Source organism: Ptychodera flava, chromosome 21 (assembly GCF_041260155.1).
Source record: "Ptychodera flava strain L36383 chromosome 21, AS_Pfla_20210202, whole genome shotgun sequence".
Lineage (NCBI taxonomy): Eukaryota > Metazoa > Hemichordata > Enteropneusta > Ptychoderidae > Ptychodera > Ptychodera flava.
This window is the reverse complement of record NC_091948.1, coordinates 15,061,242-15,312,985: the sequence shown is the minus strand read 5'-3', so window position 1 is coordinate 15,312,985 and position 251,744 is coordinate 15,061,242. Positions and strand designations below refer to the sequence as shown.

The window sequence follows — 251,744 nt, the reverse complement described above, 5'->3', positions numbered from 1 at the left end:
CAGATTCAGAGCTGGTGTTCTTGATTGCCATGCGAAACCTGGGGCACAACGTGTAGAGAATAAAGCCATTCTGAAAGCAATGTGAAGGGAAATAGCTTTAAGATTGATTGGTTTGCTCACAATCTAATGCAATGCTCACCACACCAAGAGGTGTTGATTTTGAAGAATCTTAGACTGTGTGTGCAGGTGTCAGGGAAATAAAAGTCCTCGTTTGACAAGAATTCAGATGGATCGCTGTCAGGATGGAGAACGAATGCACAATGAACAGAACTGTAAAACTCGGTAGATGTGCTATACTTAGATACAAGGCTTGGTTCGTTTGGTTTAGTTTGAAAGTGAAATTTATTGGTGTCACATGTATATTCTGTCTCGCAAAGATACATGAATTATAATTTTTTGTCCCAGAAATAAAAAAAATTTATATCTTACTTGGAAGCTTGAAATTTTATTTGTATTTGCTGTGCAGTAGTGATGCAGGAAACTATATATCAACATACTGATATATAGTTGAAAAGCCCAAGTCACATTACAAATGGAAAATCCTATGTTTTGTAAGTCTTTTCAAGTGATCAACAAGAGGTCAACACCAAAGTAGATACGGTTAATCTAAAAAATAGTGACAACATCACTGTTCGCTCCCATATAGTTATCAAAACAAGTCAACAATTGTATGAAACATGGACATACATATACAGACAGACTGACATATACAGACTGGCACAGAGTGATGAAATTGACCCCAAGTGTGCCTTGGCCCATGGAGAGTGATAAAGATATAACAAACAGCTGAATGTAATGATAAAATAGTTAAGTATAGGCCTATACAGGCACTGAGAGTGAATATGTTACAGCAATTTGATTAGTTTCTTTTCCTTTTCTACTTCTGTGATAATATTTAAGACAATCAATCTGCAAGGCAGTTTATGAATTGACAAATATGTTATCTTTTACAAGCACACAGTAAACTGTTCTTGATTTTTCATTTACGATATTTGACATAGACTGAAATACATGACATGCAATGTTTACACTTTGCCCACACACCAGATACATGGAGAAATTTCAACATACAATCATCAACTCAGAAACCCTACAGGAAAAAGTAAACATTGTTTTCTTCCAGAACAGCTGGTACATCCACATCTGGAACAACTTACAAACTTAACCAATTACACAAGGATGATGACACAAGAGATAAAGTTAAACTGTGGTGAACTTGACTATTCCTTTCAAATCCTTACCTAACTTGACATCTTAAACTAAAATACACTGCATGGTTAATTGTGCACAAAAATACATCGGGGTGGACCATTTGATAAGGGATGGTGTCTGGAAGATCGATGAGACCTGTACATTATCTTTTTTATCCGATCCATTGTACATTCTTTTTTCCCCACTCTCTCACCTTTTCTTTTTGTCAAACCTTCTCTGGCTGAATTTTTTTATTGGCATTTGTTAGGAATTTTTTCAAAATCTGCCAGGATTTTTTTGCCGCATTTCAACACCAAATACAGTTTACCATATCAAATGCTTACTAAATCACCACATTATATACTCTTAGTTCCAGTAGGTATAAAATTACCAAAAAAAATCTTAAAAATACAAAATGAAAGATATCCCAGTAAAACTGAAAGTTTCGCAAAGTTGCCCCCAAAATTCAAAATTCCGGATTTCAACTTAATTTCAATATATCTTATTAACAAAAACCCTAAGGACCGGTTTACTAAATATCAAAGCAATCAGACTGGTAAATTTTGAGAAACAAATTTTTTGACCAAAAATGAGAAAAATTGCCCCAAAAATACAAAATTGCAGATTTCATCCTAATTTTAAATATATCTAATCAACATAAACCCTAGGAACCTGTACACTAGATATCAAAGCTACCAGATCAGAAGTTTTTGGAGAAAAATTTTTTGACCAAAAAAGGCAAAAATTGCCCCAAAAATAAAAAAAATTGCCAGTTTCAACATACCTTCAATACATTATATTGAGATTAATCTTAGATACCTGTATACCAAATACATGTATCAAAGCTATCAAATCAGCAGTTTTTGGATTAAAAAAATTTTTATCAAAAATTGGGAAAATTGCCCCAAAATTACAAATATGACAATATCAATACAATTTGTACAAGCATGACTGAAGTCATTCTGAGGAACATGAATATTAAGTTTCATAGCATTCAGACGAGCGATTTCAGAAAACAAGATTTTTTGACTAAAAACGGAAAAAATACCCTAAAAATACAAACATGCAAATTTCATCCCAATTTTTGCACACATAATTTAGAATACCTAAAGAAATCTGCATACCAAGTTTCAACCAAATCTGACCAATGCTTACTGAGTTTTAGCCATTTGTAGGATTTTTCCTTTTTTCCCCCCCCTCATTTGCATATTTTTGGCACTGACATGTTCATTTGAACAAATTCACATCTCCACCCCTAGGTGCACCTTCACACCAAATACTAGGACAGTAGGTGCTACGGTTTAGGAGTTTTTGATTCGGACAGACTAACAGACATACATACATACTTACATACATACACACAGACGCCATTTTTCCACCTTATACGAATACCTTCCATTTGCATATATACATATGCATATATGGGAGATCTAAAAAAAATTACATATTGCAAAATCATGTGAAAAACAGAACTGGAACCAAAGTTTCATCACAGATTAGACCAACCTCGGTAGATACAGTATCAACCATATCTTGGAAAATGAGGAAGCGCAGGCATTTGACATTTATGTAATCTTCAATCAAACTCTGTTCTCTTCCATCTGATCATACCAGTTCTGTTACATTTGCAGTGAATGTAGTTTGATCATTTAATCGTGTGGATAAGCGTTCATCGTTATATCAAGATACTGTAGTTTCACCAAGTGCTGCCCTGCATGCTTATGGTATCATGCGTCCAACTCAAGGAGACACAACGTTTAATAAACGTGTTCACTTTCCTTCCAAAATATTAAGGACCAAGTTCTCCTGTTAACACCATCAATCTCGGTAGCGTTGTACGTATATTAAAATCCAAATCAACTGCTATTACTGGATGTAAGAGCTCAGCAATTGTCTCCCGTTCATGCAAGAGCTGTAACATTTCTTCTGGTGACGCTCTCTGGCCGGGGAACCGGTGCTTTCACATGTTTTCAGATAACTCTGTATCAAGTTGTATGATAGCTGAATATGACACTGTATACCCACAGCATGCTATGACTCAAGCACTCCCAGATGTTAATAATAGTCAGTCTTCTCTGTGATCTGGGTGTTGAGAAAAAGCATCAGAGTGAGATAATATAGAACAACACGTTGGTCTTGACAGCTTTTTAAAGAGTTGTGTGTTTTGCACAAAACGAGGGACATGTGACTGCCATTATAAGCACTGTGTGTCACGAATCACCCTGTGTAGAGAGTAATGAGAAAACCTTACAAAAAGGATAAAAATCAGACACTGGCCATGGCCTAGAGTGTGAGCCATGGAACTTTGCCAGTATCATATGCATGTTTTGCACTTGAGCCCCTGAATTAAAATCAACCTAGGTGAACCTCTAGACAGGGATAATAATAGGTTCACCTACTCAGTAACTGTAATGATGTGTACGATGTCTTTACCTGTATTGTTGATCCGTCTGCGAAAACACATCGTCTTACTCCACACCTCAAATCAAATGCCTGGGTGTTCAACTCCTAAGCACACTATGTATACATATGTAGTGTCCAGTGTTATTGTTTACAATTTGATTTACAGTCCAGACTAGAACTCATTTGCCAACAATAACATTGCACATAGTACAGAATAGGTTTTATCGGCATGGTTACTTCGTTTTATTTCGCCATAATTTGGGAAGACTAATAAAAACAAACTTGTTTTACAAAGCAAACACAATGACAATATTACAAAAATTTACTACTATTTTGCCGTTAATTTTCTTTACTACCTCTGTCAACATGCTGCATTTCAGAGTCTTTTCTATAAACAGCGCACATATTCCCATCATCTTCTCCAAGTCTTTCCACCTTACACTGACTTGTATCTTTTCACGTTGTGACTGTTTTCATCAAACGAAACACCTTTAAAATTACAATGATATCAGAGCTTCAGAAAATATGTATCTGGTAACCTATTTTCGTTGATCTGAAATAATATTTCTAATATCCTGTACATGTCATATCTAAAGATTTGTGTATGGTTCAAATTTTTATGGATTTTTTGTATCATTCCCCCATGCAGAAAGAAGAAAAAAGAACTGTCTGGTATTCCAGTGATGTCATAGAAGTCGGACCCTTTACAAAATCATTCCACCTTGCCATGATCGGTTGAAGTGCTGTTGTCATTGTGAGTCAGTCACAACGCCCCGATTTTAGATCTCTTTTTTTTTCTAACAAATTCAGAAACAGTCTTATACACTCCCTGGATTTGCTGAGTCATTACCAAGTCATCAATGACTTCACATCGTCAGAGTGCTAGCAAATTATCAAAAAAGTCTGATAATTATTGTTCCATTGGATATTGGGTGTGTGTTCAGTGTCAGGCTAAAAATACAGTCATCAGTGTGTTCAAGGCATAATCGCACAATTTTTCCCCAAAAAAATGGTACCAAATATTTATGCAGAAACTGAGGTGAGTGAAATAATTGTAAAATTTACCAATGAGAAAATGTTGAGTTATTCCGGTGAAATTTCTACGTCCATACAAGTTTTGCTGCTTAAATGGTAGTCTTATTACAAGCCATAATTCTCAATGACTTTGCCATTTTGTGTTGGTGCCATAATTGAATCTGAATTCACACTGGCAATACTGACTTGATAGGAAAGAAAATTATGCTGCTTCCCTGAGGAAACTAACCCTAGCAGGTATCAATACAGACCTATTTCCTCGGGGCTTTGGCCTACAGCGAGGTTTTATAATTTGTTGTAAATTAAATTCATAGAAATGTCAGGAATTTACAGCCCAGAACGGAATAGCCGTGTGACGACTTTCCTCTACGAGAGAGAAATTTTTCAGAATTTATAATACAGGAATATGCAGAAATGTCATTTTCCTTGAGCAGTTGGGTACAGAATCATCCAGTATAAGACGTGGCTGTGTACTGTTAGCTTTATAATGTCATAAAACAGATTAAACATAATTCAAGGCCTGCATGAAAGTTTTCTAAATGGATGCTGGAATCTTTTTGTATGTAAAATGTATTGATATGAAATACCTATGAAGGGCCCACATCACCACTTTACAATGATTCAACTAACTTACCCTTCTGCTCAGTGGACTTTTTTATCGTAACTTATTCCTCTAGGAATTCTTAGTTTTCCAAATGAATCGTTTCAATTTTGAATTTTTCAGATATGTTTAACAGTGTCAAGCACAGCCTTCCAAAGAATTATTTTTGAAAAAAAAAAAATGGAAAGAAAAGAAACAGATATTACTATGTATTTTGTTTATTAGAATGTTAAGCATATTGTCATTAAAAAGTATCTATGATTAAAATTTGAAATTTGTTTATTGTGTAACTTTTTAAATTGTTAGAAATCTTGTGGGACTTTTCTTCTTGTGCTGTTTATCAAGCATGAGTGTGTTCAGACTAGATCTTTATGTACCATTAGAATTCATCACAAATTATATTTTCTTCTGTGACGTTCAAATCATTACTAATCATAAATAATCATCTGCTATCTCTCTGCAGACAATTTTAGTATTTTGTCGGTTTTTACGGTTAGGAGCTTTGCTATGGATATTCCAGTGGGCCGTGTTTGAAGCTGTCCAGAGTTGAAAAATTGTGCAGAGTATTAGAGTAATCCAAGAAATTAATACAGCTTCTATTACTTTGCGAGGGATGCAGATTTATTTCAGTGGTGCATGTTACGTATCGTGGTCTGTGACTCAGAAACAGAAGAAATCCTTTCTGTGTCTTTCACACCACAATGCGTTTTACGAGTCCTTTCATGTCTTTCCTTATTCCTAACGGTATTTAAAGTGCCAGTCAATGTACACAAAAAACTGGCAATTTTATGCAATGATTCACCGCGCTTCGAGGGACAATAAACCAAGCAGAAAAGCTTCCTGTTCATTTGAAATTTCCTTTGCAGATTTACACAATGAAGTCCCATATCCATATTTCCTCATCGTAAAATCCCCCCTCATCCTTTCAGCAGGATATTTTTAGATCCAGAGAGCCACCAAGAAAGAGTGACCTTACCCCACCACATGGTGAAATTTCCTCTCTTACAGAGTAATATTTCAGCTATTCAGAATGCCTGTTATGACAGCTGCTTACATGCACATGAAAATATAGCGGCAACCGTTGAGAGTTTCAGATTTTTCACTCAGTAATATGTCAACTGGACTATCTCATATTGTCCATGCTTACCCAAGGGCCATTAGCAGTAACGCTTGGTGAAGTTTCTAGTATTTTTGTTCTGTCTGTTAAAAAAAGTTTCATGTACCCACATGGTGAAATTGCCACTCTGGGAGAGTAGTGTTTCTGCCTGTTATTCATTCTTCAGACAAGTTTCGCATTCTACTCATCAAGTCATGTCTAAATGTATGTTGTTCTACTTGTCAGCCTAGCCTGTGTGTGTTAACGTCCAACGTTTTTGTCGAATATTGAATTTTAATTGCAAGTAGAATTTTGACCGTCAGTAATAACACTGCATATTATGTACAGTGTTGTTTTGGCAGGGCCTATACTCTGTTTGTCAACATACTTGTGGGAGAAAGATAACAAAAAGTGCCTGTTTTCCTGAAAGAAAAGTAATGAAAATATTATCATATCAATAGTTACAGTTGTTGTCCCTTGAGAAAGTCATTTTCTGTTTTCATCTCGCATCACTGCCAATGTTCCCTGTAATTGAGATCATTGTCATCAACCTACATTCAGGTGATTGTTGATTTTAATAATGCATTCTGAAAAACACCAAACAGATGAGTTCTTTTTATGAGTCTTGTGTATTTCAATATTTAAAGGTTTTCATACCAAAATGTTCAAACGTCAGACAAACAAAGATCACTTACCTCTCTCAACCCCATTTTATAGTGTGAAGTTCTATTGATGCTATTTAAAAGAGATGGTTCATACCAATGTCAAACAAGGTCAAACAGTGCACTACATGAAAAAGTGACGAAGCAATTTGTGACACGCTTACACTATCAAAACACTCTGAATATTTAATGTTTTGCACTGTCATGAAAGAGAGTACACTTACTTGTAATTAACCACCTGGCATATTTTCATCTGTACGACAAGATGAAACAGTGGTTGCATTGGCTTTGGACAGTAAAATGCAATAATCTGAACTGCATGAAAATGAATGTTTCATAGTCTACTGAAAAATCATTCACCAAGTCAGGGCATAGGTCTTGATGCGCACCTGGGGGTTAAAACTGCTCGTTTGGTAAAGACACGTCAAAGTTTCCAGGGAAGGTTGACCAAAGTGTTGACCTTTGGTATCCATTAGGACATGTGAAACAACAAAAGGTCGTGTCAGTGTCAAGACAGAGGGAAAGGAGTCACCTCTGTGAAAAGAGGCAAGGTGATTTGACTCCAGTACTATACATTTGAAAGTTTAACCCTTTGAGTGCTGTAAATTTCCTACCAAAATTTTAGTGTAAAATTTTACCAACTTTTATGAATTTCTCTGTAATTTTTTGACAATTTTGGACGAGATGGACATCACTTTTCATTGGCTACAGTTTTTGATCAAAATTTTGGCAAAAATCTGAAAAAAATTAAGTGGGTTACTTTTTATAAAGGAGACAAAGTTGATTTTGGCACTCAAAGGGTTAATCATGAGCACTGAAAAACAAATCAATGTACCTGCCCACTCTTTACAACTTTTAACAGGAGTAGAGAGAGATTTGTAAATTAAAATTTAGAAGATATCACAGCATAAAAATGTGTCCAATATTTAATAGATACTGTGAAAAATTTGTCACCTATGCAGTGCCTCTGCATGCTTTAATGTCATCTACCAGGGAAATTTTACGACTATCAATGTGTACTGAATACTGTTCAGTTGTCAAATCAAAGACTTGGAATGTGAAAATTTTGGCATGGCACTGTCATCGTTTTTGAAGTTTAAGCAGTACGTCACTTTAAATACTCAAAATCAAGTGTGCAGGATGTGAAAGAGAATGGTTAAAAAAACAGTGAGATCAAGTAGCAATATGGATTCTACCCCAGTTCACTAAAAAAAAACAAGCAAGATTAATTTGGTATTGACTTTCTAATGCAATAGTATTGGTTTCAAATAGTGAGTCGTTTTGTTAATAGATGTACAGTCAGTTATTCATTCCATTGCCAGTTCAAGAGATAAAACAGGGAAGCCCGGGTTGCAGATGAAGTTGTGTACTTTCAGTGTTGCAGCCAGGACGTGCCCTTGCGACAATGTCCCCCAAATTGAATCTGTTGTCCCACATTCTGGCATACTGCGGGTCACCTCGGGTGCACTCACGGGTCGACTTTGTTGCGTGTAGTGTAAAAAGTAATATCTGATAATGACGATGACCTTTGTTTTGCATGATTATTTTGAGGCTTATATTTTAGTACTTGGAGCTGTGATTAGAAGTAATTAAAACACTGAAGCAGCACTTGCTATAATGCAGTCCCACTGAGCTCTCCGATTGGCGGCAGATTTGGTATACTAGCTGCTACAATTACTTGCCTGAAATTCTAGCATGAAATTCTAGTGAAGTGGTCCCAGTAGCTTGAATTTGGTGTGTTGAGTTTGGTTTTGAAACTATTTTTTTACAAAATAATACAAAATCGGATTAATAGCTGACAAATGTTGTTTCCAAAATCTGCAAAATGTCCCCAAAAATAAATGGTAGGGGACAGAGTGTTCCCAGGTTTAAAATTCTTGGCTGCAACACTGTACTCTGGGTCAGAAATAAGAACATCAGAAATACTCTGTATTGTCTGTTTTTGAACACAGCAGCTGTGACCTACTGACATAGATACAGCAAACCTGCTATAGTTAACAGTGATGGTTTGAATGTACCCCTTGTGTTATGGACTACAATAACACAGGATTCTGTTTTGTTGAAATTCTTGTAAATTGTATTTTCATTCATTGAGTAGAATTCAAATTACGTGTAGGGTTTACAAACTGTACGGAACCATGGCCGGTAAAGTAACCCTTTCATAAGAGGTCCCTGGTTCAGAACACTCTCCCATTATTCCATGTACAAGGATCCAACTTTTCCATAGAACACAGTGGACTTACACCAAAATTCAGTGATAATATGTCTTTTAATGATGTACTCAGTTTGACCTGATCAGAGAGTTACTATCAAAGTATTCTTTCAACACATGTTAAGGTTAATGCTATGGAAGTAGCTATGTTCTTGACAAAGACAAGATATTTCATTGTGGGAAATGACTTTTTATGTATGACAAATGACAGGTAACATCTCTTCCTGGGTGGTTGGCTACTCGTACTTCAGCGGGGTAGTAAATAATTTAATTTCTTAAAGATGGCTCAGCTTTCAAGTCTTACTTAATATGGTCCAATATCAATGTTGATGGTTTTCCTGTTATTTCTGATTTTTTTTATCCTATAATAATTGAGAGCGTTGTTATTGGCATGTGAATCATGGAATTTACAATGCTAGCAAAACTCAGACTTGGGCTTAAAAAAGTTTTCAAATGATTAAACAGCAATGTTTGTGATTAAATGACCTGATATGTCTGATTAAATAACCTGATTGCCTGCATGACCCGATTCAAGGCACGAGAAAGAGTGATCAAAATTGGTAACCTATGGTAAGCTCAACTTCCAATCAACTCCTACCGAAAGAAAAAACCTTCATATGCATGCTCTGCTGGGTCTGTGACACTGGGGTCAGATCACTTGAAATTATGCACAGACTCTTGGGTAATAACCTGTCAAAGACATATCCCTCTGGGTGGTCATGTATCCCTGTGAGTACATCAGAAATAGTACTAAGAAATTGAACAGTTCTTAAAAGTAGAATCCACCTGTCATTTGTTCAGTGGACTGGCTTCACTAAAAATCCATTTAATGAAATTTATAGCTCACTCACTATTTTTGTTTTGCTTTAGCAGTAGTGGTTTGACATGACAGGAGCTTCATTTGTTTGTTGAATGAGAGAATTACAGGCTGGCCTGGAGAATATTCTGAGCCTGCCGGGCTTGGGTACTTGTCGAAAATGAGGGCAAAGCGTGGATCCTCAGTGCAAAGCATAGCGTTGTGAAACTTCACATTTTGGAGACTTTGTTGCTTTCCAAGCGTCTCACCCAGAAGTTGCATATAAATATTATGAAACTTTGAAACCATGTTTTGTATAATTATCTGCACCACATTTGAACATTTCATATTATGTTTCATACTTACTTTTTCAATGCACTTGCACCCCCTGTTGGTTTACTGTGAGTTCATGAGTATGAGAATGGTGACCGCAATACCGCATATTAATTAGAAACAGTTTAAAGTTTCTGTAAAATGATATGTTGGCTATGATGATAAATTTTTGACAAGGACCAGCATTTAAGAATCCCGAGTCAGGATGCTTTGGGTGGGAAAAAAATGGTTTCTTGATGAAACCGAATATCCTAGCCTCTGGCCGATGTTCTGTATGTTGCCTAGTTTATCGGTCTTTGAACCTCTCATATTTGTAACACATAAGCAGCATTTGCTGGACCACAGTAAACATCCTGGTTGTCTTTTGTTTTGATTTGGAAAAGCTTTAAACATTCTATGAATAATGACAACTTCCAAACTATACCTGAGGTGAAATTGTGATGGATGACTTTAGGTGGGGGATGTTTGGGAGGAAAACCTGACCTATCCAAAAATTGTTGGATATTCAGTTATGGATGTGTCTATGTACATTGGACTTGGTCACAGATGTATAAAATCTGAAATCAGGATTTAGGGATACTGGTACAAAAAAAACAAGCTGTGCGCAGCTGATATTAAATTTTTGAAAAATGTGTCAGTTTCAAATGAAGAGTTCAAGTTGAAAAGCAATAGTCTTGGATATTGAACAAATAAAATTTAGAGATCTGTTGGTGTGGCCATGATTGGATGGATATCTCTCATGTACCTGTATCTGTACCTTTTGCAGACAACAATTACACACCATCCAAAGCTTCCAAAATTCCTTGTGTTTTCTATTGCAGACATGAAAAACCTAAAAGTTCAGATATATTTGTAGAATCCTCTAAACAGGTTGGACAGAGCCTCTTTGGCAGTCAATTCCAATGATCAAAATTATATCTGGGTGTATGTACACGGTACTGGGAATTTTTTCGTCACTGAAAAAAGAAATCTTTTAATAACGTCATGTTTAAATCCGTAAAGCCATTTGTTCCAGCTTCCTAAGAAGTTCCATTCACAAGAATTGATCAGAAGCATTCTGTCTTCACATTTTACTGCCCTAGAGCGTTTCCAAAATCCTGATTTGTGGCACGTAATAATCTATATTGAAATGTGAATCCACCAACATGCCAGCATGGTGCTGGTCGTTTCCAGTGTGGTCACACAGTCCAGAAATCCATCCTTCATAGTTTTTAAGCCATGACTGATCAGACATAGTGAAAAAAAAAACACGCCCCCTCTCTATTCACACCAGAAGGCATGTTCATTCCACTCTGCAGAAACTTTAAGCCTTTTTTTTACTTTCTGTCTCACCAAGAATACAGAAATAAAGCAATCAATTGCGAGGACTGAATCAACCCCACAAGGTGATAATTCCAAAGCCCATTGATTGCTTTGTAAATTCAGAGCTCCATGCGTGGTTATCTCCTCTGCCAGATCACCTTGATTGATGACTGCTAAAGCATACAGATGTAGCTGGGATCAATTCGAAAAGAGGCACTGAAAGACTCATTTCCGTACAGCACTTGATTTGAAAGTTCAATACCAGGCTCGTGTTTGTTTCTTCCAAATATTTTCATATTGACATGTTTGTCTCTCCAGGTTTGTTTTCAATTTGGCTTGTTGAATTTAAACCATGGTGATTGATTAAATTGTGTTGCGGTTGGATCCTGAATTACTAAAGCGTGACAGAAGATATTGAATCCATGAAACAAAATACCTCCCTCGTTCTCATTTATAGATTATTTTTCCGTGTACTTCAAAAGTTGTGCAAACAGGATTCAAAGACCGTTTAATATAATCGTCCATTCATTTGCTGTTTGCGTTTTATGTGAAATACTGGAACTTTCTGTATAAAGCTTTATTAGCTAATATATTTTTTGCAGTATTTTTGTTCTGACTGTAAAACTCAGTTTCTTGCTCCCTTCTCACCACACAAACGTCAAACCTGTCCATGCATGTCAAATGTTATTGTTGACAACTGAATTTTTAGTCCAGCCTAGAATTCATTTGCCAACAAAGACATTACATATTGTAAGTAGTATTGTAAGCTGTCAAGACTGATTGCTTTGTATATTTACATACATCAAGAAGAACAAGAAAATTATGTTTGTAATAGAGCAAAAATGACTTTACAGCCATTATCCCTTGAAAACAAAAGGCACAGAATGTGTGTATTACATACAAAGGGCATTATTTAATATTGTAGAGTTAAATAATCACTGTTAACTGCCAATTCTTTACCGTACACACAAAGTCATTCAGAGCCATTATGTGTAAAAGAACAAGATTTCTAATTCTTTTCAGCAAACAAGATTTTCCTTGAAATCCAGGGTCCCATGGATTCTATGTAATGTAAAAACTTTGTGGTCAAATGCACCTTGGGAACAGATATTCAGTCTCTCACTTTAATGATGCTTTTTTGGTCTACCACTTTTAGTGGCTCATATTGAAGCTCATGTTTTATCTAAAGTTTTGATCTACCTTTTTTTGTAAAATCAAAACTGGTAATTTTCCCTATAGTTAACACAGAGATGGCGGGCATTTGAGTTTCAATTATAGCATTTAGTTTCCATTGTACCAAAATTTGCATGGTGGCCCCAAATTTTATTCATGATTTTGAAAAAGAATGGTTTAAAGTTTAAATAGGGACAGTTTGAGCAGAAGTTCAGCCTTTGGATGTCGAGACACATACTTACTACCTTACTTTGACCTTTATTTCAAGACCTTTTTATCTGATATCTATGTCAATTATAGACAAATTTATATTTCATGTTCATTTCTTTCAAATGAAATGTTGAGGCAGATATCTCACTTTAGAAGTTAACTCCTTTGTTCCGACTTCACGTGTACCAAGTCTGTACATGACAATATGTGATGATGTGATTATTGATAAAGGTAGCTTTGTGCAGAGAACTGACCCAATATGGCCAACTGACAGTCTCTTTTGATAATTTGCAGCTATGTGAGAAGGTGAAATTAAAGTGGTTGGCTGAGGAAATTCTTATTCAGAACCACCAGTCTGATATGGAAAGCTTTCCATATTGTGTCTGCTTTATAGGAAGAACAGAAATTGTCTATCAAGAGCAAATGCTGCCATATGTTTGAAAATTGGCAAGGACTTTTATACTGAAGGGCATTACATTCGTAGCCATGGCTACATTCACTGCAGTTGATCCTGTTTTAAATGAATACAGAGCATGAAAGTAGGATTGTGTTGAGAATTTTGCGTGCATGTCACTGGCAGAGCAAGTGTTACTGTACACTCTGTGCTGCTACACTGACCAGTCCCTTTGTAAATTGGGTCTACAAGGTAAATGAACACAAATGGCATTCCAAATTTATCCAATGATTCCAAATATATCAGTTTGATTGAAAATCTGCTACTCAAATTGAACGTGATTGGTCAGGCAGGATACTCTGCACACAGGGATGTACAGAATTTGAAAGAATGGATATACTCTGATGGCTTGCAACCCTGGGTGAACCATCTAAGCATAAAACAGTCAAGTTGAAAGACGCAAGTATTGCGATGGATAGAATGAAGACAAACCACAGAGGGAACACTCCCATATGTCAAATCCACATCATAATTTTAATTATTTGTTTCAGAAATTTTATCAAAGTTCTGTCGTCTTTGGTTGTTTTGGAAATCAGACAAGGTCACTTTGTGAATATTTTTCATTCAAACCAGAGAAGTGCTTAAATATGGACTCATGAAATGTAGATTCCTTTCCAAGGTACCAGTATACACACATTGACAGGCCGTAACAAGTATAAAATTTGTTTCCCCGGGGATCTGTGAGTTGCTCCAAAAACAGACTGTTTCATGAGATGGTAGGCATATGGAAACACATCCTATGCATCACTAACTCATAGACCCTCAGGGAAACAAAGTTTGCTGTTAATACCTGATGTAGCCAGTCAATACGTATTTCATCTCAGCCAAATTTTCTCACTGTAAAGTGTAGAAATTTCCCCACTATCACTCATATTAGTTGCAGATGACACTGCTAATTACCCAGGTTACAGTTGACCAAACTGTTACCTATTTTGGCAACAGTTCCAGAACTCTTAACCAGATACAGACATGTACGTGAAAGCAACGTCTTATGACCACATGCCTATAAATTGATGAATCACCTAAGGTTTGGGATAGAATGTGTTGCGATATATTTCTCTTTCTCACAATTTCAGCAAGTTTTGAGGTTCTAACAAATTTACCAGATTTCTACAACATACATTAATTCAACAAAATAATGCTCAATTTAGAGAATACAGTTGCTACTGAGTATTGGACGAAAAGCAAAAAAAAAACAGTTTCTTGAAGTTTGACAGTGTGTTCTCTTACACGTTGAACTTCTTGCAAGCAGTAGTCACAGATTAGGATGTACATAATTTGGTAAGACTTATATTGTGTTGTGAATGATGTATTGACCAATTTATATAGGTGGCAAACTTGCTATATACCTTAATTAAAAAGTCAGTAAGGATTTTTCGATTTTCAAACATTTAATTATAAGGGGAAATCAATTTGCCACAACACAATTGTTGATTGAAATCAAATTTTTTGAGAAAATTTACTGATCAAAATTGTGTATGGTCTTAGCTAGTTTTGGTTCAAATGACGTCAGTGTGCATCCATCTGTTTATGGTATTGCCATTTTTAAAATTGAAAGACATAAAAGTCTTCGTACTGTAGAATGTCTCATTAAAAGTTTAACAATAGTTATGCCCGTAGTCCTAGTATCTTGAAAGAAAAACTTTCCATCTGCCTATGGCGTGAATATTCAACAAATAAGTAATCGTTTCAGAAATTTCTCAGTGAGTGATGTCATAATTTTACCTTCTTAGGCAAGGATGAGTCACAGAGGGGGTCGATTTAAGAATAAGCTTTTGAATACGGTACATTGCCATCACTGAGTCAAACCTTATCTCCTTATAGTCTCCCTGTCAAATCAATAAACATCGTTTCTCTCCTTAAATGCTGAAATATGCCAAATGATTCATGTCGTGCAAGTGTTAATCTGGCCTCCGGAACACTCCTTGAAATTCTGCTCCACTGTGCCAGATTCAGGCAAGACTGAAAAAAGAAGTCGTAGTAATTGGATTTGAGTTTTTTTGTTTGCGATGATTCATCCATTGTAACTTAGGACAAATCTGCTTGATTTGACACAGTAGGAGATGACATTGATCCAGTATAGTTCACCGTACTGACCAGTTCATATGATGTAATAGCACTGCAGCTTTGCTCCTAAAATAGATCTATCAAAGACTTCATCAGGTTCTTTCCAGTGTTTTCCTTTAAAAAATATTCCCAGAAGCAGATGTGAAATAGTTGGGAATTGTATGCTAATGGTAAGCATACTGTTGGTAATACAAAGAATTACAAGAAAGATCTGTGCAAAAAATCGACAATTTTTTCAGACATTTCTTAACAGATATAGTAGATTTCCTTTCCAGCTTTAGTCATTGTCAATATGGTTTGGTTGATAATAATGGCTTGTTTTCTTTGTTAGATTTTTTCAGCTAGCTCTTGTGTAACTTGTTATTTGCATTTCCAGTGTCCGGTGTAATTTGCTGCTCCTATTGTTTTAGTGAGCCCCTGCTTTAAAAGGGTTGCAACAAATAAATAAATAAATAATAACAGAGAAATCCACTGTGCCAGAATCTAGCTCTTACAATTTCATGGTTCTGCCAACCCCAAAGCTTTCATTTTGGGTTGCGGAGTGGCAAAATGACCAGCTGGATTCTAACCTCAAAATCCAATGGTTTTAGAGAAAAGATTGTTTGTAGAATTATCCCTCCATTTCTCCTTTCCAATTGATGTACCGGTAAGTCTAGGAAGGACATGGCCAAGCAATTTGTTTGGTTGCAAAAACAGCTTTGAGAAGTCAACTTTTTCTCCTCTGTATCACTAAAGTAAATTCTGTTTGTCCAGTTCTTCACCACTCCAATGTAAAATCTGAGAGTTTACCCTCCAGCACTGTACATCATGATACTTTTATGATGTACATGATATTTTTCATTGACATTTTTCCCACAGGCAATGAGAGAACATCACCGTCATCTGGCTCTCCCTATGTGAATGGTTGTGCAAGCTAAAAAACGGCAGAACAGAACGTGACCCGCTTTTTATGTGACACTTTGATTAGCTGTGGGCGTGATTTATCATTTAGCCTGTTTAGGACAGGGTGAAGCCACAATGGTACAATATCTAATCAATACAGGGTCACACTTGATGAATGATCTGCGCTGATCTGTAGCTGTCTGGGTGACCATAATGACATCCTAATATCTATCAATATTTTCCTGTAAAATTTACAATTCTACTGATGAGGCAGTTCAAACAGAGTTGAGATCAAATGTGTGAATCTTGTCTGATCTTCTATTCAACTTTTGTATTAGGGATATTTGAACATCAAAAGAACAAAGAAAAGTACTTTTACAATTTGTGTTCCGTACGTTTGTTCAGTATACATGTAGCCTCTTTTACTACCAATATATCAGTTCTTCTGTATTTTAAGACTTCTGAAGTCTTAGTGTTAATTTACATATTTTGATCTCATCTTCCATTTTTCAAGGATTTTTGGATCAGAAAGTGAAAGGAAATCAGTTAAATGTAATATTTGGTGCAAGTTTTGTATGAAGAGCACTTTAACTTCAATGTTTGGAGAATGAAATTTGAGAGTTCAGGTATTTATCATCAACCATGAACAAGAATTAAACCGTGCCAAGATGACTGACAGAAAGAGTATAGCAATGATATAATTGCATATAATTAACCAGTGATTTGTACTGACTATCACTTAAAATGAAGCCTATTTTTTTTAAATTTTTTTGAGTTCATTGCCACAGAAAATTTTTTTTAACATTCGTAAAAGGAACTATAATGATAGTGTAGGAATGCTGTGAAGTGACACAGTGTGGGAGGTCACTTCCATGACATTAGTGATGTACACTGAAATTGTACAGGAAATGTCACTTTTAAGCATTCAAACTTTAGATCATTATGACTGCAGGCTTTGTCGGTATGAGGAAATGTTCAGTTTAATAGTGGTCTGTAGTGTGAGCTTGGGGGAACATGTTAAGTAGCATTGGGGAAGCACCAACTTTGTTATGACAATCAGTATGACAGCTGTTTTATTGATCACCCCATTAATTGTCATACAGTCTATACAGTCTGTTCCTGTGCGGTATATATTTGAAGTTATCCATAACCGTCCATTCAGACATGGTTACCACAAACCCCTCACAGTATGTTCCAATTACGAGTACTTTCTTGGAAATTTCGCAAGGTATTCCTGTTAACAGGTAGATCGAAGGGCAGATGGTTGGACAGGAGAATATGTTTACATGTACTTGAAATTTTTTGCAAACAGCACCCTCGTGGCTGATGCAGACTGTCACAACAAAACACTAAAACTTTTGTTTTTATAATGAAGTGTGTACCACACACAAATTTCTAACCGCGCTGGCCCCATGTTTCACCATACTGCATGTACCTAAGATATCAACCGTAGAGTAGCCATAGAATTTCTCTTTGAAACCCAGGACTCTGTGCTTAAGTGCGGAATTCAAATAAAAGTACAGCGACCTTTTTTAAACCAGTAAACACAGAAACGGAGACAATTAGCAGAACTGAATGGTACATACTCACACCCACAGACCCAAGTATGCAGTCAAGCAAACAGATAAATACTTCATAGCTAGCAGCATGGACACTTCAATACTCCTTTGTTACCAATTTATTCTTAGTACACAACCCTTATGATACAATACAGTTAGGATATTGAAAAGATAATATTGTAGGCTGAAGTATAGCTTTCAGCGCATCGAATCTGTGCTCCATCTTCAATTTTACGTTTCACAATGAAGGCTTTTGATATTACTAAAAGCTAATATATATTACACAGTAACACATAAATGTTTACAAAATTTGGTATTCTTGTAAAAGATACATACTTACTGTTGACTGGAATTAATGCAAGGATAAACGTTCCAATATTGTCATTTTTGATAAAACAAAAATTGGTAAACTAGGAAATACTGCAGGAGAAGTAAAGACCAAATATTGAAAATTTCTGCAACGAACACAGTTCATGACCCTGAAATTGATACTTGCAAACCTTTGGTGATGCGGTGACTAATGAGAGAGTTTAATACCACTGAGAATTCAGAAATGATTGACCTAGACATGGTAGATGACCCTGTTTTGACTCCTGGAACTGATAGGTGGATAACCTATTGCATCGTGGGATGAAGTCAGTCTGACCTACAAAGCCCCATTGAATCATGGGATAAAAGATAAAAGATAAAATGCCCCTGGTAAACAAGGCGAATTTACAGTTAAATAGATGAAATAAAAAGCTGGGAAGATGGTACAGTAACTTTGAGTGTTCACTTTAATAATGTCATCTTGTTGCCACTTATAAAGTGGACAAAATTTGACAAAACGAGATGCATCGAACTATAAATTGTAATGTGTCATCTATTTGAAAATTAATCTTTTATTAAATTTCATGGAGAAGTCAAAAACAAATCTGAAATCTTCAAATGTTAAACATTTTTACATCAAGCATACATGTTCATGTTAGGTCTCCACAAAATTTGATACGAAAAAGAGACAAACATTCAAGTATGTCAGTTATTTCTCAGCTGTGTGGTGATCAATATAGGGAATTAACAAACAAAATACTCATACTCACCGCATATCCTAGCTAGAAGGTATACAGTTTAGTCATTCTTTGCAACCATGGCATCATGAACCGCTTGGAAACGAGAATCTATGGCTGCTGCCAATGTCGATGTGATCATTTCTTTCCAAGGAGACTTGGCAAAAAGACTTAAAAAGAAAGTTTACGAAGAAAGAAATTTTAAAAAAATTTTGAACTCTGCTGCCATTTTTTGTGATGACTGTGACAGCTGTTTGGGTTTAGCATTTATCATCCACTGTCAAAGATTCTCCATTTTCAACTGAATTCTGAATTTAAATAGGAGGATGAGTCATCATAAATTTGAATGAAAAGTTTGGTTGCTATGGAAACAAGTATACTTTCATGAAAAACGATGCACGCTTTAATACTCACTAGCATGTCAAAAATTATGACAGAAATAGGATATGTTTTGTCAATATTTCAAAGGGTATTCTCACTGTTATTGAATACTCTGTGACAGTTTATGGACACTTTGAATGTTGGTGAGGCAAACACTGGTTTATGATTTCACTGTTAGTCGGCAACTCTGTTCCAATGCCTCTCACGCCATAAAAATGAGAATCTATCTGACCTTTTGAAGGTCTTATTGACACTGGCTTGCATGTGTGGTGTGCAGACTGCCGTTAATGTGCCTCCCTGAGAAATCTCTTTTCTAAGCAGATCAGCCCGCATCAATAAATAAAAAAAAAATGGCTCATTGAATGGTCAAATCTGCACCGTTTAGGGTTGCCGAGCAAAGAGATGGTCTCTGCTTCAATGTCCTAATAAAAAAGACACATCCTAAAATGAAAAAAGTTCCTCATAAAACAGAAATGATTCTGTGCCAGTGGCAGTGCTGTGTTGTGTTGTGTTAAATCTTATTGAATGGAGGATAATGTTTTACGATTCTTAAACAAGATGTGGAGGCTTAGTCACTGAGATTTTTAGGTGAAATAAAATGCAATCTGCAGAGATCCGAACACTGTTATCAGCCATTTTCCACTTTATCACAGGGTCTTAAAGGTATACTGCCACCTGTTCCAATTTTGCCACAGTTACCATGGAAAGAGAAAATCTAACCAATCACAGATTTTAAGTGGGTGGTCGCATTTTAAAAACAGTGCCCTCGCATGGGCATTTTGAATACCAAGGAACGCCCCTTTGACCATATATGGGCATATTTAGATTACAGGTGACTATATACCTTTAAACCACATAGATTTGCTGACTAAATAGTAGTGTAAAGAAACAGTGGTAAGTTTTGGAGAACATTTGATATTATGGCGAGATTTTGTTGTGTGTCACAACACACTGCTGTGATCTGTATTCAGACAGGAAGGCTAATGGGAAACAAAAAACTGCAGATTTCAAACTATGGAGTGTAAACTTTGAGTAAGAATAAGTCTCTCACCTTTTTCCTTTTTTCTGGAAAGGATAAAAATCAATCTTTTACATTTGATATGTTCTTCTAATCTTTTTTTCATGTGAAGCTACCATATTACAACAAGTTCTGAGAAATTTGCTCGATATAAACTGTTTTGCCAACAGCCAAATGATATCCGGACATGAGATACCCAAGTCTGGCTTAACATCACACCAGCAAAAGGTTTTCCATTTCTGTAAATATCCTTTTAAGTCATCGAAAGTATGGATTTAGGGGTTTTTAATATGTGATGTTATTTTTATCATGATTGTGTTTTGGTAAGAGTAATTTTTGTGGTTCTCTTGTGTTTAAAAAAACCAGTTCAAAAGTACTGAGAGAGAGCTTGCTCTGTCAACCATCTACATGCTCATGTTTTTCTTTGGAAGTGCACTGAATCATTTGATCATGGAGGTTCTTGAACTGATTATTCCCAACAACTGACTTACAACTAATTTATCCTTTTAGCCACCCCATAGCCCCTTTTCCCTGCACACAGGTCCTGCAAACGCAGCCCCCGGTGAAGTCTGGTACGTCCAAAGTAGTGATGAGATAGTTGAAAGGTCACATATACTAATTCCATTTCAAAGTTTTAAAACTCATTAGATAGTTGCAGTAGAATATCGTTTGCTTTTCTTTTGGTGCGTAGATACATAAAGTATAGCCCAGGACACATCCACATAGCCATGTACGTTTCGTGGGTTCCATCAGACATGTTAAAAAAGATAGGCCATTTTAAGTTAGTAATATAAACATTCAAACATCAATATTTAACATCTCCAGCATGTATCACATGTACAACGATGGATCTTTACTTAAATATTCTTTTTTCCATCTGTCATCCTTCACAATGATTTGTCCTGAACTGAGAAATAGTTCATCAAACCATCCCTTATGTCAATGCACTCTCACATATTTTTCACATATATACCAGTACTACCATTATAATGATGCAATTACCACAGGTGGATCCCCGTTACACACAGTAGTGACCCGTCACACACAGTAGTGCTTCACACCTCATTCACTAAACTTTGTTCAAGTCTGTGACTATGTGAAAGGCAATCATTTCAGCAGGTTATTAGCCATTAATGATACTTTTTGTGGGAAACGCTTCCACTGAAATGATCGCAGTATGATCAGAACTAACGGTGTCTTTGCATCTGATCTTGCGGTGCATAATTGCACATGTGTAGAGTGAATACGATTGGCAGTAAGTTTCTCCCAGGTAACTAAATTAATTCACTATGTCTCAGTCAGGATCAAACATCTGGATTGCTCTTCTACGTCATTCACAAAGTTATTTTTTATTCACGAACTTGGAGCCAAGTCTATTCATTCATAGGCATTGCCTTAAGGTTCCAAGACAAGAAATCGACCTTTCAAAGCTAACGATTCTCTATTGGTTAATAAGCTCAGAACCCCCGTAAATTATATATTTTCCGAAAGCCTAGATATAGGGGAACATTTTTGTTACCATAGTGTCACCATTGTTTACATAACTATCACGTGATAGGTAATTTGCATAACCTTTCAAAAATCGGTTTTCCCTAATATGTTTTGTTTCAATGCTTTGAGATATGTGGCTGAAATTTGTGTGAGTGCAAGCTGTCCCAGGGATCTTTAAAATTGTGTCTCAGAATTTTTTTAAACTTTCTAAACAATTTTTATGCCAGAAAAACTTCCAGAGCAGCGAATTTAACCCTAGTTAATTTCTTTAAAATTGTGCTAAAAGAAACTAAGCAAGACATAAAAATCTGAAACACACTTTAGAATAGAAGAGCGTTGTGACATCTTGTATTTCAGCAAGTTTGAGTCAGATATTTTGAAGTATTGAGACAAAACATAGGGAAAACAGATTTTTGAAAGGTTATGCAAATTACCTGTCACGTGATAGTTATGTAAACAATGGTGATACTGTGATTACTAAAATCTTCCCCCATATCTAGGCTTTCAGAAAATGTATAATTTAGGGGGGTCTGAGCTTATTAACCACCAGAGAATTGTTAGATTAAAAAGGTCAATTTCTTGTCTTGGAACCTTAAGGTAGAATGTGCCTCGGGGACAAATATTCAGACTCTCAAACTGTTACAATTCTTTTCTGATCCACCACATGTGGAGGTTCATTTTAAAGCTGTTAAGGAAAGAAAAAACTTTTCACCAGCTGTAAATTTATGTTACTCCATAGAGTTAACACAGGGACAGTGGCTATTTCAAATTTCAAATATCGGAAAATCCATAGGTAATTTTTCTCTCTTGTACCAAATTTTTGCATAGAGATTTCTTATTTTTATTCTTAATTTTGAAAGAGAATGGTTGAAATATTCCTTGAGGAAAGTTTGAGCAAAAGTTTAAGTCTAAGCTCACTTTTGAGGCGCACACTACCTTAACAGCTATGATTTCTCATTGGAGAACCTCAATCCCATGTGTATCCCAAATCTGCACGTGCACTATAATCAGACCTTTCCTCTTGACATTCCCAGAAGTAGCAGGTCATTCAACATATATCTGTCCTCATGACACATCAGTCAATACACAAAAGAGTGACAAGTTTTGTAACTGTGACAGATTGTACTCTGCTTTGTACTCCTGTCAACACTTTGACATGTATACAGGCTTGTAAATTTTGGAATTATTTCCACAAATGTGACAGAATCAAATATCTAATTCTTGTTCAAATGAAATATGTATAATCCCTATGTTTGCACCTTTGTTCTGTTTATTCTATTAAGCCATAAAGAATTATTTATCACAAAAAACGCTCTTAGGGCAGCATGTGGTAGATGAACGCTGAATTTTTTTTCCTCAAGTAATGTCACTGACATAGGGATGATGAATGTCAAAAAGGTACACCTGAAGGTTACTGGACCCACCTTTTCTTATGGAAAAAGACGTTATCTTAGGGGGCCCTCCCACAGCTTACAGCTACAGGACCCCTTTGATTGTGTTCATTTGTAATGACTGTTCAGTTTAGGCCCAGTGTACTGCAGTCTTGCTGTCAAATATCGTATACTTAATGCTGAGCTCTGCAGTTTACTCAAGCAGCTGTTGGTTCATTAAATATATATATATCAGGAAAAAAAAACAGAAACTGTGTCTCCGGCACTAGTTCTCTCTCTCAGGCTGATGGTAATTATTCATAAGTGTCAAGTCTTTGGTAATTTTTTTCGCTATGGCTCCTTCACATATTAGAAATGAAGATGCCAGTGAACAATGAAACAAACCACCTATTAAGTACAAAATCAACCCTGATTTCCATCTGCAGAAAAGAGAACTTAGGAAATTAATAGATCTAGATATGGCAACTGCTTTATCATCTCCAAAAGTGTTTACCTATATATAGGACTGGGACATCCTGAAAATGTTTTCCAGACAAAAAACTGGCCCCCACACCACATGTACCTATTAGGTCCTTCAATATCATACATCTTTTGTGCTGTACACAATAAACACCAAGAAACATACACAATGGACTATTTGCAGTATTAAGTATGTGGAGCTGTACAGCATATAGTACATTATTATACACCTACTGCCGTAACCTATGGGAGTTTGACCGTCCAATAACGCTCCGTATTTTGTGTAGTACGTGGAGTCCCGAATACAGGAGACGCGCCTGTTTGACCTTTGACCTAGCGATTATCGGATGTAAACAAACTATTTTACGTTGAGTTAAAGACATAATAACAACTTCCACCAAAATGTATTCGTAGTATGAGGTTTAAAACCCGCTAAACACAAAACTCAGTCTAAATGCAATTGATTTTTATTTAAAAAAACTAATTAAATTGAAAACATTCAGCAAAGTTTGCTTGTACTGCACTGAAAATTAATTGGCTTTGTGCCATCGCAAGGGACTTGTACTACGGAGCAGTAGGTGAATTTCGCGGGCGTTCCACTCATATCGCGCTTGCTGCATTCCTCAAAATTTACCATAGAATTAGTTTATACGGACGATTAATGGAGGGAGGTGTATAATAATAGGGTTATACACAAAATACAGCCCATTAACATTTGTATCTTCAAGGATGAATTATTTATAACAGACAGCATCTTTACCTAAACTTGTCCAAACATCCTATTCTGATTTACCATACATCTCTACTCAGAGTGAAAAAAAAATTCAATGTCTTGGAAATGTTATTTGATTTGCAGGATTATTACCTTTAGGGATTTGCATGCATCATTGTTTCAGCTTTCTGATTTGATCAAATATGCCATAAAACTTAAATGAAATATTTTAGATTTCAACTTGAAAGAGGGCCCAGTAATAGGTATCATGTGACTACAAACTTGCGACAACTCAAGTACATGACCTTCCAAGACACTTAAGGTCCTGCACACAATAAGCTAAATGGCATTTCTCAATTGGCCTACATTGTAGCTCAGTAAAGACAGACAAACAAATGATTTTGATGGACTGTCTTTTTGTGGCTCAGGTGTACATGAGGAACACAATCAATTGTATCTGAACCGATGATGATTGTGTTATCATGTCTGGTGCAAAACCTCATATTCCTCATCATCTCCTGCTAATGCCTGCCAACTGTGTTGAATTTTCATGAAAAGTTTAATTGGCTCAAAAAATTTAACCATTTTTTTTCAATTTTTCCCCATTATTTGTTTTTCCTTTTGTGGTTGGTAGTCTTGAGGTGCTGGAATTCTCTTCATTTGCATGGTAACTATGTGGAATCACAGCATGCTAGCAAATACAAGTTTTTGAAATATCATCCAAAGATCTTCAGGCAAGTTTATAATAATAAATTCCAAGAGTGTAATTGTAGAACTTGTGCTCATATATTTTCAGTGGAAGTCATGAAATATCCATGTCCTAAATATATTTGAGAACCTTCATGGAGTCATTACTAGCCCAGGGTTAAAATATTTCATTATTTTGTGATACTGACCAAAATTGGCAGAGCTGGCTTTGCATTTCTGAGCTAAAGATTTTTCTGGGATCAATTTCTCTGTAAAGAGGTAGATGACATTGGCCTTTTGTCCTTTGTGACCTTTACCTCATAATAAATATATCATGGTCTTGGGTCATTTTTGTGTAACTATGGCAACATGGTTTTCAAATCCCATGACAGGAAAAGAATCAATGTGGTGCTTTTAAAATGACGAAATTTTTGAAATTGAGTCATTATATCTGAAAATAGTTTGCTTGAGGTATTGAGTTGTGGGGTACGTAAAACAGCTTTGGATGAGTATTACAGCCCTACACTATTATCACAATCTTGAGGCAGGGACCAGTCACTCATCCACAATCATTAATGAGTTTATTTTGCCTGGAAGTCTGCTATTCAGGTGTGATATTAATACGAAACCATTCAGTTGGAGTTTTCAACTTTTCATTGCATTGAAATTCATCGGCAGACTACATAATAGACATCGCAACACGGATATTTAACATTTTTTACACATTTCCCTGATGAAGTGTTGAGTATACAAGATGACAGCTTACAAGCCATAACTCATTAGAGTATTTTATACCAACAAAAAGTAAATGCAAACTGTATCAGTCAACCATGAATGAAAGAACCCATCGCAAAGCAAATGGATATGTATATACAGCAACAATTTATATTGCTAATGAAGACAACAGTCAGGCAACGAGGGGGAAAGACTCTCAACTGGCATATTTTATTTTCTGAACAGCGGGATGTTTTACCACAGTCCCAGCAAGAAAGATTTGTGTTCACTGCATGAACATAATGTGTGGGATGTTTAAATATCATAAATTTTGAGTCTACTTCCCACAATCAAAACAAACATCATATGTTGCATGCTGTGAAACTATAAAGCTGCCATGATGAATGGCTAATTAAACATCATTTTAAAAAAAATCTGTGATATATTTATGATTTATTAAATTGAAGCAGACAGTAAATTGAATTGTTGCAAAATGTCTTCCAGAAATTTGGATATTTTTTACATAAATTGTAGTTGAGAGTCACTCCACCACATCTACTCTGCTCAAAAACACAGGCAGCGAGCCATTGAGAGACAGCGCAGTTCTTGTTTAACATCCTTGAGACCAAAAATACTGTGAATTTCTCACACAGTTTAATTAGAGACGGTAAAAGAAGATTACGTCATAAAATGTGTGAGATAACAAATGTCAATAAATATTTATGAAAGATATTGTGTGAGAGATGATAAATGGCTATTAGATGGAAGTGGATGATTGTATGCATGGTGCTGACATTCATTTTCCTTTATAGGGAAAGGGTACCAAACTGCTGGTCTGCACAAATATGAATACTCTGACGGGTAACAGATTTTTCCTGATTGGCTATTTATTTTTCATAAGCGTTTTACTGCAATGCAGGACATAAACGGGCAGTTAACACAAGAACATTTTTTTTAAAAGCTGATTGCAGTCATGCACAGATGGTTTCCATGGAGTTTGTTTTCCCCGTTGTGATTCAGCGAGCGGTGAGTCACACCATGGAGGTACGAGAAGACCATGGTCACACTGGAGCTGTGAACGCACACACAGTGTTGATTGCACTCACTGGACACCAGGGTCTACAAAATTTCAACCCAGAAACGAGTGGTTTGTTTGTCTCCGTTGGCAAAAACAGAGGTGAATCATCTCGAATCTCTTCTTTTCCAACAAACCATAAAACTACACTGTTCATGGGACTGAATAAAATGATGATTCTATCGAATGACTCAGCAGGTCTTAGACCAGATGATTGAGAAATCAATCGGTAGAATAATTGGAGAAAAGATTTCTCAAAAAAAAGGCTCACAGAGTCGATAACTTGGATTGTGTACAATTATCCAACGAGAGTAAATGAATTTGCCCATATTTTTCTCTGAGAAAAGCATTGATTTAATTAAAGAACGGTTTTATGCTTCAGCGATAAGCTCTATAAAATCATGTGCCTATGTTTGCAGAGGGCATTCTTATACAGGTATTGTTGTTATCTTAATTACCCAATATCTTTGGCAATTACCTGAGTCTAGTGTTATGCAAATGTTGACTCATGTTATCATGGCCCTGTTAAGTAATTATAGTTCAAAGTGTATGTGCATACAGTTTCCATGGTGAGTGATCAGACAGACATGTGATATGTCAAGGTTCCGAATTCTGATCCAATGGGAAGGCTTACAGTTATCACCTCATCACAGGGCCATTATAAATGATGACCTTTGACCTGGATATCAAGTTTGATTGATATCTTACATACAGTAGAGTGTGGATGATGGGTCAAAAGGCATGGCATTGGGTTATATAAGGTAATGATAATAATAACATGATGTGTGATATATAATTTTCAATGTACTGGTAGACTGAGGCAACTCCATGTGTTAAACCACAGTCCCTCCAATCACGTGGAGGGACTGTGATTATTGAAATCAAGCCTGGGAATCAAACCTTGTCTATTTTTCTCTCCCTTCCCTAAACTTTATTTTTCATTTTATCAAAAATAACACCTGAATTTCACGGCTTTTTTCTCATTGTCTTTGGATCATAGCAACCAAAAACAGTATAAGAAATATCAAGTCTCATTTGATCTACACATACCCTATTAGGGCTAATTGTTACAGAAGATTAACTTTTTTTTTCATTTTGGCCTGTCAAGATGACTTGACTGGTACACTACATGGTAAAAATTGGCATTTCCAGAAGACTGTTCTGGGACCAATTTTTGCACCAAACTCTTTATTCAGAAGGGGATTCCAAAATAGAATGGAGAAAACAAATTAATAAGCTGGACATTATATCTCTCATTATTTTGGCTTTGAACGGAAGGAGTTGAAAATATACAATTTTATGGTTCATGCTCAGGAATTGCTCTGTTGGCATGCAATTAATTTAATTCAAAATTACAGTAATTAATTTAATCACGAATGAAGTAATTTGTCAATAAGCGATGTCATCATCATTCAAATGACCTCAATCTTCACGATACATATTAAAGTGATGAAACATTTATTATATATATTGTTTATAAGATATTGTATAACAAGCCCATCATGATATTATCCAAATGGAAAGACACATCTATATTCTTAACTTGGTCAATAAAGGATAGCTTCTGTCTTTATAGTTGTAGGTATACAGTACTGTGCAGATCTCACATGTTTGCAGGGTTCAATATTTTATGGGAAAACAATACTTCACCCTTAAAATCACTCATGGCCATTGTTTCTTTGAATCAACAATTATTTTTCTAACGGTCTATTTTCTCACATAATCTTGTTTCTGAAATAGCAGTGAATACTTCAAACCTAAAAAATGCATGGCTCTTTTAGAATATTGCTCATGAGTTCTGTTGAATATTCATCTAAGGATCCGTCCAATAAGCAGTGTAAGATAATGTGCCTTTGTGTGGCGCAACAATAGCATTGTACATGGTTTGAACAACTCCATCATTAGGACTTTGCCCTGTTACTTCCGATTATTTTTTCAAATCTGATAAAGCGTTATTGGAAGTTGTGAGTTTAGCTCTTTGTTCATTGATAAGAGCTGATAAGAAGTGACCATTATATCAATGGAGTGGTGACACACCAGGAAATAGCCATTTACACTTTGCAAGATCCATCCAAGGACAACCACAGAACAAATCTCAATTAATGCCACCATCACATTGTTGTTGTTGTTGTTGTTGTTTTTCCCCTTTGTTCATTTTTGGTGAAATTTTTCTGTTATATTTTTTATAAAATGGCCCATTTTATATTTTTCAGACTTAAAACTTGATATAGAACACAAAAAAATGTGGTTTGGCTCACGATGACAATCATTTTATCCATAAATTGCTGCAGCAGTGATATCAAAAAACATATATCCCCTGGTGTTTTACAATTATAGCAAAAACTGTTCACTTTGCCATTCCGTTTTACTTATCACAGCACCTATAATGAAGGCTCAGAGGTGGAAAAATAATTCCTGTGGTTTTATATAAATACAGCAAGTTGATGGAAATCTTCATACAAGGTCCACAACGTGTATTTTTGTCCCATGACATATCACTTGCTAGTTCTGTGTGATCACAAAATGTACAAAATATGTATACTTCGTATTTTTTGTTGTACTATAGTAGAATGTATGTATATTTTTTGGATTTTTGATACATCCTACCTGCTTAAAACAACTTACCATGCCATTTTCATATTTCTGTATCATTATATTTCAAATATGACTTACAGTTCTTTTTAACAAGCAGTAAATTGGCAATATCACAGACAACTTCCCCAAAATTATGTTTTCAGGACTTAACACTTGTGAAAAACTGATTCATACCTGAAATGCACGGAATTTGCATACCCAGTATATCATATCAGACGTATTATCATTTAATTAATATTATATCAGATTTACCACAATTAAACAATTCCAATCAAAACAATACTTGTTTTATCAAGGCACTGCAAGTTTTCTATTGTAAAGATCGAAATCTCAATACAACACTATAAAATATTTAGAAATAAAATGAAAATGTCAGTTTGATTATAAGACATAATGATTTTATTTAAAATTTTTCAAGGAAACTCAATTAGTACAGGTAAGAACAATTTTTTTTATTTTCAAACTAAGGAGATCTTGCATGTATCCTAATTTGAAAATAGTGCGTCTTCAGAAAAAGTGTTTCATTAACATTACTCACCATGACAACGAGAAAGGATATCAAAAGGTAACTATTTAGTTTTCCATTCTCTATGTGATGGCTCTGTTGAATATGTAGATCTTTGTGATAGGATTAGAAAGACTATGGATGCAAATGGGTGTTCGGAAATCAGCGGGAAAATTTATCAATAGGGTAAATCAGCAGCAGCAAATGGACACATGATTGTGAAACAACGTAATCGTCACTTACAGCTAAATTGGTTTTAATATCGGCAGTGCCAATATTAGCTCTACCCCAAACCATCAATATTTTAATGAACAGCGGACAGCAAGGAGTAAAAAGTATGAATAAGTCGAAGGCAAATTGTCAGAAAATTGCTGATAAATGACGTTTGGGTCCATTACAGCATTGTAGGTAATTGGATAACATCGGTAGAGTGGATCAAATAAAAAGGAAAGTGATTCCATTTTTCATCAAGTTCCCTGGATTTTTTTTGGAGCAGGAATATGAAAAATGACAGGTTACAAACCATTGCCATTTCAATGTAGCGCTCTTCAATCATACATGGAGAATTTCCATTTCCCAGAGAGTATTTTCTGCCTCTGTAAATTAGATTAAATTAGCAAGAGAAATGTTTCTAAAATTTGGACAGTTTGAAAGGAAAAAAGTACAATACAGGGATTGACTGTATGTAGCCAATGTGTGCAGTGCAAGTTTATCAGCTCATTCTGTCATACCAAAAGCAAGACTTTTAAATATGATGAGAACGTCAGATGAAAGAAAATCATATATTTTCCAGGTACCTTATAAAATGTTCTCTACCTGTCAACAAGTATTGCCATGTTACTTTTTTATGTTTAGCTCATATTTGGTTTTATATATAAATACCAAAAAGAGCTTATATGATGAGTCTGAGTGGCGTCTGTATGTCTGTATATTTGTGGGTATGTGCGGATGTATGCATGTCCGTCACACACAAAGGCCCCCATACCGCCAAAGCTACCGTCTCAGTATTTGGTGTACAGGTAGATGTAGGGGTTGAGATGTGAATTTGTTCAAATGAACACATCAGTGTCAAAAATGTGCGAATGAGGTAAGAAAAAGGGAAATTCTGCAAATGTTCAGGAGTGGTGGCATGCCAGCATGCTACTCCACTGATCCTGAGTCATTTCCTGTCATTGCTTATGAACTGTTACATATTAACAGACCTGCTCAAACTAAGGGATGGACCATTAGATCTTGGGAGGGGGTGGTCACAATGAAATTGTGAACATTTATATTAGCTCATATTTGGTTTTATATATAAATACCAAAAAGAGCTTATATGATGAGTCTGAGTGGCGTCTGTATGTCTGTATATTTGTGGGTATGTGCGGATGTATGTCCGTCACACACAAAGGCTCCCATACCGCCAAAGCTACCGTCTCAGTATTTGGTGTACAGGTAGATGTAGGGGTTGGAGATGTGAATTTGATCAAATGAACACATCAGTGTCAATAATGTGCAAATGAGGTAAGAAAAAGCAAAATCCTGAAACAGGCTTGAAACAGGCTTATATACTCCACTGACTTGAATCATTTCCTGTCATTGTTTATGAACTGTTACATATTAACAGATCTGCTCAAACCATAGACAGTAGAGGGGAGGAAGACCGTCAGTAGAGGGGAGGAAGACCGTCTATGGTCAAACTAAGGGGGGCTAGCTGCCTTTCTGCTATGCATGTTGCTAAAGTTGACCTCCAGTACCTAAAGTTTCAGACCTTAATTACTTTTGTCATTCTTGTTTTTCTGGTTTAAATATTTCTTGTTGTTTTTCTGGTTGTACTGTGCAGAAATCATTGTCATAACATCAACGTAGAATTTTCCTGCACTGAACAGATAGAAACAACATTTATTGTTGATCTTTGGTACCCATACTGATATTTACCAATTCCGATCAAATTTGAGCGACACCGCATAATTGCGGTATTTTTTTGAATAGCTGGTTGCCGCTCGCAATATAGTTTGATAACTTTTATTCGTGAAGCAAATACTGATAAATTACTGTACTCCCCAAAGTTGAAGCTTTGATTTCCATAGGTAAAGTATATAGTTTTGGAATGTGATCTGGAAATGTCCAGGGAGATGTGGAATTCATGAAAATAATTGGCAAAGAAGAGCAGTATCTCCAGTGCAGTTGATAATTTTTTGTAAAATAAACTTGAAAAAGTTAAACCCATATGAATTGGCATTACCGTCTCTATAAATAATACATTTTTAAATTGAAAGAGATAAAAAAAAATGAATAAAAATGAACAAAAAATTACAAAATTTTTGTTCACTAATTTTGAATTTTCAGCAAATTTTTCATAGGCATGATCGTAGTCGTGCATCATATCCTTGAAACCGTCATCATGACAAAATACGGAACAGTATGTAGTTTTCTGAATATGCTAGCAGTATATCCAGATTGAAAGCAGACAGACGCTGTCTGACATCGAACGGATATAACCATGTCTTTAATACTAAACTCTCATGTGATATTGCAGAATCATAGACCCTGAATTTTCCCGACATGCCACAATTACGGCCAATTCTCCCTGCCATGTCAATTACTTTCCCCGATCAATGGTGAATCACATGGCCAAAATGATCATTTGACAGGAAAATCAGCTCTGTCATTGTCGGAGACTGAGAAAGGATTCTGTCTGAAGGGTTTATTTGTGGAGAACATCTGTATTATGTCGAGCATTAAAATTTATGATGTCGGCTGCATGCTCTATAGAATGAAAAATGGTTTATGGCTATATATCATGCTTTAGACTTAATTTTTTTTTGTGTAACCCTTAACATGTCCATGAGTTTTGAACGTTCCCATTGCTTTCAGCATGATTGGGTTTTTACTGGGACATGGCGTACGTTAAACCCAACGAATAGTGCCGTCCTTGTGTCCTTCAAACTTTAAATCAGGCATCAGATGGTAAAGCTTCACCATATACAGTGCAGGTGAATATTCTCATAGCAATTCAGATATGCAGAAAAGTCACGGTGTTTCTCTGAAAGGCATGAGGACGTTTAGAAATTCAGTTGTAAAATTTTGAAAAGTGTTGTCAGTATGTTTGTTTAATGATCATCTTTCCATCGCTCGTGGCTGAAAAAAAATACAGGCAGCAAACAAAATGTTACCATCTCTAACCATTTCTTCCCCATCATTTTCACATTGTAATTCCAAGTTTGTGCAGATTTTTATGGGAATCGGCCAGCCAGAGGAGCTGTGTATGTGTTTGCTTTTATACGAGCCTTGGCTACCAGGCTCCACTGGCTCTGGAGAGATAGATTTTCTTCATCGATAAGCGACTCCAGTAAAACCGATAAACATACATTTGTGGAAGATGCATGGCTCCACAGAGAATGATTAAAATCATGGGTTTGTGTCTAGATCAGTGTCTCGTACTGCACTTATGTCTTGCGTGTTTGCTTATGGCTGTTGGCAATGTGCTCATGTCTACGGGGTTCAATTACAACAGGTAGTCATCAACTAGCAACAGCCCACATAATCTTCAAGGTCACACACTGACAAGGTGTATAATTGTTTGCTGAGTGTGTACCAAAGATATATCCATGAGTTTCATAGGTAGGATTTCAAGTTTGCCATATTTCTCCTGTCTCTTATCTTCAATTTCCTATTTTCAATTTTACGCAGACAACCAATGTAAAGAATACAAAATAAATCAAAATATGATATTATAGCAATGATAAGAAATAATTGTGATGACTGTAACTCCAATTCAAAAACTAAAATCAACAATTGATGATGATTCACCCTCCTTAACCCTTTCACCACCATGGTTTGTCCCAAATCCATTGTTTTCTATGGTAAAGTTGGACCTGTACACAGGGAACTGGGGGTGAAAGGGTTAAGGCCTTCAAAGGATTTTTCCCCTGCCTAGCTGTAATTTTTACTGATTTTCTTTCACAATTTTTGTTTTGTGTATACTTGAGACTTACTCCCAAAAGCATATTCAAACATCTACTATTTAGCAAAATTGTCAACACAGTGGCTATATTTGTAGAATGCATTGTTATTGTTTGAATTCTAGTCAGGACCAGATTAATTCACTTTTCGACAATAACGCTGCAGTCCACACATGTACAGGCTGAGTTGACAAGCTGAATACTTTCTCAACATGATCTACGAGAGTAGAACAAGAAACTGTGGTTGACATTAAAAACAAAAATTGTCAAAAAACTCATCAAGATTTGCAGTTACTAGCCCTTTAATGTAAATTCACTGATCACAACTGAACGTCATCCACTGGCAACCACTGCTACTTCTTACTGATTGCCAGTTGTTATGTCTTCTACAGACAGATGTTACAACTCACGATCATCACCCGGCAACAATGCATATTCTTCTCCAAGGTTGCCAGCCACATGCATTGGCTTGTCCACCCACAGAGATCTAACAATTCAACGTCACTAAGTGGCAACATTAAAATCTGAGTGTGCTGATTCCACAGCTTTAAACCTTGAATGCACACGTGCATTCAGTTTGTTCATATAGTCTGTGGCAGTTGTATCCCCATTGGAAAATTTGAATGAAAGTCACCAAAACCTGGCTAAGAACATAATATTTGAATACACTACATTAAACAGATGATCTTGCAGCTTGCGATGAAGTATTTTAAAAATTCCCCCAAGTTTATACATTTTAAAATTTTATAAATGCTATCAGTAATATACAACAAGATACCGGTAGTTAACCCTTTGAGTGCCAAAGTCAAGTTTGTCACCTTTACAAAATATACCCCAGTCAAATTTTCTCAGATTTTTGCCAAAATTTTTATTCAAAACTGTAGCTAATTAAATGTAATGTCCATTTGCTCCAAAATTATCTAAACAAATACAAAAAAGTCATAAAAATTGGTAAAATGTTGCACTAAAATTTTGACGGAAAAATTACATCGCTTAAACTCTGATTGGAAATGTGTGAACTATACATATACACATACACTGGGTGGTAAAGTTGGACCAAGATAACAGGTAAGACCACCATCGATAAATCTCATGCTTCTTCAAAGCAGCCATTATCTTTGGTGTAGATTTTTTTCTACGCTTTATAGTGCAATGAAGCATGCTAAAAGCTGTGCTTCACAAGAATGTTATGAGATCTATTGTATGTGGATAGGCCTACTGAAGATTTTCATTGGACAATGGTATACCAAAATATTTTAAACCATCGTCCACTTTTTTGTGTGTGCCTGAGACCCCAATCCAGATCTGGTATTTCAAATCTATGAAGCTATATAATGACAATTGGAACGTGTAAGCTGACAATGAAGCTTAATATGTGCATGTATACAAAGTTCACGTACTTCAGCTGCGGTGCTTCAGGCTTGACCACACAAGGTTCATGTTCTCTCGACTGAAATTTTTTCTGAGTAAATTCCGACAACTTGTAATTAACGGCTACGTGCAGTATAAAATCTCTACATTGTGATGGTCTTGATTATATGTAAGAGAAACACAGGATCAAAACATGTAACATATTTCAGTTCATCTGAGTAAAAACAACTGAATCTTTTGTTTTATTAAAATCCACATTAAATTATCTAGTACATTCCAACCTTTACGGTACAGGAAACCACCCTTGACTTTTTTGTGATGTTTTATTTTTAAAATTCCTCTGTTGCTGACCAAGCCCTCGGGAACCTTTGGTCCAAATCCAATTGAGTCACATTCTGTCTGTTACTTCCAATTTGTACTTCATCATAATCACTGAGTGTTTTGCCTTTATTGATCACATCTGTCCTTCCCATCAATAGATGACCCACAATGACCAGTTTCATATCTGACCGCAGCCTCTATGGCTAAGAAAAGTTATCCGTAAAATTATTCTTAATCTCTATAGTTTTCATGATATTGTTTGCAATCTAAAGGGAGAAAACTCGTAACATGCATATCAGCTGCAATTGCAAGTATGGTATGGACAACAAAAGTACCCGGCAGTTTTAATATCACAACTTCTCCTTGAGGATAATATTTTACTACACTGCTTTGTGACTCATCAAGCTAAGATGGTCATTATATACATGTGCCTAATAACATGTGACTTTTAAATCATAAAGTTAGCATTTGTTATTTCCTGAAAATGTTGAGGATGCACTTCTCTGACATCAAAAAAAGCAAAAATCAATCAAACCTTAAATAAAATGTGGTCAAATTTTTTTTTAACATTGATACAAACTAAGCAATAGTGATAACATATACCTCTTCATACCTTCTTGGCAAGTCATCATTGGGCTCAGCTGATGTCATTCACTCGTGAGAACAATTTTTTGCTCATAAAATTTCATCAGCACGATCAAATGATAACACTAAATAGAAAAGAATAGAATCCTCACTCATCATTAGAAATATTATCACGTTCCTCATAAAGTCACTTGAATTATTCAAGGGTCTGTTTTCTTTTTGATGATAAAAATTGATGAATAGAATTGGCAACATTTCAAAACTTTGCCCATGTGACACAATCTCAAGGACTGAACGACAGGATATATTGGAATTAAATTTCAGCAGTTGAAATGTTTTCCCTAGCTTTATTTTACAGTCATTCAACAGGCTAGGAAATGACGAAATCATCATCAAATGTATTTACTTCTAATACTTGAAGCCTTTGAGTGCCAAAGTCAATTTTTGTCGCTTATTACAGTAAATTTTTTCCAGATGTTTGGTAAAATTTTGATAAAAAACTGTAGCCAATGAAATGTGGTGTCCATTTAGTCTAAAATTATCAAAAAATTACAGAAAATTTTAAGAAAATCAGTAAAATGTTGCACTAAAATTTTGGTGGGAAAAATTAGACCGTTCAAAGGGTTAATTAGAAAGATGGGACTGTATCAACTGTGCCGTCACTTTAATGTTCAAATGTCATAAGTATTTTACATCAAAGGAATTCAGGTGATGCATTTGTTTTAATGTTCTTATAGAGTGGTGGTAAACAACAAAATCTGTAAAACAGTATTATAAATAAATTTGTAAACAAACAATAAACAAACAAGTAATTTGAATAAAATAATAAAGAAAGAAACAAAAAATTGAATTCTCGTTGGCATCATACAAAACCAGTCTGGCTGTAATCTTGCAGATGTTGCGAGTGCCCACAAATATGAAATTAAAATTTCGATAACTTCACAATATTAATATTAATTTTGTACAGATTGAAATGTTTAAAGTATTACCATTTTAGACTGAGCATTGCAGAGAGAACTAATTTTCAGACTGTAATTGATGAACAGTAAACACTGCACAAAATCCCCCGGCATTGATGTAAACATCAAACTTTCAGATCATTTTCCCGATATCCATAATTTAATGGACTGTCTCTGGAAAATAAATTAATGAAGCAATCAATCAAAAAAAAAAGTTGGTCTCTCGCGTTATTCCTTACTTATTCATAGCCATAACGAGACAGCAAAACAAAGACAACGTTTGTCCATTAAAAATACATCGTTAAGTCTCGGAATTTGCCAGAACTAATGAGCAACACATAGGACTCAGCTGTCTGTATATCTAGATCTATTCCGACTAGAGATTACCTGCCAAATTAAAGATTAATCCATGAATGACACTGTGGAGAAGTACAGTTGCATAGTATATGCCTGTACTTGTTCCGTCAAACTGCTGTAAAAATTCCTTCTGAAAAGCCACACCTAATTAATAGCCGCATACCAGCTTTGGGACACTTATGTACCGGAGTCTGTACAATTCAAATCTGTAGTGTCACGAATGCATCAGCCAATGATGAAGGCTGTATGTTAAATTCTTGGGATGGACATTTTGCTGCTCAAAATGTTTACCCACATAAACATGTCTTATAATACGAATTTTAAGGTTCTAGTGGCAGCTAATATGGTTTGAGAGATATAGTGACAACATCAAATAAGACAAAATAACTAATAAATGCAGATGAAGCACACATTGATGTCCCTGGCAAACTTTTTACCATTCAGTTAAGGTAGTTTGACTGACAGTGACTGCAATTTGCTGATCAAGATTTACCTTGACATGAAAATAAATAAATTTATTAACTGGTATAGAGTGTGTATTTCATTATTCAGTGTTTTGGGGAGGAGTTACTCTCTGTGAGAGAATAGAGCTTGAAAATAAAATAGAATAAACTTCAATGAGGTCAATTTCAATCCTCAGAGAAATGCCTCTTTTGTTTGCAGTGCATTGATACCACTAAAGCTCTAAAAACCTGTCAAGTCATATAGCTTAAATTCCTCACTTGGTGTGATGCAATGGCATAATGATACAAAAACTGTCAGAGTATGTTAAGTAGCATCAGTGTAAAGTAAATACCAGAGTATCGTGGATTATGTTCAGGTGCTGTACGTACGGTGGAGTGACAAATTTGCTCTCCAGTAAGTCAGAATAAAAAAGTTAGAAACGCAACACTTATATTCACTCTTATACTGTGTGACTGCAACCTTTTCATTTTCTAACACATCTAACGACCATAACATAACATGGTAGATTGAAAATGATAACGTAATTAAAATTCATAGAAAATTTATATCTTTGAAGAACTATAAACGTTTTTTTCAAATCGATTTGCATGCTACACATGGCTAAGCAGTTGATAGACTGAACACATCTTTGGCACATTTCTGGTTCAGCAGAAGAGGAAGGGTCAAGTGGTACCTTTCACCACAATACTTTGGCATCTGACCCTATTGTTTCAAATTAGAATGGTTTACTCCACATACATGGGATTTAGGGGTGAAAGGTTTAAAGTAGGGTTACATCCGCTCTTCAATGTTTGGTTTGCGAGTTGATCCAACAGGTGGTTCTAGTCAAACAGGTATTTCGTTGTCAATAATGAGAATCATAAAATTCATCTGGTTATTTTTTTTCTTACATATTTAATTTAATCCATCAAGGTTATGATGGCACAGTATATCACTAGAAAAAAAATCACAATTATATTCGCAATCTTTTTTCCCAAGGATATAATTTTGTTGACACACGTAGTATGGCATTGTATTAAAGTTTAATGATGCCATAAAACTGTTGCAAAAACTCTCCTCTCAGTCATCATGAATTGATTTTTTTATGATTCTGATGGATTCTGCAAGGATTTTGTCAAGACTTTGGAAGGACCTGCTAAAGATGTTGTAAAGACTGTTAAGATCTGGTCGGATCTCCTCAAGACTTTGTAAAGATCCTAAGAAAGTATATATTGCATCATTCCCATGGATCCCTATCGATTGTGAGAAACATACATTTTAAGTTTATTGTGGGTGATTATGTGCTCGTAAAACCTTCTGATGCAATACTTTATTGCATTTTTCACATCCTATATTTCAAATTGTAAATTGTAATGTTGTAAAACTATCACAGAAGTAAGTAAAGTTGCTCATCAATTCATACAGTGTAATTGGTTTTATATCATATTATTTTATAAATGGGCACTGTACAGACCATCGACTGTCAATTTACCTGAGAGTGGTGTGTTTAATTTGAAATCCTTATAAAAACTGTTTGGGGAGTGAGAAGTTTTTGTACATTGGTTGTTCTCTGTGGAAGTCTGGATCGGATGGACTGTGATATATAGCGAGGCACCAAATTTCAGTGGAGCACCTGTTTATTGTTTATCTTGTTAAAAATTCCTCATGAATTTCAAGTTGGTAAATGAGATTACCCATGTATATGTATACATCATTTAGATAGTATTTTTACATTTATTTTTGTTTGACCTGTATATAAAATCAAGAAAATAATGCAGTAATATACAAGTCTTTAATGATCGACATCAGCTATTTGTGCACAATATCACCCAACAATCCAAAAAAACTCTTCGCCAACATGAAACATATTGTGTATTGTGCCATATGTTGTCAATTACGGTAAGGTAGGGAAATCTGGCCAGAATTTGACCCTCCCTAAAATGCCAGTTTTTCTCATTTCAACTCTATAGGAACAACATTATGTTTCACAACTTAACAGTGAACTAGTTTACAACATATCATGCAGGGTTTACGTCATGGATGGTTATAGTTGTGAGATCATTAATTACAAACAATTGAATGCAAGTGATACGAGAATATTCAATTTGTAAAATGTTTTTCTTTCTGGCATTCATTACTTGCTGTCATTATTATTTTCTTAATTCATTTCATTGTGTCATTTGTCAATGTCTCTCAGTTGTTTTTAAAGGGTCAATACTCTCCCTTCAGATCTCAGCCCCCCTCTCTGTTTCTCTGTCTCTGTCTGTCTCTCTCTCTTATTCTAAATGTGAATACAATCAACTAATTTTCAACCACAAAATAACTTTGCACAACACAGATACAACTACCAGCGACAAGAGTTCCTTCAGTTTGAGACAAAACCAGACATCCATTGTGAATATAGAATTTCAGCTCAAGCTTCAATAGCGTTCATGCCATCGGTAATTTACACTAAACAGATGACACCCTGTCTAAAATCAGCAAGGTGTTTGACTGTAAGATGTACATTCCATTGAGATTTAGAAGTTATACTGCAGCCCTTGGTGAAGTCGTTCAAAATAACCCTACCTTATTTAGCTTGATGAATTCAATTTCCTCATTAATGGCAAAATGGAATTATGATATGCCCAAAGATACCTAGATGTGATTGATGTGGGCTTGTTTGTGGATTATATGTAAATGAAAATATGCAAATTATGCAGATAAACAGCTTACCTTATTTGTCATTTGTGGAATATGAAATGAAATGAATATTGATTTTTCCTGCCCTTGTTTTATGAATATCATTATTCCAGGGCTACAGTTGCAAGGTTGACCAGGGTCCCATACAAAATATACTATGATCAGTTAAAAGCTTCAACACATGATTGTTGCAGGTTACTTGTTGCTACAGAAATACAGATCATTGCAATAAAATGAATACAAATGTTCTCACCTCTATACAGATTTATTTATGCATAAAACACATCTATATATAAATTATCTTCTAAATAAAAAACTTTGGAGATACAGGTAAATTTTACCAACCATGTATAGTTAGACCAAAATTAGTTCATGTTTCCTAGAATGCTAGAAATAGAGTGAATAACTTGGTAACTTTGTTTACTTTTACTTCATGTGTCTGCAAAATCTGAATCTGAATCTGAATCCCAAGGATTGACCACACCCATGAAATGTATGTTCCTTATTTCCTATAATTATTAAACACTGTCAAAAGACCTTCAAGTCAATTCATTCCATTTACATTTTTTATTTGTATACCTGGACATCCACATCAAACACATTTTTTCATCAAAATGCCATCACGAGTGAGATATTTAATCAAGGGAACTATCTTTTCAGAAAGCAAAGCACAAACCTTTTAAGGCTTTCCAAAACAAGACATTCTAGAGAATATTCATGAAGACTGTCTGCAAACTCAGCCAGAAAAGCGTCCATTTACAATGAAATTTCCCCCTTTTTTGGATCCACGTACTGAATCAGGGTAAACACTTACTTCCTGAGCTTTTTTTTTTTTTAATCTCTTTTGTTCTCCCTTGCGAAAAACTTTATAGAAATTCTATTGAAATTGTTAAGAAAATTCGATACAAATTTGATAAAATTTCTGTAGAAATTTTTTTCAACGTTTGGAGAATTTAATTGAGTTTTGGCCCCTTTTACTATCAAAATTCAACAATTTCTATAGACTTCTATGGAGCTTCTATTGAATCTTACAGAACTTTTATGAAACTTAAACACAGTTTTCTATAGCCTTCTATACTGTTTCTATAGAATCTAGACAAGGTCAATGACTGTTTGAATCAGAAAAATGAGGCAATTATTTGTACATTCACAAAGCTGTGTTTGTAACGTTATTGGAAAGGTCCCCATGGCCTATATTTTTATACCAGCAGGTAAACCTGAATACTGTACCTGTGAAAGTCATATTCTTGCTGAACACATGATAAAAATTCAAATTTTGCTTTCATCCTTGATGTAAATACAGCAAATTATGATAACAATAGAATACATACTATTATACCTTGAATATTGTTATGTTATCATAAAATTGACAAGGTGGATAATGACTATCATAGCTTTGATTATATCATATATCAGACACATAGTAATATGCATTTTTCTTACAGAAGGAAAAATACTAGTATGTATCAGATAAAAAAATAAAATTAAATTAAATAAAAAATTAACAACTGAATACAAGTCAAAAGATGATTTTTCATATGAATATAAAATTTGAAGCCAAAATTGCAGCTGTCCAGGAAATACAAATTTCATTTATCAATGCTTGTCAACCAATCATCCAAAAATGGTTTTGCGAATGCAAAAAGAGAGAAGTTTACAATGATTTATATGAAATCACAGTTTTATTGCATTAATGGAATCAGAGAAAGCATTCAATTAATGGTGATAACCATTAATATTTATTCTACCATGCCATCATTTATTTATTTTCACAAAGATGAACCACTTTATGTTCATTCAGTTGTTTCAATGAACTTGTTCTGTGAAATTACATGACTCCATGAATATGCAGGTAAATTAAAAATAATGCAAGGTTATTTAAATATAAATTCTATATTTCCATATTGTTATCCATATTTTCTGAAAACCATAAATGCGACTGGTGCGACAGTAGTCTAATAATGTGCTGATTTTATTTCTAGTGATGGAAATAAATGATTTATTGCCATTGTGTGTATGTTTTAATAGCTGGTACATTTTACAGCCATGACTGTCGATTTCAGATGACAACAGAAAAGTGTGAGTGCATATTTTTTAACAGTTTATGAAATCTGCCAGCATTTCTTGCATTATCAATGATTATATAATGGGTGAAAACGCAGCTGGTTGAGAAACCACACGGTATACTCTCATTTTCAGTGACCCAGATTCCCTCTGCCAGGCCCTTTGGTATAATTCAGTGTAATTGTAAAAGGAGTGCAATTTTGAATTGAAAAGTCCGACACAGATGAATTGCTTTTTTCCAAGGTTCAAATGAGTGTAAAAATAATCATACAAAGTTCTATATTTGTGAATCAATTATGAATTCATGTGCCCCCTACCTTTTAATCAAAATTTAAATGACCACAGCAACTATATACAGATCCATTCCAAAATAGTGGGCAGAAAACCTCAACTGTGATGAGCAAATCTTTTATTAAAATCATACCCCATAAAAAGCAGAAAGATGCATTATGTTCATAAAATAACAAGTGAGACAGCAGCAGCATATTATCCTAGTCATTTCAGAAGGCTAATTGGAAGAAACCATACAAATTTCAACTGGTATATGTCTGCTGGCTGTACCATTTGAAGTATGAACCCTACTACAAAGAGATATTGTTTTATTCAATCAACATTTTGATATGCACTGTTTACCCACTGTCTGCCCACTTGTTGAATGCAAGGAAAAACAGAACTTGTCTCTGTGTACAGATAGAAAACAAAGACATTGCAAGGTCACAATGACATATATATATACACATACTCAATCCATATTTGCACGTACAGTATCAAAAGTCGCGGCTGTTTGTTCAATTGAATGTATAAATAGATTTCTAAAGGCTCCATGGGGGAATATGAATTGGGAACATGCTATAACTTACTGTTTGTGCTTAAGGTAGAACGCGCCTCGTGGACAAATATTCTGACTCAATTTTTTACAATTTGTTCATTATCCAACACATCACTCGTGAGGGCTCATTTTAAAGCTCTTACAATATGAAAAACTTTCACTTAGTTTTTTGAAAATTGGAAATCTTATTTTTCCCCACAGAGTCAACACAGAGATGGTGGCTATTTTGAATTTCAAATATCGGTAAATGTTAGTTAATTTCTTTCTGTAGTACCAAACTGTGCACAGTGACCCCTAATTTTTTTATTGTATTCTTATTGTTGATTTGGAAGAGAATAGTTGAAGGTTTCATTTAAGAAAGTTTGAGCAAAAGATTAAGTCTTTCACTTTCGAGGATACTACCTTAATGTTGATATCAATGTAATTCCATTCAGTTCACCATACCAGTATAACTGTTACTTCTATGTTCTAGCAAGCCTTGAAAAATTATCCACAACAATTTCCCTTAATAACTCTATTTTTTCTCATCAATTTCCATTCAACTGGATACAAAATTCAATCTTACTGCATAAAAAAATGATTATTATTTTGTTGTAGTTTCTTTTGCTTCATAATCTCTTCTATTCATGCATTTAATTGCCCTGTATCCACTGGTTCTCTGTCAAAATACATACACAAAAAATGGCACGAGTTAATTTATATGAAATGTGATATATTAAATAAAATATTAAAAACTATATTTCTGAAACTTAAGAACAGAAATTTTTTACAAAGTTTTCATACCAATACCATCACAATTTATTTGAGCTTGTCTCAAGAAACATTGCGTGATGGGAATCATTTGAAGGCATTATTAAACTCTGCTGTACAGGAGGTACGCGTGCTACTTGAAGAAATTTGATCACAACCATAAAGTTATTTGAAACGGCACATGCTTGAGAATATCCCAAGCAACAGCTAGGTGGACAGAGAAGTCAGCACGTATAGAAATACAAGTAATACCTGCCACCTGGCAACACTTGTTGTACATTAACACATTAAATTAAAACACCCTCAAATCCTGACCGATGGAAAACAGATTACAAAGAAAAAACAAAGGGTAAAGGCTATAAAAGTAGATCCTCATGTGTGAAAAGCTCAGTGGATGGACAGCACGAGCTTACAATCATTATTCACCACCAGGCAACGGAGTTTAGTCTGCTTCCTAAAATAACAATGATCACGGCACAGGTGATTGATGAATGCTTTCATGTGTTTCCGAAGTGCCGTGATTCCAAAAGGGTTCACCTATTCGCAGTCACGCTCAGTGAACTTGTTGTCAATGCTTAACAGAGTGTTAATGTTGGTGTGCAAGCAAGACCAAGTATTAAACAAGAAAGCTTTGAATATAAAGCCCTTGAACCATACTGAATTTTTGCCTACCAATTTGAGAACTTTGTGTTGTCAGCATATTTATAGAACACTGATTTCATAAAAAGTAAATTTTCAATGGTCTTTTTTTAATATTTGATGGAGGAAAAAGAATGGATCTGTCAAGAAACCTGATGGTTACACACTGTTCAAAAATTTTACCTCTGAAGTGAAATTTGCCAAATATTTAATACTTTGCGAAAACCTATCGTCTCAACAGAAAAATGACCGTCTTGTCTCTTTTGACTTTGTGACGGTTTGATATCATACATCCGTTTGACAAATAGGCTGACGGAACTGGAAGTATGACCCTCCTTGCCAACTGTGTCCTTCACTACGGCTACATAGTTTTGTTTGTGTACTTGGCAAAGACAAACAAATCATCCACCAGTTGTTTTTACCTTCACCTGAGCGGCAAGGCAAATCAAGTCTGCCATCGTTGTGAAAGGTCACAGTCATAAAACCAGAAAGATTAGTGCAATTTGAAGGAAACTATAAACTATTTGTGCGACAAACTTTGAGATGTCAGTGGTCAATGGCCATGCAGGCATGTGGTATAATTTTCTCTGGCATAAAAAAATGTTGTGTTTCCTAAGCATGCCCTCAAAAAATGTGATCAGTTGATTGGAATTTTTTTATTTTTTGTTTTTAATGGGGTTTGAATAAAAAAAAAATAGCAATATTTGGCAAAGTCATGTGAGCTTTTCTAAAATGTAAAAAACGTTTAAGGTTGAAGGGTTTTTAATAGAGTACATGTATACACATTCTTTTTATTTGGCCGTAGGGGTACATGACTCATATTTTTAGCTATATGTATATATCTCTATATATCTATCTATCTATAGCTTTCTATCTATCAATAGATACATAAATAGATAGATCAATATAGAGAGAAAAGTCAAGCGGTACCAGCAATCACACCGTTCTTCACTTCAAATTAAAACTACAAGTTTTCTATTTTGATGTTTTCAAAGGTTTAATCCCAGTTCATCATGGTTAAAAGTGGAATAAAGGAACAAAGCACACATATCATGAAAACACTGACAGTTTTAGGAAAATTGAAATAGAAAGATATTCATGCACACTGGAATTTACCATTGTGGGCAATAAAAATGTCTGCACATGTCAACCCTCAGAGTGGAAATGACATCCAGTTAAGATGAAGCACTATGGGAAATGCTGAATTCACACACACACACACACACACACTCTCTCTCTTTCTCTCTTTCTCTCTCTCTCTCTCTCTCTCTCTCTTTCTCTCTATATATAGATATAGGGTAAAAATGACGGTCAGAGTTGATAACAAGTATGGTAAAAATTGATGGTATTTGAGGTACTGAGCACTGTTTTACACAGTAAAGATTTCTGGACTTTAATATATATATATATATATATATATATATATATATATATATATATATATATATATATATATATATATATATATATATATATATATATATATATATATATATATATATTTAATTCTCTGGATGCAGATATATATATATATATATATATATATATATATATATATATATATATATATATAATATATATATGTGTGTGTGTGTGTGTGTGTGTGTGTATAATGCTCTGGATGCTGATATATAAATATGTATATATATATATATATATATATATATATATATATATATATATTATATATATATATATATATATATATATATATATATAATGTATGTATGTATATATATATTTATTTATTTATTTATTTATTTATTTCATTCTCTGGATGTAGATCTCTGAGTTACCACCAAAAACATTTCATTTTTGAAATATTGTTATATGGCTTAAATGTCACACTGCTTTATATGTTATTGCTTCAGTGCTGATGAAATTTCGAATTCATCCCAAACATTCAGGGTTGAAATAAAAATTATGCCCATCTGATAAACACCATGGATTGACAATTAACATATTGATTGATGCTTTAATAAGGCTGGTAATATTACATGTACAACCCTGACTTTGAATGGTATACCAGCACTTGTGTGTGTCCCCGACCAGAGTATTGAAACCGCAGTGATCTTCACTCGAGGGAATATGATCAATGTCAGTGTCAATATAGTCCTTGATATGGATACCGTGACGTCCAAGTAGAATATCCATCAAAATCCATTAATAAAAAGATCATAGAGACTTGAAGAGACCATCAGTCAGATATGATCTAAGACACTATGCTGATACCATATACACATACAGCCGTTCAATTTGCCTCAAAGTTGTCATATAGTTTTGTTGATCACCATTTTTGGTCAATTGTAGTTTGTCATCATGTAGTTTGACAAAAATGTGCCTCTATACATTTGTTTTAACCTGCACGCTTTATCCTCCAGTGTACTACAAACTACAGTGTGGCCGAGAGAGAATTGCATTTCATTTGGACATTGTATTTATATCCTGAAATAGTGTATATTATAATACATATACATACATAAACGAAATGGCATTGACTATGATGATTAAAAAACAAAAGAATCAAGGTCATGAAAATCTATCCTTCATGGTCATATCTCACCAATGATTGTGGGTGATTGTCTTTAAAATGATAAAAAATTCATAATTTCTTATGAGCATTAAACTCATTATATCTAAGATCATTCTGAAATCAATAAACCACAACACAACTGTGTTTGGACAAGGATTTTATTGTGATGGTAATTGAATCTTTGAAAATAGCCATAAATATCAGCCATTCCTAGGTGATTTTTCTTTAATAGTGGCAAAATTGTATATTTTTACTTGTATTTTTCTTTTGGGTCATATCGTTTGAAGGGAATGTCGGTGTTTGGTGACAGTGTATGCTGTTGATCTGATTGGATGAAGCTACAGTGAGGATCATCCCAGCTGGACCTATAGTTGCCTATATGTTATGTTTAGTTTTTTATGCAGCATACACAAGTTGTGTGGATGACTCAAGTCATCTCTGATTACAAACAGGGGCATACATTGCAACGTGAATAAATCTTTTCTTGAAACACATAAATTCTGATACACTTGATCATGTCCTAATTAAGTGAAGAAACACAACAGTCAAGAATGAATTTTCTTTATGGACTCTTTGTAAACTTTTATAGTCTCTCACTTTGTCTAGCAGACACTGAGGCTACAGGCCACACTAATGCTCAATTTTCATGATTTAACAGCCTTTCCAGTTTTCTTCTATGTCCCCTGTCTCACATTTAAGGTAGAACGTGCCTCGGGGACAGATATTCGGACTCTCAAACTTTTACAAGTCTTTTCTGATATACCACTTGTGTGGGTTCATTTTAAAGCTCTTAGTGTAAGAAAACTTTTTACTGGCTTAGTTTTTTGAAGTTTGAAAATTTCATTTTTCTCCATGGAGTTAACACAGGGATGGCTGCCACTTCGAATTTTAAATATCTGTAATACTTAGTTTAATATTTGTTTCTCTAGTACTAAAATTTGTATGATGATCCCCAATTTTTATTCTTGCATGATTTTGAAAGAGAATGATTGAAAGATTCCTTGAGGAAAGTTTGAGCAAAATTTTAAGTCTTTGACTTTCAATGTGCATACTACCTTAAGGTTAAAACTTGAATTACTTTACAAGAGACTGTTTCACTGACCATATACTCTAACAACAACTGTTTGCACACTGTTATTCTTATGGAATAATTACTCCAGTGGAATATTGTTGTTCTGATGTGTTTCTGACGATATTTTTCAAAAAGTCTGACATGCCAGCACGCGTGTACCCACTGACACATTTAACTTGTGACTTCTTTCAGTCAATGTAGGATTTATCTGAAATCTCCTTAGGTAAGCTCTATATCAGTAAAGTTTTCTTGCGAAGGAGAAGACTTTCTTGAGACTCTGTGGCGTGACAATCTCATGCAACCTAGCTGGCACACTGATATTTCTTAGGTCCTGACTCTTGGTTCCAGTCTCACACTGTGACAGCTGTTCATTCTGGACAAGTGTTTGCACTATAATCAAACTTAAGGATGTAAAAAATCATGGCAACTTTACCTCAGGGAGTGAATAGCAAACAAGTAAACAAATAAAAGAAACAGACAGAGGACGACAAGAAATACGTGAACAAATTACAAAAGAGACAATCAGATAGACTAGTATATGTACAGACAAAAGATAAAAAAGAAATGAAAACTTATGAAAAGGTAACAAACAAATAAACAAACAAGTATACAACCTGACTGTCAAGAACAAAGTTACAAGGACCATTTCACAGTAAGGTTATTAGAAGTGTATGATGCAACCCATTAATTGCTCTTCTATAAATATTCATTGTGTATTTATTCAGTCAAACTACCGTCCAGAAAATGAATTGTGAGTTTTTATGATTTCAATGTAAATGTTGCTGCCTGATGGTCACATGGTTAAATTTCAAATTGCTTAGTCAATTCCATTTATATGTGTCATATGTTGAGAATCAATGTGTAATAATTCACCTGACTGTCCAATGTGACTTTGTACTTTTTACCACAATTTAAAATTTATCACAGATACATAAATACACGACAAAACTTATGAAAAATAAAGACATCATCTTTATATTATTTGTTTACTGATCTATTGATTCTAATCCGTAGTCTTCAAGAAGAAAAGTTCCATCGGTCAAAGTCCTCATGACAGTTATTGAAATGGGAGGCAACTTACAGAGAGCCCTCAGGAGGCCTACTTGAGAGAGGAAATCACAGAACTCAGTATAAAAGTTTTACTAGTTTTCTCCTATGTCACTCAAATCAACTTCCCCCTGATAATTACTATTACACTTATGATTGCAGATTTTTAGTTTCAAACACTGCAAAACTGAAAGACGCTTGAAACGGCAGTTTTTTCATAAAGGGAGGCAAGGTGGTTTATATCAGCTGCCAAAGAGGAACCACTCCAACGGCAGAAAGAAAATGGGAAGCGAGCCTCTGATTGAATAATACATGAGAAACAGAACTTGGTTGCAAAACAGATCTACAGCAAAACTTATCTATATTTTTCCGTGGTCATATAGGCAAACAATAATTGAGGCGATAAATTAATTTCAAACTCTGAAAGGTCAAATCTGGTCATTTAAATGGGCAAACAGATTCAGGCAAGTTGCCATTCTTTTTACCAATATCAGAGGGAAGGTCGTTACAAATTAATATACGCTTTATGTTGCAGACATCTTAGGCTCAATTTAGTAGAGACAAGATTCCTCCAAATAATCCATTATGAATCCGGTTACAGTGAACCCATGTACATAGTGGTAGTTTATGTCTGTTTATTGAGTTGGAAATTTTACTGTTTGAAAGGGAAATGAACTTTTTTGTTTGGGGCAATATTTCTCTTTATGGCCTTTCTATTGCCTGATACAGTAGTATTGCCCAGATATCGACTATTACAGCATGTTTCCATGGAAATGGAATGACAAACTTTCATGAAACTGGGAGACAGACATTGATTTAAAAGTGGAAAACTTACAAAATACCTGTAATATTTGGAAGTAATATCAGATTAACACTTGAGCATGAAAGTCAATTTTTGTCTCTTTTATAAAAAATACCCAAGTGAATTTTTTTCTGAGTTTTGATGAAGTTTTGATGAAAATTTTAGCCAATCATGAAATGGGATATCCTTTTGGTCCAAAATTATCATAAAGCTTACAGAAAAATTCATAAAAATTGGTAAAATGTTGCACTGAAATTTTGGTGGGAAAAAATTACAAGCACTCAAAGGGTTAATTTGAATTCTTGAATGTGATGAACTTTGACCTCTGGTCAATTTTAATGAGCGGCAATTGCAATGAATAACCTCCTGTTAGAGTTTTTCTTATCTAGAATCTCAATCATGGAATATGTTTTGACTCTGAGACGTGTTTGCTGAACACACCGCCATTGTGCTGATGTGGTTGGGGAACAGATCTTACAGTCATAATTAGGAATGATCACCAGCAATTTGGTTTCAAGTGTTTGTGATAGTTCTCTATCTGTGAGTTCAGTACATAGAGACCAACAAGAGCTTGATTAGACCCGATAGCACAGTCAAGGAAGTTCAAAAAAGTTATATGAGTCAGGTGAGAATGACACACTGCCACAGTGGACCACTTCAGGTAGTTGAGTATGCGACCTTCACCCTTGGACCATTCCATTTTAGTCTAACCCTTTTGTCTTCTAGGGTGTGGTTGGATCGATAATGTGAGAATCAGGGGTGACAAGGATAAAATATGCCACTACAGGTAAAGTATTTCAAATGTTTACATAGCTGTAGTATATCATGATAACAGAATTCTACAGTGATTTTTGTTTTATCAAGTGACCATGGAAGAAATATTCGCGATGCATGTTAAGTTTTCAGATGTTTCTATAGCAGTAAATATGTAAAACGTTTTTAATAATTTATCAGTAGAGAAACTGATGAACATCCAAGATATAATTGCTAGTTTTCTGTGAAAGATTTTTATCTGTCATCTTAAAAAAATGTTAGTGCAGACATGAATTATAAATTTAGACTCCTTCTGGTAACTCGCACTACATTTCAGCCATTCCAGTGGACATATTTTGTTTCATTTCATGCTGGAAAACATACAGGACTCTTGCCTATATCAGTTTTGGTAATATGAAAAAGGGATGCCGATTTTGTTTCTTTGTTTATTTCTTATTTGAAATGTACATGAAACACACATGCGTTAAACTCTGGGCATTTCTTTGACTTGAGAAAATTTTATAAATTACAACATTTAACACAAAGAGTTTAGGAATCTTAAAACTTGGAGGACACTATGAGATAAAAAGTTCTCTCAATGTTGGTTTTAATCAAAATAAATGAACTTGAAAAACAATGTAAAAATACATACAAATAAAAAGAATGATTAATTCTTTTTGTCTAACGTATGTTCTCATATTTACCATTGAAAAGTGCCAAACAAGTCTCATTTGTTTAAATTCAGCTGTTAATCTGTTCACAATAGATATAAACCTTGTTATGATGACACTTCAAATCCATTTCATGTCATCTTTTTATCCACTTCAATGCTATCTTTTTTTCAATGTCAAAAATACACGTTGTCATTTTCAATGTCATCTCTGCCTATTATGCTGCATTTTTCATGATCAAGGATCATTCAATAATAGAATTTCGCCTGTCAGTCTGTTGACAGATCAATTTGATAACCAGGAAGCTGGGACTGAACAACGATTGACATTTCAAAAATTGTAGGAGTAAAACATCTGTCTGATTGATGCAATAAATTGTATTCGTCTTTCTTATCTCTGGAATTGATATTAAAATACCATGGAATATTATATTTAATAATGAATCTTTGTTTATCATGATTTTAAGTTTTCACCAGGGAATGGTTTTGGAATGAGAAAATTGACACTTTTTTTTAGCTGTTCAGAAAATTTGTTACTCTACTTCACCACCACACTTCATTATAAGTCTGATATTTCTAATGTTAAAAGTTTGCAAATGTGTTAGGGAAAGGTATGAAGGGTCAAAGGTGAAAATTTTGACACACATGTGAGGAAAGGGGGATGTTAGGGAAAGAAACTGAGGTAAAGCAGCAAAATGTGCCAAGAATATTTTCTCTCCAATTTTTGCCAGTTTTTCACTCTGTCTCATTACACTTTTTGCCATTTCAGGTCATGTTTCTGAACTCTCGTAAAGATTTTGTGTCGTCCATTTCAACATCACGGAATGCTCATCCTTGTTATTCAAAGCTGTGTCAGACAAGATTTATCGTTGATACACTGGTTGCATGTGGCAGACCACTGGAGTTAACTGGTTGACTCTTTCCTGCTGGAATTCCACATTATTTTAAATCTGGGTAAAAATGTACGGTGTGAAATTTTTCAGTGCAAATATTTTTTCAATAAGCACCCAATATTGTTTCAGTCACTATACAAAAATAGTAACCTGAAATATTTGATAAAAACTGTTCAAAAATAATCTCATTTTTGATTATTCAAAACACCAGGGAAGAATGTCCTTCAAATATCGAGAAGGAAAAACAATAATCATGATACTCAGAGCAAAGAGATGAAATTACAAAGAGGTGGGTTTCAAAAGATGCATGTTTATAAACTGATATTTGAAATGTCAGGAGTTACACAATACACACTGGCTGGTAGGAGAGCATTCCATGAAGCAGGACAAGTGATAGTAGCTGAAGCATTATAACTACGATTTCTTTATCTACACCCCACACAGTTACCTATTTTCAGAGTTTATCAATGTAGTTTTCCAAATTTTTCTTTGTACTTTATGTCATTTTGGATGAATTCACAGGAGGAGAAAATTTGCAATTTTTGAGGAAGAGAATGGAGAGATAGATTGAACAGAAACTGCAGAAGGCATTACATTTTGAGAAATCAAATCAAAACTTAAAACATTTTCCACATTATCAAATATTACAAATTCATCATAAAACTACTTGACTGCCACAGCTGGATTGACTAATGTCATGACACACAATCAGCAGGTTTTATTTGGAAAAAAAGTTATGCAAATTAATGCCACCATTCAAGATTATTTGAATGGAAGTCATAATAACATAAATACTAAGTGATGTTGACTGATCTGGTTCTATTTACCTTGTCAACAATTATGGTAGAGCCAAATGCATCATGGGTAACTTTCGAGTGAAGAGTGTATATATCAGTGGTGGTGTTGAATGATTGAATACCCTTGACCCAGAGTCCTGTAAGCAGGTCGGCAATCCAGAAAGTTAATTGCTCATTTCACTGTCGTAAAATATCAAAACTAGGTCTTGAGGGAAGATGGAGACACAGCAGAAATCAAACGTGGACAAAGAATGTACACAGCATATCAAATTAAGTTAACACACAAAAATCTAGTTGATGCTCGACTTGCACACCTTAACATCCACATGACTCTTTGATCTGTGCTTGAGGAAGTAGAAACCAGGAAATGGTTTCAGGAAATATGCACCATTGAAAGGTATTGCATATACCAATCAAGGTCGAGGTATGGTGACCTTTAACCCCAGCGCCACATATCTCCATCACATACCTGTCACAGTGGATCTCCCAACCTCTTATCTATTGAAAGAAACAAATACATTGAAAAGATATCCTATTTTACATAGGCTGCAAAAGTCTTTGACATACAGTTGGTAATCATACCTACAATCACTGTCAAAATGGAATTCCTTAGGTTTGGAATGATGGTTGTGACAATCATGAACATGGAAAAAAGTACTGGTTAGAAACCATGCAAAACCACAGCAGGTCTACATATTGGTAGGGTTGTATTAGCACCTGGTACCAATCATATATATAAATATATATATATATATATATATATATATATATATATATATATATATATATATATATATATATATATATATATATATATATATATATATATATATATATATATATAGATATATATATAGTATAGATATAGATAGATAAGATAGATAGATAGATAGATATAGATATATATGTATGTATGTGTGTGCAATTATATATATATTATATATATATATATATATATATATATATATATATATATATATATATATATATATATATATATATATATATATATATATATATATATATATATATATATATATATATATATATATATATATATATATATATAATATATATAGTTGTGTGTGTGTGTGTGTGTGTGTGTGTGTCCAGGACGGGAGAGGAGCACGAATACCTGCATCCTGCTTTTGGTATAATGTCAATACAGAATGTCATCAAAATTTCAACAGAAAATTGTAAACCGACTTTAAGCTTGAGAGAAATAAAAATCTAGTAACCTGACCAATACCCAATAAAAATAAAAATTACTGAGACAAGTCTTTTTTGTCTTTTATACAAAAACTGCAAGCTTTGCCATTTTCAGCTATTTTCACCCAACGACCGACTTTGAGAAAATTGGCTGAACTTAAATTGTTATATATATTGTTACAGGATATAAAATGATTAACACAGTTTGGATTCATCTATTGCGAGAGGTTTAATGAGAAGTGCAGTCAACTTATGCAAATATCAATTGAAACAACACATGATGAAATTTCTGGTTTAGAGTTTAATGAATTATTATCTCTGTTGATATCCTGTTCTGATTCAGTGTGATAAGTTTGATTGTAAAGGTTGATATTAAACAGTTGTTGATAATGCATACCGTGTATGGGAGATGGTGCTGCCCATAACATGACAACCTCATTGCTCAAAATCTACTGTTATCTGACGTAAAATTTATCAGAAACCTTAATAGAAATTTTTGAAATGGTAAAAGGGAAAATTACTAGTATGTACCTTTGATTAAACACATGTTAACATTTGAAATCGCTCTGTGAAATCCACAAAAAACCATCGTTGTGGAATTTTCCCATCAGTCCGACACTCACAAGCCCCTGGATTAGCCCCAGCTGTGGCTCTATGTTGATGTATGACCGAAATTGCAAAAAACATTAAATACCACGGAAAATTCAAATATTACATCATTTGATTGAGAAACAGTTTGAATGATGTCAGAAAACTGAAAGTGCTCTTAATAATGACTCTTATTAATCAGATAAAACCAAGGCGTTAAATTTGTTTATTTTCTTCCTATTCCTGAGCCTCTTTCTCTACAACAAGTTCAACTTCACAAAATATAAAATAATTCTGTAATAAGTAAACCGCAATAGCTGTGATGAAAGAGTAAAATGGCCAAACTTCTACTTGAACACCGTGTTTAATGCTTTCATCCCTATTTTCACTGTGTATTACCGGTAGTTCAGCAACTCTATTCAAAACAATAGGGGGGGTACCAATTGGTACCAGTGAAAGAGTCAGAACCAAACTATCTGGAAAAATTGTTTAATTCTTATCACCAGTAAAAATTACATCAAATGAATGATCCCATGGATTTTCATGCCCAATCCTACATTTTCTGGTTTTATACCTTCTTAACAATTTTTTTTTTACGTTCTAATTCATGTTCACACCCATCATTTGTCTTGTAAGCATTGTGCACGGATGTGTGAGGTGCATTGTTGGCGTTGACAATTGTATTGTATTATACAGCGATTCAATTGTCAACAATAACAATGCAGCTAACGGGTGTACAGCGTGCACTCAAAAGATGAGCAATGGGCCGTTCCAAATTCTGTGGGGGTAGACCAAGAAACATTGCTGATACATACAGGACGAGACTGTTGAAGTTGAAGAGTATATTTCACTGGCTATTTGATGAAATTGAAGTACTGGCTTCAGAGGGACCACGTGCACTCTCGATGAATGTACTTTGTGTTTTTATCCGTTGAAGACACAAGAGAATTTATGATAATTTTTTTAATAAATAATGAAAATGATTCCCAAGGAACAGAATGACAGTAATTCCTGCTGAAGGAAACAAGTAATTTTGTTCATCTTTCCAGACTGTATACTATCTTAGATAACTGTTGTTACCATGAAAACAAAAAAGCTTTGATTAGAAAACTGGACGGAAAAAAAGGGGGATTGTGGACATTTGAATTCATTCGTTCTGGTTCTCTGTGCCTTTGGAGTGAAGTCAATACAGTACATCTATTTTGCAAATCTCAACAAAGCTTCCTGTGGTTTATCAAATATTGATTTGAAGGCTTGATGAGGCCATTCACCTCATGGGGATTGGAATAATGACAGTTTTCTACCAGGTAAATGGCTGTTCCTGAAGAAACCTGAGGATATAGTGAAAAGGAAAACGCTAAAATATGCAGCAGTGAGCCGTCTGTCCACACAAGTGACTTGGCTAATAAATATTTGTTTATAAATTTACAAAATGTCCAAATTTTTTATAAATTCTCACTGAATTAATAAAAATTTCACATTTGATACAATACTTTCAAATTTGAGATACGTGACATTGAAGTACGCAACAGTTGCTTCAGGGAATTTATAACGTCAGCAACAAAGGTTTTTGTGAATTTATAACCAAGCTGATCATTACAGAACACTTATCCTGGGTGTACCGATGTATGACTGCTGGCTGTGATGTAACAAATGAGTAAAGAAAGGTTTGAAAAAGATTTTGGACTCAAATATTATTCAAAAACATAAAGTTTCACATCCAACAATTGAGGTGTACCATGAAGACAACAGAAAAAATTCTCTGAGATAAAACTCATCTTTTAAATATTACTTGTATTATCACATTTGAACAGATTTCTTAACTGTCTCGTAAACTGAGGAGAACTTTCAGAAATCCGAGAATTGATGTTGTTCAAAACTTTCTGACTTTTGGTTTATGTAGCAAACCACTAAACTCTTCGATGTGGGGTACGTAACATGGGACTAAAAAGATTGCAGAATACTGCATTAAACAACACAAACTTGCTTTATACTCATGTATGCCAGCCAACATTAGAAACTCTACGGATTGAAACCACAGTGGTCTTGCCTGGAAATTCAAGACATAAAATATTCCAAAGAACGGTCACGGTTTATCCTGGTACACCATTGTCTGGCTAGTTGTGAAAATATGTATGTGGTACCCAAATAATTGTCTTACGGCTTGTAAAAAAATGCATTGTCCAAAGGTCTATCGTACCAGGTCAATGAATGAAAAAAAATTGTACAGTGCAGCATGGAGCTTGAAACGAATCCATTTCTAGCTCCATGGGTGCAGACAGCAGATAATCTGAGAAATACTGAGTATTTTCTCATGCTCATACCAGTGTGTGTATTTCACTCAATAGTATGATTTCATGTTTTGAGAGTCTGTGTAAAGTCTTTGAGAAAAGAAGGCACCCACATCTCCTTGAATGGATGAATAGAGAGGATGCCATCATGAAATGATTGACAAATATACTTACCTTGTAGACCCTTTCACGACGTAGTGCTGGATTATGGGCTGTAAATTGACCGTAATTTGCACCCATACACTCAATACGTCTACATCCATGCACTATGGGTACCAACCTTGACAAGCTGTGTGTCTGAGCTTGTCAACTGAGCTGATTTGAAAACTGTGTTTTTGCATAACACTCAGATTTCACCTTTGCTCATGAAAGGCATGTGGTGTCATGATTTCAGGTATTACAGCACTGAAACGCCTCAAAAAAAATGACCTACTTCGTTGGGCTCATCATGATAAAAATGCAATTTCTCAGTTCCAGTGTCACAGCTTTCAATATACCTGAACATAACAACACATTAGCAATTTCAATTGACAATCACAAAAGGTAGAAGAAAACTATTATTAGAGTATTTGTCACGTAATCGATTGTGATCTAATCACTGACATGTCAGAGACAAAAGAAAGAAGAACAACTGCTCCAGAAACAAGGCCAATTATACCCAAGGTCGGTGAACCTCTCTACTGATTTAAGTCGTGGGTGACTATAATATTTGTATCAACACATTCTATAAAACATGAGAAACTCATAAATCCTATATTTCATGGCTTCATGGTGTATACATAAAGAGGAACCTGCATCTTACATGGAACGACAGTGACATTGAACTTAGATTTTTTGAACATGATATCTTGTAAAATCTGTTGTAAACATTTCTTTTGAAAACTATTGGAGCTTTTACTGGAGAGTCTGGTTAATCTTTGTGTCCATGGTATTTCAAAAAGATAGTGCATGACTGGCTGCAATTTCTGGTTATTGTTCTTGTCACACACACACACACAAACAATCTTTATATTGTGTCCCATACAAATGTGTCTGATCCGTATTCTCCGACTTGATTTGGCCACTATATCAACTGGGGAGAAAATGCCAAGCAAAGTAGTGACTATGTTAAATACAATCATATACTTGAAACAGTCAAACATGTGACTTACGATACGGTTTTCACCTCTGCTAAGCTTCGGCCATACATTGGTCCCGCTGATGTACTTGTTTATAGATTTTTTTTGCGATGAACATTTGCTAAACTTACATGCTCTGAATTTTCACATTATCATTTGTCGTCTGACAGCAAACTCATTTTCACTGATTGTGAACAAGTTAGAATTCGTTTTCTCCTTCACATGTAAACGAGAGTTGCTGGGTTGCCAGGTTAACTTTTCAAGTTACATCATAAACTATTAACCCTTTGAGCGCCAAAGTCAATTTTTGTCGCCTTTATAAAATGTAACCCAGTCAAATTTTTTTCAGTTTTTTGCCAAAATTTTGATGAAAAACTGTAGTCAATGAAATGTAAAACCCGCTTGGTCCAAAATTATCAAAAAAATTTCCTGAAAAATTCATAAAAACTGATAAAATGATGCACTTAAATTTTGGCGGGAAAAATTACAGCACTCAAAGGGTTAAAGATGTAACAGAAGACTGGCATCACCTTATCGCCCAGGAAAGAATTCGACAGCAACGCAGGGAATCGTTACATAAATTAACATATATCCATTTATCTATGCATAATATTCCACTGTAAAAAATCTAAAAATATTTGCCATTTTTTTGGTGATGAATTCAAATGTGCAATTTGTCCAATACATTAGATTTGCACGTTCAAGTATGCCATAAAAAAACTTAAGAAGAGAGAAAAGAGGACAAATACTACAAAACAACCAGACATGATGACAATAACATGATGAGAATTTAAACCTTGGTAAACTTGTCATGTTTTGTATGCAGGCACTCTATATAGATTCCTGCAAAGTAGAAAGCTTTTTTCCCTGTCGATGATATCATGTAGTATGGTAATTTGGAAAATATACACAACTGGAAATTACATGCACAGATGAGAGTTTATATACTGTGCTCAATTCTGCTTACAGTTGTGATAATGCAATGATATTTGCTGTTTAAATGCAACTACAGTGTATATTTTCATGTTTTGCTTTGTTTAGGGCAGAACCCCAGTAAACCAGGGCTCCCCATGGTTAGTTGGAATATAAATATAATTGTCCGGGGATTCCCAAACCAAATACCCAAACCTTAGCAAAAACAGTGAATACAAACAATGTCAAATGTGATAATTCTTCTGACTTCATCAGAGTGTACTGGATATGGTCACTTCTAAAAAAATACAGGAAAGACGGAAGGTTGGCGATGAACTCTCATGGCGAAATCAGGAGTCACAACTATGCAAAACTGAAAACACATCCCATAGGGTTTCCAAATATCAACTTCCATCTCGTAGTCATCCAATGTACACACAGCAGTTCATGTTCCAATCTCTGTCCATCATTCAATATTTCTTTCATGGGCTAGAGGAACCGTTTTTTTTGTGTGTGTAAGAAAGTCTATCATCTTAACTCGATTCATCCTGGCATGTCTATGCCAGCCAACACGAAAATTTCAACAATGCTCTTTATCATCAGTATATAATCAATGTGAAGGTATACAGTACATTATACAAACACGTCTGGGATTCGGACCAATACTGAAACAACACAGCTATAATGCTCACTGTGAATTTAATACCTGTGACGGGAAAGTAAAGACACTCCACTGGACCAGAAATATGTATTTTCATGTCCTTGTGACAAGAACCTTCCAATTCAATTGAATAGAATAGGGTGAATATTTGTGGATAAAAAAATATCAGAACCACTAAACAGGAATCCCACCACAATAGAATCACATTTACCTTTGTGGAATACATAATGTTGTCATTGAGAAAGGTTGTTAGCCTTGACTAGTTTCTACCTGGCTGAATGATTTTATAACCTTCACCTGTGCATAATGGGGACAGGACCTCTCTTCCTAGCTGTTGGCATCTAGTTAATGACATACATATTAACTAATATGGTCCATTGTCCCTAGAAACAGGAAGTTATTTTTGTTGGGTAGAGGGGGGTTAGACAATGACATCCAGTGAAGTGTTACAATACTTCTGTCCCTCTTTGTTAAGAAACTGCCATGTTTTGTTAAAAAGAATTTTTGAAATTTTTGAAAAAAATATTGAAACTGTATTTTGTTAAAAGGATTTTTGAAAAAAAAAATCGTTCAGGGTATGAAACAGTTTTGGCAGTTTTTGAATTGTACCAATGAGATGTTCTGGTACAGCAGAAAATTACAATTTCTCTTCAAAGCTGTCATAAATGACCTTGTTCTCATTTGGGGAATTCTGGGTATAATACTGTTGTCACAAGTACCTTAGTAACACATTTGCTGATAAAATTAATCTGACTTCTTAGAAATTATGAAAACGCAGTGACTATTAATGAAGCATTTTGTTGTTTGCATTCTACGGTACCAGGTTGAGTCACAGAATTTTTCAACTAATTGCCCATCTCAAGTCAGAGTATCAGGCCATGAGGCTATCAACATTCGTTGAGCTTTCGTCTGTACACCAGGTTTTGTAGAACTTTATCCAAGGACCAAGTGTTGAGCTGTTCTAGAAATTACACCACAAGAATGTTGGTCAAACTTTTATGACATGCTTGCAGGTTCAACTTCCAACTGAGAGGGTTTTAAAATGTGTGGTCTTACAGTTTCCTGGGTAAAAGAGCTCTCAAGACAAAATATTGGAAAGGACACCAGTTTCTATCAAATTGTGGTGAATGGTCATTCCAACATTGTGTGATAACAGTCTATGACACAAACCCATCTGAAATTGTTTTCAGGTGTTCAGCAAGTGTGATTTCAAGTCACGTGTGTTACATTAGAGATTTGCTTCAACCAGAGACAGACTCGAGTCTCACGCAATGCTTAGAATGCTGGGTCACACTAGCAGTAGACTGCACTAATTGTAAGTTGAAGGCCAACCATTTGATTTAGTACCTTGCTAGTGTGCCAGGCTCTACCTGGTCAGAATACTTAATAAGCAGAAAGGAGGGCCGAATGCGAACTACGTTTACACACGTTCAGTAATTGTTGCAAGCACAGCAGCTGAGGTCTTGTCTCTGGCGATTTAAAAGCTGATCTCTCCTAAATACAAGTATGCATGACAACGCACATTGGAATTCCAATATGGACCACTCAGCGTGTAACATAAATACCAAATTGAGACACCACCTATATCCTTGAAATCTGATAATATTGTGATCATTTGGATTTTTTAAGGGCAAGAGACGAGTGTTGTCCACTTACTCTTCAGACTCAGAAGGGATATAGTCTAACAGCAGCCAGGAATGTCAAGTAAAAGATGTCTGACATGTCTGGAGAATTAAAGAACAACGACAAAAGGCTAGAAAACCAACAGATAAACTCGAGCTTTTCGTCAGTTCATTAGAATTCAGTTCACATCCGCATGTTCTCTGATTCACATCTTTAGCAAAGTATGTGCACTCCACGGTTGGCCCTAGCCAATCTGCTTTAAATTCAAACATTCAGACTCCTCTGCCCTAAACCTGACAGGTTTTTCATCGGAAATTCTCCCCGAGCAGAGGTTGTGAATCAAAGCTAAGTGCTAAAAGCTGCAATCTGGTGAAAGGCGAACACAAAGTGAAGGGGGGGGGGGGGAATTTGACATGAGCAAATCACATGGTTGGTCAAATTGCAGTCAGTCTCAATTTTTTTTTCAAATTGACTAAAACATAGTAACATGGGTTTGATCAGAGATGGTGGTTTATTGCAATAAGGACATTGACGTGTGAGTACAGACACTTATATTGACAAAACTTCATTGGCGTAGAATATAACAAAGCTGGTTTTGTTGTTGTGAAAGGTCATTCAGAATTTCAGCACACCTTTTGTATGTACTTGTTTAAACTTACATGACAAAACTTGGACTGCTCTCAAAACAATCATTAAAATGCATGACCTTGAGGTCACTTGTTCCCTTATAAAGGTAGAGGACTTCAAACATGAGGAACATATTTTGTAAGACACATCAGATGTACAGTTACCGGTAAAATTTTAACAAAATTTACAGATATATGTTGTCTAGTCAGCGCATACAAATCCAATCAGTTGATATTCCAACAATGTCAACACCAAACCCTTTTTTATCAGGTTTTTTTTTGACAAAGGGAAGTCAGTCAGAGTCCACATTGAAAACATGATTGAATGTCAGTCCAATAATGATAGAACAAAAGGGCAAATCACTCCTCTAATTGGAACATGTATTATAAAACCAATGAAATTGCCCAGTCCCATCCAAGGGCTATGCATTTTGATTCTGAACAGTGAGTAGTTCATCCTTATGACTGCTGGTGACAGTAAAAGGCAAGCTTAATTTCCATAAGAAAGGCAATAGTTTATGGCCAGACAACAGTGGTCATTTCATCTATTGTGGCCATGCTATTCAATCCAAGGCTGTTGTTATTCAAAATAATATTGCCTGGGGTCAAAATTACTGATGAATTCCTCCTTCAAAATAACTATGTTACTTTTTATCTCTTGAATAAGATTCACGTTTGAGCACCTTTAAATAGCTATTACACAAACTGCCTTGATATGCTTTCACTTCAATAATTTGAAACATCAACGTTCACTTGTATAGGCTAATGTAAAACTTCAAATTTTGGGTCATCCGAGTGGGTAAAAACAAACTGCAAATTTGTGTTTGACTTGGCAAAGTCAACCAGACTACCACATATCACAACATTAAAGTTTTTCACACCCGTTACAACTTCCATTTGTGCCTGAATAATCAAAATGAATCCTAATTGAATCCTGACATGAAGATCAATTGGCCCTGTATAATTCTGGCCACTGAACAAAAAACACACCTGCACCAAGGGGATTTAACACAATATGCACATGAATGCCCCAGACTAACAGATGAAGTGTTATGCAACAGTGATTAAGAAGCCTCATTTGCATGACGTTTCTGCTCACAGCAACACTCATTTGTCTGAAGGATAAAAGTATTTTTCAGCATCATTTTGTATTGTTGTAAATAAAAGGCCTACTGGCCTCTTGAAAAGGACTGTACTGTTTTCAGTGTGAGAATGCAAAAAAAATTAGGTGATAATACATGTGAAACTTGAAGTTCAACATTTTCATTGAAATATGACAGGGATAACAAGAAAACAATCTGCTCATGATTTAGCGATGGGGAATACCAACTTCTGACACAGATTATGATTTTATAAATAAATGCGAGGGTTCATCATACACCGTGGGGATTTCAAAGAGTTAATTTATCACAATTTTGTCTTTGAACAGAAATGGAAGTATTCACAAAATTGATGTTACTGAATTTGTGTGTATTGCTAGTTTTCGGTTCCACACTTGACATTAAACTTGGAATGGCCCTGATAGGCAAAATATTTAATCTGCACGCACTCCCATGCAAGTCTTTACTGGTACACCAGTATATGAAATCCTTCACATTACTGTTCCCAATCAATAGTGGTTGAAAGTTCATCTTTGTGTTTGAGTTGCATAATTGATGGGTTTCTGTCAGACAATGCAATTATCAAAATTAAAATTGCAAAGATGAGCTGACAAAGTATGCTTTGGGAACTGAATTGCTCAAAAAAAAGCTCTGTAATTACAAGATATAGAGAATTTTTACAACTGCTGAAAGATTTTAAATGAGCATATTCACTAGATATAGTATTATCACAGAACAAATTTCAATGCTCAACATCTCTCTTAGTTCAGGAATAAATCTTTAATGCTTGTCATAATGAGAATATCAAGCAGGTGCATTACACAGATACAAGGATGGAAAAAGTTCTGCCAGCAGATATTAGTAATACTTTGAATACTCACAAAAACTGTATAATTAGTGAAGTTTTATCCCTTGATATTAACAGTGTGGAGAAAAACTGTATAGTTCTTTATATAAACATACAACTTTTAATAAATCAAAAAATGTAAATACTGAATATTTGGTTTATTACATGGTACTGATTGGCTTGGTATGCAGCGACACCATGTCAACTGCTGATTTGAAAGGAATTAGTATTCAAAGTCCGTCACTCAGAATAAGTCCATCAATACTGCTACACGAGCCTGTACAATTCACTCAATAAAGGCAGATGCAATGGCAATGTAATGCAAAGTATGGTGATATGTCATGCCAGAGTACACAAGCTGTGCAATTTAAGTGACCTTTGCAATAGTTCAGCCTCATACATTTGAAACTTTTCAACATGGCTATTAGAATTTTTCGGGCAGCTCAAAAAATGCACAACTTGCTCTAAGGCATGCATGACACCATGGTATTTTTGGTACAAAATAAAACAACAAAGGACATATATAAACAAGACATTCACAGAACATGGCACCTAGAAAATGTTAAAACACTACACTTTTAAAAACTTAATGTAGAAGAACTTTTACTTTAATGACAGAAAAATAAAACTTTAATAACAATTCCATAATTCTCAAGTCTCAGCAAATATAATAATATTAGTATATCTGGCCATTTCTGGTAACAGGCCAAAAAAATAAAAAATATTTGCATTTGTATTAAACTTTGTTCAACAGTATATTTTTGGTCATGTCTCACACCTACATATACATAAACTGTTTGTAAATAATATATTAAAAATAAGTAAATTCTAACTATAGTGCAACGGAATTACCATATAGTCAGTCGCTATTTATACAAATAATATATATGTTAGAACAAGAAATGCATCATTTATTTCAAAAATTCCTTTTTTTTCAATTATTTTAATTAAATTCCCACTTTGGGCAACATCATTTTTAATTCAACAATATAGAATAAAATAAGTCTATTTATATTTTTGGACTATAAAATATTTGCTGGGTAAAATATACTTTTTAAAACCAAATTTCAATTATATTTCAATACTTTATATCCATATCCCAAAATGAAAAAAATTGTCATAATTTGTGATAATTCATAAATGCAACTAACCATCTGATGCAGATTGCAAGCCTTTCTAAATAAAGCTCTGAACCCAGCGACGTTGAAAAATCCAAATTAAATTAGACTCTTATTCATGTAAACATCTTAGTATGAAATAGATTTCTTATGTTCAAAGAATAAAATATTTTTGTAGTTAAAGTTATAATATTCTTGTGTAAGTTATAGGCATATCCATTCATTTTTAAGTCAAAATTCTCGTATTCCTTTTAAATTTGAATATTTTTATGGGTTTTGAATGTATAGTTTTTATGCAAATGCTAAGTTTTTACTAAGAAAATATACGAATTGCCTGAGTGATAGTCTGGTGGCAGACGGGGCACTCGGGATCAGACTTCTCCATCAAACGATTGGCACACTCCATACAGAATAGGTTGTGACCACAGGGTACAAGAGCGGCTATGATTTCACGGTCATAACACATAAAACACTCTTTCTCCTTCTTAGGACGCTGCATAGAACCAGTGGAGTTAGTAGGGCTAGTTGAGGCAGAAGTGCTGCTTGACCCAGAAGAGGTAGTTGTTGGGAAACTATTGATGATTGGTGAAAATGACGATGTCATGTTGGACAGCCCTCCACTGAGGGGGTCACTATGGATACGGCGAGCTGGTGGATGCTCTCCTGGATTGCCCACTGATGGCCCCTCTAGTGTAGAGGCAGATGAGATGCTGCTGCTACGACGTGGTATGGATGTGGCAGTGGTAGCTGGCACATTATACATGGTATTGCGACCAAGACCCCACATATTTGCAGACAATGGAGAATCATAGCTGCTCACATCGATGCCTAAGTCTGGTGAGACTTGCGATGCAGAGTTGAACAATGAATATCCATTAGTTGTGGTGGTGCTAGTGGTGGTTGCAGTATTGGTGATGAACGGGTCGGCATTGGGATTGAACTCACTTATCTTTGGATTGAACTCTCTGATTTTCGTAGTACCATTGGAATTGGCAAAACTGAAGATATCACTTGCTGTGTGAATGCCATTTGAAGAAGCATGTTGATTTTGCAAGAAGTTATTGCTATTTCCATAGGAGTTGCGGGCAGAGCTACCTGTGTACAGAGAGCTACCCATGTCACCGCCTCCATTCATAGAACCTACAACCGTGTCCGTGCCATTGCTGGCGAAATCGTTGTCGTCGGCAGTGGAGTCGATCAAGCCGCCAGTGCGCATAGCTATGTGGCTTTCTATTTCTTCTCGAGCTCTTTCAACGTTTTCCGGCAAACCGGTGACTTCGAAAACGGGCTCTTTCTCTCGGCTCGGGGTGACGATGTACGTGTGCGTTTGTTGTTGGATCCGCTTAATGGTAGCTCCCTTAGGGCCAACGACTAGCCCAACTACGCGATACGGCACGCGAACCTGTATGGTTGTCATACCTGGCGTATTCGGACCTGGTGGACCGGGAGCAAGCGAACTGGCGTTGTTTTTGCGACTAGCACGAATTTGACTAAAGTGTTCCGCGGCGGAGAGAATCTCTCGTCGGGCCATTGCAACATCTTCTTTCCGGCCTGTTACCACAAACACTGGCTCTTCTCCACGCACTGGGGTCTTGATGTAAGTGTTAGTTTTCGCCCGCAGAGCCTTAATTTTGCACCCTGCAGTATAATCGAAAGAAACGGGCATTAAGAAATTTAAGTTACCCTTTTAGTCGGAACGGCAGTTGTGATATTTCACTTATTAAATACAAAACAAGTTATGGGATGAGTCAGCTGCAAACATAGCGCGAACGCTGCATATTACATGTATTACTAAAAGCCATTGTGAGTACATGACGACACAGCGTAGCGAGCTTGTTCGCACTGAACATGGCCGAACAAAAACTAACACTCAACTCTGTTGAAAATCAGTCAAACTTCAATGAAACTACACCTACCTTGTCTTCCTACGATTTCAGCAACATGCTCCGAACTGGGTACCGGCACGCATTCAGTCATGTTAACGCTTTTCTTCAACCTGTCGTCGAAAGCAGACCTATCGTCTTCGTTGCCGTCGTGGAGAGTCAACACGGAGTTCAAATCGAGAGCAAGTAAGGCTTGCTGGTCTTCTAGCCCTGGCCCATTCCGCTCCATTTCAGGGAAAAGTGAACTAGGCATGATTGGGAAAAGGGACAGGAGTACAAAAACTGGGTAAATATATAAAAATAAAGGTAAATTTTGTAGAGGTTTTCTTTGAGTTATTGGGCGAAGAACAGGCCGTGCTATACCGTGCGCGGCAAAACCGCTCACTGCCTCACTAAAGCAAAATCTAACTGCACTACAGTCAAAATGTGCTCGTGACGTCACAGCTCAATGAACCATTTCAAACTACACCTTACAAAATGTCTGATTGGCCACATTCGCGTCCAAGAAGTGTTGGCAAAGTGTAGTACCTTGAAAGCTGAGGGAGCCAAGACAACAGAGCCAAATTGCCACACGTCTGCATGGGAATGGTAGCCATCTTGAACTGCCGAAAAGTTGTCCGAAACACAAATTGTGCGAAAAAAATGCCACCTGATAAAAAATACCCGGTACTCCAAGCAGCGAATCATACTGCTCGACACAAAATAATATTGGCAATCCACGGCCACAAACTGGGATGCCTGTTCTGGATCACGTGGTTATTACACACGTTTGTGATTGGTCTGTATCATTGCCAAGGTGTGTCTAATTTTGGCGGGGCCGACTAGCATGACAAATCTGAATTTTGTCTAACGAAATTTGACCAGCACCCTGAAGAACGCATTGGTCTTGTTACATTCCTCCTTGGATACGCCACATATCCCCTGCGCTTAGAGTCAGCTGTTTTGTATGGGGAAGCTGTGGTGATTCCGACTAAAGGTTTATGAAACTGTGTAGTTATAAATGTACGTGACGCAACTGAGTATCTAAGAGATGTTTACTCTCGCTCAACCACACCTAAAAACTGATTGCGTAGCGCTAGCGAACATGTTATCCGGCCTTGGACTCGAAACTCATCAAAACGTCGATGTTAAAGTGATGTGCATGTGTTTTAGGTTGCGCTCAAAAGCTGTAATTTTCAGTTTCACCAATATCATTTTATAGAACCGTTTTTTTTTTTGTTTTATGATTCAGGCGAGGACAGATACCACATCATGGCGGGGGATTACTTCACGTATGATGAATTCTTGTTGTGTGTTTGTTTCTATTTATAGGTGTATCGTGAGGCACTGTTTTAATTCATTAGATTATGAAAAGGTTTTCAAAATCTTTGAGCAATTTTTTCGCAGTGTTTCTTCCCTCGAGACTACAAGGCAGTTCCACCAGAACTGATAAAATTTAAAAATATGCAGTTTCCTCGTCTGCGATGCGGTCAGAACTCGCACCTTTGCAATATATATGCATATGATTGTAGGTCGGGAGAAGTGCTTACTTGCGCCGCGACACGAAATTCAAGCAACGCCGCGCCATACAGCGATCGCTCTGACAAATCGTGTTGACCTCGAGGTTACCATGATGCCATTGATTATGGTGCACAAGTTGGCAGATACGGACTCTTCTACATAAAACAAGTAAGAATTGGCTGTTGTAATCCAGAAAGACTACATATGCGCAAATGTACCAGTTACAACGCAACTGTTAGCGGTACTGTACCATGACACCACAGATGGCGGTACGTAGCCTATTTGTTGCGCACGTAATGTGAATATTATGAGTCTGGTTGATCATAACGTACAGCGGTTCCAACATCCTCAATCATGAGGAGGTTATGTATCGGTCGCGCTACCCTTCGAGTCCAGAGCGACGACAGGCCTGCCTGCTTCGCGCCAGGATTAGCGCTGTTGTGAACATTTTATATAACTATTAATAGAGTGTACGGACTACTACCTAGGACTAATTATAACACTAGCTAGTCGCTGTAGATACGACGTGGTACTACCGCGCCCGGTACGGTTCGCTGTGCCTGTAGTTTGCACGTCCTTCATACTCTCAGTCGACCGACGATGTCGTATTGCGCGTAATCAAGGCCGAAATTCTGATCCGCATTGGACAACGTAAGACCTCCCATTATTTTAACAACTCTCGAACACACGTTTTATAAAAGTCGAAGTCGCATCTAACAACATTCGACAGAATTTTGGCCTTGATCACCTGCCGTGAAGCCATACTGTTGATCAACTGGACTATCAACGTATGCCTTGTACTCTTTTGTTTTTGTTTTGGCCAAGAAGTAGGGCAATATTCTGCCACAGTTAGTGGAGGGACTGTGATTCTAAATGTGTCCCCGTTGTTACAGCACGGGCTACATGTATTTCGTCCGTTCCTCGCTCAATCTCCACGACCGTCTGGGCGGCCACGGAGGTAAAGTCTCTTTTTCACCTACATCATCCATGAGGAGGCGAACGGCGGGAGTTTCGGTTCTGAACCGATCAGCAGACTTACAGTGTACTAAGCTAACGCGCCGTAGTGTGCAAATGTCGCCCATTATGTTCGCTCTATTGCAGTGAGCGCAAAATATTTTGGTATAATGATACAGTTGCATGTTGTCATAGAACAAACAGGGAAGCCATGCAGCGATGATTTCGTTGGTTGAATGAAGTCCCCCCGACATGGGACATGTACATGTGGGACAGCCCACGTGCCATGATACCGGTAGGTGCAGGGGTGCCTGATATTTTACCTATTGTGTGCACACATGCAGTTTGATTGGACCAGTTTGAATAGAAAAGCACTGTCCAGAAGAGGGAATTTTCCATTATCCAACTGGGACAAACATTAACCAAAAAGAAATGAGCAGCCATGTTGTCATGGAAACAGCGGCTGTTCTCGTTACCAACTATCTGGTATGCTCACAGCCATGCAAAGCTATGCACCACATAAATAAACATGAAGGTGAGGAGTCCGGACTTGCTCACATTTGTGTGAACTTCACATGTGATGGCATGGCTCAAGTCACACAATGCTTTATTTTACGGCACAGGAATGAATAAACTTTTGTGTTAATTTTTCTGATCAATAGGATCAATTCAACTCAATACAGCCATTTGAACATCAATTGAAGTCGTGTCATGCTGTCCATTTGTGTAGGAGTTCTGCTGCGAACAGGCCAACACATGTCAGCTCTGTCATTCAGATGTTTTCCTTACAAATTATGTAACTTTATTTCCTATTCCCATTTTGAAATTTTCACTTCAGTACTCAAACAAAAGAAATCTCCGGGAATAAAAAAAATACAGGCTAAAGCAATGAACTGTTCAGGCTCCAGTATCTATGAATGATTAAGATCCTAAGTATTTTTATTACAGATGTTTTACTCGTGTTCCTTCAAAGATTGTTCCAAGTTCAAATGGAATAGTTCTGAGTAATTCACCAGTAAAAAATATTTGTTATAGGATAAAAGCAAGGACAAATTTTGACATGGTTACCATAAAAAATAAATAGATGAATTTTTAAAATGTTGAAAGGTATCTGAAATTTGGGACTTTTCAAACTCATCGTATTGCTTGTAGGTCACATGTTTGATTTTCTGGCATTAGTTATTGCAAAATCTTTAAGTTAAAACAGCTGTGACGTTGAAGGATATGTACTGGGGAGTTGTAGCATAGGCCCCCCCCCCCATCCATTTTTGGAGGGTCTATGGTTGCACAGGCGCTTATACCGTCGCTACGCGAAGCCGACCTGTATACTGGAGGAGAAAACGGTATACAGGTCGGCTTCGCATAGCGACGGTATAAGCGCCTGTGTATGGTTGTAGTCTTACTGGCTGTAAAGATGTCATTGGTCTTTTGAAATGAATGGAGTGTCTGTGTGTTAAAACACATGTTAGGTCAAAGCCATGTACCTAAGAGTTAACAATCGGATGTTTACCTGGGTATCAATGAAATGTATCCCAATCTCATTTTCAGACATGTGACCTGTTGTTAGAAACCATCTTGCATATTGAGAATAGTATTGTGTTGTTTTTATATATTGTTCTGAGTTTCCCTCATATTTAATACTATTGCTTTTATAGAACTGCATTGTTGAGAGAAAAATCATTTTTAAAAACCCCAGACTCTCCTCACCTTTGATTTACAAGAAAGTCTCCACAAATATTTGTTTTGTGGAAGCCTGGCTTGTTATTCAGCAAATGTGTGGACACCTCTGTCGCTATGGATGCATTCGGCATCATCCAATGATGGACAAGTCTTTGATCATGGAGTAACTTCTGATGATTTACAACAGGCACTTTCTCTTCCATTGATTGCTGCCCATAATTAAATCAAAAGGTGATTTGATAAATTGCACATACAAAAATGCATGTGCAATTTTTAAGTTATATATGCGAGCAGTGGCTATTTTATTGGCAGGAAGAATATATTTTATACGGTAAATAGACAATAAATGAAATTTCCCGTCGTGCTGACTGTATCTCACAAAAAGTACTACTACTCATCCCTATACCTTGAAAGTATCCACCTAATGTGAATCATACGACACAGGATTTCTTGCACCTATTTTGCCAAAGTCGTGTTGATTTTATTATGGAGCATTACATCTGAAGCACAAACATAAAACTCAATCTTCATGTCCCTGGCATGCTGCCAAGTCTGACATGGGTGTAGCTATTGTTTGCTGATTCAATGTACTGTCCCAGTGTACTTTTGCCACACTGACAAATAATTTGTTTTACCCCTCAATCAATAAAATTTTCCTGTGATCGTTATAAATATTTGGCAGGTTTTTCTATTAAAAGCCGTGCAAAACGATTAAATTTTATTTCTGTTCATATTATGATGAGTAATATTTTTAACTCTTAATAATTAATGAGTGAATTCAGTTCATTTGCTCACCATCAAACTCTAATAAATTCTGTTAGAATGTGTTATGCCGGATTATGTAAGTGAAATATGCTCCTATAAATGTAATATACACACTTTGCAAATCATGGACAAAAAGGTTGCCATAATACACTTTCAGTGGCCATAAATCAACTTCAGATTTAAAGAAAAACCATGGGACCATGTATGGTGTGTCCTTGGAGTTTATGGCAGTTAAATGATTTCCATGGCAACAGCTGGTGACCATGTTGAGCCTGAGTCAATATCCTTTTTTCCGTGTAGAGATTCAATCATGATAGGTGTGCTCTGCCATCAGACAATGGAGTGTTTCAGGGATTTCGTGTTATCTATTCCAATAGCTTGTGTCATAGATACAAAAATGCATGAAAAAATTCTGTGCACATTATTTCAGTGATTCAAGCATTGGTGAGAATTTCTACAAAGTCAAATTTTATGATAGGATATTTCTTTTGAAATTATCACTGATAGTATTTCACATGCCATATGACTCACACTGTATAGTTTTTATGTTTTTTGGACTTTGAGATGAACAACTACAAAAATCATCAGAAATTTTTTTTTCCTGTCAGTGACTGAATCATGCTGAGAGAACTTCAATGAAAATGCCTAACAACAGTGTCATGGTATGTGATTGCATGCGGTGTGGTAGCAGACAATGTGCTTTTAAGAGGATCTTGTGTGTGTATGACAATTCATATTTTTTGTTTTTGTTTTTGAAAGCAATCAAATATTACTGCAATGACTGTACAAGCACCATAAATAACACACTGAATGTGACAATTAATCTTTGTATGCAATAGTTTACTTGGATTTGCCTTTTCTCTCCAATTCTAAAACAAAATGGGCCCCTGACACAGACGCTTAGTCATTCAAAATCTTACAATTCAGGTACTGAGATCATTTTGGAACTTTTTATTCAAATCAATTTTTTGCCATCATTTTTTTCCAAAATGGAACATTAAATTTTTTACAGTTTTAATACAAATTGGAAGCCGTTATTAATTTCAAAATGATTAAAATTTTAGGTATTTTGCTTCTCTAAAGGGAAAGTATACCCCGGAATTTTATTCTTGATCTGGAAGGAAAATACCTGGGTAAATTGTGCCTTGGGGACAGATATTCAGACTCTCATGTTTCCACGGTAATTTTCTGGTCTACTGCTTATGGGGGCTCATTTTAAAGTTCTTGGAGAAATTAAAAATTTCACAATCTTAGATTTCTTCAAAAATCAAAAATTCTATTTTTCCCCATAAGGTTAACAAGAAATGGTGGCCATTATGAATTTCAAACAATTTTGTTACCTGTAATATATTTCTCAAGTATCAAACTTTACTGAGTTTTATTCTTGATTTGGTAGAAGAACGTTTGAAAGTTTTATCAAGGAAAATTTGAGCAAAAGTTTTAGTCTCACTCATCTTGTCCCAGGAAGACATAGGACTCAAGGTTTCTGAACAAAAATTGAATCGAGGGGAATTTTTTTTTTGCCGGTGGTAATTTTCAGGGGCTTTTCAAATGGCCTGTGGTCAGTTTGCATAGATTTAATCATCATGCCTCTATCAGGGTACATGTGATCCCGAAATTTCTATCAGGGTACACGTGATCCCTAAATTTTACACTGTGTGTAGGAGGACATCCTTTGCACCTCTTTATCACCTCCTTCCGAGGCACACAGACTGGCTGTTTTCAATACCATGACAAAAACATCGAGGGGGTGGCTGCATTTCAATGGCACAGGGGCGACATAAAAAAACCACTGCTGATGTGCATTTAACGGGAGTTCGCAATACAGACCAACAACAAAAAGAGAAATTGGCAGCAGTTTGTGTACTGAAAACTATTGGCACACTACAAAGATTCAATTGATGTCAAAGACCCAGCACCAGACAGTGGGTGCTGCGTGTATACACTTTTCTCATACACGAGACACTTTTGAGACTGCCAATTGGAACGATAATATTTTGTATGCATAACTGGTTTTCGACAAAAGACTCCTGCAAAGAAAAGCAAATGAAAAAAAATGACTGCTTCAATCATTACCCGATCTGATTCTGAATTTACTGTTCAAAGCATGTCGACTGCACTGTGCTTGCTATGTTTTATTCTAATATGACACATAAATGCTATAAACTCTGCTTCATTTTTTATGGTATGGTAATATCTATATTTAGCCCTTTATCAAATGACAGGGCTTTTCCCAATCTTTTGAATCAAATTTGGTAACTGTGATTAATGACTGCAGTTTCATCTATTTAAGGTTCCCCACTTCCCACTCCCCCCCCCCCCCCCCCCCCCCCAGTATGAACATAGTTGTCAAGAGCTGGGTCCATGAGATTTGATTAGCACCATGAGGTGTACATATACCGCTGGCACAGGTATAAATTTCTAGAAAATTATAACTGCGGTTTTCATTTTTTCAATTGAACATTTTCATTAAATGGCAGCTCAGTTTTCAGAAGTGCTGATACACGCTTCAAAGCAAATACCAGGAGCTTGAAGTTTAGTTTGCTCAGAGTCTTTTCAAGATTTCAGTGTACAAAGGGTCGTCCCTTTCACAATATAAGAAACGCAGAGATGGGAACAGTGTGAGTAAACACAGTCAAGCACAGACAGGGGTGTTCAGACCTTTTCTTGTCAAAGCGCTGTCCATGAGTATTGAGCACCACCGTAATACTTGAACAAACATGTCTGTCTCTCTTTTTTTTATTACCTGCGTAGAGTGAATTACAATTCATCTCCATGTATCCAGGTGCCACAGATACATTTAAAGTTGTTACTAACATTATAGTACCAGAAGATGATGCACATTAGCTGGTTATTTTTAATATACCCCTTGTGGATGAAGCTTTATGCATGAAATATTACCCTGTCACCGTGCACACTCTCCGGTCTGTGTTTGGCTGTCATGGTGAGTTATTACTGAAATGTACCAACCTGCTATCACCTTGACAGCATGTTGATTTCATTTCAAAATTGAGATGTAATTGCTTTGGCAATATTCCAACACTTTTTCATAATAATTACCTCATCATCTAGATCTTACAGCTCTTGTGCCAGGTTTTATAACGATAACTGTGTGTATATATATATATATATATACATACACACACACACACACACACACACACACACTCACACACATATGTATATGTACACAGATTCTGTTCACTTTTCCGTGATGACAGCATGTGCTTGAGGCAAATTTCACTTCTTGGCCATTTCCTATAGTTGACTTGTCTACAAAAGAAGGAATAAAGAAGTCTGAATGTAGTTTTTTTGGTTAAAAAATATCTCTGAGTCCGTATTTGTTGATCAAATGCTTTTTTGTGATTTTTTTCAACATTTGGTAAACTTTTCAGTCCTTTGTCAACTGAGTCTCATGTTGAAAACTAGGCTGCCGCGAGATCTTAAGATCCTGAAGGAGAAATTAAGTGAAAAAACATGTGTGTGCATGCTGCAGAAAGAGGAAATAATTACTCTCATGTAGAAAGGAAAGCCAGGATTGAGCTTTTCATGTACAAGCATGTCAAGAGCAGTAATAGAATAAAAACAGTACGTTATTTACACCCGCTGTAAAAAGTGTGTCAATGAGACCAAATTTCACTTTGTGCAAACTTAAATCAATCACTTAGCAACTACATGATCATTATGTCCTTTCTGTTAGATTGATTTGAACTACCGGTAACAAGTTGCTTTATTCTGTGCTTTCAGACCAAGTTCCGTACAAGCAAACCCCCAAACACTGCATGGTTGTCCATTTGACCATTTTTTTTTTATATTAATGATCACATGTTTCCTTTTTGGAGCTGCCTGTCCAACAAAGTTCAAACTGTCTGCACTGAGATAGATATCAACCTTAAGTTTCAATAAGTACTTTGGATGACCAGCCTTTTGAAATTATCCCTTTTCACTATTGTACCACTTCGACTCACTCTATAATACCAATGAAATAATGCCTCACTAGAAGTACAAGACATAATTATGTTTTTCAAACAATTTGAATCCCAGTCTCCCAGGAGGAATGCAGGAGGAGGAACAGTGTTTGTTCCTTTTGTCATTCAAACCTAGACACTCATCACCCTTGTATTGCCTCCTCTCCTTGCTTCCACTAAAGTGTAAACTTTGCCTCTCATGGATAATACTCCACCAGCTCAGACATGTTTGCGTTTTATTGTCTACGCTTGTTCAGCGGCCCAAGAACAAGACACAAAAAAACTAGGGTATTGAGGTTGTGATAACATACTTTCCCCGCCAACAAACAATGTCGTACATGTCTGGAGACTTATAAGTACATATAAAATCCACCTTTACAGTGTCAGTGCTACAGATCCTACAGCCAGATGACAATGCGACATCATCACATTTATTTTTTACTTTTTTTTCTCTTCTCTTGAAATATTTATATACCCTCTTTATTTCTCTTGCTCTTGCAACTTCAAAACGCATTCATTTCAAGTTTGTGACAAATGTACGTAGATTTCTCTCTTCAGACACACTGTACGGTTGTTCCATCTCAATACAACACAGAGCAGTGCCCCGCTTACGACCATACTTTCACATAATCTCTTTTTAGCAGCATAGCTGTAATTTTCATTTGTCATATATAGAGTTGTGGCATGTAACAAGTTTTTGTTATTGCATTTATCGAAGTGAGCATTGGTAAAATACCTATACGGTGTCTCCCTTGTGGAGGTATGTGGACATGCAAACAAATTTGAATTTGTGGTCCTAAAAAGTCTCTTCATAAGTTATACATGCAGTATTGCCAGCACACATTTGGTACTGTATCAAATAAAATACTCATTATGATATGTGTTCCACTTGTTATAGTTTCAGTATTATAGATGTTGGAATACAGGCAAAGTTGGAATATACATGTAAATTTATCAGTAAAATCTACCTCAGGCGCTGATCATCAGAATACTTTTAATGTACTGTCAATGATAAGTCTTGATGGTGGCTTTTCAGAAATGTGTGCAATAGTCTCATTATTTCACACAATTTTAACATTCATCTTCAGCATTGATGTTGAGATATAATGGACTAATTCAAATAATAGATCAACTGCAGCAAAGGAAACAAGAAAACATTTTAGATGCTTATTTTTCTCGACAATCTGGCATTGTTCTGCAGGGGTTTAAAGTTAAAATATCAAATATTGTGAACAAAGGAGTTAATGTACCATCCATCAACTCAACAGACAATTCTAAAAGCCTAATTGTTTGTTCCCAGTACATATTAGTATTGCTTTAAAATCTCTTTATAAGTTGTTCAAATGGCCAAACAGACACGATTGCGGAATTTTTTCTTTCAGTTTTATGTTTTCCTCAAAAGTCTCTGTATGAGTTATGTAAATGGGCAAACAGGAAGAATTGTGGTTTGTTCAATTCAGAATTTGTAATTTTAAATTTGACACTTCGGAATGAACAGCTTTTGATGCTCACAGTGTTCACGTCATTTAATATGTCATAACTTTGAGCCCTGGAGGAATTCTGCAAAGTCCTCTGTTATCTCCTGCATACAAGTTACAATGACTCCACTCTGCTAAAAATATCTCGGCAATTAGTACAGGTGATATTGCTTCTCAATTCAAGAAAATATTAAACTCTCAGTTGAATTGAAAGTGTGGCTCAAACTTTCAGTTCAGAATTTTTAATACATCTCGCCATAAATTCTTTGTTGACAAATCTGTGAAGCTCATAGCCTGACAAAAGCCTTGAATTGTATAATTATTAGAATCATACGTGTGAGAATAGTAGCTTGGTAAAGGCATTAAATGGCAAATTTTTAAGTGATGAATGGCTGAACTCTATTGAGAAAAATGTCGCTGAAATATATGGTACACTTTGGTAAATAAATTTTGTCACACAAAAAGTAATACTAAATTATAAAAAATCCTGAATCAACTTTAGACATGTTGGGTTCATGTAGGCTGCCGAATTCACCATTCCTCAACTCTGTTGATACATTCAGGATGGTGCTACTCTGAAATTTATGTTTGGATGAAAATGAATGTAAGTCTCTAAATCTTTAATAACTCGGCTGAATGATATTAGGTACAGGCAAACAATAGAGCTCATGATATCCAGGTATAGGTACATCTGATATTGCACTGAGATCACGCATTGATGCCAATTGCAGAAATCTCATCAAATTTCATGAATTGATCAAATCAGTCGGCATAATAAATCCATGAACGATGACCTGTACCATCTCACAGCTTCAAATCATCAAGCTCTCTGGAAAGTGGTGACTTTTTAATATCCTGGTAGGTCACGTGACCTCGTTGCCCGGTATATCTACCGTCTCTACATTTCTCATGGTGCTTCAATGTTATGATCTATTAGTTGGACAAACACGGACATTGAATTCATATGGCAAATCCAACAGTTGAATTTTCCACAAATATATAAATAAATAAATAAATAAATACACAAATAAATAAGTTAATGAGTTAATTAACTGATTAATGCATGTTTATAGCTAAATATATAATGATGGAAATTGTGTTTAAATTTTAAAAAATAATGTATTGAGTACTTGGGATGTCTGTTCATATTGCTTTGAGATTGTGCATGAAAATCCAGGCTCTATTATATATAAATATATATATATATATATATATATATATATATATATATATATATATATATATATATATATATATATATATATATATATATATATATATATATATATATATATATATATATATATATATATATATATATATATATATATATATATATATATACATGAAAATTTTTCAGCTTGCAGAAAAACCACGTGATTGAACATTCTGGAATTTTTTCATAAAACTCTCACATATTTTAATATCAGCATAATACACATCAAGGACAAGACAGACATTTGCTGCTGTAATAAGTGAATGAAATAGCATGCGCTTACATTTTATTTTTGCTATTTTTTTTTGCAAATTCCTGAAATTGCTGTCATGCAATAAAAATGGCAATTTTGGAAATTGTTTGGTCATCATGGTGAAGCATTACATGGCACTGCCCTCATGAAAGCGGATTCCCTGAAAATATTACTGTGAAGTCGATAAATTTTGGCAGCATTTGTCATGATTAATTTAGATTTAATGAGAAAATACGCGTTCTGGAACATATGTTCCCGACAGTTTTGGATTTGGTGTCTCAAGTAGGGTGCAGAATTATATTTTTGATAATTTTGTTAAAGTGTAAGAGGCAGTTGTCTGTGACGGAGCTGCCAGTAGTGTTACACTTGAGAATATCCACACTACTAGGGTGTCAGGGTCAGCTCTGTTGAGGTCGTCTTCCTGTATGGAAACCGCCAGGCTGTGCAAAATGACTCTTCCCTGGCCACATCAGGTGTTATGATTAGTTCTGTTGAGCTAGCTCTGGACTGAAGCCCGTAATATTCCACTTCAATAACGAAAAAAATCTTGAATGAACAGGTAAGGGCGACAAAAAATCAATACTGATAAATAACACACAATTTCTTATGCACACTAATAGCAATCTGAATGAAACGCAAAATCAATATATTCTTTAAACAGACCAGGGGAAAAAATGAACCTATGGAAAAGTAACACTGCAGGCAAATTGAAGTTTTGTTGTATTTATGAAAACTGTCTAGAATACCAGTAAGCTATAATGGAGACGTTAAAAAAAAATCTTCACAAATCAAATTGAGCAGGCCTCACAGTCTATTACCGAGAGACGTCTAATATAGCTATATATTGAGGCTCCCCACTACCCTATAACTCACTCATATGTGCAGACCAGCATAGTGTTGCGTTCCATTGATTTTACCCACATTGCCGTCTTTTGTGAATCAAACCCACTTCCAATTCAAATACATGCATGGCCTCCTGTAGAAATCAAGCAACCGTACTCCTTTTTTGATTGTAGCTGGCATTTTATTACAATTTGAAAACTTTCATCTCGCCAGTGCAATTATTTGCGGCGAAAATGACAGTTTAATTGCTGCAGTCAAACCATTGAGGGGGAATAATTGCCGTTTTGTCCAGAATTTTCTAATTTCCTGATTTTCTGAGTATTGTGAGGGTAAATTTTTAATGGCAGAAATGGCAGAAATTTTTAATGGCAAAAATTTTGGCGTGAAAATTCCATCTCGACATCATTGGATTAAAAGCCAGGGTATGCAACTCTAAATACATTCTATTTTTTACGATCATTGATATTACCCTTTGTGCCCAACATGAGAGCTAAAAAGTCACAAATGTTTACTTCTGTATTACAATTTCAAACCCAAAATGTTTAGCTGCAGATTTTTCTCGTTGCATTTTATCTGTTTCTACATGTATTCGCAAGCTCCATGTGATGACAGTAGGCAAATTATGCTGTGAACGAAGTCTGTCGCCAGGAATTTGTTGCCAGAAACTTACCAAACTCATGATCATATTTCAATCCAAGCAGGGATTTTTTTTCACCGTGTAATGTTGTTGAAGTATTACAATCCAATACCTAATAAAGATATACTCTTTCACAGAGGGCTTTTAACACAAATCACATCGCTCTAGATCTCCTACGCTCTCGCTGCCTGCGATACTGAATGAATAACAAACTTTGATGGTCACATTAGCGGACCAATCAATAGGGCTTAGAAATCCAACACCATGTGTCTGCATGCGCAACTGAATTCAAGTTGCATGAGAGCTGATTTGCATATGAATAGACCTTTGGGTCAGTCTCCGAAAAACCAGCATAAAATGGGAATTAAGTTATAAAGGACACTATTTCCGCGTGATCCCTTGTGAACACATGCAGATTAATTGCAAAGCCAACACCTTTGTCATTTGATAAATTTGGTACCCAAATGTGATTCAGAACTCTATATCTAATAATGCCACTGGCTCAAAAGATTCTCCAAATAATTATTCCCTCATCGCAGAATCTTACGTGGCCCCATTATTCTCTTCTTCTTTGCATGGATAAACATTGGTCAGATTTCACCATAAAATTCCATAATGCAATAATGATAACTCTACATTCAGCATTCAGGGACTTGTAATCTTTCCATTGGTTATCACTCAAAGTTTATCAGCTAGTCTTCCCCCAGTAGGACTTTCATTCCCTAAGACCTGTCAGTCAAAAAATAGCATTTCTAACAACCTCTGCATGTACACTGGCTCACCCAGTTGAATAAACTGAGCAGTGGGAAAGCTTCAGTTCTTCTTTCTAAAATACCATAAAAAATGGAAAGATAGTTTGCCAAAACTTCTGTAGAGAACACTTGCAAATATTTAATGCCATGGCTATTATGATGAGCCTTCCCTTCAGAATTTAAGCATGCAGATTAAGATACAAACTGGAATAGTCTGATAAACTGCAGCTAGCATTGCCCGCCATTTCTGAGATCGAGAACACACCAAAAATAATTTTTCTTTGAAGTAACAGGAGATGACCCATGCTTTTCTCCCAACCCTGTGGGTACCCAGGGTCTGCAATATCAATTAATCAACACCCCTTCGTTAAATGGTCTAGTCTGAAACTTACAGGGGAGTGCTAATAGGAATACGATAGAGCTGTTCTGCATTTAGAAATATTTTTTTGTTTTTTGTTTTTTAAACTGATATCTTTCTTGAACAAAGATTCTCCATTTCCATTCTTGTACACGTAGACATCAGTACAGTCCTGGAGTAAAGTCCCTGACTTTGAAATCACTCCAGGTGCAGTGCCGGTTTGTCCATAATTTTCCCGCCACGTTTTTCTGCAAAGCTAATAAAACTAACAATAAAGTGTCCTTGATGGTCTTTCTCAACCCCACGTGGTCAATTTTGACTCCAAAAAAAGACTCTCTATTTGTTCATTCAAGTTTGTGACAGTTCCCTCCCCCTACCCAGGGATATGCAGGCCCCCTACCCAGGGACATGCAGGCAAGTGGCAAAGCCACTACGAAGAAAAAAGACCAAGCCGGCTTATTTCCACATTCAATTTTGAGGTGACCGGGGAACATATGGCAGTTGAAAATGATGTCACCCTTTCACTCTTGATTTTCCCGCCAATTCCCGCCCAACACAAAAGAACAGGGACGACTCTCAGGGCCCATTATACACTGTCAATGGGGCAGTTGTCAAAACAGTTTTACACAAGTTTATTTGGTTTTCTTCTTTCACTGGATTTACTTTTGTTTGGGAATTGGTGAAGTTTTAATAGAGTTTTAATTATCTGCCAAGCGTAAATTTTCAACAGCTCAAGTGTCGTTGATTGACATACCCCAGATAACTCACAGCCGCCAGAGTTTCGTTGAAAGTGTATTTATACTGCCCTTCAAAAAATACTGACCATGTTAAGGTGGACCAGTTGCTTATTTAATTCCACTTATTCAGTGACTGAATAACTATATAGCCTTTTCTTCAATTCCAAATTTTGATGCAAATCCAAGGGCAAGATAAATATAATTTCCATGGCTATTGATATGCCCCAAGGAATATGTGGGACATCAGCAATTTTTTATCAAGGTTTTATGCAAAAATTATGGGTTCATTCACTGCACTAGACTGTTGTCACAGTTGGGTCCCAAATGAATAGGCCTTCGATAGAATATTCTTCAGATTACGATCATGAAGTTATGAGCATGGGACATTTACTGTGACCATAAAATTCTGATTTTTGTACTGAATATTAAGATAGTATCATATGGCAAATGAGCTTTTGGGAGGTGTATAAAAATGCTCCTGAATAATCTTGAAGGCAAATTCTGTGAACCTTTTTCCAGAGTACTGTCCTGATGGTATAGAGAATTTTTTCCAGAACCGAAAGAATCGAAAATATAGTCTCTTTTCAAGCAATAATACAGCTTAAAATACCATAGTGGCACTGTATCAGACTTCGATGAAGTTTTGTAGGAAAGGTTGACAGCAATAGCTGCAACATTTTCAGAATACAAAATTATGCAGACACCAAATTAAGCTCTTTACTTTAATAAATTTAGAATCAGCAAAATCAAACTCATCTTTTTTCATACGGTACTTTCGTTTCACAATACAAATTTATGGTTTTATCATGATAAGTAGGTGTAATGTAACCATGACAACTGTTTGTTTAGGTGAACATGAAATATTCCTGATAATTGCCAGAATGCAGAAATGAATTTTTTCATTTAGAACTTTCCGGAGTTGAAGAAATATTGAATGCGTTCTCACTGTAAAAGAATCAGTGACTTAGTGAATGAATGGAGTTCCAAAAGCGGGAAAAGTCTGAGGTCAGTTTTTGTTCGTAGTTTGTCTAGTCTTCACTGGTTGCCAAGTGGGTAAAATACCAGCATGCACACTTTGATATACAGGTAGGCGTAGGTGCACCAGTAATGTTTGCTCTTTGTACTCTGTAATCTGCGATGTACTTTGGTCAACAATAATGAACTAAAGAGGTTATCACATTTCACCATAGATTCCGTCATACCCACTAAGAAGTCTGTAGAATCACCCTTTCATAGAAACATCGGCAACTGCGTCAGTGGCGATTCACTTCAATATGTACGCCCTGTTATTAATAAAGCTCTTCGGTCAAACAGATTGAGGGTGTGTCAAAAAGTTAGCAGTCTTGGTCTACAAGTGTGTGACACTCTGTTGCCGTCCAACTTGTTTGAGTGTGTGGGCTGTCTGCAAATACCACTCTGTTGCTATCTCAAATGTAGACGGTGTCTGTGCCATGGTTGTTTCACAGTCAGATATGACATGTAAACTGACATTTAAAAAACCTAAGAGGCCTATGCATAGATCCGGGCCTAAATCCAATTCCCAAGACCATAGTGGCTTATCCTTCAAATTCCATCATCCTCCCTGTATCCTGTCCCTTGAGAACTTTGCCTGTGAAAACCTCATTCTGTGTAACACATCACACCAATGGAATTCCTTCCTTTTGTCTTGTGTTATTGTTTTACACGAAGTTTTCACATCAAACTCAGATGATTGTTCAATTCTGACTTTGTTTTGTTGCTATTATTTTCCTTTTTCACTGTGACGGGAGTGCAATTATTTTAATTGGCCCTATCAATACAAATGCAGCACTCGTCAATTATTATTCTAATATCATAATATTATGCATGCTTGGTATAACTCTCGTCCTGAATTGTGTTTCATATCATGAGAACATTATTTCACGGGAACATTTGTTAATTTCACCTCACCCTTCTACATTTGAAATTTTTTTTTGACTCCGACCAAAATCTTAAAAAGCTTTTTTCAACCATTTCTTGTGTCATAATGTTCCTTAACAATTTCTGAAAAACCAAGGGATGATGCAATTCTAACAGCACCAATGGCTTTCCTCCTCAAAATATGAGAATTTCAAATTAAAAAAATACTGAGTTCACTTGAATATCTATACTTATCCACTATGATTATTGCATACCATCTCCCAATCTCCACTGGTTTGAAAACAATATTCCACAGAAAGCAAACCACTTTAAAGTTACATTGCAAATAGTTATTGATTGATAGATGGGATGAACATCCGTCTACCAATTCAGACATAATTTTCCTAGAGAGATTCGTCATGATTGTAGGAATCGTACTGAGTTTGTCTTTCATTGATTTTTTTTCAGATGCAAATACCAGCCCCTGTGGACACGATGTCGGTGAAATCATGTTTATCTGTAAAATGCTGGATGGATGGCTGGCGGAAAATTATTGATTTTTTTCTTAGTTATGTAAACTGTGGGAAGTCTGTCGACAATACACACGTTGTGTGTTATTATCATTGTAGGTTAATGAACTAACATATATTTTCAGAGACTAATAAAATTTATGCAATTAATTACATCAGATAAAAATTCACACTGAACATTGCAATCGCTGATGAAAAGCATGTGCTTGAAAAACAGAGAATAGTCCTGACAGGAAGGTTTCAATTTTAACCAAATTATTAAAAGACACATCTTTCTTTTTTTTTCCCACATATAAAATGATCTGACAGTTCAAGTCAAAAGGGTTGCTGTTCTACAAATGTATTTCAGAAATGACTCTGGAATTTTTGATAACCAGGGTTGGAACATTAAATACAAATCCATCGGTATTAAGTTGCAAATTTGAATCCCTGATATTCAAGAGAAGACTAAAATAGAAATTCGTGGCATGAAGTATTTCAGCCAACTCCAACCCAATACACATGAATAGATCAGTTTGTCTGCTATCGATTAAACTCAAATGAAGAAAAAAAAACAGCTGTGGGCAGAATTAGGAGAAAGTAAAGAAAAGAAAACAAGAACTGGAATTCTGCTTGTGTAATCTTGTTGGAATACACAGAGAAGGGGACAGTGCCTGTGGCCATGTGACAAGTGACCTCAGCTCTAAGGTAGAATTCTAATTGTTATATCACCTCATACTGGATGCAGATACGAACCACAGAAAATAGAATGAAACACTTTCGTGTTTTTGTCATTTCATCCCCGAGGCCCCCCCAACATTTTACAATTTTTAGGCTAGCATGTCACACACGGTACATCTTTAACACCCCTTTGACTTTCTAGAATTTCAAATAAGTAATTTCTGAATCAAGGTTGATTCCGCTGATCAGTGGAAGGAGGGGGTAACCTTGAGCCACTATTATGTCAAGACCTATTAAAGAGCTGTATCGTGAATGGTGAAACCGTTACAGCTGGAATAAACAGTGTTACTGTAGTCAAATGGTTACATCTAAGCTATTAAACACAGTGTGCCAATGAGGACTGTTTTCTGAAAATGTACAGCATTTTGAAGCGTTTAGGAACATGGCCATTTAACTGACTTGTGTAATTTCTGCCCACACAAAATACAAAGTTGTGTAATTTTGAAAGACATTTATCATGGTGCTTTTTTCATTCAAGAAGATCAGTCATCAAGGTAATTTTAGTTGCATATTTATTTATAAAAAAATTTATATATTACAATTTACTGTAACTAGAAAGTGGCTTGCATATTCATGAATATTTATAAGTGTAAAGCAAACGAAAGAGTTGTCATAGTAATCATGCAGGAGCAAATCCTTGACCATGATATGTATATCATAGTTTTTTTTACTTGACAAAAAAATGTAGCTGAAATAATTTTAAAGCATTTTTTCTCCTCAAACAATATCAGATTTAGTGACTCAGTACACGGTCACTCCATTCTCTTTTGGAGTGACCGTGCTCAGTGTCAACTGTTTTGCCAACTCTGATGAAAATTCAAGAAGCTAGGGGTTCTATCTGGACGCAAGTGCAGCATAGGATGTGAGTGAGCTGATGGGACGGAACCAAGAATGTATTACCAAGCCTCATCATATTTGAGTTTTACAGAATTCACAACTGTCTTTACCAGTAAAATTACTTTACAAATTTTTCATGAAGGAAAGAATTATCACAATTATACCCTGTCAGCAGGTTGAAGCAATATTTATCCTGCCAATTTGGTGCTATATTGTTCCATTCATACTGCACTTCCAACTATAGAGTTAAGGGCTCAATGATATTCTCTTTATAATTTTTTTCATGGACAGATAGATGCTGCACTCATATAACAGGACAGGAAATAATTCTAAAGAGTTGAAATAACACATAATTTATTGTATCATACACTGTTTTTACAATATGTGTATAATACATTAAAATTGCAATTTCCAAATGTGTTTTTTTCCTAAAACTTTAACCATGTGTTTGCAAAGCCTGACATCGCTCACAGTTTAAACTGAATTTTTGAAAAGTTAGTTTGAATCAAAAAGGATCACATCAGAATTGAAAAATTGTCATGCAAGAGACTATCTGATAAATTATTCAGAACTTTGCTGATTGCGACGCAAATCTCACTACTAAGTCTTTTCAAATAACCCCAGACAGTGGAGAAACAAACTCACGAAGTATGAATATATGTCTTCCAATCCACTTGATGCACAGATGTGAATTTTTTCCAATCTTGATATATTAAAGATTCTGCTAGATATACGTGCTTTGTGTGCCATCAGCTTTATTTTGAAATTATTTTATTCATGTATAAAGGCTTTTTTTACTGAAAAGCATGAAAATTTTGACGCAACAGATGCAAAATATAAAGGTGATGGTTTCATCATAGCAACATTTGATGAAATGGCCCAATTCGATAGTGAACCACAATTCTGTTAAAAAAAATTGGAGGACCAACAGCCATGAAAATTGTGGTTGTTAAACTGTGGTTTCCAAAAATTTAGACAGAGAGCTCACAAAGCCAAATTCTCCATCACACAACTGTAGTATCAGAATGAAATTGAGTCTCATCATCATTTTTATTAAATTCGCGGTCAACTGACTTCTGCAGGCAATTAATCATCCCCTTGTCGAAAGCACATTTTGGATATTAAAATAGCAAACAATTTAGTTGAAATACAAAAAGGAATGACCTCTGACAAAAAGTCAATACAGAAGGAATTTTACTTGGACAATGTGCACATTTGTGTATCACTTTATCAAGGACTTTCGGAAAAGGAAAATGGAAATCGAGGGTGGTAGTGGAAGAGGATGTTACAGTTTTGGAGATGGAGAAGCCTCCTGCAAAGCAAAGGACGTTTCTGAAGTAGAAATTTACATATTAGTGTCACTAAGATATGTGGAAGGGTGAACAATTCTTGTCTGCCTTGAGACAAAGCGGGAACAAGTCATTTTAAATTGACAATAATGGGCAGGGATAAGGAGACAAAGAGAGTGTACAAGTGGGCCAATGCAGCATTATTTTGTACTCTTGTGTTATCTAAATGCTGTTACCGCAGTGCTAGCTCAAGGCGTGAATATCTATCTGTACGCCAACAATATGCAGGGTAGGTTTCAATCTTGTTTGAATTTGACTGACAACGGGATTAAGATAATCTGAAAATCATGGTCCTCAGCTTGGACCTAAGCACAGCTGACTCTGGTCACATGAGATTATAAACACTTTTCACGGGCACACAAATTACAATGCTCTTTTGTCGAACATGTGGCGGTAGAAAGAATAATGACAGGGGGGAAACAAATTGAAAACAGTTTATTTTAAAGTAATATCTCATTTTAGATTCAGTGTGACAGCACTTGTGGTGTTCGTTGCAGATCTAACATCAAAAACCAAATGGAATGTGAGTTCCAAACTGTTTCATTAATTTTGCGTTTGTATAGATGTCAAATTGTCATAACGTACAAAATTCAAAATCAATAGCCAATAATTTGCACCTATAATATTTTTTCAGAGGACGCGTAAGCTCCCTATTATGCATGTATCAAACTGCAATACTCTTGTTGCTTTTATCCATTTGCACAATAGGGCAGCTTTCTTTGTGTTGAAAGCTCGTTTTGTGCAGCAGGTATTACGCATTGTTTCCGATCCTGTTTTTCTGAAAAGAGCTTCACATCTAATGCATTAGTGCCAGGGTTGTCACCGAGTTAATCTACACTTTTTTCATGGAATTTCTTTCCGAGTGAGACACTCAGTCAGTTTACATCAGCTTACGGCTGATGTCCACTCTGCATGTATCTTTGATAAATTTTAACTGGGTATTTGAAAAAACTGCTATCAAGATAGGAGCTTAAGGGCATCTCATTAAATGTTACGGAAAAGAGTAAAGATATGTAGGGGGCAGAGAGATGGCAACAGATCAGAAGTTAACATGTTCTCACGCTATAAGATAAGAAGAAGACAAATTTGGAAATCAAAATTTTGAGATACCAGAATACAAAATTTATGTGCAGCAGTGGAAAATATTTTTTAATTTTTTTAGGGAGGAGGAGGGGCAGGGTCACTGTCATTACTAGGGTATATTGAACGGACTAGTATTGCCTGGCACTTCCAAATTACAGCAGATGGATGCTACCATACTGTTGCCAGCACATTTGAAAAATTTTACCAGGGTACAAAATTCAATGAAACTGTTTTGTAATTAGAATAGCACAATCATATATAAAAGCGACAATCACCTCATTGTTCTTCTTACACAACAAGGGAAGTCATCCGATAGAAAACTTGCATTTTTATTTGCATTTAAATATGAGCTAAGAAATTTATGTTATGCAATATTTGCACTCAAGCGATAAAATATATATCTATTTATGACAAAATCTATACATGACTCGTTGGGAATTTTGACAAGCTGCAAACTGATATGTTGCTACAAAATAAAATATGTTTGTTATATTTTATCTCCAAGTTCATAGTTCTCACGATTTGCAAAGCAATCCGCAAACAAACAGATTATCAAGAACTTCTCTGCAGTTTTAGTACCATACCCTAAAACTTAAGTTTTGGGGTACCGTACTGAAACTACAGAAAGAGAGAAGTTCTAGACTTAATGACAGATGACATCAGCAACATAGTGGCTTTAAGATATGAAGTTTACAGATATAGCTAACACGCATTACATTCACAACACTGTATGGTAACACATTTGAAGAATAAATATTGAAGGGGAAAGAAACTTAAATTTTCCATTGAAATTCATTGGAAGAATATTTCAAGAATAAATTGCAATATCACTGCAACATTTCACGTTTGTAGCAGCGCAGGACCCCAGGTTCTAAAAACCAGTCTGGGAAACCGATTTGAAAACTTTGCGTACTCCATTGAGATTAACATCATTATATCAGCCTTGATGAAGACCTATCACATCACCAATATCTACAGTAATATTATCCATCACAACGTGCAGGCTAATTAATTGAATGACAGATGCTTTCTGGTACAGATCCCGGGTCTTCAAATCCCCTGGATGCTGTCATGTGTGGGCTTCCACTCATTGAAATTAGAAAGTGTCACTTTTGTTGAGAACCGTGCGTTGCGGCACAGTTGGCGAGGAATATCATGTCACCACTTCAGCGATAATTAATGAGGTTTGATTGGCCAATGGGTGGCCATGCAATCCTGACAAGGCGATTCGTTATTCTAGTTTCCCCGTTTAGGCCGAGAGGGACCAGGAAGAGTTACTTCACCTGTCACCGCCATGGTATAGCCCAAACTTACTGTGGTCAATGGTGATTGTGGACCTGTTTATGGGGAATTGGGGGTGAGCAGGCTGAATCAAAGGGAGTGAACGAATTTCAATAGCCGCTGAGACATTTATTAAAAGAAATCTTTAATGGGCAATTCATGCAGGTTAGTTATTTTGGGATGCACTGATGACAACCAGCCTGTGTGTCATCAGAATCTTCTCTGCAAGCAGTGACCAATCCTGTAGAGCGAATGAGTGCCCTTTTTTTCTGTGTGGTACTACAGTAGAATGATTAATGATCCATTTATTACTTTCTATGACCAATAAAAGCATGGAAAAACTTCCGACTGAGCTTTTTTTCCCCTTTCCTTGAACCTACCTGCCAGTGTAAGGTACACACACACATATAGCAATTTCTCTATTTGTAAATATTTGACTACTTTGAGTGTTCTTTAGTTTTTGCAAACATTCAACATTTGGTTTTTGAGTTGCCATTATGCCAAGAATAGATTTTCATACAGAATATATGTACATTTCACACAGACAATTCAACAAGATATTATCAAGTTAATAGAAATGTTTTTCCTGAAATTTGGCAATTTAGGCCTTAATTTGAATGTCTCAGTACAGATTTGAGTGTCGTGATATTTGTAATAATGAAGTTATTAAACTTTGTCTTGCCACATTTCAAGTCTAAAGGATCCAAAGGTTCACAATGTTGCAAAAACCACCGAAACAATCTATACTTACATTAAAACTTTCAAGAAATCATGCATTTTTGGAAATGAATTTTTGAATTTGGGTAATAACCACTAGATTTGAAGGAGCGAGTTAACAATTTTGTATAAAATATTCACATAATTGAACACTGAAAATGTATGCAATTCCAGCAAAAAATTGCATACCATACCCACTTCGAAACATGTAACATATTATGGAAGGTGAGAAATAAATTTTGCATATCTTTTTCCTTCACATCCTCCCCTCAGGATCAAATGGTTCAGCCCTGGCTATCTGTTTCATTTATTCTCCTCATGAGGCCAACCTAAACGCTGACAACAATGGGGGCCAGAGCAAAGTACGCTGGTATCATGTGGTTTTGGGTAGAATTGAAACTGACTTTTCTGTCCTATAAGTGTAACCTAAACAAATACAGTATCTGATAGATTTTGACAGCAGCGAAACATAAATTCTTTAATTGACAGTCATTAAAACCAAAACTAAAAAGAATGTTTTGGCTACTGGCGACTATCTGTCACAACACTAATATTGTGCGCCATGGCGTCACGTAAATCCAGACAATTGTTGCCAACAGCGGTAAATATATGGATAAAACTCATGACAAATGAAAATGCGATTCATAAATATTTGCAGCAAAAATAATAAAGCCCTTGGGGCCACTCCTGCAATAGACTTCACACATTGATCTGCATGTCATTAATTCTTTGTCATATTTTATAATAATGCATTTACTTTTGACCACATAAAATGTTTTTAATCAGTAATTTTACAGTACGCAGTCCTAAATACAGTAGGTTGTTTTTTCAGTTTTGTTTGAAAATTCCATCTGACAGAGGTTAAAGCTCTCTCTGTCATTTCTGTCAGCCGTACGATTTCATTATAAAACAGTTTCTTACAATTTCATAATGCCCCTCAATTCACCAATATCAATAGCTGTCATATTTGAATAAATTTCAGAGTCTCTTTACAGACCTGATGTGGCAGTGAAGTCTAACGCAATTATACCAATAACATATTCATGAATGACACTTTTTGTTTGACTTGTTTGATGTGATAGAGTTGTGCGGCAAAACATTTCCGATTCACCCAAATTAAAAAGTTATTTAAGTTTGATTACCATATAGAAATTTTAATGTAAAGAATTTACTTGAGGGGAAAAAATGTTTAAATACTATTGTGCTATTATCATGGGCACCATTTGTACTGATATATGTAATTTTCAAAATTTCACACTTTTATTATTGCATATTGATGAGAAAACTGACATCACATGAAATCAACGCTCTTCATTTTTTTAATTGTTGAGAAGTCAATGGTAATTTGTACCCCTGATTCAATCATATTAATATAATTCTTGACAGTGATCAAAGCCTTCTGATCTTGTTCTCTAAATCCAACCTTACACCCCCATTGCACAATGAATGGTTCCAATCTTACCATGAAATGCAGTGCAAGTTGAACCATGGGATGACATTCAAAGAGGATGTTGACAGACACTGCTAATATTGAAACTAAGTTGTCTTTTACTGTTCTTCTGGGAAAGGCTGAAACTTTAATCTTGTGAATCACATTGCTTCCTGACATTTGATAATAGTTAAGAAACATTTGGAAAAGTCATCCAGGGTCGGAGACAAACACCAAAACATGTATTGGTGATCATTACACATATAAATTTCAAAATCCAGATAACATGTAATGTCATGAAAGAAATATCACACACGTCTGAAGTCTGCCTACATTTTGCCATCCATTTTTTCATATAATTATATATATATATATATATTATAATATATATATATATATATATATATATATATATATATATATATATATATGTGTGTGTGTGTGTGTGTGTGTGTGTGTGTGTGTGTGTGGTGTGTGTGTGTGTGTGTGTGTGTGTACACACACGCACATACACACACACCCACGTCAAAGAAAAAAGTTTTGATTATTGATTTTGAAAATTTAGAAAAACTTGACTTACATGTACATGCAATAACCACTTCAGATCTTTTCAATTTTCAAGCTGAGTCCATAGTTCTCATGAACATCTCTGAATTTCATTAATAATTCATTTATTATCATTATTGGAGCGGATTATGTAGGCAAGACATGCTCTAAAACATGAGAGCTTTGTGTGTGAAATCCCATCTCAGAATGCGAGACGCACGCATGCCTCAATGGAAAGATAATTTCACTCGTCACGCCATGGCATTCCCCTGGCAACCTGTCAACCATTTTTCTCAGGGAGACAATGTTTCTTTTCTTTCTCTACAAGTTAATATCGCAGATTAGATTTGCTTTACAATTCAATAGAATTGTCTCAGGGCATCATGGCTCAACAAGTGCCTGATATCTCTCTTTGTAATTTGTCTTCCTGAAACGGCAGTTTCTGACAGTTTGTCTGATGCAGAGCGATGGAGCACCGGGAAGGGTTGACATCTAAGAATATATCTTCCTAATTACCCTGTTGTAATTACCAACATTAATCAGACTGAAATGTTTTCATTCCAAACGACACAAACTCTTTTATTCTCACTGAAAGGAACACAATTGAAATTTGTCAAAGTGTAATGAAAAGAAAACGAAAACAACATGATGAACTAAATACACAGAACATAGCACATAAATTTAATGACTTTATTGTTTTCATATCTGACACTTACGTTTATGCAAAATACAACCTGAATTTCCATAGGTACACCAGTTTACTTGCAAGTAAACTTTTGTTTTTGCATGCAAATATTTGACACAATAATTTTGTGAAAATGTTTTTAAAAAATATATATATATGTCAAGTGCAAGTATGCATGTACAAACAAAAATTTTTAAACTACATAACAAAACATTTCTTGGTATTTTCTGCTGAATGAGTTTATGGTAACCATGGCAGCCTGTATGAAGAATGATTGACATCTTTCACGGCAGACTACATAGGGACTCCCTTTCACCAACTCGAGCATAACATGATAAGACTTATCTAGATAATACAAGCACTACAGTAAAATCCCTGATTTAGTTTAGCAGACAAACCAATAAAAGTCTTGCACATTATCTCCCTTGATGAAGAATATCGAAAAAAAAGGCTGTCTCATTTGATAAGTTGACATGAATATGAGAAAGATGATTATTAAGTTATCATTACAATCAACCACAAAAGAATTAAAACTATGTAACAGCTAAACTGTTGTTCGTTGTATAAAAAAATACTATTCTGAATTGCTAACGTAAATTCTTTGGACACACAGACTGATAGAGGTCATGCTTAGGACATTGTATTTTGGGATGGCTACTCTCCGATGACAAAAGTTAATTACACCAGCGAAACTTCAGGCAGACGGCAGTCACTCAATCGTATGGTCTTCAAAATGTGGACACTGTAGTATTTGTGAAACATTTAGCACAAATGCAGTCATGAATACTTTGAAATGAGTGTCGCTTGCTCTTTGAGAGGAGATGAAGACTGAACGATGGAAAATTATTATTTGACACCCGAAGAAAAACTGCCTTTGTTCAAATGAAAATGATGTAGGCTTTATAATGCGTAGGGATCATTCAAAAACTCTTATCAATTAGATTTAATTACCCACATTAGGAAAATTGTTTTTCAAAATGGCACATATACTTCATATAGTTGTCATTTATATGTCAAACATATTACAATACCATACATGTCTCTTATTCAATCCTTTTGTTTTCTTTATTCAATCAGAACAATTTATAATCATTAATTTGACAGGCAATTTTTGACATTGTGACACAAACTATGATCAAACTGACTTGTAACAACAGAAGGAGCTGTTTTTTTTTTCAAATGTACTGAGAGAGAAATTAAGAAATTCCATGATTGATGCTGATTAATCAGAAGAACTCTGAATTGCCTCCTGCTGTTTCAAGTCAGATGAAGGACGTATAGAGTTATCAGTCACTTTTACAGAAAATGTTTGTCTTTTTTTCTGAAACTTTAGACTGATCGTTTGGCTTGCTTTATAATTTTGTTTTTCGTGAAGAAGGAAACTGACTACAATTCTTAGATAAACTTGGAGCAATGTTTGCACAGGGAATAACGCCAAGTTGCCTTCTCTTTAGGTAGGAAAAATTCTTTAACCCTTTTAGTGCTGTAGTTTTTCCTGCCAAAATTTTAGTGCAACATTTTACAGATTTTTATTAATTTTTCTGTAATTTTTTTGATAATTTTGGGCCAAATGGACATCACATCTCATTGGCTGCAGTTTTTAATCAAAACATCTAAAAAAATTGACACGAGTGTATTTTATAAAAAGCGACAAAAATTGACTTCGGCGGTCAAAGGGTTAAAGCTAAAACATAAAATAGTTTGTCTCCAGCAGCCACTAATTCTCACATACAAAATGGTCTAGTTACAATTTATTATGTTGATTTTTAACTTTGTGGCTTCGAATTATTTCTTGACCTCAATGATGGACAGCTACAGCAGCCTGGGCTTGGATTCTAGTAGCGGAAGGTGATACATTCATGCAGATCAAGTTTTGTTGCAATAGCATAGAAGAGGGTGAGAAAGACGGGCATGCAAATTTGGTACAGGCATGCATGTTTTACGTCAATTTTGGGAGGAAAACTTGGGTGTGTAAATTTATCGTTTGCAGTTTTGTGGGAAAGCTAGGCACTGCATGTTTAAAGGGCAACTTTTTTTTGAAAAAACAAAGGCAAACTGTGAGGAGCACAAAATTGTAATTGTATCCTGCTTATTATACACACACAACACCGGGCAGTCTGTAAAGTGTTTTGCCCCAATATTTGTTTTCATCAGAAATGGTGCAGCCGACCATATAAATTCATCATATTTTTGCCTATAAAAATACATTTTACCAAAACAAGTCCTCTAAACTTTAAATGATCACTGTTTAATTGTTCAAGCGGGTTGCCGGGTATGCACACACTCTGTTTCAGCATGCAGAGGACATGCCGACCAACTGAGTCACCAGCTATAGGTGCTGGCAGCATTTCAGCTAATGGTCAATTATTGCCAAGCTAGGGGGCTTTATAAAACACTCAGGATGAAAACAGGCCTTCGACGATGACACGTCTCAGTTTCTGTACAAAATAGCGACACATAACTCCTTCCTATTCTGTGAACTTTTCAACCCGTATTCTCTGCTTCCCAACACTTTCTATATTTTACTCTGGCAGTGTTGAGTTTCCCCATTGTAAAATCATGAAAAATATAGCCAACTACGTCCCCTTAATATCAAAACCTAAGGAACACAAGAACATCGCCATATTAGCACAAGAGAACTGCTGTGCATCGCAGTCGTCATGACAGCATGATGGATGAACACTCTCTATATCCTGTAGCAACTATGCACAATTTATTATTCCGCAAGAAAAAAATAACAAAAAATCCATGCATAGAGGTGAAAAGTACATAGCTTGGTTGCACAACAGGGATAAAACACTGAATTAGTGAAAATACACACTGACGCTCTTCTAGTTTATCTGGTTCCTCATGGATATGTATATTTGGGTTGCCTTGGCAACCAGCATCACCTGAGAGACTCAGCCATTCAGCATAAATTTCCATGGCTGCTGGTCATCAATCCCGAAACAGAGACAGCTTGGAGAATGGGAAAGGCATAAGACTTCCTTGTTTGTCTGGTAATATAAAATATTGTCCATTCACTCCACTCCGTGCCCTTGTGTTCAGCTGCATACATTATCGCGTCCCTGTGTTTCTCCGCATGTGTCAGGGTCATCTGCAATTAGAGCCACGCCATAGTAGTTAATTAATTGAATGAGTCGAGGGAATTACTCTTCATTTCCCAACCTCCCTCCCATCTCAGCGTTTGCTTAATTAAGAGACTCAGTTGACGGCGCAAAGGGACATCTCACTAATTAAAATTGCATGATGTGCATTCATTAGTGGAACATATTTCCCTTTAAAGAGAATTTTATCACCGAAAAACTGACTAGATGATCCGCCCTGCATGATGCCCCTCTTTTAGTGACGGTTATTTTTAGCACAGCAGATCAAACACCGATATTCTACTCGCCTTTCTTTTCTGTCTGAAATTAAACCAATGAACAGCCAGACAAAAGTGACAGCGCAGGATGAATTGATGGCCACAAAGCCCCATGCCGAACCAACTTTGCAGCACTCCACATACATGTATGCATGTCTCTTGAATGCAGGCTGAAAAAAGCTCCTTTGAAAGAACATAATCATGTCAGGCCGGAACGTTGGCACCATGGAATTGAAATTCATGAAATCCTTATTTCCGTGGCTGCCAGTTTAATACACATTTCAGAATTCACTGGACGTGGCTGATTATAGCAACGAGCTCAGTGGAGCTAGGGAAGAAAAACCATAGCATATTACAGCACAATAGCACTTGGCCCTCAGACAACTCTCAGTTCATCAGGGATGAAATTTATGCGGATTTGGTCAACAAAACAAGATATCATCTGACAATCTCAGGAAAATACAAACTTCTCAACACCAGTACATTGAAACCTCAGAATCTCTTTCTATTTTCAATGGGCCTGCATCAAATTCTTTATTCCACAAATCTCCTGTTAAATTCCAAATGACATGCAAGTCTACGTTTGTCATAGCTATCCATGCCCTGTCTAGATTATGCCTGCCTTGTGAAAGGGGACAAGCTTTAAACCTTGAATGTAAAATCAAGACAGTTTTTGAAAGAAACTAAACAGACAAGGAGCTTTGGGAAATGCATCTAATCTGTACATAGTAAGTGATGAATTTACAGGTTGTGGGAAACATTGCCATGGTTTTCTTTGATAAAGTACTCAGAGTCGAGTCTTCATGTTCTCCAGGGGTACTTCATGTGATCATCTTGTACTGACAGCTTGTCTTCTTACAGTTCTTTTAAAATTCATTTGAATGCATGTTTATTTATCCGGCAGCCACAAGTTGACAGGGACAACTCTACCATTGCAAATTCAATAGTGGCGTATAAAATTGAAACGCTTGTATAGGCCCCTGGGAATTAATGAATCATGTAGAATTTGTCATTTAGTTTACAGATGGATACTGCAAGACTGTCTTGAGTGACAGTTCTGTGAAAAGACCAAAACTTATTTTTCTGTATTAAAGATAGATTAAAGACTTTTGTGGTCTTTCTTCAGTTGCTTATTCAATATTTGTGTTTTGCACATGGAATTTGAAAGAGAAACGAAAGAATCTTTAGGCTGTCTGAATTTTCGAGGGACAGCATGATGAAGGAATGGGATTAAAAGCATCTTTTTGTTTCAGATTTAGTTTTTGATTTAAATTTTGTGGGAAAATCATTTTGTATATGATGAGCAAAACACGTTTGCAGAACACTGTCCATTTTATTTATTCTTTTGTTTTTCAAAACAGGCCAGGAAGCAAGAAAAAGATGTTGAAACAATTTGGATGTAGATTTACACAATAAAGATTGATGAATTCAAAGCAGGTAGTTTTTTTCCCCCAGTTTGGCAATGAATTATGGGACAGTCAACCTCATCCGCTGATATGGTGATGCAGACGGACTGCACATCCTGAGGGCCAATGAATTATCCATGGTATGAAATCTTCCGTACCGAGAAGGGACAACAGCACAGACCCGATAAGATGAATTGTAGAGCTTTAGTGAAGTGTGCATGTGTCAGTGTCGATATTTCGTTTCCTGACCTTCCACGGCAGGGACAACCTTGCCATTGTGAACCAAGGGATCAAACCACAATAAATTTTTAGGGGTGTCATGTGCAAACTTGACGGATGTTTAATGCTCATTTAATAGATATCCTGTTACTCTCATATTACACACTTATAAAATAATAAATCAAAATAAATTTTACATTGTGAGAATGTGCGCTTTACTGTTTAATAAATATCTTGATTTTCAAAATTTTATGCTTTTCACAACATGTTACTGCCGTCAATCGTATTACATTTTCAATGTTATGGGTAAGACCACAATAAAAGCAGGAAGGGCAAGGTTAATATTCACCTGTCAACAGCCCGTCAGATCTCTGACTTTTAGCCATATCATCTTTGGATGTGTACCACCAAGTTTAATCTAGCCTTGAGTTTCAGATGAATCCAGTTGTTTAGTATCGCTGCAAATTTTAACTTAACAACCAATTAGCATTGAAGCTAATTCCACATTCAGCTGTAGTGTGACTTAAAATTTAACAATTTATCCCTTGGCCAAGTTTGAGTGCTCTAAATTTTCCCTCACCAAAATTTTTGTGTATAAGTTTTCCAATTTTTAGGACTTTTTCTGTAATTTTTAAAATTTTTCTGTAATTTTTAAAATTTTTTGATGATTTTGGACCAATTGGCCATAACTTTTTATTGGCTACAGTTTTTGATCAATAGTACAGGGGAAATCTGAACAAAAATTGTCTGGAACTGAAACAAAATGTCTGTGTTACATTTTATAGAGGCGACAAAAATTGACTTCTGCAATAAAAGGCTTAAATATTGCAGAGTGCTAGTTTTGAGCTCTATTCCTCAAAAATAAATACAATTTCAATTTCAAAATAAGTTGCAATGTTTGGATAATTTTGATATATCAAAAAATTCCGTTCAAATTCAGAGTTCTGTTGAGAAGTATATGGTATATTCAAGGAAATAGAATTTGATGGTGGAAATAGTAACTTCATTTAGCAGTGGGTCTGATCAGCTGAATTTGAAAAGCTGTGAACTGTATCAGCTTTGAAGTTGGAAGATGAATTTCTGTAGAACTTTCCTGAAATTTTGTTCAATATTCCAAATAAAGGGAGATATTGTACAGATGCTATATGCATGGCTGTCAAGTTTTAGTAAAGAGACACTGCATGTTAATGATGACAAGGATGAACTTCAACTTGTGAATTAGAAATTACAGAATGGCAGTATTAAATTTTGTGCAATTCATTGACTGGTTGAGCAAAGAATTAAAGGGCAATATGCAAGGATCCAATTTAAAAAAAATAGTTTTCCACATCAGGCCTGTCATGGTCTTATCAGAAACGACTGTAATTAACAAAATCTAATTTGGGCTTTGCACTATTTTTCCTTCACTGAAGCTAAATGTTAATATCCTCTGCACGGAAATCACTGACACATCACCTCAGAGTGCTGTGGTTGGAGCTTAATACACACTACAAAAAACAGTGAATGACTAGTACGTCAGTCAAAAGCCAAACGATAAAAGATCCATCAGATACCTAAATATGCATTGTCATCTTACAATCAATAAATCGCCAATTGATTGATATTTAATCTTTGTTTGATTTGGAAAGAATATCCCCGGTTAAAACTTTGATGGATGGTCTTTGTAATTATAAAAAACGCCCATCCAATGACTTCAAAGCATAAAGACCTGCGTCTGCTTTCAACACAGTCATATTTTTCTGTGTATTTTTAGAAGCTGAGTCATTGTTGGGGTTGTGAAATATTGAGCGATGAAAAGTTGGTGGGCTAAAAGCATCCACAGATGTACGCACGCATACTTCCTTGTCAAAACTGCACAATATGCAATGAAAGGAAAACACTCATCATTTTAGAATGTTGACTTCAAAATTTTTGAATGGCCACCAAGAATGCTTTCTCAAGTTTTCTTTTTCTGAGATTTGCAACAGATTTGTCCACATTTTCTACAAAAATTCCTATTTTTCCTGAGTACCTTTGATTATCATGAATTTTTTAAAAAATCTCTGGCTTTGCAACATACTTGTCTACAATATCCATAAAAATTAATTAATTAATTAATTAATTAATTAACATCTACAAAAGCTTTAGAAATTTTCATTCCCATCAAGAGATAAAAAAAGCAGTGAATTTATATTTTAAGTATGTTCTACAGAACTATTTTTGTACTACTGTCCATAAACACTGCTTGAAACCATCCCATATTTCTTATGTGCGAAATTTCTGTGGACTGATATTGCCGAGACCAGCAATGAAAATATATGGCGTGATTGGAACCTGATCTAGAAATATGATGCATCTTGGGTGCAGATACATGAACAGATGAAATAAAACATGCCAACAGCGCAGGAAATTATGGCTCTGTCTGAATGCAGCCTAGAATTAACCAGTAATAAATTCAAAACCTGTATTTAGCGGTGTCACTGACTGAGAGTTGACGCTATAGTTCAAAACGTTACGTGACTCAACCGTGTTTCAAAATTACATCTCTTCTTATCTGTGCCCACAGTCCTGAATTAAAAAGATTAATTTCCTAAATTACAAACTGTGTCCTCAAATCCCCTTTTCCAATCAAAATTTGAACGCAGTAAAACAAATTGAAGTCTAGCAGATTCACATAAACTTACAGTAAATATTCAATTTTGACAACATCCAGTGGTGAACAATACAATGAATCACTTTCAAATCATAGTATTTGTTACATGAATAAGAAAATACTAATATTTGGCACTGATGGAATCTCCTTTGTCTTTGTTTTTGTAGGAACCTGACAAACTGTCCTGTTTCAAGGTTAGCACAAACTCCCCTATCAGATGACAAACAGAGGAAAATTAATATATTTTCTTTTGAGATAATATAACAGTTGTTGATTTAGGAAAGTGTACTCATTATTAGTTGCTGGTGTTTCATCATGTATTTTTGCTTTCTGTTCAAACATTGTGCATAAATTATAGTTTGTATGAAAAGATGTGGGGTTAGGAAATATTTTGAGAAATAGATGATGACAACCAGGTGTAGGTAGGTAAAGACAAAATGGAATACGCATCTGGGAAAAGTGTATTAGATGAAATGTTTTTCAGCTAGCTTGCTCAATCTGTGAGAACTGTTGACAATTTCTCAATGTACACAATGAACAGGTCTCCTCAAGCAATTACGATAAAATTATCACTGAAAATGAATGAAAGTTATATGAAAAGATTTAATCAGACAAGGAAATTTTTGGAATGTTAACAATTCAAATTTTATTTAAGTCTGCGTACAGGGTTTTATATCACAGTAAAATGGCCTCTCTTTGGTGACTAGTATTAAGAAGTTTTTGTTAGGCTAAAATTCATGAATGGGTTTGACTGAAAAATTAATGTGGAGAGTCATCTTCAACTTCCCATACAAATCAATGCATAGCCAGCTGACATACACTACAGTGTTCTAGCTGCAAGCACTTCCAACATACTGGAGGGCTAGCAGTTGCACCGTTCACAGCGACACACCTGTTGCCTGTTTTCTATTCTTACACTTATTGTCCTTCGGTTGCAAATTAATACTCCCTGATTAAAAGCAGATCTATTGACACTCTGGCTGATGAAGGGAAACAAGCGTTCCAATTTATCATAGTGAAAATATTCACGGACTATGCAAAAAGCCAAATAAATGCCTCAGTTTGACTTTTTGGTACCACAAACGCATTTGAATTGCAAATAGAATCAAAATCAAATAAGATAATCTGATTCTGTAGTGAAGGGAATCAAAAATTAAATAATTTTAATCTGATACAGACAGCAAATCCAGCAGCATATGCAACTTGTTGCAGTAGATTGACAAGATTGATTTGGAAAAAATTTTTCAAAAAATTACGAATACGTCTACCAGCAAGCCTGCTAGGTTCAAACTTCTACTTTCTGCGAACAAGCCAAATTGCTGAGATAAAACGTTATGTCAAACGATGGAAAAATACCTACATGAAGGCTTTGGCTGCTAGCAATAATAGAAGGACAAAGTGTAAAAAATTCAAATGTGTATACATACATGAGGTCTCTGCTACCCCAACCCCCATGTCAAGAATGAATTCACTGTATGTACATGTAAAACGATGAGACTGATTGCGGGATTCCGGAATCACTTCTCAGACATGAAATTCCCTCATTAGGCTGGCTTGCAGGATTTGAGATGAATACATGCAATTCCAGCCCAGTCATTTTTTATGATACAGCTAAATCCCAATGCAAGGCAAAGTTCACCCTGTCATTCCTCTGACCCCTATTACCTAATGTATGCACTCAACCACACCATTAGGACACAATAGGACTGAACCAATCAGTTGTGGGGGTTGACTTGTGGTTGAAACTGGTGACATTGACAGAAACCAGTGCTTATGAAGACACATTATGAGTACAAATTAACTGTTATCAAAATGAATGAAGACGAAAAGTCCTTATCTTTGCTATTTGATAAAAGGAATCAACTTTTTATGAGGTCTTTTTGCTTTCTGCAAGTCCTCAAAACACCCTTTTTCAATACAATTTTCTCTCAAAGAAAGGCACTCAACATTACAATACTTTAAAGTAATGGCAAGTCTTCATCCATGATCCACACTGTAACACTAAAAGACTATTATCTTAATCTGAATCCTGATGTCTTCATCGGCAACACGCCATATCGCTTATCTTTCATATCATTGCCAGCGGAATGAAAACCCGATGATGTACACTGTGATTTTCCAGGAATGATCAATCCATAGCAACATCATTAACATCAACATCATTCCTTTCACTGAGAAATAAATCTTCCTCAAGCAATGTTTTGCGGCAAACAGACAGAAACCCTGGGTTACGTTTCCACGAATTCTTTGGATGGAAAACCACAAAATAAAACATTATAAACACATTTTTAGTGTTCTTTTTTCCAAGTCAAAAAACCATGACGTTCATTAGAAACTTTAATTTACAGTATGTTAAACTTCGCTGTATTTAATAATTTACCCTGCATCGATTGCAGATTATCTCTCTCATGAATTATCTGTGGTTCCAGGAATTCTCTTTAAGTACAAATAAATAATATACCTACAATAGGATGTGCCTTTTTCCATCATGCAAACCGTGCGCTTACACAAAAGAAGTCTAATACTTATCTCCCAGAAACACAGAGGGACATCAAATTTTTGTTGAAATCAAATATTTATCAAAGATGTATTGATAAAACATTTACAATTAATTGATTAAATTAATTGATTTTTGCATACTGCATTTGATGTATTTATTTATTTATTTATTTTTTCATCTATTTGTACAACATGATTTATTCTTTCACAAACACATCAGGCATGTTACGGCAGATGTAGCTGGCATTCAATTTATCTTGAACCTTGATGTGTACAAGCAGTGTTGGTATAATCTTATGAACCTGTCATGCCGATCGACCAAATACACTGACAAAATCAGTGAAACTACCCATAAAACCAATTCATAATCAGCCTTTGGTACGGCCTTTATTTGTTTTAAATGAAGTTTGCAACCAACAGTTTGGCTTTTAGGAGTGGAAGCCCTGGCGCAAAATGCAAAGATTTCTTCTTTGTCTCTCTTCCTTTGCATTTGTAGAAAGACAGCCATTGTATAAAGTACACTTTTGGCTCAGACAAAAATATTCACGTAAATCACTGCTATGTACTCTGATGTAATTTCTATCTTAAAAATCGGCAAGAGAGAGCATTTTGCTGAAAAATCTCCACTCAAGCAATTTAGACAGTGTTTGTCATAGTCCACTTACTATCTGTTTGGTGCTCAGTAAAACAGTAACACTCCTTACATCATCTCACAAAATGTGTGCTGTAAACAAAAAATGCACTGAAATTCCTGTCCTGACACAAACCACTTCTTGGATATTTCTCAGAAAGAGATTTTCATAGGATATTAATGACAAATGGGCACTTTGTTATCTGAAAAGAAATTAAGATAGAAATCATATCTCATTTTTTTTATCTGCATATCTACAAGTTTCACAATTTGTAAAGGTTTTTCTGATATCTTCCCCAGATTTGTAGCCTGATTATCGAAAGAAATCATCTGATGAATAATTAATACAGGATGAGTGTTTAAAACATGGTGATTTTAACGTTGAAAATCAATGAAATTGATTTTTTCCTAGTCTTATTCCACATCCCCATGCAGGTCTGTGGAAAGCCGGACATTGCTATTACCGAGACCCTGTTTCCATAGCAACAAGATGATGCTTAGGAAAGCCAACCAGTTCGCGCACTCACTGATGACAAGACTTTGAGGAGCAGACAGTAATCACAATATTGAATTCATTTCTCTAAGCACGGCTCCACTTATGTCAATAACATGTTCAATTGGCTCCATGGCAACCAATTATGTAAATTTCATGGCACTATAACTCAGTAATGTTTGCAACATATGTTGTTTAATGCACTTGCTCAAGTAAAGATTTTCAACTGAGCGGCGCAATTAATCTTCATTGAGGGCCGAACAATTTTTTCTCATCTGCCAACTTGAACCATGGCCGACTTTTCTCAATTACATAAGGGAGTAAATTTATAGCGTAATCAAATATCAATGATGTATTTTTTTGAAGGTCTGACTCAGTGTAAAAGATGGAGATTCTCTGTGCAGCATCTTGTTTATTGGGTCATTCGAAGTTCAAATGATAAAAGAAAACCAAATTCCTCCTTGATGCATTAATTTTTGTCACACAGTAAATTGTCATTGCAAGCTTTGTTCTCTTGACACAGTCATGGCAATGAAGGTGAGACTCAGTGAGAAACGTGCTTGCTTGTTGACAGACATACATTGATTTGTACCTGTGTGATCACACTGTGATCAACGAGGCTGAGTGAGAGTCGTCTTTATTGTAGAAAAGTACTTGGAGAGAGAGAGAGAGAGAGAGAGAGAGAGAGAGAGAGAGAGAGAGAGAGAGCGAGCCTGAAATACAGACTGGCAGATCTATAAATGAACATGGAAACAACAGGTAGATGGGGTATGGGCCATAAGATCTTGTGAGGGGGTTTGTACGAAGGCTGGCATACAAATATATTTTCATGTTCAGACAACAGAAATTTTTATTTTGTATTAACACATTTTTTCCCTGAATTTTCAATCATTTTTTTAGTCAATTTTCATGTCAATTTTTTTACAAAATCAGTAAAAAAAGGCTGCAAAATGTTTACGTTTGTTCTGCAGATTTCCTGTTTTTTGAAAGTCAACGTGTTTGTCTCATGATCAAATGGTCCATCCCTAAAAAAGTGAGAGAGTCTCAGAGATAGACAGTGGCAGACTGACAGCATTATGTGTGATTATTTAGCAATTGTTAGAAAAATAGTTCAGCAGTTGAAAAGAAAAGTGGATGAGCAGACAAATTGAGATACAAATAGATTTTGAAGGTGTGATTGTGGGAAAGGATAGTCACTTTGATGGATGTACAGTGACTCGGATGGTTGATAATGTTATGAACCAAGAGGCATGCAGAGATTTTTTTTGATAATACCAAATATACAAACATTTGACAATTTTCTGTGTGCACATTAAGTCTTCAAGAGAGTTTGTGTACTAGATTGGAAATGTTAAAGCAATGAAAAGCTCTTTATATCGTAAGTTTGAAACTCTCGATCATTTTAAGATTTCATTTTAACATTATACTTAGCATGTGTGTGCCATTACACCAATACCACATAGCTATCTCTGCACTAATGTTCAATATTTCATGATATTGTGCCAATAATATGTACTTTTGGCTTTCTATGTCATCAATCTCATTTATCACATCTGATGCCTGAACTACCCTTTTGCCGATGTTATTTTTAAGGTAGAATGCATCTCAGGGACAGAGAACCTTTACAATTCTTTTCTGATCTACAGCTTGTTGGGGCTCCTTTTAAACTTCTTTGTATAAGAGATATGGATTGACATCTGGGAGTATGGTTGATATAAAAAGTTATGATATGCTGAGTAGAAATACTATGATGGCTGATGAACAAATTGTTCTGGGGCTGTGGAGACAAATGTGCAACAAAAATGGTAGCAACAAAGAAATAATTTGGTGGAGGTTGATGGCATAAAAAGCAGCATTTCTGACATTGTATCAGGGTCAGTCACATTTATAGAAACCATATAAATGGAAGATGCCATCCTCTTTCTTATTTGTTTAAAAAATAAAAATACGCTTGTGGTTGTCAGCTGAGCCTGCCAAGCACTGAAACCAAATCTATAGTATCTGAGTAAACCTATAATGGATTTGAATTGTTTTGAGAAAGAATATTTCTAGGCACACTGTCTTCTCTATTCTGGACAGACTGTTCTAATTTTAAACTGCAAAAAAAAAAGTATTTTAACCAGAGACCGTTGAATTGCCATGAGCGTTGTGAAATTGCTTGGAAATGTCACACATACACGCATACAGTCTCAGACAGTAAATTCTTGACAACCTGTTAACATCCAGGAGCCTCAGGGGTTATTTATAACATTCCCAGGTATTCATCTTGTATCAATTATTAGATTCTATCCTGCAATGGGTATTGTCTTTGATCCATTCAAAATCTTGCCAAATGTCAACCGTTGTATTCTTTATAAGGCTCAAGATACATACCTGTCAAAACATTATTGATTATTAATATTGAAATATTATATACTATGATGTATATGAGATCCGATTGTTTCTTTGCCCTTTTCCGATATTTGCTGGTTAACATCTGGCATTTGTCTAAGGATTAGTATCTGGCTTTTGGAGTGAGGAGCTTTTTGCCTGCATCCGAGATGACTACGAGGTAAATGATTTTTGTAAACAAGGACTATAGGGCGACTTGGCAGATGTTAGCATGTCAGGAGTTAGGTTATTCCTGCATGCAAACTTTTTTAGCTTGGGGAAATTGATTATGAAAGGCAAATCTGGGATGGAACCGGAAGAGATAAGGGTAACACTACTGAAAGATAACATGAAATTTGCAAAGGGTTCAAGATAGTTGAAAGATGCAATTTTCCCTAATTTTTGATTTTACATGTATGAACGGTGATAAGACTGCCCTTATGGAAAAAAGTGCAGCAATTTTAAGGCAATTACACATAAAAATGGGAGAATCAAAGAAACTAGAAAGCATTTGCAAGCAAAAGCGAAGTTCCAGAGACCAGAGCAGCGGAAGAAACAAGACAATGTGTGACAAAGATAGCTGCAGAATGAAAGAGTGCTTTAGATTTTAATATTCAGGGCTAATAGCAGTAAACACCTAGCCCTGCGTACGATGCTGATGTGTTCCGCTACAGCTAATCGCCCCGCTCACCACAGAGCGGGGTGATTAGCTGTAGCGGAACACACAGCGCAGGGCTAAGTAAACACCATAATACAACTAAAAGCAAGGCAGTCCGGGGAATTACAGTACACAGATTACAAATGCCTACATGTACGGTAAAAACGCAACAGATACATACGGGGGCGACAACGCACGGAAATGTTTATCAGACGACATTCTCGCGAGCCAGAGCAATAATTTTCGCTCAGCTGACCTACGCAAAAATCAATCGCTTGACGGGTAGCGCTGAGTTGTTGCCGTAAAGAGGCGTGTCATTTACGACGATGATCAGACGAGTGTGATTTACGACGATGATCAGACGAGAGGAAACATCGGACCTAGGCCGTTGAAATTGAGCCACATGCATTTGATTAAAAGCACAGACTAAAACAATTTTCATTGCTATGTCGCTGTTTTCACAAGATACTGACCGTTTGATCTTGGAAAGTTGAGTTGCTTTTACGTGCAGCCAACGCATGCCGGTGCGTGACAGACAGTACGTTCACTATGAATGCCTAGCTCTGCATGGCAGGGCTGTCGGGCAGTTTCTCCGCCAAAACAGCCGATTTTGAGTCCAAATTTTGCATTGATCATCGTTTTCGAGCACACCCACCTCGCCTAGGTACACGATGTGCTCAGCCGCGCTTGTAAACTTGGGGAAAGGCTAATTTTCTCTCTCAGTGCGAGCGAAGCGATAGATACGCGGCCATTGTTAATGTCATTCAACCCATTCGGGCGAAACAGTATAGCGCCACGTACGGCGAGTATTTAGAGAAAAATAAAATCAAAAAGCAACAAAAAACAAAGCGAAAGAAAGCTAGAATTATTAATAACTGAACGCAATATGATAGTTGAGCAATGCAAAATAAAAAATAAATAAATAAACAAACAAGAAATGCCCGTAAAACCCGTCCGAGCTGAGCGATGACGTCATAGGCGTGTCGCAATGCATTCTGGGTAATTGAGGTAAAATTTGTGTATAGCATGTTCTATGGTAGTAAAACCGGAAATAGAGAAAGAAAGAAAGAAAGAAAGATAGAAAGAAAGAAAGAAAAGAAAGAAAGAAAGAAAGAAAGAAAGAAAGAAAGAAAGAAAGAAGGAAAGTGAGCAAAACTAACAGTTCCAGAGCTGGTCTCTGGAACTAATGACCAGGTACTTTGTTTGATAGTGGGATATTTTGTGCTGCGAACTATGGTAGCAGCTTGTTTTTATGGTTATTGTACTTAAACTGTGATAAATAACTTATCACAGGTTGCAACTTTCAGCAGTTTGGAGATGTAATTACCTCATACTGCTCACTTAACTTTACAAAACCATCATTCATAGGCCACCACTGAAAGTTGCAAAGATATACGTTGGCAATCATTTGCTTTATGTTTTCATGTATATTTCATATGCTACAAATGACCAATGAAGTGCACGGGATTAGCTGTCTATTTGCATACAGTTTTAATATGGATATCTACTTATTGTGAAGAATGCATTGCTGGGAGTAAACTTGGGTATGAAATATTTGTGAGTTGATATATAGATCTGATGAATTAATTTACACTCAGAGGCTATATTAAATACTCAATGGGAATGTTTGAGATGATGTGTAAAACGAGCTGAGTCGGGTCCTAATGGTTGCCAGTAAACATGCAGCGATGCAACATTTGCGAGTTCTTAAATATGTTTGCTTTACATAAAGCCTGACATAAAGTGTGCTGTCACAAATGTGTTTGAATTGTGGATTATTATAAGCATCGGTGCTATGGCGCAGGATGAGATCTTGTATGCACAAATGATATGTATGGGCTATTTTAAGGGATGCCATAGATTTTAAGCGGATCCATGGGGCTACAGCTGGATGATGTTCAAACGGTGTGTGGGTTCATTGACGGGGACTTTGTATGGCATTGAGGAACGTGGATAATGTTTCTTGTGCATGCAACAGGGTTCTTCATGGGTGGAATGGGTCTGTTTGAACGAAGGAATGGCTTGAGTGGATGAATTCATACATGATATGTGTAAACAGAAGATATACTGATCCTCCTTATATTTGAACAAAGGATGGGCTTAAGTAGGCGTCATGGGTTTATTTAAACAGAGGATGGAATAATGGGCTTTAGTGATAAATACTGTTGGAGAGGGGATTCCTTATATGTACACAGATTGATTCATTGTTGAAAAAGCTTGTCTGGGAGAATGGTAACAATCATGGAGGTAATTAGTTCCCTGACGGACATGTCAAATAAATTGCCAGGTTTAGCCATCGATTTCTCTACACCATTACTGGTATCATTCTGTCATGGCAAATGCAAGTTTTAAAGCATCATATTTCAGTATGCACACTGAAGGTACCTATACCCAGATCATGAACTGGTTGTACCACAGCTCAGTTGTCATTGAGTGATGTTTACTCTAGCTGTCACTCCAATTTCACTCTACCGACATCCAAATTTGCCGTACTTGTATATCTCTTTTTGTAAAATGTAGGTTTTACCGACGTTTGATGATGGATGAGTGAGGGATGATCCATTTGATCTTGGGGAGGGATGGTCCAAGTGCTGACATTATCTTTTATTGACAATATTTTTTTTTGAGTCTGTATGGCATGCATTTATACTTTTTTCAAGATTTCTACACTTTTGACAGTAGTGCAGTTATAAACAAGCAAAATTGCAAAACAAAATTTTAAAACAATTTTTACTTTGCAGATTTTGGACCGCCCTCAAAAAGATCTAGTAAGCCATGGCCAATCCCTAACCAGTCCTTCCTTTATAGCCAACGAGAGGACGTGATGACAAAGCAGACAGTGAATATTTGACAGAAAGATGGACACATTGTCTCTATTGCTGGAGATAACATTGTGATCTTTCAGTTTTACAAGTCGCTGTAAGTAGTGAAACATTTAATGGAACATGGAAAACATTTATATACTGTTGTAGAATATACTTTGAGGCCTGACGTCTTTCACTGAAAGTGTTGAAAAGATGGAAAGAGGTGTTTATAAGCTGAGTGACCTCTTGGAACACTGACTGACCTAGGGTGGCAGTATTTTAAGTAAAGAGCCAAAAGGTGGCACACTCTGTTTATTTGAAAATGAAAACATCAGGGTCCCAATCTAATCCAGTGTCTGATATGCACTGCTATAGTGTATAACCATGCACCGTGGGTGTCTAACAAACACTAAGTACATACAGCCCTTTGGACGAAAATCAAATGAAACACAAGGGAGTACTTGTGTATACATCTTGGTGGATATTTCAAATTGACTTAAAACAAGTACATCACAGCATATTTATTAATGAGTTAAAGTGATGGAATCTGACCGAGGGAGCTAGCATAAACTGATGTACAATCAGCTAGTTCATGTTCCATGCTTGTTCTGTCAAACCCATCACAAAAAAAAAAACAAATCAAGTTTAAAACCTTGTTTAAAAGTTTAAAAGGAACCAATAATGTCTTGCTGAAATGCTGTTTGCCATATTAAAGCACCAGGCCGCAATGGCAACCAGACATGGTTTCATGACAAGTAGAATATACTCATTGTATATAGATGGCCTACAGTAGGTTTCTTACGAGATAGTCTAACGTTACTCCCGGCAAGATGGACAGTATTTACAATGTTTAACCCTTTCACAATCATGGTTTGTCTTAAATCCACTGTTTTCTATGGTAAAATTGGACCTGTATACAGGGAACTGGGGGTGAAAGGGTTAATACTGGCTGTGATATACTTCTATACATGCATATAGTCACTCAAAAAGTTTTTGTGTCAGTTCAGCTACTCCAACTTGTGTAATACATATATTGTACAACAAATATTAGATGGAGATGTAATTCCATGATGAACTCTGCCGGTTCTCAGACACTTCAAAATAATGAGCTGATGCAAAATGGTTGCTATGTGACACTTAATGTGTCAGCAAAAATTGAGCAATAAATAAAATTCACATTTTTACATGCTGTAAACTTTCCCAAGTATGTCAAGAGGGCATGGTGGGTAAGTGGAGTATGTGGTAATGTGTTGGCATGGGAACTGATCAGGCAATCTTCAGGCCCTCCTGACCAGTCCATAGTTTTTAACTTTTAACACAGGACATACTAGTGCTTCCTTAAGTGGAGTTTGCAGGATAAATGTTTTCATCATGTCGATCAACATTTTGATGTTTCAAGTAGATCAAGGTATACATATGCTAAATTGAAAAGAGTATGGCATCACATTCTCCAGCATTAATTAGGCTGTAAATTAGTCTAGAACCATTGCTCAACGGTATATGCTATGCTTCAGTCAAAACCTATGGTATTAAACCAAGGACAGCCAGGTCCTAGACTAGCTGTAAATTAACTTCTATCACGTTAACCTATTACATTTGATAGGTGTCGTGAGTATCTGTCAAGAACCATGGTAAAACATATGGCTTTCACAAAAGGAGCAATATAAAAAGGATGATTTAAGGGAACAAATGTTAGCCAGAAACCAAACAAACAGCTTTTACACCTAAAGGCTATGTGAATGCCATCATGTGGTGGACATCACTTCTAGGTCACAGAATTATTTTGACTTTGAAATACCGGGCCTTAGCTCAACAGTCGTTTTGTCTTGCTTCTATGATATTCAGAAATGGTACTGTATGATAACTTTATTGGATGGATATGATACAAATGTTGGAATACAATATTTTGTGTGATGAACAAAGTAAATTGTATAGATCAGCATCTCTGATGAAGAACAGCTGGCAATAAAAATCATCCAAATATTGAATCAAAATGAGTGTTCAGATATACTTTTTCAAACTTGCTAATAAAGTTCACCTTTAAACATTGCACTTTTCTCATATAACCACACCAGTATTTCACTTCCTACTTTGACGGAAACACAAACAAGCAGAGCAGATCTTGAAGTGAAATGTAAATGCAAGAAATGCATCATCACTGAAACTACAAATCAATGTTGTCAACACAGTCAACTGACAGAATATGGATGAGTTTATTCATGTCCTAATAAGAATTTCAAAGTTGAACATCAATTTTCAAGAGGAAAACAAAATTTTAACTTTTTTATGTCTGAAACACTCACTGAACTTATTAGAATTAGGAATGCAACTTCAAACTTCTAACCCATGGTTACAAAATTTTAACTGTCAGCCCTGTTCACAATAAAACCATTATTTATGCTAAACTTATATTCCAAAAAATTCTCAAATATTGTGCATTGCAACTCTATTTAGGCAATTGGAAGGTAATTTCTGGTCAACTGTAAAATGACACATATTTTGGATCACAAATTAGCTTGTTTATCAATTTTTTCTGGATTAGGAAAAGTTTGCAACAAATATGGAAACATGTGATTTGTTATGGATCCAAACAATTCATCCTAAGGTGATGATGTAGATTGAAATCAATTGAGCAAACATGCTGCAACCCTAAGAACAGATCTTTAGTCAAAAGATACAGTGATACTCTTCTTCAACCCCCTCGTTCAACCTAATACCTTGCCTATACAATTTACATTTGACCTAGTTAATGCCCTGCGGTGGCCTTCAAAGTGGGTCAACAGTGTCTCTTCTCGGTACAGACACTTTAAAACACTGGTTTCATATGGCAGCTATTTACTTCTGTATTTAACTCCGCCTTGAAATATCGCCAGTACATCAGCTGGGGCAATTTGACAGGAACAGGCGTCGGCTCAAGCATAAGTCAAAATTTACCATGCAGTATCTGAAATAAATTGCACCAGCGGTTTGTATTTTTACATTCATTAATACTTGATCTATTTGCTAATAGCATATGGTGTGGCGCTTGGTACCACACAATAAATACATCTGCTTGCGGTGAAAAACATGAAGCATGACCAAATGACTCAGTTTGTCTGTCGGGGAGCTCACCTGACCATGCATTGTTGAAAAGAATACGATCCATGATGATAGAGATCGGTACAGAAGAGACTCTGGTTGCATGTCATAATACGTACACAAGGTACACACACATCTATGAATGTTTTCAAAGTACCTGCATATTAATAAGGTTGAAAGTTTTATAAGCACTTGCCATATGATCTGGTATAAAATTAAACACATTTGGGTGACCCTTGAAACATTCATTTATATACAGATGCAAAATGAGACTTAAGTGGGGAAAATTGATCAGATCGGCTCATCAACAATACAGTTTCAACACTATTTATTGTTTCATTGGGGAATGAAAGGGTACAGAAGTTTTGTCATCTGTTGCTTATTATATACATACACACCGATGTTTTATTGATATAGTGAAATGGCAGACGCTATAGATTGAAATATTAATCACGTATTAATGCCTCTCCCATGCTCCAGGCCCATGCTGCCAAAATTGCTATTTTGGTCCGAGTCAACAAAAGAACGGTGACCTTCAGGAGCTGTTCAAGTGAAACAAGGAAACAGAACCCATAGGCATACCAATTATTTCAGCGGCGTCAAGCCAGGCAACCGGCAGAGCAACAATCAAGTGGCATATACAGAAAACAGGCTGCCATGACCACTTATGCGGACTATTTCAGGCATGAAAATGCGGCAGGCAATAACATTGGAATTGAAAAAATTCAAAAGAGGCGGAATGCGGCCAGTACGTGACCGTAATTGTCTATAAACTGCTCACATGCAAGGTCTGAGCTCAGAAAGCCATCCGTATGCACCAATCAGAATGTCTTGTTTTCTGTAGTATTATGCATGCAATACCAGGGTAAAATATCTTTGAGGGTTCATCAGCAAATTTCATTATTTGTGTCATACCAATCTTGGCTGACATGGAAATTATACAAAATTTAATTCATACTTGGAAGTATTAACCACATATATCTTTTGTGACAACTTATGATTTATTCAAAGTTTTGCCTGTACTGTGAGGAAGTTAACCACAAATAGTCTGAATGCCATTGATTCACGTCTTGTTGTGTGAAAACCATTTTTTAACTGTGAGCCACTTGCTTCAGATAACTATTAGGTTTGCACAGGTGTTCTAAGAAGGAAGTCTTTTGATAATGTTTTACAGTCAGTGAAGTACTTCATTAATCTCCCCAGGATTGGTAGACAAACACGTCTATTGGAAGAATATGAGGTGATATACCATTTTTGTTTATTCGCTATGAAATATAAGCGTATTCTGCAAACAAAATTACTTAGTTGTTTTGGTCAAGAGTTGTAAAAAACACAGTTCTTCATTGTATAAATTTATACTGAACTAATGTGGACAAGCAAATAAAAGTGGTAAGGTCTTTCCCTTTTACGTGAGGCAGAACTTGACATAGTGTGTAATAAATTTTATCAATTTGAAAGTCTTTCCAATTGTGTGTTAAATGTACAAATTTCACCCAGCGACTGCCATGATTTGGAACGAAAAAGCACTAGTATGTGAACAACACCAACAAAATAAACCTATATAAGTCTACCTCTAGAGATACTATAAACAAGCAAAAGATGGAAATGGTGATTCCTCTTCTAAGACTTGAATCCAATCCACCCCTCATCAGATTATAATATAACTATTATAATTTTTTTTACTAATTTGAAGTTTCTACCATATCAGGGTCATTATAAAATGGTCACTTCACCTTGGAACAACTACTCCTGTACTACAGGACACTGTGGCAGCAAACAGTTTCCAATACTGTCAGTGGACTGTACTTTAATTTTCTTTATCTGTTTCCATGAGTGGAGATGACCCCTTGTTTGATAAGACACCGAAGCATCCAATATTAAACTTAGTCATCGAGACTGCGGGCATATTGACACATGCGACTCCCCTGGATTAAAAACACAAATGTGTAATTAATTGATGAAAATGAGACATTAGCTAAATAGACTAGGTGAGGCGTGAATGATAAGATCCCATTTCACAGCACAGTATGATTACAAAGAGTTTATAATTCAACCATGATGCATAATTCAGACAGTCCATTTGTGCATTTGGGCCAAATCTACCATAAAGAATGCAAATTTTAATGTTATTTATCGATTCCTCGAACCTTCATAAAAAGTAGATGCAATACGGAGTATTCCCTTGGCAAACACAAAACAGGATTGAAATCTGGGTAGTTTTATAGAAAAATTCAAATACTTAAATAAACATAACTTTTCTGCCCTTTTTAATAGTACGTCAAAAAAATAAAATTGCATATTTACAGCATTTCACATGTTACACACACACATATATTATAAGTTAGATCCTAGCAAATGTTGACTTTATAAGCACTCCCTGTGTACAAATTCATATTTACACAAAATCTGTTTGATCGTCACATTCATAATGTATTGGTACATTTAGTGAAAACCAGACAGACTTACACAAAAAGGTTTATGCCAGTGCTGCAGAATTGGGATGTATTAAATCATGAACATATACAAAATAGAAAGGAGAGACCCTTTACAATGAAAACGTATCAATCTAAAATACTTTCATTTGCAATCTTGTCACTTAGGGTGAATTTTCCATGCCCATGACATGAGGAGAAACACTATTAATTTTTCATGTGGCCGCACACTTAAAGGGGCTAATGACCTTGAAAATGGCATAGACCATTCTTCTGCTAGGATGCATTTCAATTGATAGCCATCCCGTAATATTTATATGTCAGCATGCCATTTGCCATTCCAGCACACTGTGGTAAAATTTCACTTTCTCAACATTTTGCTTCAACAGCTGTGCACGCCAAAGTACTTGTAGCCTTGTACTGGCTGAGGCAATGTCTTTCTCATTCACCTTTATGATCTACATGTGTGGTGCACTTGACCCTTTTGAGCGCCACAGTCAATTTTTCTTGCCTTTATAAAATATACCCCTGTCAATTTTTTCAGATTTTTGCAAAAATTTTGGTAAAAAACTGTAGCTGATGAAATGTGATGTCCATTGGTCCAAAATTATCAAAAATATTGCAGAAAAATTTCATAAAAATTGGTAAAATGTTGCAGTAAAATTTTGGCGGGAAAAATTACAGCACTCAAAGGGTTAAAATGACATACTCAAGAAGCATACCAGGCCCTTTTTTAAGGACAAGCTTGTCATCGGTCAAATGTATGGCAGTTTAACAATCTGACCAAATCTTTAGCTCTGGTTACAGTATACACTCAGTGATGTTTGCACAGTGTCGTGTTCGGGGATGATTCCTGCCGAGTGCTACACCTCGGTTTGATCCCCACTTAAATTTTAAAACCCACTAAGTTAATTTTCCACTCAAAAGAATATCTGTCATCACTCTAAGTATTTCTTTTAACGCCTGCAGGTAATGCGATGTCTGGGTCGAGTGACAGCAGGTGTAACTTGAGACAAGAGGCAGTAACAATTTATCGGATGCAGGTTCACAGCAAGGCGCTGCATGTCTGCATTTGAACATGGCATCTGATCTGTGCACTGAACCGTGATGCGTCCCCAAGTCCTGAAACAGGCAAGGGAATGCATGTACATTCATAGCAATGTAACAATGTCAACTCAGTGAGCCAAAGAAGCAAATAAGTTCAGATCACTGAACCACGAGACGGTTACATACATCATGAACACCACATGATTTCTGTAACTAGGAGGGGGAAAGTATTCAATTGAGTTTTTTTTTTTTTTTCCTGACTGACTATAAAATGGTACATTTGTGGTCTCCTATATTATTATTTGTGTGATAATTGATGTATTTACTGAGAAAAACTAGTACACTAGCATAAAGAATTGTAACATTTTAAGGAAAATACCCAATAAAAAAAAAAGTGGTACATTTGTCAAGAGCTGCCAAACCTCTTCTACATTACCTTTCTATCACAGACATAGACTATGTGGATGATATGCTCAGTTGCTGGAGTTAAAATGGATAGAATTTTTACATCTCGATTTTTGTACAGCTGAGTCAATATTGTTCCAATGGCATGACTGATGCTACAGCCTGGGACTGATAAATGCAATGTACAGGTAAAATTCTGAATGATCTATTTTTCTACAGTGACTGTAAAACTGCCATTTTTAAAGATGAATTGATGCAGATGTTTAATTAAGAAGGTTTTATGATTTAATTACTAAAATTACTGTTTTGGTTAACCTTTGAAAAGCATTGCTCTGCAAATTTCATAATTGAAAATTAAAAAACACACTATTTTTCATTTTCAATTTTTCTGGAACTACTTAAACAGCATCTCTTTGTTAACTCTATTGGAAAAAATAAAATTTCTTTTTTCAATAAACTCAGATGGTGAAAATTTTTCTTTACTCCAACAGCTTTGAAATGAGCCCCAACAAGCGGTAGATCAGAAAATAATTGTAGAAATTTTAGAGTCCGAAGATTTGTCCCCGAGGCGCGTTCTACCTTAAATAAATGGTAATTACCATTTGCCTTATTTCCTTACCATTTCCCCCTACATTAAAACACTGAGTGAATTGTCCATTTTGCATTCTCCGGCAATCTGTCACTTGCAGGCAAAATGGGGAAAGTGGATAGTATTCTGAATTCTCTGACTGAAATTGTATCTAGAGGTATTAAGCCTAAGTGTCACCCTGCTACGGTCGTTCAGATGTACATGGCTGTCACAAAGCTATCAGTCATCATTATAATCCCAGACATACATGCACTTCACCTTTCACTCTGGTGAATACAAGACCGGCAACTCTTCCGCTTTGATGTCAATGATCAGTGATTCATTTGGGGTCACTTAAGGGGTCAGATCGCGTCCTCACTTTGGTCAGATATTCAGGGTCACTTAAAGGGTCATTTCCAAAGGTGGATGTCTGGGGCCACTCTATATACATTGTATAAATAGCCTTCTGATTGCTGTATAAAAAGAGCAATCAGAGGGGCATACATGAAATGAGTTGAGCGCCTGTGGATACAACAACTTTTATCGCAGAGAAAATTTGTTACTGTTGAACTCAGAGTACAATATATTGATTGCTACATCACATGTTTGATCAGTGCCGTTTTTCAAGCTGTAGACAATACTGCTATTTGTGCATATTATATCACTTAAGAGTTCAAAAGTGCACTGTACTCACCACAGTGATTCAGCTTGTATGTGTTGATATTTTTGTAAGTGTAGTTAATTTTGCTAGTTTTATGTATCATTTGTGATCTTAACAAATAAATAAATACAAAGCAACGTTCAATACATCAGAAGTTAATTCAGTCAACACGTCCAGTCTATTTGGCTTACCAGACACTGTTTTATGTGAAAACAAGCGACCTAACGGCCGATATAGCTCCGCTGTGTTTATGTAGAGAATAACTATTTTTTACACATGTTGATGAAGAAGATGGAAATCTTTGATAGCTCAATGCAGTGGCCAGAAAAAAGTGGCTAAAATAAGTTGCAAAAATACACAATTGAAGATTCCATCATACTTTGAATATATCACATCAGATCATCCCTAAGAACATGTCAACCAAAGCTATCTGATGAGTAGTTTTTTGAGAATAAAATTTTCTGACCAAAATGGCAACAGTTACCCCCAAAAATAAAAATTGCAGATTTCATCATAATTTCAAGAGATCAAATTTAGTTCATAACTTCATCTATAGAAACCTGTATACCAAATTTCAAAGCTGTTAGACCAGTACTTTTTGAGAAAAACATTTTTTGACCAAAAATGGGAAAACTTGCCCCAAAATTCAAAATTGCAGATTTCATCATTATTTCAATAAATATCATTTAGTTCATCTATAGAAACCTGTATACCAAATTTTAAAGCTATCAGATGAGTAGTTTTGGAAATACACATGTTTTGACCAAAAATGGCATAAATTGCCCCCAAAATACAAAATTACAGATTTCATCAGAAATTCAATATATATTACTTAGCTCCTCTGTAGAAACCTGTATACCAAATTTCAAAGCTATCAGACCAGTACTTTTTGAAAAACACATTTTTTGACCAAAAATGGCAAAAATTGCCTTAAAAATACAAATATGCAAATTTCACCATGATTTGAAGAAATCTGACTGAAGTCACCCTAAGTAAACTGCATATCAAATTTCAAAGCAATCGGACAAGCGGTTTCAGAGAAGAAGATTTTTTTACCAAAAACACCAAAAATTGCCCCAAAAATACAAATCTGCAAATTTCACCACGATTTGAACAAACTTTAAGTGTGGTCACCCCAAGTGAACTGTATATAAAATTTCAAAGCAACTGAACTTGCGGTTTCAGAGGAGAAGGCAATTGTTGACAGACGACGACGAAGGACGATGACGGACGATGACGACGGACGTCGACGGAAAATCAACCTATTTGATAAGCTCCGCGTCCCTGACAGCGGAGCTTAAAATATATTACTGAAGATGCACAGGGAATTATGTAATGTTATAAAATGTGGACAGGGATTGATATACTCATCTACAGCCAACACAATATAGGAAGACCACTTGAAATAAACCCTGCATTTGTACAGGGACATATTATGTTTTTCAGGGATACTTTATTGCGTGCTGTCTTCAAATAAAGATCCAGGAATCTAGGACAGAACCATTATCACTCTAAAACACATTGTACCGAATTATGGAAATTAAATGTTTCAACCAAGCAAGCTATTGAACAACTCTCTGATCCGTTTCTTTGTATTTTGTAGTATCCAAATATACTTCATCTTTGGTGCAAAACGTATGAAAAATACAGACCTTTGTCATTGCACTGCCAAAAGTCTGGACATTTATTCTAAACTGTGATGTTGATGTACAAAGTTTACAAAACTGCATATTCTGAATAGATCAAGGCGTGTTGCCGTGTGTATCACCTCGCAACCCTTCTGGGTGTATGTTTTTATTTTAATCTCTCACCTGCTTCTGTCTACGATTCTTAAAATTTAATATTTTCATCAGAGGAGAGTTATAAAGCTTGAGGATGCGGCTTTGACGGGTTACGACCCGATGCAGTAGATTTATTTTTTTCTTCAAAGCTGGATTAAAATATGATGAATGATTGATTTAAGACATGTTACTTCGCTTGCTACAGGCTGATGAGTGCAAACTTGCTGAAGATTAAGAATTTTTTATTTCTGGCCCTTCTGAAGCCAAAGTCTGAGCTGTGATATAGCCTGGAGATCACAGGATATTTTCTAAACCAAAAGACAGACTCTTTGATATTAATCCCTCAACTTCATTTGTTATCGGTCTGAGACAAGCAGACAACTATGTACACGAGCAAGTGCACTGTACTTTTTTTTTCTGGAGGGGGATGGGGGATTACTTCAAAGAAAATATCAAATCTTTATTCATTGTTTCTGTCCTACATGTTTTATTTTCCCATTCCAATGACTGATCAGGGATTCTGCTCCTTAAGAGCTCACAAGAAAGACGTACTATTACATGGCGATTTTCTAATGAGCCAGGGTACCCAGAACTACCCATGTTGTTATACAGACATATCTGGCTCTGAATAAGTAGGCCACACTTCATTTTTCTCTAGGTCTATGCTTCATCAGTTTGAATTGTGTGTTTTATATACAGCTTTTGTGCACAAACCTTTCAAGGATAAAAGTCACCGTTTTTTGGTGTGTTTGAACATTATGAAATACCTCACAGTTAGACATGAACTCAAATCATATTGATCGTGAGTGATATGATGAACAAACCTTTCAAGGATAAAAGTCACCGATTTTAGGTGTTTTTGAACATTATGAAATATCTCACAGTGAGACACGAACTCAAATCATTATTGATTTCAAACATGTCATGTAAATTCCCTTGTCAATGTTTATTTAACATTGAGGCTTTCAATTTGTTATTCACATTAAGCTCATTTGCATATATTTTTGGTTGATATCATTTTCATTTTCCTCCTATGTTCTGACTGTTAACTTGCTTAAAAGTGTTTTTTAAACCACTTTCAATTATTTTAATGCTCTGAACAATTTTTAACATGTTTGTGGTGTAAGATAATTCAAAGACAGCCAGTTGTTGTCTTGGTTTGACTTTATGTTTAAAGGAAATATATTGAAATTTAATTTGTGAGGATCAATGGAACAGCAAGTTTAAACACGTATATAATTGTCTTCAACTTTTAAATTCCTTTTGCCCTATTACACATGTAGCTTTCTCGCTTCCAGACTATAATATGCCTTCATTCTCATTGAGTGATAAATTCAAGTGATAGCTAAGGAAGTTAAATTTGCATCTGCTCAACACCGACAAGAAAAACTCTCTGGACTAGTCTTTCTTTAGGGCATGTTGAGACAGAGTTAATTTTTCTTTCAGTGTAAGACACGAAACTAGCAACTTGATCTGCCAGACTTTGTAATGCACTCCAAAGCCAGCTCAAGATAGCTGAAAACGGTTTTCTCTCCATCCTGAAATATTCATAACATTCTCTGGAAATTGCTTTGTGAGATCAAACATGGAACACAATACAGCGGTTGATCTTGACGAGCTTGAAGGCCAGAGATCACTCTTTGACCCGGCTGTTGGGTGAAATCATGAGTGGTTGAAGTGTTGTCACCATGGCAACCTGTAACAACATGCCAAATTAGTCATCCAGACATGAAAAGAAGAGTTCTGTCCTGTGTGATCTCATGTCTGGTTTGAATTCTGCTCCTTCATCCCTGATGAGCCAGTCACTTATATTTGCTTTACATTGGCATACCTTTAAATGTCGTTAATTCCAACAAGAAAATTTGAACCTCAGATAGTTGATAAGGTAGTGACAAGGTCACCATCAGTGAAACAATTCTTGCAGGGTGTTTTTTTAATTTTTAATATCCCTATTAAGTTCATCTTTGCCATAAACTTCACGTCAGACCACTAGAATAATTTTGCATCAATATCAAAATGTTCAAATGGGCAAAGTCATTTCCTGGGCTTGAAAAATATCAAGGTTTGAGACCTTTGTACTTTTTGTCTGGTACACTAGCAGATTACATGGAAGCTATGAGACCAAAATCCAAATCAACTTCCCCCTTTAAGATGCTTTTAAATTAAAAAAGTTGCAGTTGCCACATGTACCATCTCTGTGCTACAGCGCATTAAAAAATTTGTAATCACATTAATGCTGTGAAATTTCAGACATGGCGATATTTCAAATAATTTCAATTTAAGGACAGAGCTGTTTTATCATATTTATATAAATTTCAGTTTGGCTCATAGGGTATTTCTCTGATTCTCCAAACTTGCAATGATTATACACTTCCAATTCTTCATCAAAACATTCACTTTTTGTTTTTTCTTATTACCTACTACATATGACCTTCACAGTTTCTTAGATGTAGATCCTACAGCTGCTTACCATTTTTGGAATTGTCGGGATTATTTTGTACAATCCAAAATGTACCGTGGCACAAATATGAGCCTATCCACAGCTTGTCTGATCAATTCCCTAGCCGGAGTATTTTTGCCTTCGGAGATTTTTGGCTTTCGCCTGTACTTCGGCCAAAAATCTCCAAAGGCAAAAATACTAAGGGACTAGATTACAGCTTGTCTATCACAGCTACTATGTGAGCTAGTTGTGTTGCATGGAAGTACACCACCAATTATGTGGCATAGAGGTATACTGTTAGGCTAAAACTTTCACAACCTGTGTCATTTGTTTGGCATGATCAAGGTATACTGTTGGGCCTAAAAAGAACACGAGTTTGTTTCTCCTAAATCTACAATAGCTGCACCAGAGTTTGTGAATGATTGTGTATTTCTGGTTTTTGCACTCAATTTGATCGATGTCAAATATAATTAGGTATTTGATAGAAATTCCCCAAGAAGTAGCATGAATATACTAACTGATCCAATTACAGCCAATGGTGAGTTTTAGCTGTTGTTGTCTTTGGCAATTATTCTCATCAGCCAAATGCATATGCTTAGCCTGATACACCTGTTTTGTTCTTCACGAACATCAAGCATATTTACCCGCCGGCGAGTGACAACGGCCCATTTTACACAGCACAAATGCAGGCAGGGCAATGCACCGTCAATGGTAGTACGGTTATATATTATTAGGGGTTACGTATTGGTTTGAAACAATCAATTCTTTAAGAGAGATTGAATCACACACAAAAATAACCCATTCCAATTACTGAGCTGGTAGTCCAACTATTTTTAAAAATGTTATTTGTGTATTCAAATTTTACCCTGTTGGGTTCCAACTGAAAATCCCATGAGAAACAGATTACATATATACATGATATATACAATGAACTAAATATGGTGTATTTAATAATAGCAGCTATGTGGTGATGTAATTGAGGGTAGCAGATACCTGAATAGCAAGGAAATTAATACCTCCTTCAATGCATATTGATCTTTTGATATAGTTATCATATATACTGATTATTGATATCAGACACTGGTGTAATAAAAAATTTCGCATTTTGTACAGTCTGCTGCAGACTCAATGACTGAAATACATCATCACAGTGTTTTAATAATTGAGTTTGCAGTGTTTCATCCGGGATATAGGGAGGTTTTCCCCTTTACCAGAAAATTTAGGGGGATTTCACCATTTCATGTTTTCTACTTGTATCTCTAAGGTGTAACTGGCACCATTTCATGGGGGACTTTGACAAATTACTAGGGGGTGCCAACATGTCAACAGAGGGGAATCCCCCCCATCCCCCTCTCTAGATGAAACATGGTTTTTGCATCAAAGCTGTGGTACCATCAGATACTGTGGTTTATAAGTTTGAACTGTGTATAGGTTGATGTGCCTCTGGAATTGTCCTGTCACACAGACTGAAAAACTTTTCACAACTTCTCTGCGTGAAATCTAATACTGTAAATGCTAACAAGGAATCCTTGATACTCATTCACTGTTTGTATGGAAACCAAGTCTTGATTTCTCCTGGAAACTGTTTCATGTCTTTTGATTGCTGGATACATATTGTGGTATTGAGCACTTTCTTTCCCTCAGAAGATACCAATTGATAATCAGTAATGTTTGTTTATATATAGTGTACAAAACATCTTTCTGGACCCAAGTTTATATGTATAAGCCAAGTATTTTTGCTTATGTTCAAAGAGTCAATGGTATTAAAACAACAACAAAATTTCCATTCATTGTCTCTGACATACGGTAATGTGAGGGACTTACTAGGATCCCAATATGTCTGGGGAATCGTAAAATTTACTGGTTACAATTTACCACCCTTCACTGCATCACCCTCAGTTCAGCATTATTATGGCAAACTGGATCTTTCCATTTCAAAGTGGGGGTGGACAGGTTGACATTCCACTTCCACCCACGAGTCTCTGTCATCATGGTTCTACAAAAGCTCTGACATAAACCTACAATTTCCAGCTCAGGAATAAGCAAATCATACATTAATAGACTTTTTTCTCCATACTGTTTAATCATATACCATTACAAACATATATGATATGAACCACAGGCGCTTGGAGTTGCCAGTGTGGTATACGTATGATATGAACCACAGGTGCTTGGAGTTGCCAGTGTGGTATACGTAGAAAGTCTTTCTTTTGAAAACTCCACTCTGACACTCCACGCACCTGTGTACTGGACAACCACATTGGCAAATTCGCCTGTCCCAGCAAAATATAGAGAGGACTTCCCGACCTTGTAGCACTGGATTGCCTTACACATGAAGCCCCATAGTCATTGAGTGCATGCAAACACGACTTCTCCACTTAAAAGTAACATGGACCGAATTGCTACCCTAAAGACATCTGAAAATCTATGGCCATCATCAGAACAACAATACTCACATCTTAAATCTAAGACTTTAAAGCCCCTATCCCATTTAAAAGCCTTCTCAAGAAGTCTTGAATCAAAGTATACAATACACTTTGATAGCTCCTGCATGCTTTGTGCCTTAGAGCTTGTCTGTCTCTAACAGTGACCAGTGAATGACCTCGGGGTAGGTCAAACACTGTCTGCGACCTCTGACCTTGCTATTTTTAGACAAGGAGATCTGCTTTTCTGCCAAGTCTATTCATGATGTTGGACGATTGAGTTACACTGTAGGCGGGTTGCCTGACACCTGCTTCAGTTGAGTGGAGTGGTTGCAAGCTTGCTGAGCAATATGAAATTTTTGAGCAATAAAATGACAACTGATGAAAATATAGGGAGGAGAAAAATCAGTCGTCCAGGAATAAAGACAAACCACAAGTGGCCCATCCTTTATTTTGCTTTGTGGATAAGACGAGACTGTTCTAGGAATACAATTCTGAATGCCTAATGGATGAAAGAGTTTAAAAGATATGTTGAATTGATATACATCAACAAATAAAAAGTGTGATTTGAGACATTGTGTGAGCTCCAGCATGGCAAGAAAAAAGACATAAAATTGATAGCATGTGCTGAAAAATTCCATCCAAGCACACTGGAAAAGACATCCATGATGGGGGCATGTCTGGAATCAGGCCAGAATGTAGACGCAATGGAAATGGAATTGTGGTGAGCAAACAAGACGGTGTTATTTGTTCACTGGAATACGGTTATGCTGGAATGATATGAACTGGGGAGTTAATATGCTTACAAACACCAAATCAGCCTGCTCTAGACAAATTAATTTGATCTCGTTGGTGATTGATTGGGGAAGATTAAAAAAATACATATTTTGAATAATTACTTGAACAAGTAATCATGACATCCTTCCTTTAGAGTTTACGATCTAGATGTCTTTTTGAAATGCCCGACAAGATTCAAGTGGAAGTCCCCTGACCTGTTGTGGGTCATGAACTATATTAACACAAAGTGTATGGCTCAAACACTTGTTAATGGTTTAAAATTGTGACAAGCAACCTCTTTATTTTCATCTGTGACAAATAAACATGTTGAAAATGCTACTTTTATATGAATTTATGATGTATGAAAGTTTTCAATATTTATAGCCTATCAAAATATCAACTCATAAGAGAGTAAGAATCGTATGAACAACAGACCATTTGCATATTTAATTATGCAAACAGGAGGAAAAAATGATCTTGTCAAAACTAGTTATATATTTTGAAAATTTACCTCCTAACGTTTTCATCACTTGTTTAAAATATTTTGGCTGTTGAAAACCACACACTAAAATATAGCATCAGTAACACTTTGCTCACATTTTGTAAGATGTGGCAGGCCTGAGTGAGTTTATCTAAAATGTTTGGCATTTTTTGGACCAAAAACAGCGAAAATTGTCCCAAAAATACAGTATTGCAGATTTTGTCACAATTTGAACAAACTGATATAAATCATCCCTAAGAACCTTCAAGTCAAATTTCAAAGCAATTGCACCAGCAATTTAAGAGAACATTTTTTGACGTCATGAAAAAAAGATAAAGATACTCCAAAACACAAACATGCAAAGTTCACCACAATTTGAATAAACTAAACTAAGATTTAATACCCATAGGAACATACATAATAAGTTTTGAAGCAATCCAACAAGCAGTTTCAGAGAAGATGTTTTTTTTGACCAAAAATGGGAAAAATTGTCCCAAAATAAAAATATGAAAATTTCACCACAATTTGGACAAACCTAAGACAGGTCAACCCTAGGATCATGCACACCAAGTTTCAAAACAATTAGACAAGCGGTTTCAATTGCCTCCAAAATAGAAATATGAAAATTTCACCACAATTAGAATAAATCTAACTGAAGTCATCTTTAACCTGTATACCATCTTTCAAACATTGAAAGTTTCATTTTTAAGAATTTTTCTGCTGATTTTGTTCAAAAAATCTTATTCAAAACTGCTTATCAAACATCTTTGAATCTTTTTATGCAAGTCCCCAGTGATGATACAGTTTAGATATGTGCAAATTATGATGAAATCTACAGTGTGTATAAGATTTGTGCAGGACCGGCAAAGTTGGATTGTAGAATTTCAACCATTTTCATGCATATTTAAGCTTGTGTTGTAAATTATATAGGAGCGACAGAGTCATTGATGCAATTGCAAAAAACTCAAAGACATTTACCGAATACCCATTTTCATCACAAATTTTCTTTCAGTTTATCCATCTGAGGAACTCATGAAAGGGTGCAAAAAGTTCACTCTGTTATCACGGCACCGCTTTATCAGAGAGAGATGTCTAGATCTTTCCATTCTGAATTATGCTCTGAAAACAGCGTCAATTTCCCACCATAACTGTAAAATAACTAGGTTACCCTGAGTATTTAATTCACTTAGCCCCTGGGCAATTCCATTAAAAAATTTTCCAAGGCTTGCAAGTAATATGCCACCGTGGATTTCCCATGATGCTTTGCATACAACTCACCCCCACACACTCACATCTGACAGAACCCCAAGCTGAAGTGTCATGCTGACACATTGATAGTAGTTGTTCTGACCACCAAAAGTCTCTCATTTCGTAATTATTTTTACTGTCCACGTTTATCATGATAGCTTTTAATATCAGGTTTAGTGTTTTGCAATAATTGTTCTTACCCCGATGTAGGGAAGGATATTTGAGACACAATGCCTGGTACAGAATCAACTTGATATTTTACAAAACAAACACTGACATTGAAAACAAAGAGACAAATTATGCGAGCCAAAGATGAACAGATTATAACTAAATAAAAGAACTACCGGTAATGCAACAAATAACCAAATAAATGCAAAATTCTATATTTTGTCATTGCAGATTAAGTGTTCAGCATTTGATTGAACTAATTTGAAAGCAGTTCTTTCTCAAGAAAATGTCAGTAGAATTTTTCAGTGGACAAGAATTGGGATACACAACTAAAATCCACACCTAATTATTACAAAGCCACCAGTCACACATGCTGAAGTAACTGCTGCAATTGTATCCATTAAACTTTGTCTGTTTTCTGTAATCTTTCTGACAGACATTGAATCAGAACCCCAAAGATGGAAAAAAGTCAAAAAAGGAAAAAGGCAAACGAAAAAGCAAACTTCTTCATGACTTGGTCTCCATACGGTTAAAAAAGTCCAACCAGGAAACATTCATGAAATCCACTGTTTCACAAAAGAAAGAGCATACAAAATGCCATAATCTAAACAGATATATTCTTATTTTTTTTTGTTTCAAATCTACATTGTGGCACTGATAATTTTATTTTCCATCGTGCATGCCAATCAATAGTTTTATCAAGTGCATAAAAAGACTCATTGTGTTACAACCAAATTGAAGAGTACTTTGATCCACATATCATTAATCTTACATTTATCTCTTTCCATTCTGCTCTGCATCCTTTCTCATCATACTCTGATGCATCACATTCATATCGCCTTTATTGCATTATTGTCGTGTTTATTTCATTACCATCTTATTCTCTCGCGTTTCATTTTTAATGTCTGGTGATTCTTCTTCAAGCGAGTCAATTCATTTTGTTTGTCGTGTCCTCTGTTTCAAAAGATGTATGATGTTTTTAGCACTCTCCATTCTTATTGTGTTTCACAATAATCTCATGCATCACATTCTACCAGGTTTTTAAAAAAGTTTTGGATATTATATTTTGCTGTTATAAATACAATTATCAATAATTCATTTCTCAATTCCATTTTGATCAGGACTTATTACTTCTATTGATAATTTCTATGTTTTTTTTAGTTATAAAATGGTCATTAAGAATTACTGTATAAATTTTTAAAATCTATAAATTTTTTCAATAGTGCATGTCTTTGTACTGTTTAGTTCTAAGAAAGCATTAAACAGGGTTTATTTTCATTAACAAATTCGCCACTGGAGTTATAGTACAGTAGTACCCTGTCATGCACCTATGCTGTACTTTTTGTAGGGCCACTATACCAACGAAAACAACTGGGTCCTACCGTACAGCTGAGGGATGAAGGAGGACTCAAGCAAAAGTGGAAATCCTGAGGCTGCTGACAAAAATACGTGGTCACATCACTGGGACCGAGAAAATATTCCAGGGTTGTGTAGTTTCAACCAGGGTTAATCAAGGACACAACGACTGCATACCATATTCCATATAATATCTGCTGGGTGGTATATGAGTGTGTACACAGTGTGTGCATTGAACAATGGCTCTCTGCAAAAATGCAGGTACACATAATGGACTATGTCACCATTGGCAACGTGTTGCTATTGTCAGCATAACCAGTAGATTTATCACAGAGACGGCCAGTGCAACATCCAGCAATATATTATAGTAATATAATGCAGCGCACTTGTTTGCTTATATTTACATCTGCCGACAAAAATGGTTGATGGCCATTGAATTAACAAATGGTCCATTTATATCTTTTTTTTGATACTTTGTGCAACAGAAGTGTTTAATGTAGAACTGTCTAGGGTATTACCGGTACTACAGCTGTACAAGTGGACATAAGTGACATTGGAATATAAAGAAGAAATGAACATAATGTACACTAGTTTGCATACCTGGTGAATTTCTTTGTTTATTATCCCACCCTTTCATCTCTAAACGTTTGGTTTGACCCAGTGTTGTCCATTGTTTTGCTAAACTCTACCATTCTGAGATGGGGATGACAGCTTGGCCTACAGTTTCAGTCCTGATAATCACATCGAACAGAGCACCCTTTTGTATGTCGTTGTAAAGCTGACGGCTGATCTGGTATAGAAATATCTAAACATGTTTTTTCTTGTCCTCAACCTGAAAATAAAGAGTAGAAAGGGATTTTGAACAGTGAATTATCGTTTTCAGATCTGTTTCATTACTCATATTTAAAAGCAGTGCAACAGGTTGCTCTGTGGTCGTTAGGGGGTTGCGTGAAAGTGATTACTGCGGTGCTGTCAAAGCACTGCACAGTTGGTGCGGTCATTTGATGTCTAGAACGAGAATACTTTGTATGAGGGTACATCAGTCTTAATGGGAGTACCACCATCTGTTGGACGAACTGGTTTTCTAATTCCGTCCTCTTATACTGACAGCGATTATTGCTATTCTGTCAACTTGGTGTTTTTGTTGTGAATTTTTCATTTTCAAAGAGTGATAGAGATTAATGTTTGGGCATGCCCCATGCCAAATCTATGATGCTGCAGCAATAAAGCTTGTAACTGCATTAAAAATTGCTAGTTTGCCCATATATTTCAAACTTAGCTTCAAAACTAGACCTTTCCAGGACAGGAAATAAACATATCTTTCAAAAGCAACAATTAATTTATGTTATAATCATAGCATAAGAAGGACAGAAAAGAAAAAAAAATGTAAATATTGACTCATTCTCATCAGTGACAAATGTATCAAATTTTCCTTAGAGGTCATGGGTCAAGAATTTACCACAGGAACACAGTGACCTTTAACCCCTCTGTCAATGACATCTCAATATTCCCTGCTGTCTGTTTTGACATTGATGTGCTAATTCAAGCAGCCTTTAATTTAGTTGCAAGATTAAAATTTTCGTCACTTGAATACATTTTCTATTTTTAATCGCCAATATTACCTTAATAATACGGACAATGCTAGATTCCAAATAAGGTAATCTTTTGGACAGCTGACAAGTATAGTTGCGGCACACTGGGCTATCATCTGTACAACATACCAGGTACCTGCAAACTGGTTATTAGACCTTTTAAGCCTGAGAACTTTGTTTTTATAGCATCCCTAACTTAACAACTTTATGCAGGTTTGTTCATTTTGACACTGCAGTTGAAAGTTGCAATATTGGTGAGATGTGGGTCATCAGAGTCTTAACTGCTAATATTGATCGCGACAAATTGTGTTTCAAAAAATAAATTCAGTTGAACACACAAGAATATACCATCGTACCGGCCACACCTAAAACCAGGCAACCGAATCTGTGGCATACATATATGCATGAAAAAACCCTTTCACTCTCCAAAAGGTCGCTTAACCTACATGTCATGCAGAATGCTCCCAACAAGACATGTACCTGCTGGCTAACAGCCAATTAGGAACCACAATTACATGGTCTGAACAGAAGACAATTTTCTGGTGCAAGTATTCTTCTATCGATACATTTATCCACACACTGAAAATAATAATATCTCCCACAATACACTGATATCACTCTGAGCATAAACCCGTCTGATACATGTCCCCAAAGACGCTTGATTCAACTCTATTTTTGCAACTGTTTAGCAAGTGATCGTTCCAGCACAGGAAGTTTTCACATTCAGACTCATGGAGGTGTCAATTATTTGTCTACCATCCGCGAACTGAAATAAAGCAAAGTGCACAACAGTTGGCAGAAGGTCATACAAGGTCACTGAATGACCTCTCGGAGGTTGGTGTAACAGCACCTGTACCTTAATTGTAAACAGTCCTGGCTGATTATATAACATATAATAAAGCTGAGTGTGTTTTACTGTGGAGGAATCATTCATCCTGACAAAAAACATAAAAATTCTCTAAAAACCGAAACACTAGATTGTCTGTCATACACTCTTCCCTTATTCTTTCTAATGTATAGAAAGAATCACTGAATAGTTTTTTGTTTTTCATTTTTTTGGTCTTTTAAAATTTTTTTTATAATTTATAGACAGCATGCACATGATGTGGGGCATTAATTTTCATGAAAACAGCCTTGAACCACCGTACTGGTAGAATTTCATTATTTTCAATTGCAAACGATGGATCTTTTTACAAGAAATAGGGATGAACAGCTTAAAACAACAGCTGAAGTTTTCACAAATCAGTCGATTTTGTCAGACGTTTCCATTAATCAGTTCTAAATAACGTCTGGCGAAATTTTCTGGCAGTCTTTTTTGGTGAAAACTTCTGTAGTAGTCCTAATTTTTTGTTGTTAAAACACTTTTGAATTTTCATCAAAGTTGCAGTACGCAGCAACCTTAAATTTCTCTGTAATTTAATTGCTAATTCAAATCACATCTCTATATCGTCTTTCCATTCTATTTACACATTCAATGCTGCCATGTAAACCTCAGCACAACCCATTCAGATCGCTGGCGCTGTCTGTCTGTGTTTTGCACGATCTCATGCAGTTGCCATGGCAACGGCGTGTCGCTTTTAATGGCTGGCTGTACCGTTGATGGGGCAAGGGTTGTCACTTTGTCACAGGATTCTATAGAGACAAGATCTGCTTTTGGACACAGGAATTCAAAGAATTTTTTCTCTGTTATTGACACAAGCACATAATATACAACTAGGTGGATGTTAATCTTTGTCGTATCATCCCAGGGTTCAAAACACCAAGCCTGGCAGATGCCCACAATAGTTTTGAGAATAATTGACCTAAAGCTATAAAACTTACAAGTTCTCAGATGCTATTAAAAGAACATTTGGCATGTTAAACAAAAAATGAAGCTCGTATGTATATATGGAGACAGTGGTGATGACACATACAGACCATATATTGAATTCTGTTGTTAGGATCAGGTTTTATTCAGTTTGTATGCAGATAATGTGATTTTCAATAATATTTTGCATCAATTTTCATGAATTTACAAGATGCAAACTTCCTGTTCAACGGATCCAATGTTTCTCGTGACTTGGCATGACATCTAAAGCAGGCCTCAAAACGTACGAAGACACGGGCAGTTTTCAGAACAAAACATACATCTATCTTGTTCAGGCATTGACTAGAAGCTATTGTTAAGCTCGGAATCCGATGATGTGCTGATGTAAAATTAAACAAGAATTCTCTCTCCCTCGGCACAAGTCTTTCAATTTTACTAGACAGTGGATGGCAAGGAGAGTGACAACTACAGACAAATTCCTTTCAAAGCAGTGCATTAAAGCCGTAAAATTATCTTGCATTTCATGGCTTTGTAGACCTGAGTATCACCCTGAAAAGACATCAATCTTTAATTTGGAATCAACACAACTTTGGCATGTAAAAAAGAGTCATCAAAGGTTTTCTTACACAAGTTCAAGTGATTTGGGACTGTTGACAACCTGGACAGCTATGAAATTGGAATTTACATACACACAAAACATTTTCAAAGTGGATTTTTGTGGCCTTTGTCAATCAAGACACGGTAACACTTGGGTGATTAATTTTTTAAAACCACTAGAAAAGTAACAATACAGTCTATATAAGAATGTCCAAAAGAAAACTTTTTCTCTCCCTCCCTGTTGATGGAAGCCTCATTATTCTAATACTGTGATAAGTTCCATGTTAAAAGATTGAAAAAGCCCCTTGGGTGGTCAAATAGAACTGTACAGATACATTTTCCTATTACCAAATAGATGATGGATAGCATGAGGAAATATCTGACCTTTACTTTGCAAAAACTGAGTATAAAAGTTAATTGGTATCTTATGTATCCTGCCAAAAGTATGAACTAAACAAGTGACCAAACAGCTGATAGAGCTCCACAATATTATGTAGAGAATAACTATTTGTGGCACATGTGTTGATGATGGTGGAAGTCTTTGATAGTTCACTTCATGGTTGCCTGACAAAAAATGGCAAAAAATAGCTGCAAAAATACACAATTGAAGATTTCATTATTATTTTAACATATCATATTAAGATCATCCCTAGAAACAAGTCTACCAATTATCACAGATATCAGACGAGTAGTTTCAAGAAACATATTTTTTGACCAAAAATGGCAAAAAATGTCCCAAAAATACAAAATTGCAGATTTCTTCATAATTTAAATATATTACATTTTGATCATCCCTATGAATCTGTATACAAAATATCATAGCTATCAGACATGTTTGACCAAAAATGACAAAAATTGCCTTAAAAATTTGAACAAATCTGAAATAGGGCATCTTTAGGGACCTATATCCCAATTATCAAAGCTGTCTGATTTGAAGAAGTTTTGAAGAAGACTTTTAAGACTTTTTGATCAAAAATAATAAAAGTGCCTTTAAAATACGAATTTGCATATTTCATCACAATTTGAAGACATCTGTACACCAAATATTAAAGCTGTTGGACCAGCCGTTAAGGAGAAGAAGATTTTGCCAAAAAATAGCAAAATTAGGATCAAAAATATAAATTTTCATATTTCTGCATAATTTAAACAAATCTGATTAAGGTCATCACTAGGGACCTGTACTCCATATATTAAAGGAATCGGACCAGCCATTTCAAAGCAGTAGCTTTGAATGTAAAAAGTTGATGGACGCCAGATGACACTACATATCCACCTATTAGATATGCTCTGCTTCGCTGACAGCGGAGCTAAAAAGCCATCGTATGCCTGGAGAAATTTTTTGTACTTTCCATGGGGGACACCTTTAACAGAGGAAAGAATTTCTTTCTAGCTGTCTGAATAATTTTATCAAAAATTTAAGGAAAAATTTTCTTGCTTATTGAATTATGGTATAACCTGCAAGAAGTTGTACATTTTGTGGTCACTGCACTATTTAAAGGTTGACTTTGCAGCAGAAGTGGGTCAAAATAACATTTCTACGATTTACAGTCGATAGTCTAGGATTAAAACCCTTCCAATGGGAACAAAAAACATCAATTAAGATCTTCTTTTAGTGATAAAAATGACAGATACACACTTTTGCACTGACTCACAAACACTGATTATGAACATGGATCACACTAAAGGCAAGCAAACTGTCAATTAAGATTTCGTTGAAAGATATTAACATTTCACTCGCAATCTCTCCCCTTTCTTAGATTTATCTGCTTTGCTGAGAAGGTTGCTCATCATCAGTGTTAAAATAAGTCACCCAAGGCTCTTTTAAAACACGCAGCCAGGATTTTCAAATCAGAATGGTGACGTTTGGCAGGCTCATTTTGAGAGTTTCTTTTCATCTTTTCAAAGGATGTGAAGACTTTTTTTGAATTGAATTCAACTAAGCCCACTGCATTGAAAGTGTTTTGAGTCATATGCAGGTTAAAAACTACAACCACATTCTCCTCAGAGCAGTCCACTATGCATTCAAATCTTTTCACATAGGGATTCATAATTACAGGAAATGCAACTTTCGCACTTCCCTAGCGACAAGCTGTAAGCTTCATCCTCACTGGTCAGTTGTGACCTCCATGACCTCACCGATTTCAAATTCAAGCATCAAAAGTTCACCCAATGGGCACATTTAAAGCACATACATTTTCAGAATTCAGAGCTATAGGTATTATATTATTCAGTAAGAAAACAATATCACCTCTTCATGCATTATTGCAAATTTAAATTTTTTTCAAAAAACATTTTTGACTGTGAACAAATTACAAAACTTTGACGACAATTTGCTGAATTGGTACTGAAGTGCAGAATTGAAACATCACTGCCACACAGAACATGTGTTTCAGGCAGTAGTAGCTATAGTACTAGAGCTTTCAATTTCTGAAAACAGTTGTAAAATACCTTCCACAAACTTGCTTTTATATATATCACTCTTGAGTTAAAATACTTAATCATTTATTTATTTTTACTCATTTATTCACAGGAATATTCATAATGTCTGAAAAGATTATTAACAGAAATGTTCTTTACATGGTAAAATAATACATTTGGCCAGACCTATTTGACTAAAGTTTCTTCTAAATCTTATTAATTTTCATGTTTCCTGGTGATTTTTTTTTCATACACTTTTATCGTTTTTTTAAATAAAATACAAGCTAATAGTCATGGTGATGATAAAATATGAGGACACTTCCATCTTTGCTATCAGATCAATCAACTGCTAAATTACCGCACAACCTTTCGTTGTACTTTTCAATGTGATAACGTTTGGCTGTACTTTTCACAGCCATGAATAATTTTGAAAATGGAGAATGAAAAAAGGAGAATGAATGCCAAATCCCCCTTGATGGTTTCGGTGAGATAGAAATTTGATGACTGTCTGTTATTCGATGCCAGGATGCCCAGACACCATAGCTTATGGTGACAGTGAATTAGCGATACACGTAAGGTGATTTTCACAGCATATAGCATTTTTGACAAATCACCATTAGCCTGCGACATTAAACCATCATGTTGTCTCTTCCCCAGCTTGGATGGATACTATCAAACTTCTTGATAATGCGGTGTCTAGATCTAGAGTCGGGGGGCAACTCTGATCCTTTCAAAGATGAAGGTAGGATAAATTTCCCACTACACTGAACTATGAAGAAACTTGTGAGTACACCAGATTTTAGCCTAGAATCTACATTATTTTCAGAGTCTGAAAAACTGTTCTTTTGGATATATAGAAACAGAAAACAGATTCTAGACAAAAAACAGTTAAGATAATTTAGTGAGTAATTTTTCTATATGTGCTTTCCCACTTATGATAACAAATAAAGAAATCGAAAAAAAATACATGATGTAAGAAACTATTAAAATGGAGTTTTCAAGTCAGGTACATCATAGGAGACCAATTTTTACATAATGTAGAAGCTCATTTTAGTTGTCCACAATTTAATCTTTATTGCAGTCATTTATAAAATCAAACTAAAGATATGGAAAGTATGTCACCAAGTTTTTTACACTGTTTCTATGGAACATGTTTGTTGGGGGAGGAGCGGGAGGTGAATTTATGGCAGTTAGCCTGGAAAATTATGGCCCTGTGAACATGAAACCATAAACATGATAGAGGAATCCTTGTGTTGGCAATGGTGAAATTTGAATGATGGTTTAATGATATCAGCATCTCGGGGAAAAGGAAAAAGCATCTAATATTATTAAAGTTTGCGTTCTTTGAAGATAAGTTTTGTTACTTGTTTTGAAAAAAAATGCCACACTATCTTTGCCATTTGGGAAAGATGACACCTATTGTGTAGTTGTCCTCCTTCTGTAGTACTTCTGAAAAATTCCAACAATGATGAAAACATTTTCAGCATGTAGTCTTTCTCTGGTGGAATCACTAGAATCTGATCAGTCATTACTTGTCTGTGGCATTTGCAGAGCCACAAACAGACATGCTAGATTCTAGACTTGAATATCATACACAACATGAATATCTTAAGAGGTTGAACAAGTACACTGAAATTAAAATATTGTAAGTTCAACAGGAATTTTTATTATTTCTTATTTGTTTATAGAGCTTTTGCTATTATAATCAAATCCAAATGATGTGGAATTAATCAAACATAGAGTTTAGACAAGTGTTGTTCTTCAGTAAAAACAGGCAAGATCTGCAAAAAACATTGCTGCAGTTGACAATATATCAAATCTTTAAATTCTATGAAAAAGTGTGTCACATCTTGTTATAGTGCTGTGAAGGCATGGCAGGGAATGTGATTAAAGACAAATTTAATTTGTAAATTCACACCCTGTGGAATGTTAACCTTCATGTAATTGTATTTTTTATGTCGTTGGACCGTTACAAGGGAATAATGAGGGTATATGATAAAAAGTAATCTTAAAAAAAAAATAAGTTAATCCTATCACCACCTTTTTACACTTTGGTCCATCACAATCTTAATCCTCTGAAGGAAGTTGAAGATACATAGGCTAAAGCACAGATATTTAGTTTGCTTCTACTGTCAGTGGCTGGAGGGCTAAAGAGTTGACAATCCACCATAAAATTTCTCTTTTAATATCATAGATCCAGGAGTCTCATGCCAAGGCCTATAACAAAACAAAATCCTATCAAACCGTTATAAAAATAGGGAATTCTATTAGTATATTTAAACAGGTTGGTAGGGTACATCAGTATCACTTTTACTGAACTGTCAAAAATGTTGTTGTGAAATTATGTAGACGGGTAGAGTCCTCTACAAGTTCTATTATGTCATTAAGCTTTAATAATATCAACTTTTATCAAGACTTTATCGATCAATTTGACATCCAGAAAGTGAAAACATTGCTACCTTGGGTCAGAGTTAGGCTTCAGCGAGAAACAAGTCACTGAGAAGGGATTTCAAACGTCCTTCAGCTTAATATCCTTGGTTCTAAAAAAAACCACATATGACTGCAAGCTAAGGAAAGATGCATGGTGTATACACTGGATGTAACACCAGATACAGACTGTCTTTCACAGGCACATGGCAGATGAGAAAGTGAGGAAAGGCTGGCAGCCACAATATGTGATGTATTGAACTCCTTTGAAAGGTAAGCTGGATTGGATTTAAAGATCAAAATTAGGAATACGATGCAGCAAAGAAAAAACACACTCATGCACTTCCAGCATGACTAAACCTAAGTATGACCAATATGTGTAACTATGAAGTCTGATCAAATTCAATGCATTCAACTTTTGACAAATGGCCTAATTCCGGAAATTTGTTATATATGCAAATGAGCATATTATGACATGATATACTCATTAAACTCTCAAATCTAAGTGTAATGGATGTACCTTAGATGTCCGATCAAACTCAGTTCATTCAGTTTTGATACACATCTATAACAAAAATGATAGAAAGTCACATACGAAAATGAGCTAATAGCAAGCACGTCATACTCTCCAAACATTCAGCATATTAACTGTATCTATTTCAGTATGACAAATGCAACTTTAAAGCTTGTCTATTTACTTATGCTGCATGGCCTATTTACAGAAATATGCAAATGAGCTATTTATCAGAATGTTGTGTCATCAAACTTTGAGCACAACCAAACCTAAGTATGATCAATGAATATCAGAATTCCAGTCGATATAATTACATTGACTTTTGAATAGAATTTCATTAAATATGTAAATGAGCTAATTATCAGAATGTTGTGCTTATCAATCTGTCAGCATTGAATTCTATATATGACACAATGCACATAATTCACTGAATGTGCAACTAAAATCTGTAAGCCACGCCTACCAAACTATTATCACAGTAAAGTTACCCTAGAAGTTGAACAGTTTGAGTTTCTGCAGTTTCTGCAGTGCAACGCAATGCTTGAGATAAAGTCCACTGCCATATCACTCGATAATTGTGCAAATTACCATCAATTATGAAGACTATACCCACCTAAATCTAATGAAGTCTAGTTCTTCCCATAATCCTATGTACTAAACAGCATTACATTCTGACCAACGTCTTTTATACGAAAAAAGTAAACAAAATCTGTCTGAAGATGGATGATGAATGGATGAACAGGTGAACATACACACATACAGCGTGATACACACACACACACATACACACATATACAGATATGCACATTGTGGCATCATTGGACACCATTTTGGTCTCCGGCCAACGGTGGCCAAAAGTGATGTTTTAGGTTTTGCCACAGCTGGTGTACTTAAAATTCTCAGTTGAAGGGGGCTCAGGTGATGACGAGTGAGGCAGAAAATACTCACACTTCCTGAGAGACGTGATCAGCTGATATGTTTGGAGGGAAAGAAGTGCAGTCTCACTGCTGGGAATGTATATATGCAATGACCTGTCTTTAGAAATTTTTTGTTTCCGAAATTAAAGTGACCTAATGTTCAAGAAACTTCTCAGAGAAGATTAATTAGATTTAGCTTTTCCGGGTAATGCCTTGGGAACTAGATTTTTGTCGGCTTGTACATCATAGGGTTTTTTAAGGTGGGACAAACAGGATAACTGGACTTAAAAACATTGAATTATAATGTATGGTGCATTTCAGCCATCAAATGGTTCATTCACCAGTGTAAACAGAATTATGATGTGTTAAAATTCACAGCTGATTGTTATAATGAATTTTTTACCATTTTGAGATGTCCTTCGAATGATTTAATTTTGCTGATACAGTGAAAAGTGAAAAGGTGCTTGAAGTCATATAATTAAAAATGCATTGAAAAAAAATTCAGTAGAGTTCAATTTGCAAGCTTGTCAAAGGTATGGCCATATGAAAGTAAATATGCAAAAATGCAACACTCTTGGTAAACAATTTGAACAAACACAAAAAGGGTGAGCTGAAAGTGTAATTATCAAAAGAAACGTTTAGCACTTATAGAATTATGTATCACCAAGAATGACATAAATTTTACTACTTTGTAGGAGGGGCAAAGGAAAAAAAACTCTGTTTAACAGTTCCTGATGATCTATTCCTCCTATTCTCAAAAATCTCTTAAATGATGTTATTAAAGACAATGGCATTTGAATAACCATATAAGCTTGCTTAGAAGAATTCAGCATGCTAGCAAAGACATTGGCATTAAACCATTTTAGATGGCTTTGATAAATTCGCCATGCTTTCAAAGACAATGGCATTTAACCATTATTAGATGGCTTAGATGACTTCACCATGCTGGCAAAAACAATGGCATTTAACTACTAGATGGCTTAAATGCATTCATCATGCTAGCAAAGACAATGAATTTAACCCATGTTAGATGGCATAGATGAATTCAGCATGCTTGCAAAGACAATGGCATTTTACCATTATTAGATGGTTTAGATGAATTTACCATCAGAAAACATTTCCTTTGCAATGTTGACAAGCCTAGCCTGCAAGAAAGTCTCTCAAGTGAATGTCTCTGAACTACACATATTTTTTTGTGAGAGGGATGGGGATATTCTCAAAAGATCAGAATACTTATGCCAATTGCAAAATCAAAAGTACCTCTATCTTTCCTTGGCAGAACCATCACAAATGGTTGACACCTAATTTTTGCTCAGCCTGCCATAATTTCAATTGCATCACGAAGCATGACCACTATCCAGGTACATCTACTCTTAATAGCAAATAACATTAATAGCAAATGGCAGGCAGGCAAGCAGGCTATTTTGAGAAAACTATTTGGTGATTTAAAGTCTGTATATTCAATCCATTAACTAATACTGCAATATGCCACAGGTATTTATTCTTAAAATAACAGTTATAACAATTTGTAAACACTAAAAAGATAAAATAGAGTCACTGAATAGTCAGAATACCATGTAAAATTTATCTTCGTTCTTTCCTCAAATAATCTAGATCTTTATAACAGGAAGAGTTTGGCAAAACTCTGTAAACAGAAGTGGTTGCATTTATGAAGAAATTAGGCTAGAGAGATTGAATCAGTAATTTTGATTGGATTTCATGGTTAGAGATGTATGAATTACTTAAAATTAATAACGTTTTGAAAAATAATCATGAAATGCTGAAAAAGTCTTGCAGTTTGGTAACATACTATCACTGAACAATATGCAACTGTTCTTGACCATGTGTTTTTATAGTGTCATACAACAACATATCTTTGCAATAATATAAAGTTATTCACAAAATATCGGAATTTATGTCAGAGTACATCTTGCAGCGGAGGTATTGTCCGAGATGCACAATACCAAAGCGTACAATGTACGAGGACATAAACCCAGTATTTTGTGAATAATGTTATTACTATACACCTTTTTAAGTCCAATTTTACTAGGAAAAAGTAAAAATTAACATGTTTTTGGGATACTCGTCCCTCACTGCACTGGGTGATCGCAAGCAAACTGGCAATGTGCTCAGCGCATCTGCTAAGTGTACAGAACAAAATTTCAGCCTGCAGTGCAATGCAAGTGGTAGAAATTGTAGGTCAGCAGCATAATTTCACTCAAATTCACAGGTTTTGGTGATAGACCACTACGAACTTCGAGAAGTAGTGAATGTTTAGAAGTATATTTTTTGCTAAAAATTTAAAATCATCTCTCACTTTTCCCACCTTGATGCGAAGGTATTTTGAGGTCAGAGGTCAAATAGCGTACAATAACACTGAAAGTTATTGGACTCGTCCTCTGATACCGAAACTTAATGGATGACGAAATACTATAGGTTACAGAAGCATGTGTATAATAATATTTACTACACTTGTCATGGGTCAAAAGACCTGACTTTTTATAGCTGCTCTATTACACCTTTCCTGTGGGTTAATCTACTCATGCTTGTAGTTCTAGTTTGGATGATCATGCGATTAAGTTCCATTTTACCTCTGCAGTCATAGATCATCACCTACATTCCTTCCACACTTTCTCCAATGATTTTCCCCCTCTTTTGTTACATGTATATCTTTGCTATTTTTTTCATATCTCAGAGTTCATTTATAAGTTGCCGGGAGAAACCTATCATTTGCAAATCTTCACATTTTTGGGGCAGTACTTTCTCTTGAAAATGCCACATCACCTATGTATAGAAGTTTAAAAAAATAGTTCACATACTTGGCTAGGGATTATCACTTGCACTGAATAACATGAACATGAAAAGGTAATTGGTACAACTAAAAATAGCTATTGCCTGTGGTAACCAGGCTTGATATAGCACTGATCACTATCGTAGGCTTATTCGTATATATGGTATTGTATCCATGATAAAATTTTCCACATTTTTTTGTCAGTGAAAACAATATTGGCTGTCACTGGTAGAGATGTGGACAGACTTATCTGTTTGGTATCTGTGTTTAATTTTGCAGCCTTGTTCAATTTTTTGTCATTGTCATATGATTTTCATGATTGTGCACATGCAAGTCCATTTTGTTAAAAATTGGGGCAAAACATTTATTTGTGCATATCAATAATGGCACAGAAGTGTGATTTGCAATCCATCTAATTTAAAATGGTGTGTCGATGCCTCAGATAGTTATTGTGTCCTATGCATGTCAATCTGTCAATACAAACGTGTGACAGCACTTTCACTGAGAAATGTAGGTTTCAACAGGATAATCAAAGTCAGATGGCCTAGATGATGTTTAAACAAACATTTTTTTCCTGGAAATGAGTAGGGTGTGGCAGTTGCATTTGGAATGCTTGGAGAGTCGGCTTGGATGGGCAATGGAATTGCAGTTGGGGGGATTTAATGTAGCAGGGGAGGGTGCAAAATAAAATAGGAAATGGCATGTGCTCTTTGATGACTGTTGAGGAAAGGGAAAGTAGACTCATAAAACAATTTAGAAAAGATCTGTATTTCTGCCGTAAGTATTCATGAATGTAAGGATCTCCTATGTTTGCATTTAAAACTGAGTACATTGAAGAAAATGTTTTTCCTGAAAAATCCTGCCACTGAAAAACAACAACTTTTAAGTTTATTCCACTTTTTCTACAAACTTTCCAGCTTGTAATAATTAATTGACTGACCTTGACCAACCGTCTGCCATTTCATCCAAAAGTTTATTTTTTCATGTCACAATGGTTACATTTACAAACACACAGTAGCAAGGTCATAGAAACCGAGAACCACACACCGCTGCAGCATGTGCACATGAGGACTTCTTTACAGATACCAACAACAGTAAATTTTGTCTTTTCTTTTCTCCCAGGAGTTAAAACCTAGCTGTCATGGTTCTGTATGGATTATCAGACATATGTCACCATTTGGTTATACCCACTACATCCAAACCTAAAACACCATTTTGTACCGGAATGCAATGCATGCTTTTACAAAAAGCAACAACTGCTTGCAATATGTGTTGTCATGTTTTTCTGCCCAGGCATTAAATTCACATGCGGACATCTTTAAATGGATATAAAGATACAGTCTACTCTGACATACATCGTGCACCAGGTGTATGTTGTGTGGAATTAGGACTTTTTTAATTTTCAAGTTCTTGCTTTGCACAAGTATCAAATGGTGCAAAACACAATCATCAAGTAAAATTGGAGCTTCTCCGTAAGATTTTAGAATAATTGCTTTTCATCACACATCATCTGCACTAGCAAATATGCTAATCTTTGCAGCAATCTAAAAAAAATCCTAAAAATCATTTCTGCCGCAGAAATGTGAAAATGAAAAAATTGAACCAAAAGATTACGATTTGTAAAGTTTTGTTTACGTAAAACTTAAAAAGTTTTGTTTACATTACAGATGTACTAGTATTGTAAAGATCTAGATTAACATCTTTAATGACTCAGATTACAGGCTGGTGCATTACATGGTCTGTCACATTAATTTTATTTATAACTCATTTTAAAGGAAAACAACCTTGAAATAGCAACTTGATGGCTTCAGTTAATATATTTTGGAAAAAAATAATGAAAAAATAACAGATTTATAAAAGTCATACTTTGACAGTGTATAGCATGTGTCATCTAAAAATTGCCTTCATATTTCAATTCATGAACAGGAAATCAAATATCCCTCAAGTTCCCATTTGTGAAATGTTTTTCTCACCAAGTGTTGTATAATAAGATTGGTTTTGCAACCTGCAGACATGCAGGTTTTAACAACCAGGAATTTATGTATATTGTAATGACATTAGAGCTGTGATCTTTTCAAAATGAACACACTGTAAGCTTATAGTCTGCGTTTTTGTGTTTAAAAAAGGAATCCACCTGGTATACACCAAAAATGACCCATTAAAATGACTGCTAACAGAAACTAGTACACCTGATATCAACTCTATTTAAATACATGATATACTGCTGTGTATTATCAGTGTTTGTGGATCTGCAACCTGAAAGCCAGACTGTGTGCAGTTCATATCACAAACAGCTGACGGAGTGCTGGAAATTACAGATTGAGATTTTTTTCCTGTTTGAGATTGGGTTTTGTTCCAGTGACCTTGGATTGGGAGAAAATGACTGGGAGTATGAAAGCATCTGTTGCAATGAAGACTGATATAGATGTATCTATTGCTGGCCTGAATGTCTGTTGTCATCTATTGCTAGCCTGGATGTCTTTTGTCATCCTGTTGGTTGCATTGTCCAGATATGCTGTGAGGGCATCATCATCATCATCATCATCATCATCATCATCATCATCATCATTTTCCCATCATCTGCAGCTTGTTACTAGTAACGCTGGAATTTAACATCGCCTGTTTTGCAACTTTTGCAAGAGCCAAGCAAAACAGTTTATGTTGGGTGTTTATCAAAATTGTTAAAAGCGAAATTGTTATTGTTGGAAATCTAAAAGTCAACAATAGATGCATGTTGTTATAGTCATAAAACCAACTCATACAAATTGTTGTTTGCACACATAATATTATTTTTACAAATTATTTTTTTTGTGAATCTAGTCTACGACCAAATGTTGAAAGAAGCACTGATGTTATTGTCACAGATATGAAGAAAAACAAAACGTCCCAAACTGGATGTAAATTATATACCTGTGTCTGCACAAAAGATTACTGTCAAAAGCTGACAAATGGGATGACGTAAAATAAATAAGCACATACAGGTAGATTAATTTTGGACCACATGGGAAGCAAGGCATACAGGTATTATTTCATTTTCATAACTAATTATTTTATTGAGGCCACATAGCTCAATAATGCTGTTAATAATTTTTCTGAGTTCAAAGGACGATGTCCTGAGCTTTAACTCCCATGATGCATGATAATAATAAGGTTTTGATTGATAGGTTGCTTTCTACTCGTAATATGTGAAGGACAGAGAACTTTTTGATGAAATTAACGTAGAGTACACCTCAGGGACAGATATTCAGACTCCCAAATTTTTAGAATATTTTTCTGGGATATATCGCTTTTGGGAGCTCATTTTGAAGCTAGTGAAGTGATTAAACTTTTCTCTGCCTTATTTTTGTAAAAATTGAAGATTTCATTTATCCAGATAGTGTTATTAAAAACATGGCCATTATGGACAGCAGCCATTTTGAATTTCAAAAGCCGGTAAATATAGCCAATTTTTTAGTTCCAAATTTTGCAGGGTGACCCCCGGTTTTTATTCTTTATTTGAAAGGGAATAATTAAGAGTTTCCTTCAGAAAATTTGGGGGAAAAGTTTAAGGTGCGTACTACCTTAAGCTCAACCTTGCCATTGCAACAACAGTTGACATCTTGCTTTTACATTCTGGTGTTCAAAAACAGCCATTGTGAAAAAAAAGTTCAAAAGCTCCATAATATGTAACTTTGTAACTTTCCATTAATTTTTGTTCTCATAGCATCACATTGAAATGCTTAGTGTTCCACTTGTTGTCAGGGACTGGGAACATGAGTGCAATGTTCCATTGTTGACAACTGTATCCTAGTGTCCACCAGAATTTGTTTGTCAACAATAATTCTCCATGTCATAAGGGATGCATTTTGTTATTTCAACATACTTTTGGGAGAAGAACTAGAAAAACATACCGTACCGCCATTTGAAAAAAAGTAATGAAAATTACCAAAAGTTTGTCAGAGACAATGTACACATCAGTATCACAAAGACCAAGAAGAATATTCCAGAATTCTCTCAGACACATTTGGGTGTTCAGATATTGGAATAGGTTATTTTTTTCCTTGCATACTGCGTAAAATTGATTCGGAATCATTCAAAGCCTGCAGTCTCGATCATCCCTGCCCACCATGTGTAAGGAGTACAAGTCAAGTTTTGTAGGACTTAGAGCATAAAATTTTGTTACTCATCAAAGATGATTAAGCTGTGTTCTGCGTTACTTGGAATAGACATAACTTTTTTGTTCAGTAGTGATTTTGTCGTCGTTCCAATTTGTCCCCCTCAGTACTTCAAGGCTGGCACTTTAAATTAAAGACAGCGTCTGTTCAATCTCACACAGGTCATATAGCAGTGCAGTCGGACGGTTGATCATGTTGATGGACATCAGATGCCCATCAGCCAGCTTGCAGCTACTTTGTTTCACAGACTTCCAAGATGATTGTTTGATTACACAATCAAGAAGAGTTCCCTGTTCTGACATGACTTCCACGTACTGCTTATATGAATGCTTTGATGAAGAACAGAGTGAATGTGGTACTGCACAAGATGATAAATTGAACTCAGAGCATTTGCCACGGCCTCTCCTGCTGTGCTGTAAGAAAACCTGGAATACTACTTGGATATTCTTCAGTGTATGAACACCTACAACGCAACCTTTTCGAAAATTTGGTGACCATTCTGTTCCCGCCAACTTGAAATTGAAATTTGATGAAAGTTTACTTCATTCTATTAACCCTTTGAGTGCAAAAGTCGATTTTTGTGCCTTTATTAAAATATAACGCCAACAATATCTTTCATATGTAGACAATTTTTTTCTGATTTTCCCCAAATTTTGGTCAAAAAGTATAGCCCATGAAAATTTATGTCCCTTTAGCCAAAAATCAGGGAAAAGATTACAGAAAAATTCATACAAAATTGGTAAAATGTTGCCCTGTTATTTTTTGGGAAAAATTACAGACCTCAAAGGGTTAAAGAAGTTTCAACAAATTTAAAATTTATCACTTCCAACATAAATGGATGCACATCATTTGGGCAAAATGTGCTTGCACAGGCCCCATTACATCCTTGTACTTAAGCTTGGCATGCATCTGGGTCTTTCAGACCTTGATCCAGGTGACCTTCATGTATACATGAAGAATCTTTGATATATTCCTATCTCTGTGTAAAATCTTGTTTTATTTGTTGTAATCCTGTGGGACTTCTGATGGCAAATGCTGACGTTACTTTCTGTGATCCCCACCTTCTTTTCCGATTCCACATCTTTCTAGCCTAGATCGGTGCCCGATTCTTTCACATACACTTCATATGTGTGATGTCATTTCATTCTGAGACGATGCAGAAAAACAAGTCCCAATATTAAAGACCAATACCATAACGATTTTTCTTTGAGTGGTTCTCAAAATTCCAGATCTGGTTTTTAGATAAAGGGCACTTTGAGAGAATTGCGTGTCATTACCTTTCAATATTGCAACGTATCCCTTGCTGGGCAACTTTCATATTTATTGTTTCACTGCTCACAGATAAGCGGTGAGGATTCATTGCATGGACGACTCGACAATTGTCATGGTGGATTCCCAGAATGCCCTACTGTATATCCACACGATGCGGCCTGTACATTTTTCCGAGGTACCAGACTAGGTTTTGTGCATTATGTTACAGTGTTATTAAGAAAATACTCCAAATTTTCAGTGAGAGAATTGTTTAGGATCATTCTTTGTTTCATACACTGATAAATAAAATACAATATGTATATTCTTAGTAGTTTAAACTTATTGGGTTCAAAAGGAGGTAAAACGAAAAGAGTGAGCCTGCTACCAGTGACCGTGACGCCAGTAAAAATCATGAGTGTTGCACATGATTGAAATAAAATTCAGGCTGTTGAATGGTACTATTTTATGAACAATTTTACAATTCAATTTTTCAAATCCAACATTACTGGATAATATGGACTCTTTTCACTATATTCAGTTTGGCAAGTCAAGCTTTACAAGCGTCACCTTTGGCACAGAAGCAAAATGTACAGAATCAAATGGATGTAACTGAATTTTTCAGTTTTCAAACACATTTTGTCCTTCTGTTTGGTGTGCAAAATAAGCAACAGCCACCATCTGATTATATTACTCAGTCTTTTTTCCATGTGCAAACATGCATTTTAAAAACATTTTTAATTTCAGAGGAAGGCGAAATCCATTCAGACTTCATTTCTCTCTGTTTTAAGTCAGCTTCTTCCAGAAAAAATTTTGAAAAACAACAGCTTACATTAAGAACAAATCACAGATATATCAGTTTTCTTTGTAATGGACGAGTACTGGCGTGACAAATCTACTGATATTAAACTACAATATAAATATTAGGATAGATGGTGAAACATGATTTATTATTCAAAGCATGATGTATAACGCAGATAAATAAAATTAGCATCTCTGTCAGACGATGCACTATGATCTATAAAATTGCCTTCACTATCACGTACCATTATGGAGTCTGATGGGAATGGTTTGTATTACATATACAAACTGAGGAATTCAGTAAAGCTGATGCAGGCAACATAGAAATCTCTTTGAAGCTGTCATATTTTGACCTTTTTTTACTTTATGTGCATAGTTTGATACATCTAAATTTCCTGCAGTTCAAAATTTGTTGTCAGGCTACTTTTTTGGTCATTGTGACTGTAACAATTATAACTTCCTTTGATTTCTTGCTCACACAGAATAAAAGTATGAGCAGATAGTGTACACTTTGAAACAAAATTGTCCCTGCTTGTTTAACACTGTAAACACCTTGTATTCACATAGATGACACTCAGAGTAGTGATGGAAAGTGTTTGTCATTGCATCTGTGTTTCTCATTCAACATCTATACCAGTAATTTGATATAAAAGTGACTTTATGATAATCCCATCATAAACTTTACAGACTCATTGTACTTTGGTTACCCATGCATTAGATTCTATGGTAATGCTGTTTTTTTTTCATTCAATACTCCAATGTCCCTTCTAGGTATACGCAGTAGCAGAATGAATTAACCATGAACCCTGGAAATTCTCTCTGTGTGCATGTATTCTCAGATGGCTTAATTCCGAGACACTCCCTCAAACATCTATGCTCAACAAGCCGCCAAAACTTTAAATGAATGACTTTGGGAGAAAGTGTCGGTCAACTTTTTATACACAGCATTGAGAACACCTGTATCTGCAAGCAATACAGTTTAGATGATATTAAAAACGGTGACAAAAGTATTGCAACACGTACAACAATGTCGCCATACCTGAGCCCTGATAATTTCCCAGCAAAACTCATATATCATGGTCTTGGATGAAAAAAGGGCCCTGAATTGAATGCTACAGAAATCAATACAAATCAAGTGATGAAATTTATGCAATGGAGGTATGAAATTACACCTAGAAAGCAATAAACGGACCTATTGAATCTACCTCAACAAAAGCCAGACGTGTCGTCTTCCTGTACCTCCATACATGAAGTTTCTGGATTTTTAATTACTTTGGCAGTTTCACCGAGATGATTTGGTTCAATCATACGACCCATACATATTTTATGATTTACTATCTATGAAAATGAATATTTCATGGTAGAATCAATTCCAGGCAGCATTGGCTGGAAAAGGTTGCGGATATTAGAGCCCGGAGCAAGGTATTTTATTACAAAAATAGGGACTAGATCGCCAACGGACAAGACTTCGTTAATATCACTCTAATGAAGTTATACTGTGTACTTTTCTGACCAAAGTTTTGTTGGGGGGGGGGGGGGACATTTGTAATGGCTGATACAAAACTAATTAAAAGCAGATAACTGGCATGTAAATCTGTTTTCAGTGTGATCTGGCTTTCAAGGAAATACCCATCCAACATATTCAGTACCTCGCTGAAAAATTGATAAAATTCCATGCACACACTTTTGGCAGAATTGAATGTGGAAGATTATGGATAAGATGCTCCATTGACATGCGCTTCCCCATGATGAAACATGGCTGCAAGGTATTTTTCTTAAGACAACATTATCTTCAGTCAAGTTTAATATTTTGTGGAAGAGTTATTATCCTTTTATCAATGATGAAGCTTGCTTCACGTTAGTAATTATACACAGTAGAGGCTCACTATATGAAACAATGTTGAGGTAGAATGCGCCTCAGGGTCATATATTTACAGACCACATTTTTACGATACTTTTTCTGGTCTAACACTTGGAGTGGCTCATTTTGAAGTCCATGGAGTAAATAAAGTTTCAGTCTTATTTTTTTTGAAAATCGAAAAAATTTGATTTTTCCCTATTGAGTTAACACATGGATGGCAGCCATTTTGAATTTCAAATATTGGTAATTTTAAGGTATTTTGTGTCTTTAGTGCCAAATTTTGCCTGGTGATCCCGGTTTCATTCTTGAATTGGAGAGGGAAAGTTTTAAAGTTTCATTGACGAAAATTTGAGCAAAAGTTTAAGTGTTTGAATTTTGAAGCATACTACCTTGATGAATACAAGGCAGGCATGTAAAACTGAATTCCCCGCAACATTCTAAAAATCCAAAATTTCTATTAAAGCCATGATATAGGCAAACTATTAACAGTATTATCAGATATTATAACAATGTGTTCATTGAAGCATCATACTTATGATATTATTCAATAAAGATTGGGGTTTTACAGATGACTGCTCGACTTCAAGTATCCATTGTCTTGTTGAAACAATTCTTGCGTTTTTAAGACATTTTATTTGTATGTTTTCTGAATAGAAAACCTAACAAAATTGAGGGCATGATTAGAAGCCATAAATTATCAACTATTCAACCATCATTGGCAGGACAGTGTGTAATACTAGTGAGACAACCTTTCCTTTGATGAGCAAGTAGGGGTAGCAAAGAAAGTATGTCAACACAATAAATCATTTCCCATTTTCACCAAAAGAGGGCAGCAATTAGTACGCAGCCATAAACTATATGCTGCAACAAAAATAATTATTAAAGAAGACTGAGAAAATATTTTATTTGTTTCATGCGAAAAATGAAGCAACACAGAAAATTCTTCACAACTTGCATGCACAATTTATTGCAGACATGCATGGTCAAGAGCGTTGGAGATAAAAATGACAGGGGAATATACCCTGGGAACATACATCGATTCCGCCACGCTTTTTTGAGCACTGCACATGACATTGGTTGACCTGAGCACTCAAAGGGTTTGGAGGGCAACCCCCTTGAAGGGCAAGATGCAAAACTTTTTTTCTGGTGACATTTGCATAAAACTGTTCATTCCAACCAGTAGAGAGAAAATATATATCTTTAGGATATGAGAATGCTGATATTCCCCGGGGCCTAGTCATTGCATGAAGAAAATAATGCTGGGGTAAATTTACTGGAATGGGATGCTAGTCTAAGCCAGTCTGACAGGTCTCATCAGAGCTGAAAAGCCCAACCCGGAGACGTCGGTGGCTGGTGTGTTCTATGATCCACTGGGGAGCAGCAGGAAATTGAGACGCTCAAGTAATTGAAGTCCTTATCAGGCAAATAGAGTTTCATTCAAGGTGTGTGTGAATTATTAAAGCCTTGGATGTTATTGATACCTGGCCAACTCCATGGGATCAAATGTGGGACTCCATGGCAAAAGTTTACTTGTGCGTCATTGATATTCTGTTATATGCTTTCATTTTGACGGATGTAGATGTGTCATATTGTCCAGTCAGATGAAATGTAAGAGCTGTGTTTTCGTCAGCCTTTTTGTCAACCATTTTTGAATATGAAGAGAAAGTCTCATGCAAGCATGATTTCCAGATCATGTGATCTATTCAGTGCCGTGAGAATTGATTCCCATGGTGTAAGCAATTTAAATTAATAAGCCTATGCGGAAACTGTCAGTGGTTCCTTTTTATTACGTGTGTAATATTCTGTAAGATTACCCATTTTGTGCGATAATTCGTGAAACTTGGTAAGATCATAGGGTAAAGACTTTGGTTATTTATTGGGTCATGCTGATGATATGAGAAGACAGCTCATTTCTGCAGGTTGATCTTCTCCAGGGAACAGGTACATTAAAGATTACACAACAGTTAAAAAACATATCAAAAGAAATACTATATTTTTATGTCTTTAAGAACTATAATCATGTCTTTTTAAGGTGAACAGAAGGTTATGATGGCACACTGTGCCATTAATAACCCACACTTAATTTTCCATTGGCGGGTTATAACAGAGCAAACACTGATGATGATGCCATAAAAGTGCTGTAATTCATTCAATGATGTGAGGTCAAAGGTCACATGGCATAGTCTGGATTCCTGGGGCATGGCAATGATATTATCACATCTACTGGTCTGCCAAAAGATCTATTGATTTGAACATGCTGAGCGGGAGATGTCCAGGGATATACCCATCTGTGGTTTTGTTGTTGAGTTCGTGTAAAGTGTCTGGCACATGTGCAAACTGTCAAATACTTGCCATTGTGATGGCAGTTACAGAGGCTGTTAAACAGTACAGACTTGGAAAATAATGAAAAAATAAAAGTAAGACTTTATCACTCTCGTAAAAGTCGTAAATTTCCGAAGAGTACTGATGAACTATGATGAGGCCAAGATACAATCAAACTTCATAAGGAGGCAACATAAAGTCTCTCTGAAGCAACCTTTCAATGAGCTTCTTACAACTGGGTGTGGTCAGACAGCAACAACCCTTTGATGAGCTGAATTCTATACAATGAGACTTGGTATAGTCAGAAGGCAACATGATCGTTACTGTACCCCAAACAATAATCCAATTTATCAATCCCAATTAATCAGAAATTTTACTTTTTTTATATGATCAGAAAGGAAACTATGAATTTAATTTGCAGTCTGATTCAAACCAATATGAAAAGCAGTGACACCAGAGACTAAAATTCCCATTATTAAACTAAAATTTGCGGGAAAGGATTTGATGTACAAACAGGAGTGCCTGTGTACCTTGAGGCACTACGTAGGAATGGAATTTATGCCGGTATAATGACAATAAATCCAATTTCAGTGAAACTACATGGGGGGGGGGAAATCAGGTCTGCCAGGGAATGACAGCACCATTGCAATGCATCAGAGGTAATCTCACAAACAGGGCAACATTTTCCAAAGCTACATGTTAATATTAACCTGAATGATACTTTGAGCACAAACATAGAAAAAATACCGCAATTATACGGTGTCGCTCAAATTTGATCAGAATTGGTACATACCAAAGATCAACACTAAGTGTTATATCTATCTGTTCAGTGCAGGAAAATTATACGTTGATGTTATGACAATTTCTGCACAGTACAACCAGAAAAACAACAAGAAATATTTAAACCAGAAAATTAAAATGACAAAAGTAAATAAGGTCTGAAACTTTAGGTGCTGAAGGTCAACTTTAGCAACATGCATAGCAGAGAATCTTTCTACCATGGATGTACAAAAATAGACATCCATGGTTTCAGCAGATCTGTTAATATGTCACAGTTCATAAACAATGACAGGAAATGACCAATTAGCTGTTTCAGTTACTGCTACCACTCCCAAACATACTAGGTACCCTGCATACAAATAGGTTAAAGGTCAAAATCCTCTTATTCAGATGTGTGGGCTGATTCAGTTCACTGCCACCACTCCTGCACACTTGCAGTATTACCCTTTTTCTTACCTCATTTGCACATTTTTGACACTTATGTGTTTATTTGAACAAATTCACATCTCAACCCCTACATCTACCTGTACACCAAATACTGAGACGGTTACTATAGCTTTGGCGGTATGGGAGCCTTTGTGTGTGACGGATATACATCTGCACATACATACCCACAAATATACAGACATACAGACGCCACTCAGACTCATCATATAAGCTCTTTTTGGTATTTATATATAAAACCAAATATGAGCTAAAAAGGGAAAAAACTACTCTAAAAATCTTATTTTAAAATCACCTATTTCTAAAAAATAAAATGTCTGTCAGCCGAGTATTTTTAGAAAGCACGGTGCATCTTGACTTCAGGGTAGTTACTAAACTAGGAGTGTGTGTCCTTGCAGCCAATTTGTCAGCCACCACAGACTCCAAAGGGCTCTCTTTGATCCAGGAAAATATCATTTACACATATTGGTACAGGACTGATTTAAAAATTTCTTGAAATTCTGAAACTGTCCATTCACGATGGTTCTCTTGATTCTTTAATAGAGTTCAGTATTTTCTCCTTTTCCATTTTTCTTAATCCAAAGAGTCATAAAATCTTACAAGTTTGGAAGGCACATTTTCAATGAGTTTAGTTGTGGGTCTAATGGTTATAGAATTACGAGAATAATGACATACGTTGGTGGATATCGACATAAGCCATTGAAAGGATGAAACAAAACATTTAGACGATGGTAACATTAAAATAAAGTAAAATTTGATGAAGTAAAATAAGTTTGAACAAAAATATTCTGGTACATTTTGACAACAGACATGGCATTGTTGTATCAGTTGTCCAGAATCTGGCCCGGTGTTCGGTTAATTTTGCAAAACTAGAGTTACAAACCTTGCTTAAGTCAAAGATTAATATTAAAGAGACATTCTATACTGGTGAATATGGTAATGTCACGATGCTACTATGGGAGAGATAAGAATGCAAACAGTACCAATTGGCCTGTCTCATGTATTTGGAGATCTTCACTGTGGGAAATGGAATTGGGTGATTTTTGCTTAGTGAGTTTGTGATCAGGGTTTGGAATGTGAATACCGACTACTATAGTACGATAAGAAACGGCAATGACAGGGCGTAATGCTTTATTCACACAGAATGTTATATCGTATGTACATTGGCAGAGCTTAGGTGCTGAACAGTTTTAAATACACCAGCTTCAGAGTTTTTTTTGCAAAATCAAAATATTTTGCAGTTTGAGATGTGAAATAGATACAGAGAATCTTACATTAAAAGGCTGGTGACCACCTGTTCATCATATTTCTATGACCTGTGATGCTGCAGTTTCAATAGTTTGCGAAAGTGCAAAAGAATTGAAATATTTGATGACAAATGCTGGTAGAATTTGCATCTTTCAATCAAAACAAAAAAGCAATCATGAGGGGTAGGGTCAAAAATTGCAGAAAATTGCAGGTTCTCAGTTGAATTTGAGAGAAAAATACCTGAACCTTTTTAGATAATGCTTTAAATAAACCAACAGAACATTTATCAATTCCTGCAACAGAGGAAATAGCTCGAGTGAGCTATACAGTGCCTACAATATCCAGGCCATCTCGATAGAAAACAGAAGATGAGTTTCAACTGTTTCTACTCTACATCCCTTCATTAATTCAGTGACCTACTGACCTCCCTATCTTAATTTTCATGTAAGATATTAATATTTTACCTGGAAGCAAAATCACAATGAAAAAGAGATCAATGTACATGCAGTGGTATTCTGCATGTAAATACACACATAGCAGGATATTAGGTACAGTATCGAATTTTTTATTCATTATTACCCTACAGCTTAGACACAATCTGCATTGTATTAATAATATTCTTCAGTCATGAAAAAACATAGGGCCAAAGTCCCTGAAGCTACTATAGACATGGATACAAAATTAAGTATTTCCTGACTGTATGAAATTATCTCACTTAGGTCATCCTAGGGACATGTAAACCAAATATTAAAGCTGTCTGACCAGCGGTTTTGAAAAAACAAGCGACTCAACAGTTGACAGCGCTCTGCTGTGTTATGTAGAGAATAACCTTTTGTGACACATGTATTGATGAAGAAGGTGGATATCTTTGATAGCTCATTTCAGGATGGCCTGACCAAAAATGGAAAAAAATTCTGTAAAAATACAGATTTGCATATTTCATCAGACTATATTAGTCTATAACAGCAAATAAACAAGAGTTAATTACATTCTAATTAAAGTAAACAAGACTTGCTTAAATCAAGATTTACGTCATAAAAAAACAGCATATCTGTCAGGTTAAAAAGAATCTTGAGCTTGTTATCTTTTAATATCAGTATTTTCATCCTACTAACCAAGCACATTTTAACTTTCAAATTAACATTGTAAGTAAGTTCTGTTGAATAAGCTGAGACTGTACGTACTCAGAGAAAGCACACTGAAGAGACAAATCTTTGAAACTTAAGAAGTTCAAGGTCATCAAAAGCATTATAAGGAATCATGTTACACTTTCATTGCACTGTTTACACAGATTGCATAATTGCTATAAATAGCACGAGGAATCTTTCAGCCAAGCTTTACCATAAAAACCCTATCACTTTGACCACTCTTTTAATTGACCACTCTATTTTTTTCCTCAAAAAGTAATCTTATTTTATCCTTACCAAGTCAACCATAAATGGAAATTAGAACTTTCTCTATCTCTATTTATTTGACCACCCTATCATGACAAACTATTATGAGCAATTTCTTTTAGATAACATAAATGGTCGTTCAGAATATATCAGTTGGGATTCAGGAAAGTTGCCTTTACATGTTTTAATCCTCAATTCACGATGAACTGTCGAAAAAAGTTGAACTTTCTGATAATTCCACACTAAAATTATTTTGGCTTTGATGATTTCCTAATTAATTCAATTATTTAAAATTATATTAACTATTTTTTTCTGGGTTAATTGATAGGGTTTATACAGTACAAGAATTACAAACAATGTAAGTCAAACTTTGACCAAAAATGACAAAAAAATTCCTTAAAAATACACATTCGCATTTTTCATCACAATTTGGACAAATCTAAGTTGGGTTATCCCGAGGGACCTGTATACCAAATAACAAAGCTGTCTGACCAGCGGTTATGAAGAAGAAGATTTTTTACCAAAAACACCTTTTTTGGCATTAATTTGCCTATTTTCAACAATATCAAAGAATTAAAAAAAAAAGTTTCTCAAAATCATATTTTTCATCTACTCAACAAATATCAAATCAGTAAGTACTGCGGTTCTAAAGATATTTGAGTGGACGGACGCCTCACAAACGGACATACATACATACATACATACATACATACATACATACATACATACATACATACAGACTGACGACGGACGCCGGACGGATACCCATCCCAATAGCTTCTATAGACTGTAGTCTATAGTAGCTAAAAATGAAATCTTTATTTTGATTCCAGTATGATTTGTAAGTTTTACAGCAGAAATATTCTATTGTCAGGGTCAAAAATCAAATTTTGATTTTATTTTGTTAATTTCTCTTTTTTTCTCCTTTCCTTGCATTACAACATTTGCTTCATGGCAAGCGAAGCTTCCATCTCTTTAAAATCATGTAAGAAAGGAAAGGAAACACAGAAATGGCTTCAACAGCAGCCCATGCTGCATTCCAGCTTCAGGGACCCCTGTCAAATCCCATTACTTTTTCATAAATCTGTACGCACACAGTCATCCATTTCAGCGTGTCTACTTTCACTTCACAGAATAATGTCCGTCTTTGTGAAAGTTGGGGGCTCTCCTGCCGGTGATTGCATGCATTTGTGCCACTAATACAATTATACAGCATCACACCATTGAATTTCTGTACACATGACTGCAAATTAATGAAACTACATTAAAGAACTTGCAGCTTACTCAAGTAATTTTTTCAGTGTTAATGAAATTTGCAGAAAAAGTTTTAATATAAAACAAACAAGATACAGTTGTCAAAATATCTGGATGCCGTGCACCCATTCTATTTAAAATGGTGTTGAAATATCCTAGCACAGACAAATCTTTGACATGATTTCTACAGGATACTCAGTTGATGGTTTAGGAAAATGCAAACAATAATTTTACATTTTCCCCCTTAAACTAACAGAGTGAATTGTTGTATAACATATGATAGATGGCGCTGTCCCTGGAGAAGATATCATTAAACCCTTCATTTTATGGAACCCATCACTGTGATATGTGAAGTTGACTGCTTAAATGGAATGTTCACCCCATTTCTTAAACCAATACGCACTCAATCAAATTCCTGCTAGCATGGAATGATCGGAGAGTTTTAATTTAAAAATTACGGTATTATTTTAAATTATGCATGCTGAAATACACATGCATGTTACCACAGTAAATAAAGTAAAAACTAGTTTTTCCTTGAAAAGTACTGTTTTCAAGATTCCAATCATGAGATTTGATCAGGACTCTCAAACAAACTAATTTACTGAAAAATGTTATTATTACGACCTAAATATAACGATTAAAATTACACTGTTTCATAGAAGAGTAGCAAATTGAGTAGATTTGGCAGTGTTTTACTTGAATACAATGCTACTGTGACTTTCACCATGCTATATCTTGAAATCACGATTTCACTGCATCTAGGTGACTGCGAGTGTTATCTGATTTGTTTCCATGGATACACAGTATTAATGCTATCACCATCCTTTGGAAGGAATATTTTTTCTTTTGGAAAGAATGTTTGTTGAAGATCTGTATTGAACCTGCAAATGTATACTGTGGCACAAATACAATTCTCTGAGCTGTAAAAGACATTCAAAACATACAAAAGGGATAATGGAAAAATCTGTGCTTTGAATACGTTACCAAATATTAAACAAACAGTCCACAGCAATTCCTCTTGTGTCAATGACTTTTAGCTAATTTAATTTTGTGGCTAGGACTCATACAGTATAATAGCCTTAAAAAAATCAAAACTACCGATTCAGCCAGCAGATATATCAGATATCAATATTAATTCCTGTGGATGAATTTCATCAGTATTTTGACGACACTGAAATTCCATAAATTTTGCTTAGTTCTCCTTTCAAGGCAAACATAAATACATTTATATACAACATTTTAGTCAAAGGGTTTTTGTTAGAGTTGGTGGGTTGTTACCAGGGGACTGAAGTTATTAACTGGGGTTCTGTTGGCGCATTATGACCCAGACTATCATTAAAGGGAACAGTACAAATTTTATAATCGTGGTTTCCTGAACACTCGTCTAGTTTTCCTAAACTGTTGAATATACACATTGTCACTTATACACACCTATATGTAAACCCAACATGCATATGTATACACATGCATGCACAGACTTGTGCATCGATACTTGCATACATCAACCTTCTTGCATAATTTTTTCCTTGTTACGGTCATTATTTTCATTACTGTGTAGAAATTGAATGCATGCACTTCCATCGATACAAGACAAATATTATCACACAGATTCTAACACAAATACATTATGTCATATGATCATTACACACGCAACCACAATACAGTCACACAACACTCAAATACAGGTTATGCCTAAATACATCTACAGATCAACTTTACAAGATTCAGGTCGCATTTTTTAGTTGCAATATTTCATAGCTTTGCTTCAGGAGAACACTTAACATTATGAAATATTTAATGAAAAGCGCCCAGGCAAAGTAATCCTGTCGCTTATGATTTCACTGATATCCGCCCAATATCTGACAGGATGATCAATACATGTAATCCACACATTTTCATTTCATGAAATTCTGCCGAAAGTTATACATATTTCCTTTAAATCTTTTTTTTTTTTGATGGGCTGCAATTCTGATTTGTAAAAGGTCACCCCTGGTTGAGCTTTTAATTTCAGAAATCCATTATAATGTGGAATATTTGTACAACTTTTCTTGGAAACTGGATTGAAAAAAAAACAACCCATAAGTTATGCTGTTATGAAATATCAACACATGGAGGGGTTATTAAAATGGGAGCATGGAATTTGTGTAAGCTTTTTACATCTGTGTGCTGATCAGAATTCTAATAAGCCTTGCTTACTGCTCATAGAAAATAGGATTACCGTACATATTGAGTGATTTTTTTTTATCATTCAGATGCTTTCTGATTGTTAACAATATGCTAACAGAAGAGTGTGCATTTAAGACTTTAATGGAAAGCTAACGTCTGGTAATACATAAATCATTTTTACGAAACATCTTTGAGGCTCTGGCCAGAGAAACATCGTATCTTTTTCAACATTACCAAAACTGTTACCATGCAACATTACCAAAACTGTTACCATTACTGGCTGAATATCTGAATTGTTGGAGATATTCAGATTGTATAAAAAATACAAGTTTATTTAATTTTTTTATTCAAATGTGAAGAATTGCAGCACACAATTTTCTTTTTGATTTAAATGAAAGCAAAAACCAATAAATGAGCTGAACTGTTATTGAAAAAAACAGCAAGATTTCCTGATTAAAATACATGTAATCCTAAGCCACTACATGGACATCTTATTTTGCCCTTGGCTTTCATCCATTTTTTACAGCATGACTGTTGAGTTTAATGTGATTAAATTTTTGCTATCCATAACATGAATGACAGCAACACCTAGAGGTAATGGTCCATAAGATTTTTTCTCCAATGAAAGGTCATTGGATTGTAAACCTTTTCAAAAAATCTCGTAAACCTTGAGTTTGCCTCAGAAAGTCTCAGAGGAGATATTTTGTATGCAGGAATGGCAAGAGTTATATGGTACAAGGTCTTTTTACAAAGTACACTTACGCAAACATTCTCAGTGATTTCAAGTACAGAGGAGGTAAGCTGTTGAATATACCTCTTAAATTTCCAGAAACACGACAAACAGAATTTTGATTTTGGTCTTCCTTCATAAATTTTACTCAGTCCCCCTGCCTATGTTTCTCTCTGTCTGTCTGTTTCACTGTTTGACCCCCTCTCTCTCTCTCTCTCTCTCTCCCCCTCCCTCCCTCCCTCCCTCCCCCCCTCTCTCTCTCTCTCTCTCTCTCAATAAATCTAAATTTAATTTAGAGATTTCATTCAAGTTGATGATGTATCATGTATATCATCTTCGAAGGGGAATATTTGCCATGAAAACTATAGAATGCTAGGAATATTCAACATACAATTCTGTTGTTCATAGGGGTTTGAAAAAATAACCTTTGAATCAATGTTACACATTGCCTGCTGGAGTTTACTGTACATCCAGGTTTAGAACTTAAAAAGATTCTCTGTAATGTATCAACTGAGTTCAAAGTGATACAGAACAAGTGCTTTCATAATTATGTACTTGAAGCAAATCAATGAATGATTTTTATTGCTGAAAAGTTCAAGGGGAAAATAAAAGAGGCAAACGGTTTGCTTTGTCCAGATGTATATAACCACTGAACATGTTCATTTTGATTAACATTCATCATTAGGAAGCAAATAAAAAAAATCACTACATTGTACATCAGAAATATTAAAGAAATGTTATATGAAGGTCGATTGACATGAATTTTGACCCCCAAAATCCAATTAATGAAATCTGTGGGATTGCTGAATATATTACAGTGAGGCTCAAATAATTACTAAGTATAGACGAGCATTTCTGATAGTATTACATAATAATATGAGTTGCAATTTGATGGTTCCCTGAAGGTAATCTCTGAATGTGCCTGACAACTAGTGTCAACTTTGCCATTATTTTGAAATATGTCTTAATCTATACATGTATGTCTTAGTCTGTGAGGTTCGTTTGGAAATGAAGAAATATATCAAAGTTTTCAAGGATGCCCATAAGTTCTGTTCTGCTAATACGTCTGAAAGTTTCAAGTATCTACTCCGAGATGTATTGTAATGGGTAGCTCCATGTGATTTTCAAACTGCAGATGTGAGTTGATAAACTTGATGACTTACACACTCAAACTGACGTACATGCCACCTATTTCTGCTACTGCCTGAATAATGACAATTTTTTTTTCCACAAATACTAAAGACATGTGATATACACGTATAGATAATTCAAACTTAAAGTGTTCATGTATGTTGCTAAAATGCTTTGCAAATCACCATGCTCTGTGAATAAACAGCAGGACAGTACTTTACAGATTGGCACTGACTGTGATGTTTTTATATTTTCATGGGTGTTTGTTTAAACATGATGGGAGTGTGATACAACCGACAACTTTGAAATAAAATAAAGTACTTGAAGTATGGCAGCGACACCAGCTGCTTGAACTATCCAGGGATGAAAGTGCATGAATATGAGCCACTGTATTTTACTGATTTGTTAATGATTTATGCAAACAGGAAAACTTCACAAGAAATGCACAGAATAGCATTAGACCTTCAATGGAACAAATACCAGTGGATGTGTTTCCGGCAATGTTGACTGTAAGTGTCAGACTTGTAGACACGTGAACTCGGGAAAATCACCTTAATTGGACAAAATGTGACAGCAAAGCAGTGATTAATTACTTCAAGAAACAAAATTTGGAAAAGCAGTATTTGGTCTACTGCAGAAATGTAATGCAATCTACTATGAGCACTAGTTACAAGGTTCAAACCTTGACAAGTCTTAAGGTCATTGACCTCAACACCACAAACTGACAACAGTAATGGGGGTGGTGTTTCGTATGTGACACCGGTCTCCCCATCTCGATTTCCAATGCGGTAACAGTAGCCGACACATCCACTTGCCCTGGGCACACTGCTGTATATCCCTCAGAGAGCTGTGGGTAATTTACCGTATAAATCAACATGAAACAGAGTACTAACAAAATTTTGGCCCAGCCAATCCGATTTTAGATGTGGCCTGTCAAATGTTTGCAATAATCAGGTATCATTGCCAGGCCTGAGGTGTGTTTACTCATGCATCAAACCCACTGTACCACACCATTTTCTTGATCCGACTAATCAGAAAACAGGCAGGGGCTATTTGAGAATTGAACTTTGTAAATGCGAGGGGTTAACTCTTAATCACAAGAAAGACATGGCAACAGATCTGATTAGAAGACCTTGCCGTCAATGGCCATGATTGCATTAGATCACTCTGAAATCTACACACTACCTTTTATTGTAATTCAAACGTTGCATTGTGGCAGCCAATCAAATCGCTCGCTCAGGCAGGATCCATTCATTGATTCTGGTCAGCATGACATAATTTACCTTTAATTGATGTTGTCAGATGAAGAGATGTCCAGATAGTTTGATTTACCTCGGTTGATGTGTCTGAGTCACTAAAATGTTCTCGTCGGAGACAAAGTCCGACACATTGATATCATATTGTGCTGTATTTTTTACTAGTACGTCGATAATTTCACACTGTAAAGTTGCCAGTATAATGATTACGTCTCTTATCATCCACTGACTGCAAAATTAGAAAATTATTCCGCATCTGAAGTTTGCAAGTCCAGCAATCTTTCATTTGCACAGAAGTTTTTACCTGAATGCTGCAATCTTAACAGTGGACTTTAAGCCTAGGAATTGGACATCGTAGTTTTTGATCGACTGATATGAGCAACTCAGAGAGAAGTATCACCTCCTTACCCTTCAAATTGATTTCATTGAATCATGAGCCATTTTGGATTATTTTCCCATCAATCAGAAGAAACCACTTTGTCTGCTAGTGATTACCTGGTCTCCCTCAAATACAAGCCGGTAGAGAGGGACTTTTCTGATTCTCAGACTCAGATCTCAGACTTCCATTTAGACCCTCAGATCTTGGATCTAATATCGATAATTAGTTATGTTCAATCTTTACCAGTTGTGAACTGCAATTAAGTGTGAAATATGTGATATAAAAGACGGTTTCAAATTTGAGAGATTTACTTGTCAGAATAGCCACAGTCTTCATCAATCACCGGAGGTCAAGATGGCCTGATCATGCACATCTCCATGTATGGTCTATAGAGGGTGTATACTGTTGCAGGCCTCTGGCACGTGAATACCTTGACTCTCTTGCAGCCCCTTGCTGGAGCTGGCTACATACTGTGGCTAATGTAGCCGGCAAGAGAGTATTACTTTTCATTTTGAAGTACTACGGATGAAACAAGGTCGCCCTCCACAAAAGGGACCATGGTCGAAGTTTGTAAGTTCCGGATTCACAGATGGAAATGACCATTTGTTTGAATTTCGAATATATGCAATGCCTTTCAGTATCAAAATATGTTTCTTTTTTATTTTAAGTCACCAATTTTTGCACATGACAGTTTGAGAATTCTGAGATTTTAATTTTTAATGTGAGCCAGTGAGGTATGTCAAGTTTCTGAGATCTAAAATCTGACTCTGAATCTGAGTCTGAATCTGAAAAGTCTCGTCTACCAATACAACCCAAACCAACTGGTTGGCAACCTGACAATGCCAGCACAGAGGATGCATATTACAATCACTCGGATTATTTGATGAACTCTTTAAATTTTTTGTTTTTCATAATGTCACTGTTTCTTTACTTTCGAAAATCACGTAACATCTCTATTTTTCCTAAAAGGAAAAACACTGTCTTTGAAATTTGTCACATTCACATCATGTTAATTTCAATTCAACAATTACCTTCCTGCCAAAAATTGAAAAAACAAACACCTTTACTTAATAGTGGTTTTATTTACTGGAGAAAACACCAGAATTAATCAAAACATGGGTTGTTGACTTAGAAAATCTTCTGTCATTTGCAGACAGAGGAAAAGTTTAATGTGTTGGTAATTGATGTTTTTCTTTCGAGATCCCCTGTAGATTTCATTGCAACCATGGTTAATTGAAACAAACGATGATGTCCATCCTGTCAAGCTTTGATGCGCTACATGGAAACAGCCAATCGCGTATTGGCATACAAAAAAAATGTTCAAAATGACCAGGTTACCATGGGAATGACCAATCAGATTTCCTCTTTCAACTTGACATATACTATGGTTGATGAGTGTACTTTGATTGACATGTGGCAGAAATCCCTGGCATTAGGATGGCTTTAAGTCTCTTTTCAATAAATTAGCTAAAGTCGAGATGAGAACAGTGAATTTTTTGATGAATATATGTTTAAAATGCAAAACACGGAGTAGGTTTCAAAAATATTGAGATATTAGTTTGCAATTTAATCATTGGGTGTCCCTTAAGAGCAGATATCAGCAGGCAGAGTTAGAGCACAGATGCTTGGGAAAATCAGTTTAGACATCAACCTGAGAAAATAACAATGAAATACAGAGTAGCTAGATTAGAATCCTTGTACAGACCATTGTAATTTTAGTGCGCATTTAGAGCGTAACGCACACACAACAGATCCCTGGTGACCACTCTGGAAAAAAAATATTGAAATTAACATCATAAATCTTTCATCAAAATACACTGATCGCTGACATATATGCAGGAGAAGCACGACGGAATTCTCATGTATGGGAACTGACATCTATCACACAGAATTTCCTTTTAGAAAGCTAATAAAGTTGGTTGCAGCACAATCATTGACTGTAATCTTTTGAGTCACAGAGTTATTGTCAGTGTACATTGGGGTTGTTTAACATTGTTTGAACTCTCCAAGTGCTTTGAATGTTAATACTCCATTTTAATCCTGGAAAATATATCTCACTTTCCGTGATTGGGTCGGAAAAGCTGAAGAGCGGGTATGCTGGTTGGTTTGACAGAGAACTGACGAAAGCGACATCAGACAAAATGAACATGCATTTCCCGGATATGACATCAGAGGCGGCTATACCAGGAACAAAGTAATTCCACAGTGTGCTGGAAGGGACATTTGAAATTAAAAGGCACTGGACTGGTGACGACCTTTTAAGTAGACTATTTCTGATGGCTGGAGTGGCTGTATGAGGAAACAGCCCATCATGAGTATTGTGAAAAATGAGGCCTGTTTCCCAGACTCTCTTTCTTTGAGGCTGGCATAGGTTGATATACGCTAGTTGGGGTACAAAGGTGCCGTTAATGTTCATGTGTTTTTAGGACATAATGAGCAGTGTACCAAATCTGACGCTCCTTGTAATAAACCTGCAGAGTTCTAAATTAGCTAACGTGACTATACCCCGGCGTCTGAAATTTGACCTTGAGATTCAAACTTAATGACAAAAACAAAAAATCTTTCAAATTTACTCTGGTTGAACAGCTTTTCTTTCATTTACGAATAACCAAAAAGAATTAATATTTCCTTTTCAACGTTACCATATTTGCGACCTTGACGGTATGTAAAACCTTAAACTGAGATATTCTCCAGCGAAATTTCTCAAAACTTAATAAAATCGACCATGCACAAAATTGCTTTGTCTGCTCATTAATCAGCTGATGAGGTATACATTTTGCGGTTTTGCCTATATACTTATCAATCATGCAAAAACTGCACAATGGGCACTTTCATGAAATGAGTAAATTTATTGACAATAGGGGTAAATTGGTACGAGTACTTTGCAGCCAAGTACACTGTCAGGTAATGTTTATTCAAGTCAAAATCAAATTACAGGATATAACTGTACAGAAACCACCAGCTGAGGTAAATGTCGAAGGCAATACCCATAATGCAATGCGGCTCATGGCTTCAAATAATGTGTTTGTTCTGTAATACAGCACACACTGCCTTTGGGCGCAATTTTGAAGCATGCCAAAACATTTGGTAGCCACCTGGCTATGGCTTACACTTTCCTGATGCTGACTCTGCTGGTCAATGCTATGCTAGAAAAGCAACAAAACATTTTGAGCCCCTTGGAAATTTTCACAGATGGAAAAATAGAAATCAGAGCATATATCATTAAACATGTCAATATGACAGGGAGGCTAAATAATTACCAAACCAACGACAGTTTGAAAAAATATGACTAAAGATTGCCAAAATCGGGATGTGTATGCATAGGACATTGGAAACCCATTCAGCTTAATGCTATGCCATGATGATGTTCTTAAAGTCACTAAGTTGGTGCAAAATAATAGTCAGATGTGAGAAGTTTGATGAAAACTGGAGAAAAGTGGGTTAACATTGTCTCTCCATGTTTGTTTTAATGCTTACCTAGGGGGTCTTCAGAGAAAAAATACCCTCCAGATAATGTTAATTTCTGATGATTCGATGTGATTGCAGTGCACAGCAGAATTCTTGCCAAGAATTTTATCAATCTACACTGGTTTGGCTACAGCTCACTGCAGCACCATGTGGCGGTGTCTTTCTGTTGACGCAGCTGTTGCGAGGACAACTCTCACCAGGGATGAGTTTAAGCAAAGGTGCATATTGATATTGAAAGATGCGTTCCAGGATTGTGAAAATATTTTCACTCCAACAAATCAATGAAGAATGCCAAAGGGGAGTGAAAAAGATGGAATTTGTCAAGGAAGAGAAGTTATTGATAGTCTTGAAATGTGTCAATCATAGAAAGCAAACAGCCGAGCAGTAAATTGTTGTCAGTTGGACATTGCTATCTTGTGTACCGAACATCATGCCACATACTCTATCATTCTTAAATCATGTTTTTAATGGAGCAATTGGTTGAATTTTCGAATTAGCAATCTATAGCAAATTATGGGACATGAAAAAAGCGACTTCAATCTGCGTCTACAAATATTTTTCAGTTTCGACCTGTACACTTGTACACTTTCACTGAATATATTGGGCTGTACCCTTCCAAAGTATAACGTCAAATGCAAGCATGCTTGTTATGGTCAATTCACTTGGCGACTCATCACATGCTTGGACCATGTGGTAACGCTACAATTTCAGTCGTCAACCAGTGAAATCAGATGGCTGTTCAGTCGTCAAAGGCTACAACTGACATAATCGTACGTGGTACCTCTCATTTAGAGAGAGGAGACGTACCAGTTGTAACACCACACAGAAGTTAAACTAATCACTTGCTTTAAAAGTCAGAGTCTGTTAATATTGGAAACATCTGCAGCATGAACTCTCTTGGCAATCAACAGTTTGATGATTATCACTCAGTCTTATATGTCACATGATCATCTCTTTTCATACACAGATCATTCAAATTGTTTCTTCTAGATCATCACTTTGGGAACATTTTGTCTTTTTAGTGATTTGGTTTTCAGACAAAACTAGAAAAAATATTTGAAAATGCAAATTTACCTGTGATTTCTGACAGCAATACGCGTGGATTGAGGTGTTTTTATGAACTCAGGCATTTTGACCGATAGTGCTTGATAAAACAAACAACAGTTGCATGTTTGTCAATGTCCATGAACATTCCTATGCATGTACTCGGTGATATAGAAAATAGCCAGTTTAACAGCGATGTTGATTATGCATTCTGTAATTTCATGTTTTTTTGAGGGAGAGAGTAACGCTTGCTCTTGTTTTTCTCACTGGCATTTCAGCAGATGATGAGATCTCAGAGTTGTACTAATAGATGTCATTAAGGAGTCCTGAGACACAGCGTACACATGTATGGGGAGTTTGTTCATGGAAGCATGATGTGCAATCAAATGCTACACTCCAGACAGGGTCAACTGAAAAGGAGGGCATAGTTGAACTGTACATTTACTGTTTGTCATACGATCGAGGATGAAGCTATAGATCCATGTGATTTCCAAACAAGTCTCTTGTGGAAGGTAGCTAAAATTGCATGTGTGTCCCCATGGGTAGGCAATGTGACGTCCTGCTTCGCTTGTCTATATGCCCAGTCATATTTGAAGAGATGAAGGTAGAGATATAGAGCTCCGGCTGGGATATATCATGCACCTAGTCTGTAAGGCTTTTTAATCTTTCAGAATATCAGAACATGCATAATTCACTGGTGAATGTCGTCGAACAAACAGCAAATTACGACTTTCATTTTTGTCCCCACAGATATCATCGCCTCATCATTTTAACGCAAGCGTGTCGTTCATTTTCATGAAAGCCCCACGGCACGCGATTGTGAAATGCGACATGGATGGAGCATGCAGCCTGGGGCATGCCCGAAATAAACAACTGACTGTTAGAGCAGATGTCAGGGTCAGAGTTCATCCCTTGGAACACACTTAGACAGCTGCCTGGGGGTAGAGGGTCAAATAGAGGTCAGCCAAGTCAAGCGCATACAGTTGTTTTTTTTTCCCAATGTGTGATGTGATGTCGTTGCAAATTTCTTCTGTCTACATTCTGTCTGCCTTAACTGATGTCATTCGTTGACTGATGAGTTGGGGCACTTATTTGCCCGACCAATCTGCAGGGTATTGGGACGTTGTGGTTGCGATAATGCGGCTTTTAGGCCATCTGAGCTACCAGTAGATCCATCTCCATTTAAATCAAATAACAAGACTAAACAGATTTGATGTGACACTGCCGGGTTTATCCATGTGGTATCCCAATTACAGACAAGAATCCTGGACTTTCAACAGCCACTTACATGCTGGTTTTTTTATTTTTGATTTTGCATGGCATCGTCGCAACATTCGGCATGCGAGAAGCATGCAATTACATAGCAACACTTGATTACAATAATTGATGTACAAGAAGTTACAAGCATACAAAAAAAAACTGGCAGATATTGTTATTAGCTTTTAATGATGCACAGTAAGAGTATTACAGGATGTAGGGAAGACTTATATGTTGTGGAGAAAATTAGGTAAACAAAATGTTCCAAGAAGGAAGTGAAGGATGAGCTGAAAGAATTGGGATGTACGTACTACCTTAAAAGTGGACAAACCTGACCTTTGAAAAAAAGTTAGCCCAAGCAGATGAGGTATATAAAAAATACTCAAAAACAATAACTTTAACAATATGAACAGAAAGAATTTGACAAACGATTACATAAAACTTTCCTGTGATGTGATCAAACAAAAGAAATCTGTCGGACTTTATAAACATTAATAGCTTTCTTGAAAGACAATTGCAGATGAATGGTTGACATAGTGCATATACATCTTCCATTGTTGAGATACTTCTCAAGTCTTCATGGCATGGAAACTGCATGTGAACAGACCATTACACTTAATTGAAATTTTGACAAATTATTTATCTATTTTAATTTATTTTTTTCATCCTTTTTAAATAGTGTGCTCAAAAGAGAAAACCTTGAGTTCCATCTGGTGAAAATTTATCACAACCTAAAGCAAAGATCTGCGCTTAATATGGAATCTGAAGCCAGTACATGCCCCTGTAGACAAGAAAGCTGTTTTTCTTGCCTGCTGCCAGTGGTTAATTTCTGTCTTGTAATTGAAAAGTGGATTTGACTGTGATTTGTGCATGTAGGCATCAGGGAATGACAGAAATTGGATTTGGAATCAACACATCTCAGAGTTTGACTTGACTTTCAACTCTCACCAATTCTTGATCCGCAGGGGGTCATGTCCTGTCCACGACCCTTTGAACTATGGTGTGCAAAGTATTATCTGATGAGACTCAACTGCCACACAAATGTACAACCCCTCTGTAATACAACGATTGAATAATATTTCTCCTGGTAGTGTGCAGTATTACCGAGCAGCTTGCCTGTGATATGCACTTTAACAAAACAACTCAGAGCTGTATGAGATGCTATAATATATGCGTTGAATAAAACTGGGCTTGTTGGAAAAATATAAAACCTCTGCAAAATGGCTTCTCTCAACATCACATATTGACACCTTTTCAAACCTGCAGTTATGTCAAATTCCACTTTTTTCAGTATACGGAATTGACCCCAAGTATATGTAAACTGGGAAGAAGTGTTGGTGTTTGAGGGAACTTGAAAACTCACCTAGGAAGATACCCATTACTGCATTGAATTATGGGAAATCATTCGCAAACACCATATAATCAGTTGTGAATATATATTCATAAGATGGATTGAGCGATATTAATGTAGTGATGAAAAATGAGTTTTGTTTCAGTTTAGTGTAGTTGGTCTTTGGAGAAGAAAATAATACATTGGCTTCTGCACAGTTCTAGCCAAATGACAAGAAGAATCTTTTGAATGATGTTGACATCAGGAAAAGCATTGAAAAATATTATCATATGCCAATTAGGATTGTTAAATTTCTGTGTTCTTTTATACACTTGTTCTTTTTTTCACTGCTGTCCATGAATTCTAGGTATCATCTGGCAAGATGGTTGCTGTCATATAAGAAGCAACTAGCTGGCACTTTACTGCAATAGTGAGGATGTACAGAAGCATGGCAGGCAGCTCTGGTATTTAAGCCGTCTGCTCTGGATCAAACGCACAATGCAAACAGACTCTGCAGAAGCCCAGGTGCTATATTGTGTATTCAATATAAAGATTGATGAAATTCTGATGAAATTCTATCTCCAGAAATGTGCGCGCACAAATACCATGGGTCCAGATCTGGTGTCAAATAATATTTGAAATCAGATACTGCAGGTGTAGTAGAAAAACATGCATGGGAAATATTTATGAAACCTTATACATGGACAGGTAGGCGTATTTCTTTATATGCAATTTGCGGAAGCCACAGTGTTCCAGATATTGTACAGTTTCTCCATATAATGTGAACGACTTGGTATTCATTGAAGTATGCAAGCAAGCAATGAACAAGATCCATACAAGGGTCTTACATGAAACTTTCAGCAAGTGCATTGTACTTGGCAATTCATTTTCTTGTTAAACTGAGTTTCCTGTTTTCAGTACAGTAAACGGCCGGCAGGTATATACAGTGACAAAAACAACTACGCATGCAAAAGTGCAGGCACTGCTCTAGCTGCCATATTCATGACCGCGCATACTCAACTGTGTGGAAATTTTATATCAATGTTACAAGTATCGGTAATTTGTGGTCTGAAGTGATAAAATGAGTCTCTTTACTCCAATACGAATACCGTACTTCAAGACTTTCTCTGTTCTACTCTCTTGACAATGTATGTCCGTGGTTATAGTATTACTGGCTGTTTGTAAGGTCTATACGGTTAATGCATACAAATGAGCTCTTAGATGAAGAAAAGGAAAGCTATCAGTAATACGAACACATATGCATGTACATACTCATAACACACTATATATGAAGAGAGAGAGAGAGAGAGAGAGAGAGAGAGAGAGAGAGAGAGAGAGAGAGAGAGAGAGAGAGGGAGACAGACAGACAGACAGACAGACAGACAGACAGACAGACAGACAGACAGCATAAATTTGTAATTATTATTTTCTCGGTCTTCAAAGTTGATTATGAACTATTAAACACTCATAAACTCAGACTACAGATAAATAGGCTCATCTCTAAATTCCATTTAACTATCTGTTTTCAGTGGCCATGGCAACAAAAGAAGAAGTGGTGGTGTGTCTAACAAACTGGCTCAAAGATTTAAAGTGCTAATTTGAAAAATTACTCTTAGTTGTGTATCACTAATGTCTTTTGGCCAAAACTGTCCCTCAGATCATCCTACAGTACCTCAGCTATTTTTTCATGTAGAAACATGTTTGGGGAACAAGACAGAATTACGAAGACACAACGGAATTTCACAGACTAGTTTATACAATCGGGCTGTAAGCGAATGACGTCTGTGTTCTCTCATTAATATGCAAAAGTTAACATTTGTCCGCAAATTTAGATAACAGTTTTGGAAACTACGCATGCAAGAATGACTAAAATAGTACAACTTAATTAATAGGCAACTGCCATTGTTACGATTAACACTGAAAAGACATATTAATGGCTCAGACTACAAGCTGCAGCAAAAGCCATGCATATACAACACTGACAAAACTTGTCTGCATTTCAAGCAGTGGTGTATGATGTCGCATGCATACAGCTATATTTAGTAAGAAACCTGTAACCACGAACAGTGCTATTACTATGCACCCGGTGAAACACTGCCCTCAGAGGAGTGGGTAGTATGAAACCAAGAATAAGTTTTTTATGGCAGAGATGGCTCAGGGTCATCTGACTATAGCCTACCACCTGAGACACATGAAGAGGAACAGACAGGGGCTGAAATGAACTGGGCACACTGATAAAATCTAAATATAAAACTGATTTGTGGCAAAAGTAACAATATGCCAGACTGATATTGAAATCTGAATCATCAAACAGTGACCTTTGAAAGATGAGGACATGTTTTTTGTCTCTCGGGGAAAGTTGAAACTATGTAGTCTGCATTCCCTTTGGAAATAAAAAGTAACTGCTAGAGTTTAAGAGACTGCAATGGCATGTAAAATCACCTGCCTGTATCATACTTTGAGAAAGAATCAAAAGATATCATGAGCAATGATGAGCTGATCTGAATTGTACAAGTTTGCTTGGAGGTCAGAGGTCACAAAGATGGCTTATGTGTCAAGATTTACAGTAATGGAAGAGATGGTACAAAGAATGAGAGAGAGAGAGAGAGAGAGAGAGAGAGAGAGAGAGAGAGAGAGAGTCTCAGAGAGAGAGAGAGAGAGTCTCTGAGACTCTCTCTCTCTCTCTCTCTCTCTCTCTCTCTCTCTCTCTCTCTCTCTCTCTCTCTCTTGTTCAAACTGCATGAATTCAGATACTGTATTAACAAATAACAGCATAACGTATTGGAACTATATGTCTAACTAAAGCAAAGTTGGAAAGATTCTGACATTTAAACAGTAGCTAGAGTTTCATGATTATTCACACTGATAGGTGGTAGCAAAGATTTTTAACATTAATCATGAGAAAAGCATCAGAATTGTTTAGGATGATATGACAGTATCAAGATTTGTACCAGTCTTTTTTACACTTTGGTACTTTTACTGTCGCTCAGCTGTTTTCATGAAAATCAGAAAGTTCACTACGATGAAATTCTACTGTTGTGGAGTCAACATATCTCAAAAATGTTGTTATTGAAAATTCTCCGCAGTACATCTCCATGGAAGCCGTGAATTCTTCCGCAGCAAAAACCATGAAATGCTAATTTTAGCAAAAAAAAAAGACCTCAGTGATATTGAATTTTCTGGCTGGTGACTCAATGCAACAACACTGTCTGTAAAGTTTTAATAAAAAGGATTGAGGACTGTGAACCCTGGGAAAAGAATGAACAGATTGATTTATTTCAGCTTGGTTAAACTTCATACATGCTTTAGTGATCATCAGGGCACCGACGCACCAGGGACATCCATACACAATGAGCTGATCAGAGTATATTGTGTCTCTCTGGACATTTGATCTGTTGCAAAAATTTCGTCCCCCTGCCTGAAGATGTTTACAAAATCCTAGCCGCTATCATCTCACAGACTGCTGTCCTCATCAAATTTCAGCGGAGTTGAGATGTCGGAATTTGTGGTACGCCTGGCATGATCGCAATGATGAACAGTATGCAGTCAAGAAGTACTGTGTGTGACTCACTGTACAAATTGTCCGAATTTTCTGCCCAGACGACAGACCAATATGCAGTGTCATCAACTTTTTCACTTTGTCCGGTTGATAAACTTTTGAGGGCACAGACCGTACCTGACGCAGTGTCAACTCACACACTACTCATGGGAGACCAGAAATAATGATAATAGCCATCAGACAATAACAAATGATATGACAATGTGATGACAGACAACACAATAGATTTTATCTTGGTACAGTACACTGAATAAATAAATGCCTCCATACTTTTATACAGTTAATAGAGTAACTGTCACCTTACTTAATTGTAAAGTTAATAAAGTAACTTGATGCCTTTCATCCCGTTTCTTGTGTCAATTTTTAGAAATCATTGAAAAGAAATTCAGCATCAACCAAATATGATATTGATAAGGGATTTGTCAGTTTCTTCAGCTTAAGGGGTCAGTAAATTTGTGGGGGGTCACCACTTTTTTTAATATTTGGCGTAAAGGGGGGCGTTTCACCTTACTTTTTTGCTACTTCCATGAGGAGAATAAGCTACGGTCCAGCAATCTACTAACTACCCCTGATCTGATAACGCCACCTCCCACACTGGGGAAACTGATCTGTTCCTGAAAGAGTGATAATATGTACTTTATACCTGTCTGTCACATTTACAGTACACAGCTCGGTTCCGGATTTGTGACTCAAAATAGCAGACAATATCCACATGTCCCGTATCTAAACAGCCTATTTAGGGGCAGAAAAGATATCCCTCTGTACAAATATTTCTTAGGACTGTTTCATCATCGTCAACCTGTAGCTTCTTTGTAACGATAGCTGGAGACATGACGTTATGATTTTTGTATGGTATCGTGGTGCAGAAATAAAGCCCTGGTTTGCGGACAGTAATTGATTTAATGTCAAAATGTATGTATAATGTTGAACATTTATTTAGATTTTCAGGTAATATGTACATTGAACATAAATGTTTACACCTCTGTCCCATAGAATGATATTTTCATATCGTCTCCTTCATCATTTAAACAGTACTGATTCGATGTTGCAATGCAAAACTTTCAAACCTGAGGATAATACTTCGAATTTACCAGTATTTGAAATCAAAGTGGCCATCTTTATCTTTATTTACTCCCAACATAAAAGATAATTTTTTAATATTAAAAATGATGATGATGTGAAATTTTCTAGTCCAGAACCTTCAAGTGCTGACAAGCATAGACCTGTACGACAGATGGGGTAAAAAAATCTTCTCCTTCATCACCCCCTAATTTAATGTAAACAGGTCTACTCTAACCATTGATAACAATAGGTTTGGGCTAAACCATGATGGTGAAAAGGTTAATGATGGATACTCCAATAACAATCAAATGAGCGGTATTAAAAGAAGATAGATTTCCCTCTGCATATCTATAAAAACAAAATGGAGAAAGACAGTACGAAGACAAGAAGATTGAGAGGTATGCCATGAAACCCATGCTCCATTCCATGTTGATTGACAGAGCTAACTGTTGCTCTGATGGCATGGAACCTGCTCTGGTTGGGATGTGATCGGATCAGACTGGCATCTTCCTGAATCTAGATTCTCTGCTGTCAAAAGCAGTTTTGTCCGGTCTGCAGACACAGCAGCAAAAAAAGCTAGGCAGATTTACTGATCAGTATGGAAAACACAAAAATGGCCGAGATAATCTCAATATCTGGAACAGAGGATGATCACTTTAATGAGATAAACGCTACTTAGATGATGATCAGATGTCACTACTTGTTCTGGCAATGGTTATCAAACTCCATTTTCTGACCACGATTCACACTTTACCTTGTAAATGTCCTCCTTACAAAGAACCCAGATTTCTGTTTCTCAGATAAAGTGGCCTGAAATTGCTATAATAGGAAAAATATACGGATACAATCATTGTAAACAAAAAGTGGTGAGGATAGCCGCAATTTATAATAATTATATCGGTATGTGATATTTTTTCTATAATAACAATTTCGGGCCACTTTATCAGAGATAAAGAAATTTGCGTTCTTTGTATTAAAGGAGGACATTTACACAGTAAAGCATGAATCGTAGTCAGAAAATGGAGTTTGACAACCATGTAAGAACAAACAGTAACATGTAATCATCATCAAAGAATGATGGTGTAAGGCATCTTTGAATTTCTTCTTCCCTGGCTAATTTTACAAGTACACTTGATCTATCTTTTTACTGCTCTCTGCGGAACAATTACGGCCGGGTGATAGACAGAATGGACGGCAAACGGTCAGAGATATCACATTTCCAAATTGAAAGATTCCTTTACAAGTCAGAGGGTAAGACCCTAGCAATTACATTGGAGGGTACTATAAGAAACCTGGCTTGAGGACTTGGGGCCTAATCTCTCAGTTGGTGAAGATAGTCAAAGTTTGACGCTGATTAGTTTGCCATGGGTGAAAAGTCTGGCAGCAGTCAAAATGCGACGGGATGATAATACTGAGGAACCCTCCTATCTGGATGAGTTTTAATCATAGTAACCTACAATTAGACAAGAAGTCTACTTCATATTCTTCTGTTCTGAACTTCTAGATTATTCTCCATTACGAACCTTCTGAAAACCTATTCGCTATGTTTGTTGCCGTTCAATTTGAAATCCGGCCTCCTTGACATAGGGGACAAGACTTTGGCAATTGATTTCCACATTCAAGTGCTGCTTATGAAAACAGGCAAGTTCCATAGGAAATTAGCCAAGGAAACGTGTCACAAAAGCGTGATCGGCTAGCAGAAATCTTCTCTGTAAAACCATAGACCCTCGTTTTTTCACGAGGGTCTGTGGTAAAACTACGGCAGCGAGACAAGTTACAAACTGGGAGTACGATGAATAATGGGACTCTTCGATAGAGTCTGCGATAATCTTGTCCCATCTTGCTTTGCTTTGCGAACCATGAAGTGTATTCTTTGTTCTATTTTTAGGAAACGCAGCGTCTGTCAAAGTCATCACACACTGAGACTGATTTACAGCTTCTTATAACTGTTTCTACTGCCATACCATCGTCTTCTTTTTTGCGTTTGGATGAGTGTGAGTGTGTGTCGTTAATCGGGACTAAAAATTTCAACATAAATTATTCATTGCAGTTGGGGGCGATAAATTTCAAGTCAATTGAGGATACAGACTCGGTGTCTATGCTGCAGGGGACACAATGACTTCACAATGAACCACGTACAAGTCTAGAGCTAATACGCTCAACGGTTGGAATTATAATTACCGTACAGTTTATCCATCATAAGATATTAATTACATTTTCCCTCCTCTAGCCGTTCATTTCCTCCCGGTTCATTTTGTCGCTAATTCCGCAAATTTCCTCTCTCTGTTTGCAATTCTGTAGTTTTGGAAATATGAGAAATTCCATGAATATGAATTAAGTGTTTGTCCTGTTGTGTAACTTTCTGCGTGATAGCCATCAGTAATGTTATTTTTTAATTTATTTCCTTGATTAAATTTAGTTGCTTGTGGACCGCAAAACGCATCCCTGACAGAAAATTCCCCTGTGGGAGCAATGAATATTTAGTTTGAAGGGTGAAATTTTTTTAATTTCTACTTTAATACAGAGGTATTCAACAATTATGTGGAAGTGGATCTGATATTCTGGGGGAACAAAGAACTTGGACGGCGAAAAGAAAATCACCCCTCTTTTGCAGTATAGTGGTCTAACAATGCCAGTGCCGTTCATGTACAACAACAGGACCAAATGAAAAGATAGGGTGAGATGGTCAGGTTTATTGGTCAATTTACTGGCAAAATTTTCTTTTTGAAAAATTAATTATGCAATACTGTGCACATCTGGTGAAGGAAACGGTTCAAGGATAATTAGGGCTCTGAGGTCAGACAAGGACAAGGTCACTCCTGGTCGGACAACAAGGATATTGTCAGTGGGGACACTTGTGTGGTCGAATATTTACAGCAGTGACAGGTAGTTGTGGTGTAAACAAGGCTATTAGGGAGACAGATGGTAAAGTCATCATTATTTTTGAACAAATTCCAATTTCTCTTGATGACGGCTGTGAGTAGGCTCTTTACGCGGATGATAAAACACAGCATGCGTTGTATATTACTTGTTGTCAGGTCCCCGTCTTGTCCTGTCATTTTCTAATGGCAACTTGTCATGAGCACTTACACGACGTGACTAGTTGCAATCCGTTTGGTCTATGTGGTAGATAATCAAGTTTCCATTTTTTCTTCGTGATGAAAATTATCCAGTTTTATTTTTATGACGCTGGTGCAAATTTTGAGCTTGCAATCCTGTCATATATAAGCTGCCTCATGCAGGTGGTTAATGTCAGCATTGGTATATTACATGACAGAAGTATTTCAGGAACGGCACGGAAGTTGAGGGGTGGAAGTTCACTGAAATGCATCTTGTTTGAGGACAAAAGTGGGCAGAATACTTGAAAGCAAGGGACGGGCAAAAAAAAGAGGGCGTGTTAGTTGGAAATTTGATAACTTCACCCTTTAACTAGCAGACTTTTGTATGTGCTGATTGTCTTTATAGGTTGAATGGACCTTTTTACTGGGAAATGGGGAGGAGAGGGTAAAAAAGTGGGTATCATTTTTATGAAAGTGACAACTAAGAGAGCGTTTGTATGAGTGTCAAACCTGTCAATAGAGGAAATAGATCTAATGTTCATTGTGCAGCTAAAATGCTGCTTTTTATTAATAATGTCAAATAATGGTGAATGAACCATTTAACGTGGTGTGAGTGCCACTCATACTCATACCAAGAAAACAACCAAATTTCAACAGATAACACAGAAGATACATTGGGTAACTGAGGTATGCACAATGTATTGAAAAAGTACGATAAAATAGACAATGCCAAAATCTGATTTTTAATATTAAAAGTACTAAGCTTTCTTGTGTGTGTAAGTATTAAGTACCCTATCCTTGTGCAGTATCAGTTTAGATCTATTAAAAATACCCTTAGAACAGTACTGGATTCTAGAACAAATGAAATCTTGGGGAATATGACCACTCTGGTAGTTTTGAACATTTCAAAATTTCGCCTCTTGGTGGCACCCTAATTTCACTTGACAGCCAGTGGAAGATATAGTGACAAGGTGACCTTTCCTGTATGATTTGACCTAGCCTGACCTTACAGTCAAAGTTAGCCGGCTCCTACACACATACAAGGACAAAAATACAAGATCCTTACACCTTGGCGAATCAGTATTCAGTGAGCAAACTAGAAATTCTTCTGCCGGTGTTGGTTTGGTCTTCTTGAGAATGACATATGGCCCGGGCAACATCTACTACAAAAAGATGTGTTGTGAATAGTAACAACCACATGTGAATAAAAAAAATTTTTACACGTTGACAAACTTTCCATTCATGCAATTTTATTTATTTTTTGCTGAGATGTGCGAGTCATATCTGGTTTTTGCCAAAATAAAACATGCAGCTGACAAAAGCAATGCCCAAACAATTGACGGGTTATAATACACATAATGAAACAAAAAGTCCATTTACATAATATTTTCCTGAAATTTATAATTATTCCAATTTAACACCACTGAAAGACAGTTAATGACATAAATTCATTAAGACATACTGGTCAATTTTAATACCTTATTCATGCAAAAACTGGCTCTTGAAATTCTTCGATCAAAATCCCACAAGATTTTTGTTATAGATACAACATGATTCTTGTTTCTTCTTTTTTCACATTATGTAATTGTTTGTTTATTGAGACCATCATCGAGACATTTTAGCTTTGGACAGAAATGAGAAAACATAAAAGACGGAGAAAAAACCCACTACGCCATAGTGACCCGTTTTCAAAGTTTTTCAAAATAGCATGCACTCCACAATGAATATTTCTTCTCACTGGCAAATCCTAGAGCGGAAAATTCCTTTGGTACAGATGCAACGATTTGTCAATTTAAATTCATCGGCTATTTTCTCTCTTTCCTTTTCCAGTGAGAGAATCCTGTTTTCTTTCATCCCCGCTGGATATTCACATTATACAATGCATTCAACATCCAAAATTGGACTCAGTGGTTGAATGGCTGACGCCTGTAACCGAATATCATCGATTCCAAAAAAACTTTATTGCTTGATGTGTTTGTTGTCTTCACTACATTGCATGCATTCTCCGTGTGCAGCCGGAGGGGAAAAAGACCATCAAATCCTGGGAATAATTACCTGAAAGTACAAGATAATGTCATTTAGATTGTTGGCAATCCAGATGGATTGTTTCCTGAAACATTTTCTGCATGCGGAATCATTTCCATCCATGGGAATCGGCCCTAAGCCGGTGGAAGCGAGGCACATCCCTTCACAAAGCCAGCGCTCTCTACACCGGGATACCAGATGACAATCTCAGCGGTCTCATCATGATTTTTTTAAAAACCCATGCCGATATGAAAATAAAAAAAAGAAACAGGTAATGTGCGATGGAATATTCAACGGAAACAGCTGCAAGGAGGAAGAGTTTGGTTTGAGATATGAATTATAAATTAGGGATACGAGTGAATCCTGACAAGATGCACAGCTGGATTTTCTACTTCTAATTTCTTAGCAAATCCTCCGAGGGGTAACGCGGCATTCCCACGGTGCTGTCCACCATTCAACCAACACTGATAAAAAGTATCCGGGGAATCGTTGCAAATTCAGATCACACGCTGACACAGCTTGTATGGTCAAACATAAATATTTTAACAAGAAGAAAGAAATGCACTGATCAGGCATTCGGCAAAAACAAACCTAAAATACTGATGTTTTAATGCAAGGGCAGTGGGGGTATGAGTAAACAAACAAGAAGTGGCCCTCTGAATTTAGGTAACTTGAATTTTCAAAGTAAAGTTTTTATATAATTTTACTTCAATATGCATCATAATTACTTCGCAGGAAATTACTGATATTTTCTGCTCTGCTACAGCTACTTTGAGTGTATCTATGACAAGATTTTTTGGAATAGAGACCAATTTTGATGTAATTTTTACCTTCTGTTAGCCATTAGTTATTTCATTTGAAAATATGCACATTAATCTTACACTACTGCTTTATGTTTCCTCTGAATACGACAAGATTTTCTACGCCAAGATTGTTAGATAATTTGAATTTTGCATTTTCTGGGCAAACAAAATGGACAGAATTTTAAACAGAACTACATGTAGGTGCTGCTGTTCTACATGTAACACTTATCATCAGATTGAGATCCTGTGGGTCTTGACAAAAGTACAAGTCGATAACAACTCTGAATCCAGCATCAATACACAGTTGATGTAGCTTGACGGAAGGACGGTGTGTTCTATCTTTTTCTGATTGACCAGAGTCTGTACTGATGGCCTTGGAAGAGATCAGCCTTTTTGATTAGAATCGCCCATCTGTGATAGTGAACTTGGCATTGATGGATTTCTCATTTCACCTTCGGAATGAAAATACAGGAAAACCTACACAGACTTGACTGAAGTTATTCTAGATCGGGGTTAAGCAGCGACAGTGGGAAAAATTGACAAATGTATTATTACAGGCTGTGTAGTTCCTTTATTCAAATTGGAAATGCTATTTGACACTTTTATGCAACTTCTCTGTTTTGAGACGGTTGAGCTTGGAATGGATGAAAACATTCCAATCGTACACAACTGAACCCTCCTGAATATCGACTCAAGAACCGTAGATTTGCTAATCTGTGGATTTTCACGCCAATCCTCAGAAACACACCAAATGCCCATGGGCACAGCGCACCATTTCATTCCAACTCAACAAAAGAGGCTCCTCCGCTCACAGTGTAAAATCTACTTGGGTTGAAAACACTACTGTGAGAGAGAAACAATTTAATCAGTAGCCTTGAAGAACTGCAGGTGTATGTATGTCTGGAGAGCAAAATTATTGTCTCATTGGCATGCTTATCTTAATACTAGTGTATGACACTCAAAATCAGGTTTTATATTTTGTCTGTTTGTCTTTCAGATGACAGTAGAATTGCAGCTTGGAGTCAACTTCCATGCCACGCTGTCCAAAACGGACATTTCACAATCACCTCAACAGTGATAAATTTGATATTCTTGTTTTTTTTAATTCCAGCAAAGAACTAACATAATGCAAAGGGGAAACAAGAATATAATGCAGGAAATAAAATCCAGTTTTTTTTGAAAACTGAATGGCTATATATCATAAAATATCTTTACTTTTTCTCCAACAGCTTGCAAGGAATAGCTCTTGAACTCTTATACAATGAAAATTGAAATGACTAAAGGATCCATTTTTTCCATTTTGTGATGAAATTTATTCCTGATGCCTGTTATTCAATAAACGATTTCAATAACCAGATATGAACTGAAAATGCTCACGTGTTTCATACAGTTATGTGTAAATTTGAACCTTTGCCACATGTTTGCAACTTCATTGAAAGTATTATGATCAACATAATGAACAATAATCACCGCCGAATAATTCTCAAAGGTCATGAAGTATACAAATATGTAATTAGCTGAAATAAAAATATTAAAGTTCTTTGACTGCTGTCATTGTATCACTATTTTATATAGCAAGTGTAATTACCGTTGGCCAAGTCCTTCAAGCCATATATGCCGAGCTGTGAAAGCTCATTAGATATGCAAATTGTAAATTAGCTGACATGAAAATGTGAAATGACTTTCGATATTGTTTTAACCAGGTATAATCATCAATGTTGTCATGTTTTGCCAACTTTGATCAAGTAAATCCCAGTATATATCCCTAATAAGCAAAGTTCATTAAATATGTAAATTAGGAATTGACTTAAGTAAAAATGCTTAATGATTGTCAATAATGTTGTATCATGGTATCTGCAATATATGTAGCAAGTTTTGTCAACTTTGGTCAAGTCAATTCAGATATATATCTCTAATTAGGAAAGTTCATTAAACATGCAAATTAGGAATTGGCTGAAGAGAAAATGCTTAATGACTTTCAATAATATTGTATTACAGTGTCTGAAATGTACATAGCAAGTAACATCAATTTTGATCAAGTCAATTCAGATGAATATCCCTAAGTAAGAAAATTCATTTAATATGCAAATAAGGAATTGGCTGAAGTAAAAATGTCTTTTGACTTTCAATAATGTTATATCACAGTATCTTTGATGTATATAGCAAGTTTCAATGACTAAAATCAAGTTAAATTGTATTGCTAAGTTATCCCTATATACCAAAAATCAGACCTCTAGCTCTATTGGCTGGCTCAGAATTAGATATGCACATAATTAATTAAAACAGGATGTGATGTCATAAGGTCTCCTATCATACCAAATATGAAGGGTGTAGCACTTGGGTTTACTTAGTGATGGCCATATATGTATATTTGAGGTCAAAGGTCATCGGGGTCACATGACATTTTGTCAAAAAAATTGTATTGCTAAGTTATCCCTATATACCAAAAATCAGACCTCTAGCTCTATTGGCTGGCTCAGAATTAGATATGCGCATAATTAATGAGGTACAAGATGTGATGTCATAAGGTTTCCCATCATAACAAACATGAAGGGTGTAGCACTTGTGGTTACTTAGTTATGGCCATATATGTATATTTGAGGTCAAAGGTCATCGGGATCACATGACATTTTGTCAAAAAAATTGTATTGCTAAGTTATACCTATATACCAAAAATCAGACCTCTAGCTCTATTGGCTGGCTCAGAATTAGATATGTGCATAATTAATAAGGTACAGGATGTGATGTCATAAGGTCTCCCATCATACCAAATATGAAGGGTGTAGCACTTGTGGTTACTTAGTTATGGCCATATATGTATATTTGAGGTCAAAGGTCATCGGGGTCACATGACATTTTGTCAAAAAAATGGTATTGCTAAGTTATCCCTATATACCAAAAATCAGACCTCTAGCTCTATTGGCTGGCTCAGAATTAGATATGTGCATAATTAATAAGGTACAGGATGTGATGTCATAAGGTCTCCCATCATACCAAATATGAAGGGTGTAGCACTTGTGGTTACTTAGTTATGGCCATATATGTATATTTGAGGTCAAAGGTCATCGGGGTCACATGACATTTTGTCAAAAAAATGGTATTGCTAAGTTATCCCTATACCAAAAATCAGACCTCTAGCTCTATTGGCTGGCTCAGAATTAGATATGCGCATAATTAATGAGGTACAGGATGTGATGTCATAAGGTCTCCCATCATACTAAATATGAAGGGTGTAGCACTTGTGGTTACTGAGTTATGGCCATATATGTATATTTGAGGTCAAAGGTCATCGAGATCACATGACATTTTGTCAAAAAATTTGTATTGCTAAGTATCCCTATATACCAAAAATCAGACCTCCAGCTCTATTGGCTAGCTCAGAATTAGAAATGCACATAATAAATGAGTTGCAGGAAGATGCTAAGGTCAAAGGTCAAGTGGAATCCCCAAAATTGTGGAGAGCAATTTGGTCCCCTACTGGCCATCGTCCAATAGACGCTGGCTGTCTTGGACTTTAACATAGGCCAGAATAAGCCATTGCCATAGCTTAGCTGCATAGGTATAGGGGAGGTCAAAGGTCATAGAAAAATCAGAAAAATAATACTTTAAAAATCTTCTTCTCAAAATTGGCAATACCTGTGACTTTGATATTTGGCATGAAGGAGCAAAGCTATATTAGGTCTAACCAGGATTAGGTTGGTAGCGGGTCGAGTTGACTGGGGTCGAGTTGGTTAGGGGTCGAGATGTCCAGAAACCATGGTCATCATGCTTCCCATAGACTACTATGTATCACAAAAATTAAAACTGTGATAACTTCATTAATATGCAAGCCACGCCCACCAAAACCTTTTCAGTTCTAGCCATTTGAATTCTGAAGATGTCTACCAAATTTGACTGAAATAAGTTCAGCTGTTTTTGAGATAATGGGGATACAGACACATAGACAGACACACACACACACAGACATGGCTAAACCATATGCTCACGTGTGTGAACACGTGAGCAAAAAAGAATTTTTTTAAAAATTAAGAAATTTGCATAAAAAAATAAGAGATAACAAAGGAAAATTACTATATGTAGTCCTCATATTGAGTCATGACTTACTAAAATTTATACCAGAATTAACAATAAACTTGAGTTTGCTATCATTGAGACCTTGGCAGTTTCCGCTGGCATGATCATATTTGCTGATGTTTGCATGTATTCAAAGTATAACACTTTCGCTACCAAATCTTGGAACAACCCATTATTTTGTAAGGTACAGTTGGGCCTCTGAAGAGGGACATCCAGTACTACGTTGTGAATGGCTGGCAACATGAATTGTCACCACTATTAAACATTATGGAGTGTTACTTTGATTCTCTGCTGCCTTTCACGGCGGAGGGTGTGTTGAAAATATTTGTATAATTTTTATAAAGGCCCTGCAGTGTGATGTACATGTATTACAAATGCAGAAAAATACATAAGACACAAACAATACACACACACACACACACACACCACACACACATACACACACACACACACACACACACACACACACACACACACACACACACACACACTACCCCCGCCATCACCACAAAGATGACTATAACTGCCTAACAGGTTGTGGGGACTCACATACACAGACACACTGATATATATACACCACCGACTACTATTACACTTCCACCTGGTTAAGGTTTGTCAAATCCAAATGTCTATGACCTAAAAGTTGGATCTCTCTATACACAGAACTGGGAGGGAAAGACTCAACCCTTCAACCACCTCCATGGTTTGAACCAATTTCATTGTTTTCTAGATCTATGGTAAAGTTGGACCTCTACAGAGGGAAATGGGGAGAAAGATTTAAATCTCCACCATTTGGTCTATGAAAGAAATCCATGGTGCTCAGAGTGACATACCAAAAACTATGATGCCAGTTCAATATCACATAAAGAAGGCACAACCAGAAAATTCTAGGCCCTTTTAGTTCCCAATTTACTGAAGAAACCATACACATGTAGTCAGCACTAATTTCCTTTTTAAAATCAGGTGAGGCCGGGAAATATTAACACAACGACTGTGGGTGAAAAAAGTTCAGATGAAGAACTGAAATAGCAGTCTGTGGTGAATGAAATTAGAAAAATCAAGAACAAGACAGGAGAGGAGAAATAGAAATCAAAAACAGAAAAGGAAGAGAAATATCCAAGTGACACTACACCTACAGTACACAGGATGTGAATGTACTTTTCCTATAAACAGGACTTGTGTGTGTATACATGTATTTCAGGATTAGAAAACGAGACTCCAATGATAGGTAACACAAATCAGTAGTCTCTTGAAGATTTGACTGATAAATAACAGGTCATCAAATGTTTACGACTTTCTAAATGTCAGCCTCTTGAGACACCTGCAAATCCTTTTCAAATCCCCAAAACAAAATGTATTCTGCTGTCCACAGATTTAAGGATGCCTAGCCAGGCCATTTGCTTTCAAAGTCTGTTCTGTAGGTGTGTCCTTTTAACAAGAGGTTCTGTTCATATAAGATTTACTCGTTGCAGTGAGATACTTTCAGATGGCAAGTACGTCCATCATCAAAAATGAATGAAGTTGCAAATGTCTGACATTTAATTTTCTCGGTATTTTTTTGGAAAGATTTTCACTTGGTTGGGGTGCCTTTCTCATCCGACTGAAGGGCAAGACATATCATTTTTATGAAACTTTTGCCATGAAAAAAACTTCATCCAGTGGAAGTGGAATGCTGTACATTAGAGAAAAAAAAATAGCCATTTTAATGTCAAAGATCAGTACTTCTACTGACCCTAGTGTAGCTTTGAATTCACATTTGACCTGCATTATCAAACATTTTAATCCTTTCAGTTCAGCTCAATGTATGTTTAATGCTTTCCTTTACCCTAATACTCAATGACCATATACGTTTTACAAAACCTGTGGGTCTTCCCTGCTCAAAGCTATCACCAGGGAGGGAACTTAACAACTTCAAACCAAGCGAGAACCTGCGATCTTGTACTGGAGTGTCTGTCTCTATGAAAACAGAGAAGCAAGACTGACTAATAATCTAAATGAGACAGATGTTTAAATTTCTTTCCTGAAAACTGGTTTCCATAGAAGGTAGTTTAAGCTTTTAATCATACTTGCGAAAACAAAATGTATTTCAGGTGAGGCTGGAAAATATTGACACAACGTCTGCGAGTGAAAAAGAGTTCAGATGAAGTACTGAAACAGCAGTCTGTGGCCAATGAAAATAAATCTTATATGAACAGAACCTCTTGTTAAGGGACACACCTACAGAATGGACTTTGAAAGCAAATGGCCTGGCTAGGCATCCTTAAATCTGTGAACAGCAGAATACATTTTGTTTTGAGACAAAAAATAGTGAATAGTGGGATAATAATATTAAATTTGATTAAAAGTTATAAAACAAAGCCTGACAAAAATGTCTGGTTTTTTTACACCACTCAGTGGAACATTCGGTCATGGTAAAATACTGTCACTTCTTATTCAGCCAAGGCATTCCTATTTTTAGAATGTTTACACCATAGAGTAGATCAATGTAGGTGTTTAAGACTTTCACCACAATGCAACACATATATTTTTCATAGACGCCTTCCAGAACCGAAAATGATTTGCAGTAATCCCAGAGAACTCCTTGGAGACAGAGTGTTAAAAAACCACAGTGGTCTGACGATGTGGATTCCGTTCATTTGAATGTTACCTACTTGGGGGGAAAATGGCATATTTCCAGGGAAAGCGATCAAATCCTGTCGCACGCTTTGATTTATTTGTTTCTTGATGTGACATTTTGCAAAAGGCGCCACACCAAGTGGTAAGCCGACACACTTCTTCATCACCATTGGCAAAATTTGAAGGTTAAAAAAGAGCTTATGTCCTGATTTGCAAGGAAAATACCATCGGCAGCGGCTTTGGGAGACTTTAAAAAGATTCAGGAAACCTGAAACACAACAGCTCTACTTTTCTCGGTCACCCGTGTGTTTTTTTGAAGAAGGAAAACAAAGTGTAGACAGACACAAGATACATGCACACACACATACAAACACACATGCATGCACACATACAAACACAACACAACACCCCACACACCCACACACACACACACACACACACACACACACACACACACACACACACACACACACACAGTGTGACCGCAGAAGGTTAAAAACTATCTCTACCACTATACAGATGCAGTTGCACTGTACGAGGTGTTGATTTACAGCCTGCACTTTTCCACCATTTATACACAGTGAAAAGAGATGTTCAGTACAAAAGGACATACAAACATGCACGGATTGTGCAAATCATGTCTGCCATTCTGACTGAGCCATCAATCATCTGAATCGGAAACAACACAAGACAAAGGAAACTCTGTCACCGGCTGAATTTCCGTCATGTTTTACACAAGTGTTAAGATTATCTATTTTTCAGAAGCCTGATATCTAATGGGGCAGCGATGAAGTGCAAAGGTGTCGGGGAATTCACTCACACCCTGAGAAGAGTGTATGTGTGTTCTGCAATGAATCATCCCTGAGAGCCTTTCACACCTGCTAAAAAGACAAAACATAAAATACATCACTCTACGCTGCGCTACTTCAGATTTCTATTGAAAATTCACAACATTCTGCGGTAACTGATATGTTATCTTTTTTAAAGTATTCGTGTTAACACTCAATCAATTTTAGACATGTTTGGTGATTTCTTTCATTTCTCCCAAGCAGGAAGTTGTCCTATCTAAATGTCAGGGCTCAAAATAAATGCTTATTTGAGGTTGAACGAGTAGATTACCATTTCCATACCATACTGAAATCAGTAGTCCAGAAAGTATCTAGTGGTCCGCTGTAGATCATGCCATATTGCCGACTTTGAACGCTATTTTTAGTTTTACTGATTTATCTGTACAGACAGACTAACAAACAAATGAATAATTGTTGCAGACTCTAGCATCACTTCTACCTATTTCAAGCTTCCTGTACTCATCTAGAAAATGTAAGGACAATACACAAGGCCTCAGATTGTAAAGAGCACTTTTTCAAGAGAACATGTTTTAGAAAGATGAACCAAAAATAATCAATATTCTTTCTGTATAGGCCAACCACACAAAATATACCAAATGAGTACAAAACCATACAGCTTGCTATCATCTACATCTTTAAGACATGTGATTGGCTAGAAAAAAGATGTACCATGACATGAATGACAGCTGATATTAATGGATAATACAATGTTGCAATTTCACCAAGTTGGATACAATCACCAATTACTGTTGGGAAATGTTCGCACACCAACCACTAACTAAGAGGCAACACTGGGATTGTTCACCCAGTTCAGCCAACCAGACCAGAACACAATGTTCTACATGATACTTGAACGAGTGGTATTCCTATGGGTTGACTGTTTTCAGACGTTAGGGGCCAAACACTGGGTTTGATCATCTTGGAACTGGGACTACCGGTACTGTTAATTTTGAGCCCTCCTGTGAAACGATCATCTGCATTTCCTTTGCCTGAAATATCTGTCTGGGAGACTAAATGTGTTACACAGGATGTTTGACATGCTGCTTTTGAAAATCTATGTTCTTGCATTATGATGTCAAATTGTTTGTTCCCTACAAAGCAGAAGTGTTCAGCACCTTCAACATATTTTCCTGATGATAAGAACAACAAGTAGATCACATTGTTGCACACACTGTTTGATTGGGTCAAAACTTTTTTCAATAATCTACGCATCCTTAGAGACAATTCAAACTAGAATCAGAATCTGCCTTTTGATAGGGTTTGACCTTTGACCTTTGAGGTGCTTGCATAAGAAAGTTGGCATGACCGAGTACCAGAAAGGCGATGAGATGATCTGTAACTAAGAACAACAACTCTCCTTACTCACTACAAATTTCCTTCACCTTCACCTTGACTGTGTTTCACCGTTCCTCACCAAGAACTCTCAAAACTCTACCTTTTGATGTAAATGCTGGAGGCCTACAATCTAGATGACATCTGTCAAGATGGACTTAACAACCACTACAAACTCCCCTTGAGAAAACTACACTCCTCCTAACCCTTGAGAAAGTACATGTAAAGGTTAGACATGCTAGTGAAGTATCTCTCCAGTGATAATATGAAGTTAGGCGTCCTTCATCTCTCTTCAACTCTAGTCTATTGACTTGGAGTCTCCCATCCTTTCACCCTTTTGAGATTCAAAAATCCAGCAATTTCAGTGAGGTGCTTTCTAATGACATGGTTATGCAGTAATGACATCTTATTTCTCTTTCACTGGCGGCAAGTTCTTGTGTATTTTCCATAATTTCTGTTCTGTTTGTAAAATAGTTTCTTTACTACCCTGGAAATCATGCTACAAACACCTAGTCTTCAACTTATCAATACAACCTCTGTGTAATGTCTCAGTTACAATACTGTCTACAGCCACCTTTAATTCCAGACTAAATTCATGTGTCAACACTGACAAGTGCATTGGTTCTGTGGGGTTAACACTTTGTATCTGAACATACTCTATGAAAGACAATAAGAAAATGTACTCATTATCTTGAATTAAAAATGATGAAAATATTATCAAACGTTGAAGCTACTGCTCCTTTAAGGTAATATGTGCATCGAAAGTGAAAGATTCAAACTTTTGCTCAAACTTTCCACAATGAAACTTTCAACTATACTCTTACAAAATCAAGAATACAAGTCAGGGGTAACTGTGAAAAGTTCAGTACTAGAGAAACAAATTACCTGATATTTACTGGTATTGGAAATTCAAAATGGCTGCCACCTCTATGTTAACTTTATTTGGAAAAATAGAAATTTTTGATTTTCAGTCAACTGAGACAGTGAACAATTTTCTTACTCAAAAAGCTTTAACCTGTTCACCCCTAATTCCCTGTAAACAGGTCCACAATCACCATTGATAGCAAATGGGTTTGGGCCATACCATGATGGTGAAAGGGTTAAAATGAGCCCCTGCAAGTGGTAGATAAGAAAACACTGGTAAAAATTTGAGAGTCCGAATATCTGTCCTTGAGGTGTATTCTCCCTAACAAACAGTAAATGGCCTCTGTCATTTCCATCATAAGTAACTGTTCATCCATGAACTTTCCTTTTTTTCCTGGAAATTTGAATATTTTTAAGGCTCTCTACCTAGCAGTTTCCCCAGAGAAGGGCTGCATTACTCACTGTCCCTAACAAAAAAGTACTGTCAACTAAAGACAACACTGATCACGCATGTCACACCCACAAAAAAACTTCAATTTGTGATAAAAATTTCATGAAGAGTGAGATGACCATACACACAGTAGAGTAAATGTTTGTAGTTATATATTACCAACATTAATTATGAATGAAACAAAGATCTGTTAATCTTTTTATCTTCCCTTATCATAATTACCCCAGCTGAAGTACAGGAAATAATTTTATTTTCTGTAGACTTTGGTAATGTCAAATCGGAAGGAACTGTCTGACACTCAGCAGACAATGTGAAAGTGTCCTTTTTTTTGAGGGATGAAATGGATTTTATAATAACACAGACACCTGGCAGAGATAATTCTCTCAACGACTTCAGAATGTAGGACAATGACTTTCAGATGTCAATACTCAAACATTGGGAGAAGTCCAGTGATTCAATGAAAGCTATGACAAAGACAAATTTGACAGTTACGCACACATTGTGGCCTGTTACAGACAATATCACACAATTGCTGTCCCGAAAAATGGCAATTCCATGCTAACAATCCGTGAATTCAGATAAAAGAAGCAGGTAAATATTGCTTTATCTGTCGAATGGTCCACAAACAGGGTGAAGGACATGCCTGGTACTTATCAGAAGGTGATAAGTACCAGGCAGCAGGTTTATCTGCACTTCATATCCTGTTTACGCTCCAGTATGAACATTTAATTTGTGGATGTTGTCCTACCTTTCAGCAGAGAGAGCCAAGGATCCGCATCTGCTGGTTTCTATGACAACCAGCTTGATCGAAACGATCCTAGTTTGGAGTAAAGGGAGGATGCTGTATCATTGCTGCTTGTTTCTTCTGATTTAAAACTGCTTCTTGTGATTAATTCCAGACTGGGTGTTGTCAACTGAAAGTCAAACAATGAAAAAAAAAATAAACATCATACTGAAACTAAACCCCTCCGGCTCTTTTTTACATTTTATCAATATGCAAATGATCACATTCAATGGCTTCCACATTAGAACAATAATGACAGAATGAAACCTTTTCCAGTTAGAGAAAAATGTTCAAACAGTTGAGGGGAAAATGCCACCGGGCCCATCTTATGATTAAACAGTGCTTAGGAAACGATGGAAGTTGTGTGTATAAATGAAGGGTTACCCGAGCCTTACTAGAAAGTAAAGCTTTAAAACAGTAAAACAAACATAGAAATGGTAAATTACAGAATAAGTGAAAATATGATTTTCAATTTTTTCACAGACTTCCACCAATATTGGGTACAATGCTCAAAGTATTCATTTTATTCAATTCATTTTATTGTCTCAGTATATAGTTGAGATGCATGAATTGAAATTATCTGAACACTTTAACCCTTTGAGTGCTGTAATTTTTCCCACCCAAATTTTAATACAACATTTTAAGAATTTTTAAGAATTTTTAAGAATTTTTCTGCAATTTTGGACCAAACAGACATCACATTTCATTGGCTACAGGTTTTCATCAAAATTTTGGCAAAAATCTGAAAAAAAATTTGACTGGGGTACATTTTATACAGGTGACAAAAGTTGACTTTGGCGTCCACAGGGTTAATACCCTGTCTAACAAAACTGTCATATCATTTTATTTATTTTCAACAAAGGAAAGAATAAGAAAGATTTTTGACAAATTACTTTCATGATCTGATGCTGCTTAACTTGACATTGAGTTCCTTTTACACTGATTTGCAGATGAGTCGGAAAATCAAAGTGAATGGAACCTTCACTGGGAATAAGCAATAATCTTATTACTGTATTTTTTCAATAAAAAATGGTGAAACACTCTACCCACTACTAAGGTCAATAAAGATAACTCTCTTCCTCAAGGTTTCCACTGTATCAGCTGATGACACACTCTAGAGCTTACACAATGTATATTAGGCTTTGCAACCTGAACACAACTTTTTCTTATATTTTGCATTTGGCTGCAACAAATTGCTTCACATTAGCTTATTAAATAGGCAAATATTTCAAGAATTCACATACATATTGTTCCATTTTTCAATCCTGTTTTGAAATCCACCCAACCTGATTGCAGTCTGTGAGCAGCAATCAGTTTGCGACTTTTGGTACAATAGCATTAGTGGGCATTACAGAAATCTTGAAAGGTTTTTTAACCCTTTATGGACACAGTCATACAGGATTTCACGATTTCTTTCACAGTAGTTGAGGAGATTTTAATTTATTTTCGCCTTGACTAATCTGACACAATCATGCTCTTAAACTTAACAACTGACACACAACCTTGAGAATCTGGTACACTCATACTAACACTGAATGGGCAGATGGTATCACAGGTGATTGACCGGCATGATTCATAGTCATGCTGTACTGAGGGACTGAAACATAGACAGCGCCATCAGTGTCACTGTTTGCTTGTTACTTTGTCTTTCCTACTGCGTTGTGATTTTGTGCCTCTGTTTCTATGGCACTTTGCGGCATTCAGATGCAACAACAAACTAACATGAAATTCAGATGTTAAAACTAGCCATCAAAACATTTACTGTGTATAAATATCTCCAGATGTTTTAAAACAAGTTTAATGAACAAGATGCTGAGCTTTTGGATGAGCTCACACATGATGAGTTGCATATCAGAAAGGATCAACTCTTTCTCAAAAGACATTCTGAATCTCCAAGAACATTAAAAATTATGAAGAAAGAACTATGTCAGGATATTATCAAAAACCAGTCTGGGATTAAATGATAGGTTTTTGTCTCACTACCAGACGCACTTCTGCCCTAAAACATATACTTCGATTAAATATTATCATCGGCAAATCCAGCATTTGATGATCCAGCAACCACAGATGCTGTGTATAATTTTTGTTGTATCCTTCCATTAGTACTCAATGACCCACCTGACTGCTGGCATAGTGAAAACCCTGAGCCGGGTAAGTTTTGGTATTATTGTTTTTTTTATTTGATCACCTTTGCTCACAGAATCCATCCAAAATTTTTGAGAGAACTCACCTGCTGTTGTTTTGAAAGCAGTGATTGGCTACTACCATAACCAGTATGAGTCGTGCTGAGAGGCAACAGACTGAACCTTCCTTGGCCTGGAGTTAGAGGGAGCACATTATGTTGTTCATGGTGCCCACTCTGTACTGGTCTGTGGGTGTATGTCGGTTTGTCTGTGCTGGACAGAGCTCCTAACAGCACCTGTAATGCAAACACACCAGAAATCAATTGAATATACCGCAAATCACCACATCACTACCTCACATCACAACACCACAATGGTGTACATATTACATAAAACTTCAGATTATCCAGGTCTATGTGAAGAGCATTTAGCAGAGCAGCCTTGAAGTGTAACTTAAACTTGTTCATCCCCATTTCACCATAGAAAGGTAACTTCATCCTATTGAAATCTATATGGATGTACCAAAGTATGTCACGGAAAGGGCAAAAGCTCAATGCATGTGAAACTACATCTGAGGTCAAGGAACATCCAGTCATGATAAGTTTCCGTTTACAGAAAGTTAAGCAGGAAGACATGGTTCTAGAGTCTGCTAAATCAGTGATGACCGATTTCTCTGTATTTTAGCAAATGGAATGCCCTACAGAAGACATACAGACCAGTTTTAACCTGTTCACCCCCAAAGTCCCTGTAAACAGATCTACAATCGGCATTGGTGATACAGGTTTGGGCCAAACCACATTAATGAAAGGGTTTAAACACTTACAGCACATCTCATAGTATGCCTGCTCAGATTGGACTGCATGTGTGGTGTGAAGACATCAAGGTCAAACGGATCTATGCGACTTTCCAGGGACTCTGTCAGGTTCTGTACTCTCTGTGCGTATGCGACAGTCTCCTGCAGATAAGTATACATGCATTAATTTCTAAACCTGTAATATTTGTTTTATAGCAGGCCTAATGATGACTGGAAAGAGCATGGTTTTCATTTAACAGTGGTGTCTACTATATAAAGAAGGTGTAATACTGGAATTATAGCTAGGTGAATTGAATGATTTTCTGGGAAATGACCATACTATCATAACTACTGTTAATAATACATTCACTACAGATTATATGTAGCCATTGTAAGTAGTAGTAGCAGCAATATATAGTAATATCACACTACTGCTAGTACATCTACCATGGCTACTGCCAGTAACACTTCTAATTACTCATAGTTGTGAGGTGTACCGGCAAGGCGTTGGTGATACCACTACTATTGCTACTACAAATAAAACATCACTGCTATAACTCAGTTGAAGGGAACTATAGAAGTAAGTGGTAACAGTAAGTAGTAGAGGTAGCTAAGTAAGAAGTAGCAATCTGATACTATTCCTGATCAGCTGCTCTCTGGTATGAAGATGTTTCTGTCACAAAGGCAGATGAAATACAACGATCTTTCCTAAAACTGTCTGGGAAGTAAATTTAATCTACTCCCTTTTGAAATCAAGAATAAAAATCTTGGGTCATTGACCAAAATCTGGGACCAGAAAAACAAAATAACCCAGTATCTACTAACACTTTCAATTCATAATGCCTGCCATCCCTATGTCAACTTTAATGGGAAAAATAAAATTTTTTCGATTTTCACAACAATAAGCTGATGAAAACTTTATTTATTCCATTAGCTTCAAATAAATCCCACAAGCAGTAGACCAAATAAGTGTTGTAAAAGTTCTAGTGTCAGAATATCTATCCCTGAGGCGCATTCTACCTTAATGCGATATCAGGATTGTTTAGTTGAATCTTTTTTCCCTTTTCTCTTTATTTTTTACCTTCTCATCTTCCTTTCTTCCAGACATCAAGGTATTGATGAATTTCAGATCAAATAATAGCTGCAAGGCTTTGGCTTGGCTGAGAGGGGCACGTTCAGTTGACTTGTCTTCGCCGCCCTTGGACAGGACGGATTCATATGCAGATAACATCCCATCACTTGTACGGGAAATGAGGCCTTGGACGACTGGTCTGTGTGTGAGGCAGACAGAAAGAGTATTGAGGGGACGTGACAAAACATGCCACTTAGCAAACACCTTTGTACACGGTAATGCTCAAGTTGAAAGTAGTGTTTGTTAAAAAGTTTTGCAGTCTTCATCCGTTGTTGTATTGTACACAGGCGTAATGACACCATTACATACAATGGACCAGACTGGAAAATTGGTTGTATAGGTGTATCTGCTTGCCCTTATGGTCATTGACTCCCTGTAACGTATATAACAAAGACGTATACAATGTACACAGCCAAAGGTCACAGGGTCAGAACTGTCCATTCAGACAGATTATGGCAGCTGAAACAATGGGATGTCTGTTGGTTTCCTGTCTTTTTTAGATAAACGCAGTTTTTCCCATGACCACTCATTGTATTTCTGTACAAAACAAACCTAACTTGTGGAGATTTTTTGTCATCATCACAGCTGCAATTGTCAAGACTATCCTTGAAATCCTTATTTTTACACAGTAAGAGCCAACTGTGACATCAATGAGAACAGAATCGTGCACACAGATGGCATTTGTGGTTTTTAAACGTAGGAGAAAGAATTTACTTTATATATTTTAGAACTTACCTGGGAAGGGCATGTCCACCCACTCTGTTGATTTCTTCACATAACTTACACAATGTAGATTGCACGTACCATGATGCCTAGAGAAGGACAGAACACAACACTGCACTTATATACACGTCATCTTACTTTGAAATACTGATCTTATTTCAAAACAGGTTTTCGTGGTGTTGCTTTCATGCATGGGACTACGAGAGGTAACACAACATGTGGATTTGAAAATCTATAGGATGGTACAATTTGATATCAAGAACACAGAGATCAACAAGAAAAATACATCATGAATTCAGCTTTGCACAGACAGTTTTTTTAATATAAGCCATGGCACCTTTAATAAATTGTTATCTCACTGCCAAATTTTCCTTCATGCAACTTTTTTTGACAAATAAAAAGTTTGCATGGACCTCCACAGTTGGCATGCATCCAGAACAAATTTCAATTCAAGACCACAGTACACACTAAATGTCCTTGATTCCAAACTAAAACCTACCTGTACTGGCAATTTTATTGTTGAAGTCACGGTTTTGCCAGCCTCTGTCTCTTCCTGTATGGAGATCTCTTCCCAATTCTACAAGCAAAGAGAATTATGCCCCTTTAAAGTCAACTCTCTCAGAGTCACCATTTCAGAAATACTTTCCTTGGATTTTCATTCTTTTACAGAGCATATTGTTAGCTTTTGAAGGTTTGCACAATTTCCAGCACCCAAGACACATCCGTACAGGAGACTTGGACGGTGATGACACCACTTCCTGGATATGGGGATATGATCTAACCTAAGTGTTTCAAATGAAACGCTTCAAATATGTGGCTTTATTCATTCTGATCAAAATTGAGATTTTTATGTATTTATTTTGTATTTATTTATTTTTATATATTTCTTAGCTGACAATGTTATATATGAAACCTTCTATGCGATGCAACATCCCAGTAACAGTGATAAAATGTTGAAATAAATCAAAATTCAACATCAGTTTCACAGAGCAGCATTTTGTTTCTCGCAGCGAATCGGTGATGATGCATACTCACGGTGGCCATACGCAGGGCTGTATTACCATTCTCATCCAACAGGACATTTTTGAATTTCGTCACCAAGTCCTTGCTGTGGCTCTGGATCCAAACACTGTGAAACAAATACGTGAAAAGAGGGTAAACAGAAAATGAACCTCAGAGGTCATGACGACTGAAGTCAAGGTCACTGCCTGTACAAGTGTAAACATACAGCAATTCATGAAGGGAGCAGATTAATCCGTTCTGTGTACATTACACCATGTCATGAACACCTTGAACTATGATAGAAAGAAAAGAACACCAAAGCCGTCAATATGCCACTTTACTCACTTATATGCTTTGTTACAATACTCCGTGAACAAGGTTTTCATTTTGTCCCATTCAGTTGGTTCCGCAGCCTGTAAAGTGAGAGACAGGAGATGCTGCATTCAATATTGCAAGTGTTTCTGAAAATTTGACTCTGGAAATGCGCGTCAAAATATGATGATTTTCTGATATCACTGTGATTTACAAACGTAGACTTAGGAACAAGTCTTTGGTGACATGGTCTTTTCGATGGTGGCAAATGAGTATTATTGTGAAAATGATTAAATTAACAATTTAAAGACACGGTGGTACAGATTTGCCCTTGTATTTGTGATCTTCGGGCAGGGGTACTATACATTCTGAAATCAACGCTGTTTGTCTATACATGGTTTCATTTATGATTTCATTTCATTATTTTAATTTTTCTAAGGCAATGAACAAATGCTTCACTCCTAAAATATCAACAACATATAAAAACATCAATAAATAAATAAATAAATGAAAAATGAAAGTGTAACACTGTTTTCAGAGACACACTTACAGCTTTGGATTTTGCTTGGCGCAGAGATAATGCTCTCCTTCCTAACGGCCTGAAAGAGATAAAAATTTTCACATGATTTGGTGGGATTTGGAACAGTAAGAAGTGCACTGCTTGTAAATGTCTATTTTAATTTTCAGCATAACATTTTTTCTGGTTTGAAAAGCAGTCAAATTGACATTGTAAGAGCATAAAACGGTCAGTTGCTTTCCGACATGCAGTAGATGTTGCCCTGGGCGTGATAAGATTTAGAATCTATTTGTCAACCCACTAACACTCCTTCCATCTATGTGGGTAGAGGGACTGTGATCCAGTGCACCATATAGTGCCAAAGTGGGGTTCGCGAGTCCTTGATACACTTATTTTTCTTTACCTTATTGGCTCTGCTTTGGCTTCTTTGGCCTGGACTCCCAGCATGCACTGCCGGAGGTTAGGGGTTAAATCACAGAGGGCAGCACAAAGCCTGCCAAGGAGCAAAGCCCTATTGATGACAGTCGTTTTGTTTTGGTTTTGCTCATCACCACTGTCTTCAAGGAACTTCTCAGCTTCATTCAGTTGCTGGTTGATGTAATGTAGCAATCTGCATGAAAATAATATACAGGGCCTTATAAATTTGGATCTCTTCATGAGTTTAACCCTTTCCCACTATGGTTTGGCCCAAACACATCGTCATCAATGCTGATTGTGGACCAGTTTACAGGGAATTGGGGTGCACAGGTTAAGATATAAGATACAAATGTAAAGACTTAAGACTGATGTGAACTTTTGATCAACCACCACAAAGCCCTCAAGTCTTTCCTTGCTAGTTTCAACTGTAGATGGCGCCCTCTATAGAATCCCTCTTTGACTTGTGCAAAATTGCAAGCCTTTCATATATGGACGTATGTGATTACAGAAGCAAGCATGTTAAAACATATAACAAAGTAAGAACAGCTTGAGGTCGTATTTAAAAGCTCATTACAAACCCTAAAACATGAGATTTGATAAGCCCTGGTTGTTTTCAATAAGATAGACCACTCCTCTGCAAAAATGAGTGTTGAAGGCTAGAACTTTCACAGCTGGTGAAGATGTCATCTAATTCTTACATTGCTACTACAATGATGATGATAACTGAAACAACATTTGTTATTAACGCAGTGTCCTAAGAGTTGAAAGAACACTGAGCTGACATAGCAGCTGACACAAAGTAAAAGGGCAACCAAAAAAGAACTGATCATTTTCACATAATCAGCCATGCAAATTTGGCAGTCTGCTTCCAGAAAGCAGCTGAACACCAACTCACTTGATCTCCTCTACTGATTTGGTGCATACAGTTATGCCTGTAACTCACCTGTCAATGCATTTAGCACATGCCATCTGAAGGAATGTCAACAGGTTACTAGAGTCTGCAAATTTATCAAAAGGTCCCACTATTCTCTCATCTGCTTTCTTCTCTTCTTCAGCAGTAGTGTAATATGCAACGTCTTCAAGCAGGGCCTTCAGTCTGCTATCAATGGTGCTTGATAAGCTAAACACATATGCACACAGAAAAATTGTAAATTTTCAATATACAAACACCTAACTTGCTGTCAATTTGCGCCAAAAGTTTTAGTTAAGTTATACTACGCTATAAATGGAGATGGTTGACTATATGAGAGTCACTTGATTGTATTGAGTATGATAATATACAGCTACAGTGTTTTTGTTCAGGGTAGCACCTAGGTAAATTTTACCGTAGTCCCCAGTCATGTACCTAGGGTTCCCGATGGCATATCAATGCAATTATATATTGGAGGATGATACCAATGGTATTGGGGTTCCTGTTTCAGTAGGTTTGACCATCTTACAGCTTGTTACTGGACACGTAACACTGCCCTCTATGGCAAACAAGGGCCTGATAGAATGCCTATACAGTAGCTATGTTTACTCTAATACGGTTATCTTTCAGGAATGGACTCTTTCCAAACCGTTCTTCAAAAGATATGAAGGCTCCTTTCCTGGAAGGCTTATCTGGTGGACACACATTGAATTAAATCAAATTCCTGCAAATCGCTTATTTGAAATCAAGGAGCTTCAAATATCATACAAATATAATTATTTAAATTCTTTGCCTTAAGTTTTAAAAACTTGCTCAGACTTTCCTCAAGGATTCTCTACACCATTCTCTTTAAAAATCAAGAATAAAAGTAAGGGGTCACTGTCACTATGGATACATATTACCTATACTTTACTAATATTTTAAGTTCAAAATGGCTGCTACGCTATGCTGTTGGGAAAAATCAAATTTCCCATTTTCACAAAAACCAAACATTGGAAACTTTATTTACTCTGTAAAGCTTCAAAATAAATCCACACAAGCATCATATCAGCAAAGACAAAAAATTCTTGAGTCTAAAGTTCTGTTCCTGAGGCGTGTTACACCTCAATATGAACAAGATAAACATCTGTTATACCTTTGGACCCTTGGTGAAAATGCCCTGGACTTCATATAGAGGCCACCTCCTTCAGTGGGCGCCCTGCTAGCAAGGGAAGTGCTCCATATAGATGTGGTGGGGGCATCGTTGGCAGTCTCCGTCCAGATGAAGGAAGCCACGTTGCATTCAGTAGGCAGGGATGCAATGTCCTGGAGGACCTGGTTGACCAGCCGTTGGGTAGAGTCTGTGCTACCATCCAACATGTTCTGAATAATGGTCTAGGGAAAAGAAAACATTGTCAATGATGGAGTTTTTAGTAATTACAATTTCCTGTGTGTGCAAACTTGATCACCTATTTATCAAGTTTACTGTTTTTAACAGTTGGCTATTTGTAGGTGTACATATTTTGACATTCTGATGACAAGATGTTTTATTCATTAATTTCAACAGTATTGGGTCAAAATGGAGATAGTTTTTGATTTAATTTCCTTCATGTATTCAGAAATCTGATTCGTAAAATTCTGCTTTAGAGAGTATAAGGTACCATAGTATATTCTGAAATAGCACTTAGTCTATTAAAAACCTGTTTGAAAGTATGTTGGTCTAGATCTCAACATTCTCGCCCAGAGCATATTGTTTTTCATGTATCTATGGATTTCTTATCATTTTGGATCAACTGCATACTTTTCTAAAATCAACACAGAAAAAAGATATCACAATAAAATATTTTGTAAAACATCAAAAATTAATCTATTTTACAGACTACCGGCCAAACTTTACACAAAACTCTAGGAAAGGCAGGGAAACAAAATGGAATCAAAGCCACACTTTCCATCTTACCTGAGCTCTTGTCAGAAACAGTGGTCTGATAAACTCGTCCCAGGGAGAGAGTTGTTTGCTGATAACACTTAAACACACAGTTTTCCATGGTACAACGTAGTTGTCCTGTACAGACCATGAAATCAAAGTTGAAAATTGGAATGGGAAATCCTTTCTTTTCTTTATTCACTGTGTTAGTTTCAGATTTAATTGGAAGACAGATCAGATCTACCGCAAGAAATAACTTCCACCTTGGAGGTCAGGTTTTCTTTTCACTGCATGGCATGCATACCGGAAAGAAACAGCCTATTAATAGTTTGTAATGTAATTTGACTTGAGTTCCTGCCAGGAATAAAATGCTTCTGCGACATAATTTGAGTCTTTTGAAAATTATACTGTTGATCTTAACTTAAACATCATTCTGATATACATGTACATACATGGTAGAAACTTGTCCATTGTATGTTAAAAATTTCATACGATTACAATTTATTCATCCTCTGATTAACCATGCCATAACCATTTCTGGTATCAGGTCAATTTTTGCTGGTGGGTTTGAATATAATATCAAATTGGCAAACAACCTAAGAAGGCATTTAACCTACAACTATATCAAACTCAAAATTACAAATGCTGTGAGTTTCTTGAGAGTTTCTAATTTTTTTTCGCCTTGAGACAAGAAGAACATAGTCATCAGTATTACACCAATGCAACATGCATTCCCAGATTAACAGTTCATTACAATGAATTGGAATGGGAAGTGTAATGTGACATACAAACGGAACAATCTGTGAGGATCTAGTAAACGATGGCGATAGAAAAGGTGAGCCAATAAGGCATATAATTCCATGAACTACCACACTCAGCCCTATATTTCCATTAGTTTCCTGCATGGCAAAACCACCTCTATCTACACCTGCTTCAAGTCATACCAAGTATCACTACACCCACAAAATCACCAAATTCATGGATTTCTCCATTGCCCAACGCATGCAATTTTCTCTATGTCTACGACACCTTTTCTGTTTCCTCTGCATTATCTTTTTCTTTTCTCCTGAATGTTGCAGCCGTCTTCTCTTCCTTATCCCAGAACTGCGGCAGCACAAAACATTTGGAGAAAAACATGAACTTTTGCCACCATTCAAAACCTGTTTTATTTTATTTCCCTTATCACACCAAGGTGATGTCATCGCAAAATGTTTACCAAAGTGCGTTGGGAGAAATTGTGAAAGTATGCTTCCCACGTAATTTTGTTATCAATTGTGAAATATTTCTGTATTATCTCTTTTTAACCATTTTAGTTGAAGATAAAGAGGAATATTCCGTCATCCTAAACAATCACTGGGCTTAGACAGGAAATGCAGAAATGTATATTTGAATTTAAGCTTAAGAGTATCACATTGGTTTGAAATGAAGATTTGGCTCATGCATGGCCTTAAAATCCACTGCTTCCAGAAGAAATGATTAAAACTTGATGTGCGGAAGACAACTGTCTTCTTTTACACAAAATGCATACCGCCTAAATTCCTGTTCGAGTCTTTAATCATCCTCAAATTGTTCAGAATACAGTGTTTCTGAGCTGGCTCTCTATAAATTCTATGAAAGCAACAGCTGATAACTCACTGGTATCTTAATTAAGGAAAGGGGGATTTATTAACAAAACTTTTTGGGGGCAACAGTTATGGATACCTCGATAAGAATTCTGACATTGGAGACACCTTTTGTAGCCTATTGGATGCTTCAAGCAGAAAATAAAATGCTTTTGTTGCCCCTACTACATTTTCAAGCGTATAAATAGAAAAGAGAAGATATACAGCTGTCGCGCTGTAATCCACCATGTCCACTCTATGATTCAGTGAAGATAGAATTTTAAGCTCAATCACCTGCTGTACAAACTCAACATGCCGAGCACAGCGCACTAGTATGCATGGAAGCCAGACGGCATAAAAACACTCTGATTAACACATTCCTGAAATGGTATTCAGGGCAGTGATGCTGTACTGGAGTAAACTCTTGTGCCCTACCTCTGAGAGATGTACTGCTCATAAACCTTTGTACACATAGTAGTTACATTGCCTGGCTGGTTGAAATATCAGAACCTTCTAGTTCAGAGAACGGATCAGGTATTGGCCATCAAACTTTAGTCTTTCTTATAGAGATAGACCATTTTTCACATCATAATTCTCTGAATATCTATTCTTTTAGACAGACCCTTACATTCATTACAAGGTGGGACCCACCTTACACATAATCTCAGATAGGAACTTTTTATGACATTCCATTCTGGGATTTCCCTTATAAGGACAGCAATTTCAATGTATGGCTATTGTGTAGTCAGAAAGTTATACCAGATGACAGATGTTCAATGGACTCTTCACAACTGTCACACTTGTGGAAATTAATGAATATCATTATTTCAATGAATGGACACTGTATTGTAACTGAATGCCAAAACTAATCTCATTTGACTTTGTACTTTGTAATTCATATTCATGGGCCAAGTGCAGATGCTCTCTCATTGGCTGTTCTTACCTGGCTCAGCAATTCCCACAATGCATCTCTGATACCGGTCAATCCCTTGATGGTGGTCACATAGGTGAACAATTTGCCGACACCGATGTTGATATCGTGTATACAGGTATCTATCCATTCCAGACAGCTCTTCTGCAGGTACTCAGCTGATATGGGACTTGCCAAAGTCCTCAGAACTGGTCGAAAATCTAAATGACACAAATTTTTTTATTTCAAACTGGTAAAAAAAATTTCTTTACAATTATTTTGTATTTAGATAGTTTCTTGAATTTTTTTCACATCATAACATTACGATTGAAGGATTACAATCTTTTCAATACGACATCTAATTATCCATATGTTTGAGGAATGCAATAATTCTAAGAAAAATTCATTGATGCAACGCATAACAATGAGTACTGTCAAAGGGAGTGAGCACATCTAAACTGAAAGACAAACTTTTGCTCACACTGTTGTCTAGGAAACTTTAATTTTTAAAAGAGAGAATAAAGAAATCAGAGATCATAATGGAAATTTTGGTTCTAGAGAACAAATTACTTAAAGTGTACCAATGTTTGAAATTCAAAGTGGTTGCTATTCTGATGTTAATTCCAGGAGAAAACTAAATTTTGATTTTCACGACAAAACATTATGATGAAAATTTCATACACTCCTTAAGCTTTACAGTGTGACTACACGTACCAGCAGGGAATTTTAAAATTTGAGAATCAAAATTTTTGTCTCAAAGGTGCACACTACCGTAAGTATGCAAATCAGATGACGACTTATTATCAAAATACATATTCATGTTATCCCAGACTGTGCAATGTAATTTTTCATGTAAAAAAAGAAATCAGGTTGATTTAGTACTTTGCTGTGAGAATTTCTAGAACTGTGAATACTGCCCTCACTCTGTCATTGTTGGCTACAAGCCAATCAGCCAATCATTTCAAAAATACAAAGGTTTCAAGCATGACGCTGAACAACACACATGGCTATTCACATACATTTAGTACCGCTATTGTGCGACATAACTACAGTAATGGATATGTGAAAAGCCTACTTGTATCACATGAAGCAGACAGCAAATAAAGAGGTCTGCAATATAGAACCGACACTGTTTTGCCACAGGAACAGAGAAGTTACTGTCCTACGAGTCCTGTGGATCAGTATGTATCCAAAGAATCAAAACAGAAAGTGTGACTTCATCAGGAAAGGATGCAGAGCAACCAGATAAACAATGATACGAGTCTCACAGGCCAGCACATGATAAATCATGTTTTTCCCTCATCCATTATTTATTGTCTGGAATTAAGCTCCATGTATGAACTGAGACATTAATCGCATGGCGTATGAGTGTATACAATACTAGCCATTTTTGGTGAATGCCTAGAGGTTGACTCAATGGGCTGTACGCTGCATGCTCCATCAACTGCTGTTTAAAAATAGCAAAATCTGAAGGCTAGACAAGTCTGAGTTGATATCCGAAGGGAAGATTGTTGAGAGAAGATAGAATGATCAATTACCATAGAGTGGTGGGTGGGAATGATGTTGGTGGGGATTGAATATATATATAATATCTCTTATGTATGGGTTTGGGAAGACTTTTGATGCACATTGTGGAGAATAAGGTAATTATCCTGTACTGGATGTCTTGATATTGAACCATTTTACCACCATGGTCTGGCAAAAACCCATTGTTTTCAATAGTGATTACATGCATGTTTGGGGAATGGGAGTTAAAAATCAAAGGGGGTCGTCCCATCTGCAACTGTGCGACATTATTGTTGATAAACATTGCCTCTTCTCAGAAATTGGCGACAAATGTCGAGCAAATTCATCATTTGATGTATGTTCATAGTTCATCAATTTCGTAGCTTTCCAAGTAGTGAAAGACTTTGCCAAATAAACTTTGGTTTCGTCCCTTCGTTTAAATGAAACTGCTTTGGACGCAGTCACCAGTGTCGGTACAGCTGCCATTTTAAAGGTTTGGATATGCACCAGGGAAGTTGGGATATGATATGCACAGCAACAGACCCATTCTATGTGTCCCATATGCACAGCCACAGATGGGACAGACTGAAAGACCTGTCGCTTGAGGACACTCCCTACGCTCCCCTCCTCTTACAGGGGGGAGCATAGACAGCGCCCTCAAGTGACAGATCTTCAAGTCTGCAGATGGGACTACCCCATCCCTTTAACATGAAAATCACTTTGAATAATTTTTTTGTTTATGTTTGAGCAAATATAACAATCTTATAAGTACCTGTAACTGATACAGGCAGATACTTGGCAAAACTTCCAGATCCCATATCCTTGGTGAAAATATCACTGCTTCCTAAAAAGAAACAATAGTTGAGCTTTAAGATTAAGATTAAAACCCTTAGAGGATGAGAAAAACATCTATAAAATGATGAATATGACTTGCTGGTAACACTTGAACCTGATACTTGCATATATCTATATATAGGACATAGAATCAGTATATTGATAACACAAATATGGTAGCTAGAATGATGCACTGTTCATTGACCCTGCCATCTCGCGTACCATTGGTCGAACAAACTTAGAAATTGGAAGCATGGGGGGCCAGGTTGGAATGTGTGAATCACTGAAAGCTGACACCATCTGACCATTGAAATAGATATCTGATGATCATTTTACCTGTCTTCGTATCATTGGTGACGTCTTGTATGATCTTCATCAGCAGATTACAGTGTTCTGCGAAAATATTGAATGATCATTAAACTATCCTGCCAAGCTCATATTTCACCATCAGGTCCACTTGGTTTAAACTATGATGAAACATAATATGTCCCATTCGTTGCATTTCTACAGAGACTTGAACATTTGAAGGCTTCTAACAACATATACTGCATACATGATTTTTTTATGGACTAAAGCTGCCATAACATATCAAACCAAAGAGGTAAATATACATATGGTTTTGGCTCAATATCACTTATACTGATTTGGCAGATGGGGAAAAGATACAGTCTGGCATGAAAAGGGTTACACTGGTATGCAGATAAGAATGGACAGTGAAATTGATATAAATGTTTCCACACTTGAGTAGTTGGTTTGTAAAGTTGTTCCAAAACTTGCCTCAGAAGTTGCACTGACTTGTTATAACTGCGGTGAAATCAAAGAGCTTTTATGGACCCATAATAAACACACACCAGGGAGTACACTTTGCAGTGCACTTCACATACACAGACTCATATTACATTCCTTATATACTGCTGCTTTGAGTTACATTGTATCACAGCCAAGTCAGAGTCTAGTTGTCATTAGACTCTTGTTTCCTTTGCATTGTAGAAGTTCTTTGGCAAAAAAATCAGGATTTACAGGAAAAAGGTGTACATACGCCAGAAATAATAAGTGAGAAAATTGTCGAAATGTAGGGGGATAGAAAATCAGAAAATCTTTACCCTACACATACATGTACAGACACTAATCAGTGCCTACTTCTTTGCTTTATATCAACAATTACAGTAGAAGCCTACTGTGAAACAACAGTATCATCCGTCTTTAGTTTGCCGCAACTCAACTAAAGTTACCGATCCTGTAGTAAATTTTGAAACAACTTTACAAACCAATTACACAAGTGTGATAACATTTAGATCAATTTCACTGTCCATTCTTATCTGCATACGACAGTAATACATAAAACAGTATGCTCATTTTTAGCTATACATCAATCAGACTGACTGGCTCTTTCACCATTAAAAATATAGGAATACACACATTGTGAGTTCTTCTCTTTACAGGTTGTTTACTAATCACAAATTTTCCTTTTGGGACTATCCAACATTCTTGAAGGCAATGATTCGAGTGATGGCCTGATAACAAATTGTCATATAAAATGCTCCTACTTCAAAAATGTAATGTATAGATACTGAAAACTTGGTGTTTTCATACTCAGATTATCGTGTGATATCAACCAGCTGGTAATTATATGTTGGAGATTATTTATATCTTTATCACAATCACGAATCACATGGAGTAACAGTTTTGAATTTGTCATAGCAAATTAAAGTAGACTTTCCTTGAGCTGGTAGGGCTTGGTATTACACATTTAGTGTAAGACATCATAGTTTCCTGATGAATTTCCTGATGAATTTATATTCAAATTACCTTTGTTTTCATCCTCAGAGTTGTAGAAAACACCATAGATCTGTTGGACTGTTGTGCATATCAACTCAATCACTCCACATACTTGTGACTTGATACTGCTACCTGTTTTTTTTTAGAAAGAAAATAATATTTCTGAAATATTTATTATGCTATTCTTATTTGATACAGGGTTCATTCACTCAAAGTCATTTCAAATTCAAGAACTTTCCATGACTTTTATAGCAATTTTCAAGAACTTTTTGAGGTCAAAGTACAATTTTCCAGATTTTACGGTATATCATATTATAAATCATTTTACATATCATTTTTATAATATCACGACTGATCACCTTGTCATGTTTGAAAATTGTGGATGGATTATCAAGGACCTTCTTGGACTCAGTTTATTTTTCAAGGATTTTTCCAGGACTTTCCAGGAGTGTATGGACCCTGTTAATGGCGTATCAGGGAAAGTGAAGTTGAAGGGGAATAATTCTATCAGATGCTAGACAAATATCAGATCAGAGACAACTGAAAACTGTAATGCTATACCGTTGTAAAAGCATTGCATATCTGATACCATGCTGCACTGAAAGTCTGCATTGATGAAAACAGTTCAAACAAAGTGCCTCATTAAAACGCAAAACAAAGTTGATGAACATAAAAGAACCTAGAAACAGAGCAACATCAAAAACAAAAATGTCTGATATTTTTACACCCATAGAACAAATATACATATTATGGCATTTATACAACCAAGACTGTTTTACATTTCTGCTCTATTAAATGCCAATATACATTTTCTGTCCTTCAACACTTATGCTAATGCAGTTTCAATAAATTGTTGTCTGTCTGCACCGTTCAATTAAATGATAATCTGTCTCTCTGGCTATTCCAGAAGTAAAAGTTCACATTCATTAGGAAATACTTCAATACCTAGATAATTACTTTTGAACTTTTGAACTTTTGGATATTTGTTAAATTAACCAAGTTAAAATGACATGCTCTACTCCCCTACTCTAAAAATGACAAATCATTTCTGATTCGACAACTGTACATTTGGAAATACTTGAGACAGCATACCTGGTTGATATGGCTGGAACAGCTGTTGGACTGCACTCTGAAATGTCAAAATGAACATTGCCCATAAACTATTGAGCAAACACATAGAGTAGAAATTGAGAAAATAATGATATAATGACATGAATTATTTGTAAAACTGAAATCAAATCATATCTTACCTTCCTAGCCAGGAGAAATTCAGTGAAAACTTGTCTGGGTGTGCTATCCTCTAACAGAAGGATAGAACAGAGAGCTTTTGCAGTGGCCTGAAGTAAATCAAATTGGACAAAGTGAGAACTGAGTCATTGCAAATCCACACACACCAGTGTCACATTAAGGGATGCAATTTTGATGTAAGACACAGGAAATGACTCACAAAATAATTTGATAAAATAATAACAAAATTTAATTGTATTGCTAATTTTTGGTACGCTGTCACCTCATCAAAGAAAATTCAAGTGCTAGGGTCTCACCTGTTCTGACATTTTGGCATCCTTCAACACAGATCTACAGCTCTGTAGAATGAATCATCATAAATATGACAAATGATAATTACACAAGTATAACAAAGATAAGTTTTACATATTTCTTTCAAACCACAGGGTATGTCAAACATATTTGTCAAACATCTGGCATGTGTCCTTTATCAGATCAATAAATTTTATTTGTTGATAATGATCTAATGGCAAGTGACCTCACATGTGATTTCAAAATGAAGCACAAGTTGTATGATTCAGATATCTTTTTGATATTGCTTTATATAGTTGCCCAACTTTGTTTATAGAGAGTTGCAGAGGATTACAATTCATAAGCATGTTACAGTTGTCAACAAGTTCTTCACATTCCAGTTCAGTTATCCAATGGTATGAAATATTAGTCTGGCAAACTGAGTGCATCATGATAAATGAAACAGTCCCATTGCCACTTAGGTTGTAGAAAATCTACTGAAAAGGGTTGTTGTGCATGGAATATGGTTCTGAACTTTTACATTATGAGATGATGATGAAACAGTTCGACAAAAGTTTTGGTTATTGGAATGTTAAAACCTCAAGTCACTAATTTTGATGTTGAGAGTGGTGATTTTTCAGCCACTTGGGTACTTTTCACACTCAGATCTGTATCTATGATAAGAAGCATCATCATTACAGTAACTCTTGTTTTCATTATTTACATTGTGCTACTCCTCTCTATAACACACTCTGAGCATCTTTATTAGTCTATAAATGAAGGCATAGGAAATTATTCAATTCATACCTGGAGAATGGAAGTTTTAAAGTGACTAATGGCTGCCCACTGCCTGGATAAGATCGGAAACCAGGAGAGTATCTGAGCAGACTTCTGTGTGTTTGCATCCAACTGTAGACTGCTGACGATATGTCTAGACAGCAAGAACAGCTGAGTAGCCCATAGCAACTCTCCACCTTCAATTGCACTCCATATCTGTAGTATTAGTGATCAAGGTAGGATTATGTTGTCTGCTGGGATTCTGTTTGTTGACTAAAATCTAGCGATCATGTGTTTCACTTCTAGAGTCACTATCTCACGGCGGAATGGTTCAATTTCCTTGTGTTTGCTCAGTACATAAAGGACATAAGCACCTTGAAATTTGGACAGATTAGAACATTTGTGACAGTATGATGAAGTACAGCAGAAAATAATGAAATCAAATTTCATTTCAAAATTACAGAGTGATCAATTACAACAAACCACTGCATACACTCTTTAGCTTTTCATAGCAAATTTGTTTTGATTTCAAATAACAGTGACTTTGAAATGGTGTGGGTGGGGAAATTCATTTGTTGAAATTATTTACTGACCTTTTCTGGCATATCCACCAGCAGTTTTATTTGAGACGCAATGCTGTAGAAACCAGTAGGTACATTCCTGCATGGAAGAGTGCAAAGCCAGTGCATGATGGGATGTTATCGAGTTTGCAAGAGGGAAAGATAACAAAATTACCAAATGCAATAAGGACATCTAATTTGCTGAAAAATGGTAAAATTAGAATTGGATGCCTGATGATCATGCTCATGAAATGCATAAAAGATTAAAATAGTTGATGCATGTACGAACCTCTGTTTGCTTAATCTAGATCTGTCTCCACTCAAGCCTTTTGTCATGTGAGTTTTCTGTAAGTCAGTACAGTACTCTTGCATGCCTTGCACAGCAGAAACAATCTGTAAATTTGGACAAGAATGTTTGGGTTATGATAGGTATGGCAAAGCAAAGAAATTTCTTGGTTATTCAGGAATTAATATGCTCTAATGTTGAGAAAAATATGCCAACCGGTAATTTGAATGATAGTGTAAATGGCTAAAGAGAAAACAAAGGCATATTTTGAAGGACGAATATGCTTCAGAAAACAAATGGAGATGTACACAGAAATACAGAACACAAAATAAAAGAATGCAAAAGCACTGCCCATAGTAGCAAGTTCAGTACACAAATGACATATGGCAATGATATGTTGCAAATCTGGTTGTAATAATTACACATGGAATACTCCGAGGCCTGTGTGTGCTCTGTATCAGTTTAAAAGTAAATAAAACTTTTTAAAATAAGGTTCACCAGAAAGATTTCTCGGTTGGTAGAAATCCTCTGGGTTGTCATTAAAGGTCTTTTAGGATGGCAGTCAACAAAAAAACAAACAAAACACACAAGCCACATTATCTTCATTTGTTTCTTACATTTTGCGCACATCTTCCCATATCTGCAATGGTATCAGCAGCTTCTATGAGATCACGGTATCTTTCTCTGAAGAGAAAAGTGACCAAGGTAATCAGTGTTTTTGTTTAAGTTTGGGAACATTGGTAAATGATTTGGGAGGCCCGGTAACATTTCTGCTGTCCCTCAATCTGATTGCATTGATATACCAAGGGGAACCCTGGTAAAATGACTGGGGAACCACGGTATTTAACATTTACCTGGGTACCGGCCTTAACAAAAACACTGGTAATTCAATAAATTGTACTTCAATATACCCTCTATCTCACTTATCTTCACAATATACTTATTGCAGTAAGACATGTTCTAAATCTTTGATAAAAGAGGATAATGCATTTGGTCTACAGTTACTCTATCAGCTACATCGACAGACTTATCTTTGAAAATGGGCATCAGCAAAGTAGAAATCATACCTGATGGTAGATACCCATGTATCATACATGCACTGAGAACAGTCGTTCAAAATATAGCAACTCTATCACTGGCACACATTACATCGGATCTACTTGTGATGATTTAAAAGTAGTCAACCGGGAGGAAAGGACATGAATATGGTAATTTCCCAGGAATATAATCAGATTTTGCTCAACAACAATAGTATTACAGGTGCATGTAGTGTTGCACATATGGGTATGTCCACAATATAGTTCTTTGTTACTGTCTCAAAGTCAACACAAAGTATTAATGATGAGTAAATAAGTGTTAAATTGTGCTGCAGTTTGTAGTTTGTCCACATAGCTGCTTCCTAATCAGTGTAGATACCAGTAGATACCAGAGATACAAGTAGATACCAGAAATAATACCATTAGCTTTCTGTAGACATTTGTCTGCACGATACCTGAAGAAGTGTCTTGTTAACTAAGCATGTTTCAAGATGTTGAAAGATACAACTAAGTAATGACACAAAGTGGTACAACTGAGGACATCAACTCTGTCCCTTGAAAACTTCAAATCACAACTGTAATGGTTTCAAAGTAGACATACCCCACCATCAACCTCAGGTCCTGTTTCTTCTTTTCAATCTGAAATCTAAATATACAGAATTTCATATCAACATTTGAGATGGGCATATCAAAATTGGATTCACAAAACTGTGAGGGTAATGAATTGACAAGGGAGTACTCATCAAAGAATTGATGTATTTGAGAAAAGAATGCATGGCGCAATCTAAAACAATTAAAAGTTTATCCAATTTTATCACTGATTTTAGTTATCAGCTAGACATTTACCGACACAATAACTATCTGCTTCATTCTCATGCCGCAAAGGAGTTACAACGTTTTTCTTTAACAAGTAAAATTTTCTCAAAGATTTGTTGAAATTTCAGTTTGCGGCTAAAAATATTACATTTGATATCATTTAGAAAGTTAACACAATCTATCATTCAAGTAGACCGAACTTGTTATTAAACTTCCAAAATCACAATCCATTTGAAATGTACAACTTATGTTGATGTTTGCTTTAGGCACACTGGTATTGTCATTGACCATGCAGGTACATGGTGGGAAGTTTTTTGTATTTCTGTATTTGTGGTTGTCGACTGGCAAGAGTGAGGGATGAACTGAAATGTTCATACTCAACAACAGGCAGTGAGACCAACATCACTCACTCAGGAGTCACTGTGTGTTACCTACCTTGTGTCCTTTTCAACTTTCCTGATTTCTTCAATATTATGTTTTTCAAATAATGCATTGGTGTCAAGGTTCAGCAAAGCGTTGGCTGTAATCAAAATTAGGCAAAGTCAACAAAATATCATGATTCTTTTTCTACTGACAATAATAACTTGCAAAATATTGAGTTTTTCCCGAGGCAGCTGCAGGCAAGCATGTAAACATCGCCTCCAACGTGGCATATGTTTACGTGCATAGTGGGCCGGGTCGCCACCAATATACTTTACAAGTCGTGAATCTGAAGTTTAAGCAAGAGTGTTTCTAATACAGCGCAGCAGTTCGTTGTGAATTATGTATGTAACTAAATGAGCACGGAAAATGTGAAGTAAAGGCTTACAAACCCTAAAAACTTAAAAATATTGGAAATACAACACTAACCTGTCAGCTTCAGGTCCGCCATTTTTTCTGGGGTTTTCTGGGTAAGAATAGTCCTCGTACCAAGTATGTTTTTCCTTCAACTTAAAATTTACTAATACTTATCTATTAATTTTCATTTCAATAAACGACGACCATTTCGATAACTGAAAATTAACAAAAAAGATGAAAACTAGAAAAATCTTCCGGAATAAGCGTTGTAAGTAGAGTGATAAAAATATCGTCACCGTACAAGTTACACATTGACAAATTCAAAAGGATGGCGGTATGTTCAGGATCATCCGGCGTACAGATACAATTTTCGCTGTCGCAAACGCTTAAACATCTGTCGCCAATATCTGCAAGACTTGAGGCATAAAATCTTTTCCAGGTAGGTCAATAGAACAAGTATTTAAACACAAAAGATCACGTTTAAGATGTGCACTACACATTGCAACAGGAAATTTGATTTTCAAAGTTGCCACTGAGTCTGTACGCTGGCATTGTCGGTCACTTTACTGCAAGTTCAAGACATGTCCACCACCTTGATGGATTCATTAACAATTGTCTTTACGATGTCTCTGTTTCTCATAGAAATGTTGTTTGCTTCACAGGTCGTTTTTTGTCTTCATCTTGAAATCAAATTTTACAGTTTACATGCATGTCGCCAAAAATCAGTTTTAGTCTTTCAGCTTTTCCTGATTCACAAGGTGTAGTGGTATTTGTGCATGTACTGCAAATAATTTTGAAAACATGCCAAATACGTTGGTATCCAAAAGAGCTGACCAGTGACTTTCGCCATGAGAAAAGAAAATGCAGATAAGAAACAGGAATTCCACATATGTGAATTGGTTGTCACATTTCTAAACTTTTAAAACAATAATACAATTGTTGATCAACAGAAGCTGGTGAGAATAAAGCACCTAGGGATAACAGGGATTTTAAAATAGGCGTGATTTATAATCTTTTGTTGTCAGGGCAAATTTGTGTAATATTGGTTGTGCCATCGTGTGATACATCCGTTGTTGTACCACTGCATGTATTGAAGACACTGCTGCAATACATGTAGTTTAATATCTAAATTAACTTCTCAAACGCTACAGATTACCACAAACATTGGCTTAGCAGGATCCTAGCTACAAGTTGGTTAATGAAGAACTCGGGAGTTTTTTTGAATTTTACCCCTCACTACTTCAATTGAGAATTCACTTCTAAGCTGAACTCCAGGAATTGAAGAAACCTTCCAGTTTATATCACAATATAAAATACAACAGGGCATATGTCTTTCAAATGTGCACCTCTGTAATTCACATGTAGTAAGTCCACCTCCCCTACCCCTATTTAGTTTTACATCTTTTGAAACAATTTGCTTTCTTTATGACATAATCATGAATAGATTTCCTTAAATATTCCTTTTTCATTTTGAATTTTAAAAAGATTTTAACAGGCAGTGATATTTTATTCTTTTAAAGTTTCAATGCTAACATTCCTCAAACTTCACCTTGGCAGTGTAAACAGGGCTCTTCTGTCTGATTTGATGTTTGCCAGCTGTCAAACCTCAAGTGCACTCAAAATCAGTGTCAAGTATTGAGGGATTTAGTGAACATATGTCGTCCCTCTCAGTCACATAAATATGTTTAAAAATTGCGAGCAAAATCACTTTCTAATAGGTTTTGCCACACACAAGTCCCTTTCATGTGAACCTAAGCTATAACAGAACTGACCAGCTTGAATGCTTTGCTACCATTTGCTCTGATCTAACGAACAGCCATTACACTTGAGTGACGATAACCGATGTTTGCTTTTGTCAGCACAGGTTGAACCTTTGTAATATTAGACAGTGGCTGAGCTTGCTTCAGTTTTGATACCAATTCAACCGTTAAAATTATTTATTTTTTGAATGTCTGCTTTGTGTAAATAACGGCTGTATTTTCTCACTCAAGGAGGGTCACCTTTCCCTGCAGTCTTTTAACACTGTTCAGTAACCGCCAGTGAGCAAGGCAATATCTTCAACATCCGTCTGAAAGCAAGGATACTAATACTTTGTCTAACTGTTTCTCGGAGTCTTAAGAAGAAACTTCATTGCTGCCAGGTGTTACAACTTACTCCACTGTGTTCAGGAGGCAGTGACAAAGCAATTGTTGCATTTCAATGGACTATTACCCACTGCTTGTTGAATCAAGTTGGGTCTAGTCCAACCATTACTTTGCGGTTGCCCAAGGATAATAAATATGTAAAGTACCGACCAACATCAATCAAAATTAAGAAACCTCTGAAAGTACAATAAAAATTTACTATCACAAATTGTCGTTTGGTTGTTGTGGGGAGCAATAAAACAAGGTATATTTTCATGTTGAAGTTCTTTGATTACCACGAGAAGGCACAATGTCGTCCATTGAGCGGAATAGTGTAAAGTACACATACCATAATGAAGCCATCAACTGCAACAGTCATACAGACAAAAAATACTCAAATTATATTTAACTCAATGACTAGAAACTGTAACTGGCTTCATTATAGCTTTTAAAAATCATTTCTTTGTATCTGCCATCAGAATGAAATGGCCGGCAACCGTTTGTCATTCAGTCATTTTAATGTGTTTTTAAGTTTTTTGTCACTGTAGCAGGCATGCACTAACTTGCACAGGGGCTGTAACTGACTCATACATAATATGTAGAAAAAGATAAGGATTCTTACTGGCAATGTGTTTGCTGCCACCAGCCACCTGCATCTAAAACAAATTTGACTGGGTTGGATACTTTAACCCAAATGATCACGTCATGTTGAAATGTAATAAGTTGAAAAATGAACTGCAGCTGCTTCCTATACATGTATTCTAATCAAAAGTGAGTGATGGCTTTTGCAATTTGTCTTAAAAGTAGCTTTTTTTTTCAATTAGTTTCATAGTTTTTTAATACGTCAAAATTGTGAAACTGTTTCGGCTTCAACTGGAAGGTAAACTTGTAATAAATACAATGATTTTCCCTTTGAGTCAAGCATTAGCCATTACTTTGAGTTAGCAAAAAAGAAACCGTAAAAACCAGATTTGCTGTAAGGTGTTCGCAGACTATCTCAAGCAAGCTTAGTATGAATACCGTCCTGATCAAAAAATTCTCAGGTCACCCCCAGTAATGTTTATTTTCAACCAGTCACTCTACAACTCCCTTCCGGACACTGCTATTGTTCAGGCCTGCAAAATACCATTTGTGTACCCATTCTTCACCAAAGGGTAGATCTTGAGGGGGCAGGTACATTGTAGGGTCAGGATATGCCTTTCAACCTTCAGAATGCACTGAACTAACTGTCAAACAGCACAATGTCTCCACTCTGGTTGAAGAATTCTGCTGGTCTTTAATAGCACAAGATACACAACTCCACTGACTTGAGATGCACAACCTCTCATGTAAACCCATTGCGTTGATCTGTACTTACTAGTATTTCAAGTGAAAACACCGAGTCCAAATGAAGTGCAGTTGTCTTGATACATTTCAAGCTTGCAGTCAGTAAATTTGCTCAGTCCTGTTTCAGCAAACAATGTCATGCATGCTGACAGTAACATGATTTCTGTCAAGCAAGTTTTACATATCACTTAGCGTGACGTAGAGGTCAAAGATACAGAGTACCGTGTAGCTGTAACAATGTTAAGTTTCTGTTGATACCAGTGAGAAATCTACAGAAAATCATTTTTGACCTTGTTCTCACAGAGATTTAGGCTGATGAATATTGTCCATTGATAATAATTCTTTATCAGTTGATTTGCATACTGAAACAATCATGAATACACTTTGCATAAATGAAGATATTTACTTAGCATTAGATTTGTTCTCATGATAAAGTAGGAAATAGGTACAACCAAACAGCAGGACAACAATCAGAAGCATTGAAGTTTGTCTCCATAAAAAATCTAGAAACCACTCTATTTTGACTTTTTGGAAACATACACTTCAGGGTTTACATTGATGAAAATGTCAGTTGACGGTGTTGAAGTTTCTGTATTTAGCTTTAGGGTTATGTTTAAGAAAAGTTGACAAGTTTATCATAATGACAATTCTTCAAAGTCACACATGCTTGTTGTCTGGGCTGTAAACTGCAGGGCTTCATCGATTACTGTTGTGTACTTACTTGTAACGACACTCTATTATCCTGCCATGTGTAATAAATTTCATTCTTAGCATTGTTGTTATGTGTAAGTTATGAACTTGTTTTATTCAATACAGGTATGACCTTTAAAAGACATAAAGAGTACATGTACGGTTATTGATGATGGCCATGTATGGATTCCTTGACTGCGTGACGTACGTTTTACCAGTTTGCAGTCCTTGGTAAAACTTTGGATCTTTTAATTCTTCATCAATAAAGTGGTTGAACCGGTGATCCGGCATTTCCTTATATGGTTTACACATGGGTTCCGGTCTGGTCAGAACGACCTTGCATTTGACTTGCATTGTCTTGTAATTGTTCTATTCATTTTGTCAATGCAATCATGTATACAGTTGGCTGGACAGTTAGTCTACACTGCCTGATCAATAATACTTTTGTCACTCACCGTCGGATCAATCTCGGTTATGCTATTGCAAAGGTCACCAAAATGTATGTCAAAGCTTAATCCTTCTGTTTGTTACTGTTTGAGGCAAGATTCTGTTGAAATCTATGGTTTAGTGGTTTATTGTGGCTCTTGGTCTACCTGAGCCACAGCCCAAATTCGAAATCAGAAACCTCTAAAGTTTGAATGCATAAAGTGTATAGTATTTCAACATGTGAATGGTAGATACCCTGATCACATGTGTTGTTTTCCGTGGCCACCTTACCCCTAAGGGATCAAGTTACCTTAGAAACAACAAAGTAATCTCCTTAAGAACTAACTTAGCCGGTACTTTCCCTTGTTATTTTGCAGCCATTCAGAACTTTCATTTATTATTCTGATGCAGAGCATGTGTAAAGTGCTTGACCAAATTATCAGTTGATACATGTAACGTACTGTATGGCTTGTCTCCACACATTCTCAATGCTGTTAATTTTATTGCATTATTTCTTTGACATATTTTATATATACATACTTTCAAGTAAGTGTTAATTCAGTGTTTCATGTGTAAACATCATTCACATTGTTGATGGGCATGTCACATATAATCAGTCAAATCAATGGAAATCATGAAAAATAGTTTAAATTTGATGAGAAACTTCACAGAGAATTTAGCCTATTTTCAAGTTTAGTCTGATTATTGCCAACTGTAAACTCCCTTGGGAGAAAAAGGGAATAACTTTGCAAAATACAGAACAATGTTGAATCTCCTGGATTGCATCAATTACCTGGGAATGTTACAGTCCCTAGATATATTATATAACTTCCTGGTTTTTCACTCATTATTAATTAAATTGTCTCTCCAAGAATGAAACATGTAGTACTTTACCTGAGAGATTAGATTCCTCACTCAGATAATACAAAATGTTCACCTGTTTTTTGCCAAGTTTCCTTATCCCACACTCTGCCTCACCATGGCATGGTTACCTGGACCAAACAGTATGGTGGTGTCCCCTCTTGCTGTATTTGTCATTTCTTGTTCTAAAGACTGAAAGGGCCAGTAGCTATAACTTTTGATGAATTTTTCCCCCCATTTTTGTTTTGTATGTCAATAACAAATTCTTGGTTACTCCCCAAAGCTTTTCCACACATCATGTATATGAGTAAAGTGAACTTTAAATTTAATATTATTGTTGACATGAATTTTAGTCCAGACTAGAATTCATCTGTCAACAATGACAATGCAGCCTACACATGTACATATAAGGCTGGGTTGACAAGTTAATTAATGTGTGTTTTGACATGCTTTTGGGAGTAGAACAAGAAAGTTAACATACAAAACAAAAATCAAAACTATCAAGAGATACCGCTATGAGCACTTGAATTTTCCTTTTATGGCCTTGTTATGGACCTTATAGAGCAATCGTTCTTGAGGTTTTTGCATAGAAACATAGACCTCAAAAGATACAATTATGACATTTATTTGATGTAGTCAGAGCCATGAAGCCAGGGACAACCTTCAGTGTTTTATGGCTAATTTGGGAAACACCTGTTGAATAGCCATCCATAATCAAGGTTATACAATTATGTATGGGTGTATGGAAGTGTGAGCTAAAATAACTTTAAATCAATTTGCAATCAACTTCTGCTTCAGAAAACATTGGTATTTATCCTTCATAATTGAATAGCCCAACTGTGACCAAAAATTCCTTGTTCAAAAGAAAATATAGATCTTTTAAACTTCCTGTTCTATGCTGGCATTTTTGGGACTCTATAAGTATTGATCTCTTACTGCTATCAATAATTTTAAATCAGACAGAAAAACCACCAAAAGAAAGCCTGTATATTTCGTAGGAATCATCAAATGCACTGGTCTAATGCCAAGTAGGAATAGCAATGTATGTTTATATAACAGTCCAGGAGATATCCCACAGTTCTAGCCAGGTGATCTGAATTTAAACAAAAATTATAAAGCAGAACTGCATGGTGAAAACGGAAAAACCCAACTGATGTTTGTTTTCATAATCAAATGATGGCTACTATCTTTTCATAGAGATTGCTTACACCCCTGCTCTCACTATAAAGGGTAGGGTTTTTATCAACTTTATCTCTGAGCATATTGACTAACTGTGCACAAATTCCAATGGAGGACAAAGAACTAAAATCATGTAAACAATCACTGTACAACTACCGCTTATGCGAGAACCAGGGATTGAGGACTGCTAAGACTTGAAATTGTATCCACAGAGGCTGCGGTTTTTCATTGGCTTCTCTCAGAATGCAGTAGAGAGTCAGTGTCATGAACATCCACTGTGATGACACACTGTTCCAGTTGGTACAGATTAGGGCTGTGGGCTGATATTGCAAAACTCAACAGTGTCCTTATAGATTTCATTATAATAGTGAGCTCTTTATTGGTGCCATAAAAGTCCCATATTTGGTAGGATGGACCCCTACACTGTAGGTATCACTATTGATGATGGCTTCAGGAATTCAAAATACAGTCATTTCCTGTTGAAAACTACTTGTCCCTGTTCCCCTGGATTTGCTTGGACACAAGGACTGCCGTGATACAAAAGAGAGTGTTGCCAAAATGGTAGATAATAGAAACAAAGAATAATCAAGCAATCAGAAAAGCCTTACCATGATTTTTCAAAGCTGCCCTTGAAAAACTTTGCATCACATTACCTAGCTTTTATATTTGTTTGGCCGTGTTCATTTAAGATGATTAAAAAAAACTTTCTTTTCCTGTTTTTTTACCTTGTACTCTGTGTGATATTTATGTGACCTCATCCCCTTATGATGATAAAGTTCAAGTGATATATGGATTTTCACAATATTTGAATAATAAACAATCATAAACAAGAGCAAAAACTATTGTTTTTCCCCAAATAGGTTATGTTTTCCTTGACAGAAAATCTTGAGTTTAGTCAAAGGACATATTTCTATACTTAGGGTTATTTTCACACCTATTTCATCATGACTTTGTCCTGTAAGACTTTAGTACCAAACATCAGCCATAACTTTTCTTGTAGAAACATCTTACTAGTTTTACATCAAATGCAAAACATCACTTTATTTTGGTCAGTAATTGTGTTAAAGTCTCAAGTCTAAAATTTCAAATTTTTGGCCACAGTTCCTCCACTGTGTGATGGATGGATTGTGGTTTGACAAACTTTCTACCAGAAAAGTGACAATGCATCTTGATGCAAAGTTTACAAAGTTTAATACTAGTTTTAAACCAGATATAACTAGAACATCTTAATTATATTTACACGTTACCACTGACAGACGTTTTTATTAATGAGCTATGTTTTTGTCAGTGACAAACACTCACAAACAAAAGAATTGTAATAAGTATTCACTTCTGGAGTTACTAAATGGGGTGAATTAGGGTACAGAGTTGTGTGGGCCAACCTCAGTGTCAAATGATTCAAATCTATGGGGAAGATCCACTTTTACTCAGAAATAAGATCTTGTCCACACATCTCAGACACTGACATGGTCAATGGGTGTTGTACTGATACAGTCAACCATATACATGGCAGTGGTCAGAGGGTACATGTACATCAAGGAGAACTTTTATGCTACTGTAGAATGCACGTATCATGAACGGACTCGTAAGCTTAGTTGAAAGCTCTTATATTTGCTCATAGCATGGTAACAGGAAAAAATCATGTGAAAAAACATTACATCAACAAAAATACAATTGATGGTGGGCCTACTCTTTCTTCTTCCATTTTCAAGAACAGAGATCAAACTTTGCTACAGAAAATGTTTGGCTGGTATTAAAATTTGGCAATGAGCTGTACGGATGGTGAAAATAAAATAAGAACAGTCAGAACAACAACAAAAATTAAGACTGCAAACAGGCCCTCAGGAATCCTATCAAACCGTTAAAATGTGTTGTTCAAATTTCTTTGGCCCTGAAGACATCTGAATCTGTAAACTTCAAAACACGGAGAGTAAGGACATGTTTGTGAATCTTTGCTATTTCAATAGACTTGTACTCTTGAATTCAAAACAAGTCATGCAAACATTTGACATCCGGAGTGTTCTCTGGACATTTGTCTCTCAACGTGATTGTGATACAGATTTTCACTGATGTCATGACATTTCTGTGTACAGTGGTTTGCATTGAACCGTTGGCAATATGGGAACCAGACGTACTGTCTAACTTTAGGAGTTGCCAATGTTGTCAGGTGTAATATCTAGCGGTAATATCAGTCGATCACAAAAAAATCAACTCTGTGAAAGTTGAAACATTGTCTTGAAGGAGGTCAGACGTAGTCAAAACACCACCGCCAGATTCGCACAAACAACCCTTTGCAAATGATGTGTGGATGTGTGGTGTGCTTTTGACTGCTCATGACCTCCTTCCAGAGACAATGTTTCAACTTTCACAGAGTTGATTTCTTTATTATTGACTACGAGCGTAAAATTGGCGTCATCCTCATCCTTGTCCTCAGCCTCAGGTGACCTTTCTAGCTGACGCTGAAAACGACGCTACTCAGCGTCAGCTTCAGCATCATATCAGAAGAATGCCAATGTTACTTTACCTGATCATGGATAGACAATAAAATGCACCGAAAACTTTTTAAAAAACTACATTCATTCGCATTTTTCTTTTGAATTGTAAATGGTTTTGCAAGTAGTATTTTATCAGAACAATATCTCATAAAGACTCATTTTTGATAGTGTTTATAATTTTAAGTGCATGATCCGTGGCCGTTGCAGTGTTTGTTGTTGTCTTGTTGACTCATGCGTTAAAAATGTCTGAAAAAAGCCATCCATAGTCCAAAATGTGTAAAAATTGCCACCATGTATTGGGATATATTATAAAGGAAACATATATTATTGTATACATATAGAAAACATGAGAAACTATGAACATGAATTACTATAACTATAACTAATGGCTTGAATAGTCGACATAATTTGGATTCCAAGGAACAATAACAAACATACGACATTTGAACTTACGGCCAAGAATGTTGTGTTGTAACCACATTGTGACAAATGGATATTAATGTGAGAAGTTACCAAATACTATAAAGATAAAAGCTACATTCTTTTGATTAATATTTAAAGTGATATAAAACTTGGAGTACATTTTATAATCGCTTTTACACTCATCATTCCATTGAACACAGTCGGGAATAGTCTGATCTGACGCCAGTAAAGCTGACGCCGCAGCATCAAACTTAGAATTCTTTTCATGCCACCCCTGAAGTTTAGGATGAGGATGACACCAACTTTATGCTCGTTATTGACTGATGTTACTACCTAGACAATAATTGTGCCTGACATTGACAGTGTTGGCAACCCCTAAATGTAGACAGTATGTCCAGTTCTCGTATTGCCAAGGGTTCCTCATCAACCACTGTAAATGTGCTGTCATGGCATGCACATGTAATTTATGATGTACCCATCTACCTGTTGATTGCTCCTTTCAGATTTTGGAACAACAATTGCCAAAAAACATTTCTTTGCATATAGTTTCATGCTTTCAATGATTATATTTGTTATATCACAATTAATTAGGTGCTATATGTACGTGAGCACATGATTTTTTTTCACAGGCAAGTGTGATATTTTTCACAAGACATGTTGATATTTACATTTTTTTACTGAAAGGTACAAATGAGAATATCTTTAATTTATACCATTGCTCAAGTTTCTAGATTAATCAAATCCTATGTGCTAATTCTCATTTGTTGTAAGAATTATGAAAACTGATATAAAACCATAGAATCCAAGTTTTTCTATAGTTTAATGTCCAAATAAAGTACACATGTTGGTACAGTTCTTATTAAAGACTTTTCTTGAATGTGGCAAGTTTGTTAAATTACAAAACTACCTTGTCAGTGCATTGGAAGATTACATCAGTATTTTCTGTTCACTCAACAGGTTCCTCTTTCATCACTGGTGGCATACAGATATAATGTCCTCTTGACAACAAAGGTTATTGAAAGAAGAAAGTTCAGACATGCACAGATCACTGAGGTCACCGAAGAGGAAGGTCCATTTCATGTCTGGAATGAGGATGGCTTCCTCGCATGAGAACCTGGCAGGACTTGATATGAGAGATTTAACTTCAGATGCTGACATCAGCATGGAGAGCCTGAGCCCAATCATGCAGGTGAAGTCTGACAGAAGAAGCACCGGCTTCAGGAGACTGCCGTCTTCCACAATGCATGTGGAGTCAGCAATGAATGATTCTGGGAATGGGCTGGACAACATCATCGCAGAGCTGGATGAAGGAATCGCCGAGCTGACAGACCAACCTCACATTTTGTCATCTCAGAATTCCACATTAACCAGCAAGTCAAACAGCAGTGCCCATTCCCAGCTGCCCAACAAGTTTCAAGGCCAGTTGGAGACAGTTGAAGAAATACTGAGAAATGCCAGGCAGAGTGCTGCCATGGAATTTCAACAGGAGCAGAAAGGAGACAAGGTTTCCCCGGCTGACAGGCTCAGACAGAGCATGAGCCAGCAGATTCCAGTGAAACACTGCAGTAGCAAAGGAACTCAGTGTGGGATGTTGCTGCCCAAATATCACACCAGAGGAGAATCTAAATGCATTCGCTGCAAAGACTGTGGCATATTCTACACCCCTGCTAGTTTCTTGAAACACTTCCATGATCAGTTTGGACGGAGGGAGGACTGTGACGCGCTTGTTCTCCAGCTGAATGTCGAAAACCCGACAGGCAAGGAGATCCGACTGTGGGAAGAATTCCAATTGAAGATCAGTCAGAAATCTCCCAGAAAGAGGCCAGCTGTCTTCACAGACTCCCTGATGCTTTCCAAGTGTAGGCGGCAAAACAATATCATGGATGTATCAGGGATTCAAGAGGAGGAGGAGGGAAAGGTGTTTGCAGAGGGGGAATTTTCAGATGGATTCAACCCACCCATGACTGGGATAACAATGGATGATTCAGTGTTATCCAGGCACAGTGGCACACCTAGACGAGAGCGTCGACCCTCCGCTCCTGGTCTGCTCATTCGTAAGGCAGTCAGCACCACTGATTTGGACAAAGCATCATCTTTCCAGAACAAGCCTGTCATCATGGGCTCACAACCCAAGAACTCAAACCCCCGATCCAAGAAAAACACCCTACAGAAATACCTACCATTGGATATGATCGATGTCACCCGGATGTCGACAGACCCAGCAAAGATGAATCTCAGAAGTCAGGGATCTCTAAGGAGATCAAATTCTCTGTCGAACATCTCAAGTATTGCAAATGGGACGTTCAGCCCAGTTGAAAGAAATGAAAGTTTGCAAACTTCAAAAGGTCTCCACCCTGCAGACATCCAGCAAGTCCTGCCAAACCTTGACAAGGAAGGTGAGGATCCTCACAATGGTAGGTCTGTTTAAACATAGACAGTAGCATAGACAGTAGAGGGGGAAAATTTAAAATGCTGTCTGATATTTTTGACTTTGAACTTGCCAACAGTTTTGTGAGTGTGTTAGGGTGAAAAATGCGGTGAAGTTGGTCTAGACATCAAGGCAATGGATTCCCCCCCCCCCAAAAAAAAATGATGGCCTGTACTATAGCTACAGTATAAGAATCCATTCATTCCTGATTTTGTTCAACGCAGACTTTTTTATTTATATATTCTAGTCCACTCATAGTTTAGTTTTTTGTGATGACCCTACCTCACATTTCTCCACTCCAAGCTTACAGGAAAGTCAGTTGTCATGAATGTCAAATACATGTACAGGTGTGAAGTGTCAAGTTGATGTAAGAATTTCTTGAACACTTTCATGAATCTGTGTGACAAGTAGCACTTTCACACCCATTTTAACACTGTATTGAGGTCCATCTTTGCCATGGAGAACAATACGGTTGAACCAATATTAGGGAGGGGGGAGGTAGGAGGTAAGGGATTGAAAGTGAAAGTATAGTAACACAAAGCATTTTATAATAACTGTGTGTTGAATCTTTTTATGCACCATGACTATTAAATATTTGCAATTATTGTATTTTAAATGATTTTTATCCTCACTGATCCATTTTGTGTCAATTTATGTTTTCTAGATCCACTATATATTTTACAAACAGCACAAGAACTCATCTCACTAGCTACAAACAAATTAGGTAAGTACAGTTCCCATCAAGTCATATCGTACATGTTGGATGGGAAATACCTGTCCATATGTCAATAACAATAGAACACTTACATGTAAGTCCACCACTATTAAAATGTGATTTTTCTAGGGGAACTTCTCCAGTCAGAAATATTCAGAACCAGGGGTAACATCTACCCATAAACACTATACTTTGCGTTTATCATTTTCTGTAAATGTTTGGCAGTGAAAAATCCAAATTCACTGAGAGTAATCCAAAAGAGTTTCAAAAATGACAGCTGTCTTTGAAAATCAAGTTTGAAATTTTTACCGTAAGTGAAAAAATGTCAGTTGAAGCTCTTTGGCTTGTACTTATGAGTAGCACTCTCTATTATAGGTTCAACTAAACTTACACTGTCACAAATGTCCTCTATGGTCATGGTCTTCATAATTCTAAATTTGGTCATGTTTTTACTTTTTATTTTTTGAAGGGAATTCAGGAGATTCAGTGTGGGCAGAGAAGCTTCAGCAAGAAAGGACCTTACGACAACAAGCTGAAGAAAGAGTGAAACATCTTGAAAGTAAGGCTTGGTTTTCTTAGCGATACCCCCTGCCTCTCCAAAATTGGCTGGAGATTGTCCAGTCCAACCCCCTTCCTCCCCAAAATTGGCTGGAGATTGTCCAGTCCAAATAAAGCAGTCAACCCAAGTCAATTTACATTTAGGTAATGGAATTTACACTAAATTGAAAATTTTTTATTAAAAAAAAGACTTAAAGCCCATAGCCTTCTCTGTCAATGATTCATTTTGGAAAGACCCACGGAGGGACATCTGGTAACAGGCTTTCAGTTTTAATTTATTTGAGTCATATAGAAATGATTTCTTACTCCCAGGCACTGTCAGCAAAGCCTCCCAATAATCCAACCCACTTACCCATGAACATATCTGAGGTAGATTTTATGCAGTCTTTAAAACGTAGTCCGGTTTATGAGCACACATGTAGCAAAGTATGACAAAGTTATATGTGTGTGTAGAGAGAGAATGGTATTCATGAATAGATTTCAAAGTCACAACAAGTAGATATGATTTTCACTTTCTTTTTTCATTGAAGCTGAACATTTTTGCCATGGATTACCGACACTTCTATATACAGAGGTAGTGGGGAAGTCTTGTTTCATTTTTATTATGTGCATGTGATTGCTATGGAAACACCCAGGGGGAAGTAAAATAATATGATTGGGGAATTCCCAGTGAAAACAATGCCCATTGTTTAAGTACTGAAACCTTAGTGCTTGTTATAAATGGAGTTTTACAGCATATGGAAATTTATAGTATGTTTCCTGCTCTTGTAAACAGAAAAAGAGAAGTTGCCTATAACTGGTAAAGAATACTAATTTAAAAAAACATCGGAGGTGCATCAGTGTCGCTGAAATTTTTCAAGTTTTCCTCGAGTACCCAGCTGTATTTGTTTTGGTCTGTAAATTTAGACTGTTACCATTTGCATTTCGATGCCTTAACAGATAATGATTGTACCCTCTGTACTGTGAAGACAATCCAATCATAATCTTTTGAAGATAGAGCATGGCAAAAATGTCATCTTTTATTCACACACATTCAATGATTCGGCTTAAATAAGAAAAATGAACTTGATACCCTGGTATTGGTGTTGTTAGCACTCGGTAGGTCCCCCCAACTTCCGTATTTCTAGCTTTTTCAGGGACAGTTTTGGTTTTACCTCATTGTGGCACACCTTAAGAACACTGGGCCCGGCCGTCATTGTGAAAACAATCAGGTTTTCTAAGGGGTCCATTCTTGGTTGTAAAGCAACTTGACCCCCCAGGAATATAATGATGTCACTGCTTATTTGTGGACGTACTGTATGTATACACAAGAAAATAAGTCAAGGGGGCTTCATATACCAATATGTTATACATATTTCATATACGCACTTTAATGCATGGTTACTCTCTTGAAATATAAGCAGAAGTTTCATACACAAGTGTTGTCTAAAAATACAATTTAGATCAAGTTAAAGGAACTACATGTTATCAGTCAACTGTCTGGGTTTTGTCCTAGCTTCCCCTTGAAATACCATATATTAGTCTGACCCTGTTGTTTCCATGGGATAGTCAGATCAACAAACAGGGAACTTAGGGGATGACATGATTACTGATCAACAAAACTATGCAATGCTGCTGCACCTTCTGTGAACATGTATGCTGGCCCTATAAGCCTATATTTCTCTGCAGGAACAGCCTATGTAAGGACAGGAACAGCAAAGAAATACTTGACAATCTGCCAAATGACACCAGTTATGTTCTGTTGTTCTCAAGGCGTTACTTTATGGTTGTCTGCTGGTACTGTACCATTTCAGCTTCATTAGAAAGGTCATGCTCAGGTCATGGCTCTATACACCACTTACAAGTTTTTATCAGGTCAGAAAGTTAGTGGTGTTCCCCCCCCCCCCCCCCCCCCTTGAGCCAAAAAAGAGAAACAATCAAAATGAAAAACACTCAACATTGACAACATCAGCATGATCTCAGAAAACCTGGTGAGCTAATGACATGGAAATTTTAACTTCCTGTGGGCTTTTGTAATTACACTGCTGAATACTTATGCAATACACTTTCTCCTATTCATGGGGCTCTGTCTGGCATGAATTCAAATATTGGTACCCACCACGCTTCACATTGAAACCGTTGGCGGAAGTCACAAACTGCTTGTTACACAGGTAGTGCCTTGCCAGTGAGGTTGATGACTTTAAAAAAGAAATAATATTTTCATTTTCTGTATAATGATAGATAATGTAGGTAACAGTGAAAAGACAAGATATTATTGAGAAAAAATTGTGTTTATATCTTACCGTATTTCCTAAGATACATCACATAGAAATACATCACATCCTTGAATTCCATGCAGCTCACTCTGCTTCATGACAAATTTCATCCTCACAAGGAGTAGGGATTAGATTAAGACTAAAGAATTGTCATTTCCTTTCAGAGTAGATATCCAAAACGTTCCTCTACAAATGACTTTCTGATTACAACAAAACAAGTGAGTTATTTACCAAGTGATGAAGATGTATGTGGTCACAGTTATCACAGACACTCAGAAAAACTGCTGAGTCAGCAGTTTTTACCAGCTGCTCTATAAAGAAACAGCAATTTTGACAATTTATCTTTAAATGTAGCATGACAAAACCAGTATGTGAATACATTTTTCAAAATAACTTCTTGGCTTTGATAAGTTTCAAAAAACAAAAATATTACAATGTTGTTTTCTCGCATGCCTATAAGCAGAAGTTGAATTAGATGACATTGCACTATCCATCGGTCATTCCCCGCTGTAAATGGATTCTATCATGATTCTCACAAGTATGGCTTGCTCAGCTCATACTTTCTTTCAATCCTTATGCTATTGTGTAAATAGTTCAGATGAAGTCTGTATACCATTGCCAATAAATTTTTTCTGTGGTATTTTCTTTTTATATTATTCGCTGGATGAGTTTGACAGATGCATACTTCAATTATGATGCATATTGTATGACATACAAACATATCCACTCTGCAGATTAATTTGCCATTATGAAACTCTAATGTAGGAGAAAGGTTACTTTATGCTTCCAATAAGTGTGCTGGTAGTAGGAATAATTATCTTGCCTGAAATCTGCGGGCTGGTTTTATTGTCCTAATTGAATAAATTGATAAATTTCAGCATGTTGATAGGAGGGAGGTCGTACAAAATTTCAAGCTGATGTTGAATGTAGGGGGTTGTGTGACACGGGAATTGCGTGAAACTTGGTCATGTTGATAGAGGGAAGAATCAAGATCCCATGAAAAGTGGCGAATTCATGGTTGGGCATTCGTGTGAAACAAAATGTGGCCAATTTATGGTAGGGGAATTGCGTGAAACAAAACATGGCCAATTCATGCATATGGTGGGCGAATCACGTGAAATGAAATGTGGCAAATTCATGGTAGGGGAATCACGTGAAACGAAGCATGGCCAATTTATGGCAGGGGAATCACGTGAAACTTGGTCATGCTGATGGTAGGAGCCGTGCGCGAAACTCGGTCACATTAATGGTAGGTGGTAAAGAGATTACATGAAACTCATGTTGATAGTATGGAGATCATGTAAAATCAGTGTGATCATGTACAATTAAGAAAATATGAATAAGACTTTTCATATTGAAAGAAAAAAAATGCAAATCATACAAAGAAAATGTTAGGACTGATTTTTTTTTTCTGAACCATAACTGAAGTGTGGATGAGGGGGAAGCAACTAGAAGGCCAGTCATAGGGCACAATGTTTGAACCCATGATAGGATTCATCAAACAGTGGGTCATGATATAGAACCAGGAGTGATGTGTACACTCTCTGCTTATTTTTACTCATCGTACGTGGCATAAAGTTAGGGTTGTTTTTACTTATACGTGGCTCATTGCTCTTGAAACATGCAACTTTCAGTCGATGGACAGAAATGAGAACCTGTGAAAGTGAAAATTTTTTTATTACAAAGCCTGTATCCTGATTAATCAAAACAAAAATAGATTGCATGTCAGCACATATGACATCTCATCATTGTGTAACGACAAGCTGCACAATTAACGTATCACTCGAAAAGATAAAAATTATCTCCCTAATGAGTAAAACATCTCATTTAAATATTAGTCAGATTTGATTATTTGTTTACCAATGATCTCACATGTGGCACTGTACCCATCCAGAATGCATCATAGGTTCCGCCCTCCGTACCCTGGGTATCCTTTATCAGTAGCAGAAATACATACTCTCTGATGCTCGTTTGTTATATTTTAATGTAAATGACATGCCCTTTAAACATATTTCACACAGATCAATCATTTAAAATTAGAATTTGCCCACATACTGAATCATAATAGCCACTGGTATTTTCGTATGACGGGTCAGTGGGCTATAGTGGACCATGTGACTTATTCTGCCCTGCTGTTTGAGCAGGTTTTATTGAATCATATATCTAAAAATTGCAAACCATATAAGTCAATCAGCTGTGATGAAAAAGTAGAAATGTGCTTTATAGATGTGGAAATTTTATCAGCTTCAATGGTCCAAGTCATGATATATTAGATGCATACAATAATAGAAATCATATAAATCCAAAACATCAAAAACAAAAAAAACACATGACAAAATTCATCATGATCTAAGAATTTAATATTTTAAAGAAATTTATGAGATTTATGAATTTATTACAATGTAATTTCTGAATGTATGGGAAATTGCCGTTATCTATACAGCTTGTGACTATGCCTGTTGTCTAAAAGATAGGAGTATGAAAAATGTGTCTGCAAATACAGACACTTCTAAGTTCGGAAACCAATTTTATCTTCTCAGTGCATGAAAGGCTTTCACATCTGCTTTCATATTTCAGTTTAATAAACTGAAAGTGAAATTTTTCTGTCAATTGGTTTGTTTTCAAACTTTAATCAGCTGTCTGGACAAACAATGGCTGTTGTACATTGCCGGGTGAGTAATGGAAAAGGGTTTGCCAGACTTGCGTGCAGCAGGGTATAGGTAAATGACATTGTAACCGCTTCGTAACCTCCTGTGCTATATCACTAACATGAATAAATTGTATTAACTGGGTATTAATTGTGACTCGATGTACACTAATCAAAATCAAGCCACCACTGGTATTAAATTTATCTTCCATATCACCAACCAGTGATTATGGTCTTACAAACACAAACAGAGTGGATGAATAATATGGTCTGCTAAAGCTGCCAGAATCTTTGAAATTGTCATAGTCTGGCAAACTACCAGATTCTGTCATTTGGAAAGTGACAAATGATGTAATTTATATGAGGGTTATGACTGGGTCAAATCTGTATCTTTTACCTAGTGGAAGGAAAAAAGTAATATTCTTCAAAAGAATCAACCAGTATACCATTAATAAATAACAGTTTTATAGACTTGTTGATAAATTTTCATTCAATTCAGATCATAATTTTAAGCGTTATGATCTATGACTTCATTATTTCTGCATCAGTTGTAAGCAGCGTAACCTGATGTCATCGCTGTAGGCTGGGCGTCGTCAGGTTTATCATCCTGTTTTTTGAGACAGTAGACAGACAAAAATCATGTAAAGTGTATCTTTCTTCACAAACATATGTCTAGACATTCAAAAACAATTGTATGAAGTAACCCCATCCATGACCACCTGTACACTGATCAAACTCACTCGTAATTTGATTTGTGATGTTATTCATACAGGAATTATAGAGGGTAAAATTTAACGAAGACTATGTGATGGTGGAACTTTTAATACCCTACCATGTTTACACACTGATGCATGATGTGTCTGTTATCTGTGCGTCACCATATTTTAATTGCATTGTTGCTGTTGTGGGTAACTGGTGTGTATACACACACACACACACACACACACACACAAACGTTTGTATATGTTTGTATATGTACATGAAGCAATAATGTAATCCATCCCATCAATCCATTCAATTCATCAGTACATCATATATACATACAAAAGTATTTCATACATTTGTACATACATACATGTATATACATGCACACACACATACACATACATACATACATACATACATACATACATACATACATACATACAGCTGTATCCTCATTTGTACATGTCTGCTTCTGATTGGTTCACACATTAACTTTACAGATTGAGAGGTCCACAGAATAAGTGGCATTTACATAGGTCACAGTCCATGGGGTGGAAGGTGGAGGGACTGTGCGTAGGTATATGACATCAATCATTTTCATTGACGTTTATGATAGCTATCCAAATAATGATGTCATTTACAGTTAATTTGCCGAACCCTATACCCAATACTCTGTGCTGTGTTGGAGGAACCTAATCATCAAATTTCAACACAAGGTTTATATCATTTAAGTGCTTGGTTTTAATGATAGCCCAGTATTCTACAATTGTAAATGGATCGCAATCCTGAAGTAAGGCCCAAAAACACTGAAGCAATTATTGGTAATAAATGAACCTTCGATATTGTGTTGGACCACACAAACGGCCAAAGTCCTAACTAACCAAAAGGATTTTCACCTGTAAAGTATGGCCTTGCACTCAGATGATGTTCTGTTAATGACATACAGCTAATGAATGCTGACCAAAGTCTCTAGGCCTCTGAGTTGACACTGTGCTAATTACAGTAACTCGATCATCAAGTATCATTTTTTTCAACTATTGATAAGTTCATTTAGTTCCTGCCTCACCTACATACACCCAACTATTTCACACCGGTAGCCAGTAATACTCTGATCAAAATACCTTCCGTTGTTTTCCTCCCCCAAAGTATGATCTGCAAGGTGTGTTTTCCGCTCACTTAGTTTATGACTTTTGTCCATCTATTTCTTTTTTTGGTTAAAAGTCCAGTGTTTACCGGACCACCGCTGATAAGTGCAAAAGTTCATATTTGAGTTGGTATGATATGATTAAGTCTCACAACTGATATCATCCGAAGGCCACAGGAAATTGCCGATGCTAGTATGTTGCAATTTCTGTAATTAAAACTTTCTACCAGGGTACACAGTGATCACCTTCATAGGGTCAATTCACACATTGTTGTTTGTTTGCGTACCATTAGATATCAATTTTGGGAGAAAGTCTGTCACCTCACAGAAATGTTGCTAGTCATTTTGATGTCATTATGAAAAGAGCACACAAGAAACATCCCATGGTTTCATCCATGGAACGTGACAAAAAACATGACAGATGGCTTTTTGTGGATGATTTAACCTTTGTTTTGTTTTGTTTTTTAAAAAATGCAAGGCAAACGCTGACTGGTCCATATTTTCATTGAAACCAATAAACTTTGACCATGATTTGAAGTGTCAAACGGCATTATTAAGGCCGTGGATTTACGATGATTGATGGTGCTGACATCAAGGTGGATGTACACATCCCATTCTACTCCCACGAGGTGACACCGTCTAACATCTCCTGGCAAACACTCAAAATTCTTCCACTACTTGGGCACTGTTTATGAGTAAGACCAGCCCATAAATTGAATCATTCCTACAACTCTTTATGGCAGCCTTGATGTGACACCATCGTTGGAATGCATGCTATAAAGTTGTATAATTGCAAAATGTTGACAGATTGCCAAAGGTTATACGTTTCTGTATGTTGGAAAAAAATTGAGCATAAATGCCTCAACTCCAAGGGAAAAGCTGTAATTAGGTGCCTATATTTAGATTATTCCCTGCTAAGAACATCTGCTATCACTTGAAACAAAATAACAAAGAAATAAAAATATGGCACTTGCTTCCAATAAATTTACATTATATTATTATTTTCTTAATGTCAACCAAGCAGAATTGGCTGTTTTAAAGTTAACTGAATATTTAATCGTGGAATATTTTGCCTTATTTTTCCAATATATACATATTGTGGCCAATATGTGGATATTTTTATGGATATTGTGGCCAATATGTGGATACTCAGAACTTGAACGATAAAGTTTAGTGTGTATTGAGGTTTCTGAATTCATTCAGAACTGGGTATGGTCTTTTGTTAGGGACGGCTTTTGAAAGACTATTGAAGATGAATTTGTATCACAGAATGTGTAAACCTTGAAAAACATATGTCGGCCTTTCTTGTGATGAATGCAATTTTTATAGATGGTAGGATTATTAAAGTGACTTAGTAATCTGTAGACTAATGGCCGCCAACTAAACCAGAAATAACAAAAACTGAAACATTCTCTATGTCTCTGCAAGATAACATTCATTTTAGATTTCGTCATTTTGTATCAACAGCATGCCAAGTAAGGCCATGTAAAATTAAAGAATTGCTCTGGAGCATCACCAGTCTGTTGTCATGACTACTGTTGCCAATTTTAATAGTTTTGCAAACAAAGGGCCAAAATCCGCCCACTACAGCTTCCACAATGAATTTTCTCTTCAAACTTTATCAGTACTGGTGTTATCTCATGATCATGTGTTTGAAACAATATTTTGTATTAATTTTCTATTCCACATAATAAATTTTCACGACTTGGCAGTAAGTGTCATAAAATTACTAGGGAAATGTACTGTTTCATAAAAAAAAATGAAAAATTCTAATCCCAACATCAATTGTCTCCCCAAGAAAATTCAAAGCTTGTTTTCTCACTTGCGTAGAAAGAAAGAAAAATATTTGATAATGCAGCATCTTTTTCACATATATTTTGATGAAATAGGACTACATGTATTATGTTCACAGGGCTGCATCAGCTGAATAGTCTCTTTCCTGTACTCTCAAAGAACCTAACCATACCTTTTCACTGTCATGGTTTGGTCCAATCCCAGCGTTTTCTATGGTAAAGTTGGACCTGTACATTGGGAACTGGGGAGAAAATGGTTAATAAATAGATATACCAGGGTGAAGATTCCTTCCAAGATTCAGAGATACTGAATTTTTTTGAGGCAGCAATGTATTTCAATGAGTGTAGGTAATGTCTACAACAATGCGCCGATGTAGCTGTGTGGAGGTTTACCATTCTTGTTATCTGATTCTTTGTAGGATTGCTGCAAGAAGAAAAAAGACGGAGAGAGATTCTTGAGAGTGAGATAAGGACTTACAAGACGCAAATCAACAGCTGAGGTCCAATGAATTATATTGTTATATAAAAGCAGTGTTGTGTAGCACTTAAGGCATGATGAGCTTGCCCAAAATTTGTGTATGAAAAGCCTTAAACTCATTGAAAAGTGCAAATTTTTTCAAATTTTTCGCTAGTTTTTGTTAAGATACTTTTTACCATTGAAGTGGCAATGTCACGTACCCTGCCACCCCCTCTTGTTGTCAGTGGAATGGACCAACTGTCATCAGTACAGTAATAGGCAGCTTCTACGTTACCCAGTAAAGTCTTAACTATTGAATCACCATTTTCTTTTCTGAATGAAATATCTCCTGAAATTTACTGTACATACAAAATTCCTTTTATATTAAAAGAATGGCTTCTTCATTTGCTTTAGATGCAATTTGATTGGAAAATTTAAATGACAAAGATGAAGGTCAGAGATGAAAAGATTTTAAAGAGATAAAGTCTACCTTTTATATGGTAATCTTTCAACATTGTACAGTTTTTTTTAGCCTACATAGAAATGTTTTATTGCTACATAGTGTTTTATCATACAGCTGTCATAAATATCTCACATGCCATCAGTAAATTTCCTTTTTTCCTCTTTCTTGGTAACGTTAATATTTTTAGGTAGTAATCAAAATGTAATTTGTCTTGCTACAGAATTAATCTTGGGAGCAGGAAATTTGTTAGACCTTAATTCATTTTTTTTAAAAAAAAAAACATTACTTTCCATACTGTTTTATTACAGAGTCAAAGCAGTGTTCACAACTTCTGAATATCACATTCGCTGATATGCGACGCGAGGCGGCAAGACATAGTGTGAGTTTATTGCCCTGAAATTGAAAGCCAGACATTGCAATCGCCCCCGAAGCTTTTGGGAGTCACAGCGATTCAGTTTAATCAGACAGGAATTGAATCGCTATTGACGTCATAGGCCAGAGTGATTTCTTATATCTGAACTGAACTAGGATCTAAGTTACATAATACAAAATTGCATATCTGAATTCCGCTGGCGTCACCAGCCACAGGAGATTAAGAATCTTGCTTAATTATTCTCATGAGGTGCATATTTCTTTCTTGTTTATTTTACTGTAAATTCCAAATTTTTAAATTTCAGTCTTGTCCAATGATTTCTTACTTTTTCTGTACCATGAGAGTACTAGAGTACTCCAGTTTTGCTCTCTACATAATTTATCTCAACTTGCACCCAAAGCCTTTGGGATGGTCTCATCTTTTATACACCTGCTAACACAATATCGATTTCGCAAGTAGTATTTGCAACTGCCTCAGTCTGGCCACATATTAGCTGTCTGTGAAATTGCTGACGAGTGCTTATTATAGTCTCATTCTATAGTATAAATTGTCAATTAAAAATATGGTTGCATCACGATGCAGTGTTACTTAAGCCAAAAATAGATATCTATATATAGAACACTGTTAAAATATTACTGACAGCAAACAATACCTGCATAGTTTTTCGGATGCACTTTATCATGAACAGGCGCTGGCTTGACCGTTTATTAATGATTTTAAGGAATTCTGTCTGTCTTTCCGTTTCATCTGAATGAATTTTGATTTCCAAATAAGCAAGGATTCTATCAGCATAAATACCTTCTTCTCTGACTCATTATCAGGGGAGTGAGTCTTATTGTACCACACAGCCGATCTAGCAAGCAGTGCTAAATTTATCTCGCAAGAAATTACTAAGCTTATCAATTTAAACATAAGATGGCAAAGAGGTCATTAATTTGATAATGTATTCTTTTTTTCGGCGTGAAATCGATTATCCCAATTTCAATTTTATCTTTTGGTCTGGTCATGAGTCAGTCTTTATCTACTGTTAAATATCAAGGGTCAAATTTCTAGCTCAGGTACATATTATTGAGGTAGCGGTATTGAAATATACAGTGTGGGGAAAAAAAAATTAATTTTCATTTATGGGCTGTAAATGCCATGCTGGTAGCAATAAACCGCAAATGTAATGAGCACAATAAATTAACTTGTCAAATATGTAAATTTATTGTGAATATGAATGTAAAATGGTAAGGAATATGATTGTACATAAAGGGAAATTTTAATTTAGGTGTTGTGCCAAAAGGATATCTGATAGTTTGTAATATATAGTTTTAATATATATAGTTTTAATATTTTGTGTTGGGCTACAGTAACATTTGAGTAAAATATCAATTTTTACATTAAACGCCTCACCAAGCATTAACTGCAAAATCTTACTTGAATGTCTATTTTTACGAGAAAATAATTTGAAATAAATACCAAGTCTGGTGCGGAACCTTGGGAGACAGGATATGTTATGTGTATGGGCTGCTATAAAGTATTGTGCAATGATTAAAATAAGCTATTTATAGCAGAGCATTGAGTGAGACTCTCACGGAAACACACCAAGACGGCTTCGTGTCCTCGGATGCATCTGTCAACCAAGTCGAACTGCCATGCATAATTTATGAAGCATAAATGCATCGGTACTATATGATTTCAACACGCATGCTTGACCGTAAAATGTTTATGTTCTTTCGTTAAATGTACTTCGTGCGATATGTTCAATAAAAATGTCTCTGTTTGTGCACCTTCAGTTTAATCATAAATAATAAATGTGGAAAAATGATACTTTGGGAAGTCCTGTTCTGTGTTTCCTGTGTAATATATTTGATGGATGTGTTGTAGCTCTGTGGATGTATACAAGCTTGCTTTTCATATTCACTGTGAATTTTTTAGGAATTTCATCTAATGTGTGCTGTGATGACCATATAGAGTTAGATGAGATTCTGTTTGTTCGTCTCTTCCCGTTCGTTTCTTATTTCGTCTGTTTCTACCTAGCAGCACTTGCTACACTGCTACAGAGCAATGTACAGACTCAGTAACGATACTTGACAGACTAAATATATCCAAGTGCTGGCAGGTATTCTGCATTTCCAACACTCAAGTAGACGTCGTGAAAATGAAGTAGATGATGAATATTCATAATTGCAGCACTTTATATCTACTTTATTCAATGGTGGGGCCAACTGCGCATATTCAAGAGCTAGATAGTATCATACAGGTGTTAGATCTAACACCTTGTGTGAAGAGGGCGCGTATTTCATCCCAGACTATATTTAACTGTGCCAATTTCATAACCATAGTTAATATGTATTATTTCTCAAATCGACCTTCGATGATATCTTTCAAAAGAAAATTTCTGTGAATTTTCATGGATGTTTACTCTTTGCAATAGTACTTGCTGATGTTTTAGGGTAATTGTCATCCTAATTCCCATCATGCTCCAGTCAAGGAGTGATAATGGAGTTCCCTTTCAAAAGTAAGTGAACAAGCAAACAAAAATCAAGTAAACGAATTTAGTCTATGTCAACAATAATCAATTAATTTCATCCACACAAAAGGTGACATCAAACAAAAAAATAATTAATTTCATGCACACAAAAGGTGATATCAAACGGCAAATTAACTTCATCTCGTATTTCTGAATTTCAGTATTTCAGATCGCCATCAAGTCCACCAATAAAGCATTCAGTTTATAGCATTTCTCCTAAGCCATGTTATTTAGACTTGAAGTTATGTTAAACAAATCGTACCCGACCCCCACGTCACTGAAATATGACCTCTAAATTGAAGCATGCGAAATATTCCGAAAAATCAATACACATGACTGATTAATCAATAAAAATGTGATTGAGACCATTGGTATTTGTAGAACAACTGTAAAAACCACTTTTGAAATTCCAGCTTACCCATTTTGTATTAGGCAGCACATGTACACCAAATGAAAGTGTGAAAGGAGAGGTGATGATGTCACTGGCGCCGACATCAATTTTTATTAACTCTCCAACAAATGTGTTGCAACTGGCAGTGTCTCATCAACATAGCTGTATCACAGTATACTACAATATCAAGTAGGGTCATGGTTTCCCTGTGTGTAAAGTTTTATATAAAACGAACAGGATTTCAGAAAATGTCCATAAACCTTGTTACAGACGTTTGAAGATGTGCCAATACAGGATAAACCAGCGCACGTACCTAATCATTATTTTACTGGTGTCTGATACTTTAGTCTAATCACTCTCCAGACAGACTCTCCATGCCTTATGGGACTGTATCCATGGTGACAGGACATCATTCAGAGAACTCGCGTCAAACAAACCTACACACCGTACTTTTTCAACTAAATCCCATCCTTCAATCCAGCTTTACTGACCCAATTTCTCAAGAGACTTTTCAGATAGGTTTCTTTTCTGCCCATGTTTTATTTCTGGGCAGGCTTTTCGAGAGAACTTTTCCAGAACGCTGACAATTCTTTTGCTTTGGTGATTTACAGAAACTTTTTTGGTGAAATTTTATCGTTAGGTTCAGATCAAGTGGGCAGATGCTACATCACCTGTATTTCAGATCATACCGCAACTGAAAGATTCAACTTAATTTTTGATAGAATTTCGGAATACCTGGCTATCTTTTTTATTATTTGGCTTGGTTGAAATTCAGGTAAGGTATGCAGCCTTTTGACCTTAGTGTTTACAGAGATATTTTATCTCATTAGTATGCACGTATCATACCACATATAAAGCCAGTGAAGTGAAACATTTGGAGACGACCGGCACCGTGTCAAATAGATCTCGGCAGTAGCTATCATCATTATGTCATTTTTTATAACTTAATCAGAAACACTGGAGCCACATATGAAATATGGTTGATTATTGAAACAAGAAATTACTGTCTTCTGCTGCTACGGTGTTGAAGATGAAAAGTTGAAACCCATATGTAGTGTATTTTTCATGGATATGTGTACTGTAAAGCTCTTAAAAATTGTCTTTTCTTGTAATTTTTATTAGCTTTAATTATTCAGAGCAGAAAACTTCAACCAATAAGGCCAATCTTCCGCAAGGTCAGCATAGCTATTACAAATTTATAATAAAAAGACATAAACTCGTCGAACATATGCAATTACACGTCTTATTGGAATACACATTGTGAATTGTTGAAATACCTGTTTTTACTGAAAACGTTTTCATGAAACGTAACACATAACATGGTCAGAAAAAATTGATTGATTCTGTGAAAAGGATCTATTAAAGTAACCATCCAAGGAAAGACAATACCTCCAACTTAACATTCTTTGAATGAGGGGCAATGCATGGAAATCAATTTCTTATATCCTTCAGTTGCCCAATAGATTGACTCATAAAAAATCGGTGTTCCATAAGTCCTTCACCATTGGATAATCAACTTTCAAATATCATTTAAAAATTTATAAATTATTGTTCACAATTAAACACAAAATCATCGTATTTGGGAAACACACTCTAAGTTGTGGACGACATAAAACAATCCACATGGGAGAAAATTGCTGTATAACAAATATTGTGCCTTTAAATTTACTTTATGTAGGCCATTGACTGTCAGGAGATACACCCACCTTGAAATATCAATGACCATATTGGCTATTAAAATCAGCCACCATGGTTTATTAGGGCAAATTTGGGGTTTAACTGTTTTTGTTTAAAAATTTGATGAGAGAAGAATGTTGGAATGAAACGTTAAGACATTTTAAATTAGTTTGGTCTCATTTTAAAAGTCAAATTTTTTAGTACGCCCCATACATCACAAGTTCATGAAAAAAGTCATTTCAATTAATTGCATATTTTGATAGTTTCATTACCGTGTGATTAAAAAAGTAATGATGGTACAGGAGAAGGCCAACATCTTTCCCACACTATTGAAGTGTTTTTGGTCCGATGTATCACCGCTCTTCTGTTTTTGTCAAATTTAGAATTTTTCATTATCTAACTTTTATTTATCTGGAAGTAATCTAGACATGACGTGCTGTGAGAATTGGTGACAATGTTTGTTTCACTCTGATATTAACAGTTACGTGTTAATAATTTGAGTCAATATGTACAATCCAAAAGCCCAGATACAAGAATAAAGAGGAAGAAAACTAGACGAGGAAGATAAAATGATGCAACTATCATTTAAAAATATACCTTTAGGCATAAAAGCTTATACAACATGTAACTATTTTTTCCAGTCTTTTGCCCCAAAATTGACTCCTTCAGATGTCCTACATGATGATATCACATACTGCCTGCATTTCCAGACAGATATTGTAAAACTTTATCATTTTAGCACTGATATTTTGATGTGGGAACTGCTTTTTGAATACAAACACGGTCTTCCTCATTGCTCTGGGACTCTTTCTCTGTAGCTGAAGATTCTCACAAATTTTATTCAACTTTGGTGAGTTGAAGAAAAGTCAAACACGGATGATTGAATGCAGGAGGCAAACTAATATAAGAAAATATTGGGTTGACTTGTGTGTTTAATTGTGAACAATAATTCATAAATTTTTAAATGACGTTGGAAAAATGTTAAATGTTTTGATTATTAATTTCAGTTAACATTGAACTTTGGCAGGTTTATATAATTTATTCATTGAAGGACATTTTATTGCACGTCCCATAAGATTTGCTGGTATGGAAATAACCTTTTACACAAAAAACACTGTTCAATGCAAGGGACGATGGATGAAAAACCAAGCATGGCTAATGAAACTCTGTTTGACCTCAAATCCTTGCCTCACTATGAAAGTTTGGAAGTGCAAAAAACATTTTGAAATTTGACCACCCCCAAAAAAGTATAATTAAAATAGTTTGTGGGAAGTTTAAACTGCTGATATGTTTTGAACAACAAATGTTGTGAAATGTGAATGGTCATTATAAGTATTATGTATTATACAGTTGTTACGTGCAGAGAAAACGAACAAAAGGGTGAACTCAGCAGTTAACGTTTAAACAAAATTTATTACGAAAATAAAACTAATTGCTAAGTCAGGGATAGAGTACAAGCTTTAAAAGTGTACAGACTACTTATCTCAGCTGGGACGGCAAAGCTCCAGTCTCAGAGTTGTAACAGTCAGTTGGATGAATGAACAGTCCTTTGGCTTGCAGGCTTGAAGCTGCACAAAGTCCACAGTATAAATCCAGCGTTGGCAGTGAAGGTCTTGAAAAGTCTTGAGAATGACTACTGCTGGAGTTTAGTAACACACAAGAGACACGATCCCAAAAGTCTGACTGGAAGCTGTGCACGTCCCTTTTATAAAGGCATATAAGAACAATCTAGAACTTTTATTGACATGCTAATTACTGTTCTAAAATTATCTCCCTTACACAACTAATCAACTTTCCAGAACATTCCAAACATGACTAATTGAATTCAAGGTTGTGAGGTCATCAAGGGCAGTGACCTTGAGAATGTTCTAGACTAATTGAACTCAGGTCATGATGAGTGTGGGGGAAATGACCTACATAACACACCCCCTCTTCAAAAAAAGAAAATTTTTCAAAGAAAAATCTTTCTTTACAAATGTAATCTTGAAAAGGATTTAAGTACTCAAATTTTGTTTTACTCTAAAGTAAAATTCTTGAAAGTGAACAACAATAAAATTTCTTGAAAGTGAACAACAATAATTTCTAAATACGAGAGAGACAGTCTGCAATTAAATTGTCTCTGCCTTTGATATGTCTAATGTCAAGATTAAACTCCTGTAACATTAAACTCCATCTTAGCAATCTCTGATTTTTTGCCTTTAAATTTCTGCAGAAAAACAAGAGGGTTGTGATCAATATAAACCACTATTGGCTGATTTGAAGAAGTAACATAAACTTCAAAATGTTGTAAAGCTAATATCAAAGATAAACACTCTTTTTCAATTGTAGAGTAGTTTCTCTGGGATTTGTTAAATTTGTGTGAAAAGTAGCAAACAGGATGTCCCATGACTATCTTCTTGCAATTTGTTGTTGGAAAACTTGAAATGGCACTGAATTTGGCATAAAGTATGCACGGCAAAGTCCGGTTATTTTTACTGAGTTCGATAAAGTCATTGTTCGGCAAATACTTGGCTTCCTCCTGGAGATATTCCGCTTTCGCAGGATTCAGTCCGTCTGGATGTTGTTCCACTGGATTACTGTCGCAGACATCTTCGTTGTGGTAGATGATGTTTGTCCTCGTTGGAACATCTTGGAACAAATGTTCATGGATTGGTTCTTTCAGCTGTTGTTGTTGTTCTGGCTGGAGGTGTGCCAACTTTGTAGACTCCAGCTTCTCCAGGATTCCTGAGTTCTGAAGCTTGACCGAGCCCAGCTTTGAGTTTAGAGTATTTTCACTCAAGTCAGTTTCAGTATTACTATCTTCATAATGGTTTGAACTGACTGCACTGACAGGCTGAGTTATAGTAGGATTATCCCTATCAAAATATGGCTTAAGCATATTTATGTGACATAGCTGTTTTTGTTTTCGCCTGTCAGGTGTTATTATGATGTAATTTAAATCACTCAATTTCTTATCAATTACGTATGGCCCAAAGTAACGAGCATGGAGTGGTTTGCCAGGAATTGGAAGTAGAACAAGAACTTTTTGACCTGGTTCAAACTTCCGTTTTGAAGTGCTTTTATCATATTTGGTTTTCATTGACTGCTGAGATGACTCAAGATTATCTCTGGCTAATTCACATGCTTTAGAGAGTTTTGTACGAAAATCTGACACATATTGCAAAATATTCAGACAATCATCATCGTCTGATAGGAATTTCTCTTTAACGAGCTTAAGTGGGCCACGGACTGTATGTCCAAATACAAGCTCAAATGGGCTAAAACCAAGAGACTCTTGAATTGACTCTCTAACAGCAAAGAGCAGAAAATGAATTCCTTCATCCCACTGCTTCTCTGTGTCAAAACAGTAGGTCCTAATCATGTTTTTCAAAGTTTGATGAAATCGCTCAAGAGCACCCTGACTTCTGGATGATAGGCGGATGACCTATACTGTTTAATGCCTAGCTGATCCATTACTTGTTGAAAAATACCAGACATAAAGTTGGAGCCTTGATCGGACTGGACACATTTAGGGAGGCCAAATAAAGTGAAAAATTTGACTAAAGCTCTCACTATAGTCTTTGTCTTTATATTTCTCAGTGGTATGGCTTCTGGGAACCGAGTTGATGTACACATTATTGTCAGCATGTACTCATTTCCTGATCTTGTTTTTGGTAAGGGCCCAACACAGTCTATTAGAATCCTACTACATGGTTCTTGAAATGCAGGAATTGGCTGTAAAGGGGCCTTTGGAATGGTCTGATTTGGCTTTCCTACCATTTGACATGTGTGACAAGTTTTACAGAAATGTGCTACATCCTGCCTGAGATTAGGCCAATAAAAGTGACTGAGAATTTTATGATAAGTTTTCCTGACTCCTAAGTGACCAGCCCAGGGCGTTTCATGGGCCAGGCGCAATATTTCAGCACGGTAGGGCTTTGGAACCACAATTTGATGTTTTATAGCCCAATCGTCATCAACCAAAACATCTGGAGGTCTCCATTTACGCATGAGAATACCAGATTTTGTATAATAGGAAACAGAGCTATCTGAAGTTTTATCTTCATCATCTACCCTGTCAAACAAAGACAAAATATCTGGGTCTTTGTGTTGTTCTGCAATGAGATTTGATCTAGAAAATGTCTGACTTTGGTCAGCAGAAGTTTTACTGGAAGTTTCAAATCCACGAGGGATAACGGAATGCTCGTGTCAAACACTGACTGAGAAAGGTGTCATTTAAGTCAACATCTGTGACATTATTTTTGAGAGTATTTTGATTCTCAGAAGTTTTCTTTGACATGGCTCGAGTAATGGCACATGATGGGAAAAGGCCGGGAATGTCTTCCTCTATTGGCTCTGGATTTTGATCTAAACTAGGATTATCAGTCACAAGTGGATTAGTAATGACCTTGTCCCCAGCAAGGTCGTTTCCAAGAAGAAGGTGAATCCCTTCAAAAGGCAAAAAAGGCCTAATACCTAAAGCCACAGGTCCAGAAACAAAGTCCGAAGACAAATAGACATTATGGAGAGGAACAGGAATGTAGTCATTACAATCTACCCCCTTAATAAGAACTTTAGAACCTGAAAATGACTTTTCAGAAAACGGCAGGGTATCTGCCAACAAAAGAGACTGGGAAGCCCCGGTATCTCTTAAAATTTTGACAGGGGTAGCGGAAGAGAAATCACTAGAAAGTGATATAAAACCATCATGAATAAATGGTTCGAAAATACCCATAATGCTATCTTGTGAAGAATTGACCTTGACCTCATTAATTGGGGATGAGAGGGTTTAACCTCAGAAAATGTGTTGCACACATATTAGACTCTAATTGAGTTGATGAAGAAATAAAGCCGGTGGGCTTAGATCCACTTTGACCACTTTGACCTTCACGTTTTCTTTTCAATTTGAAACAATCTGACATTAATGGCCGTCTTTCTTACAATAATTACAAGAAAGTGTACCGAACTGTTTGTCAGAAGGAGATTGAGACTTGGGATCTGATGATGTGGGAGTGTTACTTGAACTCTGTGAACTGTTGTCATTTGATTTTCTACTGTCCTTTGAAAAATTCTTGGATGAAAAGGAGGAGTTAAATTTACCTGCATTGTTTCTGTAGGAAAAGGACTGGGATGGTTTGCTGAGAAATGAAGATTTGTGGGTCAATGAATAATCATCGGCCAAACGTGCAGCAACCTCTAATGTATCTGCCTTTTGTTCATTGATAAACGTCTTGATGTCACTCCGGATGCACCTTTTAAATTCTTCAATCAAAACGAGCTGTCGTAATTTGTCATAATTCTGACTGACCTTTTCCGAAGAGCACCAACGGTCAAACAGTTGTTCTTTTGTTCGAGCAAATTCAACATAAGTTCGATCTTTCACCTTCTCACAATCCCTAAATTTCTGACGGTAAGCTTCAGGCACCAACTCATAGGCTATTGACAAAGGTTGAGACGACCCAAACTAGCCAAAATTAGCCAAACCACCATAAACCACCATAAACGACCCATATCATCAAGTAAACGACCTAAAATAAGCACAGGGATGAAATATGTCTCAGATTTCTGGAGAAACCGCCCCAAAAACGGCGAAAACCAGCCGGCATTTTCGATCATTGCAAATTCCTATACATGCCATCAACGAGTTAAGGGGTTCGGTTTGTTTCTTCAATAGAGGGCGCTGTGCAAGATTGTTACTGCTTTTACAACGTAAAGTGTAGCACAGGGAATTTCCCCGTTGTCGTGTTTAGTGGCTTACCAAGGAATGAGATCAAAGTTTTTAGTTTTTTACATTTTTACAGCTCATTCACATTTTTTTTGATACCAACATTAATTTATTTGAATAAATTCTACAAACCAAATATTAAGATAACATGTGCCGTGGCCCTGGTTCCATACATGTACATACACATACCTGCATATATGTGCATGCATGCATGCATGCACACAAACATATATATGCGTGCATGCAGGTTACCATGGAAAGTTGAAGATCTAGCAAATAACAGATTAAGTGGGTGGTCGCTTTAAAAAAACAGCGCCCTCACATGGCCATATTGATACAAGGGCATATTACAGGAAACATGCATGTCTACATTTATATGTGGAGACACACACACATACATACATACATACATACATACATACATACAAAAATCGTAGAACTTAACCTTTTTTTCACTCACCTGCACATTATTGGCCGTGAATGAGAGTCTGGAGACCACATGTTTTCGAAAATTCGTCAATTATGCCCCACTAGCACTGCACTGCACAAAGTTTGAAATAGCGCCCTCCTTCGGTGAGCCCAGTTACGATGCTGAAGTTAATTTCGTTTTCAGTTGTGTCATCGAAATGAGCCCCACAACTTGGTAATTGATAGTACCAACAACATGGCTGCCCGCAATTCTGTCGACGGTTTCTCCAGAAGGTGGAGTTTTATTGTATCCCTGAATACCTAGAATGTTTGTTTTAGGTCGTTTACTTGATGATATGGGTCGTTTTGGTGGTTTATGCTGGTTTGGCTAATTTTGGCTAGTTTGGGTCGTCTCAACCTTTGTCAATAGCCCCAACTCATAACCCTTGAGAATTAATTCCTTCACAGAATCATAATCTGAAGCCTGCTCTACTGACAACTGAATGTAAATTTCTCTGGCTTTACCCACCAAAGCACTCTGCAAAAGCATAGACCAGGACTCCTTAGGCCAATTCAGACTCTGAGCAATTTTCTCAAAATGGAGAAAATATTTATCAACATCCTTTTCTTGGAAAGGGGGAACTAACCTGAAATGCTTAGTGATGTCAAAATTGTCTGAAGGGAAGAATTTTCCTGACTTTCCAAGCTCTAAAGTCTCATTTCTAACTGCAGTCGGTGTTCTGCTAATTCTCTTTCCTTTTCTTTTTCCTCTCTTTCTTTCTCCCTTTGTCTTTCTTCCATTTGCAATTCTTTTTCTTTCATTTCCAATTCCCTCTCTTTCTGTCTTTCTTCCATTTCTAATCTTTCCTGCCTTTCTTTTTCTTTCTGTCTTTCTTCCATTTGCAATTCTTTTTCTTTCATTTGTAATTGCATTTGTATTTTTTCTTTTTCTAATGCCAATTTTTTAAGCTCCAAATCTGCCTGAATTTCTAATTCTAATTTTTTAGTTCAAAGGCAGACTCGGCTCATAATCTTTCAAGGTGGATTCCTCAAATTGGCCTAAATTAACTAAATGTTTTGCAATGTGGTACTGTATTTCCCGCTTGCGCATAGATCTTTTGACATCTACTTTAAGGAAATTGGCCAGTGCAATGAGGTTGTCCTTTTTGAGGGAATCAAATGCGTCCTGATCAAGGTCATCCATAAATTCGTCTGGCTTGAATTCCGCCATGATTGAATTTCGCTGAGTTCACAGTATACAGTAGTTTTGAAAAGGCTGTCAAAATGTTGTCAAACGGCTCAAAATATTCGTATCCCGGACGAGCCCCCAATTTTGTTACGTGCAGAGAAAACGAACAAAAGGGTGAACTCAGCAGTTAACGTTTAAAACAAAATTTATTACGAAAATAAAAACTAATTGCTAAGTCAGGGATAGAGTACAAGCTTTAAAGTGTACAGACTACTTATCTCAGCTGGGACGGCAAAGCTCCAGTCTCAGAGTTGTAACAGTCAGTTGGATGAATGAACAGTCCTTTGGCTTGCAGGCTTGAAGCTGCACAAAGTCCACAGTATAAATCCAGCGTTGGCAGTGAAGGTCTTGAAAAGTCTTGAGAATGACTACTGCTGGAGTTTAGTAACACACAAGAGACACGATCCCAAAAGTCTGACTGGAAGCTGTGCACGTCCCTTTTATAAAGGCATATAAGAACAATCTAGAACTTTTATTGACATGCTAATTACTGTTCTAAAATTATCTCCCTTACACAACTAATCAACTTTCCAGAACATTCCAAACATGACTAATTGAATTCAAGGTTGTGAGGTCATCAAGGGCAGTGACCTTGAGAATGTTCTAGACTAATTGAACTCAGGTCATGATGAGTGTGGGGGAAATGACCTACATAACACAGTAGACAATTTCTATGGTGTGACCATGGGTGCATGTAGTTCGTGCAAATTTACACATGATTATCACAATAGAGCAAGACCCGTGTCCCTGAACGAAATGATTTTCCTTTGTCAAACAAGTTTTCATTATCTATGGCTCCCTATAAAGCTTTATTGCATTACTGTAAGCACATTGCCATGTTTATATCTTATCTTCCTTTTGTAATGTGCATCACGTGAATTATTATGTAGGTGTCAGGCTTGCAAGATTAAGAACTTGTGAAGACAATACATAGCCTGAGCACGAAGACCAACAAAAAAGGACATCAAAATTTACAATAGTAACTCTTTTGACATCAACATCTGTACGGCAGGTGCCAATCCTCATCCTTGTTTCACAGAAAATTTGTAACGTGCATTAACATGTTGGCAGCTGGTCATAATTTAATAGTGACACAAAATCCTGTTGTATCCTGCACTACAAGTCCGAGAGCATGACCTGGTGCATCCCGCATGTATGTTTGAGATCCGGCTATAGGCCAGTAAATAATCACATTTAATTCAGCCCTATGTCAAGATAGATACACAAAAGGAAAAAAATATCGTCTGTCAAATTTTTTTCAGTCTTGAGTCACTATAACCCTGACATATTCACAACAAAACAGAATCCATGACTGACACACAGTTTCAGTCACTTGTTTGCCTCAGACATGTAAACATGTTTACAAACTGGCGAGTATGTATAAGAGACCTGATGTGTATGCAAACGCGGGCAATGGGGGTCACTTAGGGTTCAGTAAGAGTCTGACGTAGGTAAGTCTGCTCACAGCTTACGCCCTGCCTTGAACGGCTGCCAACCAGCCAGAAAGAGACGTAAACACAAACAACCAAGGTCACTTTTGGAGGAAATAAAAAACGTGTACACAAACAAAATGGTTTTTATGACAGCTAGAATTGTACCATTTCTATAAATAGCTATGCATGTAGACAACACATGGCGTAAACATGTGTATAATCAAAGGTCTTGTCCTCACTAAAATGTTGTTATTGCCATATGGAAAATATATTTTAAAAATATGGACACAAAAATTTTATGTATTTTAAAACATTATTTTGTGGTCAGAAATATGAGTGCATTTGAAAAGTGGAATGCTAACAGATAATTTCACTGCTTCAAAAAACATGATACCAGAACCCTGAAATAACATGTATGTTATAATGATAAACAGTGATAGTGAAACAAAATAATAACTTGCATAAGACATTTTTAAAATTCTTTTGTATTTTTTAGGAAAGACTCTATATTGCCTATCTGATGCAATACAGACCTAAGCAATTAACTTGCTATCATAAAATTGTGAAAAATGGGTCATTTTGCAAGAA

At 36.1% G+C, this 251,744-nt stretch overlaps 3 protein-coding genes and 2 long non-coding RNA genes across 19 annotated transcripts; 3 read left to right on the top strand and 2 right to left on the bottom strand.

Annotated features, from left to right (window-relative positions):
- Positions 1–50,056: 50,056 nt before the first annotated feature.
- Positions 50,057–54,283, top strand: LOC139121501 (uncharacterized). 2 transcript variants are annotated; one of them, XR_011549290.1, is made up of 3 exons: positions 50,057–51,077; positions 51,158–51,239; positions 52,645–54,283. It is a non-coding gene; the product is annotated as an uncharacterized lncRNA (long non-coding RNA). The 2 variants fall into 2 exon arrangements; XR_011549289.1 differs by having other exon boundaries at positions 50,059–51,077; positions 51,179–51,239.
- Positions 54,284–64,454: 10,171 nt separating this feature from the next.
- On the bottom strand, positions 64,455–68,281 carry LOC139121507 (RNA-binding protein MEX3B-like). Of its 2 annotated transcripts, none has more exons than XM_070686418.1 (3): positions 68,070–68,281; positions 67,575–67,786; positions 64,455–67,296 (listed from the first exon to the last, which is right to left on the bottom strand). In XM_070686418.1, exons 1-3 carry the CDS (start codon positions 68,135–68,137, stop codon positions 65,972–65,974), a joined length of 1,605 nt encoding a protein of 534 aa, XP_070542519.1. In that variant the 5' UTR covers positions 68,138–68,281; the 3' UTR covers positions 64,455–65,971. The 2 variants fall into 2 exon arrangements, with proteins under 2 accessions (XP_070542519.1, XP_070542518.1); XM_070686417.1 differs by having other exon boundaries at positions 68,016–68,152.
- A 769-nt stretch (positions 68,282–69,050) lies between these two features.
- On the top strand, positions 69,051–87,380 carry LOC139121511 (uncharacterized). Its single transcript, XR_011549296.1, has 2 exons — positions 69,051–69,310; positions 85,029–87,380. It is a non-coding gene; the product is annotated as an uncharacterized lncRNA (long non-coding RNA).
- Positions 87,381–93,728: 6,348 nt separating this feature from the next.
- On the bottom strand, positions 93,729–230,055 carry LOC139121505 (conserved oligomeric Golgi complex subunit 1-like). 11 transcript variants are annotated; one of them, XR_011549292.1, is made up of 31 exons: positions 230,041–230,055; positions 214,791–214,933; positions 214,377–214,461; positions 213,727–213,771; positions 212,706–212,772; positions 212,092–212,195; positions 211,836–211,902; positions 211,273–211,458; positions 210,492–210,533; positions 210,198–210,284; positions 210,040–210,076; positions 208,978–209,079; positions 207,505–207,561; positions 207,107–207,178; positions 204,862–205,049; positions 203,347–203,421; positions 202,351–202,455; positions 201,550–201,788; positions 200,448–200,624; positions 199,491–199,697; positions 199,121–199,169; positions 198,604–198,671; positions 198,292–198,385; positions 197,756–197,833; positions 197,269–197,345; positions 196,483–196,672; positions 195,432–195,563; positions 194,716–194,904; positions 192,450–192,615; positions 130,279–130,510; positions 93,729–96,834 (listed from the first exon to the last, which is right to left on the bottom strand). XR_011549292.1 is itself a non-coding variant. In XM_070686408.1 (30 exons), the coding sequence occupies exons 2-29, from the start codon at positions 214,810–214,812 to the stop codon at positions 192,490–192,492; spliced, it is 2,967 nt and encodes a 988-aa protein (XP_070542509.1). In that variant the 5' UTR covers positions 214,813–214,933; positions 230,041–230,055; the 3' UTR covers positions 93,729–96,834; positions 192,450–192,489. The 11 variants fall into 11 exon arrangements, 7 of the variants coding, with proteins under 7 accessions (XP_070542509.1, XP_070542514.1, XP_070542508.1 ...); XR_011549294.1 differs by lacking the exon at positions 130,279–130,510 and adding an exon at positions 138,133–138,309 and having other exon boundaries at positions 96,429–96,834; XR_011549293.1 differs by lacking the exon at positions 93,729–96,834 and adding an exon at positions 112,667–113,757.
- LOC139121506 (uncharacterized) lies at positions 215,032–239,605 on the top strand. 3 transcript variants are annotated; one of them, XM_070686415.1, is made up of 6 exons: positions 215,032–215,157; positions 225,199–226,655; positions 227,334–227,393; positions 227,854–227,943; positions 236,906–236,986; positions 237,715–237,843. In XM_070686415.1, the coding sequence occupies exons 2-5, from the start codon at positions 225,278–225,280 to the stop codon at positions 236,983–236,985; spliced, it is 1,608 nt and encodes a 535-aa protein (XP_070542516.1). In that variant the 5' UTR covers positions 215,032–215,157; positions 225,199–225,277; the 3' UTR covers position 236,986; positions 237,715–237,843. The 3 variants fall into 3 exon arrangements, with proteins under 3 accessions (XP_070542516.1, XP_070542517.1, XP_070542515.1); XM_070686416.1 differs by having other exon boundaries at positions 225,199–226,637; positions 236,906–239,605; XM_070686414.1 differs by having other exon boundaries at positions 236,906–239,605.
- Positions 239,606–251,744: the final 12,139 nt, after the last annotated feature.

Bases quoted from the DNA above. Each gene is read 5' to 3' on its own strand.
- LOC139121507 (XM_070686417.1), bottom strand. From the start codon at position 68,137: ATGGCTACCATTCCCATGCAGACGTGTGGCAATTTGGCTCTGTTGTCT. The intron at 67,787-68,015 runs GTAAGGTGTAGT...AATCATGCCTAG, and splicing joins TGTGGCCAATCAGACATTTT to TTCACTTTTCCCTGAAATGG. The intron at 67,297-67,574 runs GTAGGTGTAGTT...ATTATACTGCAG, and splicing joins TGAAATCGTAGGAAGACAAG to GGTGCAAAATTAAGGCTCTG.
- LOC139121506 (XM_070686414.1), top strand. From the start codon at position 225,278: ATGCACAGATCACTGAGGTCACCGAAGAGGAAGGTCCATTTCATGTCT. The intron at 226,656-227,333 runs GTAGGTCTGTTT...TATGTTTTCTAG, and splicing joins AGGTGAGGATCCTCACAATG to ATCCACTATATATTTTACAA. The intron at 227,394-227,853 runs GTAAGTACAGTT...TATTTTTTGAAG, and splicing joins ACTAGCTACAAACAAATTAG to GGAATTCAGGAGATTCAGTG.
- LOC139121505 (XM_070686408.1), bottom strand. From the start codon at position 214,812: ATGGCGGACCTGAAGCTGACAG. The intron at 201,789-202,350 runs GTAAGATGGAAA...TCTTTTCCCTAG, and splicing joins TGTTTCTGACAAGAGCTCAG to ACCATTATTCAGAACATGTT. The intron at 198,386-198,603 runs GTGAGTAAAGTG...TTTGTTTCACAG, and splicing joins TATTGTAACAAAGCATATAA to TGTTTGGATCCAGAGCCACA.